Below are 288,358 nucleotides of genomic sequence, written 5' to 3'. Positions count from 1 at the left end.
GGAAAAAAACATCATCTGAAGATAGGTCAAACAGCCTCTTACTTTGGAGCAGGCTTCTGGCAACTAAATGACCTTGGTACAGGTGGAGCTCTCTCTGTGAAAGCTGAGTGTCAGCTCATAACAAGTCTTTAGTAGCAGTCTGCAATGTTATTTAACTGGGCAATTAGAGGAGTAATATAAACCACACCTTCTCAGCGCACCAGGCAGGGTGCTCTGGCATTGGTCTTAATTGTGTGTGTGTAAGCCAAGACCTAAACACCTCCTGTTTGCCCCTTCCTTTGCCTCAGTAAGGCAAACAGAAATAATTGCTTAGAGAGCTCAGACGACTGTGTGGATGCTGAAGGGGCTGTGAGACTCAAGTCTCTGCTGCCCTTTGTTGGGTTACTGAACCATCCCAAAGTGGCAGGGAGCTCTGGGTGTGTATCCTGTGAGAATTGCATAGAGTCCCCCTGCAGGGACTGTGCCTTTTGGTGCAGAGCTGTGTGTAGGAGACTGATATGATGCTTTGTGTAGGGTATGTGCAGTGCTAAGTGGAGGTGGGTGAGCAAAGGAATAAACTTAATTTCCTTATCCACTCTGGGGAATCTTCTTTCTGTGTTCAAGGCTTGCTACTTGGTCCTCAGCTGGCAAGAAGGCTGTGAGAGCAGTGAGATGGGACTTGTTCTTCTAAAGCACTGGTACAGGGTGAAAGGCAACCTGGAAGTTTCCTCCTCTCTTGCACTGGCCCTGTGTTCACTGCCTGGCCTCCAACACCACTGGGGTGTTATAGGCTCTCATGGCTCCTGTTATGCAATATTTGCTTCTGCAAAAAGTGTATTATTTCCTTTCTACCTCCACAGATGCACTTCTGGCTAACCTGTTTTCTAGGCCTCTCTTTAGTTGAGACTCATTGACTTTTCACCATGACTTTCTTTTGAATACCTGTGTGTAACTTCTTGTGCCAGCACCCTTGTTAGCTTCACTACCTATCACCAGGTTATACAGTTCAGTTAAAGCTGTTGGGGGGTGCTGTACACAGTGCCTTAGACACTTACAGGGGAAAGGAAGTTGCTCTGTCCAGGAGGCTGCTGCTGGCTGGGAATCAAGGCTGAGGAAGAGCAGCTTGGAGGCCAGCTAGGATCTGTCATTTGAGGCTGTTGTGCAGCGCTGCTCCTGAATCCAGATTTTCAGAAAATAATACCAGTGCTAAGCAGCAGCACACTTTGTCCAAATGCCCTCACTGATTCTTTTTGGAAGTACTGTGTGCGCTGCCTGTCTGTGGAAGCAAAGTCCAGCAAGGGCACCTAACAAAAGGCTGCTCACAAATTAACACAGGTTTTGTCATACCTGAACTTTCAAAAGGCTCTTCTCAGCCTCTAGATCTTTGAGAACATCACCTTCTTCCATAGAGCAAACTTCCTTCTTTGCCAAAGCTAAAGAAGACCTTTAAATGATTGGAGGTAACAATTCCTTTCTTGACTCACTATGCTCACCTGATACCCTAAAGGTGTGTAGTTTCTATACTACAAGCAGGTGTTCATTAATAAAATATCTGAAAACAATTACCATAATAGTGATACTTTTATTAAATTTCTTATGCTTGGATTATAATGTATCTTGGAGTGGAGAACTATACAGTATGTTACACATTATAAATACATTTATTTCTGAAAAATACATGAACATATTTAACATAATGCTATAATAAAGAAGAATGCTCATTTATCTTAGTTTAAAAAAAACCCCACAGAACACCCAACAAACTTATACCATGAATAGAGAAGGTTGTAGAAAATACCAGTTCATGACCCTATGTCTTAAGACACTTTAAATTCAGTTTACACTTTAAATTTCAGTTTACATTCTGTACAGTCACTGTAAAAAAGCTGGAGGCCTAATGGAGGATGTAAATTAATGCAGGATTTTTGTCCCCTGTATTTATGGAGATATATACAGAATATTCACAGAATAATCAAGTCATAAATCTTTCTAGCTTTGGATGACACTAGCAAGATATACAGTGAATAAACAAGTCCTGCAGCAGCAGCTACAGCTGAAACATTAAACACAGCACCTACTTTAGGGTGCTAACCTTGAGTCAGCACAGCCTTTTTTTTTTCTTTTTAATAGAGATTTGGGGTTGGGTTGTGGGGTTTGGTCATTGTGTTTGTGGGGTGTTATTGAGATGCTAAGTAACAACAATAGCAATCCTTCTGAGTACTTGAATCCTGCCCTCACTCATCCCTGCAAATTATACTGGCCCTGGAATGGCATGGCTGAGATGCTCTGAATCCCAGAAAAGATCCTCTTCTGATTTGGAGGACTTCAATGGTTCCAGCTGATATGGATGACCAAGGGAGAAGCATCTGTTGTGAAAAGACTAAGCCTGATCATTCCTGCCAGCTTGTCAAATCTTGCTTCTCAGGCAAGTTGGGGTTGGGGAGGGATTTTTAATCAGCAAATGCTTGACTTGTAATTATGTTATAATTTATGGGGTAGAACAATCCTTTATCAAGAGGCCATGTTAGTTTACTTAAATCTTTACCCCACGTGTATTAATTATTTTGCTAGTACTTATAAGAGCTAAGTGTGCAGAGACCTCTGCAACTGTGGGACATCCAGAAGCATGCACTGCTTGTTCCTTGAGTAAGGAAGCAGTGGACATGTGGCAATAAGGCAGCCACCACACACAGTCATGGTGTTTCACAGCTGTTAGTGTATCCCAAAAGAGCACCATTTTATAAAGGATGTATTTGAATTTCTTTCCCTTGTAGCCTTGCTCTCCTGAACTTTTCCCAGTAGAGAGCGAGCCATACGACAGCATGACGGCTCCCCCTACAGCCTCAGGCCCCACCTGCACAGACAGAGCACTTCAATGGAACTTAAAAGTAGGAATTCAAGCCTGGTGTCCTGTTCCCCATTAAAAAAAAGAGAAAATGATTGATTACACAATGGCTGGGGCAGAGGTTGCCTTGGATGCCCCTCCAGTCTCTTGAAAGGCTAATTCCTTCAGTGCTGCTTACTCTGGTCTTTACAATGAGTGTGTGCAATGCGAACTTCTGTGCAGGGTAGCACCAGAATCCAGGGACCTCTGGCAGAAGGAGCAGGCCCACAGGACAGGAAGCTAGTAGTGGATTCAGGAATGACCTTAGCTTTACGTACTTTGTTTTCCTGTTGGATTCCAGTGAAATGGCACAGCTGGCTATAGGCTGCTCTGAAAGGAGGAACTGTGCTGGGGACAGAGACTGCAACTCAAGTTTCCCAGAGGGAGGAGGCTGTCCTTTCAACAGCCACCTCCGCCCTGGACAATGAGTCTCTGGCACTCCTCTAGATGAAGCTAATGTTTATTTAGAGCTGGAGAAGTCCCCAGAAAGTAATGATAGTTTTAAAGCTTCAGTGTTTCAGGTAATTCTGTTCCCAACCCAGAGAAGAGGAAGAATTTCCAAATCTTAAAAGTCCCTGTTGCTTGTGTTGCCAAGCTGCTAACAGCAGTTTTCATCTGTGGCTTGACTTTTTAAGGTACACTTCAGATACAGGAGCGAAGCCATACGTAGTTTAGAATGTATCTGCCCACAGACCCTTCTCAACATCCCCCTTCCCACTTTCCCTTCCAACACTCAATTCCGAGTTGCTCTGTTGACAATTGTAGGATGTAGATTGCACAGAGTAACCCTGGGATTCTTGATTTTGTGTCCTTTGGTGTTCTTGCCTTGACTCTCTGAAACAGAAACATGCAGTGAATGTGAGATTAGAGAGAATTTCTCTGTATTTAGCCTGTGGGCTGAGTTGGGAAGGTGGAACATGAAGCTGAGGCTGGTTTTCTTTTAGTCTTTACTAGGGACAGATTGTCTCTTTCCCAAGACATCTCGTTGGCTTTTTATTTGGAAGTCTTTTAACTGACTGCAGATAAATTAATTTAGTGCCTTTTGTTTTGTAAAAAGGCTATGTGATGCAGCCTGTATGACTATAGTTGCCTTTAAATTGTGGGTTAAAAAAAAAATACTAAAAGCCAAAAGCTGGGGGACTATTAAAATGAAGATATATGGATTAGTTCTCAGTAGACATCAATCCACATCATTTGAACTTCAAACATTGGACCTACTTCTGACTTTGCAAGCTGGAGTGTGTCTGGATGAAGGAACAGGACTGCCTTGTTTTTGTGCTGAGAAGAGGTGAAAAACCCCGACCCACAAAGAAACACATGCTGCTTTACCTACTTTGCCTTTGTCCATTTGACTCAGGTTATCAGAAAGGCCATAAGTTTTCATTCTTTGTATTTTGTCCCAGAACAATCATGGAGTTCCTCTCAGTTTTCCTCAGCTCTGAAGACATAATGTCTGGCCTTAACAAATGGAAAAATACAAGTCAAGTTGACAGTGGCCAGAATTGCATGGCTGTGTTCTTAACATTAATATGCTGTGCATATGTATCTAAGCTATACCCAATGCAGCTTACCCTCTCTCCATTGTGAAATTCAGTAAGAGATGCTGTCGTAATATTTGTGGCAGCATCCAAAAAAAAGAGCCACAAGATGCAGCACTTGGCAGGGAGCCACATTGTAATGGATGGACACAAACATAATTTTGTTCAGAGCAACCAGTATTTTCTGCCTAGCTGGAAGACAGGGGATAGACTTGTGGCTGAACATCACACGGAAGTTACAATTTCTGGCCGAAAATAGTAAAGAAATGAAGTATTTTGAAGAGCAATACTAAGCTAGCTCCTGTGGACTGTCTCCAGCTTAATTTTTTGTACGTTATTTATTACATCTGAGTGACACAAGTATCATAGATCCTGTTTGGTTGAAATGACTTAATTACTCAGGCCTCCAGGACTTATGACAGACAAACCTTTTGAAACACTTTCTAAACTCATCTTTCAAATAGGTTCTGTTAAAAAAAAAAAAAGCTGTCATTTCTTTTTTGTTTTTTTTAAACAATATTTGGAAGTTATTTACAGAAAATAAATAGCTAATAGATATTTACTTCAAATCTTCAATTTGAAAAATTTTTCAACTCAAAGTCCTGACTAACGTGGTGCAGACTCTTTATTTTGTGAACAACTATATTGGAGTTTTTTCTAAATGCTGTAAATGTTTATGTTCTGTTCTGCTCTTAGCTCTTTTACAACGGACCAGTCAATCTTCTGCTTTGATGTTCTTTAATTCTTTGGTGGTTTCTCAACCCTGAGCACAGGGCTGAGAATACCTTATTAATAATCTTCCATGTGAGGAGCGTCATTCAGATCTGAGTCTGAGGTTCTTGTGCTCTTTTCAACCTTTACTACACAATGTTGAAGGTGGGGTTTTTTAATGTTAGAACTGCACTGTCCTTGCTAGCTTACTTCACGCTAACCACAATGTAGTCATCAAACAGCAGCAAGCTTTTGGATGCTTCAAACTGAAACTATCATCTTTACCATGAAAAATACTGTATTTGAGGTTAGCTCATGCCCATGCATCTGCATTAAAGCTCCCATAGATACCCAGGTGGGTATATCTGCACTGGAAAGTCAGGAGGAGATTGCCTACATTAGATCCTGCCCTGGAAAGTGGAGGACCATGTGCTGCTTAGGTTCACAACACCATAATGAAGTCAGTCATCAGTCTGTTCTGGTCCTTTGCACAGAATAGATGTTGCTTTGCAGGAGCAGATGTATTAGCAAGAAAAAGAAAATGAAATGAAAACCTGAGCCGGTTTAAAACAATGTATGACAAACCACTGAGTCTTGTGCCAGTATGTTTACCTTGGCAGGCCTCCCCTCTCTCCTGCTGAAAGAACCAAGTTCTCTTTGCTATGAGAATTCTTTTGTGGATGTTAAAAAAAAAAAGGGGGGACAGAAAAGAAAAACAAAACAACCACCCTGGAGCAGATCATTCATCATACACAGAGTAAGAGCATGAAAGGGAATTTGTTTTGACCTAGTTACAAAAACAAAGACACTTTCTCTAATTGCCTAAATGATTCAAGTGGGGCTGGGTGTCAAAAGCAACAAATCTCTGACTCCTTCAGAACTGTATGTTAATACAGGGCACCAAGCTCCAGCCTGTTCCAGTGCAAGACCTGGAGCCCAAAAAAGCCTGGGTAAGCAAAAGCCAGCCAACTCCATATGTCTGCATATACAAACAGGACCAGGAGCCAGGACAAACATGTTTCATAAATTATAACAGTGGCTTTAAATGCTGAACGTATCAGGGCTTCGTGGTTTGCTTTGCCAAGATTTGCAGATGAGTGAGACTTAATTGCTTTACCATTCTGGTACTGCTGCAGAAAGGGTCCCTCTTACTGTCCAGCAGCATTTGCTGGTCTGTCATTGATCCACTGAGCCTAACTTTTTACTTCATAGGAGCCTGAGGGTGACTGCATATCCAAACTGCCACATGAACAAGGTGCCCAGCTTTTCCACACACCACCAAAAAGGACAGGGTTTGTACACTGCTGTTGCTGGGTTTGGGGTAGAAAGAACAAGACCAAATACAGATAGGGCTGGAGGATAAGAGCTAGAATGAAGGAGAAAAGGAAATGGAGGGAGATCAGGGGCATGTGTAGAGACAAGGGTTTCATGTTGATATACAGGAGACGGACGTAGAAGAGAAGGCCGTTCATCAGCTGCTGAAAACAACCTGCAAAAATTAGTGTACAAGAGCTCTGAAAATGCCTGGATACAGCCAGGCAAAAAGCTGTCCATTTGGCATCTCATTGTACAGCATTTCCATGATAGCAGTAGTTGTCCATTCTAGGAGATTAATTTCTAGGGAGCTAGAATTTCTGCTAGGAGCTATTGGGCTGATCCTTCAGTGGAAATACATTAATTTAGGCAGCTGAGGACCTAGCCTTCAATTCTTATGGAGGGACTGCTGGCACTGTCCTCTGTGCTGTGGAGATGGGGCAAGCAGAAAGTTACAGAGACAGAACTTTTCTGAAACCCAAATAAAAGTGCTGGTTCTGTTCAGGTTAAGAGGGAAAGTTCACAGGAGTTTGTATTTTTTCCCCAGCTGGTTCACCATCTATTTTAGATGGAACTGTTTGATCTCTCTCTGCTTTGTGTTTCTTTCAGTTTCCCAAACAATAGGAGGAAGCTCTCCTGTTACATATGCTTGGGCCCCAACCAACCTTTTCCCAGCTGGAAAAATCACTCTATGTATTACAGAGGATTTTTTTCCCCAGCTGTAATTATAAGATTCCCAGTTCCCTTATGCATTTTGTAAGGTAGGTACAGGCTGTCTTAAGGGGAACAATAGGACATTCCTGAGTGCTTAAACAACTGCTGTTTCCCCATGATCACCCCCTCTAAAACTGGAGGAGGACTTAAGCACATTTGAGCTGTTCCGGTGGAGGTTACTGAGACCTCAGCTGAAAAAACATACAGGGAGGTGCACAGCTCCATGTAATGCTCCTGCTTTGGTGACTAAGATACCCAGGCTCTTCCTGTTACCTGATTACATACACAAACACTCCAAATTCACCAGACTAGCTGGGAGGACTTGGCAAGTGCACAGGGAATATCTGTGCAAGCAGAACTGTCACAGGGACATGCACAACACAGTTTAGTTGAGAGGCCAGGCTACAACCAACCTGGTAGACAAACTTGCCCAAGGGAGCAGCATGGATCCCTTAATTGAAATAAGACCTCATACTTGACCCAAATATTAATCTACAGCAACAAACGGTCCCACCCATAAGCACACATTCAGCAAACTTCATATCTTCTTCCTCTGACAAAACCATCCAGCTGATCCTGACTGTCCCATCGAGGTACAATATGATCTGTCCCACTGGATGTAAGGTGTGAAAGCCGACAAAGAGAACATTAATGCTGACTGCAATGCTTAGGAGGGTGAAGAAAGACAAATAACTAGGCTATAGAACGGCTCTGGCTAATTCTCATCATCCCCTTGCCCTACTGGGGAGAAGCGCCTTATTTTAGGGACCCTAATGTTTCCCTGATTCTCACACAGGTAACATCCAGTTGGGATCCTGGAGCATCTGGGCACTAAGGAAGCAAATACTACTGCTAGCCAGGACCAGCATATGCAATGGAAATAAGGTAAGGAGTGGTCTTCTCCAGGCAACAATAACCAGAGGTAAAGCTTCTACCACCTCCTCCCAACAGCATCCACTCACCTATACAACTGTGGGCAGGACCTCTTCAGAGCAGCAGAACTCAGCCCCAGCTTGTTTTGGTTTGTCAGCCTTGTCTTCCTCATAAGGTCTCTCATTCTTCTCCAAGCATGGCTCTCACCCTAGGGAGCAAAAAGAAACCACAACTTAAAAGACCAGAAGCAAGTTGCTGGCAGACTTCATCTGGTCAACACACGATTCTTTGGGGTACTCCAAGGTGGTGGGAAGAGGGAAGTTTCGTTATTTCAGACAGATAGGGATCAGGGTCCACAGAACATTTTTTACACTGCAATGATGCCCAGTGGCCAGCCTGTACCTGTATAAGACAAGGAGACAAGGATTGATGAACTCTGAGTAATACCATCTTTTTCATATTTTGTTTGGTAACATATCTCTACCTAGGACTCTGCTGTTCTTTCTGATTTAGGATTTCAGAGAGTGAGGTGCCCTCACTGGTGAATGCTGAGTAGCTGCCTAAGGGCACGTTTTACCCTATTTATATGCTGTGCTAAAGGATAAGATTGGTTTGGTTTCCTACCTACTCTCATGCATGCAGGGGGCCTTTACAACGAAACCCAAAAAAGCAGTTTGACTCTCTTATCCTTTCTATTAGGCCAGGTGCATTTGTATCAGCCTTTTTTAAGGTGGTAGCTTTTGTGGAACAAGAATTAGAAGAGATCAAGCCTTTGTTTCCCTGTCACACAGCAAGCCACAGCTATTGGTCTTACATTTGAAATGCTAATAGAGATTATCAAGAGGTCAGGGAGTCTCAGGAGGCCACCTCTAATCTTTGGTCTCTCTAGGCTGGGCTTATCTGGACCCGTGAACTAAATGGAGCTATGAATCAAAAAAATTAACTTTTTTATTCCAGTATTATTTTAAATTTCCTAAAGTGATGACTGGAAAAACTAGGGAACAGAATAAAAATTATCAGGTCCCAGAACTAGCATAACAGAGAGAAATTATTCCCATTTCAGTGAATTTCTCAAAACATTGTTACACTCCTGACATTGTTCTGCCCTCTCCCGGGGTTCCTCCTCTCTGTGTGCTGGTGCTGCTGTGCCACCAGCAGAGTCATTACTACAGGAGTTGTGGCCACCTTAAGAGCATAACCTGGCAGCTGCCCAGCCACACTTACCAGGCCCAGCAATGCCTATTGCAATAGTTCTTCTTGGGAATCTGCAAAGCTTTCAGTTCAAAACTTCAGATGAGGCCATGGCTCAGCTGAGAACTGCAACACCTGATTCAGTGCTATTGAGTTAATTGCCTGTAAGCAAGACTGTTTACTCAAGGAAATAGCAAACCTCTGTGTTTACTGCTAGGATTAATGTGTGCTGTGAGGTTTTGAGGCCTCAGCAGTTAGTCCCTCGTTGTGCTGGTGGTGTCTTGGACAAGCAAGCACTGCTGATACTGCAGAAAGCCTGAGCAGCTGATGTTCCTGTCGTCCATGACAGTAAACTTCGGGGGTGAGTAAACCTCTTTTGTTCATACAGTGGTGTGCACTACACAGGCTTATTCACTGATAATGTAGACACAAGTTAAATATATTCTGCAAGGGCAGTACATACCGAGATGTTCTTGCTGACGTCCAGAGCCTAAAAACAAAAGGGAAATACATTGATAAGTAACAGGACAGCGAGACCATCTCACAGCATTTGCAACAGACTAGGCTCTGTTCTCAGCTCTGCACTGGAATGTACTCATAGCCTTGGTCGAGTCCTTTATTTCTTTTTAGACTCAGTCCCCCACATGTATGATAATCCTTTCTTTCTCCTTCCACCTCTCATCTCTTTTTTGTATATAAACTGCCAGTTTATGTGTATAGTACCTGGTAGCCTGGGCATGAGTGTAAGAGACAGAATTCCAATATAGAATTCTGTCCAGAATTCCGCATACAGAATTCCTACAGTACCTGCACTGTAGGAATAAACGGGGACTTTCACGTTCAGGGTACAAAATCCATTACTAAGTGTGTGATGTAACAAGAGATGATGAGGATTCAGGTTAAAGAGCATGAATCTTGGTTCTACGGTCCTGTGAAGGCATCAGAAGTTCCCACATACTTAAAATACTCTGGAAGCTGGCAGGACACAAGGCAGAGCATGGAGCACCTTTCAGGCCTCAGCCTTAATTTGGGTTCTGAAGTTCATTGAAGTGTTGGTGACCTATTTGCAGCTTAAGGGTGGAAATTTCATGAGGTCTTTCCCGTGAGAGACCTACTCCTTCCTCTTTCCTGTTTGCAGGGCTGGGAATACTCTGATTAGAGTCTCTGCTCTGGCATTTCAGCACTTCTGAATCCCACCGGAACATGAAAGTGCTGAGGCAGACACGAACAATGGGAAAGAAAGGGAGAGGAAAGCATTCATCCTCGTTCCCTTGGACTTCAGTGACACAGATTTGCTGAAACACATTCCCTGGAACATGCTTTGAGGACTGGAGCTAATTACATTATATGCTGCCAGTCTGGTAATAAGTGTGGCCAGCTAAGGATTGATCCACTAAAATTGTTATTAGTGGTAATGAATACTTGGTTTAATCTCACTAGCATCAGTAGTGGAGATACTTACGACTGAGTCCGCACATCAAGTTATTTGGAGTTGGTGAGGACTAAGCCCCATGCTGCTGTCTGCAGTACTCCTCTCCTCTGCACCAGTGATACGTTTGTGCCTTTCTTGGCAGAAAAACATAGTCCTTCTTCATTTAAGGTTGGGAGCAGAGAGACACAGACACCCCCCTAACCCTCGCTGGCCCAGTTCCACTTGGTAGCAGATGAGGTTGGCTTGCTCTCCTGGCACCTCACTTTCATCTGCCTGAGCAGAACTTCTCTCTGCTTCTCCCACGGGTCCCACTCAGTCAGGTTCCAAGCTTATCACTCACCTTTCTTACTGCAGGGTCCTTTGACAGAAAAGCCTGTCCCTCAGCCATACTCCCAGCTTCTCTAAACTCATTCTCCTTGTTGTTCCTATTGTTTGATGACTTCCTGAGCCCCATCATTGGCTGGCTCTTTCCTGATTCCAGATATCTCTCACTTCCTGCAATGAAATGCAAGGACTTATTTCTTAGCAGTGCCCTGCTAGGATGGCCTCTGGGCAGTGCTGGCAGCAAGTTATGACTTCAGATGGGATGAGAACCCTAAGTACTTAAAGACAGGATGATCCCAAAGGCTTTGACTCAATCCTGCAATTAAGTTGTTCTGTGTTTCACCAGCTATTAGATACAAGTTGAAATCCAAGGTTTGAAATAAACTGATCAGGCTCATTTAGTGAGCTGGTTCACATCTAACAGATTTTTCATCTGGCTTTATCATCAGTAGACTGAGCCCAGTGTTTCTCAGCCTTCTGGAAAAGCTGGTCTCTGGATCCAAGCTTTGCAGCTGGGGCTTATTTCCACTTGGTCTATAGAATAAGTCACCCTACAGGAATGTGTTCTGTGCCTACTTGAGAGAGTAGAAGACTAACAACAGGCATAAGGTTTTCCATCTTAGATCAAATCCTACCTTGTCTGGGGGGAGGGGGGCTCCATTAATGGTCCCATTCAGGCATGCTAATTTTCCAAAAGACCTATTTTATAATTCACTTGTCCTAATCTTTACAGCCACAGCTGCAAAGCAAAAACCCCCGATTCACACACATGAAGCAGCCAGTGTTAAAATCCTAGGTATAGACAGAGCATTTTAAATTGCTTCTCTTGAATTTCAGCTAGGTTTTAGTTCTACTAAAACCTTGCTATGTCTTTCTTTGGGAAAAGAAAGTGGCTGGTCAGCTTGTTTGCCAAGTGGTGGCAAACAGGAGGGCATGTTAGAGGTATTTGAACTCACCATTGCAGCTGCTCAGCTTCTCGGTGTTCGCTCCTATTTCTGGGATGATGGAAAGATCAGAAGGGTTTCCAGTCTGAACCAAGAGGCTGTGAGGTCTGCTCCTCCCAGCAAAATTTGTTTTCATGTCTTGATATGAGTTAATGAAGATACTGGCAGCTCCACAGGAGCAATGCTGCAGAACGTATTCCTGTATCAGATCAAAAGAAAGTATGCAGGCTTTCAGGCTGCAACAACCCAAGGTAATGGGTTGTGTGACACTACAGAGGAATTGTAAATATTCCAGCCCAGGGATGTCCACCCTTGTCGTAGGGCCACCAGAACCCAGACAAATTATTTAATTCTCTAAAATGCTGAACACCCTGTAGTTAGTAATACAGAGCTTTCATGGCTTCATTAGCATTTAACTTAAATTGCCTGATACTCAGCATCTTTTCAGTTTGTTTCCCAGAAGGAATTGAATATGAGTTTCTAAACAGAGAGCTGCTCAACTAAGGCATTAGTGTAAATAAACAGATCAGTTATAACAATGACTCATATTTAAAGATGTTATTTGTTTTGGAGCATGCACAGACAACAATATCTTGTATTTTTATTGATGGGATGCCAGTTTTCTTGTGTGCTACCAGTCAGATGGACTGTATGTGGTATTTCAGTCAGTGTACTTCTGCTGTTGCTGGTGGGGTGAGGAAGGGGAGATTTTCTACCTTGCATAACCCTGTTGCAGAAGAATTTAGTAGAGTAGGAAGGAAGGAGAGCTTTATCCAGCTGAAGCAGAAAGGGAACCAAACTTTTTACTGGTGTTGGAACCAGGACAGGCCAACACCAGTTTAGCAGCTCTGGAGACCCCCAAGCAACTGACAGTTTCAATGTCACTTCTCATCTGCATATGTTGTCACAGCAGTGTGCCACTTTGCATTATCAATACCTTTGGGAGACACTTAGCAAATCTGATGAAAGATGCTGGTTTTGGTCCATGGTATTATAGATTTCCCTGTAAAGAAAGGATGTGGAGCAGCAGTGTTCCCTTTGTGTTCCAGGATCATAGCCATCATTTGTGGTGATGTCTGTGCACCTCTCAAGATCAGCACTGCGAGCATTGGTTATCTACAGTCCTCATGACCAGCTCTTAATACCATGTTAACGCCATGTTTTGGGGGTGGTGTCTTCCCTAGCTGTGTCTGGGACATGGAAACCTTTCCATGCTCATAGTCTACATGGAGAGTGAATGTGGTTTGTAAAGGAGTCTTTGGACACCCTCCAAATTATGGATGGCAATCTTCATGTTTCATGGCCAGTGTTCCTCTTCAGTTCAGAGGGGCTATGACTGAAGAACAAAATGATGGAGATCTGCTCAAATATAGGAGATCCAGGCACCACAGGACACCTGAGAGTGTCCAGTTTTTTAGACCATGCTGCAAGCACTGAATGTTACATCTGAGAATCCAGTTCTCCACTGAACAGTATGAGACAAATGCATCTGAGAAGACACTGCTGAGAGACCTTCAGAAGTACCAAAAAGATCAAAGTTTCAAATATTTAAATGAAAGCACAGTGCCTTTCATTTCAGTGGGAGCTGGGGAGGGGGCACATGCACCAGATGATTTTGCAGCTTGGAAGAGTTACTTTGAGCAATGACTCACAGTTGTAAAGCTTCAGGAAATGTGTTAACAATTCCCAGGCTCTATGTAGGAGGCTGCATTCCTCTGAGTGTGAGAGATGGGTACATGAAAATGTCAAGCTACTCTGCTCTGCAACCTGACTCAGAACTTGGCTTTGACTTGGAGGAGGAGTCAGTCACCTACTGCAGATCCAGTCCCAGCAGGTGGGAGAGCAGCATCAGGGGAACAATGACGCTATCAGGAGAATAAAAGACTCACCCCAGCACAGCTGGGAAGAAATAGCTGAGTGTGATAAACCCTTTCTGTTCCTTTGGGGAGTGTTAAAATAAACAAAAAGGCGGGGAGGAAAAAATATGGAAATCTGGTATGATGACTGAAGAAGAGGTGGGGAAGAGCTTAATAAAATATGTAGAGGCTAAAAGATGCTGATGGAAATGCTAGGAAGACCCTGAAATTATTAGCAAATTTCAGTCAGATTTTCCAGCTAGCTCTGGCTGATAAAAATGACAAATGGGAGCACTGAAATCGTTTCATGTCAGAAATTCTTCATCTGGCAGCTCAGGAGCACAGGAATTGAAAAAAAGCCTGGAGCTGGGTCATGGTATTGCTGCTTCTCTTTCCCCTTGTGTCTGTTTTGACACAAAAATTGTGAAAAATTCTGGGATTTTGACGGTTTGAAAACAGAAGAAATGTCAGATGTTATAAATCAAAAAACAATTGCCAAGGACTTCAGTGGATCTTGTTTTGATAGCATTGAGGAGAGGAGATGTGTTCTTGGGAAGTTTACTGCTTAGAGAAGAAAAAGTTACTGACTTAGAGCAGGCCATTGCATGAGGTGAGAAGTGTGCTTTTTAACTCAAAAGAAGTAAGCACATTTGGGAAACAAAACTGAATAAGACCAGAAACTGAAGCCCAGCCTTAGGAAACTAAACCCATTGTGGTGGGTGAGGCCTCCCTGAAGACCAGAGTACCCAGCCCAGGTGGCTGTTGGATGTGGTAAATTGGCTTCTTCCCGCACACAGAACTTTCTGTTTGGGCCTTGAGTTTATTATTTAAGATGTATTACTCAATGGGAGATACTGTGGTGTCTGCTTACCTCTTTTATCTGACTCATCTTATGCTCTTTCTGCAAGCTGCACACTTGTTTTTGGAGACGCAGGTTGTGCTCCTGAAGCTGCCCAATCTTCTCAATCAGTTGGCAGATGTGTTCTAGGTATCCCAGACCAGATCCCAAGGCTTTGCTGTTACTTTGGTTCACCTGCAATGACAATGCATCTTGGACCATGAAGTAACAAGAGAGTAATTCTTACTAGGAGCTGGGAGTCTTGCACATGCCTTACAGTCATGTCCTGTGATAAAGTTAGGCTTCCTCTTGCAAGGTGCTTTGGTCTTACCACAGATTTGAGCTACAGCATTACTTGCTGAAGCTCTTTTCTGGATTACTCAGCAATTTCCACTGTCAGAGGGACTCTTCTGACTGATCACAGGCTGATACAGAGGAAAACCTCATGACAGCCTCTTTCTAGTTCTACCTCCCAGGCTGATTTTTGGTTTTTACTGGCATCAGAAGCCTTAGAAACAAATATGGTTTAACTGTATGCAATGGATGGCTGGGGCTAGTATGGCTCATTAGCCCACAGTCAGTGCAAGTCACACTTATGTGTACTGAAGCTGGGCTTAGCTCCTACCCAAAGGCATGTATCTGCAGGCTGCATTGATTTGCTGAGTTGTGATCAGCTTGGGGTACACTTTGTCTGCTGTATTCTGGCCCTCATCTCTGGTGTGTCTGTGAGAGAAAAGCACTCGAATAAAGCTGCCAAAGTGAAAGAACATCTTTCCACTAGTTTTTAGTAGATCCCAGCTTACATCCCTGCTGCTACTTTCTCAGTCTTGAAGAGATGCCTGAAGAAGTTTGCAGGAGCAACTTTGCTGTCTGGCTGTGGAAGGATAATCTCTACCACCGATTTCTCTTCACCCAGAACCTGACAGAGTCTCACTGCTGCTCATCCAAGGGCAACACTGGAGACAGAGAGTAATCCTATGGCAGAAGAAAAGCTATGATGCTTCCCAGCCTCCTGCTCTGCACCTCACCATTTCTGGTGCCAAGACCTCCCCAAGCACAGCGAGTGTCCTCCCCTGTGCCGTGCTCAGACTGTGTCGAACGTGCTGCTAACAAACACATGCAGGGACTCACTTCCACCTTGGCGCTGCCTGCTGATGTGCGTGTGATATCAGTGAGTAAAATAAGCCTCGATCTTTACAAAAGCAGTGCTCTAAGTTTATCTTACTTCAAAAAATAAGTTCCCTCTACAAAAGCAGGAAGCTTACTCTGTCTCCTTTCCCACAACAATCTACATTTTTGGGGAAATGCCAGCCCTGGGACTCTTCCTGTCTTTTCATTATGTCAGAAAGCTCATGGTGTGTTCAAAAATAATCAACATTAGGATTTACTTCTTTTTAAACAAATGATGATACAACATTATTTATAAACAGGTATTATTAAATCCAGATGCTTTTGTGTCTGAAGTTGGGACAGAGGTTGTTGACTCCAAGTCAAGCAGTCATTCATTTCATGACTTTTATTTTCTTCTCAAGCAGAGCCTGCAAGAAGTGGTGGCAAGACAAAAGTTACTCAGCCATAAAACTGAGTATTTACTGTGGCTGTGCAATGGGAAGGGGCACAGCCCCAGAACCCAAAGGGAGAACATAGCCTACGTGGTATCTGCTGGGAAAAGCTTGAATCAAAAGCACTATAACCAGCATATCTAAAAGCAGTTAGGGATTTGGGGGTGCCCAGCTTGAGAAGCATAATTTTCAGTAAGTACATGGGTATCAACTTCTGAAAATTCAGCCATTTTGAGCTGTCCCAAAATGAACAGTCATTTTTATACACTGTTCCAATAGACAGTCAGAAGTTCCTTATTACCCCAAAAATTTTAGGCTTTCTGCTACACTGTACCCTCTTTTTGCACATCTAGCCACTCCTCTTCCTTCCAGTATGCTACCGCATGACTGCTGACATGTCTGTACTGCCCTAAGGAGACACTGAGCCAAATCCAATGCATTATAGCTGTGGAAACACAAGGGGAGGCTACAAGGGACACATGAGGTCTTGGATGAAGTAAAACATTTGGCTCTAATTTAGATTGGAGTAAAAGAATTAAGCATTCGATGGTGGCGTCTTTCATTTAGAGACCCTCTTTTTGCTCCATTTGTCCTGTGCTTAATATTGTACAGTCCTGCTTCATGTCTGTGGCTGCTGGGTTTGTAGGGCAAAATGGGTAGGGGGAGGAGAGAAAAAGGTCCTGCTTTTCCATGCTCTGTGTCTAGAGCTGAAGGCTCTGGAAAGCAAAGGTGTGTTTGGAACGAGCATGGAAAAAACCTGGCTTTTAGCAAAAGTTAGAGAGAATTTCTAACTCCTGAAAGTAAATACAGGTGCCCAGAAAATCAGAGGGAAAAGGTGCAGAGTAGTTGTTCCAGGTCTTGGGGCAAGGTAGAACTACCTGTGTAAAGGACCTAAACCAGACTGAAGGTTGGACTCAATATGCTGAAGATCCCTGTTTCACAGTCAGACTTCAGAGGCTGCTTAGGGCAGTTTGGGCTACTTAATCACAAATAATTCTGCATTTTACTGAAGTGATCTCAGAAAGCACAAATCAGGCAGAGCCGCCAGTGCTTGCACATTTCTGCAGGGCCAGCCTCCTGTGTGGTCAGAATGCAATGGTGAAAACTTTTAGGCATGTACTTCACCCTGCCACAGGGGTGTTTAGCATTAGGATTGCTCAGATATGGCAAGTGTTCCATACAGAATATTTGTGTAATTTAGCTGGTTGCCCCCAAAACAATTGCACAGAGAGAGTCTCTCTAGGAACCCTTCAAAGACTTGGTTTTTTCATAGACTGGAAATACCTAAAGACCCCTAGCTATATTTTGGTGATGCCAAGTGCAGCACAGACTCTGGTCTGTCATACTCTGGTCTGTCATATTCTGGTCTAAATATTTTCTTCTCAGCATCTGAGACAGTTTTATGCAAGTAGTGAAGAGTCAACAGCCTCAAAGAAAGTGCAAACTTTTTCCAGGATGTCTCTTCCATTCTCTGTCCTCCCTGAAGCTTCATGACTGAAATTTGTCCTACTTTCCACATGGTAATTGTCAAATAGTGTTGGAACAAAAGCTGTGTGCCCATTTTTGAGATGATGAAGCCTATGAAGAAGGAAAAATATCTTGCCTACTTTTGTGTAAGATGAAGATGTGGGGGATCATAAAGACACAATTCATGTATCACATGGTTAAAGCTTCTGTAGAAAAGCAAGAATGTAATATATAAATACGTGCCAGATTTTGCTTTTAGGCACGAGACTGAGCCAGACCCTTATCTGGAAGAAACAGAGTTAAAGGCTTCCAGTTATGCTATGCTGAGTTACTCACAGGTTTTTTGACCCTGAGGAGTTAAGATGAACTACACTGACTGTACACCTGTGCAACCAAAGAGGGATCTCTGCCCTTGTCAGTGCTCACCTCACTAAGTTTTGGGCACAGGTTTTCAGTATGTATGTCCTTGGCAATAAATCATGACAGTTGTGCAGGCCCACAGATTTCTTAGGAACCTTAAAAATACAGGATCAGCATCTGCACTGGGGACTTTGGCTTATCTAGAGCCCTCTAGTCAATATTTTGACTGGCATAAATTACATCTTTTCCTCTGTGGCTACACAGCTCACAGAGGTGGGAGCCTGTCCTCTTGTCTCTGGGGAATATTGTTCTTACTGCAGCATCTGATCACTACAAAGATTTGAAGATCAGTGGGAGCTGTAAGAATGAAAGTTGCTTTCAAGTCTCTTTTGATGCATAATCAAAATCTGCATGTCTGAGCATCTGGTCAGCACTTTGTCCAGCCTCATTTCAGCCACTGTTACTTGGATGCATGTAATGTGCTTTTCTACGATCGGGCTCAATGGAGAACTGTCCTGGGCTGGACCTGGCAGCAGGAGCTGAAGATGACAGGCAGTTTGCAGGGGAAGCTTTTCTTTGTTCAGAAAAATGCTCACTGATGTATCTTGCATTGCCTTAGGTTTCTGTGCTTCACACAATGCTCTTCACTTTTCTTGTGCATAGTTTTGGGTTATACTAGGCTGCATCCTGCCATCCATCCCTCACTGTGAGCATGGCTGGTACAGGCAGCACGGTCACTATGCCACCCAAAAGGGAACAACGTAATTTCAACCCTCCCATCCTGGGCCCAGAGCAACCAATTAGTGACGCCACGGGCTGAGTGGGAAGCATTTGTCACTGGTAGTTGACAGCACCGAAAGGCTTGTGAATAACAGGAAAGATGCTGTGTATTTCTGATGTCTCCACCCTGTTGTCCAGGAGGGGCTGTGCTTGCTGATAGCTTCTGGTTTCCTCTGAGCAGCACGCACCAGCTAGGGAGCTGACCATCTCAGGTAGCCCTATCCTTCCCAGGAACTGTACCACTCTGTAGAAAAACATTTTGACTGCTTTGGTTCAGGATAAGTAGCACTGCATGAATAATGATCTTTTTTCACTTATTGCTGACAGTGCTCCCATCCTTTTTCTTCTAGGAGTATGGGCTGGGCTGACTTTAAATGTAAACTTTATGGAGCATGAGGAAGTGTTTGTAAAGCAAAAGCATCAAAAGCTATGTATCTTCAAACTCCAAGCTTAAAAGGAAGTGCTTTTATTTATGCTTCAAAGTTCTTTTTCTTGTTGTTTGACAGCTTCCATTTTCTTTCATCTTTCAAAATGTAGGCAAATTTCAAAATAATGACAGTTCAAAACAAAAGATCAGAAAGCTTTGTCTAAAAATGCTGCACTGAAATGATTTGATGTATATTTTCAGTCAAAGCCATTCACCAACTGAATCCAAGTGGTCAAAACATTTGGTCATTTCCAGTCTCTCTTTTTCAGCATTTTCCTTCCTGTTCTCTTGGAAGTGGCCTCAGCAGTGAGGGATGGTCAGGAGGACATCAAGGGACAACTTCATCTAGAGACTGAATCCTTGTTTGGCTGTGGTGAGCCAGTAAGCACAGTTGGCACTGCCACAGCCAGCTGAGCTGGGGAAACTCAACTGTTCTTCTGTTACTTGAAAGTTCCCAATTCCATCAATAGAACTGAGGAAGATGGTGTCGCCTATAACTAAATAATGCTCTCACTGAGCATTATTAATTACAATTAATGCTCTCACTGAGCATTATTAATTATAAGCCAGTGTAAGCACTTTTGCATTTCTATCAACATTAATTTAATGCAGGAATTGATTTGATGGAGCAATTTGGTTTGCCATGTTCTTGCCAAGCAGGGTGGGAGTACAATGTGCTGGCCTGCTTTCTTTCAGGCAACAGTGATTAATTTCCAGGGATATGTTAGTCCCTCAGAAGACAACAGGCCATAGCAGAGATTGGTTTCTAAGTACCATTTTGTGTCTTGGACAGACAAATGAGAAAACCACAGAGAAAGCCTGGAGCAGATCCTCAGATGGGATGAACTGAGATGCATCTGTCAGCTGTATGGTCAGAAGATCACCTGGACCTCACTTCTGAACAGGTCTCTGTTGTACAACAGTGAGGACAGGTCAGCCTGGTGTAAGTTTGGTGAGGGCAGAAGACTGCATCTGCCAGAGGCTGTCCTGGTGCTCTGAGGCACACAGTGCAGCAGCTGCTGCAGGGCTGTGCAGCAGCCCGTGGGCATTTCTTGTTCCAGTCAACTTCTGTGCTACCTGGCATCCCAGTAGTTTGAGGAGTGCTGCTCTTGAGATACATCAGCCTGGGGGTGTGCTGTGAAGAGGGGCAAACTTCCCCAGCATCTAGGTCACAGCTGTGTTTACACAGCTCAAAAAACAAAGAAAAGTGCTCTAGGGCACAGGGCTTTAGCACTCGCCAGTGAGGATATTAAAAACGAGGGGAGATAAGCCACCAAGAGCTTAATTTCCTCTTCAGCTTCTTTCTAATTTATTCTCTTGTTTATTTAAATGCTTTGCTTTGGTAAACTGAGGCTCCTTTTCACTAAGGATTTAAAGGAATTTCACAGGCATACTGAGCTGTCAGACAAGACCAAATCTGGGTACAAGCTCTCCAGAGTGCAACAGAAAATTTAGGTAACTTTTTATGAAGTCTCCTTATGGTCAGATTCTGCTGCTCTCATGTTTTCTTGAACTCTCTGCCAAATGGCCAGATCTGTTTGGGATCTGTGCAAAATAGACATCTGTCTTCTGCCATGTGTGAGATAGCTCTGGGGAGGAAAACACTGCTCAGATGGCTTGTGTGTTGCTTGTACTGCTTTGATACACAATGTTAACAGAGATGAGACATCTCTGACCTTCCTCACTGCTCAAGAGGTTTTGGCATGCTGCAAAGGAAGTCCAGCGCCCGATTGTTCAGGGCAGTGAGGTCATGGTTAAATGATTTGCAGAGCACACATCACTTGTTACTTGGCTTCCTCCCACCCATCTCCAATTCCAATTCATCACTATTACCACAATGAACACCCCCCAAAAAAATCACCGCTAGGCACCATTTGATACTTTGTGTATTTGTGACCCTTTTCACCTAGTCTACCTTTCTCCTTTTTCCTTCCCTTTGCTCATGGGGCTTTTTGGTCTGTCTCTCTGTAAAGAATCAGCTCCTCACTGAGATCTTTATTTGCTGGTTCCTGGAACCCACTGCAGTAATCTGTCCTCACTTCAGCAGCTTCAGGCTGGGGGAATGAGGCAGCATGAGGCTTCAGGCAAAGAACTGGAGGGAGCACTTACCAGCACCTGCTATGGGAGAAGGTGCACAGAAGGGCTTTTTATTCTCTTGTCAGTGGCACAAGGTACCCAGCAAGGGGAAAGAGGGAGTAAGGAGTGAGACAACCTGCTGAAATTAGGTCTTTGCAGTTTGGTCCATCACAGCTATGCTGGCAAATTAAAATGGCATCTCCAACTCCAGTCTGACAAAAATCTGAATTTGTGAATTAGCTCCCTGCTCGTAGATTATTTGAGACAGTTGACTCAACAGGGCACAAAAGGCCTGGGCAGAAATTAATTAACCCTTTGACAAGTTCTTTCCAATTTCAGTGCCCCAAAAGCAAGCCAACTATTCTCAGAGACAGGAATAACCTGGTCTGGAAAATAAACGTATGTTCTGAGCCCTACCCTATGTATCAGAGGATGATGACTTACCCTCATAATCTTCATTTTGAGACAAGAATCAAGTCCATCCTCTCATCTAGAGCTTTTAGAAACACCAGATCTCAATGAGTAATTTTTCATCCTTACCCAGACCTGATATTCACAAATTAATTCAGAATTTTACTGGAATGAAAAGAAACCTTAAAAATCAATTTCCATTTTTTACTGCTTACAAGTTTCAGGGGAGATATTCTAAACTCATTCAGATGTGTGTCTAATTTGTGACAAACAGGACTTGAACACTGACTGGGGTGTTTGGACAGGCATAGATTTTAGATTCAGTTCAGGTGTTTCTCACCTCACTCAGCCTACAGCATTCATCCATGTATTCATCCAGACTGTCGCTTGTGGGGTACTTCTTCAGCTGATGTTCATGGATCTGAAGATCTTGCATGCTGCCAAAATTCTCTGGAAAATTGTCAGCAATTGTCTTTGGCTCTTCTACAGGACCTGGGGTGGAAAGAGCTCTTTCCCTAGAAAGGTCCATCTCTGCTGTAGGTTCCTTTTCTGAAGACTGCTTGTCATCCTGGTGAAAATGATCATCAGGACTTTCTTCCTGAGGGTCATTGAAGTCTTCAAGGGAAGCTGTAGGATCTTGCACAGCATTTGCCTCCTGACTATAGTAATCAGCTTGCTTTTTGCTCCCTGGATCTTGCAGACTAACTTTTCTGGCATGTTCTTTACATGTTATCATTAACTGATGGTCAATTTCTGGAGAAGAAGAGGTGCTAAGCACACCTGAGTCACAAAATGAGTCTCTGCTGTGAAGCACAAAGCTCTTCTCTGAGCCCGTCGGAGTTGATGGAGAATTAGCACCGCTTGGCAACTCAACCCCCGAGTCCTCAGATTCAAATTTGGAGAATCTGTGGAGCCTGCACTTGGACTCGAAGGCGCTGAGGTCAGGTAGGGTGGCTACATAGTCAGTGCTTGCCGGGCCGTCCGCACAGTCTGGATCTGCTGGCGTGGCCGCTGCATCTGGACTTCCCAAGCAGTCTGGTGGGACACTGGCACCGGGAAGATGGGACTCCTCTGTGCAGGCTGTGTCAGCTGGAGCCTCTGGGATTAACCCTGGGTTTTGAATTCCTTCATTGCTCAATATCTTCATGTGTGTTAAAACAACTTTGTCCTCAGCAGGTGGGCTCTTCTTACCTGCTGAAAAGAAAACAAGTAGAAGGTCACAGGAGGCAACAAAACTCCGTGTCTAATGCATCCCCTGAGGGATGTGGAATGTAAAACTGCCTATACCAAGGTGGTAGAGAGGGACAGCCCTAATTTGTTTTTCTTGAGCTATATGAAGCTTTCTTGTGGGCTTTGCTGCAACAAAAGGCTTGTGTTTCATAGCCTCAGAGTCCTCCAGGGGGGCTCATAAAAGCACAATTCCGATTTGATAGATGGGTAGAAAACATATGTAGGCAGGTAACTTTTTAGTAATTATCTGCATATAGATGGAGAGATGTACACGTTCTTTCGGCCTGATAAACATTAATTTAAGGCTCAAATTATTTTTTCCAATTAAATGTATTCTGAACCAGCAGAAAAAAAGAGTATAATGCAATCACTCTTCCCAGAGGCTTAAGTGAATTTTGGGTTGCAATGAGCAATTTGAAAACTTTTTGGTATTTTCTGCTCACATGCACGTGACAAAAATCAAGTTCTGATTAGAAAAGCAAGTGTAAAAAGCGCTGTAGATCTTTTTCACTCCCTGAATGGTTTTAGCTATGAAGTAATGTCTTAAGTGAGCTCCTACCTTATTTGTAAGACAAAAGAGATGGGGGCAGCCTTGCTCAAGAGCTTTTACACACAGACAAAGAAGACTTGTTTTCAAGTCACAATTATTTTACACAGTAATGTGATAGAACAGTCTCTGTATGAAAGGCAGATCTTCAGGGGTCAAAGATCTGCTCCTAGGTTTTTCTTACTGTTTTTCTGAATATAATATTTCATAGTGCAAACATTTGGATCACGATGGCATGAGAGCCAGTGTGAAAGTTCTGCATCTACCTTTTAGCAAACTGCAAATCTCAGCTCCAAATACGTATGTTTGTGGATTTGGAACCAAGAATTGATGCAGAACAAAACTTCACTTTCCCTGGTATCTTTTCCCTTAGTGCCCAACCCAGAGTGCCTCAGAGGGCTACAACGCATACACTTTCCTGGATGTCTTACTTTCTACTTCATTCCCCTCTCCTCTTTCTTTTTGCCTGAATCAGGCCAGCATCAGCTTCACAAACTCACTGCCAATAATGTAAATGTCCCTAGGTGGGCAGGAAAGCCTGGGATCCTCCCCACCAGCAGTGGCTCAGGGAGAGCTGTGCTATGCAGTTCTCCCTTGTGGTAACTCAGAAGCTCCCTGTTTCAGAAATAACCCATCTTTACCTCCTCCAGCTTGCTTTCTGCAAAGTACTTAGATAAGGAAGACTTTTACTCATTAAGGCCAAGCTAACTCTTACATGGAAAATTTTCTACTTTATTTGAATTCTCTTCATTTGATATTGAGAATTTCCTGGCATACCACTGAAACAAGTCCTTTGCTGTTCATAGACACCCACTGATTTAATTTTTTACACTGGATTTTTATGAAGGGCAGTCAGTGATAAATAATCTGATGGACTTCTTGTGGTACGTAATGCTAATACTTCTTATATAAGATTTGTTTATCATATACAGAATTGCACTGCCTCCCTTAGCAGGATTCACAGCCATCTCCCAGTGCAAAGAGCCATCTTTGGGACTGTCAGTGCCAGACCTCAGCAACACAACACCGGCATGTTGCTATGATGAGGGACAAGAAGAAGACATTACCCAGGAAAGCTCATCAGGAGCTGCCTATGCAGGGCTCTGTTGTTATTCTTTCACTTTCGGGATATGTATGAGGGACCCTGACAAGGAACAGGGTGACTGGTTTGCAGCTTCACATATGGCAAAATATCAACTCTAAGAGGGAGCTGGGTGCCAGGTCTTGGAAGGAGGAGGTGGAAATGAATCACTTTGATTTGGAGTCAAGAGGATCTACCTGCTCAGCTGCAAACACCTCTTGGCAGCCAGACACAAAACATATCTGCATGAAAAAGATAAGGCTTACACGCTCTTCTGATGGCATCACTACACCAGCTGGCCAACAAAACCACCGAGAGTCATGAGGAGAGCAGTTGCATTCCTGCAATTACTTTTAAGAACAAACCATATGGCTGTCACTCTTACTGGGAATTACTGTATGCAATGATAGTTCTTTCCCACAGACTGATTGTTCTCACGTATTAATCATGCCATGCTTTCCTTTGACTGGAGATTCTCACTTCTTTCAATCTGCCCCTGTTTTTTTCTTGCTTAACTGGTTTTACCCTGGCCTACACAAATATTGCTTTGTCTAAAATCAGGAAGCAGCATATTAAAATGAGGTCTTGCTACTTACAGAAGGAGATGTCAGATCCTTTACTGCATATCTTTTAGGACTACAAAATCTGCAATATGAACAAGAAGGTTTGGCTGGAGTTGAAAGAATAGAAAATAACATGGTCTTTGACCCTCTGTGGGATGGCTACCTTGATGCCAACAACAGTTCTTTGCTCTCCCCTTACTGTGGTCACTAGCAACATGTTTTACAAAAATTTTTATCTGTCCTAGGCTGCAAACCATTGCTCTCAGCACTGTCAGGTCCTGCAAACCACAGAGCATTTCTGATTTATTCTTCCAACGCCCTGTGATGAGGGAAAGTGTTATCATCCCCCTACCACAAGACCAAAATACTGGCAAAGGACAACAGGATTTTGCAGCACACTTTGTCACCTCATCTTCATTCATTCAATAATACTTTCCCGTGGTCAGTGAGGTCATCTGTGCTACAGTAGAAAGATCTCCAGTGATTAAGTCAGTGACCTGAAACTCAAGTTATTCTTGCTGCACCTCACTGACAGAACAGTCTCTCTTCTTCCTCTCTGTTAACTGGATTATAGAATCTAAACCATGGGGCTTCCAAGAAGCAGATTGTTCCTGCTACAGATCTCGAAAGAGGCATACAAAACCACTCAGCTCTTTCAAGCATATTACTAACAAACACCAGAATAGTGCAATTAAAGCTCATCTGTGTAATTGAGGGAAAAAAAAAAAAAAAAAAAAAAAAAAAAAAAAGAAGCTCTCCAGACCCTCAGCTGCTATAAATTAACTCATTTCCAGGGCCCTTAACAGAACTGTGTCAGCTACTTTTGGCTGGGGGCTTGGCCTGTAAGTGCTTTGTTCAGCAATACCAGGGGCCCTGAGTAAAGCAAGCAAGCAAGGAAGGGAGATAACTCCTGCCTGGCGCTGGAGGGAGTGTGCTGCAGGGGTAGGGCTGCAAAAAACCCTGCACAAGGGCTTCTGAAAGGAGGTGTGAAGAACTCCAGAGAGCTGAATGGTGGCATTAACAATGGTAAGATCTATTTACTGGTGCTGGAAGTCAGCCAGGTTTAACACTGCTGCTCCTGGGAATTCAGTCAAGATTTTTGTTGTTGTTGTTTGTTTCTCGTCCCCTGGACCGGTTTTCCACACCCCTCTGAGGTGGGGGTAGGATAGCAAATGCTGTAGTTTTTAGTAAGCTGGTGTGGCAGCCAGGGAAGGAGTAGAGTTTTGTGTGCATGCTTCAGAATCAGTACAGGTTCCTGAAGCATATTCAACATGTGTGCCCAGGCCAAACACTGTCTCAGGGTAGCTTGTGCTACTTGCCTAGTAGCCCTTTCAAAGAGTTATATGGCTCTGTAATCACCCTAGAGGTATACAGGATTCCCTGGATTGAAATATATGCCTGTAGCTGGTGGTAAGTGATGATGTGTAGCCTTGGGAAGCTGGGTTTCCTGTGCCTTTAAAGCAGGAGAATCAGACTACACCCCAACTCACAAGGAGGTGGTGACGCTGAACTACCTAATACCTGAGGGTAATTGGTAGGGAGTGAAAGGAGCAGACATGTCCCACCTAAGTCTCCAGAACTTCGCTCTGCATCGTTTGCATTACTTTCTAGGATGTTTCTATGTTGCAGTTAGCATAGCCTAATAGAGAAACTTAAATCTTTCGAAGGTAAATACCCTCCCAATCATCTCCTGTCCTAAGGCTTCACTTTCTTGGGACGTTAAAGTCCAAGTTATTTTACTAGTTGCACAATAACTAGCAGCTGCCAGGACTCAGCCTGGTGTATTAGTACAGAGATCACTGACCAGGAGAAGGAGGGCAGATACATAAATATAAAATTGCTTTCAAGAAATTTCTTTATCCCAAGTAAGTTGGATGCATGAGATTAATTCAAACAACTGCCCAGGAAAAACGTCTTTGCATTTCCAATCCTGCTCAAGTCCAATTCTGGCAAAAGCTCCCACCTTTCTAGTAAACCAAATCAAAGCCTATATCCAGATCCCTGTGCTCCAAAGTACAGAAACCCATGTCTGATTTTTTTCTTTTTGGCGTCTATGCCTGTGACTCAAAGTTGTGTTTCACTGGCAATTCCTTCAGTGCAGGACCTGTTAAGCTTTGCTACATCCCTGAGAGGGTCCGTGGTCTCTGATGCACTGACTTAAGTATCATAGCACGTGGTTTTCTGATGTATGCAACAAATGGAAGCACTGGTGGACAGGAAGAGGCCAGGCTGGCAGTGGAATGAGTGCTGCTACTGGCAGTAGGGAGCCACACCATACCAGCACTGCCCTTTGCTGCTCTCTTCCTTTCCAGTCTCCACCCACCTGTTGTCTCAAAATGTTCATCCTGATTTTTAGGCTACTTGGCATGGGGAGAATCTCTGTTAACGTGACACAACTGGAGCCAAAAAAGCTTTGCTTTTCTCCATCCACCACCGTCTAACAAAGGATAGCAGAGGTAGAGCCATGGCAGCCTTCTTCTTGTCTCTAGAACTGCTCCAAGGTCCATGTGCACAGTGAACCCATCCATAGTGGGTGGTGATGGCAGGCCTGTACAGCATGAACAGCCCAGAGATACTCAGTGAATCTCTTCCTCTCCCTGCTACCGTGTGCCACGCATGCCACAAGACATGCAACATCCTACACGCTGCAGTTCATAAGGCCAGTACTTTCCAACTTTACTGTGCCACCAAAAATAAAGGGTATAACCAATGGCTTGGGCTCTTGGAGTAGCAGGGACTTAGCACAGCTGCCCTGCAAAGGAGGACCAAAGTCAAGCCACAGCACTCCTACTATTCTCCTTAGCCCTGAGTACAGGAGTAAGGTGCACATGCAAAGTGCCAGAAAAGGTTTTTCGGCATCCTGTAGAGGACACAGCCTGCCTAGTAACTCCTCTCTGGCTCCAGCTGTGCCAAGGATGAAACTCTGCCACGCAGGACTGGTTCTGTGATGGGGCTGTGGCCTCCAAGTAACAGACTAAGGGACGATTGTCGCCTTTTGAAGAATCATTAGATAGCACTGACTAGTGCCCTGGAGTCAGACCCCTGACCTAGAAATGAAAGGCCGCCTCTCCCTTCAGTCCTTGCATTCCCTCGTTTTCCTTCCTTCCCGTACAAAAAGACTCCCTTAGTTTTGTCACTGTGCCACATTCTCTAGCACTGCTGTCAGGACGGCTCTGGTGGTATTTCCCTTTCATTTCGAAGAGGTGGGTTTTTTTTCTTACCAATGATGAGGTCTCAATTTCCCAGCATTTAAGAGAGAAGGGGTCACTTCCTTTCTGAAACAATAGGCATTTTTTGCTGATGACTTTTCCCTCACGTGTGCTGAAGGGTGGGGTCGGGCGCTGGGGCCGTGCTGGCACCTCCTGAGGAGCCCCCACGTAGGGCCTGCGGGAGCCGTGTCACCTCCCCGGCTGGGGAAGAGCTGTCCCTAGCACAGCCCTGTGGGCTCAGGCAGGCGTTGCACGGACAGGACCTCGGTGCTCGCAAGTATTGAATTACTCTTACGCTTCCAAAAACCCCAAACCAACCCAACAAACAAAGTCCCCACCCCAAAAAACCAGTAACCACTACGAACTGACCCTCTGTGAGCAAAATCTATCTCCACACAGCTTTGCCATGGATTTCCACGGGGTGGGGATCACCCGACTACCTGGTGCTTTACTGGACTGTTGATCCCAGTCCTGGCAATGGCAGAGGTGCCACTTGTCACCAAAAGTCTGCAAACTATCTGCCTTCCCCAATGCTTTTCAAGCAGCGTGTTGAGTGTGCTGCTGGATCTTGGGCTGCCCAATCTGAGCAAGGCTTCTCCTAAATATTAAGGATAACCACAAACTGAAAAATTTATACAGAAAGCTTATCGCAGGGTCTGTTGTCTTCAGTGCGCCAGTTACAACTTCCACCTACAACAGCAGAAACTTGTGAAGGCATGAAAACCACTGTCAGAGGAAAGGTCGGGTTTTCGTTGTTTTATTTTATTTGGTTTGCTTGTTGTTTTGGGGCTTTTTTTACTGAAGTTGTGACTAAAAAATTCACATTTGCAAGGGAACGTGCTGCCATGTCATAACAGTATTTGCAGGATAGATCCGATTCTCTAAACTTCAATTTTTCCAGCTGGAGAAGTGAATTGCACATGGATTTCATGAGTGTACATATACAATTCAATTTGCTCAAAATGTTGCATGCAAAGGAATAGTTATGACAAAGCTGAGATTTCAGATAGTCCTTGAACGAAAAGCACCAAGTACTTAGATCCTTTGGCTCCAAGGTGGTCTCTAGTCTCAATGTTAGTTAAGGATCGTAGTTTGGTAATATAATGTGACCAGAAATCTTATAGGTCCCCACAGGTGCAGCTGGTAATGATAAATCTATATAAAGTAGATGCCGAGAGAAAGATAACAGGGTTCAAGGACTCTCACTGAGACTCTCTGAGGAGACATTCACTGCTTTAGTATCTGTGTTTTAGAAAAGCGGAGCTAATTATAGCTTTTTTCAAGCTTTTGAGGAGGAATGAGAGGGAGATTGATTGATTGTTTACTGATTGATATAGTTGGGTGAACTAAAGAGGAAATGGATTTCCAAGTAGAGAGGCCACTTGACACTTTTACAGCTTGCTCCTATTCATTCCAAGTGACCTGTGAAGTTTTTGAAACCAAGCGACAGGTCTGATAGATTAGTGACCTCTGGCAGAAAGTCCCGGGGCACAGCAGGTCCCCTCAGACCACCTGGTTTATCAGTTACTTGTGTAGGCTGGCAGTCACCAGTTTTCAGACGAACACCTGACCCTGTGCACTGCACCAGCTAAAGCGCCGCTCCCACTCGTTTCTGCAACTTACTTCTTTGTATCTATGACCCGGTGGGAAAACCTGGCCAGGGATAATTTTGGTGCACAAGGATTAGTGCCTAAATCCTCCCTACTCTGCAATGTAACCGGTCCTGAGGGCTGGGGGAGGGAAGAGGTTCAGCCGCTACAATCACCTATGGGTCTTATTTGTGAAATTTTTGTCAGGGAGATGACAGCTGCCGCTAAAGACCTGCAAATCCTTCTTGGAAATTCCCATGTGTTCTCCAAGAGAAAGGTTCAAAACCTTAAATAAAGGAAATAGTGCTTTGATGAGCAGCCCTATATAACAGCAAAAGATTATTCAGCTCACAACTCAGTGATATGTCTGAGCAGAAAATTAAAACAATAGAAACAAATATATCACACATTGGCAAAAACTGTCTAATTTAAATCTTTTCCTTGTACATCTGATCTGCAGGCTGCCTCATCACAGAGGATTATTCAACCAGAAATTAACTAAGAGCCAGGAGGCCCTTTGCAAGGATGGAACGTGCCCCCCAGGGTTGACAGGTATGTAGTAATTCAGGTTTTATTGCCTATATAAGCTTGGATAAACAACTGTTCAATAGCCCCAAAGACCAAGGCCATTTAGACATCAGTGCTTCAACTGAAGCCGCAGGAGCTCGAGAATGGCTTAAGAGCGACCTTTCTAATACCATTCTTCATGACAGTCATTGCTGTCCCTTGGTAAAACCCTGGAGAGCTGCTTCTGCTCAAAAAAGGTAGCACTGGACAGACATAACCATGCTCTGGCATGTATGAAATCTTTTATAGTTGCAGTGAGAACAAGAGCCAAGAATGCTATTTCTGAATAGAGATGGCGTCCGAATCAGGACACACATAATATTTGGTGTCTTTTTCCTAGCTGAAGTGATTGGAGAGTGATGTTGCTGTTTCTTATTTGGATAAATTCTAGCTGAACCTCTTTTTGATCCCTCAGTGTTTTGTAGGATAACTCTGCCACCCCACCAAAGTTTTCACCTACCCTATTAACAATACTGCTGTGTCTGGGTGGTGAGGGACACTTCCATGTGGAAAAGCAATTCCCCTTTCACCTCCTAACCCTGCCATCAGGTTTGCAGTATATATCTTGGAGGAAACAAGTTCATGGTCAAATTACATCCAGGGCAAAAAGGAGCAGTTTCTACCATACTTCAAAACACTCCTCAAACACCCTCCACATCTTACGGGGATGCTGGCATGTTCTTGCAGCAGCATTGCTCTCGAGCCCTTTGTGTCATTGGGTAGCAGTTTCCAGACAGAACCCAGGCAGAGCAACGTGCTTCAGCAGCCTTGCTGCTGCTGGGGCACCTCACAGAGGCTCCAGCTCACACGGAGCTCTAAGTAGCTGCCCCAGACTAGGACAGCTGGGAAGCACAATCCAACCAGAGAGTACCTGAGTGTCTCCAAGAATGTGTCATTTCTGATAACTCCATGGGAACAATTGCTGCAACAGTCCAAAAGAAGCAGGAGTTTGGCATAAGGATGGAAAGTCAGGACCCCAGGAGGTATCACCACCCCAAACGCACGGGTTTGCAACATTTTTACCATCCTGTTGTTGCACTGCAAACTACATTTACGCTCTGACAAACTCTGACTGTAACCACCTCCATGCCAAGCAAACCGGCCCAGTGCAGCCATGCCAATGAGACAGAACCTGCCGATCTCGTTTACAGCTGCCACAAGCCAAGCTGAGGGGTATGCAGGGATGTTAAGAGAATTCTGCTACGTGGGGCTTGTGACCTCAACGCCTGCACCTCTGGCTAAGGTATAAAATATAGTGGCTCCATTATGCCTGGAAAAGGCATAACGAGGACCACATAATTTGTTTGCACAACTGGCTTAAAGAGTTATAGGTGATCAGCTGCAGGACTAGAGCTGCTTTTCTTGCCAGGGTCACCTCATCTGCACAGGCGGGAGCAAGTAAAACACTTCGAACCCGTGACAGTCCCTGTTGGATGGGGATACACACTGCCTAGAAAGCGAGCCGATGTCCGTGGCCCGCGCCGTGACGGGCGGACGGCAGCCCCGAGCCGCCTCACGGAGCCGCGCGGTGCCGGGAGCAGCCGCTCCGGTGGGTGCCGGTCCCTCGGCAGCACGGACCGCTCGGAGCCACAGTGCTCCCGCCTGCCCTGCTCCTCTCTCCCAAGCGTTGCCACGCTTACCAAAGCGAAATAAGCCCGTTTTAAGAGGAAATGAAACCGGTTCCTTAAGCGCGATCTTCGTCCCCGCCGGCTCCGGGGCAGGGGCTGATGGGCCGAGGGCTGGAGCAGGAGGGGACGCGCCTGGGACGGCCTTACCTGCGAGGGGACAGAGGCAGCCGGAGAGCAGCGAGCGCAGCATGGGGCTGGGCCGGCAGCGGCGCGGGGCCCGGGAGCAGGGCGGGCCGGGATGGGCTTGTCCTAAGTATCGTCCGCGCTGCCACTGAGGGGAAGGAAGGGGGTGGCGGGGGTGCGGGTTTGGGGAGGTGTTGGCAGCCGCCGGCTGACCCGGGGGGACGGCCGACTCACCTCTCTTCCAGGGCGCTCCCAGGGTGAAGCTCCGATGCCAGCTGAACATCCCGGCGGCAGCAGCCGCCCTCAGGGGCGGGCGGGGCACTGGGGCGGGGGTGCCATCGCTGCCGACCCTCCCCGAGTTGCTGCGCGGCCCCCGGCGGGCGGGTGAGAGGGCCCGGGCTAGGGCATGGCGGGGCAGCGCGGAGCGGGCAGCGCTGCCGGCGCGGAGGCTGCGGAGCGGCGGGCGGGCGCCCGGCCAGCAGTGACTTATAAAGGGAGCAGCCCAGAAGAATGTATCTCCTGTGGCTGATAAGCCGAGATGACTGGAGGGGTTTGAACTACCTTTGCAACCCCCGGAGGAGGGAGGGAGAGAGAGGGAAAAAAAGGACAGCAGAGAAGAAATAGAAAAATATTTCAGTACTTGCATAATATCAATAAACAACTCCCCTCTCCAGTGGCAGGGAAGGCTGGAATGTTTAGGGTGGGGAGGAGAGAGAGTAAAAGAGTACAGTGGGTTTGTTGGGCTTTGGTTTTTTTTTCTTTTCAGGTTTTTTCTTGTTCTTTATTTAAATTTTATGTTATGTGTTCATAATGGAAAACTGCCTTGGTTATCACTGGTGCTGCAGGCTATGGGTAAGAGGGGTGAGAAAGAAGTGTCAGGACTCTGCTGGGCGCAAGCTCCCATGGGCAGATTTGCACTGTCTCTATACTGGAGTGAACTCCAAACATGCCCGCCAGGCATCCCAAGTGTTCTGGGATGCCCTGGGCATGGTTGAGCCCACTGGAGTGTTGTCTTGGGAAACGTGTGGGAAATTACTCCTAAGTTCCCAACAACAAGAAGCCCCAAAACCTATACAGAGTCTCTGCTTGCTAAGAGAGCACCAGTCCCTGCATTGCTCCCCCATCCAGACTTCTGCTGACATGAGCACTCTCAGGATTGAAAATGTGCTGCTCCACCGGTTAAACCGGCCTAATTCCATGGACTTCAGCTGTCCATAGGATCAGTGGCCTCAAGGAGATCACAGAATGGTGCTACAAATGCCATGAAAAAGTGAGTGAGAGGGGAGCTGTCAGGGGAGATCAGTCTAGTTGCCCCATTACTTTGCAGGTGCTAGCCTGCAGTCCTGTGCCTCTGTAGCACGCACTTCAGGACAAGTATCAACTAAAGTGAGGTCACTTTTTGCTGTATCAGTCACTGGAGTTTGCTGACTGGAGCCAGCCACAATTCAAAGGTAGGGTATCTAATTTGCCCCTTTTTCCACCACATTGCACTTGTATTTAATTATTAATTGCTCCCAAATTTGTGTCATTGACCAAAAGGCATCTTTTCTCCTCAGGCGTGGAGGATTTTACTGCACTCCCCTTACTTCCTACTGCAGTGAGATAGAGTTTTTGGGGGCTGCATCTGATTCTCTTCAAACACTCCAGGAACCCACAGTGCACCCAGCACCTATTCCTCCTTTTCTGGGAAACCAAAGAATGTGGTTTGCTATGTGGACAGAGCCAAGTTTTCTATGCTCTTTGGGCTGGTGAGAAGGAAAGCTGTAGGCTCTCTTGGGAGAGGAGGTCCCTGTTTCCAGCACTGAGACAGTGCTGTGGTTAGTGCTGTGTGCTTGATGTCTGACATGCTGCCATGCTTGGCCCGTGCAACCAGCTCGGGCTCCCCTCTCAGCTCCCAGCTGCAGAGGGCAGACTTAAATTATTAGAGCAGCAGAGAGCAGTTACAGATGCCTCAGCATGAATGCAATAGCACAGCCAAAGGAATTCTGGGGGCAAAGCCTCTCACCTTCAGCTCTGCTGCCCATACACCATTTCACTCTCCTTTCTTTCTGCCATTGAGTTCCATTGTTTTGTACACTGCTGAGCACACTCCTATACTACCTTTTTTTCATAACTAGTTTGGAGAAGGAAAAAAGCTGCAATGCTGATGTTTGTAAATAACTTCAGCCCAAAGTGTTTTGAAAAGTATCTCATTTGTAATAAGCAAAGTGTATGATGCTGTCAGAAATTGAAGTTCCTAAGGCGTCTCAAGCTGGCTCTTTCTAAGCTTGGTTTATTCCCTTGTGTTCAACAAATGCTTGAGGCCAACAGAAATGACTGTGTTACCAAATATAATAAATAAAACAACCCACTGACAGAAAGCTTTTGAACAAGACAAGTACTCTAGCTGTGGGCTAGGGCAAAAATCGAATGAAAATAGCTGGCAGGGGGCACAAGACTTCAATGCTCTAGGTACTCTCTCAAGAGGGTGTGTTTGTGTGTATGAAACTGACAATTAAATTGGAAATGCCCTGTGTTGACACAATATATGACAATATTCAGAGTCTAGAGGGCTCCACAAAGCTGTTGTTAGTTGTTGCATATGATTATTTTTGTCTACACTTGGAGAGTTTTAGTACATAAAATACATAAAACACAGCATAACTGTGTTTTATGTATTTTTTCAACTCAGGTTTATTTGCTATATTATCATCAAGATGTTATACTTGAATAGCTTAGCACTGAATCAGAAAAAAGCATTAACATGCTTAGGACTTTTATGCCAGTGTAAATGTATGTACCCAAAGGGAGATTTTACCATTTTGTGCTTGTATTATGAACAGCAGTGAAACCTTCTGAAGGGTGGACATCACCAATTCCAGCCCTCACCAAAAACAGCCCACAGGCATGAAACAAAGTGATGCTTGGTTTTGGTGTCCAAGCTTGAAAAAAGTGCAGAAAAGGGAAACTGATTATTATTGTGCTTTTGTCTAAGCCTTGTGAACACCCTTGACATGGGAAAGATCATGTTCCCTGTGTATATTGAAACAGTTGCTGCTGCAGTACAAGAAGGAAGGAAAGATGCCTTTATCTTGCAGCTTCATCTGTTGTCTGGCAGTGAGAGTATTGTCAAATCTCACCATTTAATTGGGAGTTTTGAGGAAGATCGACTCCTTTTCCTTGAAGTCCAGTTGTTAGTGAGGGGAGCATGGGGTGCTGGGGCTGAGCTGTAGATTGCTGTCCTGGAGCAGAGCACAAGGATGGGAAGGAACCAGTCAGGCAGGGAAATAGACTTGGGACAGCCTGGCCTGGGGACTGGAGCTACTGTGGCTTTTGGCACACGCTACATCTGCCCTTTCCCTGCAGCTGCCAGTCCTTGTGCTGGGTCTCCTTCCCATTTAACCATGTGCTGAAACTGTGGGATGTGTTCTCCAAATGTTAACTGGGCAGGAAATTCCCTCTTGAGCTGCAGAGGCTGTAACAGGAAGAGGAAAAACCTCTTAGTCAGCATCAGCTTAGATTTTGATGAATGCATCAATTTCCTCAGTCATGAGAAAACTCTCCATCCAAAGAAGTCCACAAGGTGTTGTGTCTCTGGATCCCCTTGGTGTACAGCTGCATCCTGTGTTTCTTGTCATCTCTGTAAACTTAGAGCTTGTGGAAAGCATCTTCAGAGCAGAGGGTACTTCTCTACTGTGGAGAAGTCAGGCATGAGCTCACAGGGAGCTGCTTTCACCAAGGAGGGTGGGTGAGGGGGTTGGACAAGGTCTGTTTGTACTACAATTCTGAGTTAGGTACCTGGAAAGCAAGAGAGATATATTAAGTGGTCACTCCTAAAACTATTGTGTAGTTTGGGCCATTGTGTTGTTGCCTCATGTCCCAATTACTACTGTGACATCCCAGATATTTCATAAAAAAGACTGCTAGAGTGTCCACTGAGATGATCTGCAGCTGCAAAGGAGGATACCTGTCAAATGTGAGCCTTGTTTCAAAAAAGTCCCCAGAAGACAAAATATGCAGTAGCAGGGCAGATCCCTGAGCAGGTGCAGCTCTGCACAGGTGAGCTGTCCCGGCTGGGAGAGGTGTTCCTCTGCTGTTTGGCTTTAGGCATGTCCTACATGCAAATAATTTCATCTCCTTCTGCCACAGCTTGTCTGGGAGGACAGGATTTTTGTAAGTAGTTTCAGAGCCCATCTTCTTTAACTTGTGCAGCCCCCAAAGCACAGGATTTCACATGCATGTAAAAGGTCTCTCCACCTGGTGTGAAGTATTCATGCTGTCGAAAACCACATTTCAGTATCATTGTCACTGTGGTTTTCACACTGAAGCACACAACAAAATAACTGTCAACCTTTCATCATACATACATTAGACCTTTTCCATCCCATTCCCTGACTCCTTAGACAAAGGCTGGATCTGGACAGATTGCTTGATTACCTCCTGATTTGTTTTGTATATATGCAGCATGGCACAAAAGGACTCTGCAATGCAATCACCTTCTTGACTTAAATATGTTTTCTTTCACTCTGGTACAATCAAGGTTTTGGGATGCAGCATACAGAGGGACATTGGATATCTGTGTGACAGTGTGGGAAAAGGATTTAATGTCATGTTATGGGGGTACTCCCCAGCAGCCGAGAAAGGACAGGGAGGGTATGTTCTGTGCAGTATCCATCAGGGTTGGCTTGGACCTGTGCCCGATGGCTGATTGTACGGGGTTTCTTTCTCTTTTAGGTTTTAGCTGCCTTTGCCCAATCTGCCATGCCAGCAGTGCAGTATTAATGTCCTTTAAGTGAGGACTTGCAGCACCTTCTGCATGAGGGTCTCGGCACCAGCCTGGGGGTATTGTGGGGCTGTTGCCCAGCTGAGCCCAGTGCCAGGCAGGGTGTGGGCAGGCATGGCTCCAGGGAGCCCATGCTGCCTCAGCCAGCAGTCCCTCACAAGAGGGACAGGTCAAGGGGAAAAAAAAGAGGTGTGGGTTCAAAGAGGAATTGCATGATAATTGCATTCCTGTAAACGGAAGTTTCCAGAAGACTCCAGCTTCCTGTGAAATGGTTCTCTTGCTAACTTGGCAGTGGCCTGCATGTGTACAGCTTGTCCAGGTGAAGGTTTGGGGTCACATAAGAGGAAGCTGTTTCATTGCAGTGCACTTATGGTGCAAAAAATATCTTCTTGGGGTAGTGAGTGGCTCTTGACTCTGTTAGAGGTAGTGTGTTAACTCTTGCAAATCTTGTGTCTTGCTCCAGACACTTGGCATAGTCTAAATACATTTCAGTTTTTGTTCTTCCTTCACTTAATTAACACTTATTAACACTTAATATTAAAAATGTGCAAACCCTGCCTATACAAGCAAAACCCCTCTGCATCTTCTCTGCCTTTCTTAAGGATGCTGCTGTGCCAGGCAATTCCCCAAACATGTGAGCAGGAGAAAAAGTTGCCACCTAGATCAGCACCAGTTCTGCTTGTTAGTGTGTCCACCAGCCTTTAAGAGCAGAGAAGGCTCAAATGCCTGGTGTGTTTGGATCCTGGAGCAGGTATGTGGTCCCCGCTCCACCCTGCTGTAAAAGGACCCTGGTGAGCCACATAGGAAGCAGCTGCCCAGAACTTTGCCCTGGGAAGTCAGGGTCAGTGGCCTGCCACATTACTTCCTCTGGTGCACAATGGAAGCACCTTTGTGCTTACTGAGTTGGGCTGAAGGGCCGACTTAAAAGATGTTAAAACAAGTGCTTAAACTCAGTCACTGCTTTCTAGGCCTCCAGAGCCAGGACAGTTCCCCTCACTTTCCTGTCACTACCTGCCCTCAGAGTCCACACTTCCCTCAGCCAAGGGACAAGCTGGCATACCTCATCAACACCTCCTGAAGGTAGGCTGAGCTGCATTGTACTGTCCTGTGCTGGCTACTTTCTGGGTTATGGCACAACCCAAACCCTCTGTTTTCCTTCTGTGATGCTTCAGGCTGGATGGTGGCAATGCAGACACAGAGGGGGTCCCCATTAGCAGTTCCTCACCCCACAACACCTGCACCCCTCTCCACCAGTGGTTTCAGGTCAGGTGTCTAAGACCATATGCACCTGGTCTCAGCCAAGAGTGGACAGTGCCTGGTTTGGGATGGGATGGGCAGCAGAGCAGTGGTGAGCACCTTGGGGCCATACACTGGTGAGGCAGTCAAGTGTGAGTGGAGGAAGACAGAGAAGTGGTGCTGGAGAGCTGGTAAGTAGCAGGAAAAGTAGTAGAGGTGCTTGAGGACTGGTGTTAACAAGGAAGGAAGGAACAAAGCAAGCAAGCTGAGCTGGGTATGAGGCAGAGGTGCCTTACTCTTCTTCTGGGACCTTGATGTCCTGGGGGTGCCTGGGGTTGCTTCTGTGGCCCTGATAAAGGACAAGTCATGCTCAGGGTCACTCTGGAAGGGCAGGATACTTTCATGTTCTGCTTTGTCATGAGGAGACTTGTAAAACTAGATGATAATCCAAGAGACCATGACAAAAAAGATAAAAGATATGAGGGAAGATCAAGGAGTTTTCCATAATGAAATTGTGTGAAAAGGTGATGAGCAGGAACTCAAAGGAGTGCTGCTGTTGACCTGGGCCTCCCTTTTCACTCTCTGAGGTGTTAGCAGGCCTGCAAAGCTCCAGCCCGGCCTGGGCTTGACCTGGTTTCCTATCCCTATTATGAATCTGCCCAATGCAGAAAAATGGGTACCCTCCACCCTCACTTGATCTGTTGCTGGGAAGAAGCCAGGCTGGGCAGGATCTGCCAGGCGTGTGCCAACACTGTATCCTAGCCCAGAGATGGGGTGTGAGAGTATCCAGAGAATCCCTCAGCCTCTTTGCTTCTTTGTTTTTAATGCCTGGAGAATCCCAGTGGCTGTGTGAAAGTGCTGCTTTAACCTTCCAGTTAACAGGGCTGAGGGTTTGGCAATCGCTGCTTCATTTACCTTGTTGCAAATGCTGCATCACTGTAAACATTGCAGTTTCTTTAGTTTGGAAATGCTCACTCTCATTTTAGGACAATCTGTTTCAGTGGAGTAGAACAGAAGTTAGATGTGACTTGCTAACACATCACCAGAGTTTAAGAAGTACAAATAGCACTTAATGAGATCCTGGACAATTTGCAATGCTTTTCCCTGAATACATGTGCACTCACCAGTAGAACTAAATCTTTTTCCTGTATAACAATTTAATTAGAACTGATTAAAGTAAGCAGGTCCTGAATGTTTGAATATGATAGCAATACTGCATTATAAATGTAATTTTCAATAAATAATGACTTCTTTGCTTGAACAGGGTAACTATCCACCCGAAACACAGAGGGGAAACTTGAGTTAATAATAAAACCCCCACCAATTTCAATAGAGCTATATTTCACCTTAATTGCACCCATAATTGCACTTTCACAGTTTGATTACAAAATTTACTGTTTCTTGCTTGGAGGGGGTATACATTGTTGTACACCTTCAAAAAGAAATGGGAACAGAGGATTGTTGACATGCAATATGTGAGCCTGGATTTCCCCCATTCAGTGAAATTATGGAGTTCATTTGTTTCAGGGTTCAACAGAAACACTAAGAATTGCTACATGAGATCATACTAAAAAAAGATAACTGTAAGCTTGGCCTTGAGCAGTGGTTGTCAATTCCTGTGGATCTGGCTGTTCGAGTACTGGGGAGGAGTAACTGAGGAAAGCAGGCTGATTGTTAGCAAATTTAAATGTACTAGTAGACCTGACCTCCACTGGTAAAGTATACAGGGGCTTGCTAGGCTGAAAAAATATTGAAAACAACTGTCCTTGATGAGCAGATAGGTTCAGTAGTCAAGGACCTGTCTGGATGACGTCAGGACATACTTTACAAATAGCATGTGTTTCTGAAAACCTGTTATTTAAAAAAATCTGTTGCTGAAGCCAAATCAATGCTCTTTCATTTGTGTACAACTCTGATATCCAGTTCTGGGGTGTGTATTTCCTCTGGACATCCCAGAGGATATCTGTGGCTCCACTGTTTGTGAACTGAGGTTGGTAATGTGACTGTGGATCTTACACCACAGTCTGTGTTATGAATGTGTGCAGCACCAGATGACTGCTGCTGTGTCCCCCCACATCTAGCACCACTTCATGTGACAGAATGGGCACGGGAGCTCAGATATAGCACCAGCACTGAGGTGCTATCCCTCCTCAGCACATTGATTCAGTTGTCTTTGCTTCTCATCTCCCTAGCTGAGAAAAGGGGGAAAAAACACCCTTTTTCCCTTTTGCAAAAAAGCTGCCTGAACATTAAACTTGCGAGTCTGTATTAAACTGTTTCTATGAGCAGTAAGTGACTGTGGCTCCCCAGTGTAACTAAAGCAAGTTTGGCATGAAGAGACATTTCTTCCCTTCCAAACCAACCCCACAGCAGGACTGTTTTATGTCTAGATGGGAAATGCCAGTGATATATTCATATTTCCTCTGTTCAGATCTCATCTCAGCCCACTGTAAAAAATTAAATACTACCAAGAACTTTCAGGGGTTGGAACATTTGCGATTTTTATCTTAGCAGTGCTATTTGTGCTTTTATTTATAAAATTCTACTTCTGTTTGTATGCTTGTTTAGTGTGGGATGACTGGAGACAGTCTGCTGTTTTACTGCAGACTTCCCTGCACTTACTAATTTAGGACTGCTGCTCAGACTGAAATTTCCAGGTTGGCTCATGATGAATCCATAGTCTATATACAGCACTTGGGAGATATTTCCGTATCCTGAAATAACAGGAGGTTTGTGACAGATCATTTCATGACTTTGCGGTGTTCTGCAACTCATGGGATGGAGGACAGATGTCACCAAACTGTTGTACAGCAGAACAACCACTGCATAACTATTCTTTTTGAAAGTTAATACAATTGAGCTGACACACAAGTTTCCATGCCAAGTAAAAATAATGGACATATGTATTTTTTGTGGTTTTGTATAAAGAGAGCTTTCACTGCTACCTTCCCCCAAGTACTTGGTAGTGCTCTTAAAAAACCAAAATGAAACAAAAACAAACAAAACAAAACCCCACCAAAAAGCCACCAAAAAACCCTGACCTCCAGATGACCCAAGTTTGAAACTTGGCGATTTAAAGTCTGGTAGCACAATTTGCTTGCTCCCAAGATAATTTCAGTGTAAAGCAACAGGCAAAGACACAACAAAGTATTGTCCCAAGTTTGCAAACTGAATCAGTCAAGCTCCAGTCCATCAAAATCAGCAGGGACCAGCCTTACCCTCGCCCTGATAACCTGCATTGTGCAGGCTGAGGAGGCAGCAGGAAACCAGGGAAGGGCTCCTGAGAGCTGCAAAAGGCTGCAGAGCAGATTTCAGGTGAGCTTGGCTGCAAGGGAGACACTGAGCTAGAGTGTGACTTTTCAGCAAAGGCTCCACATCTAACTGTTTCAGGGATATTTGAAGTAATATTTTCAAAGCACACCATTATCAAGAGCCTTCTTGGAAGAGCTGGCTTCTCATTTTACTGCCCAAAAATGCAGGCTAAGCTATTCTGATGACCTAGTTCTGTTTGTGGCTGCTGAACTCTTTTAAAAGCCAAACCCTTTTTTCATATAAACACCAAACTGCTTGATGTCCAGTCAGGTTTGCAAGATAAGATAAGAGCACTTCAGTGAGGAATAAATGGAGGAGATTTTATGGAAACTGAGTTATTGTAAACAGATAGCATCGAGAAGAAGGGGGGTTTGTGTGGTGCTGTTGAGAGCAGAGGTGGATAGGGAGTGAATACATATTATTTAGAGCTGTGGCAGAATACAAGGAGTGGGAGGTGAGGGTTCCCCCACCCCTCTCACTGCAGTGGCCTGGAACCCCATGGCACAGGTCTGAGTGAGGGGATCTGGAAGCCAGTGGACAGCAGCAGCACAGGCTCAGCGTTTCAGAGGCAAGCTCAGAGGGCGATGAGAGGAATGGAGGGAATGTGATAAGGCTTGGGGAGGATTCAGTAAGGGAATGAGCAGGGAAAAGGAGGGGGTGTGGGAAGCCAGGAATGCCCCTTTCCACTGTCTCCCTGTTTCCCCATACTGAAGGCAGGTTTGAGACCTTCAGCTGAAACAACAGGGAACTGCTGTACTGGGGAATGTCCCTGTTACTCTTATGGATGAAGCAGATACCCTGACTAGTGTCCTTTCACCCATCCCAGATGGCAGGAATGGGGGACAGTGTGCTGCCAGCAGTCACTCATCCTGGCCACCAGGAACCTCAGAAATAGCAAGACTTTGTTGTCATTATCCTTGTATTTGTAGGTGATTTGGCCCAAGCAAAGATGAAAGACAGTGGAAATCCCTAAGCTGCTGTGGATATACTGCAGAGGGTTTTTTAATGGAGAACTCTTGCTTTTTGAAAAGACGGAACAGTGTAATTCCACAGCACAGAAAGAAGCTCAGAGGATCATAAGTGGTTATGCTGGGAAGCTGCTGAGCTGTGCTGGGTGGCCAGGGTGTTCCTGAGTGCTGAGGGCAGGGCAGCCACAGCAGTGCACCTTCACTCCACATCAGATTTGGTATAACGTTGCTGGCTCCAGCATTAACCCAAGTGTCTGCACATTCTTATCAGTAAGACTTGCAGGTAGCATTACATGTTTTTCCACTTGGAATAGAAATATTCTTTAACTCTGAACATCCCTGGCCTTTCTCTTCATGTACTAGTCTTAACCCTTCTGTCTATATAAATTCCTGCCTGCAATGACTCACAAGCATCAGAATTCAGAAAAAGACAATTAGAGAAAATCCATCATGGCACATATGTGCATGAGTTTGTAACTCACTTGTTATCCTAACACATGAGAGCTAATGACCTGGAAATTTTGATATATAAATGTAACCCAAGCCCTATACCTGAACAACGGAACATTTTCAGAGATTTCATTTATATTTGGATTGTGTAGCTCATTGATACTTTGAGAAAGCTCTAGGAGAAAGAGAGGTAATCTTTAAAGCCATGGGTAGAGAAAGAGGCATATAAGACAGACAAAATTAGACAAGGTAGACAGTTTAGTTAGTAGCTGACTGTGGTTTTTTTAGGATATTCTTTCTCATAGATATAAACTTTTATGGTTAATTGATCAATGTTAACTGCTGATTTGTTGCAAGCCATCATACTTGTAGCTGAAAGCTCTAGAAGGATGGTGCTGACCTCCCTAGAGTAGATCAGACTTCTCTGCTGGCACAGAAAATATTATGTGGAAAGAATTGTGCTTAGCAAAAGATTTGGCAATGTCAGTAATACCCAGAGGGAGGAGGAGATGGAGCTCTCCATGAGTAATATGAGGTTTGGTACCAGCAGGTCTAAGTCTCTCAGATAAAATTTGTGATTTCATCCTGGTATTTTGGTGAAGACCTGGGCACCCTGCTTTTTTCTCACAGAAAGGAACAGTCTTTCTTCCTCTGTTACCAAGATGCTGGCCTCCTTCAAGGGAGAGCTTTACCTCCCTGTTCTTGGTGCATCCCACAAGCCACCCAGCAGACCAGCCTCCTGATTCTTACAGTGGTGCTTCCCAGACATCTCTTCCTGTGTTGAGTAGGCACAACTTGGGCAACATTTACCTTTTCAAAACTACCCTTTTCCTCAGAATAGATGCTGACTTCCCACCACTTACAAACTAGCCATGCTCTCTGCCACAAAACCATACTAACAGGGGTTTAAGTCAATATCAGGTGGGTCCTGAAATGTCACACCTGAGAAGCAGGCAGCTGAATTCAGTTTGTGCTGCAGCAAAGGGCCATGGAGATGGATCTCAGTGGCATATTTGGATTCAGTCAGACGATGTACTGCTGAAAAATATATGTGATTGGTGTGCTGTCAGTTTTGAGTTGGAGGAGAAAATGGCAAGGAGCCTGAATAAATTAGTATTATACCACACTTAGCAGACACTAACTCCTCCACAAAGTATCTGTTGCTAGAGGATATGAAAATATACCTGTTGATTTGGATGGGTGAGGTGCAGAGATAGTGCCAAGAAGCCGGGCTTACACCAAGACACTGCAGAAACCAGCATAATGTTCTTGGGTGAAAAATCATTTAAAAGCAAGTAGGAATGTCCATAACTTACATGCTCCTTTTCACCTGGGCACTGAAGTCAGCTGGTATTGAAGAGAAAATGGTTGGCCTGTTCTATGCAGGAAAATGCAGCTTTGATACTCAATGTCTGAGAGGTCTGGGAAAAAAATATCCCAGCATATGGAAGTGACAGTATTTTTCTACTGCTGTTTTACCAGTAGATCTCAATGTGTTTTGAAGCAGTTTTGAAGAAGTCTCCGAGGTTATTTCCACTTTCCTGTGGGGAATACAAAGTTCAGGTACCTGAGGCAAAGGGAAAGGAGGGTAGTCAGGCATTTAGGAAACCTGCATAAACTGTTGCCTTCTTTAGGAACATGATAATTAAAGCAAACATACAGAGAGCCTATGCCTGGCATGGGATCTCAATAAACTAAAGCCAAAGAACCTGCAATTTATTGCCTTGATTATGAGACAGTCATTTGAGTGTGAGTCTTGTACAACAATGGGTATTTTTTTTTTCTTGTTTACCTCTTTCTACCATGTGAAAACTAGGGTTTCCAATTAAAAAAAAAAAAACCTAAAAAATCCAACAAAAACAAACAAACAAAAAAACCCACACACACAAAAAAAACCCCAAAACAAAACAAGGTACCAGCATAGCTAGCAATGGCAATAATTCCCTGGGTTCTCAGGTTAGTCTTCATCTTTTTGGAACCTCTGTCCCAATCAGTGTAATCAGTGTTCATATTCACATTATCATAAGTTTCAGGGGAAATGAAGTGTCACTTCAGCTTTTTTCCCCACAAATCTTTGGTTTTCTTATGACTACCCTAACAAACACTGAAATTAGATCATTAAACCTAAATTGATGTGTTCAATATTACTGCAATACAAGTAAAGACAATTTCAACACAGCATTAAAAATATGTCACCTTCACTGTAGCATTGTACAGGAACTGACATGACTTCTTATTTTGTTTGCCCATGGAAGGGAACTGTCGTTTTCTTTGGGAAAGTATTTTTTCATTGGATGGAAATAATTACAAGTGGAACAAAACAAAATGTTTTGATTAAATACAGGGCTGGTCTTGTTTTTTCCAGTAAAAGTTTCATGTTTTCAATTATTTTCCCCCTCTCCCAGGGATTATATAATGGATAGTTAGAGATCACCTTCCATCTCAGAAGATCCTAGATTCCACAGGGATCCCTTTCTTTGCCACTTGTACCCATGAAGCAAACACCAGTAAGTAATTTATTCCCATGGGGTACCACAGTGAAGATGAGTCATCTGCAGGGCAGGGGAGTTTTCAGGAGACAAGACTCCAGTTCATCATTCACCCAAAACCAAGAGTTAACAATGAAGTGTCAGATCTGGCTAGCCCATGCAGAGGAATGAAAACCAGCAGCTGTCTGAATTCCAGGGATGGTGCTGGGAATAGCTTCGATGAAACAAAGTCCCACCAACTTTGATCTTGGATCTCCTGCACAGGATTAAAGGAATAACTGAGTTTGGGCCTGAGGCACAGACATTTGGGGAAGCAGCAGGGGGAATTTGCTAAGTTTTCATGGGAGTTTACTAAGCATATGAGGGTAAAGCAAAGATAATTCTCTTTTATTATTGTGATCCATTTCTTTAAACTGTGAGTGCGCTTGGAAGCCCAGGTGAGATCACAGCAAGGACATCAACAGACTTGCAGTGCTCTCTGCATGGTGCTGTGTTGTTTGGGTTGAAGAGGTGATGTTTTGTCCTGGATCAACCTTGTAAATAAGAACAGAGCAAGGCAAGATTTGTTAGTGCAAATCCATTTTCCTTATTCCACACTTTTTCCAGAGTTTGATGAGATCAGTTCATATACCTGCCATTTCCCTGGGATATGAGCAGCTGCCAGAAACCCCTCTGGCTGCTGCTGGTCTGGCTTAGGACATCTTTGCAGGAGTGGCTCCAAGACAAGACAGTGCAGTCCATCCAGATACAGCATTCTATCTCCACTATTGTCAGAGCAAGGAATCATATTTCCCTCGCCCCTGCCCTCCGGGTAAAAAAGGCAAATGTTTCATGAAGGTACCATAATAAGTCTGCTAGAGTTGTCTTCACAGCCTCCTTCTCCTCCCCAAACTGGAATGTGCCTAAGCTCCTTCTGGTCTGTTTATTCCTTTTTTTCTTGCAGCCCTTGGGGAAGGTACCTAATACCTTTTCGTAAACATTATTTATGGACTCAGAATGCCAGAAACATGTCTCTACAAATAGTCTGCACAACACGTCCCGAACACTCCTACTGGCAACTACTTATGTCAGTCCCCAGTGCTGATATTTCTTTGCCTTTTTGCTGTAAGCCAGATTTACTGATGTGAGGTTGTTTCCACATGAGCACTACTATAGTGACTGATAAGCTACACTCATACGACTTGCCCAGCAGTGTCCCAATTGTTCATGGTTCCTGGTTATTCCTGCTTAGGTCCTAGGGCCGATGTTTAGTGTTTCTGGAAGAAATAGAGGTCAGGTGCTAGCCCTGCAGGGCCTGTGTTACATTGCACAGCACCCTAGGATGCACCACAGAGGGTGAGCTCCCTTGATCTACAGTGCACCACCTCTTACCCAGCACCAGCAATGTCTGTATTATTTAGATATACGTGGGTGTTCTTCCCATGTACCCAGCACTAAGGTTAAAGAACAGGTTTGTACCAGAGAACCAGCTGTATGTACACTTTTAATCAAAAACACTTAAAACCTTTCCTTTAGAGGAAAATCACTGGCTTTGTTAGTATTTCTGCCCATTCAGGATCAAAATTACAGCATAAAATCTTCTGAAAGAAGCGTAGTGGGTTTTGCCTCTTCTCTTACCTAAAAGAAAGAGGAAAAGGCTGCTCTTTCACACTTTAATAGCATTTCCCATTCCCTGTGAATCTGGAATTCTTTATAAATGACGTAGATCTTGGTCTCAATATAACAGTATTAAAGGAAATACCTCACTTCCAGTCAAGAGTTTAAGTTTAAAATGGAAAACAGTGTGTTCAACTGAAACCATAGGGCAGGAACTGATCTGAGCAAGAATTTTGTCTGGGTGCAAACATTAACGACTCTATTATTCAGTGAATACTATTTGACTCTTAATGACTAGTTGCATAAAAACTTCAGTTTTACATTTAAATCCAAGTGCAGTATCTCATCAGCATAGGTCTTGTAGTTTATCTTGTGTTGTTTCTGGTTTGTACTGTAATAATTTCTGGGACTTGGGGGTTAAAAAAGCACAGCATCACTAGGCCACCACTTTCAATGGCTTGTCTTCTGCTCATCCCTTGTGTTGAGTCATTAATTCTTGGATTGTACATCCTGAGTGCATCACAGCAGAAGCTTTCATCAACAGCAGACTCTAGAGGTGCAAAGAATTTCTGGTGAAATCCTGAGAATTTTCACAGAAATTTGGTGAGGAAAGAATATACTCTGATGGGGCAAAATCAGCAGTGGGTTCACTGAGGTTGGGATTCCATTCACTTACCCTTAACAGGCCATCTCAGTCCCTGTCCAAGGCTTCACCTACAGCTACTCCTGAAACACTGTACTTCTTGGTTTGCCTTTAAGGTAGGTTCTGTTCTCTAGACCAGTGTTTTCTGAATGCTGGCAGAAAGGATGCGACTTGCTGACTTCAGACAACATGCCAAAGCATGCAGAGGAGACTCTACTGTAAGCAATCTCTTAGAATTCATTTTAAAAGGAAAAAGGGATCTGGGGAGGAAAAACAAAATACTTAGAGATGCTGACTTGCTATCTACAGTCATCCTCCCTTGCTGGTGATTAATCATCTCCCCCTATGAGCCCAATGGACCAGATACACACATTCCTCATTTTCTCTGTTGACGGAAAAATTTGATTTTTGGCATGCCTTTTGTAGGATCCAAAATACCTTTGTGCTGTGGTGAGTGTGAGGGAAGGGAGTTTCACTTCTCAGCAGATATGCTAAAAGCATGTATTAAGGGCTGGGCTCTCCACCCCACCAAGGCTGCAGGGAGCCATTTGTGGGTGCCTGATCCCACATCTCTGACACATGCTAGACTTACCAGGCTGGAGACTCTGTGTCTGTGTATGCTGTTACCTGTTGCTGAAGATCAATATACTCTTGCATAGTGGAAGTTGCTTAAGAGTCAGCAAAAACTAAGCATGGAGGAATCAGAAGGAATGGTATTTTAAGTGAGATAGTAACTTTACTGTCTGTGTGCTGTGAATTAAGTGAATTTTAGGTCCTATATTTCAAAACACAAATAAATCATATTAGTTACTACAATTGCAGGCTAAATCTAACTCAACCTAGTTGTACTAACTAAATCACATTAGTTAGTACAATTGCAGCCAACCCTCTACCAAGTAGACTCCCCTGGAGACAATCCCTGGGAAAGAAAAATTCTTAATGGCACTGACAGATCCCTCACCACCATGGCTGTGGTTCTGGAAACCTTTGAGAAGGTAATATGAATGTGAATCTGACCCTCCTGTTTGCTAGGGTTAAACCACGTGTTTGCCAATTGTGCAGCATTTGCTGATATTTGTAGCTACGATGAAATAAGTAAAAAACATTAGCTGGTGACAAATACTGTTGCTAGCCCAGTTCTGAAGAAGTTACCAAAAGGAAGACTGATTGTCTCATGCAAACCAGCTGTCATCAGATCCAGCTGGATCCCTGCAATCAAAACCCACAAAAGGAGCTGATTTATTGCCCACGGGCAGTTTTGTGAACATTGTGGTGCTCTGATCACTCTCATGTCATCAGCACTGCATTTGCCTGTGCATATATTATATCTCCCCACTCTGTGCTCTCAACCTGTAGTAAGATTTCAACATGCATGTTTGGTATACATTGAACTCACAACTGTTTGTGCTCTTCCTTTGCCTGCCAGCAAAAATTTCGCAAGAGGTGTTTTATTTTTCAGTGTGACTTAGAGGTCCTTGTCTCATGTGACTCTCAAAAATGTAATCATTCCTGGTTAGAGCTAACTCTGTGGGGAGAAGCAGGGAGTTGGCATGTTCAAACCAAGGTGAGGACTCCCTGAGGTCACACCTCTGTGGGTTACTGTGCAGCACATGCAAGGCTGCATCCTATGATCAGCTTTTCCAGATCCCTTAGTTTGTGAGTTCCCAACATCCAGTGGGTCACAGGCTGCAGTTGGTGGGTTAGGATCTCCAGGCTTCTCTGGAAAATTGGCAAAAGTGATGGGCAAGTAGCAAACTAAAGCACAGAAGAATTTCTGGCCTCTTCCTCTCTGCCTGAACTGTAACATTTTATTTTATTGCAGCCACAAGCAAAGAGGTGGTTTACATACCAGGCAGGAGCTTTGTGCAACATGGTTAGGAGCCTTCCAGGGCTTGGTTCTACCTTACCTTCCTGGGGTGCCTTGAAATGAAGTTGTAAGCTCTGATTCTAGTATGCATACATGTCAAGGGAGAGCAGAATGTAATTTTGAAGCAGCAGATATTAGGGCTCATTGTGCATGAATTTGGTGCCTGCATGGATGCACAACCACAAACCATTGCAAAGAGTCAAACAATTATGGGCAGAGAAGCTAGAAGGGGATTTTGTGACAGTTACCCAAATGTAAGCCACGGAACACACTGCTGAAATTATGCTTGAAAGATTTGGACAAGGTGATGAGCCGGATAAAACTGTCATTTCTCAGCAGATGTTGTATTGTCAGTTACAAGCAGAGAAGCTGAAACATCCACACCTGGCCATGGTGAGAAAACACAAGCAATCTTTCATATAGTATATGAATAAAAGTTGTGTATTCAAACACCAATTTAAGAGCTCCCTGAAACTGTTAGACTTATATGGTAATTAATTTGTCACTTTTGGAGGATCTTTTAAGGAAGGCTCCTGCCCCTAAAGAGAACTGATCACCTGCTGAAGTGTAACATCCCGCTATCAGTCCTTTTCCCTGACAACCCTAATCCTGCTCTGTCTGGTCTGGGCTGCATGCTGCAGCAGGAGCTAGAAACCTGAGAGCTGTATGCTGGAAATCTTTGGGATGTTGATGAACAGAATCGTGGGTGGTATTATTTATATGTCCTTGTAAACAAACAAATATGGCTGATCAAAGATGGACAGCCACAGAGGTTTCTGCCTCCCTCTGGAGACTCCACCCTTTGCCTGGCAGTTGTGGGGATATGAGGTTTCTCAAAAGGCCAGGCTGGAAATGAGTGTCTCAGGAATTGCTTCACATGTGATTCAGCTCCTGGTGACAGGGACATAAGCAAATCTGGAAGAAGGCTGCCCCACCATGGTGTGATATTCATGTCATCTGGTGGGATGCTTAAGTCCAGCTGTCAGCAAATGCCCATCCTGCAGTTCTGCCTGCCAGTTCAGAGAACTGGATTGCCTACTAACACAGAGGGGCTGGCACAAACACACTCCACTAATCAACACATCTCATCGTGTGTATTTCAGGTGCACAAACTGCAAAACCAAACTTGCAGACAGCAGCAATTTCTTGGAGACTGTGCAGCCATCTAGTGTTATTGCGTATACAGCATGCTGGTTACTTGCCAATACCCTAGGCACTTCCCTACTTTTTTCCTACACATCTCCCAGCTTGAGGTATAACTTTTAGTTACAGGAGTCTTAGTTAAACTTGCCAATCCACTGGACTTGATCCCTGACATTTCTGACCACCAGAAGATTGTGCTTGTGGATGGAGAATAGAATCCTGTATTATTTCTGTTGCTGTAGTATTTCTTTTACTCATAACAACGTTTGTTACTATGAAGAAGAGTAATCAGTCTCCTTGGCTTCTACTACTGTGTTTCAGCGATCTTTATTCTTAAGGAAACAAAAAACAACAATGGAAAAAAAGAAAAAAAAAAATTTAAATTTGAACATCAATGAGCAAATGCCAGCGATCTACTGCTATCTGCCGGAGTATTTTCGAGACTTTCTTATTTTATCAGGAGTAGGAAAGCTTTGTACATATATTGTGAGGGAATAAGACAAAGACAAAATAGCCTGAGTTTGTATGTCTCACTTTTCTCATCTAAAGAAAACCATCTTGTTTCAAAGTCCCAGCTTCCTCTTTGGTCATCCAGCAGACAAGGCAATTAGTACAAGGAACCACTTTTATAGTTTGTAGTAAATTAATTAGGTAATCTGTGCAGGCAAGGAGCATGATGAAATGAAACACATTCTTTACTGCATACCAGAATGACAAGTAAAATTCAAAGGTGACAACCCAGGGTTACTGTGACTTAGCAGCAGCCACTCTGCCAACCTGAGAACAGAAATGTCTTTGTTTACAATCTGCATTTTTCTAACTCTTATCTGCTCTTTTGCACTGTAATTTCCCCCAGCCCCCTCTGTGCCACTAGGGTCATCTTTTTCTGCACCTTGCATTAGACTATAGAAGCGTCCAGGTGTGTTTATGAGGGGCTTCCATCTTCTGAAACAAAAGCTGATGGACCAGTGACTTTCTGCACTGCAGTAATAAGCACTGATTAATGAGGTAAATAAATGCCTTCTGGATAGAAGCTACATGTTGCAACTTCTTTGCTTGGGCAAAGCAGTGAATGAAGATTTTATGCCATGGAGACATATAAATTTTTGGATCCTTCTACTCTTGTGGAATGTGCTCTCGGCTTTGCCTGTCTTAAATATTTTGCTGGAGAAATAGCCCTATTCCAAATTCCTAAGAATCTACCCCATGAACAATTTACTTAAGGACTGCCTTATTCCCCTTGTTATCTCAGGCTTTTGATATCAAATACTAATGTTTCAGTCTTGAGAGCAGCTGGAGAGGAGCAGTGACAAGCAGCACATACTATCATTCCACAGTAGTGGAATCTGGTGGATCTGGAGGAGGATGTTTGTTGACATCACCTTACTCAGGCGTGCTAAGCCAGGCTAATTGCCCTTGTCTGCAAGACTGGACCTGAATCTCTTGCACACTCCCCTTCTACGTGTCTGTCTATCTGTGGGATGTTAAAAACAGACAATGGTATGTGTCCAACAGGTTTCAACCACAACTGATTGATCTGGTAGCATTTATCTGAAAGATTTTTCTAAAAGGCATATTTTACAAAGCTTTCACTGCATCATGTTTTGTGGGTGTTGGATATAAGAATGCACCAAAGAGCTGGCTATTTACATTTCAATCAATTTTTTCCTGATGACTTTTAACAATAAACAGGGAAAATAATATTCTAGAGCCAAATTACAATTAGTTGAACACAGAAACACATTGCACACAGAAGCAAACGAGCTCAAAGAGCCTCTCTCCTGCTGCAGGGCATAGTGGGGGGTCCACGGGACATGGGTATGGATGCATCCACGGAAGCAGTGAGTCCCTCCACAGCAGCAGAGCCTCTCTCTGCAAAACTGAATGGCAATCATGATGCTGAGCCACCCACAGGGAGCCACAATGCCACTAGCCAGAGGCAAATCCCTTCCCATCTCAAATTGCTTGCAGACAAGGTGTTGGGCTGAGCAGGAAATGGCTGAAACAAAGCTATCTCATTTAGGTGATAATCTGAGGTAAGATGGAGTACGTGTGTCTCACAATTCTAAAAATGGTTTGAATGATGTTACAAAATAACGTGTACGACACAGGAGTGAGGTGGAACATTTGTATTCTATTAGGTATTTTACTGAGAGGTTTATTCTCTTTGGATAAGAACAATTTCTAGGAAGGAAAGATTTAGTGGTGGGTTTTTTTGCTTAAGTAGTAAAGGTGTTGTCATTCATTTCTCAGATAAAATCTTTGCAATTTTCCAAAGTGCTCCTTAAGTTCTAGTGGCATCTTCATCCCTGCTTCCTGCCTGCAACAGTGTTGAGAACCATGGCAGCCACCACCAAATTCCAGCTTAGATGCCTTTCAGTGGTCATTTCGTTGATTTTTCTGCTTTAATGTTATAGTTTTGAAAGCACTTTAGGTTTTACAGAATGACAGGTGCCATAGAAAATAAGGGTTTTTTTGTTTATTCACTATGATGTCTTGAGAATATTTGCAAGTGAAATAGAGGCTTGGAAAAGGTGCATTTGATTGCCACCATGCCTATAAAATAACTTTATTTGGAATTAATAACATTACTCCGTGCTAACATTCCCTAAAACGGATGCAGAACCATCTCCAGTTAACCTCTGAACTATGGCTTGGAGAACAAAATCACTTTTCCATAAACCACATTATCCAGAATCAGCCTGTCAGGCTTTGGGAATGAGAGGAATGTCATCCACCTCAGTTATTCCTAGACTTGTTTGCCTTTCTTTGCTTCTTTTTTCCTCCCCCTTTCCAGGTCTCCCGGCGCTGGTCACCATGTGCGTGCAGTAAGTTTAAAATAGTGATTAGTTTGACTAATAGGCGTAGAAAATTACCAGCACAGCATCTGAAGCGATAAGCCCTGTTATTTTGACAGCTTGTATATTATTTACGTGAACACTGTAAATATTTATTGTAACGCAGCGCCTGGTTTGGGTTTCCCGCCGGCAGGGGTACGCGCGCTCCCGCCGGGATCCCAGCGCTCCGCTGCCCTCTCGTGGCACAGCCAGCAGCGTCCAGGGGAGCCCGCGGGCCGGGCCGGGCCGGGGCCGGGCAGCCCGCGCCATGTCCCGCTCTCCAGCTGCCGCTGCAGCGACGGCCACCGGCGGAGGGGAGCCGGACAGAACCACAGAACCCCTCCGCTGGGGAAGTCCCCTGGGATCATCGGGTCCACGCCGTCAGCTAGACCATGGCACCAAGTGCCACATCCAGTCTTCCCACAAACACCTGCAGGGAGGGTTACTCCCCCGGCTCCCTTGTTAGGCCATCCCAAGTGGAACGGCGCGCCCGCCGCCCGCCATGGCTGCCCGTGCCCGCGGCCAGCCAGGGGCCGAGACGGGGCAGGCGGCCGGAGCGGCCGGCCTCGCGAGAACGGCGCCACCTCTCGCGCGGCTTGGGCAGCGCGCGGTTTTTGTTCTCGCGAGGCGGGCGGTGAGGCGGCGTGCGCGGGAGCGGGGCCGCGGCGGGGCAATGCCCGCCCTCAACTCGGGCAGGGGCAGCGGCAGCGGTGAGGGGCAGCCGCGGGGCACGGCCGGGGCGACCGCGAGTGACCGCGAGTGACCGCGAGTAACCGCGCGGAACCGCTGGGAGCCGAGATGGGGGAGCAGGCAGAGGCGGTGGTGATCACGCCGGCCATGCTGAAGGAAGAGGAGCAGCTGGAGGCGGCGGGGCTGGAGCAGGAGCGGCAGATGCTGGAGGAGGTGAGGGGCGGCAGGGGTCTCCGCAGGCTCCGGGATTTGTCGGGGTGCCTGTGGGCCGGGGCCGTGCAGCTCCTTCGGTTTCAAAACAAACAAACGTGAGGGGCTGATCAAGGCCGTACTGTGGTGTATAGCGCCTTTCGATCATCCACTGGGCGCCTTTATTTTTCTTTTTGTTTTTAAAGGCTACCGGGGAACTCTTGCTGTTAGGGAGAACCCTTCTGCATTTAATATGCATTGAATTTTGCAGTGGGAAGATTACGTCTTTGATTGTGTCGTTCTGAGTCTAAAAATGTGAGGTATAATGCCTATAAAGTGAGCTGATTTTTAAAAGGATAGTAAGTTCTCATTCTTTTGAATTTCTGTCCGAAACATTAAAGACAAAACTTTTCTGGTTTTGTTTATCAAAGTGTACATAACACTTCTTTCCCTGTTCGGTTAAAGCAAGCTCACCAGCCAAACAGCTTGAGTTGAGTTCTGCAGATCCTTTCCAGAAGAAGCCTGGTTATGTGTTTCTTTCAGTAGCAGGTATAGTTCATGCAGAACTGATAAAGTAGTCTAGCTGAGAAAGCCAAGCTAACAAGGACGAGGTTTATGCCAGTCACTGTCCTGGTCTGCACTCCTGCTCTTCCCCTGCACACAGTTGAGCGGGATCTGCCTGTGACCTGGCATTGCTGCCAGGAGAAGCGTACGCGTGAGCAAACCGGGAGGTGATGTTTGGTTTGTGTGCCTTGGTTTGCCTGTGTTACAGGAAATAAAGACTGCTTCGGGGAAATGGTACCTCACACCGCAAGTGATGTCATCATTGCTATGCTTCATTTCCCTCTTGCTGAGAATGTTCTCAATCGTTGATGTTAAGCACTAGTTGATACTAACCAGTCTGTTTTGGAGTGAGAACACGAGAGCATGGTGCTTCCAGACCTGTGCTGATCCCTTATATAGTATTCTGATAACATGAACATTTGTGTTGTGTTTCAGACATAAAGAAATAGAAGCTTGAAGGATCTGTTCTCTTGAATGCTTTTTGGGGAATTGTATTCTAAGGAATCACAGGATGGTTTGGGTTGTAAGGGACCTTAAAGATCTCAAGGTGTTCAAGGAACTATATAATAGAGAAATTAAATTTGGGTTTTTTTTCCCCTATCTTAAATGGGCACATTATTCTAAGGACCTGAAAAATACCAGTCTCTCAGGCCTGGAACTAATTTTGATTACTCTTTTTTCCTTTCTCTAAGACAAGTTAGGTTTTATAAAGGTATATTTTGATGATGCATTATTTTGTGACACTGTACTTAGAAAACAATATCGATCCTCCCAGAAGTCTCATAATATTCTTTGTTGCAGACTGTAAGTGATGAGGTAGCATGTTGGAACTTCAGGTGTTCCTTGATTAGACTAGCAACTAAAAATTTGGAGGTAATACTTCTTGAAGGTAAGGAGAAAAAGAAAACCATTGTAGAGCAAATTTTCTCATTGCACAGGAACTATTGAGAAAAAAACTTTTAATTTCTTCCACAAGGACCACTTCTGTAACGATGCTATAATGTGGGGTTTTTTGTATTCCCCATTTCTTGAGAATTCACAGGACTTACCCTCTGGCAAGAATATAGCTCCATTGTCCTGTGTGCTGTATCACCTTTTCCCTGTGCAGTCAGAAGCCAGTCAGACCAAGGGGATTTACTCCTGTAGTTACCCCAGGCTTACTGGGGGGCAGCTTCTGTGTTTCCTATGCTTGTCACTTTGGCAAAGCCCCTGCCAGGTGATCTGTACAGCAGTTCAGCAAGGAATTGTCAGTACTTTTTGAGGGTTAATGGTGAAATACCACTGTGCAAATATGTGTGAATGTAGCGTGGTGACCAAGAGTGGCAAGGTTTTGACCTTTTCAGTCAAAAAGGGGAGAAAAACCGCTGTCAAGGCTTTAAGGCTTGAGTCAGGCACAGTGAGATGTCATTAAAGTGCTGTTCATCTTTGAGTTTTCTTTTTTTCCGCTTGAAATTTTTGAAGTTGGTCGAGGAAACAGTCCCTCTGACTAAATAAGAATGCTGTGTTCACTCCAATAAAAAGTGAGCAATAGCAGTTTGCTGAAAAAGTAGGTTAATTCTCTCTTGGCATTGCCATCAAGAGTTGATCTTTCTGAGCTCAGATATTTGTCATCTGAAGGTAAAAACCTGGACTGGGGAGAGCAGAAGCAAAGAAAATAATGAGAATGTAATCTCCTTTCCTAGAGAAATTGTGGGAGTAGATCTTCCTCTCTTAAAAGAACGTGGTAATTGCTACCTGGTTGGAATTACTTGGAGAAAATCAGGTTTTGATTTCTGGGGGGGACAGACATTCTCCACCTTTTCAGTGTCTCACAGTGTGTCCCATGGTTCAGGAAATATCCCATTTCCTTGCCTATTAGTGTATTTAGTATCCCTTGTTTTTCTGTGTCTTAGCATGCTCTTCCCCCATGTTTCTTTTGAAGGCAGTGACATAGATAAGCATCTTGTTAAGCTCTGCACCTTGTGCTCTGGGTTTCTCTTGGAGATGCTAATTTAAAACTTTTCACTCTCTACAACTACTCTAGAGGTGGGGGAAGGGGGGGCTGTCTCTTCTTCCAGATAACAAGCAATAGACAAGAGGAAGCATCCTCAGGCTGAGCCAGTGGAAGTTTAGATGGGACATTCTTGGAAAATTTTCTTCACTGAAGGGGTGATGAAGCACTAAGACACGGCGGCCTGGGGAAGCAGTGGAAGCAGCACTCAAAAAGCACGGAGATGTTGCACTTCTGAGGCATCCTTAGTGTAGTGGTTTAGTGATAAATTGGCAGTGCTGGTCAGTGCTTGGACTCGTGATCTTGGGTCTTTTCCAAACTAAATGATTCTGTGACTTGGTATCTCAGTTTTTCAGGCATTGTTAGATGAATGCAGAGGGATGAATATTTTTTACTTTTTGGGAGTGTCTCGATGCAAGTTTTAAAGAGTAATTTGCAAACTTCTAAACGCACAGCCCTGACTAATTCAGCAGCAGTTACTTTCAAAAGCATGTGTGGATTTTGTAAGCAAAGTGAGGAGAAGTTACTGCTTTCATATTGGTAATTGACTTGAACTCTGTAAAACCATGTGATAGTTTTGTAGCTGTCTGTATATCTTGTTCTTCATGAGAAATTAACTTGGTGTAAATGTACATGAAGGGATAGAATAATGCTAGGGAAGCCGTGCTGAAATTTGCCAGGTAGGGTTTTTTCCTCAAAAATTTTGCAGACTGCAAATAAACTGAGGTTTAATTTTTGCGTTGGAATTGAGGCATCTCTGAGTCCTTGAATGCCATGTGCTGCTATACCAGGGGTGTGTATGGTGCGTGGGCAAGTGAATGCAGCCCTCAGTTACCTTAGAACACTTCATAGCTACGTGTGAGTCCATACAGTCACACATCATAGAGTGTGATGGCTGAAAGGAAATGGGTCTGTGTGTGAGACACTTCAGAGTTAATGCTTTTAACACAAGCAATGGTTCTTCAGTATAATCCCAACTGTATCTGTAAATGATTGACTTGTCTTTTTGTTGGCCAGGCTCGCACTTCTTGGGACAGGGAATCAAGTGAAATGCGCTATAAGAGGCTTCAACATTTGCTTGAAAAAAGCAACATCTATTCCAAATTCTTGCTAACCAAAATGGAGCAGCAGCAGCTAGAGGTAGGTGTGTTCTTGTCTGCAGTGGGGATTCTTAAGGTACTGTCTGTTTGGGGGTTTTTTCCCATCCAGCTGTTTGAAGAAAAAATGTTTTTAAGATTGCATCAGTAACTTTAAAATCTACTGGAACCTAGTACACAGGAATGACATGATGCTTTATGTAGTGCTCAGAATTTGTTCTATGAATTAAAAGATGAATCAGACATGGAAGAACATGAATTATCATTTAAAGTCACAGTGTAAAGGTGGCACTGATGCTTTTACTGTTCTTTTGGCCTGAGTGCAAAGAAAGCAGAGTAAGTATTTCAAATAAGAACTGAAGTTAAAGGGAGCTAGAAAACATGGAGGGAGGATAGAAGGTGCAAAGAACGGACAAGTAGGAAGGTGAGTAGCGTGTTTGTGTTATTAACTGAAAGCTGAGGATGAGATGTACCTTCAAGATGCTAACTTGGGCCTCCCTCAAACAAATCAGTAAATTACAGTGACCTGAGGCCATGCCGTTTCCAAACAAGAGTTTCCATAAAACAGTGTTACGAGTCTTCTTTTTTTTTAATCCATGGGCTACTGAGTTCATACCTAGCTTGGTCTTGACTTTTTAACTTTATGAACAAGCTTTATGAACAAGCTTTTAAGATTTTATGCTTGAGAGAGAGGGAAAAGCAGGAAAATACTAAGAACAACAACATTTTCCGTGAAGGGACACTGATAGACTGCAGGAACCTCCTCTTCAAAATACTTCTCTAGTTGAACTGTCAGCTCAAATTCATGGTTATTGCTAGAATGTGTATTTCAGTACTAAATCTTGCTGCATCTGATAAATACCAAGGTCTTTACTCTTTCTTTGGGATCCTTCTGCTTTTACTTCAGCAAGCAAAAATAGTAGATGGAATGAAAATCTTAGTTCTTCAAGACTTGAAAGTATGTCTTTGTTAAAGGCATTCTAGGCTACTTACACTGCTGTCTGTTCTGCAGTGAATATGTAGTATGTATAAGTTGGATAATTGGAAAACTTCCTGCAGTAGATTTAATCTTCAGGAGTTTGCAATTGGGAATATTTTTGTTGAAATCTTTCTAAATTACTGTGTTTAAGTGTTTAAAGTATTTACTGAGAAGCAATTTAGAGCAGTTGCACTTTCTTGTCCAAATTTTGCTTTATTATTTTAAGCTACACTAGAACAAACTTAGTGGGGTTGCAAAAACAAACTCTACAGAGTACATGGAACTCGGAATTAGCAATGTAATCTATCACTTCTGAAGTGGATTAGTACTCTTGTGGGTGTTATGGAAAGGTAAGAATTGCATGTGTGGTTTTTATTTTGTTTAGGAACAGAGGAGGAAAGAGAAGTTAGAGAAAAAGAGAGAGATGATGTTAAAATCTGCCAAGGTAAGATTAAGTGACTCCTTTATGCAACTTTCTAAATAAAAGTCTGAGAAATTACAATGTTTGTTTTGACCAAGGTAAGTAAAATAAGTAAGTTTGATTGTCCAGTATTTGACTTGCAGGATCTATCTAATATACCATATTTACTTTAACTGTAGTAAGACTGTTTGAAAGTGCTTAAAAGTTGTATACCATGACAGTAATTTATAGGGAATGTTTTTTGACTAGTTATTATTAGAGAAAATGGTTTCAGTTTGTCTTTAAGGAGTTTTTTATTTTAGCAATGATTGCTTTGTTCAGCCAAAATAGTGAGTAAGGAACAAGAAAAAATAAGCAGGAATTTTTTTCTTTTGCTGTGTTTTTGAAAACTATTTAGTAGTAGAAATGTTTCAAGAAGCCGTCAAAGGTAATGGTAGGAGTCTGATTGCACGTTTTTGTCTGTGTCATGATAGTTAGAGATGCATAAGATGATGAAAGAGGTTCATCATCTTATGCATCTCTTTCTGTGGTTATTTTCTAGGGTCTAAACCCAGTTGATGGCAAAGAAGAGAAATCGGGTAATGTATTAGGCTTTGCCTTTTTTCAGTACTGGTGGGTTTGATTTCCGTAATGTTTGATGCATTGTATAAACTCAAATATTATTTTACAGGTGCAAAAAAGAAAAGAGGAAGAGAAGATGGGACATACAACATATCAGAAATTATGTCCAAAGAGGTATGCCCTAACTATAAATAGACTGTCTGGATTTTTGTAGCACTTTTAATGGGTGAGCCAATTTCTGTGACATCTATATTTTAGAGCACTCCATTCTCACACATTGCTACCAGATATTATCAGCCATCAGTAGTCTGTCTGTGAGCAAAGATGTATGTAACAAGCAGTGTTGTCACAGCTGTAGAGGTTGGATACTCTTTTGTTTTTTCAGTCTTTAGGGAGGCAAGCTGTGAAGAGTCTTATGTTGCCAATTGAATTTTCAGCTACCCTTTGTAAATGAAATGTATTACCTGGTGTGTGGTCTTGTTTTAGAGTCACTTGTATGATTAATGATTTTGTATGTAAAGCTTTTTAAAGTATATCCAGATTGAAAGATGAATGAAGAGATTACACGAAATACAAATTACAGTAGCCTTTAAGGTTGAAAAGTGCATAAGCATGTTTTTTTTCCCCTGTTTGTTTCCAGGAAATATTATCAGTGGCAAAAAAAAGTAAAGTGGAAAATCAGGTATGTTGACACATATTATTGCAGTTTAAGAGTGCTAAGCCCCAAGGGAGGGAGGGAGGGCTTTTTATATTTTGTAGTGTATCTCTAAACTTTACCTGTAAATAAACATCTTTGCTAGTTATTGAAGTCCTGAATTAAAGTTTAGAAAGGTGGTATAAATTAATGCACCTAAATACTTATTTCAGAAATCCAAGCTGAAAGCTTTTAATTTGTTTTCTTAAAAACTGAGTTTGAAGGTATTTATACTTTATAGATTGCTAGTAGCTTCAGAAATAAAGGAAATAGGAATTTATTAGAAAATTTTTGTGTTGGTGTTTAAGACTTTAAATCAGTATTTTTTAAGCAGTCAAGTGTGGAGATAACAAGGTGAGGTCTCTTTTTTGCTTCTGTAGTTCCAGAGCTGCATGCACAGTGTGAATTGCTTCCTAACATTAGAAGAGCTTACAGAAAGGAAAGCCCTTCTGCTTACAGAAGGGAAATTGCTGCATTGAAATGCCAGCCTCTGTGAGGAAGGTTTTAAGTCTGTTTACTGTTATGGGTAGAAAATCATAAGCCAAATAGCTTCAGTAGCTGTCACGGCTCTTGAATTCTAAAGGAGAACAAAGTCTACTCTTGAGTTGACAGTTGACTCAAAATCTTTGTGTCAGAGACTGAGTTACTTCACTGCACATTAAGGCTGGTGATAATTGGGAAGAAGTATGTCTTAGCAGGCTTTGATGTGCATTGCACTTGTCACATGCTCCTTGACCTTCCTTCTACAGGATGAAAGCTCTGCTGACAGCCTGCATCCAGAAGACCTGCAGAAAAATGGAGACTCAAATAGTGTCATTAAGGACAGGTTGTGTCAAGCTGTACGACACAGTGCCAAGCAATTTCTTGATCCAGTGCGAAAATTTAACGGACAACCAGTGCCTTTTCAGCAGCCAAAGATTTTTACTGGTGGTGTAATGAGGTGGTACCAAGTGGAAGGCATGGAGTGGCTAAGGGTATGGATGCAATTGAATTTGATAAGAATTCCTGCTGATTGGAAGCTGGTGGAGGGGAAGACATATTAGAAGTCTATGATCACAATTGATACAGGGAAGGTGAAGAGGAAAGAGTTACAATCTTTCATGGTACAAGAATCTGGTGTTACAAAAAAGTTTTCAAACAGCAAATAAAATGTTTCAGTGTGGGAAGAACGTTGGTGTTTCTAAGCCTTTCTTTATAGATTTTCTGGCTGGTATTCTCCATCTTCCCTTTTTCCATCTGTTTTCTTGTTCAACTCAACCTCTCCTTACAACGAGTTTGTGAAAGCAGGACTATACATCCTACTGAGGAACAGCCTTATTTGTTTCTCTCAAGGGCTTCAATACCTAGCCCAAAGGTATTCAAAGACCTGTTACCTTTGCAGGTTTGACACAGATACAGAAAATGAATTTTCATTCTCTGTATCTTGTAGTCTTACTAGTAATATTTGCAGAGTGTGTTAAAAATATTATGTATTTAGCTTCTGAAATAAAAAACTGTAGGAATTTGCCATCAAAATTACGCACATACATTTTTAACTTCTACCTGTTTCAGCATGCAAGCCAAATTTAAAAATTCCTAAGAATCAAAACATTTTAGTTCTGCTACTGATCTCATATTTCTCTTAGATTTTTTCTTTCTGTTTTTTCTCTCTACAAGCATACACAGTATGTTTCAACAGGCTTAGACTCAAGTGAGTGCCACTAAACTTGCTCACTCACTTCTGTTACCAGAAAGTGCCTAGTGAAGACAGGCCTCTTCTGAAAGGAAAACCAGTTTCCTTAGTCGGGCCTCCAGTTATAATAACCTTTTTATGGGTCATTATTGAATAGTAGAGAGTGGCCAAAGAGCAATTCTTTGTCTTTCTGGTTTTTTGTGAGAGGTTGCTCTGCTCATATCAGAGTAGGCAGTGTCTGCACAAAAAACTTTGGCTGGAGCAGGTGGCTGTGTTGGCCAGGAAGTGCACCTTTTTCTTGTGGTGAGGTAGCTAATAGATACCACTGAAATGTCAGCACAGTCATTTGGTCTTTTGGAAAGCAGAGCTAAGTGAAGTTTCGAAACTGGGGTGAGTAGAGCCTTGAGTAATGCGAGCTGTACTTGCAGTCAAAGTGCCTTCTGGTACAACACTAAATTATGTACTTTCCTTTGATACTGTTCTGGTTTTTATGCCCTAGTCAGGCACTTAGTTGGCTAGGAGTGCATACATCTACATGAGAATGTCCAGCATTTACAAGACACTTGTATTTATTTTTATAATAGAATCATCTTCATCTGTAATATAAAATGGGCCTAGTAGAACGTTTCCACAGATATTACATTCCTAAAGGTCTTTGTTTTTCCAAATGTGTGTTGAGTATTTTACTTTTTATTTTTTTAATATGCAGATGCTTTGGGAAAATGGTATTAATGGCATTTTAGCTGATGAAATGGGGCTGGGGAAGACAATCCAGTGTATTGCAACAATAGCACTGATGGTGGAGCGAGGGGTCCCTGGTCCATTCTTAGTATGTGGTCCTTTGTCTACTCTTCCAAATTGGATGTCTGAATTCAAGAGATTTACTCCAGAGGTAAAAAAAATTAAGACTTTTCTTCTTTTTCCTTAGGTTTAAAAGCACAAATTGTGTAATTTCTGTTCTAATTCTTTGCCTTGAAGCTTTCTCTATATAGAACATCATTTTAATTGTAGTTGTTTATGTGGTTACTACAAACTGTGCTGTGACTTGCTATGTATTTACAGCCTTCTTATAAGAGATCTCAGTATTTCTACTGTCCTCCCATTAGCTTAAAATGGGCATCATAATCCTGACTTGTAACCTCTTTTTTTACAGATTCCACTAATGCTCTATCATGGAGCTCAGCAGGAGCGTCGTAAACTGGTTCGTAAAATACGTGGCAGACAAGGATCACTGCAAATCTACCCTGTGGTCATTACTTCCTTTGAAATAGCAATGCGAGACAGAAGTGCCCTGCAGGTATCCAAGTTCTCTTAGCCCTAGGACTGTGTTGTGCCTCAGTACTGATAGCAGTGCTTTTGAACACAGTAAGCCCACATGCTGCCTGTACAATAAGTTTCATACTGTAGCATGTATGTTGGCATTTACTTTGTTTCCTTGTTAGTAGTAGCTCTGCAATTTAATGCTTAAGTTTTTCAAACAGAACATTATTCTAAAAGCAGATAGTTACAGCTTACCTGCTCTTTTTGTAACCTCCCTGTAGGTGATGATTAAGGATGTTTAGAGCAAGAACTATACTTAGTGTATAAATATTGTGGTTAACATCACAGTGGTTGTTTCAGCAAGATGAGTTTCTTGTAGAAGTTTTAACCAGCTAAGCTTTCTGAAAGGCAGTCACATGAAGCAGATATGTGGCATTAACTGTTTGGGCTCAGCTCTATTAGTCTGGCAAAGTGAAAAACTGTAAATAGAACTTTTGTAACAGGCAGTATCAAACAGTCTTATTAGTGCTTATTAATTAATCTTACACCTGTTTTGATGGAATAGAGCTACAATTTACTGAAATACCCTTTATTTTCATAGAGCTGCTACTGGAAGTACCTCATAGTAGATGAAGGTCACAGGATTAAAAATATGAACTGTCGCCTTATCAGAGAATTGAAGCGATTTAACGCAGACAATAAACTCCTGTTGACTGGCACTCCCCTGCAAAACAACTTGGCAGAGCTTTGGTCATTGCTTAACTTCCTGTTGCCAGATGTGTTTGATGATTTGAAAAGGTAGGTTGCAGTCTGATGGTGGAAACTCTTCTGTTTGTTCTGTTTGAGTAGTATTATGACTCTTTAATTACTAAACTTATCAGCACGTGAAGAGTCGTTTTATGGTATAGTTGTAATCTAGTATGATTATTTGGTGGCAAATGCTTTGAAATGCGTCTTGCCTCACACTTAGTTGTTTCAGAAAGGAAGGAATTAATTGTTGACTCCCTAGATAGTGGAAGCTCAGCTGTGAGCTAAGACATAAACATTTGTGGTAAGAGACGTTTGTTTTATTACAAAGGCTACTTTTTGGAGATTCTCAAAGGTGTTGGATAAAGATGTGTGGGACTGGCAGACACAGGACCCACAGGTCCTTCTCTGCAGCAGTAGGGGGTCAGGTGGAAGAGCACTGCCAGAAGTGTTTTGACTAATTTTTGGAAAAAGCTATAACCTAGATGGAATATAATAGATGATAATGAATATTCCAACTAGTACAAGTATTTTTACGCATCACATAAAACCTCAAGCTTTTGAATTGACAGGTATATTTCAGAAATTCCTCCGATACACCTTCTATTCATGATGGATGTGAATGCTTTATTTTTTTTTTTTTTAATCACCAGATAAGAGAAGAATAGATACTTTGTAGCTATTATTCTTCATTATTTTAGTAAGCTATTTTTTCCCTTGCTTTGTTTTTATAGCTTTGAATCCTGGTTTGATATTTCCAGCATTACAGAAACTGCTGAAGATATTATTGCTAAAGAAAGGGAGCAAAACATCTTGCATATGCTGCATCAGGTTTTCATTTATCCTTAATTTTGTATTTTTTATGATATAGTTGTAACATTGACCATTCGTGTCCTGAAGTGTGTCAAAATCTTGTTTGTAATGCTGAATTTTGGTCTGAGGTTTTTATTGTAGCACTTCTGGACTTCCTGACACTTGTACGGTTCTTTTCAATCTTCACAGTACTTACAAATGCTAAAGGAACAATGTATCTCTTTCATAACCACTCTTGGAACTATATTGAGTTTAGTCAAACTTAATTGCAGACTTACAGACTTCAATTCACCAAGAGATTTAATCAGTGTATTTCTTTTGTAGAAAGATAACTTTGAGGGAGCCTATGTAGCTTTGAGGTGTTGAGCAGAATGCCTTTTGACAAACTAATTATATAATATGGTTATCTTCAAATTTGCACTTAAAGCTCTTTTTAAGAGAGTTTGTGGAAGTAAATGGTTACAGACCTATCATTTTTCCATTATAAGCTCCTGGTGAGGGATCTAAACTGAATCTTTTATGTATAATTGCTGATGACAATTTATTTATTTTGGTTAAAGGCTTTGGGCATTTTCAGAAAAACTTGATTTAAGAAATACAACAAACAAAATGAGCAGTTTTGTATTAAGATTACTTTCAGTTACTGGAATTTGTAAGAAAGGTCTGTAATGTAGTTACTACTGCAACCCTACTAAGCACTTCAGAATTTTTAAAATGTTAAGGGGTGTGTTTCAACACATGTTAATAGCAGCACATGCGTGAAAATGTTGAGTAGGCATAAAACTAAATATATGTGCAAATTAACTCTCTTGCTTTAAATTGGCAAAATAGCATTACATCAGTAGGCCTGCTTCGGTATTGTTGTCTTGTTTTCTTTGTTTTAAACTAGCTGTGTTGACAGCTTTGAGTAATTGTAGCATCTGCTCACCATTTCAGATTCTGACACCATTCTTACTGAGAAGGCTGAAATCGGATGTTGCTCTTGAGGTTCCTCCTAAACGAGAAGTTGTGGTGTATGCACCGCTGGCAAAGAAGCAGGAAACTTTCTATACCGCCATTGTCAATCGCACCATTCAGAAACTGTTTGGAAATAATGAGGTAGCTGCTGATAAGGATGTTAGGAATGTGCTTGCTTGTAATAGTTTGTGTGCAAAACCATATTGCTACCATTGTAGCTAAACCTGATTTTATTCTTAAATTTTTAGTCTGATCTATTTGATATCTATTTCAATAGTGGCAATTACTGTGACAGGCCTGTGGCACCGAACTAAAACAATAAAAATGTAAATATGTTCTTGATTACTTGTAGCTTGGGAGGGAAAAGCACTGTTTCCATAGAGTTGACAGTTTCAGCTTAGAATCAGTAAGGTATGAATGTAGCTTCTAAAATCAAACAGAAAGTTTCAAAATCTACAGTTGTAGACCTTTACAATTCGGCCTCTTTTCAGTTTTGAGAGTTCTTGGATCAGCACAGGCCTTTGATTCTGAAGCTGGCTGCTGTTGATGGCAATGTTCTCGTTTCCCTCAGGAAGAAGTAGTTGAGTTGAGCTCTACAGGCCGACCAAAACGCCGTAGTCGGAAAGTGGTTGATTATTGTGAAGAACGTAATGGTTCACCTGATGACTTAGAAAAATTAATCAGCAAAATGCAAGAAGAAGTAGAAAAAGAGAGGTGCCTATCTTGAATGATTTTTTTTTTTCTTGTACTGTCTATCTCCCTATTAGTTTGCTTCCAGCTTTGCTTACTGAAATTGATCAGGAAAAATGGCATTTTGTGATTCACAATCCTTGTAGCTTTATGGTTTGTTTCTTTGATTTTACCTGGTATTCACTGAGCCATGATAGCAGTGATTATTGTACCATCACTCACTGGATCATTAGAGTTGCAGTTAACTTCAGGACACTATTGTGGTTTAAGCCAAGGCAGCAGCCAAGCACCACACAGCTGCTCACTCACAACTCTATCAGTGGGATTGGGGAAAGAATCAGAAGGGTAAAAGCTGGAAAACGTGTGGTTTGAGATAAAAATAGTTTAGTAGGGAAGGCAAAAGCTGCACATGCAGGCAGAGGAAAACAAGGAATTAATTCACTCCTTCCCATGGGCAGGCAGGTGCTCAGCCATCTGCAGGAGAGAAGGGCCCCATCATGCAAAGCAGTTCCTTGGAAAGACAAACAGTGTCACTCCAAATATCCTCCACTTTTCCTTCTGTTGGTGGCTCTAAATTGGTTGGAAGTCCCTTGGGCATAAGGAGGATCTTCAGAATGAAAAGTGTTTATTTTGCTAGATTTTTATTCTAGTTTAGTTCTAGTCTAGGTAGCCTCTGAGATCAGAGAATTAAATCTATGTTTGTGTTAGATATACGGTATGCGTGGATCCCTTATATTGGAGACAGTACTTACACGTAGAAGAGCTAAATAGCTGTATTCATTGTGATTTCTGCAATGTAGGCAAATTGGGATAGGCAGACAGCTGATTCTGGAACATCTTGGGTAGTACTCCCCAAGGAATCTGACCCTGTGGTCTGGTGAGGGCTTGCTTCTGTTCCCTTTTCTGTTGGGTGACTTGCACAAGTCAAATTCTGCTTCTAATTACTACTGACTGCTCTTTTATATTTTAAATCAATAATGGCAAACAGTTATGCCTTCGTTGCCAAGTGTGGCGCTCTAAAAAGTTTTGTCTGGTAATAGCTTTACAGACTATAAGGGATTTTGAGCACATCATAGCATGTGAATCCGTTGCTTGATTTTGTTGTAGGGTTTTTTTTCTCTGAAATATTTATAGCATAGTAAGGGGACACTTTAAGTACTAATAAGATGATGTGTCTTTTCAAGGCCAGTGGTAGAAGTGAGCATTCCCATGGATTCCGAGGTGAACCTTAAACTGCAGAATATTATGATGTTATTAAGGAAGTGTTGTAATCACCCCTATCTTATTGAGTATCCTTTGGATCCTGCGACACAGCAATTCAAGGTACACATTTTAAAAGCTTTAGAGAAAATTTGTTCCAGGCATTAAAAAGCAATAGACTGGGAGCTGATGGCAGTAAAGAATGACCTTTTCAATGTATTTGGCATACACCTGCTATTTAATTCTAGCAGTATACTGAATCATTATTTGAAACTTCCTGTAGCAGCAGTAGCAGAATGTGCCCATTCAACCTTTGCACAGCGGTGCCATGGTGTTCCTCATTGTGACAGTGCTCTTCCGCTGGTGGAGAGTTATTCAAAGAGTTGCTGGCTTCCATTGACTCCGGGTGCTTTAGGGGCTGCCTCGAGGTCTCCTCACCAGGGTTAATTTTCAAAACAAATGCTAACCTTGGTGAGCTGTTCATGAAGTAAATTGTACATGCTGCAGGAGGTTCAGTGGTAACATTTAAATGTGAGTTGTTGAAGAACTGTACCAAATGTAACAGTCATCTGCTCAGAGAATACAGCATCCTTCCTCAAAAGGGAAAAAAATCCAAGTTGTATCACAAAGACCAGGTGGTAGTTGAATCTACACAAAGCAGATGAAAATACAGGAAAGTATGAAAGAATTTTAAAGAGCTGGAAGTTGCTTGCACATTCTAAATGTAGATGTAGGTATGTGTAGTCATGTTTGTTATTTGGTGAGTGATAACAGAGCCTGCTGTACTCCAGGGTATCTGTTGAAGTGTATCAATGTAAAGTCAACGCATAAAAAGCAGATTCCCCAGCCAGGGAGGTGAGGGAAAGTTAGTTGAAAATGGAGACTGTTTGGCAGCTGACACCACCCACAGGAGTTAGTACTTGCTTAGGAGGATGTATTCCTAATTACTGCAGTGGCTGCTGTATGTTTCAGACCTTAGAAGTTTCTATTTCCCTGGCCTTAGCCCCATGGCAAGAATTAGATCTAGCAAGGTCTCTTGAAGAGAGGTTTAAGGCAGCAGTGAGAAAACTTGCAAGTGAACTTCTACTGGCTGGTGTGTAATAACTTGTTCAGCAGTGCCTCTCTGTGTCCAGTAGGGGGAAGCCTTGTGTCTTAATTACAAACTGGGAAAGAAACGGCCGCACTATTCCATGAGGAAAAGTTAGCAACATGAGGGTTTCTCTTTCCAGTAATGGGGTGAAAACTAATTAGTTTAAAAAAAAATTATTTGGGCATATGAAATGGTGGAGTTCAATTTAGTTTCATTATGATTTAAGTGATTCAATGTTGTTTGCTTAAATTAACATCACTTCCAGTAGTATAGCTTTTAGTTAGGAAAATGGTGCACACTTGTTTCAGTGAGATTTCAGAGAGCATTTGTTGATGCTTCTGAGTTGGGAAAGCCATTGGTCTCCTTCCCTGCTAATATATGATCCCCTCTTCCCTGTTCCAAGGTTGATGAAGATCTAGTAAAGAATTCAGGCAAGTTTCTACTCTTGGACCGAATGCTCCCAGAACTTAAAAAGAGAGGACATAAGGTAAAGCTGAAGATTATTGGAGGGATGAGACACAGTCATCTCCTTAGGAACAAAAAATGTTATTAAGGAATTTTTCTGGTTTTGTAGGTCTTGTTGTTCTCACAAATGACTATGATGCTTGACATTTTGATGGATTACTGTTACCTGAGAAATTTCAAATTCAGTCGACTGGATGGCTCTATGTCCTACTCGGAGAGAGAAGAAAATGTAAGTAGATGGGCATGCCCTGTGAGCACATTAGCAAATTGTGCTTTTGCTGTGACACTGGGATATGATTTTGCACAGCACTTCGCCTCTAAGAGGCAAAACACCTCTATGATGAAAACTGTCTTCTGCCTTAGTATCTTCACCTCAGAAATATCCATTACCTTGAGGTATGCCTAAAATCCAGTGCTTCTTAAAACCTCTGACAGCTTGTGTTTTATTTTCTGTGACCATCTTTTTAAACAAGTCTCATTAACCATTAGCCATGTTATGTTTGGTCCATCTACTTTTTTTAATAGATGAAATCTCTTCCAGATGCATCGATTTAATACTGACCCTGAAGTCTTCCTGTTCTTAGTGAGCACAAGAGCTGGAGGTCTGGGCATTAACTTAACTGCAGCAGACACAGTTATCATATATGACAGTGACTGGGTATGTTGACAGATTATTAACCTAGTGATAGGTGTCAAAAAAATGCTTTCTTTTGCTGCTTCTGATAATCATTTATGAACCTATTGTGGTATAAACCATTTCTATAACTTTATTGAGGTTACATGAAGATAATAGTAGCATCTTAGCATGTGCAAACATTTTGTTTGTGAAATCATACAGCCTCATTTGAAAAGTCCTGGGTTACTGAATACAACATTAGAGTTGGTTCCTGAGTTTGCCCCTGAGTTACCAAAAGCAGGAGGTTTTTTTGTGTTGTCAGTACATTTCCTTCTTTTTGTTACTTAAATTTCAATGTAGGTGGACTTTTTATGGGTTCCCTGTTTACAGCAGCTGCCATGTTAGTACCAGCTCCATGAATTTCCTCTGTGATTTGCCACATGTGTTTTAGCTAGCTAGGATTCTGCTGTTCCTGTATATCTGGAGGCTGGGAAGAAGAGAGGTTGGGAAGGAAACAGCTGAGGACTTTTGTATCTTCACTTTATTTTACTAGACAGTGCTGCTATTTTGAGCTTCAGATATGGCTGAAAACTTTAAAAATACCTTTTCTTATCCTCTAACAAAGAAACCCAACACAAACCTGCAACTAAAATTATCATCTAAATCTGTCATATTAACCGTGTCCATCTGTAGAAAACTGCAGCATATAGTGCAGAGGTTGTAGTAGTAGTCTACAGTAGTACAGTCCATGCTGGTTGGGTTTCTCTGCCTGTGCAGCTATAGCAGCAGAGCTTGTCCTGGATAAGCTTAAGAGTCAAGAGTGGTAGAGTTGTATTATACCATGTCTCTTTGCTTCTGCACTGACTCTGTGCTCCCCATTAAAAATGTTGCACGTGGTATGTCCTTTAAGAAAAGGATAATGGCATGACTGAATTGTTACTGATTTTTTTCTTTATCTGCTCAGAACCCCCAGTCAGACTTGCAGGCCCAAGACAGGTGTCACAGAATTGGCCAGACAAAGCCAGTAGTTGTTTATCGTCTCGTGACAGCAAATACTATTGACCAGAAGATTGTGGAGAGAGCTGCTGCCAAGAGGAAACTGGAGAAGCTGATTATCCATAAAAGTTAGTATCTTTCTCTTAGAACTTCATATCAGCACGTGTTGCTTCTTTAAATATCAAGTTGTAACAAATTTCAGTACCCTGTTTGCCTCTGTCCAGTGTGTTATAACCACTGAAGTCCAGTCCTGTTTGAACAACTGACCAGTGATAAATAGAACGATAGTCCTTGGGTTTATGTACAGAGCAATGGTGATTCTTGTGGTGTTCTTGATTATATGGCTTGTCATACTCAAAAGTCTTTAGAATGTGATTGCTTTGAAGTGTCCCTTTTGGAGGTGAGTTTTTCTTGTACACATCCTATAGGAATCCTGCTTTGCTTCTTAGCTTATTCTGTTTGTGACATTTGGACTGTAGCTCCTTATATATAGCAATTTCCAAAAATTAAGCTCACTTGAAAAATTGCAATTCTTATAACTTGGCTGCTGAACTATAACTAGTTTTATATTAAACTTCAGAGGACCCCAAAAACTTCTCATCATTCTTGTATTATCATATTGAGGGGGAACAAAGAATTTTCATGAGGGCATTAAGGGACAAAAAGGCCACACCTCTTTCTACTGCACAGTCAAGCCTAAGCTGTGGTTTGCCTCTGCTTCTGGATGGTGTCATCTTTGATAATTTCCTTATCCTAGCGTTAGCCTTTTTCTTTGTAATCTTATTGCACTACTGTCTTGGTGTGACTGCCAGGGCTGCCTCTTTATAGGCATGTTGTTGATCAGTATACTTTCTTGGTTTGGTTTGGTTTTTTTAATGATTTGATAATGGTCCAAACTGAATTTAAAACCCAAGTAGCAAGATGGAGCACAGAATGGGCTCTAATAGATGACTGCTATGTACTAAGGCAGCACTGGAGACTGGGACTACTTGTACTGGAAGGAAGACAAATGTCAATGCCTTAGTTTTGCAATAAGTTCAATATTTATCTTGGCATCTATTGGTGTATCACATGTAAATCTTGCAGCTTAGGCAGGGGTGTCACTTCAGGAACCTTTGGATTCATTGTGTAAATGTAAAGCTGATGTTACAGATCCTGTTATTGTGAATATCTAAAAAGTGTTGGAACTTAGGAGAAGCAAATGAGAAAGGAAAATCACAAAACTAACTATGTAGGGTATATACAGTACAAATACTGGAGCTTAAGAACTGGATTTTGTTACAAAATGTTGATTTTTTTTTTTTTGGCTTTCCATCTTGTGTGTCTTGTGCTTCTGTTGCATTGTAGAGAGTTGCTTGGGAAACTGCTATTATGGCAACTTGAGACCTGCATGGCACTGATTTAATACCATGTGGTTTGTGAAACTCTGAAAGCTAAAAGGGAGAGACAGCCTCACTCATAATGCATGAAAGGACCTGGAGTATGTCTGTCAGTGCTGTGGATGTTAATAGGGGAGAGAATCCTAAAGCTTAGACTGCTCTGGAACTTGAATCTGATTTGCACGTCACAGATAAACTCAGAGTTCTTGAAGGGAGATGGGAAAAGATGTAGGCAGGATTTCTGAAGCCAAGACACAGGAAGGAACATCATTGTGATGAAAGGAATCAGTGAAGACACATTAATAAAATGGGTACATATGTTGATAAAAACTGAGGAAACTTGGCACAGAACAGCAAGTCTTGCCAGTGTCCTTGAAATGTATAAGACTGAGCTTGATTTCATGCTCAGCTTTGGTGAGATAATAATCTTGTGTAATGTTTTTTACAGTTGCACTGACATCCAGATTTGCTGTAAATAGGTGCTAGCATAGTCTCAAGAAAGCAGTCTGTGTCAAGGGTATTGCTTTGTCTGTCTGTTTCATTAAACTGAGGCTGTTCTCTCTGCAAACCACAATTTTCACGTATTTTCTGTCTTGAGGTTAATACAACTTATTTGTTTTAACCAGCTTACAATACAAAGGGAACCAACTTCAGCATCCACCATATAACTTTATTTACAATGTTTTTACTGTAAGTAGAACTAATGGTTTTTTTGTTCTGTGTGTTCAGTGGGCATGTTCAGTTGGTGTTTCAATCAGTTCTTCTGCATACTACATATATGTCTACATGCATACACATTATGGAAAGTGAAAGTCCTGCATGCAAACCTTCATGTACCTCTGAGTCTATCAATGTAAGGTGTGTTTACATGGGGACTAAAACAATGAAACCTAGCATTAGTTTTGATATTCAACAGTAATATTTGTTCTAGTCTCTGTACTTTCTTAAAATTTGTTCTAGTCTCTGTACTTTCTTAAAATTTATTCTTTCTACAGATCAGTTTAAAGGTGGCAAATCTGGTCTAGCACAGTCAAAAAGCTGCCTGGACCCTCAGGAATTGTTAGAATTACTGAAATCCAGGGACTATGAGAGGTATGCTGATTTCATATTTTCTTGGACCATGAGTTTGTAACTTGTAATTTGCAAGCAGCTGTCATGAGCTCTCCTGTCTTATGAAGTGGTATGTGGATCTTCATAGAGGAAAGAATGTCCTGGGGATTCTGCTACATGGGAAAACTGAGAGATTTATTTCTTCTTTAACAGGGAGGTTAAAGGATCTAAAGAAAAAGTAATCAGTGATAAAGATCTAGAGTTACTTTTGGATAGAAGTGATCTTATTGGTAAGTCTGAGTTTTCATGTTTTCTTTATTCTGTTCAGCAGTAAGTTCATATTTTGTAAGAGTCTTTGTAGAAAGCTGCCAAAGCTTCATTTCCCTTCAGCTGTGTTGTCCATTTAACAAAGGACCCTTTGGTCCCTTTGCTGACCTTTTCAATATGGTTTGCTGGAAAAGAAATAACAGAACTTCAACAAAAGTATTCCAGAAAACCACCTTCAGGCATGCTGTGCCCTGAGCATACTGTGAATGACAAGCATGGATTAGGAGGTGTTCTGCAAAGCAGCTTTCAAGGAGAGTTGCTGTAGTTGATCAAAATAGAAATTATTCTCAGGAAAGATTTATTCCAGCAAACTTAAAAAATGTACTTTGATGCTGTCATAATTCAAAATACATTTATCTAACATTGTCCAACATTTTTTGGGAAAAGAAGTCAAGTCTAACATTTGGAAGGAAGAAATCAAGCTTTTGAGAGTTCCCGTGGCTTATCAGTGGATCAGCTATTTAGCAAAACACCCCAACCAAACCACAACTCTTTTTTGAGGTTGTCTGCAAATTCTAGTGCTTGATTAGGCCAAGATATTATTGAAAAAACTCTTAACTTTGCTGAGTGGAAAAATTCTTGTCCAGTCCATAGATCTGGAATGCTTTTGTATGATTAGTAGAATCAGTATGCCTTGTTTCCTTCAACATCTTTAGCAGAACAAGACTCCAAGCATAGATACAGGAAAAAAAACCCCAGTCATTACAAAATTTAGAAGTAAAAAATTTAGCCTTAAATAAGTATGCTCTGTGTAGTTTGTGTAAAATTAATTTGCCTTAGGAAACTTTTGCTATATTTTAGATATTTAGGAAAAAAAATTAAGGCATTGTTTTGTAAAGCTGCTTATTTCAGTTAACTGGCTGATAACATAGAAAATTATTCTTGATGAGTGGGTAGTAAGATCTATAGCTTTACAAGTTCAGACTGTAAAACAATCTGATTTCTCCTTCCAAGCTGAAGAAGGTGCTGTTTATCCTGTTTTATTAGTGTGCAACATATTTATCATGGTTGCTTTTTTTTCTTCTTTGCTATGCTAATCAAAATTAATATAATAAAGTTGTTAAAAAAAGGTTAATACAAAGATATTAGTCTGGCATCAGATACCGAATTTTTGCTATAGCTAACTGCAGTTAGTGCTTTAAAAAGCAAAATTCCAGCTCCCACCCTGGTAAGCCATAATTATTAAATTTATATAAATATAATACTTCTTCATTAGTTTACTATTCACTGGAAAGGCAACAAAGTGATTGCAATTTCCAAGAAGACAAGTTTGCAGGTCCTTGAATTTTTGGAAAGGATATTGCTTATCAGAGCTGTAATTTTATGTTTCTCCTGGTAATTTCACTAAATAGGTTTTCTGGGTATTTTTTTCAGGAAAATGAGACTAGTTCAGGCAGCTTTTAGAACTGCTTTTCTCCATTCACATTTAGCCAGAGATGTTGGAATTGTTTCCTAGAAGCATACAGCTGAAAAATTATTTTTGAATACAAACTTCTAGTAGCCAGCTGTTGATGACGGAGCAAAATTGTTTTATCAGCTTGTTCTCCAATTCTGCAAAATGTTTTTTTCAACTTGTTTTCCAAATCCGTTTTCTACTACACCTCTTATTGTTGACCTTTGATTTGTTTTAATCTTAGATCAAATGAAGGCCTCTGAAAAAATGCAAAAGGAAAAAATGGGTGTCTTCAAAGTCCTAGAAGAGTCATCAGAGTCCAATGCAGAATGTGTGTTTTAATATGCAAATGTGGCCTCTAAGTAGTCTTTCAGATCTTCCAGAGATGTCACATATGCTTGCTGGTCCTTGATGCTGACTTTCCTTAGGGCCTTGTTCAAGTCCCTTGTTCTTCCAGTGAATTTTAACATGTTCTAGACTATAATGCAGGTGATAGTAGGTAGCTTTAGTAGGCTTTCATAAAGAAAATGAGCATGTTTCACATTTGCAGCTAGTTCTTGTACTCAGTGGTATAAACTGGCAAATTTGTTAAAAAAATCTTCCTGTGGAAGTCCTAAACCCCTGGTTTTGGTTGTTTTTTTTAAATAGTTTTATTTGGAAGGGAGAGAACATGTACCTTTGTTAAAGCCATTTGTGTAGCTTCTGTTTTTCACATCTGAGAATTATTTTGATTAAATAAATATCTGTTTTGTTCTAAAAGTCTGTGCATCTTGGCTTCTTAAACAAGCAAAGCTGATCCATTAATTCACACTTTCCTACTTATTTAGCACATTAGCCAGTGTCATACATTTAAAGAAAAACAAGCTAGCCCCACAAAACAGCAGAAAAACACCCACACACAAAACAGAAACCAAAAAATAATGAGCCTAAAACAGCCTAAGTCTTTCTGGTGAAGACATTACTTCTGTATTGACTGCTGGTCAGCCTGTGCAGCTGAGTTGCCCATTTGAAGCAGATGTAGGGAGCTACAAAGCTGTCAAAGAGTCTGGAGCCGAAGTTTTGGAGTGGCTGAGGGGGCTGAGGGTCTTTAGCCTGGGCAAGGGAGAACTTACCACTCTACAGCTACATGAAAGGAGGTTGTAACGAGGTGTTGGTCCCTTTTCCCAAGTAACAAGCAATAGGACAAGAGAAAATAGCCTCAGGTTGCACTAGTAAAGGTTGAGATTGTATATTAGGAAGTTTGTTAACCAAAAGAGTCAAACACTGGAACAGGCTGCCCAGGAAAGCAATCCATTTCTCATGGAAATGGCTGCCCAGGAGTTGCCATCCCTGGAAATATTTAAGATGTGGATGTGGCACTTGGGGACAGGATTTAGATGGATCAGCAGTGCCATCCTAAGGGTTGAACTCCATCTCAAAAGTCCCAATGCAATGATTACAGCTAACTCCCTTAGGTTAAATGCACATGTAATATCTTTTACCTCTTGACTGCCCTTCTTTTCCCAGAAAGTACTCCTTGGCTTTCACACACCCACAGGGACATTCTGCACTTTCCCCTGCCTGAACATATAGCTTTCATTACCTTTCTCTGGACACTTACTCTCTAGCACCTCAGTGTCCTTGTAGCAAGAGGCCTAGAACTGGACAGCACTGGATGAATCAGGCAGCTTTTAAACTTTCAGCTTTGGTTTGTGAAAATGTCTTTTAGGTGTCATTTAAAAGATGCAGTCATGGAATTGCAGCTGCAGCTGTCACAGTTGCAGTTGTGCTCATTAACATGGCACAGATAACAGAAAAAAACCCCTCTACCAACTCAGACTTCAGAAACCAGTTTTCATTCACTTCATGATCATAATTACTCTACTGGCCTGATAGAGAAAGGAATCTTATAGTAGTAAGAGGTATTTATACTTACCTCTAAGGGAACAGATAACTCTGTTAATGAGTAAGCTGACTTTGATCTTTGCCTGATGAAAGCCCCATTTTGTTGGTAATTGCTGAAGACAAAAGTTTCTAATTTTTCTGTTCAGTTACTTATTACCTTGAGTAATACAAAGTCCAGCATGTGCCTCTCCTGGGGATGGCTGAACACCTGCCTGCCCATGGGAAGGAGTGAATTCCTTGTTTTGCTTAGCTTGTGTGTGTGGATTTTGTTTTCCCTATTAAACTGTCTGTATCTCAATCTAATCTTGTTAAAGACAATAGTAAGTGACAGCTGCTTCCACACAGCCTGCATAACTTCTGAAGGCTGATCTACCCTGCTTAACCTGCAACATGGTGCAAAATCACAGTAATCATTGTTAAAATGACAGACTGTGCTTTGTGCTGTGCTGCCACCTTTGTGAGACACTCCCTCTGGCCGGATGCTCACCCACTCAAACTGCCCAACAGGCTTCACATAGCAACTTTTTATGTGTTCTTACATTATTGATAACTTCTAAAGCAGGCAGCTCAGTGTGGTTGCAAAGCTTTTTAACCTATTTTGTTATTGTTGACAGACTGCAGATGCCAACTGTTTAACTCCCAAGGAATCTGGAAAGTCAGACTACAGTGAACACCGCAGTTGTCAAATATTTTGCCCTACATCATAAAAGATAAATACATTCCTTTTCTCAGTCAGCCACAGCAGAGCATGATCAAAGTCCTCAAGTAACAAATGTGAACTTCCTCACCTAACCCATTCCCACGTAATAAATTGGATCAACTCTGGTATCCACATTAGAAACCTACACTTCCAGACTACTACACAGATCTTTTGTAGTCCCCGAGTCCTGCGCCAAGCCCCTGCAGTCAGCGTTGCCAGCTGTGCTGCCAGCCTGGCTGCAGGAGCTCCGGCCGGTGCCAGAGCCCATGGCCCTGCACAAAGCAGGGATTGTCACCCGTCTGCAGTGTGGCACTGGGTGGGAGGGCAGGGAGATGCCAGGCAGGGCCAGGCTCTGATGCCCTTGCCCCCAAAATCATGAGGTTTTCCTGGAATGAGCATTGTTTTGCGGACAGACACTTGTGTACAAAATAATGTAGTGACTTTGTAGGCACTGGAGGGCTACACCCAGGCTCCGGGGTAGGACACAGAGCTCCAGATGGCCTCAGCAGCCAGCATTTTCCTGGGGGAGCCCTGAGCCCCCAGCCTTCTGAGAAAGCAGGTGGTGTGAAGCAGCCACAGTCCCACTGCTGGGCAGGAGACTTGGTCCACAATACAGGCAGAGCAGTTTGTGTCTGCAGGGTCACTCCTGCTAACACTGCAGCACAGAGAGCCTTTTCCTATGGAAGTGTCCTGTGGAGAGGTGAGAATTAATGCCGCTAAGCAGTAGTGACGGGAGACATCATCCCAGCAGGAAGAAAATCCCTCCACTCTCACCTTGAAAAAGAGCTGCTTGTATTACTGTCTGGAGTTTGTGCAGGTGTGTGCTGATGTGTGTCAACAGCCCAGAGAAGCCAGGCTTTTCCCAGGGATGATCCAAACAAAGTTTGCTGGTTGAGCTATGGCAGCCTCGCTTGTTTGTCTCTGCCCATAGAAGGAGCCTGAGAGGATGAACTAAATTTAACTGGGTTGGTGAACTAGTCCCCTGCCCAACCTGCCCAAAATCTGCACTGTTTATCTGAGTAGCAGGAGGCTTATAGGCTTGGTGTCAGGTCATCTTTACCTCAGATGAGGATTGGGTTTGGGGTTGTGGTTTAAGCTTGGCTGTTTTGGTTTATTAGCTTTTTGGTTTTGGGGTTTGGTGGTTTTTGGTTTTTTTTTTTTTTTTTTTGTTGGTTGGTTGGTTTTTCTTGGGGTTTTTGGTTTTTTGTTTGTTTGTGGTTTTTTTTTTTTTTTACAATGCAGCTATGCTATGGTATGATTCATTGTGAAGGAGAGGAAACACAGGGTGCAGCAGTACAGCATTGCTGAACACAGACAGGACTTTCCAGGGCAAGGACATGACCCTGTCTGTAGCTGTTGCAGATGCACCCACTAACTCCAGGGGCCCTGTGCTGGACACAGAGGGCCTGTGTGCAGCCACAAACCCACCCTGCTGATTTCAACCACTGGCAATCCGTTTTAAAGGAAACATGACACTTCTTAGAAACCGTTTATTTTTACATGAGTAAGAACGGCCATCATCTCACTTAGAGGTGTGAGAGAAATAACCACTGCAGGCCTCCTCTGTGCTCTACACGGGCGGAGGGTCTGCTCCCCAGGCACCATCAGCCCTTTGTCCGGGGCACGAGGGGCACATGCCCCCCTCCCCACATCACCCCCCACAGGCACCCTCCAGGAGCTGTGCACAGCAGCAGCACTAGGAGTAGAGTGATGCCTTGGCCAGCCACATGTGGTTCCCCCCTCAGGGAGAGCCAGAACAGGGACTGTGGGCACTCAAACATTCCCCTCTTCACTCTCAGATTCCCTGGTTTCCAGCAAGTTTTTCTCATAGAGCTTAGTTTGGGACTGGGGAACAAAGGGCCATCTGTGGTGATGCAGTAGCAGGAAACACTGCCATGCCCAGTCCCATCATCATGAAGCAGTGCTGGACACAGAGGAAGCAGCTCTTGGCTGCCTTGAACTGGGCAGAGGCCACCAGGCTGCTCTGCAGCTTGGCTGTGGCCACCTGCCCCTTGCTGGGTGCCAGCAGGCAGCTGCACACAGCTCAGATGGCAGCAAGACCAGCCTGACTCAACTTTGTAAATCACTCCCACTATTCTCCGGGATAAACACAGCCATGCACTGGGCACTTCTTCTGCTGCACTTCATTCTGGGAGCCACAGTCCAGTGCCCAAAGAAAACAGCAGAAAACAGACACTTCTAGCTTGTGGATTCACCCCATTTATTGCAAGCAAACAGATGGCAAATAACTAGAACACAGAAAAGTTGTAATCTGACTTTGGCCTCTGATTTTCCTGTGTGATTGATGGCACACTGAAGGAAAAAAAAATTGTTTATTAAAAAAAAAAAAGTGAGAGGATGAAAAGAATGTTGAACAATTAGTGACATCTCATGTGAACAGATGGAGGATTAATAATGACAAGGAAATTCAAAGCCATGCCTAACATTCCTTATTGCAAACAAGATTTTGCAGGGGGTAGGGATAATGCTCTCCAAGGAGAATCAGCAGAGGATAAATCATCCACACTGGCTTTGTGAGCAGCATGTTTACTTTGGGAAGACGGTGACCACCTCATAGCCCTCTGGGGGAATCACCCGTTCCCGTGCGTGCTTCTCGCAGTAGATCTGATCTTCCACAAAGAAGTGTCCTTTCTGCTTGAGATTGGTGCCGCAGTCGCTGCACACGTAGCACTCGGGGTGACGCTGCTTGTCCCGGATCTTCACAAACATCCCTCTGGGGAGGAACCAGCACCGCTCAGTGCCCACTGTGTCTCTCCTCCCCAGCCCCCTCGAACCCAACCCAGAACCAAACCAGTCCCAAAGGTGAACCATTTTCTCCTGCTCCTGACAAGTCAAAGTATAGGCCTTATCTCTGGTCAGGCAAATGTTAACAGCACTTTTAGAAGCCCAACATGTGCTGGCATGGAAACTCTCCTCTAGAAAGTGTTTCCTAGCATTGCCTGCATAAGTTACACAGGGATAGTTCTATCACCTGTGGTGGGAAGAATTACTGTGATGGCATCTTTAGCTAGTGGCTGCAGACAGCACAACTGCATTCAAATGCCCAGGATCAAATGGCAGGCAGTAGCTTGACCATATGGGGAAGCAAAATCCAGGTACAAGCCAACTGGATGGCAAAACAAGTACAGAAATGCAGGGATGAACACTGCACAGTCAGCACTGCCTTTTTGCTAGTGACTGATGTGTGGGAGAAGCACAGAGACTAGATCCTTGTTTTAATCTCAGACATGGCTGCTTGGGAGCTGCAGTAAACAGATCAGCCAAATGTGGGCCAGCTCTTACTGAAGACCACAGTTCAGCCCAACAAATGACTAGGGAAACTACGAAAACTACACAGCAGTTTGTTAACTACCATCAGCCCCAACAACAATTTTCGAGTATTATTTTGTTCCAGCAGCCATCTCTCTTTTCTGTAATTCATTAGATTTGAGTGCTATTCAAGGCCTTGTGCTTTCTCTCCAGACCTACCCAGCTGGTTGAATAATTACAGGGTTTGTCTCTGATTCATATTTTACAGGCTATGGATTGCCTCTCTCATGAATCTGCTGGTCCAGATGCTCCAGGCATGCTGGGACCATGCAATCACAGGGTAGCAGGTCTCAGCAATAATCTGATAGCCTGTGGCAGGCAGCATCTGAAAAATCAGAATTCTTCCATGACAGTGCAGGTTTGGCTACCGGTACTTGGCTGCTGTGTAGTCAGCTGTTAAGTTAAGGGGGTTGCAGAGAAACAATTTGAAGAATTTGAGGTTAAAAAATGGAGTGACTCTGGAACAATTTGAAGCATTTGAGGTTGAAAAATGGAGTGACTCTAAGACATAGTTTGTCAATGCTGGGTCCCCCATGTGGTTGCACTTATGATACAGCAGCTCTGTATCAAACCCAAATCCTATGTCTGCTGGAGTTGTATTTTACCCACATAAAGACAAAAACCAGTATGTCTGCATAGACACAGTGGAGGTGTGAGGTCCTACAAGAGAGTGGGGAGCAAAACGCAGCTCTGCAGTCCCCACTGCCCCGGCCACCAAGGTAAGTGTCCATGCCACGCCTGGGAGCACTGAGACAGGAAATGCATTAAATACACAGGCCCTGAATAAAAAGGTCATTTTGTTTCCAAATGCTGTAAGCAGATTTCAGGTCAGCCAAACACTGCAGCAACAACTGCCTCAAGGTTTGAATCACAGGGACTTGCTCTGGTTTCCACTGATACGGATCTGTAGATGGAAACCCAACTCCTGCCTCACTGCTGGGACCTGCAAAGGTAGTGTTATTAAAGCTGGTGAGAATAAACGTGCCTTGAGTCTCCTGGATGCACTGGATGTGGGTAAGTGAAGGTGTTTGGGTGCACTACCTCAGCGCCTGGCACAGGCACAGGCTGATCACCTGCAACCCCAGGGACAGGCTTACTTACACAATGCCAGATCCACACTTGTCGCACATGGGCAGCTTCTGGGCATTCCCAATCGATGAGGCCACCTTTGTGGTAGGGGCTTTGACGCTCCTAAATCCAGATGGTTTGGTAGGGTCTCCTGGGGGTGGAAGGAGAGTGCTTCAGAGCATGTGAGATGCGTGGCTTGAGGCTGTTCCTCCCAAGCAGGTGCTCTGCTGGGGTCATGATATTCTTTAACCCCAGCTCTGAGGCAGGGATTCATGCATGGAAAGTGGGCAGGGATTTAGGGATGTGTGGGGAGGAAGGAGAGGAGGGACACAGCTGAACCTCACCCTGGAAATGTGAGGGCTTGAGATGGTGGGCAGTCAGAAGAGATTATTTTCTCATCTTAAAAGCCCATCAGACTTCAGCTGTTGTATCTCACATGCACAGATGCACAAAGCAAAGCAAAGCCTGAGCCTTGGCAGCACTGGAGTCTGCCTGATGTGTCCTGATCACACAGAGTCAAGCTGATTCCCAGATTTAAGCTCAGAAAGAGGTGGGTGTTCTGTTGGGAGGACTGTCAAAGCCCTTTTCCAGTCAGCTGTCTGTTTTACAGTGGAGTTGGTTCCCCCAAGACTCCTAGAAGATTTGGTTAACAAACTCCTTCTTGCAGAGCCCTGGGACACTGGGGATAACCTTGCTGCGGCATAGCATGCTCCACGTATCTCCCTATTGCAACTTCTCTGGGGCAGGGAGGTCCTTCTCTCCTGCAGGGCCTTTGCAGGAGACATTGTGCTGACCTGGATGCCTAAATCAGCAGTGGATCCTAGATGTGGGATACGAGGCAAGCCTTTAAAAATCTGCAGGGAAAAAGGAGCCTTTTATAAAATGACACCAATGATGAGACTAATCTCATCTACTTGACTTTTCTAAGGGGTTCAACACCAGTTAACAAGGGAAGGAGGCTGCTGAGACTCCCACGATATTTCACCAGAAACACCTTGGACTGTGAGGGACACTGATGAAACCCTTCATGCCAGTGCCAAACCAAGAGCACACTTCCAATGGGCATTCCCAGCTCAAGGGGCAGAAAAATCCTCCAAAGACAGACCCTGGTGACCAGCTATGTCAGGGACTCACCACGGCCCAGGGCAGCATCATTGACAGAAGAGGAAAAAGGGGGGGAACTGCGTACCACAGCTGTGGGGCAGGTGATGCTGTGCTGGTTTGCCTTTAGGGCAGCCTTCAGCTCAGAGGTTCGCATCCAGCTCTGTGCAGATGCTGGTCCAGAGATTCCCTAACCCTCCAAACATGGCAAGAGCCACCTGCCCTCCAAGAGTTGCTGCAAGTGACCCTCACTGGGAAGCAAGCAGCAGCAATCACATTTTCAGACTCTTTCCTATCACTTCTCTTCACTCCCTTTGCCTCAACCGGCACTTTGCTCTTATCAGCAACATTGACAACACATTTTTAAATCTCTCCTAATCAAACACCCATGGGAACATGGCATGTTCCACCAGGCCTTAAAAGACCAGCCATGGTGCTTCCAAACAGCCACATTTGGCCGCTGTGCCAGGCCCAGGCTCTCAGCTGGTGTAAGTGCAGCCCACACAGTCAGCGATGCCCCAAGGGCCTTGTCCCAGCTGGGCGATGGCTCACAGCTGTCATTCACAAGCCACTGCCTGGAGCCCGGCTGGGAGAAAGCGCCATCCAATGTGCCATTTATCACAGGGAATGCCATCCAATGTGCCATTTATCGCAGGGAATGCCATCCAATGTACCATTTATCACACCAACGATCTGACTCGCAGCAGTGTGTGTTTGTTTGCTGCTGGCCGAGCAGCACAGCAGGCTGGGCCATGGAGCATTGTCAGCTCACTGTGGAATAATGCCAGAGCCTATCCCAGTCCCCTGATCAGGCAGGCAAACCTTGTGCCAGAGAATCCCAACAATGCTGCAAATCTTCAAAGAAAGATAAAACAGAGAGGCTTTTGCTTCTTATCTTCTTCAGCATTACTAAGCACAGGGGAGGACCTTGGCTTCGGGAGCAGTCCGGGCTACTCCTTTCATGCAGGAGCTGAACCCTGAGGGCAAGCTGCAAACACTCAATATTTAAAAGATTCTTTCAGGTAGGTATTTTAACAGCATATTAGAGACTCCATGATCCTGGTTTCTTTCTTTCTATTGTTTCCTTATTTCCTTCATGTTGCTGTTTCCCTACAGATCCCTCAGACTTATCAGCACTTGGCTGATCTGTTTCTCTTTGTGGTGAATATCTCAGCACCAGGCTTTTTTTGGATTAAACTGAACATACCACTGCCAAGCTAATAACACAAAAGACTGGCCTAAGGACAAAAAAAAGGTCATTCTTGGAATTCTTTTCCCATTCATTTATTTTATTTTATTTAAGGGGAGAAGAGAGCATGATTTAGCCCTCAAATAAGTTAATTGGCTTTTTTATCTTAAACTCTATAGCTCCAAATTGTACAAGTCCAGACCTAAGATCAAGAATGCCAAGAAGAGTGAATTTTCAGAGGTTAAAAGCTATGAACTGCTCACTGTAACCCAGTTTCTATATTTTTACATTCAGCTGCAGAAGGGGATATTTTTTCTTGTGTAGGGGAATGGAGTTCAGAAGCAGTAGGACTCACTGAAGAGCACTATCTTGTGATACCATCCAAAGTCTTGACTCTAAGATGGTCTTTAGTCAGTGAATACTATCTTAAAGGGGGCAAAACTTTAGAAACTATAGGAGATTTTGTAACTTTAAAAATTCCTTCTTGATAACTAAATGTTGCAAGGGTTAATTTCTGGAGAACTCACTCAATGTTTAAGGAATCTTGTGGGCCCATAGACACTGAAGCTAATAAATGAGAGACTATGAAGGGATCAAATTTGTGACAGGGTCTGCAGGTTTCTGTAGAAGCCACCTACATGTGCTATCTTGAACACTCAACAGCTAAATGTAAAATAAAGTTTTAAACACTACTTGAACACTCAACAGCTAAATGGAAAATAAAGTTTTAAATGCTACTCAACCCAAAGAACAGCAGAGGGGAAGAGCTCCAATCAGGTACTCACCTTTCTCCTCTGACTCCAAGATCTCTTGCAACACAAGAAACGAAGCAGACTGTCTGGGTGGCTCATTTGACTCTTGATTCTCCTGCAGCATCTTGTAAACCTCAGATTGTTTGTCTATGGCAATGTTGCCCAGGGTCTGGTTATGCTGATCTAAACTGAGGAAGGAACAGAGAATCCTCTTGTTAAATGGATGAAAACTAAAGCAAATCCCTCTAGCAAAACTTTCACGATGCATCACATGACTGAAGAATGAACGTGCAAAGCACACTCACAACGGGAGGCCACGAACACAGAGGTGCTGGGTGTGCTCCGGGTGGGACTGGCACACTGGGCTGGGCTGTGTGCCCACGCTGCTGTCTGCAGCTGCTCACCAACTGCCCCTAGCCAGGGTTCTCCCTGCTTCACAACTACCTCACATTCCAGCAGCTAAAACCTGCCCAGGAAATCACAGCTCTGTTAATAGGAAAGTAAAGAATTCATGTGCTGGGATGGGAATCCCACCGAGCAGCTGTGCCATCCACACATGTTCCGTGCATGTATAAACTACCTTACACTGCTACCTTAAACCACTGTGAATCTCAAACTAAGTTTATTCCATTAAAAAGAACTCTTTGCAAGTATCCTATGAATTGCTTGTAAATGTCACCTTCATGAAGTAACAACTGTAGGGTCTAAATAGAAGATTCTCTGATTGGAAGTAATTCAGTCTGGTTTTCAAGTGAGTGTTATTATTTCCATCTTCTAGGTGGAGCCCATTTGCAGTATTTTACTAAGGTTAATGAGCAGGTCGAGGGCAGAGATTTCTGCCAGCTAAGGCTAAGCCCTCAGTGCAGCTGCCCTGAGGTGCTGCTGCCACCCCTCATGTCATGAGGGACTTGCATCCCCAACGTAGAGCCCAAGGTGCTTCAGGGGCAGCTTTTCACAGCACAGGGTCATGGAAAGGGTGGTCATTGTGCCACTCAAAGGGTCTTTGGGGAATAAAAAGGAGTCTGCAGGCAGTACCTAAGATATACTCCACATGCAGTGGGTAGAGGATAAGTTAAATTGCAGAGGATATTTAGAATATCCCTTGGGAAAAGCTTTCCAATATGTCCATTGACACTGAAATACCAGAGAAGATTGTTGTGGACAGGTGAGGAACCTTTAAACTAAAGGATTTGAAAACAGTCCAGACAAATATGCAGTGGGATTTATTTAAATCAGTGGTTTAAATTGCCAAATGCTGGACTAAGGGATGGACTAAAGGACACAGGAAGTTCCTGCCTACTTTGTGTTCTGTAACTCCAGTAAAACATATGATAAAATGAAACAGCTGACAAATCTCCTCTGATAGCTCAATTCTATAATGTAGTCTTATAAATGTAAATGGTCTACTCAGTTTCACCATTCTTGCACTCTGTGATTGCATGAAAAGTACATAAACATCCTGAAGTTCAGACTAAATTGCAGAAGGAAATCTTTTTCTCGAGGAGGCAACCACATACTTTCAATGCCAATGACCTACTGAGTCATCTGGGAGTTACTCTACATAATAAACTCTTCAAGCATCAGAAGTAAAATCATCACATGAGTTATAAAATGCTATTTCCATAAAAAGGATTTCATAAAATGTTTCCATCTTTAGCAATTTTCAGTGGAGCAGGAAGCACATTAGACATGCAAACAGTTGAACCTTTGAAGCCTGAATCTCAGTTACTGAAGCTTCTTACCCAAATAAAACAATTATGTGCCTTCTATTAGACAGAAGATGGCCCATGCTCCACTTTACATTCATCTCATGTAAACTCATATACTCCCACTGCTCTATCTACCCATAAAAACATTATGCAAGAAGCCTTTAATTGCAGTTTGTGTACTAAGAATGTTTCGATAACATGCATCCAAAACACAGAGGCTAAATAATCTTAAAAAGCATTAGTCAAACAAAGCCATCACATTTCAACCATGCATTGTGGCAGTGCATAACATACAGATCAGCTCCCCCAGGTATGCACCCTATATGTCCATTTGCACATACAGGATGACCAAAAGGCTATAAAACCATCAAACCCAGATTTGTACCAGCAGAGTAAAATACCTCAAACTGTCAGGGCAGGAGGCTATGCTGCTTAAATGAAACAACATCTCCAAAAAGCATGTGTATCTTTTGAAAGGGCAAGGCCACAGAAATTGTACCTGCAAGATATTGAGTCTCTGTATGCCAGCTGATTTGGCACCTTCTGTTACACAGGTACTTTATCTGCAGCAATTGGCAGCAACTGGTGTCCTTTTCTGTGTACACGAGTTCCCTCATGCAGAAACTTTGTAGGGAACAACTCCAACCACATTTATTGGGTCTTAGACTTACACAATTACTGGATCTCATTGCTGTTACCATGGGAAACTTGCAACACTGACTAATACTTGATCACTGAGCCTTAAATATTGGCAAGAAGATAATAAAGACACAACCTTGCACAATCTTCAAAAAGCACAATTTGTTTTTTACTAATGCTATTTTACTATTTTATACCAGTCTATTTTGCAAGGCTTACGAAGGTCTCAAGGCTACAGGAAGGCCCAGTGCTTGGAGCACCCCCTTTTGCCATTAAACAATTGCTAATATCTGGGGCTCCTTTGGGAGCACTATTAGCTCTCCAGCACAGAGAGCTGGCAGTGGGACCACTCCTGGTGTGCATGGTACTGACTACAAGCCAGAGCACTGACTTACAGCAAGTGACTGCACTGAGTAACAAGGCAGGAGTAAATCCTCAGCCTCCCACTATCTCTTGGCTCCTGGCACATGGCAAAGCTTGGCTGTGTGTGTGCAGGGGTGAGGACAGCAGCTTTTCTGCTCTGAAGTACATGGTTCCCAGAAGGGAACTGTGAGCAGTCCAGGAGCCATGAGATCTGGCTATGTCCTTTTCCGCCCCATGGAAGCCCTGGGATTGACCTCTGTCCTGGGCTTCATGTCACACAGCTGCAAGCTGCTTGGTCACATAGCAGAAGGTTCACAATTCATCCTTGACTGGACTCCTGCAAGACAGATAAATGTGCTTTCCATTTCACCTGTCCTGACACTGAAGTCCTTGCTATAAAACCCAGAGGCTGTCACTCAGAGGCACAGGCCACGGGGTTCCCAAGTACCACAAAGTCGACATCAAACAGCACCCAGGCCTTGTGATGCTGGAGCTCACCACAGGTCCTGCAGACCTCAGAGCATGCTGAGCATCCTCCACTCCTTTGGGCAGAGGTAGCCTGTGTGGCAGCAACCTCTGCAGACAAGCGGGGAACACAGACTGTCCCTCCATGTGCCTGGTGACTGCCAGGCTGCTCCAAACTCCTCTGACTGTTGTCAGCCAAAGATGGAGAGCATGGGTGCCTGCTCCAGCCTGAAATGAAACATGCTCAGCACACACCCATGGCCAATGAAACAAAAGAACAAAGACTGGCAGCACCTGTCAGTCACAAACAACAAAAGTTATTTGAAGTGCAGGAAAAATACCAGCTTTCAGGATAAAGCACTCTCCTATCCTCAGCAAACTCATCTGCTGCAGGTGGCTCCTCCAGAAAAGCCACCAAGTGTGTCAAGTCCCGCTGTGAGGTTGTGCAGGGGGCAGTGGACATACTGACACGCTAAAAACATGTTTCGGTGTTTCCCATGGTGTTGGGCACAGACACAAGGCAGAGAAAGCTCCTGTGAAGAGTCATGCACTGACGTTGGAAGGGTGAAATGTAAATGCTGTTTTCTTGTGACCGGACAATGCCATGAGCCACAGATGGCGACAAGGGACTCGTGGACACTGAAATGCAGATGAGCAGGTGTGCTGAGCTGGCTGCAGAGGCCATGGGCAGGTTACCTGGGGAAATCAGGGCTAACAGAAGAGATCTGCCCCTGCAGGGTGTCCATGATGTTGCTCTGCGAATAGAGCTGCAGGGGAGAATTGAACTGCACGTGCAGCACTTTGAGTCCCGGCACCTCCACTTCCACAGGGCTTTTGGGGCAGACCTGGGCCGCGTGCTTCAGCTGCCCAGGCCCCACTCGGACCTGGCTGGGGCTGGAGGAGGTGCTGTGCCTGCGCCGCAGCTCGGAGCTCTGCAGAGGGTCGTACACGGAGGCCACGGGAGCCTGCATCGCACCCACCGGCGATGGGCGGCTGCCAGCCCACGCGTCCACGCGGGCACTGGGAGGTGGGCTGTTCAAGGTTTGTTTGGGGTTTACATTGCCAAATTGAGGGGAAAATGCAGAGGAGGAAGAAAGGAAAGAAGAAAGAAATTAATGAAGAGCAAAGCCAAATACTTCAAGCCATCAAGCAGCTGTTTTAAGGACACACCACTGAATACACAAATTTACAGGCTTCTGGCTAATGCTGTGCCTCTGGTCTCACACTCAGGTGTGTCCACACAAAAACTAAAAAGCAAGCCCTCCACTGATAAGCAAATGCATGGGTTGTAAAAACCATGAAGAAGTGGCAGCAGGGGTTTCATTTTACAGTAACTCCCTACACACACTCTTATGGTCCCACTGTCTGGACAAGGAATGCCACCTTCACTCCTGCTCTCCTCAAAGCTAACCATGGCATCCTACTGAGGAGTAATCTCACCTCCCATCCCAAACCAGATGTGCTTAGCAGTGGGCCTTCTCCGTCCCCCCCTGCTTTGTGACATCAAATCCAGTGGAGATATTTGCTTTTATTTCTATATGTACTACAGCCCTGCATTTATACCACACACCCTCTAAGGATAAAGCATGGACTAGGTCTCCAGTCACGTCACCACGTCCAGTGGCAGGATCAAGTGCTGGGCTCAGACTGGCTGTGTATCTGTAGGATGCAGGATGGGGATGCAGATAAATGTCAGATAAACCCAGAGCAAGGTCAGGTATGTACCAAATAACTCAGTGAAACAGATGGGCAGGAATTTAAAGGCAGCTGGAAGATTGTGTGAAGGGAGAACCTAGACATCCTGTGCTTCTGTACTGGGGAGACTACAGTGGGTTTTTAACAGCTGGCTGAGGTCCCTGGCTCTCACTGAAACCAGCAGTAATTTATTTGCTTTTGATGACTCTGTAAACAAAAGCATATTAGCATCAAAGCCTCATCCAGAGTTTCCCAGCATTCCTTTGCAACTTGCTGTGTTTCAGCAAGGAAAGGATGAAAGAAATGCCATGTATCCAAGATGGAGCAGGGCTGGCAATGGATGCTCCTGCTAGGAGGAGCAGAGTGAGCCACAGCCCTAGAAGGAACTCACCTCTTTCCTGATCCCTGCAAGAGAAAGGGATCAGCTACAATTTTCCAGCTACAATCTGCCTGGCTTCCAGGGAGTGCTCTCACATGGGGGGGACACCAGAGCAGACTAGGAATGGTCCCTAGTCTGGCTCCCTGTCAGATGGTCCCATCAGGTTAACACAATGTCAGATTTCCCTTGTCCTTGCTCTGCTTTTGACCAGCCCCTGAATGAGGCTGCTGAGTCTACCAGAAGCAAATGAAGAACAATCTGTCACCTTGTCTGCCAGCTGCAGCACTGTAACTGCCTAGAAAGGACCATGCTGCAGACTGGGCTGCCAATCCAAGGAGTTAGTTTCACTCACAGGAAAGTCATCAGGCTCATGTTAAACAACAATCAGGTCCTTGTACCCTGCAACAGCAGAGGCTGAAGTTACTTTTGCCTCCCCATTCTCAAGTCAGAAATTTAATCAAGTATTACCAAACGCACTGGACTTCCAGCTTTTATTACAAAAATAGCCAAAGCCTTGAGTTTGATAGTGCTATGCAGAGACTTAGGGCAGTTAAGCAACCTGACCATCACAGCCAGAAAACTTTCAAGTAGCTTCTGGTTTATTACCTCCAATGAAAAAGAGGGAAACTTTGAAAATCTAGGACAAAATAATGTCTTTGGTGAGGCTCAGTTGCAAACACAGAAATGAACAGGCCCTTTGAAGTTTGGGACCCTTTCCAATCTCAGACATAAAATCCCTCACACAGAATGAATGCTTCAACAACTTTTTAAAACTCCAGTGAAAAGCAAAGTTTGATAATAAACCACAGAAATATCCAAACTAAGGTAGAGCCTGGCTATGAATCCCAGGCCAGCTGGGAACAGGGATGGGTGTGCTTCCTGCACTAGCTGGTGCCTTTCCTGCCCAGCATGGCAGCGAAGCCAGCACAAAACAGTAACTTTAGGAAGTGCTTGTAACAAGCTATCAGGCACCTGTTCAGACCAGCAGGCTGGTATGTCATGCTGAACGCACGTGGAAACTGCGTCGGTCTCTGCTAAACAAAGAAACACAACAGCATTAATTCCATGTCTGCACCTCATGAAACGTTCCCCACTCCTCCGAGCCCTGTCCCTGGGAACAACATCCACGTTTGCGCCTCTTCTACTTCCGCAGTCCTGAAAGAGAGCTTTTCTTGGTTTAACAGACTGGTACCTTCACAGTGAACTCGTGTCTCCTGAAGCCTTTCCCTGGAGGCCCAGGGAGGGGGGTGAGGGAGGTACTTACGGCTTGGTAGGCTCCAGGGCCCCAGGTGATGTTTTTGTCTCCACTGCACTGTTGAAGGTCTGGATGTTCTCTGAGGAGTAGAGGCCTGCTGGGCTGTTGTACTGAGCAGTGATCACCCTGGGGGCAGAAGCTGTGGCAGCAGTGAAGGGCACTGCACTCCGATTGTGTGCACTTCCTATGTGCCTTATTTCCTGCATGCAAAGGAGCAGAGGCAACAATCAGAGGTGCTCAGGCATGCAGGTGGATGTGACAGGGCAGCCCCACAGCCACTGCAGTGGTGGCCTTCACGTGTGGTCTCAGCTGAGGAGCAGGAGACCACAACCACCAAAGCAAGTGAGCATCTTCCAGATGGCATGAGGACCCATCCTGGACGGCTTCAGGATGACCTTCAGGACATTTCAGTGTTGACATAATGGCAACGTAAGAGCTCAAAACCACTGCCAGAGCTATTAGCTCAAGGTGCCACACACCTGGGAGCTTCTGCAAGCCTACAGTAAGCTACAGGACCAACTTCCTCATGCAAGACTACAGATTTTAAGCATTCCTTGCAATTCCTGAGAGCAGGGTTGATTTCTGTGGAAAAGTGAAGATGAGGGGCAGAAAGAAGAGCACTTCTCAATGACATCTGAAAGTTCGGCTTCCTTTAGATAAGGCAACCCAAAAAAGAAGGGATTTGTCATTAATACAAGTGCACTGGAGCATCTCTGCTCCTTCAGCTAAGACCAGGGTACACAGCTGTCATTGATGAACAACTTTGGAATTTCTAGACAAGAAAATCCAGAACAAAGGTGTGAAGATGACCGTTGTTAATACAAAAGATTGTCCACAGGCAGTGACAGCTAACTTTCAGCAACTTCTTCGGTGTCAGAAGTACAAAATATCACCCAGATGTTCTGTGTTTGCTGCAAATTGGAGGCTTCCAGCAGTAGTAGTGTACACTTAGAAACACAGGCTACAATCTAATAAGAAAAAGGGCAAATCCAAGTTAAATAAGACTTGAGCTAGGACTCTTCTTAATCACAGGCAGTGCCAACAAAAATGAGGACATTTCTAAGCCCTATCACCAGTTCAGCAGGCTGGGAATTAGCAGCCTTCTGGCAGAGATAACAACATCCAGAGCTTATTTCTCCCCAGAGAAGATGCTTGACCAAAGCAAGAAGAAAGTATAATTTGGCCTCACTAGAGCAGGCATAAGAAAGGACTAACAACCATAGAGGTGGCTGAGATATTGCAGGCTAAGAGATGGCACCAAAACACAACTTTTGAAATGTTTCAGCCAGCCATAGAGATTGGGCCTGGCTTCAATAGAGGGCTAACAGCCAATGGCACAGGATGAAAGGGGGCACTTCTCAGCCTGCTGGGTCCCAGCTCTAACACACTAGTTCCCACTCCCACTCCAAACAGGCGCTGACTTCTACAGCAATGACGTGAGCTTTTACTGCCCTATGAACATCTCACAGCGCTTGTTTGCTGGAGATAAAGTTACAAGATAAACATTCATTAGACAAAAAGTATGACTTAAATCCCCCTACAGATTTTTCTTTAAATCACTTTTTTGACTCCAGACTTCCTTAGGCAGCTGGCTAGCCTTCCCAGACTGACAGATGGGAGTCATCTCACTTCATGGCATTCGAATGCTATTTATGGCACCAAGCAGAGCACAGAATCCCTCAGAGAAGGGTGGCTTGGATCCAAACGCCCTCGTGAGTTACAAGTCATTTGAAATCAGCAGGGTAGCTCAAGATGTTCAGGTGTGGAGTGACGAGGCTGCTCTCCCACAGCTTTCTGGCCAATATGTATGGATGTTAGCCATTAAACTTTCCCACACACCAAAGGGAAAATGACCCTGGAGTAATTAGCTAATCTCCCTTTGTTGTAATCTCATTCAAACCACATAACAGGACTTGTGAAAATAGTCCTTCCCATGGCAAAAATGTGGATTTAGCAAAAAAACCCCAAACTTTAGCCTCTATGTCAAACCATGGGGAACAGTTATATCAGCACTAAACACACATGGCAGCCCACCATTCAGAGGCCATGAGTGGGAGAGGGTTACAGATGTGCACATTAATAGTCAGTTTCATGAAAGACTGAGAGAGAAGGTTTAGGCTAAGGGGTTATATTCATAGGTCAAATAGACTCCACATTGAAATCATGTCCCAAGATGTGTTGAGGAAACATTTAATAACTAATTTTAGAATTAAGGAAAGGGAAGTAATTTACAGTTTGTTGTTTTTTTTTTTTTTTTTAAGTCTGGTTTCCTAAGAAAGTAAGGTGTCTCAATTACATACCCAACGTGCACATGGGCATGCTGAACCTCTGAATGTGTCAGCCAAGCTGAATTGAGTTTGACAGTAATGGAGGCCTCAAGGATCCTTATCTTCCTGCAAGTGTTGAGGCAGGAAGAACAGGGCAGCTACATGGAGAAGAGAGACTGATATCACATTAGTGCCTTGACTCCAAGAACTGCAACACACGCTCTGGCACAGAATCCACATAGGATCTTTTGTCCTACTTTTGGACACCAGGTAGGTTTTCTGCTGTGTAGTAACACCAAGACCATAAGTTTAACTTTCAAAAGTGTTGGGACATCTCCAGGAGCTCTCAGGTGTATAGAGGTCACTGACTATAAGGGAGTTTAACAGTTAAACAGAGAAATTGGTGCAGAACTTGGTGTCTGAAGATTGGAAAAATCCCATGTGGAGAACAGCACGGAAGGTGAATAACTCGAGAGTATACAGACTACAGACAAGTATTACAAGAACAGGAGCATTTTAAAGTGCACTTGGATAATCCAAATTCTCCAGCACTTCCTGTTATACCATGCTGTTCTTTCTGCTCAAGCTGTGGAAGGAATTTGCAAAGAACAAGTGCCTTCATGATCCCAAGATCAAAAGATAATGTGTTTTCACTGTCAAATATATTTATCTAGGGATTTTCCAGAACTGCCAACCTAGGGCCTGTGCTGTGCAGCAGTTTTGTTAAAGCCCTGGAATCATATTTATGTTACAGTTTCTCACTTACTGCTGGAAAAAAGTCAGATAAGTAACACTTCCAAAAACCTGTCCACCAGCAGACAAGTGGAAAATAGTGCAAAAACCCAGCTACACCGTGCATATTTGTGGGGACAGCACCCAGTTTGTGCATTTGAGATGCCTAGGGTTTGCAGGCATTTCTAAGGCTGTGGCAATCCCAAATCCAACACAAGGAAAAGGGGGCAAGTAGCATTAAACAGCATCCCTGGCTGGAGCACAGACTGCAATAGCAGTAAGCAATGGTCTGTTTGCAGAGGGAGAACTGGCAGTCACCTAAAAGGACATGATCTTATCCAGCCAGGACACGACCTGCTCTTTCTCTGAGAGTAGTACAGAGGAGTGTGATTGATGTTAGATCCCTTCAGAGACACCTTCTGTTGGCACCTTCAGGCAGAACTGGAAGCACTTGCCTCACTCTCCCTGCAAGCTGTGGCACTACCTCAGTCCCTTTACACCAGCCCTGTCAGCAGCCAGCAGGGATACCAGCAGTGGTTATTTTGGTCTGAAGCTGGGGTGGAATCTCCCAAGCTACCAGGTAGGATATTCAAGAGCATTATTTTACCACTATAAACTGACACCATGATAGTGACATTGCTTTGTCTGCACAGTCATCAGCCTTGCTTCCCTCCTTCCTTTGCAGGGGTTATGTTTCCAGAGGGCCCAGCAGAGTGACTAGACCAAGCTAAGCTAGATTAACAACTGCATAGACTTCTCTACCAGCTGCTTCTGAACTCTCACTTCACTTTGAAATTGAAGCAATTCCTTCAACAGCCTCCTCCCTATCTAAAGTTGTCCCCCATAAGAACAAGCTCAAAATGGCTTTGGAGCACAACCCCACATGCTCCCACTGCAAATGTCCCCATCTCACAGAAAAAAAAGCTATTTTTCAATCCCAAGGACAAACAACATTTGTAGCTTCAAGTCAGACATGCACATCTTCGGCCAGATGAGTTCTCTGGGTGCTAGCTGTTAGTGGCAGCAGCCCTCTCTGGGGCAGATGGGACACAGCTGTGTGCTGCAGGCACTGCAACCCAGCCATTCCAGCTGGGTGCTTAGGGGGTCCCACTGCCACCACCACAGCCCGCCAGCAGAGAGCTGCCAGCAAAGGTGCCAGGCTGTGAGGATGGGGAAAACATCCCTGTGCCAGGGCAGGAAGCAGATCAGCATTTCCTACTGCACCAGCTGCAGGCTACGTCATGGGGAATTATCAGGGAAAACAATGGCCCCTTCCTCCCTCTCATATGAGGCCATCCTCAGCGACGCTGACGTCCAGGCTGTGAAATGGCCACAGCTACCTCAGCTGTCACTGCTGTGCCTGCGGCCAGCCAGCGGCTTGTGGCATGGGAGTCTGCTTCCTCCTCACCAACACTTCCACCACTGGACCCATTTCCACCATTGGGAACGGGGGCATGCAGCTTCAGGGAAATTCCCAGCTGTCAGTGAAGCAGACAGACAGACAGCCCCGGATGAGCCACCACTATCAGCTGAGCTGGGACTCATCCTACGCACCAGTGGCAAAAAGCCAGCAGGGCCCCTTCATGGCCTGGTGCCCTCGAGCAGGGTGGGAGCAGACTGGGGTGAGGGTGGGCTCCTGGGTCCCTTCCACGCTGCAGAGCGTGGCCAAGGCCATCCTGTGCAAGGCCTGTATGGACGTCACCACCACCAGAAACAGGAAAAATCTGGAGGCTCTTTGTAGTCACTGAATAAACTAAACCAAGATGCGCAGGGTCAAGCAGCCTCTCCCTGTTAAGTGGGGTCTTCCTCTCCCCACAGCATGGCCTGAAGGCACTCAGCCGGGCCAGGCCCTCACAGGTGCTGGGCAATGCCCGCTGCCACGCACCCACAGCACCCCGACTGCCCTGCCGGCCCCTTCCCCAGTACCTCTCTGGAGGAAAGAGAGGTCAAACATGGAGCAAGGGCCTGCTTGAGGCCAAAAACTAGTTTCAGGTGAGCAGTAGTGGTCTACAGACTGGCCAGCTCTCAGAGTCAGGGGATGCACTCTCACCTCACGTCACAAACTAAAAAAAAAATAAAAATCAGCACCCAGACACTACAGTTGCAGGGAAGGGCAAAAGCCCCCACAGGCACCTGGAGCAACCAAGTGAACCAGCAAAACTTGCTGCCTCACAGGGCTGCAGAAACGTGGGATGTTTTTGCATCCCAAGTCAGAGCCCAGAAGCTCAGAGCAGGCAATGCTGGATTGCACACCTCGAGAGCCACGCCAAGAGGAAACAAGATGAAACATTTCTCAGTACAAATGTTTGCTCAGCTCTAGGAAAACGGGCCCCTGACCAAACCTCAGAGTGTGAGAGCACTTTGGTCCTGTGGGCAGCGAAGGAGAGCACAGGCCAGCAGGCAAACCCCCAGCTTCATCCTTGCCCTTGCAAAGCCACCCAGGGAGCAAAGCCCATACTCGTGACCAGCCGGCGTGTCTGGGGGGACGCTGCTTGTGCCAAACACACAGCAACAGCTCAGGAGAGGACATCTTCGTGGCAAACTCCACCCCATGCTATGTTTCATCAGCTGTGATCACAAGTATTAAGAAATGCCTTTACTTTCACCTCTCCCTCTGTTATTGTTTGGGGTTTTTCAGCTATGGAAGGATCTTTTGCAATGCTTTGAAATCTGATTAAAAATTAGGAAGGGTTTTGGGTTTTGTTATTGTAGGGGGGTAAAACAATAAGACTAGCTTCCCACATCCTCTCCCTCAACATCCCTGACACATTCCACACCCATGCAGTAATGCCTTTTAACCAAAACCAGCAGGTCGCAATATGCCAGCACAGTTCCCAGTCTCAGTATTGTTACTTTATATACCTATTGCTTCATCCATTGCCCACACAGGCACAGCCTTATCAAAGGCCAAGCCAGCCACACACCCAGTTTCTATAGCCCCCGCCTGTTTCGTATCCAAGGAAATAAAATACACAAGATGGAAACAATGACATCACTCTGTAAGAATAAGGATGAACACAGGACAGACACTTTTAAGAAGCTTTGGGAAGACAGAAGTGGCTGTCTATTCCCATCATCCTAAAAATACCCTGATTAACCCTCAGAGCTCCTCCAGCTGCTAACCTCTGTCTGAAGGTTATTTCTATTAAAAAATATATCCTATGTTTGAAAACCCTTACCTTTTGTGATTAAGAAGAGCTAAGCTATCCATCTCAAACCAAGAGTTTTCACTGGTATTCTCAAGGTCTGATGTTAATACTTGTGCCTTATTGTAAAGGGGATAGATAGTCTTCAGGGAGCTGGACAAGTTTTTGAAGACAGTCTGGGTATTGACTGTCCGTGAAGCTGGACCCTCTCAGACCTTTCTCCATATTAGCTCACTCAGCAAAAACAGAGACCTGGACCCCACTAGCATCTGTGTCTTACAAAAAAATCCCAAAACAAAATAAAAATACCCAAACAAACAAAAAACCAAAGGAAACCCCAGGTCTGACAAGACTTGGCACACTTAGAGGGTACAGAGTTTTATTGTTTATTTTACCAAGAGGCAATTCAGCCCCTTAGGTACAATTGGGCCCCATGGGCCCTGCATGGCCCAAGATCATCAGAGGGCACGGCTGGTCTCTGGTCAGTATCATAAGCATTAAAATTACCTTAGCCATCACGTAACTTGTTCTCTCTTGCTGTGACCACTCTTCTCAAGAGACATTAACCAGAAGGCAGAGACAGACATGTTATTTTAGTCTTTCCCACTGTTGTGAGGAAAAGATCTTGATGGGAAAATGCCACTGAGCTATCAGCCTTAGGATCTGGGTTAGAAGTGCAAGTGAACTAACAGAGTAAATATGCTAAGAAGACTGTCATTTCCTTCCTCTAGTGTTGCCATGGGCACCAAAACAAAGCTAGGTCAGCTGCTGAGCCATCAACACCGACAAGCTGCTGCCCCTTTTAATGAAATGCAATTTTGTCATCACTCTTGCCTCAGTTTAAATTAATTTAGAAGGATAAGGATAATGGCAATGAAATAATAATAAGACTGTAGCTCTTTCACGGGCAAAGATCAGCTTAGACAATGAAGTCAGTCTTTGGACTCAGCACTTCGGGGAATGCATGGGAGGTTGCAGAACGGCTTTTTATTTTCCAAAGGCAAATAAAAGTATCTTGAACATACATTCCGAGTAAGAGAAAACACTTCCACAGGCATGATGCAGCATGTCATCAAATATCAGCCTCCAAAAGGATTACAGCAGTAAACAAATAGCCCATTTCAAATGGGGTAAAAAATGTGTAAGCAGGGATCTTAAAATATGCAGCTAGTCATAGACAAGCTCTTAAGCACTGGTTCCCGAGACAAACTGAAAATTAGATTCTTTTGCAAGATTTTTTGCAAAGATTGAGCAGCTACATCAGTAAAATATGAAGACAAAAAGAAGGTGGACAAGCATGAAAAACTTCTAAGATACCAAAGGTAGGAGAGGCAACAAACTAATTCTAAGAAAGATGGTAATATATCTGAATAAATCAATTTCTACAGCAAGGCTTTTAAAGATTTTTTTTTTTTTTGAGCCTGAAGTAAGGCTATTCACATGTATGATTTGATGTCTCTGTTCAAAGGGCTATGTGCAAAGCCAATGAGAACCATTGTCAGAGGATCCTGGACCAGGATTTAAACAAACCACTTGGACTCAGCACGTCCTATTTTCTTTGGTAAGTGAATTAATAAGTGTTCTGCACTAGACTGTTGCCAAGAAAAGCAAAGATACTGTTTTCACTGGCCAGCAAGTTAAAAAACCTGAACAGCTCAGTTTTGCCTTCGAAGATTCAGCTCTACACACAGCTTCAACCAGTCATGCTGGAAAAATGGTATCAGCATCTTTGTGGTAAAATTCATAGCAGCTTGCCATGCTGGTATACGTACACACAGCATTTTCTGCACTCTGCCACTGCTGATTTGCAGCAGGCTTGGCCAAAACCCATGATGATGCTGCAAAGACACAGCCCCAGATTTGGCCAACACTTGCCACATGCTCTGGCAGGAATCAGCATGCTCTTCTGATTTCACACTCCAAGCAGAAAGACCTCACTACAAAACTTACTTGCCGTAGTCAGCTACTGAAAAAGCAAATGGGAAAAAACTCCAAACAATCCACCAAACAACAAACCCTGCAACCTTACAACTTGATGGTATTCCTGACACTTTGGCATGGCAGGTTAGGATGTTCTGGCACTGTTATGCCTCAAGAGGAGTTTGTGGTCTGGAGACATGATGCATCTCCCCTCACACTGCTGAGTTCCTGCCTCAGTATGCAGCAAATGAAGCCCTTTAAAGTTAGGCCCAGTGCTCTGAACAGCAGGAAGCCCCACTCACACACACAACTGCAAATTATTTAATCTGCTTTAATTCAAAGGAAGGGAATAAGGAAAGACAAGACTTCTGTGAGTTTAAATGTTCCTTTCACACCAGCAAATAACTCTTCTAGCATCAGCCATCAAAGGGGTCAAAGCCTAATTTTCAGGCAACCATTGATTCTTAGTACAAGATTAAGACAATGGTCACTGCTCAGAGATAAGCTCTGTAACACGAATTTCTCCACACTCAGTTGTGCATCAAATTCTCCCGCTCAAGTCAGTTGCAGGTTGCTACCAATAAATTCAGTTGTACCATACCTGTAAACTAGCAGTATTGGGATATCTATCCAGTGGCCAGTGCTAGAACCAGAACTAAGGCTTAGGAGGGAATGTCTTCCACCACCAGCATTACTGCTAAATCCTGACCATGTATACAGGCTGAACTGGGGGGAAAAATGTGGTGGGGCAGTGAGTGACAGGGGAGCTCAGCAGCAGGTTTCTTGTTGCAGTTAACCAAAATAAGTGAGCTACTTTAAAATCCCACTTAAGGCATGTGTTGTGCTGTATGTTTGATTTTATGGCATTTAGCTGAATTCTTGCTAATGGCTGCATTGGGAAATTGGTCTCTAGGATTGAGTCTCCTGCTGAATTAAATGACAGCTCTCTGCATCACTGCAGCAAAGCCTCAGTGCAGACTCTGCCCCACTCCTTTGGCAAGAGATAGCCCCTAAGTCCCAAGGTTGAAGCAGAGCCTTTCCAAAACCTGGGCAGCAGAAGGCACAGACGAGACCTCAGCTGAACAGTGTCACAGACAGGTGTCACCACATGGCCCCAGCTGAAATGGCTCAGTCTCACACTGCCTTTGGCAGAGTTATGAAATACCTGGAGAATGCCACACCGATTTCTTGGGCCAAGCAACACAGAGAAGCTTGATGTGAAAGAGAACGTGGACAGATCCCAGGCCAAGGTCTGGGCAGGGTGTTGCTGCACATGTGCTGCTTTAGTCTCAGGTCCTTTCCAACGAAAACAGCCATCCTAGTGCTTAATTAATTGCAGAGTCAAGCTAGTTTTATAATCTATTTATTTTGCTAGAAAGACTCACGTGGGATGTGTGCTTGGGCCAGATTCCACTGGGGCCATGTCACTGCCCCAGTGAAAATCCAGAGGAATGCCACTGCCTTTAGTGTAGTTGTTTTAGATTTTTTGCAGTGTAATCCTCTAGCCCAGGCAATGCCCTTGCACAGGTTGCTGTTATTACTACATTTACTTGACAGAGGCAGCAGGCCAAGGAAGCAAGGCTGTCAGCAGGTTACAAAACCAACTTCCTAGACAGAGGCTGCATGATCTGCCACACAGATAAAAATGTAAGATGCTGGCGTATTTCTCTTCCACTTTCTCCACAGCCAGACTGCTAAGAGCTTACAGAGTAAGAGAAAAAAATCCAAAGCAAAACAAGAGAAAACACTAAGTGAATAATACTCCTCACCCCTCAAGTCTTTTCCTTCTATGACAACCAACTGGCTTAGCACAGTAGCAATGATTTACTGAGCCACACCTCTACAGCGCCTTCTGTGTCCTGTGGTAGGTGTGAGCATGCAGATGGCAGGAGACACCTCTGACCCAAGCAGGTTACCTTAGGCAATTAGCTCTCCACAGCAGCAGGCTTCTCACCATGGGGGAGGGAGCCCAACTCTCGAGGCCTCCAAAGGCCACATGATCTCTTGATAGTATGGGGCATGATGCTACCCCCAACATGATTAACAGAGTGGCATATGCTCAGCTCCTTGGAGGATCAGGCCCAGGACTTCTCTCACAGGAGTAAGAAGGAACAAGAGCAGTTATTCCAGGACTTACCTGTGGCTCAGAGGCCAGATTCATCTTATAAGGATGTGTCTTTCCCTCCTCGCTTACAAGTGGTGACCAGACTTTTGCCTCCGTTCTGCAACACACAAATTTTGAATGATTAATCTGTTTTCACCAGTGAGAACCATAATTGTTATTAGAAGACTCAAAGTTCATCAATTTCTCAAACATGTCCACAGTCTTTCATATATAGCACAATCCTCATCAGGAGGAATCTAGATAGCCTCATTTTAGGTACACAACGTAGATGGCTTAGATAAATGAAGTCCTTGGAGCAAGAAAAGATCTCAGCAGTGACTGTCCTGGCTTACTCTCTGTGACTCCACAGGCAACACATCAGGCATAGGCTCCCACCCAGGCTGTCAAGTTGGGGGTTACCCAAAAGCAGAAGCTGGAGATACCTCACGGATGCCTTAATTAAGTGGGACAATTCAGATTGCTATGTGCTTCAGCTTTTATGGGTAGCCAGGAAGAGGAATGATTCTTGTCTGTATTGACAATACAAAGAACATTTTGTTCTTGAGGTTGGACTGCCTTGCAGATAAGCTAGAAATATTTTTTCATTTGGGTCTCGCATATTTTCTTCTTATTTATAGTGGTATCCATGTTGAACAAACAGAAGCCTTTTGGAATGATGGGGAAAAAAAAAAATCCCCGCCTGCAATGGGACTAAAAACTGAGACGACCTCCTGTGACAGAGAAAGTCTACATAACCTTTACTGGTCTGTGGTCTGACCCAATTACTCACAGCAGTCTGAAACACAAGTCAAGATCTACAACTGAAACCAACTGCTTTTACCATCATCATTGTGGAATTTTGCTATGTCCCAAAGAATGACAAACAAATGGCGAGGAAGAAGTGGAGTGCTTGGATTTGTTCAAAATATGTTGTGGGAAACATTTCTCAGAAGTAAAGACAGTAGTCAGCGTCTCAGATTAAACAGTGCCACTTTCCCCAAACTTTTGAATAGCAGGGAATGAGTGACTGCAGTATTGTTGAATGAAAACTGCTGTTCAATGAGAAACATTGCATCATGCAGCAATCAGATGGCTGATAAACTCTCAGGATGAGGTCTGAAAACCATGTTCTGTCCTGTTGACAGGAGCCTTTTCTGGAATCTGGAACTGGAAACAGATGTACTTCCTAGGTATTTGTGGGTCAAGGACTAGCTATAATTTAAGTACTTAGTTAGCAAAACAGGAATGCTTCCATTGCGAATTAACTGGATAAATGGAAAGAGATTTTCCAGTTAAAGAAGGAGGAAGAGACCAGAAAAAGAAAAGGCTGACAAGGATGGAGAAATAGGGTAGAGAGCTACCCACAATATATTCAGTCCGGTGTGCACCATTCCTCTAAAATCCCTCCAAAATCACAACATTTTTTAAACAGCCCAAACTTAGCTAAGATGCACATATACATCCCAGACATTTGCTGCATAAATAGTATTTTAATGTTTGCACCTAGAGGGCAGCTCAGTGGGAGGAGATGGCAGGCAGCATTCTCAGCCAGGAAAGAAGTGTTTTATTGACCTGCTATTCCCTTTATTGCACTGTGGACTTTACACAGAAGAAACCTGAGCGAAGGCTGCTGTGCTGCACCTCCTTTCACAGGAAAAGTACAAACACTCAGGTCATACCTGATATCCTTTATGGGTATTCAGGTACAGCAAACTTTTAACTCCTGGTTATTGCATCCTGCAAGCCCAGCTGATACCTGACAACCCATCCCACTCAAATGCTGTCTGGCAGGCTGGGGCACACACACTAACAGCTGCGTGGTATCAGATCCACACCAATCTGACCATCATCTTGTCACAACAGCTGCTGTTACTGGATGTCCAACATGTCTCAGGTGAATACAAAACAAATATTCTCTCCTTGCTTCTGGACACCCGTGCTTTAAGGTACCTAAAGAACCAGCAATTTCACCCAGATTATGGCTATCAAGCCTCACACCCATTTCCAGGATGGCTGTATGTTCCACACCTGAAGACTGTTTGCACACAGGGAAGCAGCCTTATAACCAATACCAAGCCTTATTCCTTAGAAGTGTTTGGAGACCATGTATGACCAAGTTTCATCTCCTCTGGAAAAACAGGGGACACAGCAAAATGTATAGAAATGAGAAATTCAGCCAGCCAGTCTATAGGCAAAGGGACACTGGCTGGAGATGAAAGAGCAGCTCAGAGAGCATTAAACACTTCTGCTGATTTCTAGCATGGGGCATCCCTGCGCCAGTTCTCGCAGCAGTGATCCAAGAACTTTTGAGGTAGCATTTTCTTTCACAGCAGTTTCAAAGCATAAGCTCTCAGAAGCATGAGAAAGCTTTATTCACACTGAAAAATTTAAGCCTAGAGCAGGCCAGTGTATGACTACAGAACAGAAATTTCCCCCAGGCACTTGTTTTCCTCCCACTGGCCCTCAATGTGTCTGAGGTACTGATCACACAGCACATTGGTCTCCAGAAGAGAGGAGGCAATTATGGCCAACTACTGCAGCCCATGGGGGGGTTGACCAAATTTTTCTCCTTTATTTGTAAGCAAGGCAAATAGCTCAAGTTTGTTGCCCAGACTGCTGCTGCTCTGTCACTGGATATAAATGGAAGCAGCAAGGTCACTCCAAGCCTTACTTTCAATCCAGTCTAGAAGTTATCCAAACAGAAATGTTAAATAGGCCATGCATCTGTCCCTCTGAGGCAGGGAAGAGAAAGCTTCCCTTTGTACTCACAACAGCTGCAGAAGAGCCCCTCAGCCACTCTCAGCAGCTCATTTATGGCTCCAGTGAAGTGGCAAAAAGGACAAAGCTTTGCTCTCCCTGGCTTTACCCAGCAGATCTTTCAAGACATGTGCCCCATCCCACCTGTGGAACCCACAGTCTGTGGGTCTCAGAACCCTGATGGTCCCAGCTCTTGGGAAGGGTTTCATGGCTCTGCTTCTTGTGTCAATGCCTGTAATGCTACTGAAGTGCAGCAGGAAGAAGAAAAACACCACCCAAAAGTTCACCTTATGTCTCACTCCTGGCCCAGGGCTTACTGTCTGCAGGGCTGGGAAGTGTGGGCACCAGGCACAAACAGCAGGGCAGGTCAGACTCACCATGTTTGTATCTTATCCATGGGGTTCCACATCTTAGCTATATGAAGGAGAGAACAGGTGTCAGAGTAGACAGCTAAACCCAGCCTTGGTAACAGTACCTTCAGTTCACACCAGGCTGCTGCTGTAATGGCTTTCTGGAGGACTTGTTCCCCAGATTTGAGGGAGAAGGCCTGCAGCCAAAAAAACCACCTCCATGCTCCCCTCAGCAAGGCTGTACCCCTGCCACTGAGCAGGGCCATGCTAGCAGGGCTGCCAGACCTGCCTCTCCACTGGTGTAGGGGCTGGATGTCCAACAGCCTGCCGGGGAATCCACCCTCTCTGGTGAAAGCCAAGGGCTTTGGCATCTTTATCAGATCTCAGAAACTCCTGATAAACTGATGAATATTTATTTTATAATATGGTTTTTAATGCATATTCTTTCAAATGAGACTCCATCAGAGAGCAACACTCAAACAGTGAAGGAGACAAAAACATGACACAAGCCTGAGAATGTGGGGCAGGGAAATTAACTGCAGGCACATCTATATACAAACTCTCTGCCATTTTTGCAGTGCACATTTCCATGTTGTTTCCTTACTACAGGATAGAGAATAACTTAGGGCCAGGGAATGAGCCATGCATCTCCTGTTTCGTCCAGGCAGAAACCAAAACCCAAGATTAGAAAGAAATTTCTCTGATGCTAGTTTGGATGCAGAGGTATTGGTAGGAAAAGAAGGAAGGAAACCATATGCAAGTCAAGGCAGGAATATGGAGAGGTATTTATGAAACAACACTTTTCAAGCAGCTTGTCTTGAACATGATGTAATATAAACATTACAAGAGCCTGGATTTTGCTATCAGTGCTTTGCGTGCAAAGTTGGGCCATAGCTTCAAGGGAAAATTCAGAGCTGGAAAATGAGTTTCTAATTCTTTCTGCCAGGAACTGTGTAATTTCCATAAAGAAGAAAGGCACATCTACATTCATTCACATCTCATTTCAAACACTGGGATGGACACAACTAAGATACCAATTAGCAAATAAACCCCAAAAGACTGAAAAGTTTCTTGCGCAGCACAAAGTTCTTCAGCTGAAAAATGAGGGAAGACCTAAAGAACTTATCTTTCACAATCCTCTCACCAGAGTTTTCAACAAGCATTTTAATAAATAGAAATTAACTACAGGAGTGGTCAGGCTACCAGGAAGGTACCTTTTAATCAGCCTTTTAGCTACACCAGCTGTCAAATATAGGCCCTTGGCTTTAAACATGAGTAGTCACTTTTAACAAACATCCATTAATGGACATATTCAGTTTGGCAAGCAAAACTGTACTCAGGCTGCATACAGGCTCCTGCCAATTCAAACAGCAATGACAGTCACAACTTCCTGGAGACAGGAGGCCCCAAATGCATGTCTCCATGCATGGCCCTCTTTCCTTTCAGGTGTCTCTTTATACAACCACTAAAACCAAAAAGGCAACTCCAGTTAAACTTCTGTGGCTTCTTCTGAGTATCTGCAGCAGGTTCATGACAGCTCCAAAGGCTAAGACGCTGACTGCTCAGACTCACACTCTTCTAACTAGCCAGCTGCAGAGTACAGTCTTACTGCCTCACCAAAGAGGCTGTAAAACCCTAACAAACACCAATCTTGATATGCCAAAATTACTTTGAATGTGTCTGTTGTTAGTAAAAGCTGCTGGCATGCACCCACAAGGGCTGGGAGCACCACAGGGGCCATGGAAAGGTTGGGAGTGGCCACAGAGGGCCAGGCAACCTGCATGGCCTTATATAGCTGCACACTGAGCAGCTGGCTTTTCCCAGGGCCAAAGGAATTATTAGTAAGATGACAGAACTGGAAAACTCTTCTTGGCAGGGAAGCAAAAAAGCAAACCTAAATGAGTCAACGGATTCCACCAACTTCCTAGAACAGAAATTCAAGCCTATTGTGGCTTTGTACAACTATTCCCCACAGCTCAGACCTGGGAACACATGGAGCAAGCAAGAGTGCAACCAAACCTACCACACAAAATGAAAGGACACGACACATGTGCTGTCTTCTTCTTCATAAGCATCTACACATGATCCTTTCTGACAATCCATTTAACAGGTCCTGGTAGCAGACCTGACTTCCCTGATCCTAGCACTTTTCAAAAAAACAAATATATAGCTTTACTCCTTGGCAGCACTTTCAACAAATTAAAAGACTATTTTGCAAACAAAAAAGGTGCATTAATGTATTATAAGCTGGCAGCAGAGCAGCAGAAAAGCAGCTTGAAATTTGAGGAAAATGACAGTAGGAGCAGAACAGGACATTACATATTTGCAACCTTTTAAAAAAAATATTCTCCTCTACCACCCTCAAACTGCCTCCAGACATAAAGGGAAGGACAGACTCACTACAGGAACACCTTTTTTGTTGAAAAAACCCTTATATAAATATACCCTTTACCTTTGAGTTCTTCAGGGTTGCACAGTTATACCACCCATCTGGTGACTATAGCCAGAGGCAAAGAGCCATTTGTTATAGAAATAATTTTCACCTGTGCTGCAATGAACATTTGTCTTCTTTTTTACATCTGCAGCCACAACAGAGCTGTGTGTCAAATTCATCATGAGCCCTTCCACTGACAAGAGTGATGCCTGGATCATTTGACTATCCTGTGAATTTTGTGGCAGGAGTATCAGTTTCTCCTGCACCTTCTTTGTTTTGAATGTTCTTTTTCAGGGAAAGCATCTTACTCAAATAACACTAAATTTCCAGTGAAAGTTGATAGCTGTCCCCAGTTTGTCAGACACATCTTGCTGCTTACCCCCATTAATGAAGAGCAATGCTGGGAGAGGCTTAGCTCAGCCCTAACACGTCAGTGCAGTGGTGTTCACACCCTAATTTGCAAAAATGAAATCACCAGGAAAAAGAAGCATAGCTCTTCTAAAATATTCAAACTTCATTTTTCCTATGGAGAATTTCTCAGTGAACTCATTTCCCTGTGGATTTCTCAGTTCAGCAACCAGGTAGGCTTGAGTTGACTGAAGCACTGTCTTGAGCTTGATTTTACATGGCTGAAGACAATAATGCAACCTTTACTTTGGTTTCTTGGTAACAACATTTCTCTTGAAACAAAAAGCAAAAAGAATGGCTCAGAAAAGAGCAGGAGCTCCTGGACACAGTGAGTTCAGTGGGAATTTTTTATCTATGGCAACATTGTTGATTATCCATTTTTGAGGCAGAAGACAGACCTTTTCCCAACTCTGTTCACAAGACAAACAGCAAAGCACCTGGCAGTGCCACTTAGGAAAGAGTACTCAAAGAAAGCAATTTGTGGCTGGGTTTTAAATCCTAGGAAATTATGAGATTTGCCCCTTTGGGTGAAAAAGCAGACCAGGCATGTTTTCTTCAGCTAGAAAGTTGATACGTTTTTAATGGTGACTTGTGTTAGACAAGATTTCCTGCCTACAATCTGATCTGAAATATTTTTGGACTGTTACCATTGCTAAGAAAAATAACGAAACAGGAAACATTGGAATGCTGTTGATATACACAATCAAGCATACAGTGCAAACAGCATTTCCTTTACCAGAAGCATTTAAGTCCTTTCAATTCTCTATATTTACACTTCTCTTAAATAATCATTGGTAAGCCAGATATGAAGACATCTTAACTGCCTGGCTATAGTTAAAAGAGAAGAGAGTTGCCTATTTGAAGAATACACATGTATAAAGATTGTTTTGGTTCACAGAACAGCAGATGAAAAAGACAAGCATAATACTTCCATGAAACACTCTCCTAGCTTCCAGCTACTTGCAGCTTAAAGGCTTTCTGCAGCAGAGATGCCTCCATTGTATATATTATCCTTTAAAGATTTGTCTTGCACTAATTCACCCACTAGGGTCTTCAAACCACATACACTCATCACGTGTACAGCACAGTCACAAATGAAGTCTCCACTGTCACAACAGTGCTGATCCTTTGGTGAAACTGAAACACCTGGTGTGAGCTCAGACTTGTGTCTGAAATCCACCTGGCACAACCTTGTTGCCACACTGAATGCAGGTCAGAGAATATTTAGCATGGGTAATCATTTAAATAAGTACTCATTCAAAATTCATCAGCTAGCAATTTAAAAATCACTAAGGACTTATGCTTTCACAAGACATCTCTCCAATGGTGGGGAGAAAAGGAGGACAGGGAAGACTTCTCACTCCAGAAAACCTAGCACAGCTGGGCACATCCTCCCACCAGCTGTGTAATGTTCCAACCCACAGAGGTGCTGCTCTGTCAGAGCAAGGATCTGCGCCAGAACAGCACCTTGGTACAATTGATTCAGCTAATGAGCTACAATGGCACAGAGTGGAAATCAGACCCAAGGGCTGCTGGTATTGCAGTGCAAATGATATACATTCCTTTTCATACTCAGCCAACTATTTACAGAGCTACTTTGACAGAAAAAAAACTTTCAGCTCTGACCCGATTGTATTGTGAGCCTTCCTCACCAACTGTATGGTCAAGCCTTAGTGACAGAGCTGTGCCCACCAAACCTCAGGAATCCCAAGCCATACCAATTGGCCAGGTGGCACTCATTTTCCCCAAGAGCCTTCCAACCTCTCCACCCCCATGGAAATGCACTTCCCTTCTTCACAGAGGAGGGATCACCACCACACCACAGTCTGCTTTCCCCACCCACTTCCCCTACCTTACGCTGAGCAGGAAGATGAAGTATGGCTCCAGGTCTTTTAAAATGCTTTCTCTGTCACCTCTCCAGGCATCCTCTCAAGGCCTTTCATTTTAAGGCCTTAGATTGTAACGTAAAGAAGTGCTCCTGCCTCAGCAATAAAGACTAGATAGCTCTTCTAACAATGGAGCAGAGCTGCATTTAGACCAGCACAATTATGGGGGCCTTGGAGGAGACACTGGGAATTAGGGATAAAATATTCTCAACAGAGTACAACCAGGAAAGACAACATGATGTACACAGATTTTCCATAGAGCAGTGGGTAGTAATATCAAACTCTAAAGCATAAGAAATCGGATCACTGCTTTCACATTCTTCCAGATTTGACATTCTTCCTGGCCTTCTGTCAGCAGAACTCAGTACAGCAGCACAAGCATCCAACACACACTCATGCTGCCTCACTGAAAGAGGGTCTTGAAAGAGTTGAGTTGTGTAAACTGGAAGCCCCTGCACAATTTTACACAGCTGCAGATCCAGCTAGAAATCTCTCCCATGGCAGCTTCCAAGCCCAAGGCCAATGAAATGTGCATGGGGTAGCTATAAACTTAACGACTTTGTAATTAACATTAGTAAACACAGTTTACAGACTCAATGATCTGTAAGAGTGAACTTGCCTGCAGGCTGTAAGAGCCCTTGCCTCCCTTCCTCTTTCCCAGCCAGCACCACATGGCACTGGTTTGCCAAGTCAAGCAGCTGGATTTTGGAGAGGAAAAGGAACACTCCTTTGCAGGAAGATTACATGCTGCTAAGTTCAAGGCCAGTAGGAGAAACTCTGGGGTTAACAGGCTGCTGCAGTGTTCACTACCCATTCACACTGCCTGCACTGTGCTCCGCTCTTCCATCTGTGAATTCCCTTAATGAACCGTCAGGCATTTTTTTTGGCCAAGACCCATTGCTTCTTCCTGAACTGGGAAATGCCGGCTGAACTCCTGGCATTGTCCAAGCCATGGTAAAGACTTCTGTTTATCACAGAAAAGCCCTGAACAACTCAACCACTGTGTAATTTAAAGCATGCTTTTGCACTCCTTTTGAAAGCACTTCCCCTGCATCTGACCTGAAAACTGATGGATGATCACTCTTAGGGAAGGCAGGCACAGGAAAAACTTGCTCCAGAGCAAGTAGAGATGCCATATTGCATCTACCACCTGACTTTGAAAAGCACCAGTACCTGCAGCTGCAATTCACACCAAAAGGAAGGATAATTTCACAGCATCTTCAAAAAAACCAGGCTCCAGTTCTTTTAAGTAGCAACAGTTCAATGCAAAGCAGAGCCCTGCCTTCCCATCTCCATTTCCTCTCTGTACAAAGATGGCCTAAGAACAAAGCCTGGCTGGGGAAAGGAATGAAGCTGTCCATTGCTCAGCAGTTCAAGATGGTGGGAAGGCTGAAGCCAGCCTATGCTCTACACCAGAGGCAGAAATTGTGGCTCAGCTGTCACCTGCCTTTAGTTTTTCAGGACTTGGAGAGACTGATGCCTAGGAGGATCTTCGTTGCACCCTGGGTCATCACTGTTTAAGGCTGACAGTGCTGTTTGATCAAGAGGCTTCAAAATGTACAACATCTCTGAGTCTGTGCTTGGCAGAAACCAGGCAATTAATCACCTGGAACAACACATAAGCATACATTTTAACTGCTAAAGGAGTGCAACCGGAAGGAAGGTCATCATCTCTGGTTGCACCTCCTCTGCTATGAGTGAAGTTTTCATGAGACTATCTTTGGTTTCTTGCTGTCAGGAGACACAGAGTAAGTTAACAGACCCTGCCATAAATTATCAGCCAATTCCTCACTTGGAAAGTTGTTTTCATAAGGTCAAAGTGCAGCAAATGCAAGCAGCATTAGGATTAAAGGATGAAATCCAGTTCCCTCTTGCTAGCAAGCACGGGCCAGACAAAGCACTAAGAGGTCAAATTAAACCAGCGAGAGGTCTACTGTCACACCAAAACATAGCTACTGCCCACCCTGCAATCCTCCCTCTCTCCAGCCCCAGTCTTGCCCAGCTACGTACCTGCTGACTGTCAGAGTCAGTTCATCTGTGCAACCCTTGATTTTGTTTTGTGCCTCAAGGTGTGTCATGTTATCTGTGTTCACTCCATCAATGGCTATGATCTGGTCTCCTATACACAAGTTGGCTATTGCAGCTTTGCTGCCTGGAGTCACCTAAGAGAAAGCAAAAAGAGTGAATGGACTTTCCAGGGAGGAGATTTCCATAGCAACATTTGTAAAGGAGTTGGAGAAGTTGTGGTTTTTCTCACTGGTACCTGGAAGCAAAGAAGGTAAAATTAATGAAAGTAAATTCTAAGAAAAAATTTATCTAGGTCTTTTAGACAAAGGATTTTGTTTCGGCACCCACAGATAGAAATCTGGAGAGAGAACAACAGGTAAATAACAGAAATAATATTTTCACTCAAGACAATTCTCATGCTAAAGAGCACGATCATAAAGAAAGCAACTATGTTCTTTCCTAGACAGGGAAGTGCTCTCTGAAACAGAAGGTACTGAGGAGAGACAGAAGTCCAAGTCTCTAAGAACAGAGATGACAGAAAAGAGTATCAGAGTCATTGCAATATCAATGCCAATCACAAACAGCTTTGCCTGCATTACAGTTCCATTTGTTTTCTTCCCTGAAGGAAAGGTTTGGGCTGAAGATTTTAGATTACTTCTTTAGTTGTAATAATATGGTTTTTCCCAGAAACAGGTGCAACACACATTTACTGACTTCAGCAAGATCAATCCCAAAGCAGTGTGTGATCTGTGCAGATTGGAAGGGGGAAAGGCATCAGAAACTTCATCCTTAAATCACAAGCTGTCAATCACATTTGAAAAAGTAGAAGCTCCAACCTCCCTGCCTGACCACAGCTCACCTTGATACCTCTTGTCATACTGCATCTCCCTTTCCTCTCCATGTGGTCTCAGACAGAAGACACTATGCAGCAATGCCATCACTATGACATTCCTGATTAAAAAGGTCCCAGCTAAAACTTGGCATTTTCAAACAAATAAACTAAATGGCTTCTTCATTCTACCCTACTTCTTTTAAAGAGGTATCCTCTTAACAACTGAGACCTCTTCGGGCCAAAATTATTTCTTGGGCAGAAAGTGAATAACATGTTTGTGGCTCTGCAAACACTACATAAGATTTTGTGCAGTTTTAATGAGTTTGTGAAAGGAGTGTAATGATTTCTATGGGCTTTCATCCATTATTTAACAGGCAGAGGAAATGAGAAGGGTGGACTGCTCCCAGACATGAGTACAGATTAAAACATGCCTTGCAGCTGAGACATACTTCATTTATGAGTCCATTACAACTGGTATTCATTCTACACATTCATGCTGGGTTTCAGCATGCTGGAAAGCAGCTGAGCAAACCCAGCAGAGCTTTCAGACATAAATACCATTCATAAGATTTAGAAATCCCTCCTAACTAGGGTTTGGTTGGCAAATCATTGCCCCCAGGAAACATTCCCCTTCTAGAGGTGTCACACATTAGCAGCCATCACTGTTTTCCCTGGGTCAAATCTGAAGCTGTTCAGCATATCTCAACACAACTGGAGTGGGCTATTTTCCCCAGCCAGAAGAAGAATCACAAGATGCTTTTCTTTTTTCACCTCTCTACTAGGAAAGTGTTTAATGGAAAAAGAAAGGACATAAAAGTGGTTCACAGACATCCAAGCTGACCAAGGTGCTCAACATTAATCCAAAGAGCTTCACATGGGTCAACCAATAGTGAATGACTACCTGCACACCACTTTGAATGCTGCAAGCAGTCTCTGAACTGACAGAGGAAGTGCTGATGAAAATACCAGACAAAGCACCAAATGGATACAGGAAATCTGATTTACATGTGAAGATCACCACCTGCCAAGCTGCAGCCCTCAGCTCACCAGTGACCTACTGAGGCCATTGAGTGCAATCTGCAGCCACTCCTCTGGACTCATTGCCTTGAGAGTACCTCCTGTAAACCTTGTGACAGGGTGTTGTGGTTCAACCCCAGCCAGCAGCCAAGCCCCACTCAGCGGCTCACTCACTCCCCCACCTGCAGGTCCAGGGAGAGAACTGGGAGAGTAGAAGTGAAAACTTCTGGGCTAAGAGAAAGACAGTTTAATAGGGAAAGCAAAAGCCACATACACAAGCAAAGCAAAGCAAGGAATGAATTTACTCCTTCCTATGGGCAGACAGGTGTTCAGCCATTCCCAGGAGAGCAGGGCTCCATCATGCATAATGGTTACTTGGGAAGACAAACAACATCACTCCAAACGTCTCCCCTTCTTTACATACTGGGCATGATGTCATGTGGTCTGGAATATCCCTTTGGTCAGTCAGAGTCAGCTGTCCCAGATGTGTCTCCTGCCAGCCTCCCCTGCATCCCCAGACTCCTCACTGATGCATGGCAGTGCAAAAAGCAGAAAAGGCTTTGCTCTGCGTAAGCCCTGCTCAGCAATAACAAAAACATATCTGTATTATCAATCCTGTGCTCAGCACAAATCCAAAACACAGCCTCTTACCAGCCACTGTGAACAATTCTACCCCAGCCAAAACCTTCACACAGGGACAGTTCGAAGCTCTGAAGAAATCCTGATAGCTGCCTACAGTCCCACCAGATTTAGGAGCTGTCACTATAAAATCCATAAGACATATCCCTAAGGATATCTTAAAGCAAAAGGAGCCTGCAGGAAACAGAGTGGGGGTCCTTTCCTGATCTCTGGACCTTAACTGAGTCACTTGGTTTCTTGGGGCCTTTATTTCCTCTGCTACCAAAGGAGGGAGAGAGGCACATTACTCACCCCTGTAAGGAACACCAAGCTCAGTACACTGTTACCATGATTCACTGTCAATCAGATAAGCTGCCAAAGGGTCAAGAACAACAGTGGATTAATGCCAGCACTGGAACACAGCTGGAGACTGAGCCATACAGCTTGCTGTATTTCAAGACTGATAATTATACAATATGTGATAGGCTGGTAGAAGCAATCATGTATCACCAGGAAGAGCTAAGCCACAGCAGCCAGGGACACTGAAATGCTGAAGTCTCCTGAAGAACCCCCAAGAGCCACCAGGAAGAGCAGCTGTCATTCACAATGACATCTCAGTGCATTGCCAGTGCTTGTGGTGTCAGTTCCCTTCTGTGTCCACTTCAGAGGAATGGGAAATGCAAGTGCTCTTCTCTATCAGATAAGAGCCACTGCTAGCACATGGGCTATTCCATGCACTCAGGTACTCACATGATCCTCTCCCCTAAGGACAAACTACAAGGTTGCACAAAAATATAAAAGAGATGTGTATCTGCCAAAGTAAACGTTTTAAAATCCAGCTGCTTCAGGTCTGGAAATAACTTGCCCTGAAACGCAACCTTCCACAAACTACTGCCTACAACATCCAGCTCATACTGTCTGCCAGGACTGTTCACAGCAAACATGTCTGCACAAGGGCAGGGTATGGAGAGAACCCATCCCCCATCCTTTTAGGATGATTTATAGCTACTAATAATGTTCCCTTCCCCCCCTCACAGTAAGGTCTGGGCTTATCTCAGTGCCGCCAAGCAAAAGGCGTTTCTGTTATTAAGTGAGGAGCACAGAGCTGCCACTGTGATGTTTTCCTGCTTTTATTTTTGTCACATCCCTGCCTGGTCCATGGAAAGCAGCAGGGGCAGGCATGTGGCTGGGGGAAAAGTAGGCAGAGGTGCTCAGAGCACTGGCAGCTATCAGCCACCTTACACAAAAGGACTCCAAAAATGAACAAAAGCTTCAGGCAAGCAGGGATCCGCTAAATTTTCCACCTGAAACTGCTTTGCTCCTGCTCTCAGATGATCTAAAGCTTTACCCCAGCCTCTCTTACGCTTGCCTCCTGACTGAGCATGGAGCAGACACCAGCAGGAGCCAAGGGACCAGCAGGCAGTGCCTTGTACAGGTGGGTGAGGCAGTATTGAGCAGAAGAGCTGCAGTTCTGCACGGATAGGCAAGAACGGCTGAAAGACACTGCAAGGAACAAACCTTGTACAAGTCACTGCTTGTTCAAAGGCACAGTCTCTTGTGTCCTTCAAAAGAGCTCCCTGATTTGGTTTGGGCTTCCTCCATGGGGCTTGGGCAGATGGAACATAGGCAGAGGCAAAAGGCACTGGGAACCTCCCTGGTCCAGAGACACCATGGTTGGGTGAATAAAGCTCTGCACACCTTATAACATCATACCCAAAGGCTTCCTCTGGAAAGGAGCCATGCCCTGCCTTGAGGTGATTGTTCCCAAGCAATTGGGTAACACTGCCATTAGGTCATTTTGCTGTTGAACAGACAACGCTGAGATGGGCAGAGCAGCACTGATTCATACTGTGTCCAAAATAGGTCCCAGAGTGATGCTCTGTTTGGGTGGTGTTCTGTGTAAGAAATCTGGGCTACTATAGAAATATTCTAGATACTTACAACCAGACACATCAAACCATGTCCTTGATACCAGCTCAGACATGTGCCAGCATATGGAAGAAACAAATAATCCCCATAATCTACAGGTTTGATTGCGCACTCTTTAATCGTGCAAAACTCAATGTATTAGATAACAGTTTAGACCAGTCATAGGGTTGGATCCCTTTTTTTTAAAAAAGCTCCCACAGACTCAGGATTGGTTTGGATAGAAGAAAAAACTACACAACTTTCTTATGCTACAAAGTGAAGTTTTGTGCACATGTGCCCCCTTGCACACACACTCAGGGCTCCCTCTTGCCAACTGCACCAGGACTTTGTACAGCTCAGATGACCATCTCCCAGGCAGCTTGCTTGCTACTACCTGCTTCCACTGGTGGCCAAGCAGCAAAGAAAGCACTATGAAATATCAAGTCTTCAGAAAGCCTTTGGGCAAATGCATTTACAATAGAAAACACTTCGATTTAGCAGCAGGAGAAACATCTGGCTGCTTATTCAGCTCCCAGGACCTCTTCATAAAACCTCTGTTTGCCCCAGAGCTTGCCAAACACAACTACATTTTATATTTGATGTAATTCCCTCCATACATGCCATCTAACAAGCTTTGCAGTCCCTGGACAGGGATATATGGTGCCTTTTTTCCTCCTGCAGGCAAGGATCCAAGAGGCAGCAGTGGGTATACTGAGGGAAGCTGCTGCCCACAGCAAATGAGAGGGAGGAAGGGTGGGAAGCATTTTTATGAAAAGCAGCATAACTCAGCTCCCTGTGAGTCAAGATAGATGGGTGGGTCTAAAATTCATTCAATTTTTTCTGGCCTTCTCCCCTCATCCATTCTGGCACCCTACATGCTCACTCTGTCAGCCCTTCACAGTTTCTCACAGACCCTGCAGCCTACGGCATCACTCCTCACTCCACACCTAAACACATTGCAAGAAGTGATGAAGAGATAAGAAATGAGAAAATTAACATCAGCCAAGAAAAAAGATCTGGAGAAACTGCACCTATGTGTGTTTGAGAGGAAAACGCAGCTGGGTCGTTGCTGGAAAGGACAGACATGAAGCAACATACTTCCAAGGTCACCAGTGACAGCCAGACATCTCTGACATTCACTTTAATCCCCCCCACCCACCCACGCTGCTCTTTTACCATGAGTAATGTCCTCAGCACTGGAGTACTATGCTAAGCAGTTGAAGTTTCTCCCAGCAAAAGCATGCAGCTGGGTCAGCAGAGATCAGAGGCTATGAGAAAATTCAGACAAGCACATTCCCCACCCCTCTCTTTAGGGGAGCAGGAATGATATGCCTTGCAATTGGCTCCAGGAGAGCTCCCTTCAATGCTGCTCCCGTTCTCTGCACCATTACAGTCTGGCAAGGCTGCAGCCCAAGCCTCACTGGCTGCTCTCTGCTGGCCCAGATCACATCATCACCAGGAGATAAGAAGGAGAAGGGGATCACACCTCTGGCTGGTGAAACCCCTGAGCACCAGCCCACCCCAGTGGGGTCTGGGCTTCAACAGCACAAGCTCCTTCGGCAGCCCGGCCCTCACCCTCCTGCCTGCCTTCATGCCCTACCCTGACAGCCAGAGGAGCTTTGCTAGCACAGAAAGGGGAAGGCATCAGATGCTACACAGAGAAGGCTGACCCTTAGCAACATGGTATAAAAACACATGGGTGAGAGGATTTGCTCAGACAGATGCTCAAATGGTGTTCAAGGAGTTCGCCTCACAGCTTCTTTTGCAACATTAAAACAAACAAACAGGAGATTTTTTACAAGGCCTCAAAAACAGCTGAGTCTTTCCTGATGGTTTATTTCATCCTCTAAATAAATCAACACATCCAGTATCAGCAACCATCTAAGATACTGTAGTCCAGAACAACATCAATTATTTATGCACTTTGGGGCTCCTATAATTTCCCTGTTTATACTGAAGAAAAAACAACACCTCCTGTTATTTCGATGCTGCACCCTTCAAATCCAATTAATTTTACATAACATATACATTTCTTGATGGACAAAGTGATTTTTAAGGATGAAAGGCACCGAGAAGCCTGCAGGCGTATATAACTTGACTTTTGGGAACAAAAAGATCTTTCTTCCTCTCAAGAAGTCCAGCATTTGCTTTTGTCACCTAAAGTTCTAGGGCTTAAAGCTCTCACATAATGTTAGGCTGGTACATTCACTCCAAATGTAGAGTTCTCTCTTTGGGCCTTTGGGGAACTTGCCCAGAACAAGGTGGGTCAGACATCATCAGAAAAGATTATACTGCTTGCAAAGAAGAGGTACAGAGAGAAGGGAACTCCAAAGTTTGGGTGACATCAAGCTGCTGCATAAGCTACAACAAATTAATCTGAATGTGTGAACTGAGGAAAAGAGAACCCTGGCTCCTAGGAAAGACAAGAGTACTGCTCCTGCATGTGGCTCTGGTAGAAGGCATTTGATTAGTATCCCAAAAATTGTAAAAGTTTTTTTCAAGGTGAAAGCACCCTCCCAGACTCAGGAAACTGGACTGGAAAAGATCCAACCTGTCCTTGTCCCAAAGCACTTTGCATTTACCCCAAGAAAATTTGCTGCTTTGCCCTTGCTACAATCCAAACCCTGGTAGTCAGGGAAATCAGAAAAGTCTTTTTGTCTTCTCAGCAGCCATTTGTACCTTTGAAGCACAGGATTTTTCCAGGAAACTGCCAGGATTGATGCTGATTTCAAAGTCTGCAGGGCGCAACCTCTGCTCTTCACAGCCGGTGCACTCTGACAGAGCGGACAGGACTCCCACCAAGCAAAGGCACAAGGCATCCTGCCGTCCTCTGAGCACCAGCCCAGCCACTTCCAAAGGGCCAGAAGCTCTTGGCAGGTGACACTAATGACCAGTGTTCCACAGGCCCTTATCAGCTGTTCTGGAGCAGCTCTGCCTGGTGTGGCCCAGCAGGGCTGGTGCTGCCACAGCCCCTGCCCCACTCTCAGCCAGGTAAACATCCAAGCAGGAAACATAAAGCCAACTTCACCTTCCTACAAAGCCCAGCTGCTTTCCCCAGCTGCCTCCCTCTGCCCAGACAGACTCAGAACACACCCCCAGCACAATGCTGAGATTTGCAGTCACGGGCACAAGAGCTGGACCACGTGGCAGAGGAACTGCAGTCATAGGTGTGCACAGTGGGGACCAGCCAAGGCTGAGGAGGAAAGCCAGCCCAACCCTAAATCATATCACATCCACCACACCCCATGTTTCCTTTGCCAGAGGAAAGGCCAAAGGGTTCCATTCTGGGAGCAAAGGGCTGCCTGGAAAGCCCCAGCTCTCCTCATGTCTCAGAAAACAACCTGCAGCCAGAGTCTCCACCTGGTGAAGAGGCTGGAGCCTGGCTCCCAGGGCAGTCACTTGTGCCACTTGGCTAAGCCCTGGCATACACCAGAGGGAGGACAGTCTCCACCCATCCCATCAAGGGATGCCCATTAGCAGGGTGTCCCCTACCAGCAGGACTCTCCCTCACCACTGGCTCTGGGATGCCTTTACTCAGCTGCTTCCTACAAGAGTTACTGGCTGACAGGGTAAGGATATCAGCTGGTACCAAAGCCAAACCTGGTATCTTTTCACACCACAGGATTCAGTCCCATGACTGATTTCAGACCATCAAGTCCAGGTTTACCATTAGATCAAGCTTTGAGTTTATAAAGTTGGTTCGGAGGGCCATGCTTGAAAAGAAAATCAACACACTCAAATACCCAATTACGATCCAGTTCTGTATTTTATATAAATTCTGAGTTTTTAAAATACCACAAATAGATAAAATATCAGACTAAGCAGGGATTAAATCATTTTACAGTGGTCAAAATCAGCAACAAGCATCATGTTGGGATTTAATCTTTTTAGCATATTTACATAACTGGGCTGTCTTGAAACCAATTTTTCATTGGAAAACTGGTTTTATAAGAAAATGTCCAGTTTTACAGACCCCAAGAGACACCCATCCTTAATGGAGCTGGGAGGTTTTTGACATGACAAAATGGCAAACATCTGCTCTGTCCATATTTTGAGTCAGATGCTCAAGATCGCAACCACAAACCACAAAAATCATCTCAATAAAAAGGTTTATCAGACAGCTCCACGTATTCAGCTGGAAACAAAAAGCCTCAATGCTTATCAAAATCCAATGCAATGCAACCAAACAGGCAACAGCTCATGTTACCTGAGGAATGGAGGGGGATGGGGTCTGTCAACTCTACTCCTTTTCAGACCACTCCATTTCATCAGTGGCTGCTTATACAGCATGCTGCTTGCTCCCTCCATCAGCTCCCAGCCTCAATGGGATTTAGCTGAGAACTACCCTGTGCACTGGTCAGCTCTAAGAAACTACTACCCTGTATGTATTGGCTCCATTCATGTCTCAGAAAGGCAATCCAGCAGGCTTTGACCCGGAGTTCATTACACTGATCAACACAAGTTCGGGGTTTTTTCTGAACAAAGACTGCAATAAACTGTCCACCAGAACCCTACAGTTTTAAAAAGAAATGTAAGCCAGAAACATCTGTGAAGCATCCATCCTAAGGAGACGGGAAACTCAACAAGAAAGTCTCATGAACAGCACTTGTGAAATCTCCATACTCAGTTCTCTCCAGGAAGACCAGTCCAACACAACCAAGAAATCAGATGTGTTCTCACAAAAAGATGTCTGTGATGTATTTGAGCCTGAAGCAGCTTTGAACACATATTTCAAGTGGGAACTGAGGTAGGGCAGTGACAAAACACAAGGTAAGAGCAGGTGTAGAAATGCCACAATCTTTCATTTGCCGCTCCTCTAAGGCACAACCAGACATTGGTACCATGCAGCCACTGTAAGCCAGAGGCCCTTGGCCAGGCTGCTCTGCTGGCTCCCATGCTCATGGCACCAGTGGTCCTCATCCTTCTTGGACCCAGGACTGCAAGACCAAGTTTCAATGACTTCCTCCGGAGAACAACCCAAACGGTGCTGCCTCCCACCAACACGACTACATTCCAGTGCAGCTGCTCCCTAGCTGACTGGGGAGCTCGAGAAGCCAAAAGCCACTAGCAAGAAGCTGAGGCACAATGGTGATGAGGGCCATAAATACCAAGATAAACTCTAAAGCTTAACAGCAGAAGCATGATGGTGCCAGAAGCCAAACATGAGCTCCTGGCAGGCAATGCAGGCTGAATTTAGGCACCTGGTTCAAAGAGAGCTGCAAGACACCCAGTTCAGGCCTATGTCTGAATGGATGTCTCTCTGGGCATCCCACCATGCCAGCACATGGAACAGCACGGTGATCCCATCAGTGCACCACTGGGACAGGTTCCACTGGCTACAAGGGACAGCACTGACCCCATAAGCAAGCATTGACCCCATAGAGAGCACACCCAAACTGCAGCGCTCTGTGTCAGGATGCTGCTGCTCCCCCACGCCCAGGGCAGGCAGCCCAGCCCGGTGCACCCCTGCTAACAGTGCTCCTCATGAGCACATCCGTGCACCCACCCACCTCCCACTTGCAGCACAAAGCAAACATAAGTACTGAGGAGGGAGAGTTGCAACCTCCCAGACTCCCAGGGTAATGCTCTTATCACAGGTTACAGCCTCCCCACCCTCTCACTGGCCTCAGGTAGCCCCTCTGTCTCATAACACAATAGGACCAAGGCCCTCACGTCTGACAGATGTCAGTCCTACGGCCACAGCTCACCCCATCCTGTGAGCGAAGAAGGGCTCCGTGCCAGAAATGTCTCTGGTGAAAACACAGGTACCAAGTAAAAAAAGCAAGAATATGTAAAGTCATCACACAAGGAGGAACAGACTTTTTTAAACAGGTCAAAACTGGATCAGATCTTTTTTTACATGGTAAGGGGAAGACTTGCCAAGAATTTCATTCCTGAGCCCAGGAGAGAAATTCAGGAGCCTTAGGAGCAAACCACAGGAAAGATTAACGACTTGAAGTCTGGGAGGGGAAATTAAAAGTGTCAGAGGGGTCACAAGAGAAAGCCCTGATAAGAGCTGCTAATTGTCAGCATTTACGTCACCAGGATCGGAGAGGCTATTTTATTACATTTTAGTCTCTAGGGTCAGAATTTCTCATGAGGTGGTTATTTTTGCTGCTTTGCTGATCTGTGTCCCTCGGTATGTGCCTATAAGCATTGACAAAGGCGACCATGAAGAGCTAAGAGCAGGTAGGGCTTTAGACACCCTTCTGCCTGAGACTCTTGCTGGAAGGAAATGGCAATAATTACCATAACAATGAAGTAAATATCACTTCCCTTACAGTAAAGCTGCTTTCATGTACCAAAAATCCTTTAGAAAAATGAAGCATTATTACTGTAATTGAAAGAGATTACACAGAAAACTAGTAACTCACCCCCCACCCCCCACCGTGGGTTTAACAGCACTTGTGAGCTCTGCCCTTCCTGCAGCTGGCAGCTTCCCCCTGGCACCTGGGCTCCTTCAGGCAGTGGGACCCCATGGAAGGAGATCCCGTGGCAGGAGGCATTTATAAAAATTCACAAGTCTGACCATCCTGGTTTTCTTTAAGGGCAGTTCACATAAATTCAAGTTCTGGCATATTCCACTTCCCGCAGCCCTTCCTCACCTGGGGCATGCGGGCACTTCAAAATTGTGCAATGGTGGCAGATGCCAGAGCCCAAGGCTAGGAGCAGCTCGCTGGATGCCTCTGCTTTACCGAGGGATTACTGGAACGAGGAGCAATCCCTTCGTTCCTATTCCCATCGGGGAGACCTGCAGCCAGCCCCCACAAGAGTCTCGGCGCAGTGCACCCCACGCAAAGCCGAGCAGGAGTTTGGGGCTGGGGGCTCTGGGCGCCTGCAGGGCGCGGGGGGCAGGGCCCAGCTCCCGGCCGGGCCGAGCACCTGTGGGGGCAGGTGGGGACAGGACAGCGAGGCAGCGAGCACCGGCGACTTACAGCCAAACGCTGGAGCAGAGGAGGGAAAAGCCATGCACAACGCTAAAACTGTTGCGATGCAAAATTTTTGCCGTTTCCTAACTAATTTCTCTTAAAGGGGGGGGGCAAGAAGGACTTCGAACAGAGACGGGCCGAGGCAATAAATACACCTTAACATGGCTACTGTAAACAAAGGCTCTTAACTATACACGGCAAGCAAAGCCTGCGAACATTCAGCCCACCTCGGTGAGACGGGTTCCCACAGGCTGGGCTGCCAAACCCGAACCGAAGCTCAGGGGATTCCCTACCGCCTGCAGGGTCCCTATGGACAGGCTGAGGAGGGAGGTTCGGTGGGCAGTAAAGACCCCGGTCTGCTACTGGTGAAGGGGCTGAGTGTGCCACCACCGATTTCTCCGTAAACATAAAAAACCCAAACAAACTAAAAAACAGTGGGGAGAAAAAGACAACCCCACCTCCCGCCCCGGCTTTGCCGTTGTGCCACCTGCCAGCCCGAGCCGACCCCGGCCACCCCCAGCACCGCCCGCCGCGGGCCACCCTACCCGGGAGATGGCGAGGGGCTGCTCGAAGTCGCGGCCGCCCACCAGGCGGAAGCCCCAGGGCCCGGGGCCCGAGAGCACGATGCGGTGCGTCCCCATGTGCGCGCTGCACCTCGCGGGTGGCTCCGACAGTCCCACCGCCCGCACCGGCCGGGCCCGGCCCGCCCCCGGCCCGGCCCGCCCCGCCCGCCGGGCGCGCCCCGCCCCGGGGCAGCAGCGCCCGCTCCCCGCCGCCGCCCGGGAAGGAGCCGCTCCGCCGCGCTTCGGGGTCAGCCCTTCCCGGGGGAGGGCGGCTGCCGGGGTCGGGAATCCCGGCGCCCCTCACCCGCTCCCTGCGGCAGGCAGGACAAGCCTGCGGCAGGCAGCCGCACGCAGGAGTGCCCTGGTGCGGCGCCTTCCCGGCAAATACTCTCCAGCCCGGAGCAATGTTAACTCTAAAACGTAATGGGGGCGATGGAATTAAGCGGCCCTGACTGCAGTTTCCCCGCCAGGGTCGGATGAGTGAGGGTGGAGCCTGGGAAGGGTGTTACCTCTCTAATTTATGCCAGGTTCACTGATTTAGATAGCGTTTTGTTTATCTCTAGCCCCTTAAGCACGGTACCACCAGTAAAAGGAATTCTACACAGGTTTTTCAGCCAACCTTCTTGTCTGTGATTCAGGAAAAATAGTAGTTTCAGTTGCATATTAAGCCCTCAGTAATCTGACGGTGGACAAGTGGGAAAGGTTGGTCACAGCAACGACATTGGCATTTACAACTGGAGTGCAAGCACTGCTGCTCATTTAGTTAATGAATAGAGCTCACCCATAAGCACAATATCAGCGAGCTGTAGCTGAAGCTGGGATTCAGCCAGAGCTGGGGAGCATGGAGCAGGCAGCAAGTAGGAATGATGCAGGTCACACAGGTACTGGTCCTACAAGACATGGCCACAAATGATCCCATTGCAAGGCACGCTCTTGCTTCTGCAATTTCCTTTTGTGGTTATGCCCTTTTTCCTGCATTAGCTTGTCTTTTCACAGATTATTTCTTTCCAGGGTCCATGTATCGAGACTATTAATTTCATCCCTAGCAGAGAGAAGTACTTCTTCCATTATTACATCATGGGTGTGGCACTCATGACAGTGAAGAAAGTGACTGCTTTGCCACAGCAGTGTGCAGGATCGCCAGAGGGCTGTTGCACACTGCTGGGTCACCTTCCCCTCTCTGCTTGCCCAGCTTCTGAAGTCACTAGCACCTCTAGCTTCCTTACCTTTACCTTAGATTAGGTTAGAGGGTGAGTAAATACCAGTGTTCAGCAGACACAGATGAGTTTCTTCCCTCCCTGTCCAGGCTGCTGCAAAGCAAAGGTGAGAGGTGCTTGTCAGCAAAGCCATGGTCAGGCTGCCCTTTGGCTTTTATACCAAGAGACCTGTGAAACAAAAAAGGGTTTGTGTCTGTGTATTTTCTAAACACATGTAAAGTAGCCTGAGGCTTTTGCTGTCGGGTAGTTTGGTTTTAGGATCAACTTGTTTGCAGTTTGACTTTCTAAAATCATTGTGGGTGCAGCCATGACACTTATCTGTCTGCCGGGCCATCCAGTCACATCATCACACAGTTTGAATCTTATACGCAATTTTGGCTTAGTCTGAGATGGAGGTCTCCAAAAAGTTAAAACTCCTCATGAAATAACAGTCTTTAGAGTGAGCACAGTCCTGCACAGGCACCATGCAGGAGCCAAACGTGGAGCTGCAGGATGCATTTTTTGGGTACTTGTGTGTACCGGCCTCCAGCGAGCCCACCCAGGCAGCTCAGCTGTGGCCTTCCCTCACTCCTTCAGGGACTGTTCCCTTACAACAAGGCACACCCAGAAAGTCCCAGCTAGGTGTATTGCTGCAGGGCTGGGAGACAGGACACAATCACCACAGACCTACAAACCCCATGAGTTAATGCTGTAGCCATACCTGCCCTGTCAGGGTGAAGCTACCAGATGGCAGAGTTTTAAGCTTTTGACCCAAGTCAGGGTTAAAAATGCACATGTAAGTCCAACACCAACTGACATCCCTTCCCCCACAGGCTGGCATTTTGAATTTCTTGCTTGACTTAACCTGGGTGGTCTTTTCATCTGAGGTCACATAGACCCTTTGTAAACCAGTGGACAGAGGTGTACTCCTGACCTCCCAGGGCTGCGTGCATGCCACTGTACCATGACACCATGTTTTGGTGAGATCTGTGTGTAAACCAGCTTCTCCTCTGCCTTTACACCTTGGTTTCTTTAAGCAAAAGTCACAGCCAGCCTACAGCTCAGGAAGGACTGGTGAGCTCAAGCCAAATCACAGGATCCTCAGGCGCAGGATGGTGGAGAAGCCCATGGCAGACACCCACACTTCAGTATGGGTACAAAGCCACAGTGGGGCACAAGTACAAAAGTCCATTGCTACAGGAACAACCAGAGTAGATTTTATTTAATAATTTGTACAAGGAACACAATAGTAATTCAATAATTCCATTTATTAATTGCCAAATAGTAATCCACTGCAATAAGAAACAAAAAATCAACACAAAAAGAAGTTGCAGTTTGTGTGGATATGTGTGTTGTGTGTGTGTGTTTGTGTTTAACTTAACCTGGTAAGAGCAGGAACAGAAAATTAACTTTTTAATGAGTATGTTATATACAATCAATATCAACATGTTACTTTGCTGGATAGATTTATTTGGTGTTATCCAATCTTACCAACAGGCCTAAACATTCTTGCAAATAACTGGAGGGCAAACCCAAAGCAGAACAACTAACCCATAAATAAGTTGCAGGATTCAAGATACCTCCTGCAGAAAATAAACAGTGGTGCTTTGTGTCATATCTGAAACCTTTCATAATGAATATTTTGTGCTAAAACTCTTTATGTGAACATACATGGAATTCCATCACTTAAATTAAAGTGGAAAAAAATCCCAACCTTTCACAACTGCCTTTTTTCCCCTCCCTTCACTCAATGTGTTTAAATTATTTCTCTATACAAGGTAAGTACATTGTCTGTACAAAGTTAAATATACATATTTACAGTCAAACTTCTGAGACACAGAGTCTTCTCTTCCGCTGACTTAGACGGAAGACAAGCCTACTAGATTTCAAACCCAGGAGCATGGCTAGTTTATCAAAACATTGCAAGTCGTGCTAACAGTTAGTTGTAGTTTACTCTTAATAAATCTGTATAAAAGCATCAGCATAAAAATAGGCATTTTATATTATTAAATACGGCTTATGACAAAATAGCAATCTACCCTTTGCTATTTGTACGGCAATTGTAGGAAGCAGAGTCTGATAGAACTGGTTTTGTTTATGCTTTTTCTTAATAACAAAAAATCTATCAAAAGAGTATTCATAGTGGATTCACAAGCAAACATACAGCCAAGCCATGGATTTGTTTGGTTTTTTTTTTTTCCCTTCAAGGAAATACAAATCTATGTAACTGGTAATAACTGCTGGGAACGACTTTCCAAATTGATTAGACTTTTTTGTATGACTGAGAGACAGCCAAAATGCATGTATTTATTTGACCTACCATCAACACTGTAACCAAAATGGAAAAAAAAAAAAAGAAAAAAGGCACCCTCAGTGATACATTGCTCAGATTTATCAGAGCCTCTAAGATTTAATGCTGGGAAAGAAGTCCCAGCATTTCATTACAAAGCATATACTGGAAAAGGTGTGTGATCCTTTAGGGCCAGTGACAGGGGAAGAGGAGCAGAGAAAGTGAACAGCCGTAGGACTCATAAACAGGATCTGCCCTCACGGATGTTCTGTTTATTGGTTCTATTCTTTGTGCAGATAAATGTCAAAGCTAGGCTGATTTCTCTTTAAAAAAACACGACTCAGTTAATTTTGCACACAATACATTCACACACACACACCCTGCACAAAAGAAAAAACCCTGCAGAGATCAGTAATATGTTATTGAAGGGTTTGGGATTTTTGAGCATTTGCATTATGCTTTGGCTGACCTCTCTGGATTAAACCACCGGTCCCAAACTCCTTTTCCACACAGAGCTCTGCAATTCAATGGTATCAGCTGTCCTCTGCCTCTCCTGTGTCTTAAGATGCATGACATGAAGGAAAGGTTTTCTATGGAAATGGAAGGCAGAGAAAAGTGAGTTTTCAGCAAGGCAGCAACTGGGCAGCGAGCCTGTTTCTTGAACTCCTGTTCCTGAACTCCTGTGCCAACCAAGGTGAGCAGCTGCGGGGCTGAGTACTGCCAAAGCACTACCCTATCTCAATACACAAACAAAACCTATACCATGTGCTTCCCTGAAGCCTTCTCAGAGGTAAGTACTCCGTACAAATTAAGATTATCATCAAAACTCTTACTGGGGAAGGGAGAGGAATACACAAAGGCAGCACTGTAAACTAGAAACTGTCTCTTCTTCAGCAAACAAATCACACCCTGACTCCATGGAAGCAGGGCTACACATTCAACTCAATAGTGTACCACATAACCACATCCTCCTAACACTTCTCATCTCTTGTCTATTACATTCATAAATTGTCTGTTTCTTCACTGTTTAAAAACACCATCTGGAAAGGAATCCCACCATCCTTGTCATGGTGGGATCACTGTTACTTTACAGGTACAGAAGCTTCACGTAGTTGCCTGGGAAGGTGCCAAATTGCCTTGTTCTCCTGGATGTACCTGTTGCAAAATAAAACACAAGGAAGACATAGTAAGATGGAGACATGCAAGGAAGGCTCCAGGGTTTAAAAAGATTCAGGTGGCAACCTCTTCTGCCTGCAGGCATTGATTCCTAATACTAAATAGAAGCCCTAGTCAAAGAGTCTTTTGGTACAAACCAGATCACAACTAGTTCTGCTACTAATCATCTTTGGTCATCCACTTGAACCATCAATAAGGTGCTGGTGAAAGCTCCTGGGCCTATAGGTTAGAAGTCAAACTCCTCTCAGTGTAAATGAGCTAAATCTCCCTTAGGAAGAGATGGCAAGCCTAGACTTGAAATGTTGAGATAGAGAACACTGTCCAGGCTTGCACTCCTTGAAGGTAAAGGATTTTGCTAAACATGCACTTGAGGCTGGATTTTCAGGGACTGCAGCTCCTATCCATGTGCTGTCTTCACCCCCTACTTGTCACTTTCTGCAACTAGTCATGGCTCCCCTCAGCTTTGGAAATGCTACAGAAATCCAGTTTTTCTTGGTTCCCTCTGTTGCTCTGACATCTGTGTAAACAAGAAGGATCAGGACAAAGAGAGGAATGGAGATACTAAGTAGATAAAAAAGGAAGTACTAGAGACCTAGCAAGGAAAACAAAGCTCCACCACCTTGCAGCCTAATTTTAATATTCTTGGTGGGAAAAGATAGGAAATTGTGGAAAAACTGAAGTCAATTTTTTTCATCATTTTGACCTCACAAATGAAAGCAACTTCCAGGCACTCTGCAAAACTGCTCATCCCAAAAAGATCTGCTCACAGACAAGTGTCACACTCACCCACAAACCAGCCATCATCACATTTCTCCATGACATCAACAATGTCACCGTCCCTCAGTTCCAGCTCATCATCATTCTGAGGAGTGTAGCTGTAGAGGGCTTGGTAGCTAACTCTAAAAACCAGAAAGACAGTAGATGTTAGCCATTGGATTTCTTTGACATCCCTTCAGGAGGAGATGTTCCTCTTCCCCTAATTTCTATTACACATTGCTGAATGCAGTCTGGACCTGTGTTTGCCTTTTGAGAGGTGGAAGCCAAGTGCATTGAACTCACTGTTGTCAAAAGGTCATGGTAGTAAAAAGTGTCATACCTACACTGTGTGGGATATGTGGAGAGCTTCTGCTCCCTTTCTGCCATGTAGTTGTCTGCACAGACAAACAACCAGAGCCTTCCTAACATGTAGCACCTAGACAGTGTTCAGTTGCAGACACCCTATTGAGTGCAAGCCAACACCTGGATACACTCATTCTTGGGCTAAAGGACACAGCTGTTTCCTTGCCCAGGCACACAGGCAGAGAGAGCCATAATTGACCAAATGGCAGAGCAAAGGACTTTAGAAAAAGATATTGCTTACTCTACTGCACCTCTACATGGCTGAGGAGGTATGGTGGAATAAAAAACCCAAGGCTGAATCCTGCCCTGTGATGTAATTCGTACCACAGGCACTCTATATTTACTAGAAAGGATCCTTAAGAGTGGAAACAATCTTTGGGCAAATTTGGGGAGGCTTGGGTCCCCTGCCTATGCAGCATGAAAATAGAGCTGATGTGAGATGTTCCTGCTCTGCAAAAAGCAAAGGCTCCTTTCACAAGCCAGCTGCTTGGCCATCAGTCCCCAGCACACAGTGCAGGCTGCTACTCTCAAAACCATCAGTGTAAGGCCCCACCACGCTTAATGGCAGCTCCACTGAACAGCTTTGAAAATCTCATCCCTGGTCTCTCAGCTACAAATGCACCTGTGGACCTTCTGAAACACTGAGAGCTCTCATACCTCCCTGCCTTCACCATCAGTCAGAAATATGGGCCCTGGAAGAGATGGGAACCAAAAGAACTTACATGTCTCGTGGTGTTTGACTTCGCTCAGGGCTGGCTCCTTGCTGCTGTGCTTGAGGTTGCTGAGAAATGATGAGAGATGATTTATGGTCATTAGAGGTCACCTTGTGGCGAGAGTCAAGAGGCTGAGAAATAGTACTGCAGTAATGAACAGACTTTTCGGCAATGTTTATGATTTCATTGCAAACAGCTTCCTGTGTGGTAGGCAGCATTGACATCCAAGAACACCCAAAGGACAGTCAACAGGGGGAAGGGAGGGGAAAATATAGATAAGAAGAGATGGGACATTCCAGTTGCAGCATATAAGTCCAGTAAAAAAACCAAAAACAAAAGAAGAGTTGTAGATCCAGGTAAATATCCAGGTAGTGGAGTGCAGAAGGGATCCAGATGTAAGCATGGAAAAACAGGCAAGATACAGAAGAATTTGGCATTTAGTTTGAAGATTTGTAACAAATACATTTACACATATTTTTAAAAGAAGCAGCATAAGAGGTTGCAATTAGTTATGCAGTGGCACCATTCCAAATGCTATGAAGTCAGTTCAAGAATGCAAGGTGAGGTTGGGCTGCTCCATTCATGCATTTGGCTTCATTTAACTTGTACCCAGGGTCTGGCAGCACAATTAGCCCAACTTCTCACTGGCTGTGACAGTTTTTTCTAATTGTTAAATTCCCTTTCTTCTGCTGCAAACAAGCAATATGTGCAAAGAGATAAATATGTATCTACTTTGCAACTAAAAATAGTGCTGGCATTTTATCTCTTACTGAGGTGTTACTGTCTGGGTGAAGAGTGTCTAGGACTACACATCTGAGTTAAACAGGGGCCTTACCACATAGCTCTTTTCAGACTCTGTGAGATCTGGTCCAGCTCTCAATGAATGGTGGGAAGGCTGTGTGATCACCAAGCAAATGATAAGGAAGACATTTTAGCAGATGTTATATTGGTCAGAATTAAAAAAATGTAAATGGAGTGCAGACAACAAAAGGAAATTAACAACTCCTCCCTTCCCCACCCCAAAACCATACTTTTTGGACAGCAAGATCCTTAATTTACACAAGAGACATTGAGGCTACAGTAACACAAGAGCAGCACACAATGCTGCAAGGGAAAGCAAAACAGAAGGTAGGGCAGGGAATCAGAATGGAAGGTGATGGACACTGCTACAGCCAGCAATGGTACAATAGTGTCATACTGCATTTCTGTATGGCAAAAAGAACACAGACAGAAACACACACTTGGGAGCATCAAAAGTGAGAGGCATCTGTTGCTGTTTTCAGAAAAGTCCTCAATGACTTTGACACAGAAGAGAACAGCAACTTGCATTCTTTTTTTAAGAAAAAAAAACAGCTCAGGTCCTCAGAAGGCACAATGCAGCCCCAACAAAATCACTCTACTCTGTACCAAGCAAGGCTCTGAAATGTTTTATTAATTCCCACAACAAGGCAGAGTGTCAGGTCAGAGGAGGCCTTGACTGAAAAACCCAGCTCCAAACACCACCACCAGTGAAGCTGCTGGACTCTGCCCTGCCTCACTCTGTAGTCACAACTCTACACAGGGACCATGTGTCCCAGGACACATAAAGGGAAATCAGTGTTTGAGGCTGGAGGTTGTATGGGGAAGATCACTGAAAAAGCCATACAGATATCCAAAGCTTGGTTTTGCACATTTTTGCATATTCAAGCCCCCACTGAAAGGAAGGTGCATGCTGTGAGCAAATGTAATGTCTGAGCTGGTGTACTGCCTGCAGGGCTGCTTGGCAAAGTGGGCTGAGATACAGAGCATGGCCACACTCGATGATCATTCATCACAATTTTCAAACTAAATTTCACAGGCCTCAATTTTAAGCTTTCTGTCCTCCTCTTTATTCACCTCAGCAGCGCCCTCCAGTAAAAAGCTTGCTTTTTCATGGCATACTGAGAGAGAACAGAAACAGACAGTAGAGAGGTCTGGGACACCTTCAGCCACAAGCATGCTCAAAGACTTTGGAGAAGTTCAGGGTGATGAGCTCATTCCTCTCAAAGCTCACTGAACCACATCTTGGGTCTCTGGACCTGTGCCCATCACTGTATTAAAGCAAACCATCTCTTTTTTGAGGACTGTGACCCATTCTACGCCAACCCAGCCCCACAGCAACTCCTTTGTAGTCAGCTCTACTCTGTGATGCTGGAATCTGGGATCACTGCCCTATGAAACAATGCTCTGCTACCATGTATATTTCTAGAGAAAGAAATTTAAATGTAAGTTCAATCTACTAATTGCAGTGGAATTTGCATTCAAAGCATTTACTGTGGAGCCTGAAATCCTCACAGGATTTCTGGAAGTCTCTCCTGCCTATCATCAGCCCTGAAAGGCATATGAAAAAATAACAAATTTAAAGTTAACATTGCACAGACCAACTGGATATAGTGCATCAAATCTGATGAGACCTAAGCTAACTCAGGTGGTTAACTAGATGGAAAAAAACAAATTTCAGGCTGAGGCAGCTGTAAGAATGTTTTTAGGTGTTTTTTTCTTTAATTCAAGAAAGTGCTTCTCTGTTCCATACCAATAAATAGACTGCTGAAATTGCTCCATGAGCTAAGACTACATGGTCCATTTCCCACTGATTACTTCTGACCTTCCTGCACAGCTTTTCCTCCTAAAAGCATTAATATCTATGAATTAAATTAGTTTTTGAAAGCTAAAAAATTGACACTGCCTCTGAATGTTCCACAGTGCAGGTTTGTATTACAGGAGGTGCAGCATCAGAACCTGGGTCACATTTCCTTTCCTGGCAGGATCCTCATGGGGACTTCCATGAGGCAGCTGGGCAGGGGCAAAGGCCAAGCAGGAACTTCCAGTTCCTGACAAGACACATGACTAAGTGGATCTCCTCTGGCCTCTGCTCTGAGATCCATCAGCTCCTACCGAAGCATCAACTCCCAGGGCTGCAGCAGAGCCCTGCAGTGAGGTGCTGAAACACCCCACAGCCAGCAACTATGCAGTATTGGCTAAACAGGATGAAAAATGGACCAGATCAGATCCCATAATTTTGGGCTGTAAATGTACCACCACACTAATGTAAACAAGTGACCCTGATAGCATGATCTATGTGGCTTTTTAATATATATATATTTTTAAAACCACCAACCAAACCCTACAGTAGTCTTTCAGGGAAGGAAGAGATTAAAGGGGGAAAAAAAGTGTTACAAGTGCAAATGCTCTTCAAACAGGGGTTTAGACAGTCCATGTACTACCTACAGTGGTGGCTCCCTTGTGTCAGAGGTGGCTAAGGAATTAGGAAGTGTTTGGCACAGCTCCAAAGTATAAAAGACTTCCCCCAAAACACTGAGCCAGCCATGTAACTACTGAGGGTAAGATGAAGGCCCTAGAAGTGACCAAGTATTCACAACCTGTGAGGACATCTCAACTTCTACCTGCTCAGCCACACTATCTGCTTTGTTAAGACTAAGTGAATAAACCTAAGCACGTGCTGAAGTCTCTATGTCTCTATTTCTACAGACTGTGCACACAAATATGCAGTACAGTTAGTCCTAAAGCACAGCTGGCCAGTGTGTCCACCTCACATGGAGTTTGGGGATGGATGCAAAGAGCGCCACAAGTTTGTAAAATTACCAGAAAAAGGTTCTACATTAAGAGCCTAGAAAAGCCCTAAGCTTTTAAATGTTAGGCAGAAAGATGCTGGGACTGCTCAACAGTGCTCTCCCTGCTCCTAGTGAAATTCAGTGTCATCAGTGCAACTGCCCATTGCAGCTCTTGTTTATGTGTCTTCCACCCATTTCAGGTGGGAGTTAAAGAACTACATAAGGAAAGACAAAGCTAAACAGAACAGACTAACAGACACACAAGACAGACAGACAAATTGGTGTTCCCTCAGAGGAGGGGACACATCAACACTGATGCTCCCACACGTGAATGAAGAACCAAGAGCAGGGAGGCCTCCCCAGCCCAGGTGAAACAAAAGGAAACACCCTGCACACACCAAGCCCAGCTCTGGTGAAAGCAAATGGAAAGCTGGCTGAAGAGCTCTCACAAAGGACACTGAAAAGGCTGCAGAGTGGAGCAGCCTGACCTGAAGGCTGTCCTAATCAGTGGAAAGACTCCCTGGACCCTGGATCAGAAGTTGAAGGCTGTGTCTACAGCAGAAAAAGGCATTTCTCTTGGAAAACAGGTATCAAAGGCCTGCTGCCTGCTGGGCAGCTCTGCCTTGGACAGCAAGCACTCAGCAGAAACATTGCTGTGCTGAATCTGTGGAGTAACAGAAAACCACTGGAGGAGGTATAAGTTTACCTTGAACACGGTGCAAAGCAAGGAACATGCTAGGGGTAGTTGGTCTGTGCTGGAGAACATGGGGTCTGAACATCCACCTCATATGCTCCCCTCTCTACCAGCCAAAGCAGGTGAAATTACCACTCTGCTGGAGTGGCTCTGTACAAGTGCCAAGGAGCAGATGGGTCCCACCAACATCCCTCACATTGCTGATATGGGGACCCTTGTCCAGCCAGTCCTGCCTTCCCCACCCCACAGCCACAGTCCAGCCCCAGGGCCAAAGCCACCACACTGCTCACACACTTGCTGGCACCACTGCTGACTGTGACACTGTGCTAATAGGATCTCTGAGTAGAACAGGAATTAGATTGGAAAATTCCCGCAGGTCCCCTGAAATAAATTGATTTGATAGATTATGTTACTCCTTAATAACATATTTTACTAGCATATTGAAACAAGTTATCTCTAAGTTATACTTGAAAAACCTTCACATGCTGTGAGGTAATTCTTTTTTCTTTTTAGTTTGGACTGTGAAAACAAACAAAAGGGAACTTCAGAACAGTTCAAAGAGCCAATGCAATTTATATTTTTACTTAATGTTACATGTAAAAACAGAGTCCGTACACCAGTCCTATACCAAAGGGTGTTATACCTGGAAAAAAACCTGGGTCAAAATTTCATAACTGGAGAGGTTATCCATAATGAGAAAAAAACCTAAAATTCAAAATCATAAAGTACCTCAAACAGCAGGGACAGACACTAATGGAAGGAAAACCCAAATGTAATGTCTCATTTCCATGTCGGCTAAGTGATTTTCTCATTTGATTAAAATCAGTTGAGAAGTACAGATTTTTGAAAAGCCTCCAGGGTATAACCTGAAGTTTTGCTGAAACCATCAGCCTCTGTATGGATCACACAGATAATGAGAAGCCATTTGCACATATAAATACTACTCCTGCTCCCTAAAGAACTGTGGACCCAGAGCTGAAAATGAGGTCAAGACTACTGCTAATGTCACACATAGTTTTAACCTGACACTGACAATGCTCTGATTGTCAAGGCATATAAAATATAAATATTGACTTGACTTTGACTACAAAGAAAGGCCTTGGGGTTTTATTACAACCAGGTGGAATACCCAAAATAGAACTGTGTGCTAATCATCACTGGAGAGAAAAAATCTTTGTCTAAATGTGGCTCTTTGCTCCTGCTCTTTTGGATCACATATATCCAGTGCAAGCACCAGCATGACCAAGCAGATCAGAGTTCAGGAAAAAGGACAACACAGGAAACTTCTGTGGATTTTTAACATGAAGCAGAATAGGTATTCTTTTGGACTCAGATGTTGAAAGTGAAAGGGAAGCAGGAGGTGGTTGTTCAGTAAAAAGTTGTGCAAGCTTCAAGTGGAAGAAAAGGAGTAAAGGTAATAGGAAAACGTCAGGGTTTAAGCTGTCTCTCTCTCTTAATCTAATCAAGAAAGTAAGTGACATTGGCAACTATTTCCCACATTGATCCTATATGACCAACTTGCCTGGTTCACTGATCAAGCTAAAGACTGCTTCCCCAATACCCATCACTAAAAACTCGGTCCAGTTTTTGTTAATTGTGAACTTTCTGTTTCAAATATTGCCATCTTGTGGAAGCTGCCTTGAAGGACTGATGAGGCACCAGCAGATGTAAGCAATGCTCATGCCCACACTCTGGGTACCTCAGACACAGTGCTGAGGCGGAGCCATGCCGCACAGACCCTACTGCATCCCTCTTTAAAAACGTTTGTAGCTCTCAGCAATAGAGCTGAGAACCTCGGAATCCTATCTAAGAAGACCAGAGCCGGCCCCTGGCATTGCGGATACCGAGTTGTGTATGCCTTATCCCCAGCTCTGAGATGCTCAAACCTTGAATCCTGATCTCAGGTGGTTAAACAATACCTGAACAAAATTTTCGTGTGATACACCATTCCTACTAAGAAGGCCACCAACACTGTCTTATAATGCAATCAAGCTGTAGGGACTCAGGTCAGAACTAAGTAAGCCCTGAGTTAATCTTTTGGAGGAACAAATAAAGAGATCCTCAGCTGGTACAAACAAGGAGAAACCTAGGTTTGACCTATGTAGATTTGCAGCAGCTGAAGATTTTGCCCATGCTTGCCCTTCTGCACAGCCTGGAAGTAATTTTTCTTTTTTTTAAATAAAAATTCTAACTTAGAGGATAATTATCTCACCTGTGTAATCAAGGAGTTGCTAAATAAGCATATGACAAAACAATGGCATGGCATGGAAACAACTGTAGGTAATGGAAGAGTAATCAGCAAAGATGATTACCTGTGGCTTATTGACTCTGCGTGTAAGTCTGGGTGGTGGCTGTGTTGTGACAGTAGAGGAAGAGAGGGTAGAGGAAGAGAGAGGAGCAGATGAAGAGAATACTTTTGAGTCTGCAGTCTTTTGAAGAAAAGAAAAATTGGTCAGCTTGGCACATACTCTCTTATCACAACCACTGCTAGTGATAAGAGCATCTACTATCCAGTAATTTTGAAGCACACACAGCAACAGTAACTCCATGCAAGGACAAATGCAGTTTCCAGTTGGTTTGTCTGAGCTGACCACCTCACTCTGTTTTAAACATGCAGGTTAAGTCTAAAAAATGCTACTAAAATATATCTGGATGGTAAACAGTACAGTATCAACACAGCTCTCAGTAGACTTCTGGTTATGATTCAAGCAGAAATCAAATTATTTGTCATAAGTTTGCCCAGTGTGAAACATGTCATCTTGGAAACCGTGGTTTCTCATTTTTTAATGTTGGCTAGATGGGGCATGTCACGGAGGCTATTGCAGTGCATCCAAGACTGTATTTAGAATTCTATGATTTCAAATTCTCCAAACTTACACTCATTGGGGTACTGTAATGTAATTGGGCCGGCTGTAGCCCACCACGTGCCCCAAGGCAACAGAGAGCTACAAAGTAAAGCATATATCCGATACAAAGACTGACGGCTGAAGATGCGTTGTAGAAGCTACTGGCGAGTTCCCTCTGTGTTTCCTCTAATTGTAACATATGGCTGCATATATAACTGAAAACTCGTGGGGGAAAGCACCAGTAGGTCTAATTCTCTTTTGTGGCTAAAGCCTTTCATATCATTTTAGAAATGAAAAGGTAATAACTTCCCCTCAATACATAGATAACAATCAAAACTCCCTTAGTCATGCACATCCCAGACTAAGGTTCACTAAACCATAGGCTCCAGGATCAACAGGTGACACCTTTTGTGATTCTAGGAGCCAGGCTTATGTTTAAAATGCTTTTTGGTCCTTGGTTTTAGGAAAAACCAACAAATTTTATAGCCAAAAATGATTCACTGCACACTGTAAAATCTCTGATTATCAAGAAAATGTCTGTATTCTGCACAGTGGGCCTGTGTGTTGCTTTCATCTGACAGGTCTGGTAATAGCCACTATCTGGGACAATCCCCTCATTAGATGTGACTGATTGTGTCAATCCTGTGTTATCTATTCTAGAATAATTTTTTCTACACTGCTCTTGAGCTCTCTTCCAAAACATTTTGATCTGTTGTAAGTGAATGCCACTGGTCACCCCTGAAAAAATGTCTTAAGATCATCAAAATGACATGTGGCAACCACTGGCTCTGCTTTGCCAGCAGAGCAGCACAAACCCACCAGTTAAACAAAAATCAGCGATTCAGAGCAGCACACACACATGCAGAAGTACCTTATTTTCCCCGCTTTGAAACTTTCCTGTATCACCTTTCCTCATGTCTCTTTTCTCTGTTTTACCTCCCTGAACAATAGCCATTAGCTCCTGACACAACTGGTTGTCCTCAGAGGAACCCACAGGTCTCCTTTCTGGGCTCGCACGCATGTCTAGTTGGGATGGTTTCAGGCAGCGCTCAACAGAGATCTTGGGGACAGCATGAGCACTCTGCTCAGGGTGGCTGCTGCCCTCTCCTGTCTTTTGGAGCCAGGCTTGGCTGGCAGTGGTGTCACGCTGCTCTGCGAGGATGCTTTCGGGGCTCTCCACTGCCCAGCGAGAGGAGTTAGAGTAAGTCACGCTGGGAGAAGGGGAGTCCACAAACTTTTCTTCGTTTTGTGGAGTGGCCTGGTAGAAACTGCGGGCAGAGGATTGAGGTCTGGATGAGGAAGAGGGCAATGGGGATCTAATGGACCTGGGAGTCGAGGAGCCAGAGAGATGAGAATGGTGGAGGCTGACTGTGGGGGAAGGGCTGGCTGCAGCAGAAGGCGAGAGATAGTCAGTGTGAGAGAGGGAGGCTTCAGGCGGAGGAGGCAATGGAGGAGTTATGGCAGGAGTGGTGCTGGGAGACACTCCCACGGTCAGAGCAATCCACTCGGATGTGACCGCCTGCACCTCTGGAGACAAAGCGCGGCGCGCAAAAGGCAAAGGCGGAGGAGTTGGAGTATGGAGCAGCTCAGAGCTGGGAGACTTGAAGGAGACAAAAGCAGGAGAGAAAAAGAAAGAAATGAACAAAAAAAAAATAATAAAGGAAATACAAACCAAGCAAAAGTAAGAGGAGAGAAAGCAAGTGTGGAGAGAAGCAGATCTGTGACCACATGCATCAGTTTTCTATGGATGCTCTGCTGTGTTGGAGACAATGCTGTCCACAGCTACTCCAACCACAGAGTCCAGCCTGTATCTGTGCTGCTAATACCCTTCTCTAGCCTTTGCCAGTATCCCAGACACAAAACACCTTGTGGCCTCTGACTTCATACCATAAGTCCTTCAGGGAGCAGTTGAAGCCACCATCATGATGGCAGAATGCAGCATTGGATTGGCCTGGCAGCAATAGCTGGGGTCCCAGCAACTCACACTGTGGATCCAGCCAAAATTCACTGCTGCAATGAACTTTGACTTTATCCAACTCTGGCATGAGCAATGCCTTCTCCTCAGGAAGCATGCAGTGCAGAAGCTGCATAGGAGAAAGGGATCAAAAAAGCCAGCTGTGGCTATTAGCTCTTCAGGTGATTAAAACAGGTCCTGTGTTTAAAGGACAGAACACACAACCAAGTCCTGCCTGTAGCTTTTACCACCAGCAGCGTCGGTGAGAACAGCTACATTAGCACTTGTCAGACTGTTTCTCAGTCCTTAGCCAAGTCAGGCAAAAAACTAGGGGGAGTACTGACTTTATAGGGGAGGAATAAAAAGAATAGGAAAGGAAACTAAAAAAAGATGGATATGATCCCTTCCATCAAAGGGAGAAGCTTGCAGAGAGCTTGTGGAAGATGGGGAAGAGCTATGGAGAAGCTCCCAAGGTCACAGAAAAGCTCAGCTGACATCCATTTTGACTGAGAATCCCAAACAAGTAACAAGTTTTTCCTCTTTACACAGTGGCTAAGACTGAAAACACTCCTTTTAGGAAAGATCCAGACAACAGGCATGAGTCATGGCATCTTTTTTCCTATCCTTTCTGTACCATATATCCCTTCCTCACAATCCCAGTTCTCCCCTTATGTTTCTTGCAGTCTTGACCTTGTTTTGGTCCCATGGGTGAGAGGGAAATGCACCAGAACCTCATGGCCATGACCCAGACATGTATGTTGACCTCCCTCTGCCATGAGTATTTGCAGGATGGGAGCAAAACAAAGGGATTTAGAGACTCACTATCTCCCTGATAAGTTTGCTGTGGCAAACATTCTGGGATATCCATGTAATTACCCACTGCCATTTTGATTTGTTCTTTGAACTGCAGTATGGTTTGTAGTGAATCTAATAGTCATGGAAGATCCCAGACTGACGTGCTTTCAAAACCTGAGTTCATGTAGCAGCAGTTTCACATAATACAGGCTGTTCTCCTGACCCTGTCCCCAAAAACCTTGGTCATGAGTTAGATCATACAGGTCCAGGCATACAGCTTAATTCAAGCTCATTGGGATCAATATAATGACTCGTACAGACTATAGCACTTCTTAAAACCTTACAGACGATGACACTTCTAATAGTCATAATATAAAATTCCCCTCATCACAGTAAAGGTGTGTGAAGTGTAAACACATACTCAGGTGAAGCTGGATCACTCTGGATCACTAATTCATTCCATCTCCAATAGTGAAATTTAATCACATGGCTGTGAACTGCAGCTCTTTCCACCTGGCCTGGATTCAAGCTACATATCAGAGATAAAAAGCTGAGTCTCCAAATCCCCAAATGATCCATTCATTAACCTTTCTGGTAAATGAAACATCACCTCTTTGTGCAGTTGAAGGCTACTGCAGGGAGCACGTCGCTTTATCGCACAAAATTCTAGTCTTAAATACAGCTTTCTTTCAGCTATTGCTTCTTGCACAAGAATGGCAATATCCCACTGTTCTGCAAGGTGTTGAACCTGGCTGCATCTAGTGCTAGTACCTGTGGTGAAGCTGTCATGCTGCGGCTGGGGGAGAGGGACACAGGTGGGTCGGGATAGTCAATGGCATTCTTGACCACTGGCCGTTTGAGCACCTCCACGTAAGTGACGGGGAAGATGCCTTGGCGACTGGTGCCAGAGATTCTTCCTTCATACCAGTTCTCATCCACTCGTCGAATCAATGTGATCCTTTCACCCTGTGGGAAGGAAGAGCAACGTAGTTCTGATTTTAACATGTTTCATCATTCCAAAGCAGATTACATTTTAAATCTTGGTGCAGCTGACCTAAAAAAAATGGTGGTTCTCAGCCTATTTCCAATTATCCTAATCCTAAACTCTGTGTGGGAATGATATTTTTCAGTTCAGAGAAAGAAAAAATTGCAGATCTTCTGGTACTGACTTGGTCTGTCTGCAGACTCAGTTATGCTCACATTTTCAAGACCCTACTTGCAAAAGCCAGTTAAAAATGGAAGCCAGCAGTTTCAGGCTGACCATGAGACTCTCAGACATATGAGGTATACAGAAAGTATGCACAGGTCTGCAGTTTAAACTAGGTCTCTCTATGGTCTCTCCATGTTTTGCTGACAAAGTAACTTCCAGATCCTTAATATACGCTGCAAGACTCACCTTCATATATAATTAAAAGAGAAGACAGAAGATCTAATCTGAGCATCAAAACAAAAATCTGGTCGAGATGGAGAAATTCTGCTACTTAATCTAAATATGGATGACTTTCTTCTGAACAGGCACTACACAACCCCTTCCCACACCTTTACTCTGCAGTCAGTCCAGCCAGTCACTTCAGTACTGCAGAACCTGGCTTGCTCAATGATTTGGCTTGTAGCATGGGGCTGGTGAACCCAGTTTCCTTCTTTTCTAAATCACTTCAAGTGTGTAACTGTGTGGGCCTCCACTGAATCTAACCAACCTGGAAAGAGCTGTTACCAAGTATCTAATTTGCCTTGCAGAGCCAGGTTTCCAGCACTCCTGTTCAAAGTATCTTCTCAGCTGGATCTAAGGAAACAATTGGCCCTTCTTGATTTAGCCTACCTGCAACAAAAACTGCAATGCACTACATAATGACTGTGGATTAATAACACGGGTGACGAGGAGGAATCCTTCCTGAATACAGAGTCCATTTTATTGGAGCTTTCATTTGAAAATTGCAAGTTACTAGTGCTAAAAAACATCATTATGTCTGGATTCAATTAATCAACACAACAGAAGTCCTACCTTTCTGAAGGACATTTCCACTTGGGTATCCCCATTGAAGTTGAACTTAGCAATAGCATCTCCATATTCCAATACTTGCAATGGTAATGGCTTTTTGGGTTGAGCCTTCTCAGCTGGTGGAAGGAACTAGAATGAACAAACAGAATCAGCTAAGTCTCATACACGAAGCCCATAAACTGGTCTCAGGCAGAAAGGGAGCGGACAAAGAGAACACCTGCAAGGAAAGCAGCTACCTCTATGTATGATCGTGGGAAGATGCCAACTCTGCCATGGTGTTCACCTTCGAGCCAGTTCTGGTCAATCTGCTTGTAAATGTAAACAATATCTCCTTTTTGCAGAGGAAGTTCCCTGTTAACAACACAAGCACTGCATCAGAACTTCACTGGAGGAGAACAGATGTGTTCTTTTTCTGTCCAGCAATCCCTAGGTAGCAAGGTGTCCATCACCATGTTGATACACATCATGCTCCACCCAAAGCACAAGCTAATTGTTGAGCATTACTTTGTTCATATTGTGATGTGCAAGACTTCTCTTGTTCTTTGGGCATTCTGTTAAAAAAGTTGGCTTGTGAGAGTCCTAATAACCACATGCTCTCCAGAAGCAATGGGGTAAAGCTCAAGTCAAATATGACATTGGCTACTTTCCATGTTGCATATGATGAGCAGCCCTCAATTCAAGTTTTGAAATAGTCATGTCACAAACACCTTCCAAAGAGACATATGATTTTAATCTGAGCTAGTGTGTTGATTAGATTAACATAGTCACATGGTGAAGTTGATCCTGCAATGATTACACTGATGGTCAGCCTATGGTTGAGCAGGCACTGACCTCAACTGGGCTAAAAATTGGAATTTCAATCCACAGGCTTCAGTGCTAAAATTATGAACGTCTGCAGCTTGAGGAACTGTGGCCAGCTTGTACTGGCTCATAAACTTACTACTTGGGTCCCCAGAGGAAAATAAGCAACGCAGCCTTTTCCAAGACGATTTTTACAAGCTCTGCTTTACTTTTTTCTGGCACTCTGGTATGCTCTACTCAAGGGACACAACAGCTACACCTAATCTTCCTCAATTTTATTACAGGTGCTGGGGAGATGCTATTTAAATTATTACAAATCATCACCTATAGAACATAAAAAATATTCTCTGGACATTAGCTTATTCATGCAGGTCCTTCATTGAATTCTGCTCTTCTTTCTTCCCTCTCTAGCAATATTAAAATGAGAGCTACTCCAGACACATGCTGACACAGAGGCTTTCCAGGCCTTTTCTTCACAGCAGTCTTCTCCAAAAAGAACAAGTCATGCCATGGGATTCACCCAAAAGACCACAACAGGGCTTGGAGGTACAACAATGACATCTGAAACATCTGCTGATGTATCCGTAGATGCCAGGAGAGCAATAACCACTCTGTACACTTCTTTGTCCTGAATCAGGAAAGTACTGAGCCAGGGGCCCACATGCTTAGAGCTGGGTGTCTGTTTAACTTCTGCCCATGGGCTATTCTGTGCACAGTGAAAAGAAAGGATGTTCTCCTGTGGCTCCACCCACCCACAGGCAGAGCACTCACTTGTTGCAGTAAAGAATGCAGGTTTGTCCATAAAATCATGGGGGATAGAGATGCACTGAGAAAGAAGACATTTTTCTAAAGGTCCTTTAGATGTTATGATCTGCAAGGTTCATATTACTTTTCCCTGCCTTACTATGGACAACTTTGCTTTGGGAACTGGAAAGACACTCTAAAACATGAATCCAATTACATGACACTTCAAAAATGCTGCATCCTAGGAGAAAAAGCAGAGGAAGAACACTCCAGGTAGGAGCAACAAGCTGTACTCACTTTAGTGTCTGTGCTTTAAAGTCAAACTTGGCTCTAGCAGGTCTCATCTGGAGATAAAAAAAAAAAATAAATCAATATATTAAAATAATAATTAGGTTTTCAACCCTCTTCTGAGGAACTGAGGAAAATCACCCAAACTCTTCTACAGCTAAGATTAGCAAGGGGAGGAAATTGAATGCAGGTATTCTGCTACAAGCTTGCGTGCAACTGGTATTACAGTCCAAATATGCTGGATGAGCATGTCCCATCAGGATGCCAACTTCTGGCATAGCAATAATTAGGAGCTCTACAGGAAGCGGAAGTAACAGCAGTCAACTTTTAATGTGACTAACCCTGATGAATGAAAGCTGATCCAGTAACTACAGTTACTGGGGCTCCAGAACCAAATTTCTCTTGACATTTGAATGGAAAAGCAAAATTTACTAGCTGGGAAAAACAGTAGGATATTATTTGATGTGGCTCTTATTGATTATTATCTGGCCCTGCTGAATACTGCAATGTGACCCATGTACCCTGTATCAATTGGTAGGAAAGAGACAAAGGTGAAAGGGAAATACGAATAAAATTAGGGAAATGTTTAAAAGAAATCTTCATTGGCTAAAGAACCAAAATGAATGTTGACAGCAGGCCTGGGCTCTAAAAGTTTTACTTGGCTAATTTTCTAAAGGCCACAGAATATTCAGACAATTTTACAGTAATTTTTGGTAACAGAGCATAAAATACAAAGCAGTCACATTGATGAGGCTCCAGAGCATTTGAAACTAAAGGGCAGACAGGTGTACTCCATCCATATGGTGAGCATCTCGCCCACCACCACAGTGCAGCACCTCTGGGGAAACAGACCTGCTGTCAAGAGCCCAGCAGCAATCCATGTGAGGCAGGAAAAGCATTTGGCCATAACACCTGGACACAACATCCAGCCCTCCTGAAAACTGCCTTGGGCTCATGGAAAAAATATGTACCTCCTCCTTTGTCTCTTTCTGAAAAAGTCCAACCAAGTTGAAGGAAGTGAAACATGCTGAGACTTTTTTCTGAATGTTTCTAAAGGACGTAAAGCATATTTCAAGAGGAGAAACAATGTATTTCTTAAAAACCACAACTATGTGCAGCCGCATGGCCAGGATCAACAAGACATGAAGTTTCTAAGCATAAGGCACAGACAAGAAGACAATGTAGCAATATGATGCAAAAAGATGTAGAATGCCTTTGATTAACTAAGTAACTGATATTTAAAGGCATGCATCACAGGAGTGCACCAGCAATTCTCAGCAGGCATGCTTTAATATATGCAGCTTGGTATAGAGATATCAATTAATTTACCAGGCATAAAAGTCAAAGCAGATCTAAATGAAGCCAGAATGGGAAAGGGGAAGGTGGAAAAAAAAACAACAAACGACATTCTCTGAAGAGCTAATGTCGGCCTAAAGCACAACATTGTGAGAGGCAATTATTGCTTTGGGTCAAGCAGCAGACTGAGGTAACCAAAACAGACCTCTGACCCAGATTTCCTCTTTGCAGTATCGTCTACATTTAGGAGGTCCCCAAATCGTTCATTAGTGATAAACTGATGGTGCGTTGGAATAACCCCTGTGTGCCTTCTAGCGGCAATATCAGCTTCTTCTTGCTCACGTTTAAGCCGTCTCTGGTCCTCTAAAAGTTTCTGCCATAAAATTGCATAAAATGGGCAGTAAATCATCTAGTTAAAGGCATTCAAAAGCTGCCATAAATTTGACTTAAGATTCCTGAGTTCCCTGCAAATAGCTGGGGCTTTGCAGCTCAGTATCAAATATTGTTTCTACTAACTAAACAACACCCTTTTGTTTTACAAACACAGAAGGTACATCATCATTATGGCATAACTGAAATCTAGCTCATACAGAGGATCTGGTCCAAAGCTAATGGAAGTCAATGAGGAGTGTTTCTAAGTTTTGGGCAGGCGTTAGGAGCTTCTAAGAAGATTGCTGATAATGCAGAGACCTGATCCAAACCCCCTTCCATCAAAAAGAAGTATCTCTCATTGACTTCCAAGAGACCTGAATCAGCCCAACTGAGTTCCGAGGCACCAAATTCTCCTAAGCCTTGCAAAGAGCTTGGGAGAGTGCCTAACCACATTCTGGTTCTCCCATACTTATTCTGGGCTCATGTAACACACTTTGTAAAATGAAGTAAATAAACACGTAAAAATTACTTTGGATTTCTAAAGTCTCTGGCACATTAAATGGAAAAATGCATTCTTGTGCATCTATGCAGAAGGATTCTTCCACCTTCTGGGGCTGACTGTAGGCTGAAGAGTTCAGCTGTGTGCTAACTCATTTGAAACCAGAAGGTCTTACTGAATCCAGGTTTTTTACCTTACGTGAGTTTGCATGCTTCATTTTGGAAGTGGGGGAATTATTAACTTTCAGGGGAGAAGACAGCAAAAAACCATTTTCACACAGGAATTAAGAACAGATTTTACCATATTTTAAAGCATGTATAAACATTATCTGAACTCAGAAAGTTAACACTAAAAGTAAAACTTACCCCCCGACCCCCACCAGCAAGGGAAATTAGTTCCATCTTCCAGGAAAGCAAGCACTTTATAACTTCTTTAACTCAACTTGAATACACTCAGTGCTGAAAAGTCTATGTGGCTTTCCTCTTATTTCAGCTTGTCCCACTGTTACCCAGCCATTTCAAAAAGGACTGCTACATTCTGTTGACAGCAACTTCAGACATCATAAGGAATTCTAGTTTGCACTGGGGGAAAACTTACCAATTTCTGATAGCTTAAAACATCTTACACTCACTGCTCAAAACTTGAGGACCACCACAGGAATAGTAGTGTTTTCACCAGTTTGATTAATACTGACTCAAGTGGCTTGCACGAAGAACAATTACAGATTACCAATCTTTTTCCACAAGTACTAGGGTGTTGTACCACTTTTCACATACATTTCCAACCTTTTTAGTTACTTAAAGCCTCTGTATGTAATTTTGTGCAATTGATAAGAACTATCAGGTTTATTTGAAACAAGCTGAACTGGACTATACACATTACATAGCAAATCAGTGGCAGAAAGTATTGAAAGTAAAACACACTAGTTACTGTTTGTTACTCTAACTTCCAGGACACAGAGCCATGGACATATAAGCTATCCTTGTGTAAGGCTGAATGCTGTATTTCTTGTATGTGGAGCTGCTACTACTGTTATAAAGCCATAAAGGAGGGCATTACCTCTTTATCATCATACCGCCTGCGGAGGATTTCTTCTGGAGTTTCCATGTAATCAACTGGTGCAAAATGCCTTGGTGATTCTGAATCTACTTCAAAACAACATAAGGAAGTTAAAATACACATGGATTTATCTAGCATAACCAGAAAGGAAAAAAATAAATATTTTTAAACAATTTGTTTCCATTATGACAGTAATGATTCTCAATTGCCATTGACCAAATTGCCAATCAGATGCTCATTATTTAGCCATTTTCATTTTTTTCCCTTTTGGGCTCTACATGTGAACAAAGATCCAAGAACAGGGAGAAAATAATGATACAGGAAAGAGTAAAGACATAGAAGGACTTTGCGAAGAAAAGATTCACTGTCATCAAAGTATGATTTGGTACTTTACTGTTGATAAAAGTTTAATACACACACACGCACACGCACAACTAGACCTTGAGAAACCACTCCTTAAAGCAAATCATCTGGGTTTGGTATATAATTCCCATGTGTGTAAATTATACAGGACTAGAAATATCTCATATTGAGATTCTTGTATCCCCAGAGATGTTTGAGAGATAAACTGAACCTGATGTGATTGGAAATGCAGTGGAAATTGTTTCTCAGAAGTGCAGCTGTTAACAAGCCCTGAACAAAACTGCTCAGCAAGACACGCAAAAGGACATTAGACACACTAGTGGGAGAAAACCAGAGAGTCAGGGAATGTAAAGGTGGGACATAAAAATGCAAGGGTTGTGGAAGAAAAGAGGAGGAGAATGGAAGAAAGAAGACAGATAAAGGAACACCGGTAAAGAACACAAAAACCACCTCCTAGGTACGTCCCAAGTTCACTTTGCGGGTTGTTGTTTGTGTCCAGGCTGTGGTAGAGGGCATATGAAACAGGGTTCCCATTGTTTAAGGAGTCAGGAATGTCAGCCCGGCCCATGAAGCTATCCCGGCTAGATCCCACGGTGGGGAAGTAGCTAAGCCTCTCCACAATGTCAAAGGAGGACAGGCGCCTGGGAGCAAGAGGCCCGCTTCTGCAGCAAGGTTGGTGCTGGGAGTGGTGACTCTTGTTTCCTACACTCCCCTGCAGCTCTATGGGGTCATCTGGGTTCTCAGGGCTGGGCACTGCCAGGCTTGCCAGGCAGTCTGGGGGTGGAGTTCTGCAGGATTTGTGCTGGAAGGGCTTTTTCAATCGGAATGGGAGCGGGCTCATTAGGTAGACATTTCTGGGGAGCATGTGCCTGTCCCCATAGATATCCCCTTTGGAATCAGGGTTCCTGGAGGCCTGCTGCTGTTCATGCCTTCGGATGGTAGTGAACCTGGTGTAAGAAGCTGGACATGCGCCTTTGCATCTGTTGTTTTTATGCTTCTGAGGCCCATTCAGGTTGCTGCTGCTGCTGCCACTGTCATTGGAGGCATTTGAGAGAAGATCTATCTCATCAGTGCAAGCTGAAAGTGTGTCCATGGGGATAACATCACTGACATCCGAAGCCGTGTCTTCCACATTGCTGCAGGAGCGGGAGGATTTATCTGCAAAGCCGGCAACATCCTTTTCTTCTTGGTGTGCTTTTGACAAATCCAGAAGAATCTCTGCAGAGTATGCAGCACTCAGGCAAGTTTTAGACTGAAGAGAGGTGGTGGGTTTGTTTTGCCCAATGGAAAAGTCAAGTGAGGGCATTGACCGGGATCTCTGGATCAGCTGCTCAAAGGCACTGATACGGGAGGAAACAGTGTCTTTGGGGATCTGCTCTGAATCCTCTCGACTAAGGCTGTGCTCAATCCTGTCCTTTGCTTCATTCTCAAACTGAGATGCAATATCCTTCACGCTGCAGGAGGAAACTGTGTCCAAATGGATCCTGGACCGGTTGATCTGGTGCATGTCTTTATAGAGTGTTGTAAACTCCACCCCACACTTTCTGGAGGCAGCAAACAGGTAGCCTTTCCTAGAGTTGGTGCCATACTCCTGCAGGCTCATGGTACTGCCAGATTTAATAGCATACTCTTGCTTCGACTTCATAAAGATGTTTTCTATGCTTTCCCCTATGTCTACCATGAAAGCCTTTTTATTATCAAACAAGGCAGTGGAGCTACGAAGGTTTTCGCAGCTTTGAGCTTTCTCATGAGCCAGCAAGATACCCGTCTTGTCCTGCACAAGAACAGCTGGAGCTGCTAGTTTGGGTTTGAATTTAGAAGGGAGGATTTCAGTAATGCAGGCTTTGGCAGCTGATAAAGGCTTCTTATGTTTACATGCGTGACCTAACATACCGGTATGACTAGCATTAAAGGTTCGGCTATTAACTGAAGAGGGTGCAGTCATATGAGCATTCCCACCTTTACGATCCACTGGTAAGCATGCAGAATAAAATAAATACAACCTGTTAGCTTAAGTGCTAGAAAGCTATTGAGAAAGGAGAAAGAACATGCTTGGATTTCATAAAATGCACCTTGAAGAAACAAAATTCCAAAACATAAAGAAAAGTAGGAAGAAACTGCAAAACAAGCCACGCTTAGAGGAGTAGGTGAAGTGCTGCTAACGTTTCTAAAATGAGAGGCTTGGCCAGAAGCAAATCTGGAGCACTTTTAAGGTACCCTCCTAAAAAGTGCTAAGCATCATGAGCTTCCAGGGAAGCTGTAGCACCATGGAAAAGGGCAGCTGAACTCTGGGCAGGATCAGGGTGTCAGCAAGAATGCAGAGACACTAACATTGCAAAAATGGCTTAATAGCAAGCCTACAATCACACCTACTATGGTCTCACCACAGTGCTTGCCAAACAGTTTATTCCTGGGAGGAAGAAAACAATCAGAGGCTGACTGTGCTAGCACAAGCACACCACATCAGCTGACCTCGCCCAAGAGATGCCTGCTTAGAGCTTCCCCATACTAGGAATAAGCTGAGTGTCCTTCAGACAATGTGGCTGGCCATGGTTGCTTTAAAATTGAAGGGGTCAGATCAGGACATTGGTGGTTTTTTTGTTTTTGGTTTTTTTGTTTGTTTGTTTGTTTGTTTTGTTTTGTTTTTTTTAATAGGATTCAGTCTGGTTTCAGCTTAGACTGAAGTTTTTAGGTCTGTTTCCGATTTGAGTTCAAGTTCAAATGTCAAAATAACCATTCAGGTTCAATTGCAGTTTGGGGAACAGTTTGAACAGATTTTTTTGTTCAGATCCAGTTTGACTCCCTGCCCTACAGGCCTGACAAAATGCTGAAAAACAGCTGGAAAATGGAGACAGAGAGACCTTTTTGGTATGATGTACTATTTTTAGGGAGAGCAGTTCAGAAATCCAGCACATTCCTTCTCCAGTCCTCTCCCCATCTCAAGCCATTTTTAGGTTGAAGTTGGCTCAGAGATACATTCCCCAGTACAATTCCCTGATGGGAGTCATGCTTTTCCTTGTCTCTTTTAGAGAGTCTGCAACAGGGGGAGGGAAGAGGAGGAGATTGGTCTCTTCTGGCTCACATTCCTGGAGCCTGCAGGGCTGGTTTGGGCAGCAATTGCTGGTTCAGTGTCAGTGCATTCTCTGCACAGCCCTGGCAGGCAGGAGGCTGTGCATCACAGGGCACCAGCTACACCAGGGTAGCCAGGCCAGCAGACTGGTGTGGCCTGCTGAGATACTGCTGTGGGAAGAACAGAAAAGCCAGGGAAGGGCTCTAGAATGGCAAGGCAGTGGGAGCAGATGGATAGCAAGGCCAGGCTAAGCAGCCTTGAGGAAGAACATGAGGGTGTGGGCTATGGCTGAGGTGCTGAATGGAGGGAGTTGATCTTTCTTGAGAAGAGGAACCTGGATCAGTTAAAGGCATCATTAAAAATATTGGCCATTGTGGTCTGAGAGAAAAAAGGAGGGAACACTGGGGATGGCAAACAGGAAGGATAGCATAAACCTCAACCGGCTTGAATAGGACTCTAAACCTTGCAACAGTTTGCCCATATCACCTGGCTTTTGACACTTTGCAGAATGGAGAAGAGGTTAGTGTTCTAACCACCCACCTTTTGTGGAAGCAGAACTCGAAGGTCGCTTGAGACCACTCAGCCCCTGGAATGGGATATCTCCACCTTCCAGCACACTCTTGTAAATCTGCCTTTCATTCTCCAAGGCAGCAGGGTCCCCCACAGCTAGCTCTGACTCCCTCTTCACTGCATGGTAGTTGGGTGAATAAGTGGAGCTAGAAGACACAACAGAAAGGAGAGGGACACCAGGAGGTCACACCTGTTTGCTGAGAGCTTGATGTAAAGTAAGTGAAAACCACACTTGTGAACACAGAATAGACTGTGCATGAAGAACTGGTGCTGATGAAGAGGTTATGAATACATTGCAATAGTGTTCTGTGTTTGGCACTACCAAAGCATCCTCCACTTGAGGGAATTCTCCAGTCTTAGTCCCCCAGGAAACAGGCAGCAGGAAAGCACTCCTCTATTTTACAGATGAGACAACAGCCACAGAGTTGATACATGATGTCTTTGCAGACACAATGAAATTTATTGTCTAGCTGGAAGTACACAAAACCTTCCAGCTTCCAGTTCTCTCTCCTTAAACATTAGCCATGCCCATCCCATGCTTACAAAGCACAGCTGCTCAGGGGGTCATCTCACCCAGCTGAGCCTCCCAGTCAACACTACAGTTCAAGATTCCCTGAACAGTTTCTGAAGCCCCTCAGTGAGGACTATGCAGAGAAGCTATAGTAAGGGATATAGATTCAACACTGTTTTAATTGCCAGAAAAATTCCCAGATGTACACAATTCTGCTCAGCTTTGTCAGAGGATTCCCCTACAGGGAATAAAAAATCCTGGACTTTAGGTCTACTATGCATATATACAAACAGAATGGTGTTAAAATTAGTACAATTTTAATTTCTTAGGTTTCTAAAGACTGGAAATTTATTGCAAATCCCTTTTCTAGTCATGAACCTAAGCACAAGTATACTCAGACATCTGATTTCTAGATTTCCCTGTTTTCTCTCCAAAAGAATAACTGACAATGCCATGGTATAAATTGCCTTTCCAGGTGCAAAAAACTTACTAAGCAATAAGGCAGACTGTTTTCCTAAAAGCTAAGCTAAACTGATACCAGTTCTTGTGCTCAACCAGGCTCTTCAGAATAAGATGGACTCTCACACAAAGCTACTCTGAGGCCAAAGTATGACTGCTGGAAAATTGGAAAAAATAAAAACACACAGATTTTCCAATTAATAGAAATATTTGACATCCTGATGTCCAAGAGTGATTCAAATTTATGAGAATTTGGAAATGTTTGTGGTTATATCTGTTTGTTGTGGATAAATTTGTACATGTATCTGTTTAGTTTGGATAGATGCTGTACTTCTGGGGTAAAGAGAAAGCTTTAAACACATCAGAGGACTGGCTATGGAGGTGGAATTACACAATGTCTGGATCACAAAGATGACTTTAGTTTCCGGGCAAGGAAAACCAGGTCATATGCAGTCCCATAAATTACTTTCTGGAGGAAAAGCTCTTAAAAAACACCATGAAAGAGAAAGTGAATACTGTCAGTTTTTCAACCTACACAATGCCCAAACAGACCCACAGCTACAAAGCTATTGTTCATCAGGGATATCTCTTTGATTAAGAGTGCATCTCTTTGTCAGGTACCTGAGGAAACCCAGCCAGTTGCTGCAGGGAATAATGATTACCCTGAGGTAAGTTGTTAGCCTAGTGGTTAAAAAACAAAGGGTTAAAACAATCCTCCTTTGGGACTAAACATGGGGGAGATAGAGGAGGCATCTGGTGAATCTCTTTAGTAGCTGCTCCCTTATTCAGGCCAGCAAGCAGTACTGTATTGGAGCCCAAGCTGCCTGCAAGGGCAGGGAAAAATGTGCAACCCTACTGGGCCTCACTCTTGTGCCCCATTTCCAGAATACTCAGCTTGCTTCCTCTTCACTGGCATTCCTGAATGCTTTGTGTGGCACAGATAGTGCTGTCATGAACAGAAACCCCACCAGTTGCTTGCAAACATATGATATTTACACTAATATCTGAGATTTCCATTTATTTTATTGCTCTCTTCCTATCAAAATGAAACAGTTGCAGTGGTTGTGTGGGTTTCCCAGCAGAATGAACACAGACAGAAGGAAACTGTGTTGAAAGAAGTACAGGAGACCTCTAAGGCCCCGGAGGGGCAGTGAACACACATGGTATTAATGGACATCTGGAGGAGAAACTGCCTTTTTTAACAAACCATCCTCATAGAGGGGATCACTGCGCCTATGGACATGGAGCATTCAGTACAATTACAAGGAGCAGCAGGCTCACAGTAGGGGCTGGCTCTGTGGCTCAAATAACTCAGGGTAACTCAAGTAACTCAACACAGCTCAGCATTTTGTGCGTGTGTGCTCCTCTTCTAAAACAAACCAACTCCATGTACAATCATTTACACAGAATATACTGTGCATTACATATTCTGCTGAAAAAGCACTGCCCAACAGATCTTTGAGAAGTATTGTTACTCCTACCACTGTTCCCTTCCTGTAGGCTGGAAAATTACTGCCTTTCATCAACTGCATCCATCTGATCTGGTGCACATAACACGGAATATCTATCAGCAGCCAATCTATCACCCATGTGTAACAAACAATTTTTGTGTATTCCACACAATAATGATACTTGCATCACTATACAGTCAATTTGCAAAATTTTCATCAGATGAACTTAAAGGTCTGTTAATTTTTTTAAAGCCACTGCCTAGCACAATCAGTAAATCTTACTTAGACAATTCAGTCATATAATCACTTCAAAACACATTCTGGATCAAAAAACAAACAGTGTACCAGGACTTACCCTAAAGCACACACATAATTCTTATGGTACATGCATTTGTCTATATCCATCCCCCAAACATTTCCAATGCCCAACACCCTGTCCTACATGACCTCAGATTTTAAAAGAGACATCAACAAGCAAATGAAAAACTTACTAGGAAGAATGGTCTGTGGAAGTTTCCAGAGGAGTAACACCTGCTGTATTCTGCAAAAGTCCAAACAAAGGAGTCATTGATATGCACTTACATGTGAGGAGAAAGAAAAAGGCTTGCTTAAGTAATTTTCCATCTATTGCTTCAATATTAGCCCATAGGAGACATTGAGATTTAAATCTAAATGCAATTTAAGCTGTCAATGTCTTTGCAGAAAAGCAACAATTTTCGTGAGTTCCTTCAGGGCAGTGACAGGTTTTTAGCACAGCCGATGCCTTTTCGCAGTGCCTATTCTTTTGTCTGCAAATGAGTCATTGTGAATAAAGCCAAAAGCAAGAAGAGATAACCAGCTGGGCCATGACCAGGAGACACATGCTCATAATTATTTCCCCAAGCTTTACCCCAACCGGTCACTGCCCGCCTTTGCTTTAAAGGTGTATTACATTTCTGCAGCACAATACATTCCTCAGCGTTCAAAAAATATCAAAGCTCTAAAAAGAAAAGCGACATTTCAGTTCAGTTTCCTTACTTAAGAGAAGCAATGCCAGCTGCACAGGTTCAATAGCAAAAGCCAGTTCTTAGCCGCTTGCTTTAAATCCATCTAACGCTTCTTAGACACGTTATTTAAAAATTGAAGGCAATTTTAGAAGCAATTCTCTACTTGGTGTCCCCTCATCTATGTGAGGATTTCTATCTAGGAAGAAAAAGCAAATCTTGGGTTTGAAAAAGCAGCTTTTCCAAGTCCTGGTGAAATGCCGCAGCTTAAAAAAAATCAGCAACAGGAAAAAAAAAAGAAAAAATGGCGTGTTACCAATTAATCTATCATTTCATGTTTTGAGTGCTGCAGACCCTCGAAGCAGCAGCAGCAGCTGACCTGCCCTAGAAGGCCATGGCAAGGTGCAGCATGAGGAAAATTGTGTAAAATCTCTCAGGAATATCCAAAATCTTGGGTAGGCGTGAGCTCCAAGCAGAGAGCGGGGCTTGTAAGAAGGGAGAGTAGATGGCAACACGCTTGAAAGGCACGAGATGATGACGTGACACGCCAACCAAGAATTTTAAGCTGATTGCTGCTGCTGCCTATTCATGTGAAAAAAAGAGAGGGTTTTTTTTGCAGACACTGAACGCTAAACCTGAAATGGGGACTGGGATGGGGGTGGGGGTAGCTGAATGCAGACGTGGTGGTGGGGTGAGAGATGAAATCACTGTATCTGAAATGGATTTCAAGCTGGATTCTCAGCATCACATTCTATTATTTCTGACAGCAACACAGCAAGCCATGCAGTCAGAATGCTCAGAACCATTATTTATCCCAACCTCATTTAATAATCATCCAGCAGTGAATAGATTAGAGCAGAGAGTTTGGAAATGGGGATTGGCAGCATGAAAAGAATAGGAAATACCTTCTGTGGCTTTTTATGTGGTGCTTTATAAAGCTTCTCCATTTTTTCTAAATCTGCCTCTAACTCAGTCTGGTAAAGGTAGAGGTCTTTTTCTAGATCACTCTGGTTAAAGAAGGAGAAGAAGAATGGGAAAACAATGCTTAGGGTTAGGGGAAACCAAAGGAATGTTAATTTTGAAAAAAAAAAGAGAGCCTTTTTAATTGAAAAAGAGGAAGGTGGTATGGACAATACACAGAAAATCACTAGCAACTAATCATGTTTCAATCATTATAGAGAAAATAGTTATAGGCAATTAACATTAAAATCAAGAGAGATATAGGCCTGCTAGAATCTATTTCTACAAACCATAAAGTTATAAAACCCACCTGTAAAGAAAAAAAAAGATACTGTAATAATACGCAATATGCTGTTAGTACAATTATCATTGCAAGTCAAGATAGCAAAACAACCACTCTAAATTATGGCTGATTATGATTTAAGAATTGTTTATTAAATCAATTTACGAGCTACTTAATTGTTAGGCTAATGAGCTCAAGCCCAATTAGAAAAGAAAATCACTCACAAGCACACAAAACCCAAGCAATGCTACAAGAAAAAAAACCAAAAGAAAACCACATACACACATATAAACGCGCTAGATGCCTTAGTGCAACATACGTGAGACACAATTACCTTTCTATCCTCTCTAGTAAGGATAGAGCAATCTCCAGGAGTATAATCCCAAATCTTTTTTGGAGGCTGATGGAAAGCAGAGGAAGGAAATGAGGAAATGAAGATAAGGAAAGACATCACAGAGAATATGGAAATTGGATTAGAACAGAGGGGAAATACAATAGGGAATTTGCATCAACACTGAAAAGAAATTATAAAATAACAACAAACCACAACAGAGAAAGAGAGAGAGAAAGAGGGATAAATCTGCTATAGCATAAATACCAAGAAATCATGGTGGGCAAATGGGAACATGCAGTGTGGAAGGGGCTGTTTTCAATAATGTTTTCAGAAATTTTTTTTGCAAGGTGCTCTATGGGATTTTGGACTCTCTAAGGGTGCCCACAGCTGTTGGTTAAAGCATTCCTAACAAAAAAAACACAACCAAAAAAACAACCCAAAACAAAATGGGGGAGAGAACCACATAGTCATAAAAAGCATTTGTTTTGCTCATTCTTCTCTTCAAAAGGAAAGGGTAAACCAAAGGCCTTTGACAAAGAAAAGGGAAAATCTTTCTCACTTCCATCAGCGTATGAATACATACCATGTGAACAAATGGCTGATTTTCCCGTGGTGGCATTGTGGGGCAATGAGAATGCAGAGTTGTTATTTTTTATTTCACTGGTTTGGGGGTTTGTTTGTGGGGATTTTTGGTGAACAGAGTGGGACACGAGAAAGTTTGGGAACTAACTATTTCAAATTCATCCTACAGTTGAAAGGGCTGATTTCAAAATGGATTTTTTTCCTGTTTGGATGAACCTGTAAATATCAGGCAGGGTTATTCAGAGTAAAAGACTGGACTGGACTCCCATTACTGGAGGGAGCTAAGCCACAAAAAGCATGTTCTTTGGGCTGTGGCAACAAAGCTCAGAAAAGGCTTGCCAGCTACAAGTCTGAGATGGCATCCTGAACTCAAGTGCTTGACACCAACGCACTATTTCTAGAGTTCCACAGTAAGGAATGGGCACAGCTCTTGGGGAACACGGCTGCATGGCTTCAGAACTGAAGCAAGTTCAAGGCAGGCCTTATAAGAGAGCAGCACTTGACAAAAGTGCCCTGAGCAAGGTGGGGAACTTGTCACCAGAACAGATGGTCTGCTGAACATGAGACAGATTGCCCTGAGATACCCTCTTCTGGAATAAGGCCAAGGTGCATGACTAAAAGCACAAATCCACATTTCTAAAGTATGGGTATACCCCCACATGTAGAAAGGACCAAGGGCATAAATGCTTTTCTTTCTTTGGCACATTTTCCATTAACTCACACCAACTCAAAGGACCACAGAGATGACAAACTTTTACTCACTGCAAAAGCAGACGTCTATTAATTACATGGCAACAAAGATAAACAGGTTTCTTCTCACTGTGGAAACCTTAAACCATGACAAGTTGTGAGGAGTTAAATCCTTACATTGACAACACTTAAAAGCCTCACCGAGGTGAGATTTGTCTGACTTTTGCTGCTTGAACATTAGGAGGTCTCATCTCAAACACTGCTGAAACTTCCTTAGCTTAGGATGGAAGGTCCATAGCTATAAAACATAGTTTTCTATGAAAGACTGAACTACTGAACCACTGCACACCCTTGCTTTCCAGCAAAAATTACACTATTTTTATGATGTGGTCAGACTGAGCACACAACTCCTGGTAGCTCCATTCTGTGCAGAGGAACTTTGCCACTTCTGCCACAACAAAGACTCGATTTAAAGGAAACCTGCTCTCTGGTGTCCATGTGCAGTTGCCTTTGAAGACAGTAGTGAACCTTAAAAAATACTTCTTTGTGTACTTTGTTGTAGACACATGGAATCTCAGCAGCACTCAAAATCTGTATGCATGCGCTTCTGACTATTGACCTCAAGAGGAAAGCAGAAATCAGAAACCATGACTATGTTTGAATATATGTGAGAGGCTGATACTGACCCTCTGGTGTAGTAAGAGTAGCTTATTAAACAGTATTTAATAATTAAATTAATAGTGTTTAATCAGAAAGAACTAGGCCATAAAATGCTTTAAAGTCACATTTTTTCCCAGTAGCCATGACCAGTGATGTGTTCCCTCCATCAAAATGTTCTTTGTCCTATTGAATAATTAAGCTTTAGTTCATCTTTTCCAGAGGGGAAATCAAGGGGTTTTTTCTCTCTCCACACATAGCAACACAGCTCCATTTGAAAAGAAAGAAGTTCTCAGACTCCTTTGGCTTCAGGGAAGGGCAAGGGCTGTTCAACACAGGCTAGTGCCCCCAATTTTATGCAATGGGCAGCTATATGCATAAGGAAATAAGCAGGAAACAAGGTCATGATCTGTTTATGGAGAGCTGGAAATTACTGATCTACAGTTTACAAGCCAGGGACAGGAATAAATAATTCTCCTTTACTTAAAGCTACCTATCAGCCATCCTAGATCTTGTTAGGCAGAAGGACAATAAGGGCTTTGAATAAGGACTTTTAAGAATAAGAGCAGGATATTATTTCTAACATTAACAACAAAAATGCAGTTTGAACTACGGTGTGTGAAAAAATATTACCTTGTTGATACATAGTGGTGGAAGGTGGGGAATGTTTGTAAATGGCTTCAAAACACTAAAAGTGGCCACAGAACAGCTGCTTTATGTTAGTACCAGGATGACATTATGTACAATCACATCTTTAAATGAGTAAGGCAGCTGTTTCAGATTTAGGGCCTAGGAAAGAGATGTGACAATCATAAAAAAAAAAAAAAAAAAAAAAAAAAAAAAAAAAAAAAAAAAAAGGCAGGTTGACTTCATTGGTCATTGCAACTATCAAACTTACCGGTTTCCCAAACTCCAATTCCGAAAAGAATTTATACCAAGGTTCATTCTTTAAATCTATCTCTTCTGGGCTTATATCCCGAGTCTAAAGGAATTGGTGATAGGGGAATGGAAGAAAGAGAAGGATAACATTATGCAAAGAATACACAGAAAGGGACTGTTAGAGATGCAGATCCTATGGCTTCCATATAAAAATGTAGATATTTAGCCTTATAATTTGGTATTTCTATTGCATGTTTCTCATAAAGGCCATGAACTGCTTTCAAAACATCAGTTAAGCCCAATAGCATAATTGGGACCAATATGAATATGAATGAATTGCATTTTCCAGGTCAGGAGACCCACAAAGAGAGAGAGAGAGAATATGCAGCTTGCCCAGAGTCACAGGGAGGCTCAAAGGAAGAGCAGAGAGTCCAGCAGTCTGTCAGTCCTACTGTCAGACACTTTTATCAAGTCAAAAGCTGCATATACTTTATTATTATTATTTTTTAAAGGTGCATTTGGTTAAAAAAAAAAGCGACTCAGTAAGACCTGAATCAAATACTGCATCTTTAACAGCACATGAACATGTGAGAAACCCTGTTCTATACACTGCAAACAGAGTGGAAGGTGGTTTTCTAAATCATACAAGACACATGTCAGAGAGAACGCACCCTGAAAGACCTCTGAAAGGATGGATAGAGTGACAATATTACATGTTTCTTCACAAATAAATGTTAGAGTATCAGACAAAACTACAATGAAGGAAAATCAGACAGGACAGAAAACAGTACAGCTGAAAAAGAAATTCCCTTTCATTCATACCATCTGTCTTAATGAAACAAAAAAAATTGAAATTGTTGTAGCTATTTGAAAACACTCCTGGTGAGGTAAGAGAATAAATGTCCATTGCTAAAGCTTCTGAGGTACCACTCTCCAATAGTGTGAGATAAAAGATATCTAGCTAATTCTTGCATTTCAGTATACCTAGTCAAAGGCAGAGTGGATCTCTGTGCATTAAAAATATACACACATAATGTCTGCTGTGCAGGGAAGATCCCAAGTGCCCCATCACAAGGAAGAAGGAGCCCCACAGATGCACAATGTCCTCATGGAAATCATCTTGTGATGGGGTTACTGAGGCAGTTAACAAAAGTGCTGGACTTGGATGTCCCAGATTCTGCCACAGCCATTAGCACCACAAAAAAAGCTCTAGGAAAAGAGCTCAGGATTGATGCTGAATGAGAGGCAATGCAAGTTAAATAGTTACATCATGTTTAATGCCTGATGGCCTGGAGAATGATTTGGCTATTTCTTAAAGGCACAAAGGAATCAATACCTCTCTTTTTTATTTACAGCACTCCAACTAAAAGCACTCATCTTATATAACTGTGTTTACATTAAAACAAAGCCCAGTGATTTCAATAGCAGGCTATCCCTTGCCCTGAAATGGTTTTTGGTTGGGATTCTGATAGTCACAGCTGTGGGTGTGATTACCAGGAGACATTCACAAATCTCCTGCACCTCCCTGAAAGACGCAGTCACTAACCACTATGGTACTGTTATATTTAAGGAGACTGATGGAGACTGTGAAGCAACTATTCCAAGGCCTTCTTTCTTCTCTGGTCTATGGCTTCAAATAAAGCTCATAAAATAACATTGGAAGTAACATAGCTATCACTTTCATCTTGGTTTTGATGAGCTCTGTACATAAAATGTTTTTCAGTTATGCTGATGATGGTGCTGCTTGTGGCTTTTAGACTCTGATTCCACAGCTCAGTTCAGTACCTGATGAAGTCTGAACATGTAAACAGTGCCACTGGTGATGACAGACCTTTTGCAAATGCTTAAGTACACAGATGAAGCTGGCCTTTTGCCACAAGTTTTATCTTGTCTGTTTACCGTGAGACAAAATTGATGTTTAAGTCAGCGGAAATCTGGCTCCAGGATGGACTGCAGGAATGGAGGTGTCATACCATGTTCAAACCACTCCTCACAGGCACTTCTCTAATGGGCTGAGCCAACACCCAGTGGTATCAAGAGGGAGTCATCCACCGCCCATTGCAATATGAACTAGGATCGTGCTCCCATCAGGAGCAACTTTGTTGAAGTCAATGAAGGGACACGGGTGTGAAAAGAAGTTGGTTGCAGCATCTTCAAAAAGTGATGGACCTTGATTACACTTGGAAGGAAAAAAGAAAACCCACCAAAATACTAAGGAGAAGCATCAGGTCCCACAGACTTGATTCTTACATTTCTATTGATTTAAATTGCTATTCACTCTTGTGTAAAATCCTAGACAGGTTTTTCAGGACTATTCCTTTATCTATTCCATGTATGGATCACTGTCTGAGCTGTTAAGGTACAAAGTCCAGTTTACATTTGGAAACTCACATGCAATTAGCAGTTCTAATTGAATCCTTCAAATTAATGCCTTTATAGAACAATTATATCTTTATGCACTATCTTTGTACACTGCTAACAACATTCAGTATTTTCTAGCAGTTACAGTGTCACACTTGTACCATGGAAGGACACCTTTAGTGATCTGTGCTGATTTATGCTGGACTGGCTGATGAGGTTAGCATCGCCTTTCTGCCTGTCCCTTGTCAAGTATTCTCAACCAAGGCTGAAGAAAGAGACTTTTTTATGTCCCTAGCTGTCACAATTCACAGCACTGCTTACTAACTCAGACTGAAATTGGTAACAGCTCACTTAATATGCCAGGTTACATTCCACCATAGCTGGAGAGCTCACATTGAGTCCTGCTACCTCTGCCACAGAAGTGGTGAGATCCAGCTGAGGAAAAAAACAACCCAGAGAAAATGGCCATATCCTAAGGCACCTCAGAGGCATCTACTGAGGCACACTAAAGGCAGTCTGAAAACTAGTTCAATGTTTAAAGCATCAGAGGAACACAGAAACTGAACCTGCCTTCTCTGTTGCATAACGCCTTCAACCCTCCTGCATCAGCTAATTCTGTGCCCTAGAAAAAGTATAGCTGGCAAAACAGCTGCTGAACAGGTCACAGTGTCAAACACGGATTAAAAACTAGGGTTAGTGATCCATACTTAACATGGAAAACAACACGTCCAAAAGGAAAGAAGCCTCTCAATCCCCCCTGGATCTTGCTTTAGAGAGAACAAAAATGTTAGGAAGTTATGCAGAAGTTTTCAAAAATGTCACACGAGCACTGCAATGTCAGCATAAGGAATCCTATCCAAATAGAACCACACAAGCATTTAGAGAGTATTCCATAATCACAGAAAAAGCCACAAACTAGGATAAATCAAACATTACCATCTTTTCGTTGTTCAGAACAGAGGACTTCCCTGGCTGATAGTCATAAATGCTCCTGGGCTCTGCACGGTATTTTCTGGTATCCACCTTCTTGTCTGGAGGCTCCCAGTCAGTCCTGAGGAAAGAATGATTAATTACCCCAAAATACTGTGGTTTCTGCAGAGATAATGTGATACTTTACCCCATTAATTATGGTTTAATCAGGGTACTTTTTTTAACCTAGGAAAGGAGACAAGAAGAACAGTTCAGATAGGGCTCCAGACAGGTATTTGTTTATCTATCACAGGCAGAGTTGGAAACAGCTCAACTGAAACAACTGGAGTTGAGGGGGGTTATTCTAAGAACTTTCAGTTAACTTCCAGACTTCTAAATCTTTCTCCATTGAAAACATCTTAATGATAGGCTTCAACTAAGACCACAAATATAACATGTCCAAACTTGAAGCAGAACTCAGATTAAATTGCTTTTGCTAAACTTCTGCCTTTTAGCCACATCACTGATTACCTGATTACCACTGCTTTGGATTTCAAGAGGAAGTTTTTTCTAGACACATGAACGAATTATCTCAGGCTCTATTTTAATGTGGCTAAGAACAGTCCATTGATATCCAAACCACTATAATTTTGTGCAGTGCCTATACCAACACAGTTGAAACAACAACAGTCACAAAGCATTCAGGGTCCATATGCTACAAGGTCCTCCTGGTCTCAAAACTGATATAATCAGACACCTAATGCAGAATAACAAATGCTCTCCAAAAAAGCCAAGAAATCAGCTATTTTAGGATGATAAACTAATTTTGATTTTGCTCTTAGCATGTTGTCTTTGATTGGCAATGTGTATGTGGATTCATCTCACCCAGAATTCATCAAACGAAACTGAGGCATCTGTGCAAAACTGCTTTTTTCTCTCCCTTACCCTTCTGATCTGATTGGATGAAAACAAACCACTGAGCTGCCTAAACCCTCTCCACTGGCAGAGCAGAGACAAAGACAACCCATTTAATTTTTTTTTCTTTCTAAAGTAAGGCAAGATGACAGCCAAAATGATTGGCATACAAACAGTGCACAAATTTCAACAAGGATGATCTTTCCTGTCCAGACTAATTCCATTGCTTAAGACTCCAAACACAAAGAAAATTCTGGTGAGGCACTGGTTTGCTACTAGATAATGGGAAGCATTAATTATGGTAATCCTTTCACTTGCAAGAGTTTTCTCAGAGGGCAAATACACTATGTCTTCAACTCCTGCATAAGGAAGACACTTTCTATCAGTAGACTTTGTCTCCTAATCCAGTGACCTGAGATACTCACAAAAGCACATATGTCAAATTACAGCTCTGCTCATATGAGGCTGCAAATGAAAAACAATTGGAGCATGTAGAAGGTGGTAAAGGAGGGAGGAGCAGTTCAAGAGCTGGGAAAGTTCAGCAGGACACAAAATATTCTTTGCTCATTCTGCTTTCCCTTCATTTGTACAAACATTCCTTACTGTTACAAAAAGGTTTAAAACATGGCAATAAACAAAGCAAAAAACCAGGAGGGAAGTCATCCTGAAGATCAGAAATGACACTGCTAACTAGAACCTACTTCAAGAAAGTTCATATGGGTAAGACTCCTCAGAGAGGAGTAACTGTTTTTACCAAGACTCAACATAAATCCAAATTTTGCTTCTCCACAATTATAACTACTTGTTTGTATTCTGAGGTACCTTTACAGAGTCACACTGAGCCAAGAGTTTCCACTGTGCCTATGTGGTAGGCACTGTATAAGCATGACACCCAACTCTCCACCCAGACAGGAGACTATGCAACAGACTGTGTGATGCCTGATGAAAAAGACAGACAGAATAGGGGACTGGGCTGTGACAATGAAGGAGTCCACTGCCACCTAGTAAAAGACTCAGAGTAAAAACTACTTATCCAACTTCCAAAAAAGTTTAACTGGAGTTATGGACCTAAGGCTTCCACTTTTATCCCCTTCCCATTGACAGCTTTCAGATATTCTTCCAGAGCTGATCTCTAGACAGCTTAGTTCAGATCACCTTTCTGGGCTTGACTTCAGTGCTGAAGCACGGTTTGGCAGTGGCAAAGTGGCAGACCTCTTCACAACCTTCTCTGAATCAATATTGTCCATCTCACTCTTGGAGCGGGGAACTTGGGTTCGGCCTGTAGGAGAAATCGCACATAGGAATATTGGTGAACTGGATAGGAGGCAAATAAATACATGCTTTACATGCCCTTTCTTTTTGACAGATTTAACAAGAAATGTGAACTACTTACTGTCCTCAGAATAGGAATAACGCGGAGAGAATGAATCAGAATCTTCATCTGAAAGACAAAAGCATTTTGCAAATGAGTTGAAAAAGCCCCAAAGAAAAAGCACCAGAGACCCTTTAGTTTCTTCTACTAATGCATTCACCATAATTTGAATGATAAGCCCAATACTTACCACAGGGAGAGGATCCTAAAGAATAAAATTCCAATGAGGTTAAAATTGCATTTGAAAATAATTCCTAGATTAGATATAAATATTAATATACTATTTACACTAATACCTTTCTCCAGGCTCTCAAAGCACTTTAGAAAATAATCCCTTTTTATCATAAAACTCCTCTACAGCAAGGGTTATAGATCCACTTTATCAAAAGCTGAGAGACAAATAGAGGATACAAAAGCCATAGTATATGATTAAAATAACTCATGAGGCACTAGGCACAATAATACAGCAGAGCAGCCCTGCTGACAATCACATATGACTCTTGTATTTAGCTGTTAGAGAGCATCCAAAGGAAGGCAACGAAGATGGTGAAGAGTCTAGAGGTGAAGCCACATGAGGAGCAGCTGAGGTCACTTGGTCTGTTCAGCCTGGACAGGAGGAGACTGAGGACAGACCACACTGCAGTTACGGCTTCCTCTGAGGGGAAGAGGAGGGGCAGGCACTGGTCTCTGCTCTGGGGTGACAATGACAGGACACAAGAGAATGGCCTGAAGTTGTCAGGGGAGGTTTAGGTTAGACACTGGAAAAAGGTTCTTCACCCAAAGGGTGGTTAGGTACTGGAACAGAGTCCTCAGGGAAGTGGTGACAGCACCAGCCTGACAGAGTTCAGAATGCTCTTGGGCACATGGTGCGATTCTAAGGGGTGTCCTGTGCAGGATCAGGAGTTGGACTTTGATGATCCTTGTGGGTCCCTTCCAACTCAGAATATTCTGTGACTGCAAAAAGAATTGTGAGCCAAAGTATTACTAATATCTCTGCAAAGAAACCACTAAATTTGACAGAGAAAAAGACATAAAAACAAAGAAGATGAAGCTAGAATCAACTAATTAGAAAAAAAAACCCAAAACATTTTAAAAAAAGTGTTATGTGAATTTAGCGATGACAATCAACAGCTTGACACAACTTCGAAATTTTCTCTCATGGAGGACATTGATCAGATGCTACAGCCAATTTCATCTGCTGGAAAAAACCAATTTGGCTAACACAGCTGACTTGAAGTTGCACTCAAGCCTTCATCAAGCCTTTCAGGAAGGCTCAGGGTAGTCTGAACTTCTAACCTATCTGCTTTAGTTCTCTTGGTGAATGAACTAGAAGGTTAAAGTTCCAAAAAGATGGTTATTGAGTCTTAGTATGGCCATCATAATCCTCAGGATAAGAAGGCCAATTCCCATGTTTTAAACCTTACTGACAAAACCCAAATATCCATATTACACTGAACTGTTGACAAAAATGACTTGTATTCTTAAATACAAGTTTGGTTTACTCAGACAGAAAAATACTTGGTAAATCACAAAACTCAGTAGTCCCTACAAGTACAGATAAACAAATGTCCAAAACAACCTTCACAGCTATTCACCTCTAATAATCTTCTTTAGTGCTATATACATAAAGATAATTATACTCACTTACTTGAAGAGAAATATCAACATTCATAATAGCTCATCATTCAAACAAGAAAAAGCATACAATAAAAATTCACTTCAGATAATGGCTAACATATGAAATTTTCCAATTTCTTATATTCTACTATCTACAATAATGAGGAGAATAGCTATGTTTTGTCTCTGAGTATCTTATGAAGAAGAGTGTCTACATTTCTTTCCTTTTTATACAAGAAATACTGAAAAAGAAATCTGGAGTAGTTCGATAACATTAAAGAGTAAATCAGAATTGAGTATTAAAACAACATCCTCTGTTTCTCAAAGCTTCATTCTATCCATGGGACCCTACTTCTCAAAGCAGGTCATCACAAGTTTGTAACTTCAAAATCTTATTCCTTTAGAGAAGAGAGGCTGTTTCCCTCTAGATGGTAGAGAATCTGCAGGGTTGGATTTCATTTCATGGATTGGACCTATTTGGTATGGTTTCAGAAACACTGAATATTTTTGAAGGGAGCCCAGATCTTGATGTTTCTAGGAGATCTTAGGCATCAATCCATTCTGACATTAATTGTACGGAAATGAGGCTCCAACCCATCTCTGTATAAACACTGCCACTGATTATGGATCTTTGAAGTGTTTTCTAAACATGAAACACATCCTACAACCTCTCCAACTCTTCTACATCATCAAATATTTTGTATTTCTTATCAGGAAAAGAATCCAAGCAAATATTAGAGAAATGTTTCCCAATATTTTGAGAATAAAAATTAGTGTTTAGTCCAATAAAATTTCAACTATACAAACCAGCAAATTACTTTCATATGCACATTTCTAAGTGCATAGGAGACATTTATGGGAGAACAGACTCTTTAATATGTCGTCGTCATGGGGTTTGAGAACTAGGTTAGTCCAGATGAGTAAAATGGATTTTCAAACTTCATTATTAACAAGAAAATATTCTCTGTAAAATGCTTTTATCTATTAATTACTGAAACAGTCTCTCTCACACACATACCCACCTACCATTCTGCCAAGAGAAAATCAATTACACTGCATTACAATTTGCAAGACAGGGCTCTTCACCTTATATATTTCACTAAGAAATTATCAAGTGTCTTAGATACCTGTATGACACTTCATCCAGGTTCCTTTTAACAGTGAAATACACCTTACATTTCCTTGCCTTCTTTGAGTATCTCAGCTCATACTGCATGCTTTCTTCTTACAATACCCACCAGATGTTTAATACAAACATTGAATAAAATGGTTAATTAATAGTCTCACCAGGGTTGGCTTGAGGCACAGGCTAAGTAGGCAAGTTCCTAGATTGCAGGATCTAAAGTGTCACCAAAGCACCAGGCCAACAAGGCTGTCACCAACAACTTCCCAATCAGGAAATGTCTGTACATCCAATGTGTGCAGCAGATTCCAGTGTTTCTCGTATATAAATATTTTGCACAGTCACACAATAACACTGCAACAGATGCTGTTTCACTATCCCTGAAATATGACTGCAAAGTATTCTGATTTGAATATGAAGTTTAAAGGAATCTGCTGAGCACATGAAGAGATAAGGTAAAGACAGTGTTGTTTCAAGTTGCAAGATGTGCTGATGAATCCAAACTCTGTCCTTGCCTAGATATGCCAAGTGCACCTAAGACCAGCCCTGAACCTATGCTATCAAGTTATTTTTATTTTAAAAGACTACACTAAGGGACTGATCCAAAACCCACTGAAGCAAGTAGCCTTTTCACTAACATGCTTCAGTGACATTCTGGGTCTGGCCCTAATACTATGTTAATGTTAAAAACCAAAAGCAAATAATTAATGAAATTTATTGATTTGGAAGGGCTGAGGAGGTGGGGGGGAGAAATCTCAGTTAAACCCATCTTTACACATAAAGTCAGCAGTCTAGACATGTTAAATAATCACTGCACACGCAACTGATAAGTGCAGAAAACCAAGCAAACCCCGAGTTTGCAGCATTAGTCAAATACTAGTTACAAAGCCAGAGGAGCACTGCAAAGCCAAAAAGGCATCATACAGTCAAGGCAATGCTTAGAGTGCAGCAAATCATTATGAGGCAGCATAAAGCTCAGCAACTAGAAAAAAACTCCAGGAAGAAAATAAATTGATAAGGCAGCATTTGTGCAGAAAAAATAGATATGGACCTTTATTATTACCTTCAGAGATAGGACTAGGAGTAGACGCAGGAAACTGGTATGTAGGAGAATAAGGATTGTCTTCTGCAGCAGAGAAAAGCAGTGGCTTTTGAGACTATCCACAGTGAAGTGGAGGTTCTGCTTCATTCCCCAGCTTCTATCAGCATATGATTTTATTCCCTACCTTAATAACACTAGGGTAAATGGTATCGTACTTTAAAAGAGATTAATGGATTAGCAAAGATTTAGTTATGTTATGCATCACACAAGAATGTATACTGGGCATCACTGAATTTCCAGGCAGTGTAACAGAAAACTAGAACCTGAATCTAGTTATTATTAGGGCACTATAGTACAGTTAACTCAAAGCACAAGACAACAGATACTCTGACTAAACTTCTGGTACCTTCAGTTTTTTGCTGGATTTCAGGAAGTTCAGGAAATGTGTAGGTAGGGCAATAAGGGTTTTCTTCAGGATTGTCTAAGGAGAGGAACATGATTTGCAAAAAAGAACAGAGAGGACAGATTTTAAGGGGGAGAAGGGCAAGCCAAGAATCCATTCAAGCTGACTACAGTCCATCTCATGCTGGTGTTCTAGCACGACACAAACTAGAATGCCTCTTTGTTCATTGCTGCCTTGCATGTCTGGGCCTTGGGAGAGACCCTGGAAGCCAAGGGGACTGAACTCATTCTCCTCCATCTGAGCATGGGCTTTAGATGAGCTAAAGAACCTCTGTTAGGAGCAGCAGGATTAGGAAATAGTTCAACTCCTCCTCATCCCATCCACTGCAGCACAGCATTTATCTATGCATAAAGCTCATCAGGACAGCACCTGCAACAGCAAATACAGCTCCAGTTTTGCATGCTCTGCATTTGGTTCCAGAAGCACAGATCTGAGCTGCACTTGCCTGTGTGTCAGGCTGTTCAGAGGGTTCAGCTTGCAAGTGCTACTGCAGCCATTTCTCACACAGAAAATTGTGAATGTATCAGCAGTCAGGCATAGAAGTGTCCCAAGGTGGGAATCCCCTGAGAGTTCACCTCTGTGAAGTTTCTGAGTGCTCACCACAATTCTAGGTTTTCAAAGAAGATCATGGTTTTGAAAAAGCAGAGTTCAGATTCTGAACTGACCAAAAATTAATGGAAACCCTTCCACTGGTTTCAGTGAACTTCAAATCATGCTTTGTTGTGCAGGTACTAAAGCTTAACAGTGTAAAAAGTTTCCTCTTATGCACAGAGAAGTTTCAGAGATAACCTACTGTATTTTAAAAGTCTGTGGATTGGGTTAGCTGGTAAAACTGGAGTTCAGAGATCTATTTTCCCTTAGTATGGAATTATTATCAGCTTTTCTTGCCTCAAACAGTATAGTTGATTTCATGAGGGCACTACAGTTCATCTTTCAAAACAACTCAGACCTTTCTTTGGACTTCATTGTTCTCCTGCCTTTGACTTCAAAGATTTCAAATACATTGCTTGAGTTCTGTGGTGCAGAACACTAATTACCATTAAATGCTTTTATTTAACATCCAGTAAAATTCTTCATATAGATGAAACAAAAAGTAATCAAGGTGGTCTTTTAAAGTAAATAAAAACCATCTGTGCTACAGTACCTCTATTTAGCTTGTGGATCTGTTTGAACATCGTCTTGTACCAGTCCTTTGATCTGTCTGTATTCTGTTGGAAAAATAAATATACATAGAAAGAATCAACAGTGACTCTATTAACCTTTCAAAGTTATTAAAAATCTTCCAGCAATGAAAAAAAATTACACTTTATGTGAAAGCTGCATCATCTGAATATCCTGAAATATTAATGATTTCACTCAGATATATCATCTCATATGATGTTTCACTCAAGTAAGTAATAATGTAAAAGCTTTGTAAAGGCAGGTTGTAACCTCTCTAGAACTGCAGATTGTATGAAATGTTTTGTATATTAATCTGGTTTGACATCCAAACTTAAACAACTTTCCTGTTTTAGTCATAAATATCAATTTCCTAAGTTTTCAGAGGATAGTTAGAAACATTGAGTGTTTAAGTCATTCCAGAAACTAGCTGCAAGAGTAGGTTAAGAATTCTTTTCATAATTTCCCCTGAACACTGAATGAATGTAATCACATATAAAGGAGGTATCTGCCTCTAAAATGGCTAAAATGAGACAAAACTCTCCTTCAGCTGCTAGATGGGAAGGAAACAGAGGAGCAGAAAACATTATTTTCAGATATTCTAAGAAACACTAATTTTTTATTTTCTTTTCCCTGAAGCAGCTGAAACAGGTCATAGATAGCAAATGGAATAATTAATCATAAAATATATTGGAATTAGAATTCTATCTTCCCTTAAATCTCTGCAGCTTTAGTGAGCTCCCTCAGTCCTAAAGTAAGCAGAATGTAGCCCAGGCTTCATGCACCAACCACATGCTCAGTCTTACCCTCAGTGGAATTCCAATGTCATCAACAGAGGTATCAGCCATGTAGGGAGGGCTCCTGACAGCGCTTCTCTTTTCCTCCACTGCCCTCTTCTCGCTTGGCACAGTCTCCTGAGCTGGCTTGTCCCGCAGAAGGGCTGAATCAACTCTATCAGAAATTAATCTGTCTGGCACTGAATCTGGAAATGACAATGGAGGATTTTTACCTCATCTCAACATTTCACAACAACACCATGTTGGGCTCTTTTAAGGCAAAAATTCTAGCAAGTAGTTGATGAGACAGACTGTCACTGCTGGCTGTGATTAGCAGTTATTTCCTTCAGTTAGCTGAAGGAAATCTCCCAAGAAAATGTCCAATGCCAGCAAAGGCAGGCGAGCATCTCTCAGGTGGTTACCATCACGCATCTCATGACAGTCTCAGCTGTCATATAAGACAATAATTTTAGTTTCAACAATTGTTTCTTTTGACTAATTAATAACTCTACAATGTCAGTCTTCATCAAAAAGCACCTGTAATACAGTCTCCTGTACATCTTTATCTGCCAATTTCAATCTAAATGTGGTAGTGGTGCACTACTTTTTAACAGATTGCATTCACCTGTCTGACAGTCCGATTTGTTGCAGACAGTATATGATGTTTCCAATTCATTTCCATGCCCTAATCAGAGTGTGTAAACAACAAATGTTGTTTAAGCATGCATATGACATGATTGCACAGGAGTCTGCATAAAGATGGAGAGAAAGAACTAACTTCTTCAGGTTGCCTTGCTTCCAAATTGGAATTCCTTGACACTGCCCAACTGACACCCAGAGGTAGCAGAAGGCATCACCAAGGGACTTCAGATTGTTCTGAAGCTCTGCTCTGCAGAGCTGCAGCACAGCAACCCTTACACTCAGTGAAGGTTTTTTCCTACGTGGATTTCCTGCAGAGGAAACACCTGCAATTTCAATCTGCCTCATCAAGACTTTTGCAAATCCTATAATTTTTACATCACTGCATGCATTGAAGAGAGAAAGATATGTTTATTCACATGCACATCACCATTCTGCCCAAAGCCATTAAATGTGTAGAAATCTGATAGGGGCAGACAGTGGAGGAAAGGCTCGTGCATAGCAATGCATTGATCTGTTGGTACCATGAGCAAACACAATTCTGCCCTGCAAAACTCAGAACTAAAGGATTTGTGTTTAAAAGCTTGGTAAATTTTATGACTTAGGACAAACAGATGAGTAACTTAGGTGTTTGGTATATTTCTTTGCAGCTCCTGGGCAGTGTGTTTGCTAAAGGCACCCCACAAGCTATCAAAGCAGCAGCTTTGCTCCAGCAGAGGCAGCAGCTGGGGGGTAGCAGACCTTCCACATCATACCTGCCAGGCTACTAAGCCTTTTTTGCTGTTCTGTGGTAAAGGAAGAAACAAAACAAAAAGAAATACAGGACAAATGTGTGAGACATAAACAGCAAGTGCTCTGGTGCTGCATTTCTGACAGGCAAGAAATACACTGTAGAATGATAGCAGTTGCTGGAGAGAATCTGTTTTCAAATACCCTGCCAAAGTGACAGCCTACAGTCCCTTTTCCACATAGCAGCCTTGTGGGATAACAAAAATCCCATGATGCAGTGACCAATACATTTGCAAAGAGCACTTATATTTAAATTTTCTTTTTTTTCATAACATCAGAATAAACATCAGAATATTTAAAGAATAAAACAATGGACAGGAGACAATCTGAAAACCAGTAAAAATTCACAGAGTCAAGCAACTTGATAACTAACGCTGTTCCAATTACCACGAAGTACATTTTGAAATAATACTGTTGTAGCATTTCAAAGGGATATAGGAAAGGAAAAAGTCATTGTTGGTGCTTGCTGAGTCTCATCACATTTACTGAGCCACAGATCTAGTGATTTGTGCACAGACACAGCTTGAAGGCTTTGGTTCTCAAAACAGTCCCCTTGGTTAGAGGTTTTTCTTTAACCAATTCCTAGAGTGAAGTATCTGTGGTATCTCTCAGCAGGTTTTACCAGCCTAAAGTTAGTGCTTCCTAAAAGGATGTCCAAATGATTTACCCAAATCACAGGGGAATAAACCAAGAATGCTTAGCACTCTGTTCTCTGCTTTTTTTTTAAATTCCCTAGCAATTAACTATTTTCTTTAAAGCATGAAAGCCATTTGAAGAGAATAAAATATTTTACTGACATAAAAAGCACTAACAGTTTTGAAAGCTCATACTGTTAGAGCACAGATTAAAAAGGTATTAAACACACCTGTTATATATTTAGGATAAACCATGCCATGCAAGGCCTGCACAGGAAATAACTGTGCTTTGGGGTGGCATAGAGCACTTGCCAAGCAAGTCTGCCATAGTAACAAACCTCCAGGTGTGTGCTGTTTTCTAGAGGAACCCACCTTCACCACATATTTGTACTAAGTGGATCATCTCAGCAAGGGAGACTGATATTTCTCTTCAGTGTAGCTCCCTCACCAATATCTCTGAACTTGGATCTTTAGCCCCAGCCCTCTGCTCTGCTGACCACTGATGGCAAGCTGCTGCTGTACATAACGTTCACCCAAAAGCTGCCAACATAGGGAAAAAAACCCCTGCGTGCACTGGGTCAAAGGAAGGGTCAGCACTCTGAGCCAGAAGAATAGATGGGAGCCACCTGCTGCAGGGTTCACTGGAGTAAGCAAGCACCAGGAATAGCTTGCTGTATTATAACAAACTGCAAGTGAGAAATGCAACAAGTTTCCCGTGTTTCCCAAAAAGTTTCCCCTGGAACTTGGGAGGAAAAAATCTAAGTGACAATGGTGTCACCAAGGAGAACTGCGTTGAATCACTGAGATCTTCTGACAAGAACATGTAGTTTAAGGAGTCAATGCTTGAGAGTTTTTTCCTATCTCTTTCCCACAGAGAAGAGAATATCATGAATTAACAGACTTTTAATGAAAAAACTCAAAAGTGCTTTTTACACAAAGGGGAGATTTCCTTTTCCCTTCTATCCCTGGGATGGAAAGGGAGCAGCCAATGGACAGAAGCAGAAGGAGCAGGAGGCGTCTGCTGTTTCACTCTCCTGCCTGACCAGAGCCAGACTGTAGCCCCAGACACACACCAGCAAAGTGAAGCTTTCACTCCTGATCTTGTGTTCTGGGACTATAAGCAAAGGCCAAAACCTTGTAGGCTTCTCAGACAAAGGGTCAAGCAGAGGGATAAAACTACTGGAAAAAATGAAGAAACAATTTATAGATGCCATCAGAGGTCCCCCAGAGGAGACTCCATTGGAGGAGACTAAGACTTGAAACCAGTATAGAAAAAGTATTTGAGAACATGTTTGGTGCAAAAGAAAGGTGTTGAAAAGAAAATTTGCTAGAAATAAACAAGGGGCTCTGAAATTGCTTGTTTATAAGTATGAATTTTATTCAGTTGATATTACTGAAATCCAGAAGAAAAAAATTCTGAGATCTTTCATCTCAGCTTATTGAGATCAAGCAGACAAGAAAGGATATAGTCTACTTCATGTGTTTCAAATGCCATTCTCTGTTTCTTAGTCTCTGATGGCTCCAAATCAAAGGGTATTACATGAAGATTAATGAACTAGCAAATAAAGTACAAAATAATAAGAAGTAATAGTAAGAAGTAGGTGATGTCTGGTACAACAGTCACTTCAGAGAATAAAAAGCAATCAATAATCCACTGAGGAGAAAGAAAGTCACGTCATTTATCTGGAAGACTAAACTACTGGAGACCTCAGACTTCCTGCATTAAAATGACCTTAAAATTTTTCATTTACAGGGTATTTCAGAGCATAAAAAAGGAATTTTCACTAAACATCATGACATGAAGGAAGGTTCATCTTGACATGAAGGAATTGATGCCAGCACAAAACATAATTAACTGTTCAGGGGAAGGTGGAACTTAACCTAGGAACAATATATGCCATAAGAGCAACCTAGTTTTGAACAGATAAGGTTCATAAAGATGAAACCAAATATGAATCATGTCAGCCAGGACAGAAATTCAAAAGATAGCTAAGATCTGAGAACCATTTAAAAATACTAAGCTAGCAGAAGAAATCTTAATGCTATGCTGGGATAAATCCTAGATAGGAACGGAAACATAAGGAACTGCAGGAAACCCTCAACACAATAAGAGATGGGAATTGTGCACCTACAAGAAGGCAACATATGCTGGGAAATGAAAGAACATTACAGTGGAATAAAAGCATTAACAGAATGTCTCAGACTCAAAAATAGGTTTGAGGCACAAGAATAAACAGAAACTAGTAATGATCTTGTTCTTTTACAAAATAGGCATGATGGTAACAAAAGGGCAGGAAAGATGACACATCTGATTAGTATTTCCATTCTGCATTTGAAAAAAAAAAACCAGAAAAAATGTATGATGTCCTACTTCTTTGCCTGATAGAGAAATACTTTCCACTACAACAGCAATTAAGGACTATGCTGAAGGACAACTACTGAGGTCAGATAAAAATGAGCAAGTTCATATAAGCCACAGTAAGAGTTTTAGAGCAGTTTTCTGCTCTGAAGGGAGCAGTTCTGGAGATTGGACCATTCATCCTTGATATGTCTTGGAACACAAAGGAAATGCCACAGGACAAGGAAGAAAGCAAGTGTGGTGACAACCTTTGAAAAAGATTAGTCTGATGGTTGGGACACCCATCTGTCAAGTCAGCAAAAATGCCATAAAAATGATTTTTATGGGATCTTCTAATAAATATATAATCTGACACAGACAATATCAATCAATACAAATTTGTGACTGAGATGCCTTGTCAAAGCAACATGATACAAAGTTGGACTAAAGTTTGACTATTATATACTGAAAACCAGGGATTATTAGTATGATGTACTTCACAGACAGGATCAAATGGCATAACTGGACATGACCAGTATCACAGGAAAAAACATGATGAAAAAAGGCTCTTCAATCTATCAGGGTAAAGTATCACGAGTGATAATGGTCAAAAGAAATTCAGACAGGACAAACTGTTTACCATGATACCATGAAGAGAATTAGTAAACAGAATAATTTCACTTCTGTTCTCTCAGACTCAGCCTGCATGTATCATCACATGATATGACTTTGTCTCTCAGGCTCTTAAAGTCTATAGAGGGAAAATATCCTTTTGTTAAAATACTCTAAATTTGATGGAAAAAAAAAAAAAGAACAAAAAGCATATCCCACCTCAATAAAGTCAACAAAAAGCTTTGAGATTTAAAAAGGCTGCCTCAAATCAGATTTTATCCTCTTGAAGCAGCTGAGGAATCCTCATTTAGAAGCACATGAGCAAAGCTGTTTCAGATGCTAGCAAAAATGAGGAGATAATCCACTCATTACCCTTTAAATCTGCTGGGCTACAGTGAGAACACTATTTTCAAGATCAAAGACTGAAGCCTGTTTTTAAAAACTAATTATCAAAATTCTCTATTAAATTCTAATTATCAAAAAATCTTATGAGGGATTGCAAAGGAGCACATCAATGCTGTAACTAAAATGGCTACAGTATGAGAGGGCAGTCCTTTGCCCTATTTTCTGAATATTTTTTCCTCTGAAAAGCTAAGCCACAGCAATAGTGGCTAGACTCCTGGAGCTTCCCAAGTCCACTAGAAATCAAGGCAAACTGGACTGCATCTCTGTGGCCTGTTACAAGCTACGGTCTTTAGTGCTGCACAACAAAATTACAAAGTGGTAATGTCAGCCATCAGGAGAACTAAAAAGGAGAAGCAAAGTTTCCCTCCAAATCCAGAGGTAAAGAGAGAGAACAATCTATTCAGCTTGTGTGAGAAAGGTGTTGATTCCTGGGAATTCTCAAACAAGGCTGTTTTGCTCATTTGCAAATCCAGAGCTCAAGGCCTACTGCAATCTGAATTTGAGTAGACCCAGTTACAGGCAGAGGAAAAAATTGCCAAGATCAAACTTGTGGGCAAGTAGATTATTTACTATTGAGTAAATTCTGCTACAAATTCAGAGGTCAAACCTCTCCCACAGTAATAGAAAATACAGCTGCCTTTACACTGCAGTAGCTGAGAAGTAGCATATCACCTTTTCAAGCTACCTTGTTCTACAGAGAGATATACAGGAGTACAACCCTTTCCACCACCACAAGACACTTGACAGCTGTTGCCTTGCAAAAGCTTATTCTTATGTATACAGCCCAGTTAAAAACCTCGCCCCAGCCTCAAAGAGCTTCTGATCCATGGGTTTTAATTAGAAAAAACCTATCACTCCCACTTGCCTGTTGTATGTTCCAGTCACTAACACTATTTTGAGGCAACTTTGTTAGTTCTTAGTAATCTGGACCTAATTATCAACAGCACACACATTCTCCAGCTCCTTGTAGCATAACAGTTTGCTCATTTTGAGCCAAAATGATCTACATGCAAGTCTCCTTACCTCGATTGTGCTGCAACAGGACAATAGTGGGATTGACGATTGTGGTAGAAGGATAGGCAGAGGCAGACTTGCTGATGGAAGTGATGGAGGTTGGATAGTCAGTGCCAGGCTGGGGCACTTCATTTAATACAGGACCTGGGTCCTGGAAAGAAGAGCAACATATGATCAGCAGCATGTCAGTGGTGCTACACTGGGAAAATCCAGGAAAAACCCCAACACTTTAGGCTGAACGAGAAGCATAATCACAGCAAATTTTAGTAAAAAAGGCATAAGCACAAGTATTACCCTGCTCCTTGTACATACCCTGCTCATTGTTAATGAAATTAGTTTGCTTAGGCAGTACTACAGTTATTTGGTGTTGGGTTTCACAACTCCAACCCCAAAAGAGGGCACTAAGTTCATCTAGCAGACACTCTGGAACAAACACAAGGTGTCAGAAATGAGCAAATCTGATTTGGGGAGGGGGGAAGATGCAGTCATCTTTCCCCTGATACATCCACACACAAACACTTGTTCCAAGAGTATCCCTTTCACAGCATATCAGACATGCAATACTCATGCAATTCTGGAATGAAATAGTTATTACTGCAGCTGGTTTGGTAAGAAAAATCTAAGGAATTAAGTTAGCACTGTCACTCAGGAAACAATGTGATACCTACCTGATTAAAGTAATGACATAAAAAGGCCCCAAAATTGACAGAGGGTAACAAGTAGGACTCTAGTAAGGAAGATGAATTTGCTGCTGGAGCACTGATAGCAAGCTGCTCTTGCTCTCCTAAAGCATACAGCTCCATTATTTGCTTATTTCAAACCCACCTATGATATCACCCCAGCTCAGGCTGCTCGATAGAAATACAGGCTGTCTGCAGGGAGACTTTGAAACCTAGCTCACCTTTGAAAAGCCTCAGCCCATGGATATTGGACTTCTGGTGGAGATGAGGTGGCTAAGAAAAAGAAGGGATGATGACTAAAGACTCTGTGTGCATCAGCTTAGACTGAGATTTTTCAAAGCCTCTTAAGGAATTTGGACACACAATTACTCTTAATGGGGACTGAGCATCCAAACAAAGAGAATATGGGACAGCAAACCAAATTCCTGCACTCCTGCTGCTCCACTGTCAGACTCAAATGCTGCAAGCCACTGATCTGTAAAATCAGCTGAGTGTTCAAGGGTATTTTCATCATTATTAAAAAACCCTCTGAATATGCTCAGAATATTGCTCCAGGAAAATCCCTTCTTGTAGCTTTTCTGGCTAAGTGCAACTGCAAGTCAGTGCCCTTCATTCACACCAGCATCAGATGAAAGGACTTACGGCATCAGGCAGGGGACTGAACAGGGGCCAAAGTGAGGCCTGGCACCAGAGCTCAAGGATAAATCATAGTGACAACTGGACATAATCAGAGCAAGAACCTACAGCCTCTCCAGCCTGGAGGGGAAATGGGGAAGAACAATCTTATTCTGCTGGATAAAGGTGATCTTGCTTTGGGCAACAGCTGGTCAGGCCATAGACACTTCATGGGGACAGAAAAGAACCAATGGTCTTCAGGAACTGATGTCCCCTGGAGAGAGACCAGCCCCATTTTGCTGACTGCAATAGTATTCCAAAAAATGCAATTAGCAAAAAGGAGGAAGAGTCAGGGAAAAGTGTGAGAATTGGCTTTGAGCTTCACTTTGATAACTAAAATACAAATAAAAATCCCTCAAAGAAGAGGGATGCTGGATCAGGATAGGCTCAGCAGACCCAGTAAAGTCACCAAAGAAGGTGAACAAAGACCACTCAAATTATTGTGGAAAACAGCTCAATGACTACATGCCTGAAGTGAGCATGTCCAAAAATGTTTCAACTCTCATCTCAAGAAAGTCAGGTACTGCAAAATTTCCACTGCTCCTCTATGATTTGGATGCCTCCTGATTTTTTTTTCTGGAATCTGCAGATAGACTCCATTAAAAAAAAACAACCACAAAACAACTCAAAAAAACCCTCCAAAACACAAACAAACAAAGAACATCAAACAAACAAAAACCAAAAAACCAAATCCAAACATTCATTCATTGCTCTCTGCAATAAAAACCCTACCAATTTTAATAAAAATAGAAAGGTCAATGCCGAGAACTTTTGAAAATATCATCCTTGGTTGTTTTTTACTTTCCCCCAGCCCACATGCCTCTTTGCTAGATCCCTATAGAGTCAAAGGGCAGAGCAAGCATCATCATGAGAGAATGCAGTTTCTGCTGAACTTCTTCCTTGTCCTCACAAGCAAGCATAAAAAAAAGGTGGCCATAAGACTTCCAGCACAAGGAGGGTAGGGTACTTTTTGCCTCCTCTGCAATTGTAACTGAGAGCCACTTTTCCTCCATGTCCATGAGGACTTTTTAAAAGGTGATGAGCTTAATGAGGAAAAAATCTAACTCAAGAAGAACACAGTAAATTCCTAGTTCAAACTCTTGTGAACTGAATTATTAAAAATTTTCAAAGACAAGCAATTGCAAAATGAAGAGACATTCTGCCTAATCTATCGCGTAGCACTTCCATGCTTGGAGGACTCTTAGTACAGTAACTGATCTTATAACTTGTAGGTCATTGGATACTGGCAGCAATCTTACACTGATTTTATCAGGGATTTGTGTGGAGACCATATGGTCTTGTGGCTCCAAGTGGAACAGAAAGCCAGCCCTAACCTTTAACTGGCCTGCTGTTGCTGCTTTAAATGTTATTCAAACACAATTAAGGATGCTATAAAAAGAGCCTGAAAAGATCAGTTAGTTGCAGCTATTCAGTTTATGCAGAATTCATTATTCTGAGCAAATCCTGTGAAGACTCTTAAGGTGTACATCACCCAGCAGAATGGGCACAAGGGGAGACAGTAAAATGTAGCAAGAAGTCAAAAGAAAGTTCAAAGCTGCACAAGGCAGGCAAACTGCATGCACTAGCACAGGACGCAAACATGGTTTCAGTTGTCATGCTGCTGGCAGGGAGTGAGTCATCACTCCTCCCTCAAGTTTAGTATTGCAAGGAGAAAGTAATTTTAATCCAGGAATACAAATTTAGGAAAAGGGCGAGGAGGGTACTTGGCAAGCTTACTGTATGTGAGATGACTCCAGTGATTTCAGGCTTCAAGCCCCTGTGCAAAGCCCCCGTGACTGGAGGGACAAGTGAAGGTGGTGATGAGAAGAATGGCAGTTTCGGGTAAACAGAGGGTAATGTGCCAGATGTGGAGGGTGCTTGGTTATGGTGGGAGCCCCTCTGGAGATGTGGGGGAATGAAATCGTCTAGAGTTGGAAAAGTCAAGGGTGAGCCAGAAGGAACAATCTCAGGGAATACGGAGCCTTGCCCGAAAGGAACCAGAGGCGGTGGTGGAGTGCTGGAGCTGCCTTCTTGTTGTCTGTCTGGATTAACCTGAAGGAGGGGGACTACTATAACTCCAGGCTGAGCTGAGGTGGTGGCAGTGGCATCCTGTTGGAAACAAGGTGTTGTTATGCATTGGGGGAGATTGTTCCTTTAGTCTAATGCAGCCATATTGTGTCATGCAAGGAATGTACCCAAAATGATACAAAGCCCCAGAAGATCATCTTTCCTTAAGGAGACATACTTCTTCAGGCTTGCAGCCCTGGCCTCTATGAACACAACGTTTTTTCACAAAACTATTTATTCCCCCTCACCACCCCTCTTCTCCAGTTCTGTGTAGTGAGGCTAAATCAAAAAAAGAACAGCTCAGCATTCACCATCACTTGAGAAGCTCTAAAAGTTATACATTACAGAGCTTGTTTCTTTTACATGTCCCTAAAATAGAAAGATCCTCACCATTCCAACCCAACTCCCTACAAACACCACACACATACACACAAACACACAGATCAACATTGAGGGGACACACACAGGGTGTTAAATATTATCAAGTAAAAGACCACAAGACTCAGGGCAGCACAACAAGTGCTGAGAAATTAAGGTAGGAGGGGAATAAAGCATTAAGGGAACATTGTAACAAATTAAAGAACTGTTCGCTCAGCTGAAAGAAAACAAGGTTATGGAGAAAACATGTACCATGCTGCGTCCCATTGCCTTGTATGGTGGCTGTCGCTGCTGAGTAAGGTAAGGCTCTTTTCTCATCCTGTCCTCTGTGGCAGCTGTGCTCTGGGGCTCTAGCACTCTGTCCCTCACAGCTTGCGGAGGTGATGGCTGAGTCCGGGAGGGCTGGCCTGCACCATAACTAACTGCGTCTTTGCTGAGGACAATGTAAAAGTACGGCCTGGGAGGAATAGGAGGAGGAGGAGCAGCAGGAAGAGACTTTTCAGTGTCTGTTACAGAGGGAACAATGTTGGTGGCTGGTGCCTGAGTGAGCTCAGCGCCCAAACTGGTGCTGGCTGCCGGGTCATGTGTGGTGCCAGTGGAATTTTGAGATGCGCCTGAGCAAGTGCTGTTAGATAAACAAGCTACATATAGTTTGCTGACCTTTTTATCCGCCTTCGTCTCATGACTGGAATTCATTCCAGCCTTACTACTGGGATCTGCCCTGACAGGGTTGAGTTGTATGGATGATGCACCCGATGAGGAGTGACTTTCCAAGAGTGGCTGCCCAGCATGCACCTCATCTTTGGGGCCTGAAGAGGGAGAACGCCCTGCTGGCAAGCCTTGCTTCCCACTGGGGACAGCCCCGTAGGGGGTTGGTGATGACAAATAACAGCGTGCACTGGTGTTTGGTGATGCACGCTGTGCGTAAGGCTTGGGTGCATTCAGGTACACACAGTCCATGATGGGCACTGGCAACAGGTTGGTCACTTTAGTGTCAGTGCGAGGACGCCATGCAAAGCTTTCCTCTTTGGGAAGAGGAGGACGGGGAGGAGCAAGGGCCTGATCAGGCAGAGTCAAGAAGGCAGGAAGGAGAGAGGAAGCAGCATCAAATGAAAGGAAAAAGGAAGGAAAAAAATTAAAATCTCAGAACGAATTTGATCATTAGACTTGGGTTAAGCGGGTTTTAATACAGCAAGAATAAAAAGCAAATACAGTATCTGGAAGGCCAGTGCAGAACTCACTCACAGCCATCATCCCACACATTCTTTCTTAGCACAGCTCACTGCAGCACACAAACTTAGCCCAGCCCTCAAGTCCCTGCCTATGTGTTTCTTTGCTCTCAATAATTCTCACTATGGTGTTGTTACAAGAGGCCTGCACAGCAACACTCACCATGCCCCTGGGAAAGCCTCAGTCAAGATTTAACATCATGGTTAACAAATTCAGTCTCATGCTTGCATAACTAAACACTTCTCAGCACTGGGGACATTTGAACTGCAAAGCCAAATTCAGAGTTCTAGGCCATCTCTGCATGTTAAGTGCACTGCTGAAAAATGAATATTGCCAAATTTCACCAATGTTAATGAAAACAGACATCAAGTGAGTGCTGTAGCCGACTATAGCTGGCTAAGTAAAAAGTGAGTATTTCTTCATTCTAAAGGCCAGCTCTTCAATTCTCTTTAGGATTTTTCCATCCTGAAAATGCTTTCAGGAAGACCAGAAATATTCAAGTTTTTTGAGGAACTGAGATCATAAGAATTTGCCTTGAGAATCAAGATCATCAAGAGAGAAATCCTGCTTCTAGTAAATAATCAGAAAAGCTTTACTGGTTTTAGTGCTTGGCAACATATAGCTCGCTAACTCCAAATCATCTGCCTACTGCATCTCCAATTACAGTGAATTTTTTATGAAAGCCAAAGCCAAACTGTTTTGAGATAAATAAAATGAAACCTCTGTACTGTTATTTTATTACTTTTTAACCAGTAGCTGAAAACAAAGATCTACTGGAAAGAAGAGAATACCCACCTGGTGAACAACAGATCCCTGGATTTTTGCAAATTAACCCCTTTGGAGACTGTGAAAATAGGTTTTACAAACACCCCATTGTCATACCTTTATGGGCAAAGGCTGCCTAAACCACTGCTAAAAATGTCAAAACCAGAGAATGAAGATGCCTTAACAGATTGTAACATTTAAATCTGGAAAGAGACATCCTTTAAAAGTCATCCATATATGACAAGTTGTGGCAAGTACCTATTCTTGTTACATGGATATAGATGTAGAAAAGTTTCATAAAATTACAGGTGCTGTTCCAAAATCTCATGTCCTCGTGTTGTCCCTCTGCCCCTCCCATCCTTTCCCTGAAGCATAAGGGAGTGAAGAAGTGGGTTGTTTAGTGCTGTTCTAAAGGGCTTCTGCCTCTGAATAGGTTCATTCCTTTTGGAACTTCTTCTATTTCAGCTCAGTTTGAACAGGAGTTCTTAAGACTTCTGTAAAAAGTGTTACATATGGCAGTGCTCACTCTGTCCCACTTTCACTGATGGTACCTGGTCTGTAGCATTGCTAAAGAGACCCTGATGATGGGAGCAGTCACAGTGATAGGGGACTGGGCTTTAAAGGGACTCTGTTTCACACAAGAATCCAGTTTCTAATGAAGGGTTTCCTTACCAGCTTCCAGACTGCTTCTGAGCACCCCCTCCCAAAAAAAAACCAAAACCAAAAACAAAAAAAGGATGACATTGCACTTCTCTTAGCAGACTGATTTCAACAATTTACCTTCAGATACAAATAACCTTTCCCTTGTTGGCTTCTATCAGTTACAGTGTAAAAACTGAAAGGCATTTCCCCAATATTTTATTTTTAATGTAGGGTGTAACTCTGATTTCAGCCTGCAGTAATTTCTAGGAAATAAACCAGCATAAAATACAAAATATTACAGATGGTTACTTTACCTTTTTTCTTGCAAATAGCGTTGTCCTCCTTCATCCACTGAGGAAACACTGTGGTGTGCCTGAATACAGGAGCTCCACAACACTTTGCTGACATCGGTGCTGCCCCCATTTCAAAGGCAGAAAAAGCTGAGGCACAGCAACTTACCCATCTGCAGTCAAGTTTGGAGTTCAGCCCAGGACTCCTGATCATGAATTCAGTGCTTGAACCCAGATGATCACCTCAGGGTCACAGAAGAAAGGCTTACCTGTGGCTTGCTCTCTGAAGACAGGTTTGGACGCACACTCCTATAACCCTTGGCAGCCAGAGAAGATGGCTGGGCATCCCCATTGGCATCAGTGTTAGACGACGACCTCCAGTCATCTGCCAGGGGGAAGAAAACTCAGATCACAGAGTCCATCCAGTTGCAGGATAAGTGAAAGGAGGGGACTCTTTTCTTCCTCCCCACCCCCCTTTCTTTTTTTTCCCCCAGGCAACGAGAAATAATTCCAATAAAGCAACGGAAGTAACAACAGAAGCAGCCAATGTTTATACCTGTTTCTGAGTTTTCTGGCTCCAGACCTAAGTGTTTCACAGAAAGGAGGGACAGATGAGGTGGGGGTGGAGGATAGGCATAGAGGAAAAGAAAGGGGGAAGAAATAAACCATTACATTTCCAGAAAACATGTACCAATTGAAGTCAAGAGTCAAGCTACTTCATTTCACACATAAAATGCTTTCTGACAGGGCTGCGTAATTACCATAGAGACCAGCCCTAAACATGATGTCCTCCTTGTTTCTGACCTTTGTAAACACAAGGCAATTCATTCAGAGCAATGAAGAAACAATTGTTCATTGACATTCTTACTTCAGAGGCAAAAAGGCTGCCCAGCTAGCTACTTTCTAAAGCTGCAGCCTGACATCCAGACACCACAAATTACTGGAAATGTAGGGACCCTGTATTCAGATGATGAAGACATAGCTATCCTTAACAATATCACTATATGTGATTGAGATAAAAGATTACCAACAAAGAGACCAAGTTTTGCAGACTAAGTGCATGAAGGGTGTAATAAGATACAATATCACTTTACAAGCCAGTCCCTGCAGGTACATGCAGTGGTCTCATCACATATTTACCTGCTTCTCACTGGGGTCCTCCCCACCCTGTACTCATTTTGCTGTTTAAGTTATATGCACAAAGCTCTTCCAGCTCCAAAGTACATTTCATAAAGCGATTGAGTAAGCAAAAGAAGTATTAATGAACTGATTTCCATACAAATGGACCCATTGCCATTCAAACTGTTGGAAATTTATGAAGCCATCAACAGAAAGGAGAGCGGCAACAGTAGGGGGTAGGAGTGAAGAAACGGAGAAAGGCAAGCATAAAAAGAGGGTAGGTCATGGGTGGAGCAGAATGGGAGAAGACAGAGCAGAAAGTGGCACATTAGGGCTGGAATTAATAGAATTGCCCTTTCTCCAACAATACAGTCAGAAACAATGTATGCTTTGCTTTCAAGAGCACGTTTTACCCCCTCCCCCTTTACGGCATCTTGCCTTTGGGAGTTCATCCTCTTTGCCAGACCCACGACACTGGCCAGGTTTGCTATGCTTTGCCTGTCTCCTACAATTAAGTAATTACACGTCTGCTATTGAAAGACAGCAGAGCTCCGTGGCGACGCTGTCCAGCTGGGGGGACGCTATGCCCGCTTCCCCGACAACCCAGCTGAATGCTGCAGTGGCAGCAGCACTACTCAGCTTCTTTCTGTTCCACCTCATGTCTGGGGTAAAAAGAGATGACACAGGCCACCCTGGGGGCACTGGGGGTAGGAGGGGAAGACAAAAAAGAACTGAGAGTTTTTGGTGCTCCTGACAAACTTTAGTCAATGACTGAGTGGTCATGAAACTTGCAGTAGGAGTCAGTCTCTCTGCTGGTCTGGTCCTTGCAAGAGGTTTCCAACTATGCTATGGAATCCTGGGCTTTAAACCATAATTATAAAGTAAGCCTAAGATCCTGGACTGACCTGTCTTGAGGATACTGTGAGTAACAGATGCCAGTTAACCTTCCACCACTTACTTTCATGTTGCTCAACATCCTGAGGACATGGTGAAGTGATATTCCGATTCCCTTCATAGGATGGAGTTGCCCGGAGGGTTACGGCTCCTTTTCCACTGCAGACTTTTGTGGGATCCATTTCTACAGGAAATGCACATGTACAGAAGAAACACATAGAAAGGAATGATGCAAAGCTATAAGGAGCCATCAGAGCTCTAGAGTAATTTTGGCATGGCTGCCTCCAGGTGAATCAATCTAGTAATGTTTGTGCAGATGAAGATTAGCTCTGTATTTAAAGCATTGAGAAATCAAAGCAGTTTATATTCATGTAATCGATGAATGTAGCAGTTAAGTTCCGAGTTGGTGCAGCAGAGCTAAGGGGTGGGGGGGGCTAAGGAGTGTTTGAACCAAAGGTCACAGTGCCATTTGCTATATTTGTTCTACTTTGTACAGAGATACTGTGCTAGCAAGTCTTCCATTACACCTGTAGCTCTTCTATAGGGATGTCCCGGTCACATAATGCACACACTTTGTGTGCCAAAGCTTAAAAATGCCTTTTGTGGAGGACTGAAATAGGAAAAAAAACCCCAAACTTTTGACCAGTGGAAGATAAAATCTTCTAACAATGCTGAATACAACCTAAAGGCAAGGCACTGCAAGCCACCTCCCTGCCATCTCCCCACTTCATTGCAGTGTTTCACCTTCTTACACAGGAACCCAAATCCTGGAAAACAGGAGATTTAACACATGCCTATTCAGATCAACCTGTGATCATGATCAGTTACCAGATCATGCCAGCATCCTTGCTGAGGCACAGTTCAGCACAGCTTCTGTGCAGGCTTACCTTTGTGTATTTCAGTCCATGATCTGGGTTTTCTCCTCCTGTCATCCTATTAAGTGATAACAAACCAGTACTTCAAAGCTACTTCTCTTTCTCCTCCTACTTAGCATCTTTTTGGAGAGTTGCTTCCTTTAAGATACCTTTGGAAATCCCAAGCTTGAAAAGTGTCTTGTTTCTCTAAGCTATTTCCATAGACAAACACATCACCTCCTCTTCTCATGCACTATTAGTGACCCTGCAGCTGCCATCAGACTTCGCTTACTTACACAGAGGCACCAGCCCTACCATGACTGCACAGGGAGTGTGAAGAGGTACTGAGTGCATGCTGCATTACACAAGTGACAACACAATCATTTTTATTTTTATGGGTTGAGGATCCTTCTATCTCTGCATGGGGAAGGATGCAGCTCTTCTCCAGGAACTGCTATTATAACAAAAATGATGCCTTCAGACTGGACAGAGGGGGCAAAGACTGTTGTTTATTGTCCAGACAACAGCCCACATCTGTGGGCTGATCAGTATTCCCTGGCTGATTTCAGCAAGGCAATGCCCCACCAAACCCACACCAGTACAGTGCCTAGAGACTGTGGTAACACCTTGGCTAAGGTTGCAAACCATAGCCAGTGAGGCCACAATATGGGGAAACATCAGTATGCCAGATGAACAATGCCAGTAAGAGGAGAAACTCAATGAATGCAAACTCCTGGCGCTCGCTGAAAGCCCTCTGTGCTGGAATGTCTACTGTTGAAGCCCTTAAATGAGTTTCCAATGCTTTAGGGATTTCACAAAAAGCACAGTTTTAGATCCATACTTAGGACTATAAAAAGGATGGAGTAACTAAGGAATCAGAGGATACTTTCCTATAGTTCAGCCTTTAGCTAACTGAGGCAGCCTCTGTGAGGGGAAAGACTATCCACTCAGACACAGCAAAAGGTATTTCATCCTTAAATATACCATAGCTGATCACAGCTTAAGGTCACCCACATAGAAGTTGACTTCTCTGACTGATTTTTGCATGATTCAGGTAGGGTCAGGATTCCTTTTGCCCAAGAGTGCAGTTCTGGCTATCATTCCCATCCACATGGCACAACACAGAGCCCAAGGACTTTATGGACTCACTTTCAAACCACAGGACAAAGGTTTAAGCTCCAAGACTCCAGTTTTAAGAGTGCTGTAACTGTAATGCATGGACACAATGTTGGGAGTCATTAGGCCTGATATAAACATCCACAAAGAGTGCAGGGTAGCGTCCTCCTACAACCCTATGCCTACATTTGCTTCACAGGCACTGCAGAGAAATGGAAACAGAGCTCAACACGTATGACTGTCAAAACAATATTTTCATCATATTGGAGGAGAATCAAATTTAGGAATCAATGCATTTTTAAATTTTATTATCCATACAACAGATTAAACCTCTATACTGAACCAAAAGAATAAGAGTCAGAAAAAAAAAAAAGAATGCTCTGAATGAAAAAAAAATTAAAATGCTTTGAAAATATTTGAAAATAAAATCTTGCCAGACTATTTCACCTTGGGAGATGAAAACAAATGTCTGTAATGATGTATTCCCTCAAAAATAATAGAAAACAAGAATCTGAATCACTCGGTATAGAAATCCAGCAGCTAGTAATAAACAGGACGTTAGCACTGTACTAGTCCAACAAAGCACATGTGTGACAGATGAGGAGAGACAAGCAGTATCAGCTACACTAGCCTGACTGTCCAGCAAAGTACAAACATAATCTTGTACTTCTAGTGGGGAAGCATGCGCTTGGGGAGAGGGTGACAGCCTAACACTCTTTCTCATTCACATGAGGATTAAATTCTGTGCATGTACAGAAAAACAAAACTATACCACCAATGTTGAACTATGCTTGAACCATTTGTTTTCATAAAGACCAAAGATATGCAGGAAACATTCTTTGGTTCTTCAGGAGTTTGGTTCAAAATGGGTCTATCTTAATAATAACAATATTTTTCATAATCGAGCATTAGTGGAAGAGCTTACAATGATCCCAGATTCAAGCAGACACAATTAAGTCTGCAGAAGAGCAGCATAATTAGAAACAGTGTACTGTGCCATCAAGAGCTAACTGCATTACCTACCAATGAAATCTGCAGCTCTGGGAGGAGTGAGAGGAGCATGAAGCTGAGAATTAGCCCAAGCATGTGGGTGAAGCAGAGAGACAATGATGGCTAACTAAGGCATGGCAGGGGAGGAAAGAAGATACCTGTAGGCAGCACTAGGTGAGGAGAACTTTTCACTTTCTTCACAGGGATTATTTTAACGGCAGAAATAGAACGTGTACATAAAGGGACGTCAACAGCTGCAAACACAAAAGTGTAAATGGCACATCCAAAAAGGAAAGAACAGAGTTTGGGAAGCATGCCACAAAATTTTCTAACGTACTCGGAGACACAATAGCAGGAAATTTCAAATACAAAAGCAGTGTAGAGAGCAATGATGCAACTGTTAAAAATATCCCTTCATTCGCCCTAATTCAGGATGTGTCTGTTTTATGCAGCATACAGAACTGCTTACTGAATGGACTAATGCTGACTGCCACTATGCTGCAGGCAAAAAGAATTTGGAAGCATTAGTTTTTAGAATCCATCAAAAAATTTTAGTGTAATCATTTAACTGAGGTACACTACATGCAAAAATAAAAATGTTAAGTAAAACATTAATATGGTTCAGCAAAAACAAAATAAAGTGGAAAAAAACCAAACCAAGTACTGAAAGCTTGAGAGAAGAACATTAAACTAGCCACATTACATGAATTCTGAATTTCATGGCTCATTTTTTACAAATTCAACAACAGAAGGAAGTAAAATAATCTTGAAAAAAGTCCCATGCCAAAGCATAGCATCCATATAGCTATTTCAGAAAAAAATAAAACAACCATATATATATACAGTAAATTGAAGAGATTTCTACTTGACTTCATTAGCTAGCACACTAATTATACTATATGTGGTAACATTGGGGAATACCACACATAGCACTATGCAAAATTCTAGCAATTGTTACAAAACTGTTCAAATCAATGGGTACAAAGAGGGGTACCCTCTTTGTGAAAGGGGTACCCTTTACTGTGAAAAAGGCAGTACTATTCACAGGTGAAGCTCAACAGGAGCTGCCAAGATAATCATGACTCTGCCAGCATAATTTGAGTAGTGTTCTTGATTCTGCAGAGCCAGGATTTTCTTCTATAAAACCTGTTTCCTGCATGTATTATCTGGAAAACGATAAACGTCTTGTCATATTCCACGCCATCTCATGCCTGTAAAATCAGGAGTAAGAGGAACCACATTTCTAATACTTTACAGACTAGCACTGAGCACTGGGCCAGCTTTGAGGGAGGCATTGACATCAGGGTGGTGTATACGCCCCCTCTTGTGGCAGATCTTTCTGATACCCGGCAAAACTGGAGAGCACAGATTTCACAACCTAGAAAAGAGGTCTCAAGCATCAAAGGCCTGGGCAAAGAGCCTAACAGAATTTTTTCAAAACTCATAAAATCATTAGTATTTAATTTGATAGGTTTGTTTAATTTTTTTTTATAAAAGAGCAAGCCAAATCAATCCCTGTTTTCCATACTGCTTCCTGAGCAGAGACCCTGTGAATACAACAGATCCCAAATCAAACAGCCTGTGGCTTAGGAAACAATCCTGATTCTGTTCTGCTTTGAAACTGACTGAATTCATCCATCCACGATGCAGTCAAAATACTAACCACTATAAAAAGGCATCAAAGGAAAAGAAAGGAAATTAAACCAACAGAAAATCAAATCAGTCCATACTCACATACTTTCACTCTGCCAAAACAGACACGCTCACTCCACAAAAGTGAATGCTATAAAGCACACTGCAAACCCACTGATGTTAACATGAAGACAGGTTTGTTTAGATGTTTTTCATCACTGAAATGGTTAGTTCCTGCTGTTCAATCCCAGACTCAAACCTTCACCTCTCCCTGAAGTTAACACACTTCACACACAGGCACCACACACCCATGCTGTCTCAACTCACTAAGATACCGATTCGCAGGTGCTCACAAGTACCACAAGTAGCATACAGCTTTCCTCAATACAGCACTAAAAATATACAAAGAGGCAAGTCCAGCCTGCCACTTTAAAGAGACAAAGAACACTTGTTGAGCTAAGAAATGCTGCTGTTACTAGCATGGTGCAGTACAAGACTTTTCTTGTGTCAGTCGCCAAGTGAACTGAATTTGGAAGCCCCCGCTGTAGTGAATTTCCGGGAAGATCAAGGACATCGGCAGCTGACATGCGGGAGGAGCTGTGGAGGTGCCTCTGGAGACCTTAACCCACCTTTTTCTTGTCCATTGCTGCTCAGCCCATTGACAACAGTTTTTGCAACATCGATTTCTTCATGTTCTGTAATACAAATGAAGTGGTTTTCAGTAAAGATTTTTGCAAGTCTACAAAGTCTTCAGCTGACATGAATAAAACTGGCTCTTGTAAATTCAGGGAAACACAAGAGACAGTGCTAGAAAGAAGCTCCAAAGCTCATCTAAAGTACTTTTTCTGAACATGAATGAAACAAATCTACCTCTGTAACTCCTGACAAATGTTTGTCTAACGAGTTCTTACAAACTTCCAGCACCACCCTAATGCAACCTGTTCCAGTGCTTACCAGCCTGTAAGCTTATCAGTGCTTACACTGAATTCCCAGGTCATGTTTTTCTGGACTCTCTTCAAATAGTTCACATTTTTTTCAAAATGTTGTGCCTAAACCAGGACATGATACCCCAAGCTGAGACTTGCTATAATGCTAAAATTAAGTGGGAATATCATTCTACAGATCTTACAGATCTCTCTTCAAGTCTGGCATCTGCTTTATTTTTCACCCTGATTTAGCCTGTTACCCAAACAAACCCAGAAGTTTTCCTCTTCCCAACCAGCTCCCATTTCCTGGTCCCTTGTTTTTCTTTGAACAGCTGATTTTTTTTCCTATCCATATGTCAAACTATGTTTTCATCTCTACTAAAATATAGCAAATTCAGATGATTTTTTCAGGTTATCAGTAATTTTGAATTCTTATATTTCACACTGAAATAAGCTACAGGACCTACTCCTGTTCAAGATGTTTCTAGCTACTTTTCAGGCCAAAATTCAAGCAACAAATGTGAATAATTGCATCAGAAACAAACAGGAATATTACTAGTAATAAAAAGGAAGACTAATGAGTGCAAGTAGAAAACAACACAGACTTACCAGAGCTCATTGTGGCAGAGGGACTTGCTTTTTCCACTTCTGGATTTTGTTTAGGTCTGTTTAGAGTGAAAGGCAGAATGATTACATTATGTTTGATGTCTGTCCAGACAGCACTGGACACACTACTGAACATTCACCACAAAAGTCAAGGTAACAGTCAGAGTTTCTTTAAAAAAATTGCTTTCAAATGCCAAGGATTCATGTCAAGCACCATATAAATTTTTTTGCTGATAATTATCAGAAATTATAGATTATTTCTACCCAATACACGCACTGCTTACAGACTTTAAGACTAATCTTTATATGAAATTGAAAGATAGTTAATTCAAGTCTAAGAGTCTATAAAGGGCAAAGTGCAAGTCTGACTGGTTTCTAATATTTAAAATGAATCACCTTTTGAGAGAATTTTAAAAAAATCAAAGAGACACAAAAAGCTTTAAACTGAAACCCTCAAATTAGAGCTTTTCCATATTTCAAGGCAATCTGCTGCTCATATCAAGCTAGTCTCTCCTTTCACAGATATAACAATACTGAAGAGATGCACTTGTTCAAACGCATATTATAACTTCTGCACCAATCATTTCCAGCTGTGCAATGCTGCTGATATTTTCAGGATCAGACTCCAGTAAGTGAAAGCTGGAAGCTTTAATTCTTCTGTTACCAAAGGCAGTGAAATTGCCAACCCAAGAGAAAAACTATCAGATGGGGATCAGAAGAAAAAGTCAATTTTAATGGTGATGCCAATCTGTGGAGGACAATTGTGAGGCCTATCTGTCCTCACTCCTCTGGGGACTTGATACCTGCAGCAAACCGGTTTCAATGTCACAGATGTTGGTTTGAATAGCCAAACAGCATTTCTACAAAAAAAAAAAGTGTGTTTGACAAGATTGCTCAACTCTCTAAAGGCCCTAGTTTGAATGAAAAGTCCTTTAATTTTATGTTCCAATCTCCACCTCTCCCCCCACCAAAAAGTTAGCCCCAAGAAAGTGAGATCAAGTGTAGCTCCTGAAAATTAATGGCTTTCATGGCACCAACAGACATATGCATCTGAAATCACAAAATCCTGCAAAACCAAGAAGCCCAAAGTGAGGAGTAAAGGGAAAATTGCTTGGGGAAACAAGAAACTAACAACAAAGTTGGAAATACTTTTCCTTTTACATGAATTGGAGGCACCAGTGGAACATTGTAAGAGGTGAAAATCCCTTCAGGGAATTGAATTTGTTCTCCTGCCTCAAGCATCCCCCTTCTGAACCAGCATTTGTTTCATGCCAGCATTTGTTAACCAGCATTTGTTTCATGCCAGAATATAATGAGCATGTTCAACAGACACTCAAAAGGAAAGAAAACCCAACAAGCAAGTATAGTAACAGATGAGTATAAAATGAGACAATATCTCAGCTCCCCAGCAAGCCACCCTAGGAACAGCTGCCAACACTTAATTGTTTAAATATTTCCTTCACTAAACTACCCACATAAGATATACATTGTGGTTCATGAATCCTCAGCAGGATTCAGCCTAGCTCCAAGTTGATCCCAGTAAAATACAATGTAAAGTGGGGGGTACAGTATAAAACCAGTCAACAACAAAAACTGAGTCCAACTCGAAAGGCTGGCTGCCTAATTTTGCCTACCCATACAGTATCTGCTTTTTCTTTCTACCATTTTATACTAGAAGTGAGTCTCTGAAATAGTAATAGTTGACACAGCCTGAAAACGTAGACAAACATACTTAGCAATAATGGTCCTTCTGATCTCCATATGTTTGCATTCCAGAAAGATGCCTTAGTTCAGGCAAATCAAAAAGAAACAGTCTAAAATTATGTTAACCAGCTAAAGGAGATTTGTAGAAATACAGTGCTCTTCTACCCATAGAAAAATGTTACATAGTAAACTCACTGGGATAAATACCAGTCCTTCCATGGGCCAGGAGAAAAGCACAAGAAGGGGCAACACTGCAGTAAATCTCATCTCAGCTGGAGGATCAACTAAGCCTCTCTGTGAAGCTGAGGAGGTTGCTGATACCCAGGTGTTTTAACTCAGCACTGGCCCTCCACATGGGCTTCATGTAAGTCAAAGCAGAAATTCTTCCACTCCAAGCATCCCCAAGAGGTTGCAATGCTTTCCTCTGGTATGCAAGCTTAAAAAGGAGTGGGAAAAAATAATTCAATATATTGAATTATTGAAACCTTTACAGGAGAGGAAAGAGGATTTACTGGCTATAATATCTGGGCAAAGGCAGGGTCCACTGCTGCTGCACTACCAGAGCAACACTTCCCTCCCACAACAGGGAGCAATTAAACTTATGACCACAGGCTTCACCCTTTTAAAAAGTCTGATTTGTTTGGAAACAGTGACATCACAACTACTATAAAACTCTGATTTCAAACATGTCTTTTTGATTCAAGTCTCGACATTGCTTACAGTGCAAAGCACTGATCTTCACTGCATTAAGAAAAGCATTTAGGAAAGAATTCACACCAAAAAGAAGCATAATTATTTAGCATTAATAGATTAAATTACCTTTTATAAACAAGTGATTTGAGGAAAAAAATAAAGTGATAATTAAAGAAGATTGCTAAAATTAAGTGGAAGATGTGTACAAACCCATTAGATCTAGATTGAATCTGGAAAAATTACTTTTCCATATATCCCCACACTTACTAGCAATTATGGAATTCAATTAAAATAACAAGCATCCAGTGTTCACTCACTGTGAAACTAATCAGCTTCCTTCAAGCACTCAAACACATGCTTGGTGCAAGTTCACATACACAGAATGGATTCAGCATGCTCACAGTGAGAGTAACCAATCCCGAGTGCCTGCATTGGTCTAACTCCAGAAACTCCATTTAAAAGCTGATTTTGATAGGCTGAGAATCTGCACACAGATCTGCTGCATGCAAGTAGAAATAACTCCTGTTTAGACAGACAAAATTACAGGGCATGTTTGAAGTTGAGAACATGCTTTGGCACCTTATTGCATCAGGGCTACAGAGTTATTCTACCTGTCTTCCACATACTTGATCCAAACCACAAATTGAAGTCCTATTAGGCCTATCTCAGTCCTGGGGCTGCTCTTGGGATCAGATAGACAGTCCAGCCAGGTAACACATCCAGCTCCACGGCACCGGTGCAGCCAAGTATTGGCCTGTAACAGCTGGGAAGGCACATGCTGTAAGCCAGGGTGCTATGGACATTTGGATGGTACATCCTTAGGTAGACTAGTCCCTGCCAGTCTGGGCAGACAGGCTGTCCCTGGAAACAGGTGGGTCTGGAATCATTTGCTGCTCCCTTCAAGAACTTTCATGGCCAAGCTGTTCCTGCAGACACACACAGTATGCACTGCAGTACTTCAGAAGGGAACGTTTCAAAGGGAACCAAGAACAAGGTCCCTCATGTCAGTGTTAAAAACTGAGAACTCCCTGTTGCCAGATCAGGCAAAGAAAAAAAGGAAAAATACTAGAAAAAGGACTCCAAAGCAAAAGCCTCATACATCTCCTTTCAGCTCCCTGCTCCAACCAGCTAACCAGTGTGTCCTTGCCAGACTGGAATTAGTGCCTTTCCTGAAACAACAGACATAGCAACAAAGGCTTCAAAGCTGCACACATGCAAAACACAATGAAAGGTAATGAATTCCTCAGGGCACAAGCCAGCAGCTATAACCCTGAACATGCCAATGTCCATACGTAACATCCACCAACTCCTTGTCAGCTCAGTCCTACCTCTAGACGGATGTTTAATGTTTCCTTCCTCCCTTTCACCCCCAACACATTTCTCCAAGGCTGCAGTCCCTTCCCTACTTGGTGTGGAAAAGACAGCAGCATGTTCAGAAGCCTATTTAGGAGGAATGCAGATAAGTGGCAACCACTTCTGTACAGCCTGTCTGGATTATCTCACATGCTCTAAAGGTTTGAATACTCCCCCTACAAAGGCAGGGCTAACAAACAGCTCATTAATAGTTCTGAGCAAGGACACATGCTCTTAGGTCACTGGTATCTCAACTAAGAGTCGTGGGCAGTCGTTATTTTTAGTGGTCTAATGTGAGTGTGGGGAAAAGTAACTTCCTTTCTTCCCTTGTTATTACTGACAGCTCTGGTGACTCACATAGCATTTTAAACCAATTGCTATGCATGAGATGAACATTCAAAACTTATTGTGCTTGTCCCTTATATTCCTGAAATGTAGACTCCTTTATTTTTCTCAGTTTCAAGTTTTTCATATTTTCAAAGTTTTCTCTCTAAATACAAGAGCTTTAAGTGCTTTGCGGATGCATTTAAATGAAAAATCAAATTCTTGTGTACAGTAGTATAAAGTAGGAGTTAAGGCTATCAGAAAAATTTCAAGCTTTCAGACTAAAAGGATGATTAGCAATCACAAAACTTACTTTTCACCTGGTCAGGTCTTACATATCATTAGCAGCACTCATTTGTTTCACACCCGCTCAGACCCTTTCTCACAATGCCATCAGTGTCCCTGACCCAAGTGCTCCTCTTCAATGAGCCATGTCAGCAGTATAGAGTCCCAAATCTGGAAAGTGGGCAAAGAGCTGCACTGCAGTCAGTGCCTCCCACCTGCACGTTCCTCTGCTTAAAGGAACTTTCTGGAACAACACATATCCTGTGCACTTCTCACCTTGCGTCATATAAAACGTGACAAGAAGAAAAAGAATAGAGCAGGCAGTTCAGGTTAACCCAGGCAATCAGCTCCCTCTTCAACTATTATTATTCTCTTATTCTGGAACGCTGAAATATGTTGTCTGTCATTTTTATTTTAAGGGTTAAAGAACATCCTGTCATTCCTTCAGAAGACGTTATGCTCCTAAGAATAAAAGTAATGAAAAGCCTGTGAGTAAGCAAGCAGTGCACATAGAATAGTCACACCAATTCTATACAAAACAACAGCTTCCACACACTCTTCAGCAAGTGTTAAGACAGCAGAGAGAGAGCACTGAAAGCTTACTAAATGAAACAAATGGCATCATCACACACCAGCCTGGATAAGGTGTTCTTATAAATAATTATACTTACAGCTGTTACAATAAACAAACACAGCACATTTCAAATGCAGTACTACTTCCTTTTTTTCCTTTAAATAAAGTGCATGTCTGTTGCCTTCCAAATGGGCAAATTAAATTATCTGGGGCATAGGTGCCAGTTTTTCTGCAATATATAAGGAATGTGCCTCTCTAAATAACAAAAACTAAATAGGAAATGTAAACTAGGAGCTACAGCTTTAAGAATTCCGAGATGCTTTTGAACTAAGTCATCTTACAGCCGTCAGCTTCAGAGTAAACAAAGTTTACTGCAACCTGAGTTGACTCAGTTCAAGGTCACCACTTGCGGAGCAGGGGGCAGAAAAGAATCTCCTGGGTCACCCAGCCTACTCCCATGCTATTGCAGGCAACCGTGTCATACAACCCAGTGCAAGAACACTTCACATTCCAGCTTAAAACTGCTAAAATTTCCCGCCTCCACTGCTCTTCCTGGAAGCCTGCTCCAGAACTCATTCCTCTTATGGCACGAATGCGGTTTCTCATTTGCGACCTAAATCATATTCATGAGCAGCTACAGATAAATTGTTTTGCACCAACACAATTTTTCTGTTTCAGCAGGTCTTCCTCCTTGCAGTCACCCCATCCACGCATTTTTAGAAAGCAATTGCACCTCTGAGTCTTCCTCAGAAGGGCAATTCCATTTCCAAAGAAATTGGCCAGCATGCTGCTACCCATCTCATTAAAATCCGGCAAATAGTGAAAGACTTTAAAAGGTCGGCAGGCCAAAGTCCAAATTCCACTTAACGTCACAAAGCCAGCGAGCAAAGCCCACAGCCGACATGCCCAACAGCTGAACAGCAAGGCTGAAAAGGTAAAGCATCTCTTTTTGTCCATTCTACCTCTGACCTCTATACTAAAATCAATTCCATGATTAATGCCAGTTCTGATAGTGACTTGATGTCTATAGGAACCTCCCTGCAAAGAAACAGACTGGAATATTTCATACTAGCCACTAAACCTTCATTAAAACACACTGACTTATACCTGGAAGATTGTGTGGATGAAAGGTGGCTCTTGCTTGAGCCATCAACCTCCTGCTCTGCTGCAGACTCAGGGTTGAAAACCAGCCATCCAGAAGGTTGTTTGGATCACAGCAGACTTGACATGCACTTTACCACCACTCCCTCTGGATAAGAAACTGCTTACATCCCTGTCTTATAGTCAAAACATTTCTTGTCCTGACAATAGACACCAAATACACTGAACTGGGCTTTGACTTTCTCCTGAGTCTGTCATGACTGCCCTCTGTCTTTAGTATTTGGTGCTGAGACATGGTGACAGTAGCCCTGGCTCACATATCATGCGTGTCAGCTGAAGAAACAAATGCCTTTCTGCCACACCCATACGCCCAAGCAACTCACATGAAGATTTTGAAACTTCAGAAAGAAAACCAACATTTTCCAGGATATCTTAAATAAAGTCTTATCTCCATCTTAGCAAAAGACACAAAGCACAGCACTTGACAGCAGCTGAAGTTGAGATTTCTGTTCAGATTTATCTGCAATACGTATGATCATATCTCATAGATGGAAAGACTCTGCAAACAAGCCAATGTACATCCTATAAAAGGGAGCTCACTGGGCACAGATCTCAGGCTGCCAGCTCCAGGGAAGGCTGTAAACAATTTAACAGCATACCACAACCTGGGACTGTTCAGGACACTTAACTGAGATTCACACAGGAACTGGGGCAAGGAGCACACAACTACTGAAACTGGAATTTATTTACAGGTAAGGGGTAATTGCTTCCATGACACCCAATTTACCTTTGTTGCAAAAGGAAAATCTTTCAATCTGCAATGACCGCACCTAGGATGCTGGCTTTGTACTTCAGCTGGAAGAAATGGAGGATTCATTGAGTTCAAGCTGTTGTGAGACTACTGGTAAGAGCTGTGCAGCTGGGGTGCTCTGGATACTGCACCTAACTCTCTGCAGACCTCTGATATGGGGCCACTTGTGCCTCAGCAGAACAATTGCCGTAAATAAACAGACCCAAATTCCAGAAGCCCTAATTATGTATAACAATGAACCCATTCAGCTGACTGCAGGACTGAGGGACACAAACACTGCACTGCATTTACTACAGTGAATGGCATTCTATAAATACAAATCAATTAGATCATCTAAACAACATCCAGCAGCTTCTCTTGCATGACTTTGTATAACAAAGACTACAAAGGCTGTCTTCACCTTTATCACACACTCTCAAACAGTAAAGTAGTAAATAAGAGGAAGTTGCACTAAGTAGAAATACTAATTAGAGAATGACTAGTGTCTCAAAGTTCACATCCAGTTTACAAACATTTCATAAAAATTAGAGCAAAGAGAAGACTCTGATGCACCTTTGAGAAAAAAAAACCCCAGATACTCTAGATACTTTAATGCTACAGACCACCTTACACTATTCCAGACACATCCTGAGATTTCCAGTTGTGTAAGGGAGAGGGATTGTGCAGACCTGAATGAGTACTCACTGTGGCAACCACACCAAATGTTAATTACTACCTTTTCTAGCATTAGCTGCTCTAAAGCTCTGTACAAACACTCACTAAGCAACAGCTAATACTTTTCAAGACATAGAGGTGATAGTCCTATTTTATACCAAGATGGAAGATTTGGGCCTCTATCCTATGCAACATCCAAAACTAGCTGATCTGGCATAGTGTAACAGGACCTTATAAGTATCAGTCTTACAGGTTGCTTTCTATAGTTTCAAAATAAGACAAATCTGTTTGAGAGTTGGTCTCCTTTACAAACAACTGCAACAACCTCCAGAGAACCACACAGAGCCAGTCTAACCAAAGCACACAGGGAGCCAGGCATACAATACTGCCAACACATTTCTGACAAGCCTAGTTGGAAGCAAGCTGAAATGAAACAAGCTCATTTTCTTTAGCCTTTTCCAACCTGGAAGCACTGCTATGCTAGCAAAATTGCCAGGGGACTAATTCATCAGCCTGGACATCAGACACAAAATGGTCTCAGCAAAACACAGAAGGCTGGCCATTGGTTTGCTAGTCCTGATGGACTGTGCCGCCTCCAGAGTCACCTACATGCCAGAAGGACACAGTGACTGCTTCTCTACTCACTACTGAAAACATTCACAGAAAAACAAACTGATGGGTGAAGCAACAGTCTGACATTCCAAGTGTCTCCAGAAATAGCAGAAAGTTACATTCCAGAAGTCAGTCCTCATCTTTACTTCCCCCTGACTCCTCCTGCCTCAGGTGACAAATTCATATATTGCTGAGAATTCCACATGTATTCTCTTCACTTTCCTCTTAAGTAGCTGCCTCAGAATCTGCATTCAGGAACTCCTTTCAATTTCTCCTTCCCATAAAAATAATCAGGAGAAAGATCCAGTCACTAGGGTAAGGAGACAAGGACATGCCCATTTCCCTTAATGAGAACACAAACCCATGTAACGACTACCTTGATTTGCCTCTTTTCAATCAGCAACCAGAAATACCTATCCAAATGAAAGCAGCATTCTGAAAATCAGCGTGCACTGCTCACCAGACCTACCCACTCAGTGCATATTAGCATGTGCCAGAGTCATATAAAGTCCTGGGAGTTCAGCTCAGAGCAGGTCTAGCAGAGCTAGATGTGACTAACTGTGACTAAAAACCATACTGGTGTCCTTACCTCAATTCAGCCTTTACAGTCAATGGAGCCATTTTCTTAGTCTCTTGATTTCACTCCATGAGAGGCACGAAAGAGTTAAGAAAACCTTTCACTGTGTTGCCCAGTCACTTGGCTGCTGAAGTGTAAGAAATTTGTGAAGACATCTCTCTTTCTCTCTGGCACCCTTAAATACTTTGCTCCTCCTACTGATGTGCTTTAATTAGCCAGCTGGTTCTTAGTCACCCCATCCTGTCACTAGGCTTGCTCACCAACAGCCACCCCCACCCAGCCTGCCTGTCACTCCCCTGCCACTGTCATCACGAAGGACACTGTCTCTTCCTGCAGCTCTGGAGAAGGGAAAAAGGTTGGAGGTGACACTCCGGGGTAGCATTGGTATGGTATGCACTTGAGAAGAGAAGTGACAAAGACCTTGAAGGGATGTTAAATTACAGGGAAAGTACTTGAAAAAGCACTCTTCTGGTTTTTTTAAATCAGGCAGCATCCACTTGTCTAGGAAGGAAAACTTTTATTAGCACTGGACACGGCAGATCCTATTTCAATGGCTAGGAGCTGAAGGGGCAGCTAAAGTTTCTGCTCTTGGCAGTTGAGATTTGTAGCATAAATACCTGACATGACACAAAGGGAAACTAACTGCTTGCATGGCTATTACATATGATATGCCCACTCCTTGAGCATTGTAACAGGCAATAAAAGAAGTTTCTGAGCCATCAGCAGTACTAGGGTGTCCCTAGAGTGGAGTGTCCCCACCACAGTGTGGCTTGGCAACCTGAACCTTGCCGTGGAGTGGAGGTGATGGCAGCTTTTAGGAGAGTGAGAGCATCTCACATCCCCAGGCCTGGGCAGCCCCTTAGTGAGGAAGGCAAACTGCAGCACAAAACCGCCCTTCCTTCCACAGCCAATGTCTACAACACCAACAGCTGGGACAAAGACTTCCTCAACTCAGACCTTGGAGGCTGGCTCATGCAAGACCAAGTGGTAATTTAATAGTGGAAATAATTTGAAGGAGGCCCCTAAGCCTTTTGGTACTATCCTTTGTCACCAGCACTGGCTTTCATGAGTGACACTCCAATGTGTCTCTATTTGCAGCCCGTCCCTGGATTTTGATTCCTCAAATACACACGTACAGGCACTGATCTGCTGCCAAACTTACAGACTGATAAAATGTTCTGAAAATTATTGCAAGACGAGCATCTCAGCATTCAAATGAGACCTAGAAAGCAACACAGATGGCAAGAGCTGCTGATTGCAGAAAGGCACAGAGCAAAACGGATTCTGTAGGTCAAAGCTTACACTACTGATTCTTTCAGTAAAATGTTAGCAAAGGACACAGAACAAAGGTCTCCAAATACCTACACATATAAACCCACACTGATCCTCTGTCAAACGCTGACTCAGCAACTCTCCCTTTTCCTCCCCAATAAATCCTTTCGCATCCCAATACTTACCTCCCACCAAATGAAGCATTTCATTGTAAACCAAAACAGGCATAACTCTGACTTGGTATATTGGCTAAGGAGCAAGAAAGGGCTGCTCTATTTTACTTCATTGAAGACCAATCCCAAACCTCAGTGTGAACATGGCAGTGGTAGCTCTAATCAGAGTAAACAAAGGGCTCTGGAGCCCACATTTGCTATCACATTCCAAAGACTAATGTTGGGGAGCTTGTACCTGGGCTTTTGATATCATCTACCACAGTAGATACCAGACACTATTAGCAAAAGTCAGGCCTGGATCTAGGTTTAGGTTCTAGTCCCTTTACTTTTGAGGTGTGTTTGATATGGGTGGAGGAAGAGGGTCATTTCAGACATATCAACAGTCAGAATAAAGGGTGATGGAAAACAATATTTACATTTTGAATGGTCGACCCTACTCTCCTCTTTACAAATAAATGCAAACCAATCAACCAGACAAAAAACCCTAACCCCACGTGGCTCTCAAAAACAAACCAGAAAAGCCAACAAAACCCCCCACATTCTCCAAAGTAAGCTGTGCAGTCATCACCAACTCCAATTATTTGAAATATACTTATTTACACAACATGAAACACAGTTTACACAAATGCAACAGGAGATACCCATCAGAACCCAAAGACAACCTTCTTGATCTCCTTCATGTCTGTAATGAAGCCTGGACCACATAAGAGCAGGTCAGTTGGAAGTTGTATTTGCTGTGCAGCAGAGGATAGTGAACAAGCCCCTGATAGTTTGTCTTCAGGTAACAAAAATGACAGTGATTAAAAAAAAAAAAAAACATACTGTACAAATAACAGCTAGTGAATGAAAGCATGGCACCTAGGGAGAGGCAAAGTAAGGAAGGATCCAGAAGTTGGCTCAGGTCCAAAGTGAGGATGGTCAGATCAAGCTGGGGTTTGAAACATTCCTGGTCTTTGCAGAAACCAGCTTAGAGGACCTTCAAACAGCTTGGCAAGGAGGGATAAGTTTCTGTTACAGACCACCACTTGAATGGAAAGCAGAATTTTCACAGAATTCCACCTGGGTGAAGAGCACCAAGGCTGGTTGCAGGGCCACAAAGCTTGGTTGTTTCTAAAGTCAACCTTGTGTGCAGGATAAAAAGCTAAATTTATGAAGTGTTGTTGTTTTACCATCAACCCACTATACTAATGTACTGTGCACTGCAATTTTCTTGTGCGGCAGCAGATGCCAATCTCTGCTGTGTTTTTCCCCATAATACCATGTCTTTGTGAAAGATAACCATGGTGGTGGAAGGAAATAGCAAAAAGGAACAGATTCATTTTCTCAACAAAGGAAGTCTTTGGCATAACAGAAGCAGATGCTGGTTCTAGGATATTCTGGACTGCTGCTCTAGTAGCCACTGGACAAACCTGTTTTCACAGGAGGGAGTAATTTTACCAGTTATAAGCTACCCTGGAAAGTTCTGTTGCACAATCCATGCAGGTTTTTTTTATTTTGGTAAATATCACGCAGCTCTACTAGTTCTTTTATGCCACCCCAATATGCTATGGGACTAGGCTTTTCAGCTACCAGAAGAAGGCAGAGGTGCTGTGACATGCAGTTTAGAAAAGGAGGTACTTTTGATAGATCTGGGAAATGCTAAACAAAAGTGATTGAAGTTACTTCATTCTGCAGATGGAGGAGGAAGGCAAGGAAGCTTACATCATGCTAGCGCTTTTAGTTCAGTTCCAGGGTTTGAATTGCAAAACAAAACTCAGCCAAAATAACACGTTGCTGCCAGAGTTCCACCCAGTACCGTCAATGAGCACAAACTCATTCACCCAACATCCTTGCCCTGCTTTGTTACAAAACAGCCACCCAGGTTGTGGTTAGGACAGTATGACAGCACCCTCCTGCTACAAAAGATGTGCCCCACCTTGCCCCAAAGCTCCGAACACAGGGACCCCCTTGATCTGAGCCTGAATTTTGCACCTCAGTCCTGCCAGCTGAAATGCAAGGGAAGCAGCACCACTGCAGAATTAAACACTGTCATCAGCAGCCCCTACAATCTGCCAGGCTGCTCCTTCCAACTGCACAAGGACTCAGGAAGCACTTCCAGCTGAATCTGCATGGCATGAGGGGTTCAGACTGTCATCAGAGACTGAGCAAAATTCCTTGGGAAGATGTATACAGGTCTTTTAAGAACCTAGACAGGAATTTAATCCGTCAGTAGGAGCAAGTCTTCAGGACAGAAGATAAGGGCCAGCAAGAGCTTCTTGTAAGAACAAGGTATGTACTAATCCAGTGAAAGCACATAACCTGCTGGGCATAGAGAGAGAATAGCAGATAATACAAAACAAAGTGCAACAAAACTTTCTCAAATGGCTGAGAAAAGCAAATGCAAAATTTGTCTTGCTTGCTGAAGATCGAAGAACTGTCCTAGTGTCCCTTTTGGCTGTTGAAAATTAGGGCAGTACTGGAGATTGGTGATGCCCCATTTAAAACAGAATGAAATACCACCTGGTAGGATCCCAGTTTACCTGCACTCAGCATCTACAGCATCTTAAGGGAAACCTCAGTGAGAGGCATGGCACCTGCTGCTGTTGTCTTCTGACTACAGAACTCCACGGGAGGTGGACAGACTCTCTTACACCAGCACAAGCTGGGAGTGATCAGCTGTTTAGCAGGCACCTGAGCATTTTTTCCAGCTCCTACTGATCTGCTGACCTATTTTAACTCCCACGCATAAAAGAAAGTACAACCTTGCTCCTCTTCCTAGAGTATCTGCTGACCCTGGTCCAAGCAATTTTGTGGAATTCAGGACCTGCTAACAGCAACACTATAAGGGAAAAACTTGTGGCTCGGCTATGTTCACTCTAAGGAAAGTGCTAGGAAATGAATGGCAGTTACAGAATGAGACTGACAAAGCCTGCATCCTCACCTACACATAAGCATCTCCAGCCCTTTGTACCCTCTGCTGCCACGTACACACAGACAAAATGGAAACAAAACTTGCATGCTGGGATTTGTGGCATATGCGCCAAACTGAGGCGTGGGACACAAGGGACTCAATGATCACTGGATTGCTTGTGGCAGGAGAACCCAGGCTTGTGTTCCTCTACTACAAAAGGACAAAGGCACTTCCTAAGTTTACATTAGGCCAGAGCTGTGCTTACTGATCCAATCAGCACCTCAGTCAATGAAAGGCACTGCTGACTGTGAAGGCAACATAATACAGCCCAATCAATATTAAAAGCTTCTGTAAAGGCACCAGCTGTTTACCACTGCTCCTAACCTTTGTGCTGTAGAGCTTAAATGAACCTTAAGGTAGCATCAGGACAAAAATCACCTCCTATATGACACAGAAAGAAGCTGGGTTTTTCAAAATTCTCTCATTTTTCTTTAGACCCAAAATACTCAGATACTAGCATAATCTCTGTGCCAGCACCTGAGTTTACTGGCTCTTCCAATGACAGTGATTTGCTAAGTTGCTGAGAGTAAAAAAGGAGATACAGCAGTGCAGTAAAGAAGGGAACTTGTAGAAGCAAAAAAAGAAAATTGAAACTGTGCTCTCTCTCTCTATCTCAGTATTTTCTTGCAATGCTTTTTCCTGCACCCTAAGTGCTAAAGACAAATGAACATCATATCAGGCTACCCACAGTTGATCTTCTGTTCTTCAGGAACAGAACTACAGAGCCAAAAGAAGCAACATGTCTTCCAGCAGACAAGCCTGGGCATTCACGGAAACTAAGTCCCAGCAGTTCTGTCAAATGTATTTGCTGTGTGTGTCATTAATAAGCAAAAATCCAGCTCAAAACACTAGGCTGAGGAAAAATTTAGATTCTAACTTGGCCAGCTGGCCAGTTACATTCATAACTATGAAAGCTAATGAGAGAGTAATCGTATTTCACAGTTCACAGCCGAAAGTAATTTCCTTTAGGAATTAATGATGGTTTAAATATTTTTTTTTTATTCCTCTCCCATAAACTGTGGCTGCCACAGAGTTTTGAAGGCCTTACTTTAAATCTGCCTTCAAAAAGCAACACTTTGGTACACGTGTATTGAGAGGAAAAGTGCTTAAACCTTTCCAAGGGGAAGAAGAGAACAGCTGAACTTTTCTCATCCCCCTGCTCCCAACCACACAAACATTTCTTGTCACAGCAAAGAAACAGCAAATGGATGACTAAATAATGATAATGAGTGCTCCTCAGTGCACTGCTGGGCTTTGATTAGATTCTTCTTGGCCTCTAACCAGATTTAAGAAAAAAAAAAAGAAACACAAAACCCCAACGAAAACACACTGGCCGTTTAGAAGAGGCAGGACTGATCCTAATAGGATCAGTACAGTGCTCAGTTAAGATGCTCCGGGGTCATTGTCTCTGTCCAGAAAGACCAGATCCTTCACTTCAGTGACTTGGAATGAAGTAAACAAAGACATTGCCCATCAGGCCATGAGCTGCTCCCACGGCCCTTTGCATCAAAAGTTCCATAGCCCAAAGAACACAGCTAAACAGGCCTTGGGGAACATCCACCTCTGGAAGCCCGGGGGTGTTGAAATTTTCACATCCTAAACTAACTGCCCTGTGCCAAACAGGCAGGAGCTATGAATGTATGAGCAGATTGGGAAGACATTAAGGAAAACGTCTGAAACACACTGTCCTTTCCAGAACTCTCTGCCTCATCGACGCTCCATCTGTTCCCAAAAATTCAATGGAAAAAATGAAAACTCCATTTTCCTGATTTCTTTAAATTCACTCTTACTGTTACTGCTCTGGTTTCTGGCACAGTGTTGCATTATTTAAACCTCTATTACAGTCTCTGATGGGCAGAGCCAGTGCGGAGGTGGTGTGATCAACCAGCTGAAACCAAAAGTACATTCTGGGCAACACCTTCCTCTAGAAGACATTCTGCTCTGACCCAAGGGAAAGTTGTGAAAGAAGACTTGTTACACCTTACAGCAGCTTTTCTGAATAACCTTCAGCATTCATCCAAGGCAACAAACTCCAGAACTGAATAAGGCAGCAGCTATTGACGAGCAGGCTCTGGGAAATCTGGCTGTCAGTAGGAATATCTTTAACTTTTTAGCAACTTTCCAACAGTTCTGTATGTACACTAAGGGCACTTTTTCTCAGTTACTGAGCCTTGGACCTACTGCAGCATTTTCCACCCTTTGACTCCCTCCCCTATGACAACAAAAGATTCAGTCAATATATATCCACACTGTGCTTTCACAGATTAACTTTGTTTCCTGGTGCAATGGCTAGATATTTTCCTTCCCTTTCCATGCCTTTGGTCCATCTTGACAGGCCTGGAACTGTTTTGCATTGCAGATCAATGCATACTGCATTGATGTAGTATGCATTTTTCTCTCATATAAAAAAGGTAATGTAAAAAGGGCCATTTAGGGCTCCACCTAAGCTGGAATAGGGGGTAAGAGTAGGTTGTTCTCCTTCAAACTCCTATACGGGCTATTCAGGCCTTGGCATTCAAATGCTATGAACTCCCTGAAGAACAGATGTGCCGTGCCTTGATGCCACATGACAGCCAGTAGGACTAAGCAGGCATCACAAATAAGGGAAGAAAGAGATGCAGATGTCATCACTTGGCTGATGACACAGGTCAGCCATAGTACAAGCATGAGGCACAGTGACTCCCAGGCATGTCTCTGAGAATCAAGGCTTCTTGGAGATGCTCTTTTTCCAGATCAATGCCTGACTGCGTATTTCTGCCTGGAAGAGAACCAAGTATCACATTCTCTTCCCTCTAAAGCAGTCAAACTGAGGGGAGGGAGCTTCCATCCCTTTTGCAGCCAAAGTACAGCCTCAGTTTCAGGCCGGGTGTGAAACAGCCCTTTGTGCCAGTTCAACAGTGGGGTCAATGTGATTTTGCTCATAAGGCAGTAGTAGGAGAATGACATAAAATTTGGCTTCATACATCCCAAAAGTTTCTCCAGCTTCCTCTCCAACAGCTTGAACTTTCATTCCTTTGAGAAAAGTAATTCATAAAAGATAGCACCATCAGCTAACAACAGCCTCAGCATGTTCAGCATGCAAGAGGCTGATGCAGCCTCACTGGAAGGGCTGTGTATCCCCAAAGGAAATAGATATAAGCAACCTTTGAGAATCATAATGTCAGTATGGCTGTGACTCTGGCATAGAGACAAACACCAGGTAAAGAAAGAAGTAGCCAAAGTGAATTTATGTGTAATTTCTGTAAAGTCGGAAATTCAGTCTTTGGTAACTGCTGTTTTGACCTTTGCCCTCCTGATCACAAACAGGCTCCCTAGAAGAGTCATCCTAAAGGGAAATTCCAAAATCCTACCACCTCCATCTGTTTTTGACCTGGAATAAGGCACAGAATATTTACTAGCACTAGCATCAAACTCAACAGAAAAGGATGTCACAAATGCAGTTAATAAACAAGGGAGACATAACAAGGGAGATATAACAAATGCAGATAGTAAACATTATGGCACAAACACAGATAGGAAGACATGTGATGGTGGCAAAGATGAATTTAATCCTTTCTGGGCCTATGTTTTATCTAATGCATCAATGAATCATCACAAAAGTAGCATTTGGAGACTGTCTTTCAAGAACTGGAGCTTTTGACTGGCTCACGTACCAAAAAGTAACACAGTGGTACTCTCGCCATCATACAGCTTTCTGCTGCACAACCCAGGTAGGCTGCTGCTAGGATGAAAACTCCTTCACTATAAGTGATAGAGACAGCTGTGATTTTGGTGCCTGAAGTCAGGATGAAGTCTCCCAGCAATGTGTTCCTTCCCCTCCCTTTCAGGCTACTCACATCAGCCAGCTGGATGAACTTTCAGGCACAGCTTAGGACAGGATCTTCTGAGGATGGCCCCTACTCTGTCTTCTCTTCACATGCAACTACTACATAACAGCTCATACCTACAAAAGCCAAAGAGAAAGAAAATGCTTGTTAGTGTCATTAGTCCTGCTGCCTAACACATCTACAGAGAGGGCTGTACCAAAGCAATGTCATTCATAGAAATAATGCTACTTTTAGATGAAACAATTACCTCTGCTCACCATGCAGGAAGCATAGCATAGTTAGTATAAACATCAGTCTGCCCAGATCCACATCCCAGCATCCTCTGTATGAGAACCAATATTTATGGTTGTCTCCAGGGAAGGCTGAAACCACATCCGTTTTCCTGCCTTTCTGTTAGAGATTCCCCCTCGAGCAACAAGGAAAGCTGAAAAGCACAGATATTCACGCCTCCTTACAACCTACAGTCCGTTTACCAATGTAAATTGCTGTTGATTTCACTTCATTTAGTATACTAGTTTGCAAAATGCAAAAAGAAGACGTAAACACACATCTATGCTGCTATCCCTGATGTGTGAATAGGCTTGTCTGACACAGAGCCTGGGCTGGGAACTATGGATAACAACAACCATGAAATGCAACCCACCACTGCCAGGAATAAAGAAGGAAGGGGAGATAGTAAATGTATATTAAGAAACACGCACATTAGGTTGTATTCAGACAAATTCCTTAGTTAGGATACACAGCTAGACAGACACAGAGGCATAATTCACACAGAAAAAATTAATGCTTTTTTGCATGCATCAATGCTTACTAAATGAAATTATTTAACTCCAGTCCAATATTAAGTCCAAATGGTAAGATCTGACATAGATTTGATAGATGGCTGTGCAACTTTATTGTTTCACTCAATAACATTAACAGCAGTCTGCTGTAGTGAGATGCCTCTGCAGTTTGACTTATAAGGTAAGTAGTGACACCCCTCATCTTTAATCATGTCATTTATCAGGCTGAACTAGTCAGCCTGTCATCCTGAGCTCCTGCTGTATTGAGTGAACGGAGGGGATCTTCCAGAGGGCAGTGCAACTTTTTTCTACGCTACCTTCCTCATACGACTCTGTATTGAAGAACTTTAAGAAGAGGTTGAGGAGACCAACTAGCAGTTTGATGCCTGTGCTAGATGGCTGAACAAATCCTCATATGTGTTTTATTCAAACTCTGAGTGAAGTCACATTTCTTTCAACATGCAATGCAGGACCAGGACCTCTAAGAGCCTTGTACAACCAGCCTGTAAGCCTCACCAGTTAGATATCCTCATGGCAGTGCATACAGGGCAAAATCACGACACAGAGAAAGCAGAAGGTGATGCTCAGAGAGAAAAGCACACATAAGGAGTATCAAAGGACCTTGCACAGGAGCCATCTCAGACCTTGCTCACAGAGTTCCAATAATATGATTGTTTTACAAGCCCCAAGACTTCTTTCAAAACCTGTGAAGACCCCAAGCAATGAGCCTAGATGAACCAGGATAGGGCTAGAATAGCCCTAGGAACACACAGTTTTCTGTTGAGGATGGTCTAATAGCTTCTCCATCTCCAATGAGTCAAAAGGGATCAGAAAAAGGACATACATTTGAAAGGCTTATTGCTAGTACTGGAAAAAAAATTTCCTATAAAGATGTCCAGAGTACGCACCGAGAGAGTTAATATTCCAGTGGCAAGGTCAAGCCTGGTTTTCCTGCAACACAAGAACCTGCCCTGCTGGCATTAACTGCAGTTTGTTTGCTTTCCCAACCTGCCTCGTCCTTGTGAGTTGGCAAAAGGCTGAAGCTGGCCAGAGTCCCAACTACCAAAAAGCTGCCCAAAGCAGAGAACTGCTATCACAAGGACTAAGAGCAAGATTGAAGGGGGGAGGAGAGAGTAAATGGCACAAAACCCAAATGACAGAAACTTCTCTGGTGCTGAGAACTGTAACAAGTAAGGCTCTAACCTGGCACATAGCCAGAGAGCTCAGCAAGACAAGAGAATAGAGAGAAAGGTTTTGACTGGAATGTGCCCCAGTCTAGAAGTAATACCAAAATGCTCAAACTTTCCCCTTGGAAATAGGCCCCACTTTAGCTCTTGGAGGACCATAAGAAGCTATTTTTGCTGAAAAATCTATGAAGGACTCACAGAAAGATTCAGTTTAGACAAACTTTATACTCACTGCTGTGGGAGTACTTAACTTTCTGTCAATGGCAGCAAAATTAGGGAGCTGAGAGTGTCAGAAAGAAAGGACACCATACCAAGAAGTTTTCAACATGTTTTAATTTTACCTCTCTTAGTAGTCAGCTGTGTCCTGGCCTTATCTATTTCTAAGAGTTTGATTTCCACCATAGAAGCAAAGTGTAATGAAATAGTTTCTAATAATACAAAAGGTACTTGGATACTGCCTGCAAAAGAAGCCAGCAACCAGCACCAATGATAACTCAGCTGCTCAGTGAGCTACAAAAAGCAAGTTCCACATGGAAACTTTGAATGCAGCAGGTGAGAAAATCAAGCAAATGGAGAGAAAACAAAACAAACCACAAACCCAAACCAAACCAAAAGCTCACCACACTGCTAATAAAGAGGTTTAGAGTTTTCTTCCTTCTTTTTTTTTTCCCTTTATTTTTTATAACTAAGGGTTTCCCTGACTCTAGACACATTTTGAGTTTAAAGACAAATAAACCACTGTGGCTTAGTGCAAACTGCAGATTGTGTGGTTCTGATACATTGAGTGACAGCCTCAGTCTGTCCTGGTACCCAAACCTGGTATAAGAGGCTTTTCAGAATGACATTGGAAGGGAATAGCAGGAACACCATGGGGATGAGACTAAAGTACTAAAGTCTACAATTTTACAGATGTTTCTGCAGGCTATTTTATTCCATGCTAAGGACTGATATACTAGCTGACAATAGTATGGTAGTGCAGAATGAAGCTCTCTTGCTTCTACCTTTTTCAGATCAACAGCCAGGCACATCTTAAAAGAGTTGGACACAGGCCACACTCAAACCACATCCCTATGGAGGAAGGAATGCTGCCAAAAGCAAAAAGGAGAGGTGAGAAACAGGAGAAAATTTCTTGTTGCAGATAGTGGCCAGGCATGATCCAGAAGGACAAATCTATGAATACATTTATGAGCCCTGATAAGGACACCTAGTCCCAATTAACCCACTGTAGACACAAACATCAGCTCAGCATGCTGCTATTCTTGCAGTAATTTTCCACACTTCACAGCCTGAGCTCACACACAACCAAGCAGTCAGCACAGCTTCCAGTACCCCTTAGGCAGCAGTGGAAAACACTCTCCAAGTGATCTCACACCTGAACACAACAGGAGGGCAGCACACACACACACACAGAGCCTTCAGCTCAAGAACTGGAGGTGCCAAGCAAAAGAAACATGGGAGTCTCACATTGTTTTCAAGGTAAAAAGAGAAAGGGCCTGACCCTGCTTGACTTCATCATGTTGTTTGTACAGCACCCTGTGCTTTGGGCACTGAGCTGCAAAATCAAAGCAAGTACAATAGCAATGAAAACATAATCAAACACATCAGTGTGGGACCAGCTTTGCAATGGAAAAGTAAGGAGCTGGAAACTAAGATCAACAAACAATCCTCAGATCTAAAGGCCATTTAGAAAATAACAAATTCAAGCAGCTCTGTAAGACTAGTAGGATAAAAACATTATATTTTCCATTGTCCAAATAAGAACAGGCAGTCCCTTTTCAAGGAATGTAAATGGACAAGACATATGAAGGGGAAAAAGATGCATGGATGAGGAGTGATTTGACCTGATCACATCAGAATCAGTGCCAGGAACAAACTGTGACTCCAGCTTTCCTAGCACAATGCTCTTCCCATGGTCTATACTGCCTCCAAGGCTGAAAACTGACATCCACCCTTTTAGTTTTCACTGAAAACTGCTTGGCACCATCCACCTGCTGGAGCTTACAACTCCCTGCAGAGCTCATAGCAGAGGTGTTCAAGTGAGCACTTCATAATCCACAGAAGGCTGAATCCACCAAGCTAAACTGAACAACCAGTGACAATAAATCAAGCTGATTTATTTTCTCCATGCTGATCACACAGTGCTCACATGGACCCTTCAGCAGGCAAAGCCACAAGTGAGGCCAACCATCAGTATTGGTCAAGCAACAAGAAGCAGTGTGGAAGAGAAGACAAGGGTCCCTGTCTTTAACCTGAGCAACTGTTTGCTAAGTTGATGCTTGTCCTTGGTCTCAGATACAGTTATGCCCTTCCACTCTGGAAGTCCTAGGACTCGTCATTCAGCTCAGGAGAGATATCAACAAATCTTTTGAAAATTTCTTACCTGAGCTACTCCATCTCAAGAGTTCTAGCTTAAGTATCAAATACAGCAGAAATGCCATCCTCAGCTAGTGCAGCAAAGTCAAATTCTGACAATTTTTTGCAAACTAAAATTATTAATAATAATGCTAGTAGCAGTAATAATAATAATCATCATCATCAAACTTACTGATAAGCTATCTCTAATATCCTTGGGTTTTGGATAGTTTATTCGATTTTACAAAACAAACTGCCTATATGCTATGAATATGGACTGCTTAGGGACAGATGGGCTGAGTTCAGCCTGTCCCCATAGACTAGAATGACTCAAAGAATACTGCTTTGGGCTAACAGAAATACTAAAGACAACAGTGATGTTGTTACAAATCTACATGCAAGGCCAAATCCTGCTAAAGCATGTCATTTTCAGAGAAGCCAAAAAAAGAGGCACAAGTGCATTTTGGGGTAGATCCTGATTTCTCAAGATTGGTTAGATTTTCTCCAATATACATATGAACTCTTCTGCCTGGCAGACCTTTCATTTTAATGAGCTTTTGTAAACCAGTGGCTTTCTTCACCCACTGCTCAACAAACATGACCTATATAGTATGTGACCTCCAAATGCAAATTCCTTACATGGACTACTTGGGTTCAACTCTTTTGAGAAAAACTGCCGGCACATAACTGATTAGCTCAAGCTGCCTCTTCAGAAAAGGCTGCTGCCAGAATTCCTCTTTCAGCTTTGCTCATGTCCAAAAGACTGCTTTTTTTTAATCTGTCCAAATGAGTCAGTAAAATCCATTTCACCTTGTCTCCAACACAGTGCAGGCAGCATACACCTCCATGGCATAGACAGCAGGGCCAGCCGGGTGCAAAGCACCCCTGTTTGCTCAGGTGTGGCTCCTTCTGCTTGGGCATACCAGCAGGCAGTATTCCAGCAGCACTTTGTTGAAGAAAAACTGCCCAGAAGCAGCTAATACATACAAACCATTAATATAGGCTTTCCCCAAAAAATACCCATTAAGACATGCAGGAAGCTGGAAAGAATGGTTAAGTAGCAGCTCTCAATATGACAGAATTGAAGAGTACATCTGCACACAAAGGAAGAATAAAAGTGGATATCTGCAGAGCAGGCATCCCTGCTTCTTCTACATCTGCATCTCAAAACTGAGTTCAGGAATAAACAGAAAACAAACATACAAAGGAACAAGGTCATGGCACATCTCAACAATCACAGAGAACCAAGCTTGTAGATCAATGCTGATCCACTCTCAGATCTTTACCATGTAATTTCAGCAACATACATTTGATTACCCCTACAATTCACTTGATACTTCTTGAAAGGAAAAAAAAAAGGTGTCACCAACATGTAGATGGTGATCAGAAAGAACAGCACTGCAGTGATGCCAGAGCTCAGGGCACATTCTCACTTTGTCGCCATTTTCCATTAGCTAATACTGTCAGCTCCAGAGAGGTGAGATATGACTCTGCCCAGGGTAATACCATCCACACTGAGGTTACTCTCGACTGACCCCAACCTAAGGGAGATTAGAGTCAACCCCTCCCCCTCCCACCTCTTTTACCACCTCTATATTTAACTGCAGATTAACTCATTTCCTCTCTCCACATGTAAGATTAAAGTGCACCAAGTGCTGTCAGCTCAAGCAGAGCCTCAATGCATCCTCATGCAAATCACCATTCCGTGCATGTTTTAAAGTATGTCAAGGAGGAGAATGAGTCACACCTTCATACTCACAAAACCACACACTTGCTTCTAAAGAAGTAAAACTGGCTGGCAGCCCAGGTCCCCAGAATAGTAAGAGATATCTCCAATTCTAATCATTCCCTCTCTGTTACATAAATCTCAGAGACATAAGAAGTGCCACTATTTACCAATGTGTTTGAATGAAATATGGGCCAGTGACCAAAGCAAAGGGTCAAACACAGTGACCTGGCCTTCAGGCACTGCATTGATTACACTTCTCTAGAAGGAAAAACTAGCCTCTCATTCCAGGAAGAGGGGAAAATAATGCAAGAAAATCTAACCGAGATCTCATGCTCACTAGGATTGGTTCAAAGACGCAGAGAACTACAAAACTGACTAGAAAACTGAAACACCAGCAGGGAAGGGAGAGAGAAATAGAAAGCACTGAAAGACTTCTCAGCCTGCAATACCACTCATGAAGGGATTTGTACAAGGATGAAAATGCTTCCCTCAGACTGTAGCTCTCCACCTACTGCGAGGCAGACTCCCAGGAAGGAGAGAGGTGCTCTACACTGTGAGGGGGCCAGCAGAAATAGCCCCAGGGCTTCAGGATCCCACCCTTGTCTGCTCACAGCACTGCTGTGCTCTGACCCTTGAGGGCCACAGCCAGCACCTGACACTCCCACAGAAAGCAGGTGCCTTTTGCATCTGTACCCTCCCTCTGCATCTCAAGACACTACACCAGAAGACAGCAATTTATTTCTATCTGACCACTCTGGAAATCACTTGGAGACCTGCTTTATAAGATCTTTATCCCAGTTTTAAGCAAACATTAGGAAGTTGTAAATAAAGCTGGGACTTTAAATCCAGCCACATGAGTTAACACCATAGAGAATATAATTTTTCACAGCTAGCAACTACAGTAATGTAATTTACCTCAATGAACACAGAAAGGGTGAAGCATGCAAAATTGAGAACAGGAGTACGTTTCTTGCCTTAGATTTTATATCAGTAATACTTTAAAGTAAAAGCACTTGTTTTCCTCATCTCCCTAATCTCTCTTGGTCTAACACTTCAAAAAATGAGGTTCCCCTAAATTCCAGTGGCTAAAAAAAGAGGCCTCCCTATTTTTGCCAAGAATAATAGAAAATCATTGCGGACAGCAAGCAGGGAAACATGCAGAAGAGCTACTGGCATTTGCTTCAGCTGAACAGCTGGAATAAGTTGTCAATTCCCCTTACTGTATCCTCCAACTGCACTGCCTGGCAAAGGGGGCTACTAAAAAAGAAAAAACGGAAAGCAAATGCTTATGACAAGCTTATAACACATCTCAAAAGCAATCACTGCATCTCCATTATTCAAGAAACTCTGAAACGACAAACAGATGGAAATGAGAAAAGAAACAGCAGAATGACAAAGAGTATTCAGCCATAGATTGCAAGAGCAATGGGGCATGTCAGGCAGATGTACCATTGCCAGAGCAGAATCTGTCTGATCTAACACAGGGAATGTACTGCCTGTGAATGAAATCAAAACATGCTGCGCAAAGACAGACACAAGTGCTAATATTTGGTGCTGCCACCCATATACCAAAAGAGAGATGAACATGTAAGAAGAAAGAGTGAACATGTAAGAAGAAAGAGTAAAGTGGCTGAAACCTCCCATGAAAAGAAAGATCTACCTTGCAGGGATTAAAAACTCTCAAGGTGGTGGTAGTTCTCTTTCAGTTCAGGCATTCCCAGAGGGCTGTATCGATCGTCACGATTTTCCATTTATTTAAGCATGTATTTTGGGGTGAACGTGTGTTAGTTTTGTTCTCTGGCAGTATGAGGTCACTATATAAAATTTATGGCAAACTTAGGACACATCTAAAAATCAATAGCAGGCTTCCAGTGAGCTGAGAAGCTGCAACACTGAACAGATGGAAAGGAGAAAGAGAACAATGCACTGCATGGGGTCACTATCAGTTCACAGAAAAGACACACAGTCCATGAGCTGCGTAATAGATGTGAAAGGCCTCTCTGCTTTCTCTGTACATTAGCTCCATGTTGCAATAAAACTGCAAGCATGTCTCATGGAAGCAAATCATATTTCTTGCTTCTATCCCTGTCTGCCATTGTGCTCACACACCACCACCCCCTGTGTTTGCACACATGCTTATTTTATTTTTCTGCTGAGACTTTAAAAATGGTGTTCTTTTTGTTGCTCTTGTAATTCAGAAATTGGACCCTGAAAACATGGTCTATTCTTGGCAAAACAAAGGGCAAAAGACACTTGATCAGATCTACAGGAAAAGAAGAATACTTCCTGTTCTAAAGAACAAATTAATGTTTCATATTTCTTTTAGCCTCTAATTGTTTTGATCTCTTTATACATAACAGAAGAAATGAAAATTGACCGTGTAACCACTATGAGACAAATTCTCATCAGATTCCCTTCCAATTCTGTATTTTGTGCCTGAACAGTGCAAGTGACCAAGCAGCTGGTAAAGTCATATCAGGTATGACTGTGGCAATGCCAACAGTCAGGCATCCTTAAAATGGGTGAAAACAACTAACAAAGAAACATCTTCTGCTCAGACAGCCTTTCTCAAAGTCTAACCCTCAATCAGTCATCTGCTCTCAGAGGGTCAGTGTTTGGCCCCAGAGCATGGCAAGTCACAGCCACTTCACACTGCAGGGTACTGCTACAGGATGCTGAAGGGAGAACACAGGAGACAATCTCAAGGCTGCTACTTCTGCTGGATAGTGCACCACCCTGACTAGGGTGGCAGGATCTTACAAACATGATTTAAGACAATTCCTCCTGGTCTTAAGCACAGGAAGGGAATAATGGAAGGAGCAGCCTGAACCAGGTATGTGGAAGCAGTGGAAGTTCAGGGACCACAGCATTACCTGGGCTGGGATTCATAATGAACCAGGCAAAAGCCACAGTAAGACTCAGGCAGACTCTTGAAGCAGCAGCTCAGAAAATCTGACTTGTTAACCAATGTATAATTAAATAATACCAAGAAACCTTGTAAGATTAGACAACTGAATTAAATCAGTGCTTAAGAGAAAAGGTGACAAATGTACATTCAGGTTACAAAGAAGGATTAAAGGAATATTTAGTTGAAAAAGATGGAAGCATAGAAGAAAAGCTGATTAATTTCAGCCTGCAAGTCAAATAATGAATGAATAATTGTGAAGCAAAACTGGGAAGAGCTGATTTATCCTGCTCTATGCTAGAAGAAGGCACTAGGTGTAATAGATATTATTTTATAAAAATAAATTTTTAAAGTTGGCATGAAAATCAGCCTGAAGAATTTATTACCACAGGGCAAGAAGAGAACACTGTAGGGAAATATCTTTACTGGCTTTCAAAAATGATTAGACAATTATATTAACATAAATAATAGTTACAGCTGGCAGAGCTACATGAAGAGTTACAAGAATAATCAGCCCAAAGGCACCTATCTCCTCCATTTGCAGCCCTATACTTGTGCCTTCAGGCAAGGTCTGCTCTGAGTCACTGCTGGAATTAAACAGGCTGTAAAATTCCTATTTGGCCCTTACATGGTATTGTGGGTGATGGATGCCCCAACCATGGGTTTGGATTCTCAGTAGTTTTGGGATGTGCCCATGCCAGTGAGCAAGGCTGAAGCTTTGTCAGGTAGGACTGGTAATTCTACTCCTTTAGTGAGCTGGAAAGCTAATGAGCACAGCAGCAAGTTGCTTACTTTAGCTCAAGCATTGTCCCACTATAGTCTGCCCTAGCTGTGACTCACTCTGCTCTTGTGAATGAAGATGAGCACCAAAAAATCCATCTTTGGTCTTCATACTCAGACCTCCCCGAAGTCCAGGAGATTTGACAGATTCATTTCTCATATAATGGCCTTAAAAGCCACCCTGTCTTCAACAAAGGCCCCATGCTAAAAAAACAGCCCAAATTTTTAAAATCCACTCTTCCAAAAACTGAAATAATTCCTAAATGTCCCTGTAAAATTACTGAATTCTTCACACATAGCTCTAGTTGAGTAACAACATTCAGTCTTTAACCAAAAATCTCCTGGGGAATTCTTGAAGCTTGAACCTATTCAGAATTGCCCTCAACAGAGTTGCTCTAAACCATATACAATCCCCCAGTTAGTTAAGGATGGACACAGCACAAAGTGCCACCTCCTGGTCTGATAACACTGTTGGGCACCGCACATCTCGTGTGGTGTTGTCAGCTCCTACAATGTGTGATGTTTTCATACAGCCACACCTGATGGAAATGAGAGATTGCATGAGACTCTCAGCTTCCCTGTAAGACAGATAAAAAAACAACCCCCAAAATAAAAAACTCATGGTGAAGAAAAAAAGCTTGGAGAACCAGGAAAGATCAGAACAAGAAGTCAAAGAAAAGTAATTCTAATACATATTCTTGAATGAAAAGCAGAGATAGCCTAATTTGGGATGAGGGGAACTCACATTCTGATTCAAGAACATCTGAAGTGGCAATACCACGAAGATAGAACATAGGACTTCACAGGGTCCCCCAGGCATTCACTCTTAGGAAATACAGATCCTACTTTAGACACAGGTCTACAATACAAAGGACAAAGGAGGGGAAAGTCAAAAAGAAATGCTAAAAAGCTAAATACTTGGTAAGGTTTATCAGGAGTCACTGCCATCCTCTGACCATCACATGAGTGCTCTGGGTGCTGTGACAAGGTGATGTACTCAGTTGAGGATCCCCCAGCAGAGCTCAGTCACTTCTGCCTGTGCACACTGAGAGCCAGAGCAGCAAACATGTCAGACTTCTGCTACAAACTGCCAGGTGTTTGGCATAGCTGGGAAAAGCCCAGCCTGAACCAAATCAGAAGTTTTCTTCAGCCTCTTAGCCCTCAGCCTGTGGTGTCCCGTGTAATTTCAACAGCTCAAGAGGAGGAAGAGCCGAATTCTCACAGGGGACACTTGTTTTCCCATCTGTCTTTCATTAACATACTTGATCAGAAATTCTGTCCTCCCCTGATGCAGGAGGATGTGCCTTGGTCAGCCAGAGAAACATGAAAATGGGATGTTGAGCTCAGCAAAAAGAGGCATAAGTGTCACAGCAGTAGTTCTCCTTGGTCCAGCTCCTTTCACAGTTTACTCTGTGGCAGGCATGAAACAGAATTTGATCCTGCCTCGCAGGGGGTTTCCTCTCCTGGGAAGTCAGGGGGATACTAACCTGTAGCAGGTCAAATGTGGACTGAATGCAGAAGGTGCAGCCATGCCAACGCTTGTGCCTTGACTGTGATTCCCACAATAGCTGGGTTTTTCTGCAAAATCCACATCTCGCACAGTAACCAGGAATCTTAGGTTTCAACTAAGCAAAGAAACAAGGTTCTGGGAATGGCTACTCTGCACAATGTGGGGTTATACAAAGACTTGTGAGCAAGCTCTGTGCTAGCTGTTAACTGGCTATGGCAGCATCATGCTCCTGGCCACAAGGAAGGCTGCTGCCAGTCCCAGTTGAGATCAGCTAAGTGTTTCATGTGGGTATTTCCAGTGCAAACCTACACCTGGCCTAGGCATTTTTCACCACTTACATTCTTACAGGTTGAATTCCCCTTAAAGATACTCTTTATTGGCCCTGAAGGCCCAGGCTGGGCATCATCCTTCAAAGGCAATAACTACCTTCATTTTCTGCAAAAGTGAGCACTGTGCTTCCACTGCAGAAGAGCTGCAATTGCTCCATCCTCTTGCAGAGTAGGTATAGCCATCCTCCATAAAGGGCTAATAATTGATTTTTCTTTTTAATTAGTGGACCATATAAATATTTAAGGACCTCAGGCTTATTTTCTGTAGTCGCAAAGAAGTCTGAAAAACATTATCAAAAACTCAGAAGAAATAAAAAAACCCAACAAAATTGCACAGATAAATCGCAGTACTATTTAAAAATCCACATACCTAGTAACAGATTACATACAACAACCTTGCTATTGCATTGAAAGTCCTTCTATTCATTGGGATTCTATCAAAATGCAGAGAAACAGACTTCATAGCTAAATATCTCACAAAACGTGAGATATAATGGTAACACAGTTAAGAATGGAGTACATCTGCCCAGGTTGTATGGAACATCTCTTAGGATTTCTCTGTCCGCATGAACATCAATGCCTTCTTGTCCTGTACTGGTATGTTGGCCCCTTGGCATTTTAGGTGGTCAAAGGGTACAACAACAGCATGACCTACTTTTTAGGTATTTTTGTACCTACTCCAAGAGTTACTTGCCAAAATAGATGCTATCCTTGAATCTGAATAAGTGGCCTTTTCATGTCTTTCCTGTGAGATAGTATTAAAGTTCATACCTGTGAACAAGCCAAGCTTTGATTACTCTCCTCTTGTTTACAGCTTTGCATAAAACGCAAGGTCATCAAGTCAAGTTGTTTTTCAAATTCTGTAATCATACTAAACTTTCAGAGTTAATTCTATAAACTAGATTCTCTGGGCTTTCAGAGGTTCCCTAATATGGTCATTAAATATCTAAGAGATGAGGACACCTCACAAAACCCCAAATGAACTATAAACTCCTTAGACTTCTCATTAAAAAAAAAAAGTTAGAGACAAAAGACATGGCAGATTACAAACTGGCACCAAGACACAACTAAGGCACATGCCTGATGAGAGCAGCAAAGATGTCAAGGATAGCACAGACAGAGCTGTCAAATATGGTTGCAGAATTTTGAAATGAAATAGGGATACTATTTGGAAGACTAAGATAAGATTATCCAATACTCTGGTGCTTTTTAAAATGGTCCTGAAGTGCCATTACTCTATTTTTTCCACATTTTAAAATCAGAAAAGTATTAAAACCTGAGAGAAGTATATCAGTAACTCTTTTGGTATTAGACATCCAGACCAAACTCAGCTTGTTTCTTATTTAGTGCTGTATAAGATTCTAGCTACTCATACTGATGTCTCTGCAAATATTTATACATTTAATACAAGTCAAAACTTCAGCCTCAGATAGTGTTGCCATTTATAAGACCACACCTTGATTAGATGAATTTTCTATTAACCCTGAGATGGATTTTACACAGAGCCTCTTCTCTTTCAGACCCAGGAACTGAAATTTAACCTGGACTTCATGGAACTTCACTGGATAGACCAAATCAGTGCTGTGGAGAATCAAGTGTCCTTTTACCCATCTGCCAGCTATCACACCTACTCTTCTTTTTTAATGCTGGCTGAGAACTTACCAGACCCTGCCCATGTAAGCAGCTCACCTGCCCTAGTGAAGGGGGCTGCTTAGCAGAGCTTGGCCATGCATTCCAAAGCAGAGAATGCTGTGGCTCAAGCAGACTATTTTGTCTGGATGGTAAGGGCTGAAAAGACCTTTGGAACCTGACTTCATAGTAAACGTGACCCATGTTTCAGAAGACCAGTAACTCATCTGCTTTGTATCTGGCTATAATATATGAAATATTTTTTTCTATCCACCCATTCAGATAACACAGGGCTTGGCTTGATTAGATCACAGCTCAGCTAGCTATTGCGATGCTGGGCCAAAACATTTTCAACAAGTTGTTCAAACATTATTAGTTTTGTCCTGAAAAGGCACAAGGTACTCACTTGTCTTGGGGGTTATACACTGAACAGATGTTCAAACACTAACAAAGACATGCAGCGTCCAATTCCTAAGCCAGGAGCTTGGGAACTTCCATTGCACTGTACTGCTGTTCTCAGCAAGCATAAGCCAGCACTTCCACATTTCCCTGTAACTGGAGTAAAGAGAACTACTCCCATCATGACAGGAGTGGAATGAATCAGGAAGATATCCCAATTCCAAAGATCAGTATCAAGAGGCACATAGTATTACAGGTTCAGTTGTTTGTCTCTTGACAGCTAAAATCTGTGAGGCCTGTACACAGTGAAGGTGACTGTGATGAACTGTTAGGCTGTCATTTGTAATGTGTGCTCATGGCAAGATACTTTTGAACAAGTTCAAACTTTACAAGAACTATTTCATTCTAAATTCCTCATAGCTCACATATGTTATAGAATTCCAGCTGTATTACATGCCAAAGGAAGGTGAATAAATTTTCACAATAATTCAAAACTTTATCTTAATTTCCCACCTTTTATTGAATCAGACTTCTTGTGTTTTTTTAAGTGGGGGTCAAACAGAATAGTCTTAGGAGGCTCTCTAACATTTAGAAGTTGCTTAGACCATCCATGTACACGCATGCCATGGAGGCAACTGCACAAACACTCTCTGTCTGTTCAGTCTTAGCTTCATCCCTAAGTCACCTCTACAATGGAGGGATTTCTTAACCAGGCCCACAGATTTCCACAGCCCCAAGAGCCAGCAATTACCACACCTCTTTGTCTTGTTGATGATGTACTGACAATAAAACTTTTGTGTGCAGGAGATGAACACGGCAACGCTCTATGGCAAAGCATCCATTGATTTCAAGGCATTTTTATGTAAGTGAATTCTTGAGTCCCATTTCAAAAGCAATAAAGCAGCATCTCTTTGTTTAACAGGGATAAGATCAAGGTCCTTGAAAAAGGAAGGAGCTGATGAAATGTAAGTTGATCTGCTGAGGAACTGGTATGAAATATGATCCATTGCTAACTTTACCAAGGTTGTGTCAGTGCAGTTATAGCCATGCTCCAGGATCCTGCTGTTTCTTTTTAGAGATTGCGGAAGGTGGAGTGATCTGTGTCCAGAAGCTGCAGTTTTTCCATAACTTACATTCACAGCATGCACACATTTCTGTCACAGGGTACCAATTAAATGCTCCTCTCATGGACCTGATGTTGTACTAATTAATCCTCTCTTGCTTCAGTATCAGGAAACCATCATGTAGCAAGAAGGCAAGAGGAATGCTGCATGTACTTTGTGAAGAGGAGGGTGACTTAACAGATTTTAATGCAGTTTAGATTACATATCTCAGAGTGAATTATCTCAGTTGTACAGAAGGAGATCTTCCATAGAAGACTGACTGATTCACTGAGGTCCCTGGTACATGCATTTCCCAGAAGGAGACAAAATTCTACAATGCAAATAATTTCTACTCTAGTAACTTCTGTGAACCAAATTTGGATGTATTCTGGCCTGTTTTATTCTCCTCACCATTGACATAACTCACAGAAAAGCATTCAGGAAGCCTAACCCTAGACAAGCAAAGGACAAATTCTAACTCAGAACTTTCAGAAGTCAAAAGTCCATACACAGATGACTCAACAGATTTGATACGGGTAAGTAAAATAGTATCTGCAGTAAATTAGCAGTTGGAAGTTCCAACAGCACCCCATGCTCCACAAAACACTGCAGGAGCTTGACTGAAACAGAAGCCCAAGCTCACTTTCATCTTTGACCAAATCTTATCATCCCACTGTGTCACACAGAGAACTGTCCTAGGGGCTCGATCCAGAGGTAGGTCTGTCACTGCCACAGGCTCGCAATAGGCACCTCCTTGCGAGTTCACAGCTTTTCCACTCTCCATTTGCCATTCAGAACTCTGTGCTTTCCTAGCCCCAGGGTTCCTCCTTAGCTCAGACTGAGTAGGATGTATTTCACGTCTTTGCTGAAGTAAATCACACAAATGCTTTGCATATTTGGCAAGCAATATCCTTCCCCAACGTTTTCTATAGCTAGATGCCAAGTCATGCTGTTTTACTAACTTAGCTGCTGAAAATTAGAACAGCACTTTCCATAAAGCCCACACTGCTCCAAGACCTTAGTTTGAGGGGTTGGACATTGTCTCTTCTATTCTGAGAGGGTGACTTAAAGTTAATTGCCTCACCGTGAGGCCCTTTCGGTGGAATCAGCAGCCTTGAAGCAGTGTTTTGTCACATACTCCACTCCAAGTGTCAACCATTGCTCACTCTTGGCTCCTGCACACAGAAAAATAGCCATGTTGCAGCATCTTGCAGCAAGTTGCCTTCCACCAGCATTCTTCGGGCTGCAGGAGGCAAAAGTCAGTCCAATGCTGTGGTTTACCAGTGACCACACATTATTACATCTTGTAACACACATGGTAATTGCCCAGAGCTGGAGAGAGGCAGTGCTTGATTAGGAATTGCTCCTGACAGGTGAAAACAGTGTTGACAATTAGTGGGGACTGCCATGCAAACTGCCAGCGGCAGGCAGCCTATTACCAGATATAGACCTGTGGGGAGAAGCACTGTGAAAACAGACTGAGTGCACTGTCACCTCCAGGGCTGGCTGCCAGTTCCAAATGTCAGGACTGTGCTACTGCAGGTCTCAGAATCCTGTCCACTGTAGGAGCCACTTGACATCTTAATAGGCTTGCCAAAACAAGAAGCATTAGCTATTCAAACCCCTGTTTCTCTCTTGCACCAACAAGTCTCTTGTATTTTAAACACTGCTAACAGTGCTTACTGACGATGCAGAAGGGTGCTCAGCACTCAGGAAAGCAGCCTTGCTTCTGTCAATGCCGGCATGATAAGTAAGGTGAAGAGGAAACAGAATGAAAATATTTAAGCCTTATTTAGTCTCAGCAAAACCTCTGGTAGTTCAGCCTGATCTACTGCCAGCCCTCTACATCTGGACTTGGTTTCTGATGAAAGCATCTACAGAAACAAATAAAGTGATATATTCCAGTCCTAACTAATGAGCAAAGCTTAGAAATAGTCTGTCATGACACATGGAAACTATTCTGTTACAAATAGCAAGAACTTCCACAGAGATGGGGTAAGAGAACTGCTGTAAGTGCTGAAGTCCTGGAACTCTCCTCTTAAAGATAATTACAAGGGGAAGGGCAACGTTGCATTTCAGTCAGAACAAAATTATACATTTCTCTAACATATGTCATCTCAACAACCTCATAGTAGCTCAGCTGAAAAGTCCCTCTTACTGGGACTAAGCAACAGTTGTCCTCACTCTGTCAATGGAGAAATTTGAAGTACCAGCAGGATGCTTTGTCTCAAGTCCCAAAGGAAACCACAAGTAGCCCAATGAACTGTGTCTACAGTGCACTCAATTGTCAGTAGACTACTGGAATGACAAAGAACATCCTTAATAATACAGCAAACCCTCTCCAGGTTCTGCTTCTCTAAATAAGCAAAGTGATTTGGGGTTTCATGTCTACAATAAAGATAATAGGAATTAATTAATATGCTTATACAGCAAAATGCTGACTCCCTTCAACAGAGACACTCCACAAGTGTGCCTAGAGGAGTACGCAAACAACTTAAGAAATTAGATGACTCTGAAAAGAATCACTCTATACCATAACTGCTCTATGACAACAGGATCTTGAAGCCAATCCAGGAGTAAGCAGAAGTCACCTCTATATCACAGCTTTATTGGACTGTGTGAAACAAGTTACCTGCTCAGTGTCTCGAGAAGAGGAACTCACCATACACGCACAGAAGCCCCCTCCAACCAAACACTCCCTACCAGAAAACAGCTCAGGTCAAATCAGTGAAGTAATTCAGCAAATGACGGAGTGAAATCCACCATTGCTAATAGACAAGGACACAGTATCTTACTACAACTCCTTCTTCCCACCCCCCAACAAGTTACTAAAAACAGAACACCAGCCCTACTGATGGAAATATGAATTTGGTCTCCTGACATGCTCTATGTTAAGGAAAACACAGTATAGCTTGGATACCAGCAGGTACAGGTTTCAAAAAGCTGAAAAACAAGAATTTGTCCTTGCAACTATTTGGCTCTGTGTCCATGACCTCTTTCACTGATCAGAATTAAGTAGTACTGTAACTTTAAGGGCGTAAACAGCTACAATTTTGGGCTTCTGAAGAAGGACACCCCTTATGCAAACACCATTGGACCCTACTAAATAGATTTAACTTTACCCCAGCTTGCTCTGGATACTTATATATTTTGAAAATTCATAATGATAAGATTTCACAACAATTATGTGATATATTCAGAGCAGAACGTTCCTTCCTAATTAGCAACTGTATACATGCTAAAAGGCTAAATCTCACTCAGGTCTAAGTAAGCACTGAAGATATGCACTCAAAGCATTTTTAACACAAAAAATCTAATATTTTTAAATTCTCAAAATCTTTAGATCTTGCAGAAAGCTGTAGTTTTCATTATCTCTTCACAACCCAGTACTTTCCATTTCCCAACGTGACCAGCTATTCATTCCTTTCCTACAGTAAAAATCCTCAAAAAAACCCATGTTGCCAAAGTGGGGCTTGCAAATCAGCACATACACATACAGGACATTCATAAATCCTCATTTAAGATGCTATTGATTCTAAACATGGACATTTCACATGAACAAACATAAGAGTAATTGTAGGATCCACTTCACCTTACTGGAATTAGTAAAATGTCAGGCATGTAGACAGTTGCCTCTGTAGTCAATGGTGAGCGACAAGGGCTTTGAAGAGACAAGTAATCCTGTCCTACAATGAACACCTAAGCTGGAACAAATCACCACATGGCAATGCTTTTATCTCTCTACTCATTATGGAAAGGGCCTGGAAACCTAGGGTTTTTTAATAGAGATGTGAATTTCCTCTAGGAATCACAGCAATAAAATCTCTGTCACAACCTCAGGTAGAAGTAGCCAAGATCATAACATCTAGCTACACGTGGATCACAGCACACAGGCAACAGCACGTATTTGCTGGGCTGTTCTCATTCTCTGCTACATGGAGACACTTAATCCTTTACAGAAGGAAAGGGAACAACTGGCAGTGAACAGCCCCACAGGTTTCTCCTCCCACCAGAACAGTATATGCAGAGCTGGGTAGCATCAGCTTGTAACAGACTTAAATGTGTGGGTTTTAAAGATGTGGTTTGTGTTGGCAGTGAGATCGTTTGAAGCCAACCATATTTGGGGGAAATACCACAGCTAAAGGGGTCAATTTCAGACTGGAAATATGGTTGTACTTAAAATATAGACCAATATAGGCTATTCTGGAATATTCAGGATCCTGCAGCATTAAGATAACTAACCAAATGGCAAACAGCACAGTTCCTTGGTCAAAGTGGAAGGTCTGGAATGGTAAAACAGCAGTTTCATAACAGGGTCAACCTTCCACCTTCACAAAGTTCCCATGGGGACTGTGTGATTGTGCATTCAAACTAACTAAAATCCTGGCACCCCTCTTTGCTCTGACAGAGATGAGGTCAGGGCCCATCTCATAAAAGCTGCGTTAGGGTCTGTATTCCTTAGCGGAAAAAATCTGCACCCTGGCTTCAGCCATAGTCCTAAGGATGGTCATTATCTACTGGTGGTCTCTAGATACAACATCTTCAGAGTACTGGGAGATCTGGACAGCTGTACAAATTGTAAGAGTGTAGCAAATAAAGTGTAATGCATTTAAACATAAGCTGCTTAACATATGCTGCACTGGACACCAGAGATGGTAAGTAGCCCTCTCAGCTAGTAACACAGTTACCAGAAAAGTGCAGATTTACTCATTTCCAACCCGCTTTACTGCTCCTGTGCTAACAAACCCAAGATAGTCTTCACTAATTGTAAAATCAGGCTGCATTCCAGGAGCCAATATCAGCTGTATTTAACAGGCTGTTCTGGTGGATCCTGTTGTCAGATTCTGATGTTGATGGATAAAAAAAATACAACACCGAAAGAAAGAAATATAGATTATGTTCATGAAAGTTTTTGTACATTAGTGATCATGTAAATCCAGAGACAATGTTACAGAATGGAAATGGAATGAGGTGTTTCCTGAAGTAACATTATATACCATTAACTTTTTTGCACCATACTCATCTACTTAAAGAGATGATAAAAGCCCTGTGTCACAAGGCAACCCCACACTTGCACAGAATAACCATGCTGCATTTTTGTATTTGGGTTTGAATTTGCAATTTTGTACACAAACAGCCTTTTCCAAGCAAGTCCGCTGACTGAGAGGCAGTTGCTCATATAGGCAGAGATTTCTGTTTCAGGCAAGGGTTTTTAGGCATCTGTTAGTACATGTTTGTATGTTCCAATTAAATTGAATGCTTACTATTGTAGTCTCTGAGCTTATATAACAACTATTTCAGCTCATGTAACTATAATACTTAAAATATGTTTTTATTTTTATTCCTGCTAACAGTTGTAGTATAAATTAAGTGATGTGATCCTAAGCTACAGAGTAGTATTAATTTGAGCTCTAGAATATCAAAAGGAGAAGAAAAAGCAGCTCATCGGGGCAACAAAATGCTTCATTATCATCCTGTAAAATACACGTGACATTTAGAAGACAGTGATCCTCATATCCTTTTGCAAGGATCTGTTACAAAATACCATTAACAACTGATGGATTCTTGTAGCATTGGGACAGAAACAAATTGGCTCCCACCAAGAGTCTCATGACCTGCAGCATGGTTAACACGGACCCAACACTCTCCTGCAATAATACAGTCCTGCACAGCAGAAGTCCTCACCACATGTGAGGCTCTTAAATTCGTGAACAACACATCATCTCACTAAACTGAATTACTTGGATTTAGGATATTTCTCATCAAGATAAAATACAATACAAAATTTTTACTGATGGGAATGTTTGTTCAAGTTAATGATGCAAGTGGATACTTATGCAGCCCAGGACATATTCAAACAGCTGGACAAACATTTCATTAGCTTTGTTGCATTTGTAGGTAAATGAAGTAGGTACATGATACTAGGCTTATTTTTATATTAGGAAAACACAGAAGCCAAGGCTGAAATTATTAAAAAGCGGTTCTGTTTGTTTAATCTTACTTCCACTGAAGTCATGGAAAATTTGTCAGCCACAGATTTGCATTTCCATGGAATCCCTTTATATTCCTGTGGTAGAGCAAAAAGCCTAGTTTTAAGTATCTTGACCCTGCCAGGCAGTGTAATGGAGTGTTAGTGGAAATAAGAATTACGCCTCCCTCAGCTTGAATAGGAATAGGTTTACATAATTGCTGTGTGCTTTTGAAAATTCCACCCAAAACAAGCAGATTTGACCAATATGACCAACAGGCTTGTGACAGACAGTAGAACAATTCAGTTCATTTGACATTAGTGAGCACTAGATCAAATCAATCCCTCAATACACTTCTAGCTTGGAAGACAGCTCAGTTACACAAAGTCTTTAAATTATTTTAAAGGATATTTTTTAAATAGAAATGGTATACAACATTTGATCCAATGCTGATGACCTATTACCAAGCTACTCAAATTAAGTGCTGTCCATGACAAAGTACTTTGAGCGGAGAACAAGATAGATATGCAAAGGGTTCCCACCATTAAAAGACAGTAATATTAACCAAGTTATTTCAATAATGTGTGTAAAAGATGGAGAAAGGCAGAAAGGCTGAAGGAATCTTGTAGAAATAGGATTCCAGAAAGGATCCTGGCTAAGAAGATGGGCCTGAAAGGAGGGAGCATTGAGGCTATCTACCTTTGCTGGATATCAACCCACTGCATGCACTCCATATGGATACTTAATTTCTATAGCTTCCAGCATGATTATGACTGAGAAATGCCCTGCATATGAATATATATGTATGACTTGGGGCTGAAACTCTGTCTCAACAAAACCACCCAACTTTGTTTAAAATTCCATCAGCTCAGTAGGTTGTTCCCTCCATCCTCCCCCTTCTTCCCCCCTCCCCCTGCCATCAATGGTTACACTTTAACCATGTATGGAAGAGTTTCCAGAGGTCTGAGCCATTAAAACCTACAGAGAATAGAAGAACTTGGCAAATATGAAATAAAAGCATTTTAAATGGCTCTGAGACAGCATGCTTCCCCTTGCTACTGAAAATGTGATAGATGTGCTCCCATTTCTGTGTAGGAGGTCATAATCTGAGGTTTTGGACAAGTCTATAAACTTAACAACACACAATGTGCCCCCAAAGCTGTTCAAATACAGATTAGCACATCAAAACCTGCAGGAAATATTTTGATATTTTTTAAAACAACAAAACAAACAAACAAACAGCTACACAAAAACAAAAAAACCCTACACCCCAACACTTAAAGTAGTAATGCTGTGTGATATCTGCAGACAAGCTTTTTGCCAAGCTTGTACATGCCAAAAACTATGGCTATTCTTGGACAATTTCTTATTTACAACCCATTAGTGTGCATGAAACAGTGATGTTCTGCTATTTTTAAGAGTCACGGATCACAAGAAAACCACTAACACATCTCCTCTCACAGCACACGATTTATGGGGAGAACATTACAGCTATCTTCCTCTTCCCTATAAGAAACAGACATTACAGAAAGAAACAAAAATCCAACACAACATTAAGAAAACATCCAGGACACAGGAGACATTGCATAGAAGCTTACACAGTGATAAGACATTACCCAGAAGAATGTGGAATTTACCATGGGCAACATTCTGCCCCTGGTAATACTGGAAGGTGCAAAGAGAATTAATGAATAAGTTTCCTCCCTTCCTTCATACTTTAGAAGACTACCAGACCTGCCTTTAGAAAAACATATTTTCTGATGATGCTCCCTTTCAAACCTTTTAGGATGTTCCAATTCAGAGAGTTGCTAAGTAATCACAATTCAGTGGAATATCTCCTCCCTGAAGATAATTCAGGGGGACTTACACAGAGCTCATTAAGGAATTCAGGAAATCTAAACTTTATTCCCAGCCTTCTGCAATCACTGTACTAGAAAGCAGCATCTCATTTTCTCAATTAAAAAAAGAATTAAAACTGCTGGTCTCCTTGTCAAATGCTTAAGATCTTAATCAATACCCTAAAAAAGCTCTGGAATTTTTCATTGTATTAAGTACTCAGTCTCTCCACCTGAAACCAACCAGATTTTGACATTTATTTTTCATACTCTCCTGGAATATTCCAGACAACATTTATATAATTCCACCACAGAATCATGATTGAAGAGACTTACTGCTATATCAAGCCAGAATAATCAATTTCAAATGCTGTTAGTCCAAGTCTCAGTTCTAGTGCTGTAAATCCAAGTCACGGCCCTCATCATGGAATCTGATCTATGCCACTACCTGCAGCCATACAGATCCCAAACAGAAAGTGTGCCTTTGTCTGTCCTGTCACAAAATAATTTAGGAAGTGTAACACAGAAAAATATAGGTCCTAAGTGATTCCCACTGCCATTTGACTTCTGGCAGCATCATTAATGATTCCTTTACTTCTTAGAAGTCCACCTTCTCTCCCACCCGAGCCATCCTAACTTTGTGACATGAATAATTTGGGAAGAATAAGAACACAGTATATATTGAAAGAAAAATGCACCTATACTTTTTTATTACTTCATGAATGACAGCCTTTCTATGCATTCTATTCTTCAACAAATTCATTAATGTCACGAAATGTTTGAAGTATCTCTTCTGCATCACGTAGAAAATCATAGCCAAGTAATATTGTCTATAAATCTTTTTCTATTTTGTGGCACAGAACATATCAGGGCACTGAGTGAGGATGAAAACTCTGAAGAGGTATCTGAGAACAAGCTGCAAAACAGATTAGCAAAGATTTGAGTGCCAAAAGCTTCTCATAACCTGGCAAAATTATGAGATATAGACAAAAAAACCCCAGACTTCAGAGTCTATCCTCTGTGAAAATTAAGTGGGTCCTAGAAGTCTTGGTTGCTCAGAATACACAACTGTGGGAATTCAAAAACTAATCAAGTCAGGGCTGGTTGGGATTTCTTATAAAACGGGACAGTCTGAGTTATGTGCTCTTGGTCCTGGGGAACCTACCACATACAGAGCCAACAGATTTTAATGAAATCTAAAAAAAATTTTAAAAATTACATTAACACATAATCATGTGCTAAACATTACTGCCATGTGCATAGTAAGGGGCATCAATATTTAAATCTGTGCTTCCCTCCCTTTAGCTAATACCAGAAATTACAATCAAAAATAAGAGACAAATCTCTCATTTCTCTGTATTGATTGAAGAGAAGAAAAAAAGACATGTTCTGTGTGACAGATATGACTCTTCTCTAATGAAGCTTTCAGCAGTTCTTTAATTCACCATATGCTTTTATACAGATAAATAAAGATAAAGCAGTTACCTGAAAGGTTTTCATAGCGCAGTATTTTTTATCACAATATTACCTAAAAGTCCAGTCAAATCCTATCTCTAATGTCCTAGGTGTTATAAAACTAGACACCTTATCAGACTATCCAGACAAACAAAGCATCATTACTGGCTATCATTCATAGGTAGGGAAATGTAATGAACACAAGTGAAATAAAATGCTACAGATCACACAGAGAGTTAGATATTAAACTTGCTCCTCTTAGTGAGCCTCAGGTCACTGCCAAAGCACATTTTCAGCTGCCACACGGGAGGCTGGACAAGGCTGCTGTGCCCAGTTATGCCTCCATGCAGTTATTTCTCTCACTTGTTGGCCACAGACCATAGGAGTGCAAGACAGTAAATCATCATATGATGGCCACATAGAGAGCATATTTTACATAAGGGGAGACCATTCAGTCACCTCAAAGGAGTTTCAATGGAAATCTCTCCTGCAGAGCAGGCAGTAAGCTCTCTACAAGGTGCTTTGAAAGTTATTAGCCACACTCTGGGTTCTTGCTCTTCCTCTAAAGGGCTGCCTCTGTTGAACTGAATGCCTTAGGAAGTTGCAGAATAACAAACTTTGTCATTTAAATGTCAAGAAAATATTCTGGAAAAACTTAACAGAAAACTGAGTCATGGTATTCAGGGCTGCTCAGCCTCCTGAGCTCAGACCATTAGCAGCCATCTCAAGTCACTGATGGGAGAACTGGGAAAGCACTTACGGATGCTGCAGAGTGAGACTCCACTTGGGAGCAGCAGCAGGGAGCCTTTTATGTGCAACAACATATAATGTAAAGCTCCAGCCTTTCAGAATGACCATAAATTACTAAGCAAGAGGATGAATATCTAAAGGAAGCATAAAAGTTTAAGTCAATCATGAGAAAGAGACAGGGTTACTATCTTCAGTTATCACCCAAATTAATCTAAACCAAGGTGGTTTTAAATGACCCTGGATCTACTGTAACCTCTCTCTGCTTAATTTAATCTTGCTTTTCCCAACTAGAACAGAGGGGCTGTTCATAGCCTGGAGCTATGCCAAAGTGAAATCCAGATTAGCTGCAATTTTAATTTCTTAAACCAGAGCATGTGGCAGAACTCCAGTATCCAAGAGCACTTGCTGGGCTCTGTCCACAACATAGGCTACTTGTGTCCAGGCTGCCATGCCAATCTCAGCAGGTGATTGCTGGAGTAGAACCAAATTGGAAAACAAGAATGAAGAACCTGCCCTGATATCAACCACAATGATTGCCTTAAAGTCCAAGCATCTGGATGCTCACAGACACTCAAACTTTTGAAATGAAAGAACTTCTCCCCTATTTATGCCAGAATAACTAAGAAAAACCTAACCCTAGGTCTCACTCAAAATGTTTGAAATGTGCTACTAATTATTGAGTCAAATCATCAAGTTTGAGTCTGGCCCTAAATTGTTCCAGGTGCAACTGAGAAATCTAGAATCAAACCCAAAATTAAGTTTCAAAGGCTTAAGGTCATCCTTGACTTTCTGTTAAATGAAGACAATAATTTAAGCCACAAAATTAATTAAATCATTAAGCAGGGTTAAAAATGAGCCCATCTTACTTCCAGTTTAAGTTTAAAAAAATCTCAACTTGAATTTGCAGTTTATGCATGTCATCTCCTACTTTTTTTTCAGGATATTCATTTGGGAAAATTTAACAGGCAAGAGATGCCTATCTGAGAATGGGATTGATCAGGAATGCAGTTACAACAGAAAGAATTTCAGCAGACCATAAAAGAGAAAGAGAAAAAAAAAAAAAAAGAAAAGCCTACTACAAGAACAGTCGAGCAAAACGCAACTGTAGTGAGTTTGGGCTGTTTCCCAGTACTCCAGGGGGAATTCTGCTATTTGCTGAGTTCAGTGAACATAATCTAGTGCAGAAGGGAAAAAAAAAGTGCCGCTGCTTTCACCATTTTCTCAGTTCAGCTTCGTATGAGAAATCATATAAAAGACAGAAAAATTATTGTATTACTGTGACAGCACACAGAAGCTTGTAAAGCAGATGTTCTCAGTACACATAAGAGGGACTGATTGGACTCTGAATAAAACTATACAACCAGAATGAAAAAAATTAAGTAATTCAGCTGGCAGAGATGAATCAAGAAGTAGGGGACTCAAAAAGTAGTTTGGAAATAACATCTGTAATGATAAGTCAGTCTCTTTTTGTTAAACAGCAAAAGGGAATCAATACTTTCCACTACACTTCATAGGCAGCACTATTTGAGTTACTTTCCTCCAAGAATCTCAGCATGCAACTTTAAGGAAATTAAAAATTGTTCAGAACATACACAAACAGTTAACAGGAAATATAAAATTAGGTAATTGAAACAAAATCTACTCCCAAAACTAGCAGATACTCCACAAGTTATTTATAGCAGAAAATTTATACAAGACTGGAAAGGTCCTAAGTTTTCTGCAGTTTTAAATACTTACTTCTTGCAGCCAAATCACATCAGTGATTCAGGAAAATTTTTAAAATACTGCATATTAAGGAGCTTGACTAGCTGAGAACATGATGCAGCCTTTCCTTTGGACCGTCCAGCCATAGGCATTTACTCATTCAACAGAAGCACAGAGCGTAATACTGTAGTGCAGCCTTTTACATAGGGATACCAAAAAGGGGGGAGGGAGGGGAAAGCCCTTCCCCAAAGACTTTAGTTCAGCCCACTCATTAAAATACAGAGTGGAAACAGCTGCTGTAGAAAGGAACAGGATGTCTAAGCAATTTTTTGTGAACTTTCATAGGTGTAAACTCATTTCATTCTGGAGTCTCCGTAAGGAAAATAATTTTTCTTTTGAATGTCACTCTTCATCTGGCATTGCTCCTTAAGAAAGTGACTCTAGCTCCACTTAATAATAAAAATAACAGTGGATAGTGAGCTCTCCCTTTTCAAAATCATTACATCTCACTAGGGGAAAACAGATCCCTAACAGATCTCCCTCTCCACCATGCAAGCTCTAGTACAAGTACACGTGTGCTTTATAACACTTAAGTCTTCACACAGTATAATATTAATCTTAAATGATTTCTCACAAGAAGTCCCAGGCAAACAACAAACACGAGCTCACTGATAGCAACATTTAGAATTGATAGCGTGTCTCCTACAGATTAGCACCTCAAAGTAAGAACTAGATAAAGAACAGAAAGGAGGTAAGAACAATGAAAGCTCCTCAAGTGCTTGACCAGGAGACACTGGATAAACAAGGATTCTTCAGTCTGAGAAAGAGTTGGCAGAGGGGAGATGAGAGAGTGCTCTATTCAATCATGAAATACATCAAAAATGCTAATCTGGGAATGGCAGCTCATTCCTTCTAGTAACAAGAACTAAGGGACACTAAACCTAATATTTAGGTAGAAGTTTTAATACAAACTAAAGGAAGTTATTTTTCACATCATTCATAGAATGATCGCAGAGCTTGTTGCCCATGATCTTGTGGAAGTCCACTCTGTGAGCAAACTCAAAAAATGAAATTCAAAAAAATGAAAGAACAGTTCTAATCCTAGAATTTTTGGCTTGGTAAGCTATCAACCACAACTTACTAGAAAGTGTGGATATCTCAGGTATGGTAACAATTTGAATTTTCCCTCTACATTAATCCTTCCCCTAAACCAGTGACACTGACCACTGCCAGAGCAGCAGTCTACATTAGAAGGATCTTTGAACCACAACTGTGGCCATTTTCATACTCCCATTTATCTAGTTTTCACAACACTCCTTAATGAGAAATTGTCTGTATGATTAGGTCCATTTCACAGATGGGGCACTACCTATGTACATCAAGGCCCAGAGTAGCATAACTCTTTGGAAAATTTTGACTGGTAACCACAATTCAGAAGATATGTACTATCCATAAAAGTCATCCTGAAGTGACTTTCTACTTCTAAGGGGCAGCACCCTTTCAAACCTCTGCACTTGTGACTGTTCCCTGTTCACTCCAGTATACCTACTCCACTATCTACTTTCATGGGGAAAGTTATTTACTAACAGGAGCTTTTCCACAATGATTTCAGCAGCTATTACTCCTATTTTCTGCTCTCTCTTTGCCTAAGTTGCAAAAACAAAAGCATGCTGATAGTGGAATCTTACTGCAGCAAACTTATTTTAAATACATATGTGCTTTTTATGTATTATCAAATAGCATTTTTTGGTGTAAAGTAAGCTGGTTGTTCTTAGAGAAGCAATTAGCAAATAGGTTGGGCAATCAAGGTTGCTGTTTTGTTGTTTGCTTTTTTTAAAATAAGAGATATATTTTAAAAATACTCTCAGTGGCCATTGTGTGGTAAAAGGGCAACTGCCCCCTGGCCTTACTGGTACAATGGCTTGTCTGAACAAATACTGAGAAACAAGATAATTTTATGCAAAATAAGTAAAATTACTTGAGATTTTTTTCATATCAAGTCTGAGAAAATCAGACAGAAACCCTGTTTCACTTCTCTGCTTCTAATTTTAAACAGGGGCTTCAGAGCATTTTGTCTGTCTCGGTGTGTTTAATGTTTCCTGGAGGCCTGCAAAGGCATGCAAAATATTTTAGTTCAGGGCCTCTATATGGTTGTAATAGGAAATAGATGTCTCCCTTAAAGAGAGGGGTTAGTATAGAAACAGATTATCTGAACGACAGCAGAGTCTTCAGTGTTTATTTCAAAGGGAAGGAAAGGACAGATAAATATTTACTACTTTCTGTCCACATTGTAAAATACAGACGCTGCCCATTTTCATTACTTCTTGTTTAGTAATCCAAGTTATTGTCTGATCCTGCTCTCTTGGTCAGGATTTGTCTTCATGTTCAAAAAGAGTTTTCAATGCCATCATTGACAGATTCATCCTTTAAGCTGTAGAAGAGCTTCACAAAGAGAAAGCTGCTTTCTAAAATGTGGGCTGGTCAAGATCTTTATATTTGCACAAGATGTGTGGTCACCAGAAATGAATCACACTTTTTGGTCTACCTGGGAAAATGCAGTGTTCCAGTGCTAATGGGCTGAAAAACGGTGCAGACACAAATGTAAAGAAGGGTTTGCTTCCACTCCTATCCCCTCTCTCACTTCACCCAACCCAAAGGGTAATTGCCATCCCCTCCTCGGCAGGGTAGAGCATGATACACCTAGAACAGATGTTGTCTTTCCTCCTGCACAGACCTTAATCAATAATCTTTGATCCATTTGTGGCAGGAAGCTTTGAGTCTGAGTCTCCTATGCCTGTCAGGTCCACCCTTTCTCCTTTTCACTCTATTATGTACCTACTGCTAGAGAACCAACAGAATTAAAAGTAACTCTGGGACAATTACAATTTCCAAGCTTCAGTCTTATCTTCCCTACTTCAAACTTGACTAAAACAGATGAGATCTCTCTTCCTCACCCCTTCTTTCCCTCTTTTAATTAAAAGTTGCATGGTAAATCAAGAGGAATCCAGAGGGGCTTAGAGCAAATCTTCCTTTAGCTGCAACTACACTCTTATATAAGAAGATATTAAGGAAATGACTGATGGCATTAAGTGCAGTAGGTGCAACTCAGTGGAATTTGGTTATCAAAACAATAGCCAAGGGGCAATCATACATTCTGCTCAGTAGATGAATGAGAGATCAATACCAATGGGACATATTCTGGGATGCTTCTCTATGCACAGGCATTCCTCTTCATAAAGCAACTTTATTAAAATACCCTAAAATAAGCAGGCTTCTGATAATTCAATAGCTGGATAGAAGTCCCTAAGGTGTTACAGAGGAATGGTCATTCAATAAATACCATTTTCCTCTGAACAAGTACTTTAGCACAAAGCCTTCAAACACAAGTGTTTTTACAGATCTGAAAAGTTACTGTCATGTTTGAAGGTGCAAATGGATAACCTTCAGCAGGCCCAGTTCATGAGAGTTACACCTGTATTATGAGCTGAAACAGCACAATAAATTTTTGCAGCAACTGTAATCCAAAAAGATTTTCTGTGCAGCTCCTCAGAGTTTTCACCTTGTCTCATTTTAAAAATACATTTTTTAAAGTAATAATTCAAGTTTGGGATACCAGTAAATTTCTCCCAATTCTGCTTTCTCTTCACCCTCTTTTCCATTGGGTGGAGCAAAGAGATTAAAAGGAAAGGAAAGAAGAAAGCTATTTAGATCAAAGAAGAGGAAACAGAAGAAAGGAGAACAATTTTTTCAAGGAAAGGAAGGGATTTCAAAGCTGAGAAGTGAAAACTTTCTGTCTCATTCTGGAAACATAATGCAATTATTCCTGACATTAAAACAGAAAATCTTCTTTTGCCACATTTTGTTATACAATTCACATCACCAATTGTTTCCTTCTGGAAACATACACAATTATTCAAATTCAATACTGAGAGAGAGAGGAGAGTTGCACTATAAAGGGACTAGATGGCCAAATGCACCAAAACAACAACCTCAGGCTTTGGGTTTTGGAATTGCATACACTGTATTACTAGTGATGCTATTATCTCTGGAAAATTCACAGTGATTTTCGTAATACCTGTAATTATTAACTTAAGATACATAAGATTATTAACTTTGGCTTTAGACCAACGTTTCTATGACATAATCAAGGTGTCCATAGGATCCTTCCTAAATTCTGCCACATTTTACTTTTTCAATCCATTTCTATAGTCTGTCTTGAAAAAGAGGTTTGTGTTTCTACAGAGAAAAAGATCACCAAAAACTGCTGGTGAACAGCATCTATCCTGACTGGTCTCTCATCACAAATCCCCAAAAAGTGGTAAAGGGCTACTGCCCTTTAACTAGCATCTGCAGGGTAATCAATGGGCCTGAGAAATCAGACACAGCCCTAGATTCTAAATGCAATACTTTTGGATAAGTTCTCAATTCCCACTTTCAGCCTAACGTACTAACACATTCCTCAGCAGTGTTACCATTTAAAGAAACAAGCACTTCTTCAACAGAGAGCAGCAAGTTGTCTATGCCCTGCACTTTACATGACCATGGAAGATAAGGCTCATTTTGACTGAGGTCACCACAAACTGCAAGGCTTTATCTGAAGTTGCATGGGATATTTTAATACTTTCCCCGAGCAAAGAAGGTTCACATTTCTCAGAATTCATTAAAAAAAATGCACACACTTTATGGAACTAAACTGAGATTGACCTAACTTGGAAAACTGGCTGGCTGAGGCAATGTGATCAAGCATCTTAGATGCTGAGCAGAACCTCAACAGTCTCAGTCTGTTCACTGGATTGTGAAGCCTCTCCCTTCTGGCTCCCTCCCTCACCCACCCGGAAAACACTCTGCTTTGGGAGTGGCTTTTCTCACCAGAGAAGCGAAACTTTCTTTTAATGTGGTTCATGGAAAGTTTAGCTGGTTTTCTTTCTCCAACCCACCTAGGCTGGAAAAAGAAATTAGTCCCAACCAAAATCCAGTATAATAACTGGCCATGTGTGGACAGTTCTTTTCAACTTGCAAGGAAGCAATCCCACAATTGCAATTTCTTGTGTCTCATTATGATAATGGCGGTGTAGCACAAACATGGAAAGAGCTGTACTGGAATTAATTATTGTACAAGCACTTTCAGATGCCTACATCCAAAAAAAGGAAAATAGGGATTAGATCAATTCTAGGGGTCCCCTAGGTATAGGAAGAACTAGCAATAAATTCAAGGGCAATAGAGACAATGGGCTGCATAGGATGAATTTTATTTTGTCCTTAATGATACAACATGGGATATAGAAACTGAGCTGTGCAGTATAAACAGTACAACCACGAGGCATAATGAATGGATTTACTTCTGATCCAAAGTCTGCTATCGGTGACATGTATCATGTTACTGATTTCAATGAGCTTTGGATCAGGCTCCTATGAGCACCAGGTAGAGGATATGAAGTCAGACAACGAGAGAAACAAGGACAGCATAATTTCAGCAATGTATGTGGGGGTAAAATTTACTTTCCAGAAAAATAGGACCTGGGAGATGCCACATATTATCAGATCTCTAATTTACATAAAGCAAAAGCTTTTATCAGCACCAGAAGCCTCAGGGTCACATACAAAAAACCAATCAGCAATTCCAGGAAAGCTGCAGCTGGGTATTCCTCCTGTTTGACAAAGGCATATAGTAGCTTCCCCATGTCTGTGAGGCTCCATTTTTTCTTTGCTGGGTAAGTTTTCAGCTGGATTCATTCTCAGTTCACCTGATCATGTCGCATCAACACTAGAGCCAACACAAAGTAAGGGTGAAGTTGGGATAAGGCCATATTCTTTCAGTAGCAGCCAGGACCTGGATCAGTTTACACCAGTCCTGAAACCACAGATCCACAGAAGAACCTGAAAGACCTTTTACAGTTCAGTGCAACAAAGTAAAAGCCAAGAGAACAATTCAGCTTCAAGAAACCAGGTATTTGTGAACAAGTAAGCTTGTACTTCCAGAGCAATGCACTTGGCCTTTCTAAAGAGCAAGAAACAAAGATCTGAATTGACTACCAAGGAAGAGAGGAAGGTCTCAAAGCCCAAATCTAGCACCATTCCTCTTTGGCTGGCTTAATGTTCTCCAGGCAGATAATTTTCCTCCTGATTACAGGGTGATATCTTCCCCTCCATGAAGGACACACAATTTCTGATAAAAGGTTCTGTATGTTTACCACCTACTCTGCTTTCAGCACAAATCTAAAGAAAGCACTCTGCTCCTTTTCCTGGGATGAGTCTAACTCAAAGACAGTGCTCTACCCACAGACACTCCAAATTTACACTTTCATTCTAGACCAGAATGGTCTCTTGGTCACAAAGATGCAGTATGGGTCCTCCCTCTGCCTAATTCTTTGCTTTGGCTGAAGCCTTATCCTAGCTCTGCCTCCTTTTCTCTCCTGTTTATCACTGCAGCCCTGGTGGTCCCTGCACACAGCACAGCTGCTCCTCCTTCCCTCCTGCCTAAGTTAACTCTAAAATGCCTCCTTGGACCAGATGTTTTCCACGTGTTTCACTCTCTGTTTTCTCCCCCACCCCCACCTCTTCCAAGGGAAGTAACAATCTATCTCCTTGATCCTTCAGATCCAGTTCTAAAGTATCTCTTAATCGACTCATCCAGCTCGGTTCTGTGGCAGGCAAAAAACAAATCTCTGCTTTTTCCTCCATGATAATACACGGGCAGGAGACAAAAATAAGCCTTAACCTTGGCACTGCCTTTAGTTTCCATTTCACCTTCAGATGATTGGCTTTGGCATTTTTTTGGCTTTCTTTCTGGATTAAATTTTATTTATTGGAAATATTTTGTTAAGCACGATTAATATCTGTATCACTTGCCACTTTTCCTTCTAATCATCTCTGTTTATTAGCTGCCACTGAAGGTTTATTTACAGGTACAAATCTTAAGTTCATAGGTACTTCACAGGTCCCATCCCCCTTCTCTGTGACATTTTCCACTCTCCATCTGTCTTTCCTTGGCACCAGTGCCTGCAGTGGCAGTCGACATTTATACAAATTACCACCACTCTGCTTCATCTCTCAAAAATCGGTTTCAATATCAGCCCAATTCAAGCCAGTTTCACAAGCTTATATTAACTTAGATCAGACCGAAATCAATGAACTCCAGCTGGACCAGTACTGTAACATCCATTTTAAGGTACTCCATCTTCCAGCCACTTCAGGTTTTGCAGGAAAAGGATGGGTTCCCATCCCCTGCAGTGTTCCCATCCCCTCCTCTGCAATGTTATGTTTCTCTGAGCAGGCCTACTCACTTTAGCCCAAGCCCTGAACATGGTCATCAGTGTACCAAAGGAGCAGTAAACACATTCCATAGGCTGGTGGGCCACAAGGAGTGGGTGAGCATCTGAGCACACAGTGCCAAAGCTGCTGAGAGAGACATCAGCAGAAGATCCCAAGCACCTCCAAACCTGAAGCTAGAAACCAAAGTCACACAGATTTTGTCTAAACCACGGGCAGTCCACAAAATACTTGTCAATAGGGGTTCCGTTCTTTCAAGTCCTGGCTCTGGTCTCAGTCACAAGCAGAGAGTGGCTGGTGGCTGTGCTGTTTCTGTGTGCCCTGCAGCCAAGGCACCTGTCCCTCACAAATGGCCTTGAGCTGGCAAGAGGGGACAGGGCAGACAGCATGAGCAGCCCCCTCGCTTCACTGGCAACTGTGTCAGAGAACAAAGGCCAGAGACAGGACATCCCTTTTCTGACAGCATTACTCCTGAATTTGCTGTCTCTGGGAAAGTAGCTCTCCAGCATGTGATTTCCCACATACCACAAGGGCTCCAATAAAAGCTGTTGCATTCAGCCAAATGTTTAGTACTCCTCTGATAACTGTATATTAAAAATTACTGTGGGGGTGAGGGAGAGCAAAAAGAAGTGTAATAGTCTGAGAATATTAAGTGCAGCACTGGGTGAAGAAAAATTTTGCTTTCCAAATGCCACATGCAGATTTACTGCAGGAACAAAATGGGTGCGTAGGCACGGAAAAGCCTTAGGCAAAGTGCTGCATTTCATTTTCTGCATTACCCAGAGTCTCTCTCCAGGACTTGAGCTGTGTCACTTCACTTTTTGATATTTCATAAACAGGCAAAAGTTTACACTAATGCTATATGTTTTTAAAGGTTGTATACTCAGAGTCTTTCACTATGCCCACGATGATGGTCAAGATTGTACGCATTTTAATGATGAACCTGGCTGTGTGGAAATTGCTGGGGAGTCCTGCTGCTCCCAATACTGCCAGCAGACAGCAAGAAGGAAAGTAGCAAGTGATGGCAATTCTTTCTCAGCACCAGCTATCTCACTGCTTCATGTACACTTCCATTTGGACAGTTTTGGTTTTAAAGAGCAGAAAGGAGAGGTTTTGAGGGTGGGTGGTTTTTTTGTTACTTGGTGGGTTTTTATGGTTTCTTGGGTTTTTTTTTTTTTGTTTTGGTTTGGGATTCTTTTGGGCTATCCAGTACCCTAGACAGTTCTGCTCAATGCCTGCTCTTGTTACATCATCACTATTTCTTTCTTCCTATACAGTTCACTAGACTTAGAGATTTACTGAGATTCCATTTGGCTGGAAGCTTATTATGCACTGTTTCCTATACCTCCCATATAGAACACATTTCAAGCAACAGATAAAAATATCTGTACCACTCTTTGGTTTTCAATTTCTTGATACTGCTGAAAAAAAATGAAAAGGAAAGGCTGTGAAAAGTCTCAAGAATTCAGTATTAACCTAGGGAAAAGAAATTGAGTTCTGGAAGCACCAAACAATAAAATAAGTTTCCCAGGAGGAGCAAGAGAAGGAAAAAAAAATGTAGAGCTCCAAAGACCAAAAGGTAAAAAAGAACACTTGCATTTTGATCAGGACAGACCAAAGAAACTATACATATGGTTTTAAAGACAAAGGCTTTATTCTATTCTGTTCCATCCTCAATACCTGCAAGACACTTTCTATCACATCGGCATACCGAACACAACAACTGAATGTTCAAAAGTGGCAAGAGAAAATCCTCCTATCCATTCCTGGCCATTTCATATTCAAGCTTATCTCACAGTTAACAACTTCATTTCCATTCTTTACTACCTTCTAAATTCATTATCTGGCTTCATTTCCCATTTTCACTCTTTTTACACTTTCTGATTAGTTAGTGTCTAGACCTGCAAATCCCTTTCTCCTGTCACCACTGTCTCAGAAATCACTTTTCCCTCAAACATTTCTCACCCTTCCTCCTATAAGCAACTGTTCTCTATGTTATTATCGAGGCAGGATTGAGACTGGTGACTCTACAGTGCAAAGAACAGGTCTTATTTATGTTTGTGAATCCTTGTCTAACTTTATGCTGCTGTGTAAATGTTTAATAGGTACTAATGCATTTGCTGGAACAAGCTACATGCTAATACTCAGTGGACTGTTTGGATACAATCCTTGCTGACTGTCAGAAGCTTCTGGAATAAAACAAAATGCAGTTTTTTGGTGACACTGCAGTTTCAAAGCTAAAGATCCAATAGCTAAAGTCTAACAAACCATCATAGTACCAGAAATGGCTTTATCTACTCTTTCCATGTTAGAAACACGATAAAGCTTGAAAGCTAAGCACTGTGGATGTGAGGTTGCATTCAGCTACAGCCACTGTACCTTATCTCCTCTATGTTATCTATCTCCAGACCTCCAAGGTCACATTTTAAACAAATCTTTCATATCTTCGCTCTCTCCTTAATGTTGGCTGAAGAGAATAGAATGGTCTTGTCCTCTTTTCACACTGGTCTTGCCATGATTTTCCTGTGGGCTTGACTGTATCATGTCCTGTATAGAATTAATTGTGAAATAGAAACCCCAGTGGCAGATCAGATGCAAAGTTTTTATTTCAGGCACCAAATAGGAGCTGAGTGATTCATCAGCACAAGCACACCACACAAGCAGCAACTGCTCAAGCAAGTAGAAAATGAATGTCTTGGCCTCAGGGCCAATGAACAGCGATGCTAATGGAGAAAATGCAATAAGGACAGCAGGAGTGTCAGGCCTACACATAATCAAGTCTCATGCTAAAACTCACAGAGACAAACCACATCACAAATTTCCATAATTTGTGTGAAAGGAAAACTTTGGGGTTTGTTATTTCTATATCAGGTTGTTCCCAATGGTGAGACTGGTGATGGCAAGTCTTATCCCATAATCCTAATAATTTGTGCTCTGTTGCCATGAAATCCAAGGATATAAAGAATCACTGTTGTGGCATGTTTGTAGGGGCTCCGAAATGAGGAGTGCTGGCTAGTGCCCATCCAGGCATCCACTTCCAACACTGCATCCTAGGAAAAGGTTATCTTTCCTGTTAATGTAGTTTCAATAATAGTACTCTTGATGTTTTAGCCTGGAAAGAGAATTTGACCAAGAGATGAACTGAGAAGGTTTTCCCAAGTGGCAGTGCACGTGTGCATTAGCAAAGAAAAATAGCTAAATCTGGCAGAAGAAAGTCCAAGCAAAAAGACAACTCTCTTAGGAAAAAGTCCTGTAGCAGTGAAATCTGTTTGACTTTATACAGTTTCTTCTGCAGCATAAAACATATGCCACTACTTCAGTCTTTAAAAGGAGACTGGACTAAGCAGTAGAAAAATACATTGCAGGGCCACAGCTATATCAGCATGGCAGTAGGACTGATGAGCTAATAACTGTCTTTTCTCTCATGTTCAAGATTATGCATGATAAGATTTCAGTACTAGTCAACATCTATTTTCCTGTAACCAACACAATTTTCAGAGTTCAGATTTGGTGCAAATTATGACCTCTTTGAGAGGAAAGGTGTGCATGATTCATCAAGTGATGATTATTACAGATCTAAAGGAAGGGGCACGGAGGAGAAAGGTTGCTTGTTGCAAATGAGTTAGGGACAGAGACTTTGAAAAAGATCAGAACACAAATACTTTAGAAAATCTGCCCCTAAATGACTGAGAAATTCCCATCCAGTTGCAAATGTTCAGCACTTGCACCAAAAATCTGTCCCCAGCTCTCTACCTGCTGTAACTGGTGTCAGGAGTATTTCTCCTAAAGATGTAATAATTTTCATGAATTTTCCAGCTCATCAAATATCAGAGCTCACATGTGAAAGGATTTTCACAGGATAATGTAAATCTTTTGGTGAAGCCCTCATTGTTTGAGGAACATTATTTTCAAATAATTTTAACTGTTGCATCATAAGCTGGACGAGTGGTACAATGCCTTTGTGCTTAATGCAAAGTAATTTGAAACAAAGAGAAGTTGGAGATCTGTTCGTTGTTTTATGCTGCCTCTAAAGAAGACAGTTTCGAGTACCCAAATAAATGATCAAAAGAATAGAAAACTGAGCAATTAATCTTACATGATCAATTCAGAGCTCACAGCTTGTAGGAACTCTGAACATGTTGCTGAAAGTGTGCCCTTCACCTGTGAATTAGTTTTGTCAAGGAATCCAGACCTAATTCACAACAATGTATTTCTGTAGAAACCATAAAACTGCTTTCATAAATGTTTTGCTTTGTCTCTAGTTCTTTTAAAATGTAACCAGTTTATACTCAGATATGATTTGACTAATCTGCATTCATTCTGGTATGAACCGAATTATGATGCCTTGTGTATTCACAGAAGAGTCCTGTCTTTAAAAGGTTTGTTTCAAGGATGAACTGGTAAGCCTTGGGGACTAAGAAGCCCTTTAAAATTGGGGTCAAGCTAGGCAGTTAGATTCAAAAATAATTTAAAAATCCATTTGGAGACAAAGGCCTATTGTATACCAGTCTTCCAGGAAAACCCATGGGTGGCTGAGAATTACTTGGGAAAACTTAGTGGAAATTAATTCCGACTCATTCTCAGTTCTTTCTTCCACACTGAAAAGAGGGGTCTATGGAGGCAGAAAAGCCTTGGTGAGTTCACACAGGGTCAGGGAATATCTGGCATTGCAAATGCAGAGCTAAAAAATATTCACATTTCCTGTACCACTGAAAGAGAGAACCTGCACCTTCCCTGCCTATGACTCATTGAGAACCCAGGCCACCACCAGTTCCAGCTACAAGAGGGTGGTGTATACTTAGAAAGTACAGAGAGGAATAAAAATTGCAGTCAAAGCTTATGTGGCACAATAGTTCAAAGGAACCACTTCCCACTCTCTGTTCAAAAGGAAGGAAAAAAACCCAAAAACACAACTAAACCCAAAAAAGAGTCCCACTGTTCCTCATCATACATTGCTTTCTGTTACTAGGCAGGCACTGTCAAGCTGACATGTACAGTTTATTAGAAATTAGAATTTTACTTAGGAATTTTGCATTTATATATATTAATCATTAGGCTACATGGTTCTTTACATTTGTTCAAAAAAAGAAATCTCATGCTGTATTATGGGCTTTTAAAGTGACATTTATAGAAAAACACTATTCTTTACTCTTAACTTTGCAATCATATGTTAATAATTATCACCAAAAAAGCTATTTCAATTCTTCCAAGTTATACAACCAACTAGACAGCAAAGACAGCTTTGAACCTTTGAACATCAGGTTTTTATTTACCATATTATCCTACTTTTAGGTCAAAACGTCACACATTTGCTGAAACCACTTTCTCTATGTTAGGCAGTTCTCCTGGTAAAACTCCTTCAGGTACCAAACTGCTGAGGAGGAACAGTACAGTCTTGATTCAGTGCCAAACTAGAAATCCAGACATTCTTACAGACTTGGGAAGGGAAGGATACAGTGCCTCCTTTATGCCATGTTTTTTTTGCTCAAGAGGTGGAGTATTATGTAGTGAATCATTAATTAACACTTTGAAACCAGAGTCCACCTACTATTATATAGCTCTGTTCTTGTTCTTCAGTCTCTGAAACCTCTATCATCTATTATCAGGCAGCCTAAACTTGAACACCACTTGCATCAGTGTACAAATAGGATGATCACTGTTGTATGCATTAACCTGAATTCTCAAGCTTAGTTCGGATTCAATGCAACTCTCTGGAGAAGACCTCTGAACTGTGTTTGAAATACTGCATTCAAAAATCAATAAGTAGTCATCCCCTGCCAATAAATTTGAATGACACTTTTCTGGAAATTTCCATAGTGCCATTTAGACGAACACAGAGAAGAAAAACAGTGCATAACATATGTTTACATACCTTTGGCAGAGCTCAGAGAAGGAGAAGCTGCAGCTCTACAGGTATGCTCTGGACTCCTCCTAGAAAAGAAAAAAAAAACAGCAAGAGTTATAGAATACAATAATCTAACGCAGCTGTTAGGAAAAAAAAATGCTCTCTCAGTTTAAAATAAAAGAAACCACCAATTATTTCTAGCCCATCCGTTCAACTTGTTAGCCTAGCCTTGTAAAGCTAAGAGTCACCATTTGTCTTTGAATCAGCTTTTATAAGACAAGATCCTCCTTGTCTATATGAAACCCAAGGCAACATCATTTGTGTTTATCACTCTGTAAAGAGAAGCAGTGCCAAAATTATGCAACACCTACTTTAGCTGCTGAAATCCAGAGAACAATGTGCTGCTGTTAGCATTTGGAGACAGGAATATGTTTTGATCTAATACATCCTACACAGACTCACTTGGTGTCAAGAAGGTACCAGATTCCATAAAAGGTTAAAACAGAGACAAATATGAAAACACTCTGCATGCAACTTATGCAGAGTAACTTCTACTCATTATATTTGAATTTTTTTCAAGAGTGTTCTAAACCTTTTAAAAATACCATAGAAGTCTGCAATAGCTAAATTCTCCTAGCTTGTCACAAAAAATGACAGTTTGATTGATATATATGAATGTTCTAATATTACTTTTACTATGTTGTGTTTAATTCAGAATTACATGAGAGGCAGGACTAGTACAAAAGTTCTCATATACAAAGAAATTTGCCTCAGAATTTTGGCCTTTACTACTTAGTCAGGTGCCTTCTTAAGCACTTGCCAAGGACACAGCCTGTGGACACCTACACGTATGGATACAGCGAGTGTGCCACTGCTCCAGTGAAAGGTGTCCCTGCCCATGGTAAGGGGCTCAGAACTAGGTGATCTTCATGGTGTCTTACAACCAAACCATTCTAGGATTCTAAGATTTTCTAACCTACTGGTCCTTCTCCAGACTTATACATGCGTTAGTATGTTCTTACTGGTACCCCAGACAGTGAAGAATTTTTTCCCTCCCTGTCACAATGTTGCTACAGGGAGTAAAATGCCCTTCAACTTTCCTACCTCTTCCTCCCTCTCAGAAAGCAACATGCCTCACAGCTTCCTGGCACCCAGAAGTAAGGACTGGGGCTAGGAACACCTCACCCCTCTTCACTCTATGTCCTCAGTTTCTGATCCTTGTTTGCCTCAAAAGTCAACAGCTAAACCCTACCACAGTGTAACCCACAGCCATGCCATAACACCACTGGGCATACCAAGCAGGTATCACGTGGTACCACTGACACCCTCAAGCCCCTTTCACCAGCACACATTTTGCCTGCATCCCTAGCCTGACTCTCTGTCTTCCTGTGTCACTCAGTTCTTAATTTCTCACTTACTGTCAGTAAAGTGGGAAGAGTAACCCTGTTCTACGCAAATTGATGTGCTGGCCTCCCTGTAAAGGAACTCTAATAACAAAAAAAGAGAGACACGTTACCAATGGCAGAGCTGTATTTTCCATTTCTGTCCTATCCTTACTCTACATCAGACCTATCCAATGTCTATCTTAGGCTCTAATGCGAGTGCTGTTATGGAAAATACAGTTTCACCCCCACCCCATATTAATTTATGAGGGGCAAATGCTGACTACAGGTTGCCTATAATGTGACAAACAGATTGTTTACCTGCACAAAAGCTTTTAAACTCAAGTCATGCCCTACCCTCAGCCACACAAATAAATGGCTCTGGAAATAGAAACAAAACAGGACAAAAAAATTCGGACCTCTACAAAAAATAAAGTCCTGGATGATTTTTGCTAGAATTTAGAGTCAAAGGCCCAGAACAGTAAGCGAGACACATAAATCAATTCCAGTAGGAATTGCTCAAGGAAAAGCATGGATTTTCCAAGCACCACAAGATAGCCAAAAGCCTAAGTATAGTGGAGCAAACATTATTATGAATAGCAGCAGTAGATAAGTAACTCTGACATGAACCATTCTCATCTAATGTTAATTCAGAGTGGCAAAGGAATGTTCTTTCCACTGGTCTGCAATGAAGGAGAAATTCTCTGAAAGTCCAATTAAGTTCAATCAGTAACACATGCTTCCTACGGATATCCCTGCAGATCAGACACACATTGCAACTACATTCCAAACAGCTGGAAAGGCAGCAACAGCAAAATGAAATTCTGCTTTTAAACTGATTTACAGTTTGAAGAAACAGTATCCAGGATGCCACCCATTGCCTGCAAAAGGATCTGGTGAGGGCAAAATATGCAGAGACTTCCTTTCTGGCAAGTGCAATAGTCTTTTTGGTTAGGGGGCAATCATACAGCTTCCAAACAGCTTGAGCAAGATGACAGTGCAGTATCCAAATTATTAACTTTTAAATTAAGGAGTATGCAAAGTGGGGCTCAAGCAGATTTTCTAAATTACTTAGAAATGTGAAATGTTTGGATATCTAAGAAGCAGTAAAAATACATATCATAAATACCATCACTAAAGAGGATACAGTACTGAAAGTTGCTGGAGGTAGGAGGAGATATTCTGGGCAACCTTCCCTGCATCTCATGAAGAAATCTCATTCATAACTATCAAATCATCCTTTGCTGTACTTTCCAATTACTGTTCACTGTGAGCATTTCACTTCTCCCTTGTGCACTGTTCAATCTCCCAAATGATACTTCTGTTAAGCACAGATGATACCTGTTAAGTATTCAAGCATAAACCAGGTAGAAGACCTGACAAAGAGAATGTATCTGACAAAGCCGGATAAGACATGGTGAGAGCCCTGGAATAAACACTAGAACTTTATGGAGCTGAACTCCATAGCTCAAACGTATCCATGTTTAAAAGAAACAAACAAAACCAAATCCCCTCCACACACACACACTATATACAGAATCACACACTTATTAGAAAACAAAGAGCATGTACATCCATCCTTCTACCTACCAGAGTCTAACACAGGGCTAATTCTTGCCTGCAAAAAGTAGTTTGGCACAACAAAGGATGGCTGCTGTACCACCTGAAATAATGTGATGGCTGTCATTTTCCACACACTGCCTGTGAAGGACACACGTGCCTGGCTCTGCAGTGTACATGACGCGTCAGAGTCAGCAGCCGTGTCTGTAAAACCTGAGTGCTGGGGAGAAGGGAGGAAGGAGATGGAACAGAGCAGGGTCACTGCCTCTGTCATTCTGGAGCACTTGTACCTTTTCATCACAAATCAGTCCCTGTGCAAGGTACTGAAGGTTTTAGTCACAGTATACAATGAGAATAAATAATTTTTCCCAACTTAATCACTAACTTTCAATGCCTTTTTAAACAAAAAGTTAAGAAGAGCACCAAGTAGGATAGCAAGTAGTGTTGCTGTTGAAAGGTCTTAAAACAAACGTGAATATGCCTTTGGAAAAAATTACTTATGTAATGAAAAGAACAAGCAAAGATCCCTAAAGGAAGCTGAAGGGACACTTTTTCCTTCTCCTCTAGCCTTACGAGAACTGTAATCTTAACAACCATAGTTGTTCAAAAGTGGGTGTAGGACGATAGGGGAAAGAAAGGATAGAATTGTTTACAGTACAGCAGGAGCCAAATGAGGAGAAGAATAACTTCTGTGCAAGAACGGAAGAGTGAAAGGAAATGGGTAGGTAAAGACAATTGTAGGATTTGTACAGTACAGAAGAGAATCCCTTCCATGTAGGATGCAATTTCTTCCATGGAAAAGATGTTTCATCCATGGAGCTAGCCGATGTAACTCCTCTGGAATAGTAACCTTTCAATGTTTATCTGTAGCTCTGTTACTAGACAGGCTGTGGTTCTTATAATTAGCACTTTATCAGCTAAAAAGTCAAAGCATTCCTTGCATCAATGTATTTAATCTTATGTCACCTTAATGAGATGGGTGTCAATTATGACTGAAAGGAGTGTCTGGTATGAATCATAAATACTTTAAAGGGTTCTCAAAGTATGAATAATCAACACTTTCTGAAAATAAACTTCCTGGAATAAGCTTCAGGGTCACTTCACATCAGCAAGCCTTTCTGATATCCTGGCCATTCCCCCTCTTTTATAGCTAACAAGACGGAGGTGCATAAAGGCACCAGACAGCTTCTTTAAAGGAATCACATGTATAAACCTAAAAGGAGGGACTTTTTTTTTCACCAGTTGTCAAGTACTTCAGATCTCCCTAGGAAAATTCCACCTGCAGAATGCTATACAACTGTTTGAAAAGCTACTGAAAGGCATCTAATAAATCCCACAGGATTCAAAACAATGCCTAATAAAACTCCAATGCATTCATCTAGCACCCGCACAAGCTCCTCTGTGGACAGACTAAGCAAAGTGGTCTGCTTGCTGACCTGCATAAGTATGACATTAAGTACTCAGTCCACAACTGTGAAAATAAGCTCCTAAGTGAATTGTGTCAGGACAAGAAATATGTGCAGAGCCCATATTTTCTGACTAACAGTATTACTTTACTACAATTACTTCTATGTGGACTCCTTCTCTATGGCACCAGAGAAGTCCAACCAGCTGCTATTTATACATGTTTTTCTGTGAACTGCTTCAAGGATGACCATGAAGAAAAGAAAGTCTGCTTTCAATAGATTTAAGTCAGACAGGGAGGGATCTGCCACTAACAAAAACTCCTAAAGGATCCACACACAGAAAAGTGTTGGAAAACAATTACTTAAAATGATGGTATGTTAATTATTGTCCTGGAAGTAATTTCTTTAAGCTTCTTTACACAGTCTAAATAGTCGCACTACTATATGATGCTCTCAGATAAACAGCTAAATCATCTGAAAATGCATGTTGCAGCAAGGCAAAAATACACCAAAACAAAGTGAAAAAAGATCCCCAGGATTTGATGGAGCTGTGACAAACATTGAAAAGGAACACATTTCACCATTAAACTTCTTCATGTTATTTCCAACTGATTTTTGACACTAGAACTGACTTTTAATAGATGTGAAAGAGATAAATATCTCATTACCAAAAATAAATTTGTCTGTTAAGGACGATGGAGAGAGGCAAAAGCATAGCACTGCCTATTATGGTATTGAGCAACAGATTTCACTCCCTGTGCTATATGACCATTTATTATAAATGTGGCAAGCTTTACGAAAGAATTCCCGAGCTTCTTTGGTCCTCTCTTTAATTCCTCCATAATTCTTTGTATATATAAACATGTCAGGTCTGGAAAGAAGTGGGGCATGGATGTAATTTACCACAGAGCTCTTTTTCTATTCAAATACTGGTAAGAAAACAATAAAAGACAAAAGGGGAATAATGCAAAAAATTAAAGCAATGAAACAAATGTGCCTGCAATTCACTGTCCAATAACCTGATGAAGCTCCTTAGAACAGCAGCAGAAAAGGCAGAAAAATAATGTTTTTCTGCCTTTTTGACCACAGAGAGAGATCTCTCTCTGTGTCAGAACTAGATGCATCAGCTCCCAACGAGCTGAATCACGCTGCATCACTGCCTGTGCTTCATGAACATGCGAGACACTACTTTAATAGGAAATGGGAGCTGGCTTTAGCACTACCAGTGTGTCACGCACAGCCACAAGGCAACGAGGCCTTTGTTCTCTTCCCAATGGGCTGCCTTTGTAAAATACCTTCCTAAGGCCAGGCAGAGGAGTAGAATTTATTCTCACAATTGATCTAACACAGACCTCTCACACTGTCAAATACACACATGCACACACGCTCTCATAGATAGCCATACTCACAGATTTTTGCCTTTCTTCTTGTTCTCTTTTGATGAGGTAAAAATCACTCCACAAAGCAAAACTGCACATCTGTGCAATCAGCACAGTTTCTGTTCAGACCACTGTTAGACTTCAAGTAAAAGAGCCTGGAAAAAATGTATCTGGAATATTGTTGCTTATGAGGTTCAAAGCTAGACGTACATGTAAAACCAGCAGCATAAAAGCCATATCATACAGAAAATGGGATCCTGTGTTTTACTCAGCTACTCATCTGTCCTTTAAAGCAAGTCCAGTTGAAGAATTCCTCACTCACATGCAGGAGGGCTAGATAGCCTAATAGTCTCTTCCATCTCTAAGCAATTGATGCCTTGCATGGCTTATTTTTATTGACTTATCTTACTGGCTGTTTGTGGGCAGAAGCATGTGCCTCATGCAAATGCCAAGACCACTCTTGCTTTGAGATGCTATTGCGTAAATGGAAGTGAATCAGACTTATAGCAAAAAGCATGATTTTATTTCTGAAGGATTAAGTCCATATCATCAAGCATAAATTTTACATATACAGAAAGAAGCTTCAGCAATAACACCCTACAAGCATTACATTAACCAATCTAGCCCTTTCTGGGCTTTACTGCTCCCATTTTAGCACAGCTGATACCTAAGCTCTCTACAAAAATAAGCTTCAACACCTTGAGAACACTTTGAGCAGGGATTCCCAGTGGAATGTGCCTGAGGCAGAAGTCTTGAAGCCAACACAACCAGCAAGACAGAATAAATACATGTTCTAAACACAAAACTCTAAAAAGTGAAAGAATCCTCCTCTTCCTTAAAACTATTTCCTTTTTGCACATTTTTTATCTCAGCAGAAACTGGTGGTGACATTTCAAGTCAGCAGGAGGAAATGCTGCATTTGTGGCCTTAGCTGATTAGGTCCTCAGCTAGTACAAACTGGAGCAGCTATGTGTAATCATAAATCAAGAGGAACACCAATTCTGAGTATGCTTTCTGCCTTAAGGAGCTACTGTATCATCAATCTCAAATCACAACATTTATTAAAATGACATTTCTGACCAAAAGAGCAAGAATGGAACTTCTACTTGCAAGACGAAGTACAGAGGGGGAGGAGGAAAAAAAATACAAACACTCTCTTAGCTTGAAAAAACTTACTATACATTTCACCACTAATTCACTGCATGAGATTCTTCCCCTATCACCTGGAAGCAAGAAACAGCCTGGATGAGAGCACTTAAGAAACAGAGGATTCCCAATTTCTAGTTTTCAACTATCTACAATTACCAAGCAAGCTGTAGTTTTAAAAGTTAAGCAGCAAAACTTGACTACAGGAAAGGAAAGTCTGCTTTCACTGCTTGGAAACGTTCCTGATTTTTTCAGTGGGAACATTCAGTAGTGGACGTTAATATTTAACTCTGTGTTTTTCCAGTATTACACCAAACTTTCTCCAGGGATTCAGAGAAGTCAGCGGCATAGCTGAACTGTTATTATCCTTTAAAAGCAAGAAAAGTGACCACCACAGAAAAGAAAAAACAGCAGCAAAACATCCAAGAAGAAATTTTCTGAAAAGATACTTTCCATATCACACATCACAGAACATCTCAATGACTCAGCAATTCACATAGAGAGTAAGGAATGAAAAAGGAGTTAATAAAAATCATTAACTGTCGTATTTAAAGCTGCTCAGAGAGCAACAGTACTGCTTCACTTGGTCACTTACTCTTTCTCAAAGTGCAGCAAGTCAGTCTCAAGAAAATCTTCAAACATTAGCCAGTGAACACCTGTTCTTATCTATGCCATTGCTGCTCCAGCTGCTGGGGCAAGCACAACAAGCGAAGTGGAAAATGCCCCAGATGTCCTACTGGAAGGAATTCCTACTGTCTAGTTCTCCCTAATCTCATAATGAGACACTCCCTTCTGCCTGCCCATTTTTTCCCTGAACACTTTCCAAGTCCATTTCCTTGTTTTTGGAGTTAGCTAGAAACAAGACTTTCAAATCAAATGCCAAAAAGAATCTGTCCATGCTCACAGTGAGACATAAGCAAGAAACAACTACATGTTCAGAGATGGTAGCACCTGAGGTCCTCTGGTGAACATATGCCCCACATCCCCTCTTGTGGCAGAGCACAGGGGCATAGGACACTTGCAGTCCTGTTCTTCAAACACATTGGACAGGAGAACACAGTTCTGACATTTCCTGTGACCATCATCTTTAAAAGAAGAGACAAGTTGTTTTGGAGCTTCAAAGGCTCTGGATGGAAAATGCCTTTAATGGTAGAAAACACAATAAGCAATAGAAATTGGCATGTATTTCCAGATACCCGCCTCATTGTAATGAGATGCACAGGGAAAGTTGATACTCCCACAGACAGTAAAAGCCTCATCATATCACTGCCTTCTACCCCCACCATTCTATTCAGCATCTTCAAGTGGGAGGTATTCTGCAGCCTTTCACACTTGACCTCTTAATTAAAACATGATAAAATTAACATCTTAGACGCAATAGATCTTTTACCCACCTACATCAGTAATTAAACCAATTCTCAAGGGAGCAAGAGCATTTGTTATGTGTAATGTAACTTTAGCTGGGGTATTCCAAAGAAGGAAAAAGAGCTGATGTAATAAATGCAGTCATTTATATTTTAATGGAGCTATTGTAAATGAAAGAAGAACACCTGTGACAGCTTGAGACAGCCCCAGCCAAATGAAATCTTTTGTGTCATGCAGGGACAGCACACTGCATATGGCCTCCCCATCTCCAGCTGCAATATTGAATAAGTTAGTGAAGCAGATAGGCCTTATGCCTTTTCTGACTCTCAGATGCACTATAATCTGCTTTCAAAAGCAATGGAACTGTACCAGATGTATATATAGGTGTGTGGTGTGCGTATATATGTGTGTGTGTGTGTGTGTGTGTGTGTGTGTATGTATATATATATATCTTATACACACACACACACACACACACACATATATGAATTTCATATTCACTCTACATGAAAAGCACGATAGGCCAAAGTAGGTCTAAGGTCTTTCTTGTTGGCAATACACACTTCTGCATTTGTGAAAATCCATGCAAACCTTCAGAAAAGACACTACCACAATACAAAGAATTTAACAATCTTATGCAAAGAGGTTGTGTAATTGAAGGTGGAAATGACCCCACATCAGAGTGGCAGAATTGAATATTCTTTTCATCCTGATGTATAAAAGACCAAGCAACAAGAAAAAAGGTCCAAGAAGGTTACAAAAAATGTACATGGAACAAAGAGAATATAGAGGATGGAACATGGATGCAGAGGACACTTGAAGAACTACAACAGCACAGAAGACAAATCCCATTCATTCAAGAAACAAGACTGACTGGTGACATCTCAGATGCATGTTTTAGGGCTTTGGTTTGTGCTTGAGCCCAAAAGCATGACAAACATTATTTCAGTTGTCAAATATGGTCCTTGTTCAAAGGGTGTATTTACTCTGCTGAGGCATAACGGTTGAGAAACATGGCCTGGCAAAGGTTCGTGCAGCAACTAGGTAGCCTTGCTAAAGATTGGTCTTAATTTGCACACAGGCAATCCAGCCTCAGTGAGCTTCAGAGTCCTCCCTCCCAGGTATCTCCCCCAACCAGGTTTTAAATGTATAGTGTTCAGATTATAAGCAGCCAGCATGCATGTGACGTGCTGTCTCTCCCCAAAACCCAGTCAAATCCATACCAGGTAAGATCAAAATTCCCTCAGTCCTTCCCTGCTGTATTACGAAGTATTCACACAAACTGCAAACAACAGTCTAAATGCTCATCTTCAAGTTTAGTTGATCCCATGACTCATTCATTCACAGCTACTCAGTTAAGACCGATTGATTGCATGTCAGAAAAAAAATCAAACCAAGCCAAAACATAACATACCAATAAATTATTTCAGAAAGAGACCAGCAACTTGGTAATGTCCTTGACACAGAGGCCATTGCCTCAGCTGCTTGGCAGTCTATACCTTTGCCTCTGCCTGAGGTTTATCAAATGAGTGGCCACCTCTACAATCCCAAGGGAAGCATGTCCAATTCTGCCACTGGTATTAAACATCTGTTCTTTGCAATCTCGCCAAAGGCCAAGAAACGGGCTCAACAAACTTAGCCTTGCATATTTAAGAATTGCTCTATTGCTGCTCATCCAAATTTCAGTCACATGAATAAGTCATTCCGGTTGTTTTGCATTCTGCACCAAGTTACCAAAATATTGAGTCCAAGCAAAACACCATGAAGAAAAATCTATTTCAACTGTATTTTTCTTGACTTACACTGCTCTCTATGATTAATCTTTAAAATATTGCTAAGGAAATGAGACAGCTAAGTGGTCATTGTCTTAAGTACACACTGAACATCTTATAGCCTAGTCAGTTTATTCCAGTTCTACTATGCAAAGCATCAAATACTGAACACACGACAGAGGCATTCAGTCGTGAATAAACAAGGCTAAGGCAGAACATTAATATAAAAAGAGAGGACTAAAAACCTTTAATAAACAGATTCTTATCAGCCCATGGAAGGCAAAATTCTTTGGGGAAGTTCCCATCATATCCAGGGTATCATCCAGAAAACTACAAAATTTTCAAAAGTAATTAAGATAACTTATTATTATATTAAGAGCATTAATTTGAGTAAGTATAGGCTCAAAAGACTGAACTCTCAACAAGTACAGATAGAGTACCTTCAGTCAATGGCTTCACACCAGTTCATGGTATAACACTCTAATAACAATACTGACACATAGTTTTACTTCTCTTTCTGTTTTCACTTGCCAACACAAGAATTTCAACCTTCAAACACATCTCTTAGATATAGATCCTACACAAGCTTCTAATCTTCATTATCGTGCATCCAGTCCCTTCCCTCTAAATAGTATTGCTCTAAACTTACAGTACAGTAATTACACAAAATCACAGAATCAGCTAGGCTGGAAAAGACCTTTGAGATCATCAAGTCTAACCTATGACCTAACACCACCACACTAACTAGACCACAGCACTGAGTGCCACATCCAGTCTTAAAACTTCCAGGGATGGTGACCCCACCACCTTGGCAGCCCATTCTAATGCCCAATCACTCTCTCTGTGAAGATAGTCTTCCTAGTGTCTAGCTTAACCCTGCCCTGGCATAGCTTAAGGCTGTGTACTCTTGTCCTGTCACTGGTTGCCTGGGATAAGAGACTAACCCCTACCTGCCTACAGCCTCCTTTCATGAAGTTATAGAGTGATGAGGTCTCCCCTGAAACCCCTCTTCTCCAGGCTGAACAACCCCAGCTCCCTCAGCCATTCCTCACAGGACTTGTGTTCCAGACCCTTCACCAGCCTTGTTGCCCTTCTATGGACTCACTCCAGCATCACAACGTCCTTCCCAAACTGAGGGGCCCAGAACTGGATACAGCCCTCAGGGTGGGGCCTCACCAGTGCCAAGTACAGGGGAAGACCCACATCCTGGGCCTTCTGACCACACTATTTCTGATACAGGCCAGGGTGCCATTGGCCTTCTTGGCTATGGGCACACTGCTGGCTCATGTCCAGGCAGATCCCCAGGTCCCTTTCTGCTTGGCCACTGTCCCCAGCCTGTAGCACTGCATGGCGTTGCTGTGGCCAAAGTATGAGACCTAGAACTTGGTCTTGTTAAACCCTGTACCATTGAATTAGGTTCATCTATCCAGCCTGTCTAGGTCCCTCTGCAGAGTCCTCCTACCCTTCAGCAGATCAACACTCCCCCTGACACTTGGTGTCATCTGCAAATTTGCTAAAGGTAGGCTCAATCCCCTCATCCAGCTCTTAGCTCACACCTTTGGGAGTGGCCACAACTGGATGTGGCACCCCTCACCACCACTCTCTGGGCCCAGCCATCCAGACACCTCTTGACCCAGCAAAGGGTGCACCTCTCCAAGCTGTGGGCTGCCAGCTTTTCCAGGAGATGGTGTCAAAGGCCTTGCTGAAGTACAGGTAGACAACATCCACAGCCTTCTCCTCATTCACCAGGCGGGTCACCCGTCCAAAAGGTGCATCAACTTAATTTTTAAGACTTATTAAGAATTAGATGTAATATCATTAATACCTTAAGTGTTGTAATTTCTGTAATTACTTAAATTGTTTCAGGTAAAACAATTTTCAATACAAATGTCCCACAGGAGTACAGCCCACATGATCTAGATTTTACATTTGCAGATTTCACTCTTTACCCCATGCAATGGAAATGCATCAATGCCAAGAAATGACACCTTCTTTTGTCCACCTCAGTAGAGAGTCAATTATTTGTCACTCAAACAAATCCTATGAATTATACGCCAGAATAATGTAGTCCTTATATTCACAACACTGGATATTCACCTGAGAAATCTGATATTCATACAGGCAAGAAATTTGTGAAGAAAAAACTACAGTAATACAGTAATGTAAAGAAATGAGTCATTTTTTTTCATGATAAGAGAATTTTTGAAATTTTCAGATATGAAATGACACATGAAACTTGTTCCTAAATCTTTTGACATAAAACAGTAGCCACTGATTAGGAGACAATTTAACAAATAAAAGAACTTCAGTGGTCTGATTAAGCCAAGACAGATAAAGGTTTATATTAAGCCAGAGGATGACCTGCTCCCCATTTATTTACATACAGGAAACTGCTCCAGCTTCACAGAAGGAGGGTACCATGGCATGAAGAGCAAAATTCGTCTCTTCATTGTGTCTGGACTGACTAGTTTCCAGGAGATGCTTCTAAGGTCAATTTCTGTTAGAAGCACCCCCAAAAATGTTAAAAATGAAAGGAAGAGTAATGCTCCAAAACTACATTGGCAAAAATGTTGCTGTCTCCATCCAGAGACACTGGAGTGCATTAGCTTTGAGGTCATTAAATTTCTGCTGTCAGAGAAGGAACAGGGTAGGAGACAGTAAATCATTCACTTCAGAAACTCTCCCAGAAATTCTCTCAGGACCAAAAGGACTGAGGCTATCTATTATCACTGTATGGAATGCAACCCCCCTGAAAATATGGTCTGAAGGAAAAATATCCTGAGCTGGACCGCAGAGAACATTTGAAAAGTAATCACTCTGTACAAAGCATAGCTTAAGACCTGTAAAGATTCCCTAGACAAGTCTGCTTAGGATTTCATACCATCCTCCACTGAAACAGACCTCCACAACTTACATCCTACCTGGAAGCAACTCTCTTAAGCTGGCTGCTCTGGCGTTATCTGCCTGTAGTCCACATAGCTCGTTTCCAGAGAGCCCTGACTACCCACCTAGGCCACCAACACCCAGCTCTTCCCCTCATCTCCCCATTCCCTTTTCTGTAAGGAAGCCAAAGGACAGGGCTCTCTTAGGTGACAATTGCAAATTGTCTGTTATCTACTATCACAGAAACCACTACAGCTCCTGTTTGTTTCCCCATACATGACATGAACCCAGCTATCAGGAGAACAGCACAGTAGGAACACACACCATGTTCAGGCTGCTGGAGAGGGCTGGGAGCCCTGCACCAGGGACATGCTATAGAATGAAGATTATTTTGCTAGTCTTTGAGCACCATAGAATTGTAGACTTTTGGTGGTGTTGGATTTGGAGGACAGATGGACTGAACTTTATTCAGTTGTTTTACAATAGTGTCGACTAAGCCAGGTCAAGGGTACTATGATGAGTTCAACCTTGTCATGGAAAGGACAAATTAAGACCCTCACAAAGGGAAATGGTTTTCAGAAGGGGCTACAACTCAATCAGTACAACATGCTTGTACATTACATTTCTCGAGGTCAAAGAAGAGGGAGTTGTAAGTACATGTACCCTTCCCTCATTACTTTGCTAGCACAGCTATGGACAGCAGTGTAGCCACTGACAGCTCAAAAACATCTGGTAATCCAGGCTGAGAAGTACAATGAAAGCTCAAGACATGAGTCCATTCAGAGTGCCTGGTACCCAGCCTGGCCAGGGTCATGGGAGGGGGCATAGCAGGGAGTCAGAGGAACACACATTGTGCATTTCTATTCTGGCTACTTTTCTGAATATCATTCATCTTTTCTCAAATAAAAGAGGGGGGAAATAAAGTAAGTTTCTTGCCACACACCATCCTCAGAAGGATACACTGATGGCATTACACTTGAATGTGATCCTATGCTAATATCGTAATTAAATCCCAACTAATCATCACATCAAGACAGCCAAAAATGTCAACATTTCCTATCAGACACAACAGCTTAGGGACATTAAAGTGCAATTTACAGTTTCCTTGTTATTTCCTTCCTTCCAATTTACAGTTTCCCTCAGTTCCTGAGGCTGCCAGAAACTGAAAATTATGGTTGCAAAAGAGCAATATTTTTCATTCAAATCCCAGGCATTAACTACATAAACATTATTATATACTGCATTTCACAGTCTCTTCCCAGCAACCTTGCTAGGCCCTTCTAATAATGCACAAGCATCATTTTATTCCCATGAAATGGAGGAAACCACATTCAGCACAACTTCACATGTAACTGTGAGGTGTTCCTTCAAAAACATAACAGGCATCAACCTCTACGCATATACAGTGGCAGAAATTGGCCTTGATTGCATGTTCAATGATATCAAAAAGGATAAAATATTTCATGAGGACAAGGGCAATGGTGCCCCAATCAAGGACTTGTCATCACTTCCCATTAGAAGTTCATGAGCACAAAGCCTGTTTTCATTTTAGAGATGTAGGCAAAATAGCACCAGATTCAGTGATGCAAGTGAGAAATAAAGCAAAAATTAGGGAGAAAAGGAGCAAAAAAATCTCCCAATTTGAAAAAGGAGGGCTGCCATGTAGTCACACTTCTGCAGTGAGAAAGAAAACACTGCTAGTCTCCTTTAGGCACTAAGTGTACAGGCTCAAGAGAATGGAGAGTGTTTTTTCTTTTTTTTCCCCCCCCCAAGCTTTTTTTTTCATCCAGATTACAGTTCATTAAGATAGAATGAGGAGCTAAAGAACAGAGGGGCAGGAAGAAGTACAGTTTTTCCTCTACAGCCTAATAACTCCTGCCTCATTTCAATCTTCTGTAACTACTGGGTATCATCACATATTCCCTCAGGAAGTTAGGACGGCTCTAATTAGCCCGTGATAATGGAAGATACCTTTAACTGCTATATCCTTTCTACCACATCCTGGAGGCCATTGGAAGTTTTAACAAGCTAAAGCATGGAGGGATTTGACCCAGACCATCCATGCCTGCATTCCTATTAACCCTAGTGCCCAGAGCCACCAGATGGGACTACCAAAAAATCCAGGCACGGTGACAGTGAGGACACTAGACACCAATTAAAATACCAATAGCTATCTATCATCACTGTGAGCACTCGGGCACTAAGGGAAGAGGAATGCTACTGTAGATTAAGCCAGCCACTACAATGGATTTTTTCTGGTTTTGCCATGCTATGTTAAAGCTAAATAAGAAACAACACAATAAAAAAGAGGTTAAGGCTACAATTTTTTAGTTCAGGAGCTAAGAAAAAAAAGCTTTTCCTACTGCACCCACATGCTCCATTTTATGACTGAACCAAAGCATATAACAAGTTCCCTATTTTTATAGATGAAGGAACACAGGAACAGAGCTTCTAACTTAGTTACAGTTCATACCACCTCCTAAACCCTTATCATCACACCCACATGGGCACCTGGAGCCAGCCTTCAAATGTAAAGAAGGTGATTCCACTTTACAACATGATCTATTCAATTACAGCTCAAGAGAGCATCAAATAAAGAGAGACTACTGGTGGAAGGTGCAATGCCAGAAGCCATACTTGTCACAAAGGTAAGTTGGGGGACCCTGCGGTGAAGAGCAGAGTTCAGCTTCCTTTGAAGGGAGCTTTCTGAATAGCTTGCACAAGTCTCTAAAATATATACATAATGAGTCACTGAAAAATGCAGTGCAAGATTGATTCTACAAGAACAACCATATTTCACCTCATAATTTTATCTGTCCTGTGGCTCTGCATACACTGTAACATGTATGCTCAAGTATATTGCAAACTGAACCACGATAACAAGATGAGGAAAGACTTCCAAATCAAGTTGTTTCAGGGGGTTTAGGGTTGAGGTTTTTCCTTCTTCCCCCCCCCCCCCCCCCCGCCCCCAACCCCACAAAACATCCAGCATACTGCTGAAGTGATACAACATTTTACTTTAACACCTCTGCTGTGGATGGTGGACAGTTAACACGTAGATAAACTTAGATTCAGGATGCAGATGTCAAATAAAGTGAGAATAAATGAATTTGAAGAGGTCTGAAAAACACATTCAGTAGCAGCCATTGATAAGTTTGAGAGTACAAGAAAACACTCAGTAGTGTCATAAGGAAGAATTACAAAGCACTGTTTTGGGCTCAGTGAAAATTGCTTTCCACTTCTCAAGCTTACACTTCATTACATGATCCTTCAATGAGGCAGATTAAAAAAGGATAATTTCATTTAACTACTGATAAAATGTTTCTACACTACAACATTTGTTTGAAATGTAAGCTTTTTGGGGCAAGAACTAAATTTACTTTTGTTTAGAGCCTGAAAAATGGAGTCTGTGGTCCTGTGTCCTACTAGCACTACTGTAATACAAATAACTGTAATAAAATAATTGTCTCCATTTCTTCTAACTAACCACATCCATCAAACGCAGCTATATGGAAATAGGAGATACAACATCCTTTCATCCTCACCACCCTTTGCAGACACTCAGGCTGCAGTAAAAGACAGTTTATCATTTCACTTTTAGCAGTCATAGAGCAGTTAAGTTAAACGACCTGGGGAAAACAGGTCTTGAGGAAGTCTGTAAGCTACTGAGAAAATTAGCGTCTTTTCCTTTGACTTTGTCTCTACAGAGAAGATATCATGGACTTTAAGATAACAAATAAAGTTGAATACCACTTCCTGACTCTGGATCTTGTTCTTGGCACTACTTAAAGAATAATATCCACAGATCTTCACAACAATAGGGCTTTTTTTATTGGTGGTGGTGTTCTTTTTAGAAGCTGTTTTTCCATGATACACACATTTCCCACAGCTCACACTGAGGTATCTGATCAGGTTTTAGACTCTTATCTTACAGTCCCTGTCTCTTGTTAGTGAGTTCATCTTTGGGAATAGTGCTACAAAAAGAGCTGAAAAGAGAAAGATGTTGCAAAGGATCTTGTGTGAAAAGCTGTTTTGGTTTAAGTGTTTTAAATCTAAAAGGCTTTTCATTCTGATTCCCCAAAAAATCATTTTAGTTCATGTTTAATGAAAAAAAATGTTCAAGGAAGATTATTACAGATGAATTGCTGCTGTCAGTGAATCATTTGAGCTCTGAATAGGAAAGCATAATGCCTGTCAAACAAATAAACATAATATTTAGAACACTCAAAGCATGCTATCAAATGGACAGATTGCAACACTGCACGTATCACCTAACCTAGCAGACACACACAGGAGTTATTCTGTTCTCAAGCTGCAATGTCATTTACCAAAATACTTTCTTTGTCTGAGCATCGAATATCTTATTTGTGAGGACTTTGGACTAATTCAAGATCCCTACCATCAAGCAACCTGATGCCTGATACACAGAGAACTGGACTAGTTACACCACAGCACAGCCTTTTGTTCAAACAAAACAGAAACCATCTTGAAGGACACAGTCATCTGAGGCTTAGGCATTAAAGATACACTTCCACATTTCTAATGGTTTGTTTACCCTTCATCCATCTGTACTTGCATCAGATACTACACAATCTTAATTTCTGCTCATATTTATTTCTAAGCCTTTAACACTTGGTTCATCTCCTGCCTCCACCTGACTACGCAGTAATAAAAGCTGGAATTATAGCCCCTAAAAACACTGTCTTAAAGACTTAAGGCCTAGGAATAAGTCATCACAACCCATTCTATTATATTTGCTTCTTCCCCATTTAGCATGCTTAATAATCTACCACCACTTTGCCTTATAACAGTCACAATAAAAACCCAGTAAACATGCAGCTTCCACATCTAACCATTTCAAAGGTTACTTAAACTAGAATAAACTGCAAGATATCCAGAAGCAGGCTTACAATAAACATTCAGGCTTTCAATTTTTAGTGTGAGAACAGGTCTGAAACTTCTCTTGTACAATATATTTTCCTACATAACAAAAGTCTCTGCATAAATGGAGATTAAATATTCATTAACTAACTGTATTTGCTATGCAAGTAAGCAGAAAACAAAACTGCCTATTGTAGCAAAAAAAGGAGGCAGACATATTCAAGAACATGGAATGAAAAAGTTTAAAGGGATATTAATGGACTTCCATTTAATAGCTTACTGCAGAGCTTCAGCATTTTCAAGTGACAGCAGCATACCATCACAAGTATGAATACAGTAATATTTTCCCAGCTGTATTTACAGCCTTTGCTAACCACTGCTCAAAATCAGGTGCTTTGTCCTCTCCATGTGGTACATTCTCAGAAAAGTGTTATTGACTTTTTCTACTCAGGATTTTCAGAGAGGTCCAAGGTATTTGGGAACCTAACTATTATTAAGAACCTCATGCCTTTCAGCACCTGTGAAATTCCCAGTAAAATAAACAAGGGAATTTGTCTTGACATTTCAAACTTAGCTTTTGAGACAAATTAGCTCTTTCGAATTTGGGGCTTAAATTTTATGACACGGCGGTCTTTTCTCAACACCAATGTGCCTAACCAATAACAACACTGTTGTGTTTTGCTACTGATTATCCTCCTTTGTTCTAAGAAAAGAATACACTAGGAATATCATTCCCAGACAAAACACTTTAACTTAGAAATATGAACCACTGCTGCTTCAGATTAAAAGATTTTGTCCATCAGCTCTAAGAACACAACAAATACAAAAAGCTTTACCATGTGGTGCTGCCCTGGGGTATAGAGAGCCACCCTTTATTACTGAGAGCTACACTACCATTGTTTTAAGTTAATAACGGTTTCTCTGACTTCTCTTGACTTCTCTACCTTTACCACTTTTTATGATGTGTTCTTCAGCATCCAGTAAATTCCAGGTGTATTTGAAAATGCAATTGTAGTTGCTAATGTCTGTTGTAAGTCTTTATTCACATCAACAGAAGTGTGACACGGCTCCAGACTAAGCCCAGCTGGTACTGCAAGTGGCACAGGCTACATATGTATCCTATCAGCTCCACATCCACTCCAGCCCAGCGCTGAAACATGGGCTCACAAACTGGTTACTCACAGCACTTTGAAAAACAAACATCAATAACAAATTCAAAGCCTTTTGTCTCTTCTTCAGTAAATCTGAATTGAATGACTAATTTCAAAAGTCTGCCAAAAACTGTTGTGCTTCGGCTATTGTTTTGCCAAGGCCTTGAGGGAGGCTTCCAGGCTAGCTCCCAGTATCCAACAGGCAGCTATACAAAGGTGTTTAGGCACCTGGAGATACATGAAGTCACTTAATAAGATCTACAGTGTGAATTAGGATTCTAATTTACTTAGGCAATTCTGAAATCCCATTTAGAGTCTAATGGCTCTTAAGCAAATAAATACCTTGAAAATCTGACTCCAGGTCACTTAAAGTATAAAGATTATAACAATAGATGTCAGCAGTCAGTAGTCTCAACACAAAGGCTGCGTGTCTTGTCAGAGGTGCAATTTGCCCTTTAGTTCCAGAGACAAATCCCCTGAAAGAAGAATAAAAGACTTTAGAGAATACATATTGAAGAGACTGAGCAGCCTTATTAGCGTACCCATTTGAAACTTACAGATTCTGCACTTCTTTCAAAGGAGTATTGAATGGCATAAAAGACTACTCTTTCTAATTATATCTAGTATTACTATATATAAACACCACTTTTATAACATTTCCTCTAAGTTAACAGATAACATCATATCAATTATTACTAGGGAGGGTTCTAAACAAACACCAAATAGTGCCTCAAACAGAAAAAGACTGAAAATTATTTCTTAAGCATTGAGCAGTGCCAAAATACAAATATAGTCAAACATGTGTCATTCCCTTACCACTCTGGGGATCCTTCCCTTTGGGAAGCTGTCCTGGGAGTAAATACCCAGCTGCCATTCCCAGAGTAGTACAGCTCTATCCCATAGCCTTACATCCGATTTTTGCAGATCTGCCACAATATAGTCCAAAGGATGAAAGTTTACAGAAAGGTTTTTGATTCCACTGTAGAACCAGTGGATCTTCTTCACCCTCCTGTCACTGTGCTCTAACAAGAGAAATTAATGCTTTTCTGAAGGCTGAGATGTGAAAGCTGGAATGAGTGCCTGCAATGGTTTAAAAATGGCTTGGTTCTGTTAAAGGCAATGTTGATTAACACCAACTGGGGATGCAATTTTTTTAAGAGCCTCTTCCAGGCACAGAAGGTTTCATTCTTCAGTAGCTAAACTGAGAATACAGTGATTTCAAGGTGTGGTTTTAAAAAAAATGTATTTAAAAAACACATAATCCAGCCTGCACCTAAAAATTCCTGTTTTTTCCCTGAAACAATACAGAGCAGAATTGCAGAACAGTGTGGCTCCCTCATTAAATTGGCCAATGCACATAAACACAAATGAAATCATGTCTCACTCAAAAATATTTTCTAGCTACTCACTAAAATAGCTTTGAGAGACCAGGTCCATACATGGAATAAAATGGCTTTCTCTGCCTAAGAAAAGAAGTCCTAAGCCAAACTCTCCTCTGGAATGACATTTTAACTATTATAAACAGTTTAACAGCAAATGTAGAGCAGAACAGTGTAGTTTTATACAAACATAGCAACAGCACTGAGATTTATTTTGTTCTGAATTAAGCTCTTTATATTGTTTCTACTTAAAAGGAAAAGTATCAAATACAACAATTCCTACAAATTTCTTTCACAACAAACATTTTCAGATTCTATTTGCAATTTCACCAAACAAAAGCAGGCCCAAGTCAAGTGGCAGAATTTTGGCTGTACTCATCTGAAACACTGTAAGTTTTGCCCTTTCTACCACTCAGGCAACTTAACTGGGGGCAATCTTCCCACTACTTTTCCAACAAACTTTGCAACAATAGCCACATGAAACTCTTGGAATATGTGGCTAAGATACAAAGAGATGCTTTTCAAAATATCTGCTTGAACCCTTCAACTCATATCAGAAATGCAGAATCTTTATACAGAGGCAAAAACCCCTTCCAAGCACTCTGTAATGTTCAGAGCATGGTGGGATGAGTCATTAACCCTCACAACCTCCTAGTACACTGTGTACAACCACTCTCATTTTATCTGGGAACTCGGGGGAGAAGCAAGAGAAACAGCACACAGCATTAAGACAAACTGTAAATAAGACTTTGTCTTTTTAGCTTCAGTTCACAAGTGGTTCTGAATGTTTGTAAATAAAGCCTAATGAGGATTTACACAGAAACTGAAGGACAAAAATGACCAAGTGGAAAGTGTTACAAAGCCACCTGAAAGACAACCCCCGGCAGACCCAGTTCCCCATACCTGACCCCCCCTCCCCCAGGACCCAGACACATCTCTCTCCTCAGGGTGTCCTGGTGCAGCACCATCATAAACATTCATCACAGCATGTTTCAGTCCATGACATATGTATGGGGGTGGATTTGGTGGGACAACCCCTCCTCCCCATTTCACCTGTGAATTCATGAAGGTGTAAAGTGGTGGGCAGACATCAACAGGAGCACAGGGTTAGCAAGGGGTGCCAGGCAGCCCAGGCAAGTGGGGGAGGAGCTACTCAATAACCTGAATCTCAGATGCACCAGAATAATTGCTAAAAGAATGAAAAGCCTGGCTGAAAAAGAAATCAGAACAATAGTGACAAAAGAGAAAAATAAGCAGATGGCTACATGTTAAACTAGGATAGAAGAGTGTTTAGGAAAAACAGAATGCCTACATTTAGCCAGGACCATAGCAAAACCAGCAAGAAAGAGTTTGCTAAGTATTACTTCAGATGAAATCTCAGAATAGCAGCACTGCCAACAAAGAATTACAGAAGCAGGGAATTTTGACTCTAAGCCCATGGATGAGGAAATACAACTGTAATAGTTTAAAGGAGAAATTTCACACAGAACATTTGGATATAGAAATTGTAAACACAGGTCCTGACCAGCTTGGGTCTGACACATATTTTTATCATTATCACAGAACAACTTTAATGGATGATTTTTGTGCCTCTTAACAGCCACACAGAGAACTACTTGCTTTAAGGACTTGCACTAGCTCTGAATTAAGGTTTTTGTGGCACAAGTCATTCTGGGCTTCAATTTGCAGAATTTGGCTATTTTAGGATCTTTGTGCAATAAAAGCTGAGTTTTCATGACCACTTTGAAAATAGGGCTATGGCTAAACATTCACAAATCAGGGCATCTGCCTTTCTCAACTCAAGAATTTTGTTTTAATCAATGTTTTGCTTTGTTCTTCAGATAACCTCATATATTAGACATTTTTAATCTTTATTATGTTTCATTTTTTCTTGTTTGGTTCAGAACTTTTAGAAATCCCATTTTAATGCTTCCCTCTGAAAATTCCTTCTGTTGTTTTCCAGAGAAACAATAATCCTACAATAGGTCACCTCGGTATTGTAATGAAAATAAATCTTTGTTTTTCCTTTTCTAAGCATGTTAAGAAGGAGAGTGGAAAGGAGAGAAGAGTTCATACTTAATCATCTGAAGTACTTCATAAACAATTTTAAGTGCCTGAAAAATATCAATAACTAATTAACTAATTTAAATCTGAGCCTAAGCCATCCCATTTTTATCTCAGTTTTAAAATACCATATATATATAATCTTAAAGGATGCTCAGATTCTGGGTTCAAACCTTACTAATGGAAGAATAGGAAAACATAAAAGAATTCTGAGAGCACTCAGACACTATTTTGGAGGAGAGGAGGGATCAGCTGCAGAGATATCCATATATATAAAAGTCACAGAAGTTTTATAGATGCTCTTTTCTATCATTAAACAACCTCATATTGTCACTGACCTCTTTACTGGTTCCCATCAGGCTGCTTGTGAGAGGAAATAAAAAGACCAGTGTCTAATGTTCCAGACAGAAACCATGACAATATATTAAAAAATGCTGAATTTAAATTCTAGTACAGACTGATTAGATTGAAAGACAAGTTAGAGTGAAATGGTGTCAGGTTCAGTGAACCAAGTGTAAAGGCCTTTATGACTACATTGGCATTTCTGCCTCAGTTGCAAGCATCAGTGACTATACTAGATTAGGTCACCTGAGAATTTAAATAGAATCACACATTTCTAATTAAAAAAAGGGCCCACGTGAGTAATACAGTTCCATATCACCCTAATTACATATTGCAATTACAGTTAAAGCAGCACTGCTACTGGGATGTAATTACTGCAACTGAGCTTCTCCATGCTCCATGCAGGCATTTTCATGGGAGCTCATGCAGCATCACCTAAACTTGCATTAGAAACTCAGCGACAAGGATCAGAACGTGAACTATCCAGGCATAAGGATGGGGCTTTTCCTGCTCTGAGTTGGCTTAGAAATAGAAAGAACAAAATTTAATTTCTATATAGAATAGTCAGATTCCTTGAAGCAGGAGATAAAAGTAAGCAAAGGCATTTTCCCTCAAAGAAAATGGACAGTCACTGTACTCTATGGAAAATACACTTCAGTGATCACTCCAAATTCATGATGATGATGGCCCTTAAGACCAAAAATGACCAGCTGAGAAATTTCTCACCAAACTCTTCTTCCTGTGTTTCTTAAAAAGAGGGATCTGGAATTCTGGGCTATCTTGAAGTACCTAGAAAGACAGCTTTCTAGTCAGTTACCAGCCTTACAGTACACAAAAATACCACAGCATGCTGGCATGGTGAATTTCACACAGAGAAGGCATCACTGTAATTATATATTAACTTTGCAAGTTTGCTTTCCCCAATTTAGTGTCAGTGTTCACCAGAACCGCAAATCTGAAAGACTGCACTGGAGTAATCAAACGTAGCTCTAGTGACAGCAATTTGCTGAAATCCAGGTCAAACTTCTACTTCATCTTGCCTGAACTTAGGCCTGAATAGTGTAAACCAGTACAGGAAAAAAGTGTCACCCTCTCATCCATTTCCTAAAGATAGAAGCAACAATGTGAGGAAGAGCTGAGGCAGTATAAATTCGCATTTTTCCTCTTCTCTTCTTGCATTTTTCTCAAAGTCTTCTCATGGTTGTTCTCTCTCAAAAAGCAGCACTTGAGAGGTATGTTCCCCATGGTATTTATGTAGTATTTATAAACCAGCAGCTCATGCAAAGGAGCACCTTATTGCACTAAGACTGTGCAAGGTTCTAAACTATGGAAACAACATGTGAGTTACCTGTGGCTTCACCAATGGCACAGTACTCACCTCATTCACAGTTCTTCAGCAAGGACAGCAGGCACATGCTCTTGCTCCAAAAGCACAAATGCCTTAACAAGCAAATAATGATTTTTAATACTCTTCAATAGCTACTCCAAATGCAGCAGAGGACTCAAGATAATTCTCACAGTTTAAAGTTACCATTTATCCTACAAAGCATTGAGTACATAGACATACAAATCAACCAAAAAACAGCCCATCACAAAACACTAGTAGAATACTTTATAATCCCCAAAAACATCCAAGGGAAAATGCTTTCTGTTCTATAAATTGGTTTAAGAAAAAAGATCTCATTTTTATACTGCTCTAAGCTTCTCTGGGACTCAATCAATTAAATTGGCTAGCTGTGTTAAGGTAATTGAGAAGCAGCTCCCAGAAGACATTACATACCTACAAACACTGTATGAACCAAATACATAGAGTTAAGCAAGACAGAAGCAGGAGCCTAGAGTTTGTTTTCTGTCTGAAATGAAGGACAGCATGTGACTTTATGAGTTACCTTATTTCCTAGGAAAGGAGGACAATCCTGGTCTGTATTGCCAGACCAATTGTGCCTAGCAGCATTCTCAGCCCTTCCCTCCACTTCAGCCCTGTGCATCTACATCACCCCCAGCAACCCACTCATATAAACACTGATCCTTTATCAAAGTCAGGTTTTACACAGCAAGGCACAGTGGCTTGACTAGGGCCTGATAAAAACCAAAAGCCTCTGGCAGAAAGGAATGGAATCATTCCCCAAAGCCAGAGTAATTACTAATCATCAATAATAGCAAAAAAAGACGTTTTCCAAACTCCTCCATGTTCTGTGGAACAGAAATTATGAAGATATCTGTACAACTGGTGAGGGGAAAAAAAAAAAAGCAACTTAAAGATTTTTTTTTCCTTCCAGCAAACTGTGGCCACCTGGCCAATTTCATACAAAAATATGTGTTCAACAAATCAGTCAATATTTACTACCACAAATTCTATCTTACTTATCAGTCTAAATATATATAACACAGACTTCCAAGGTAAAATACATAAAAGATGACCTTTTTAGTTCTGTGTCCTCTTTTTTTTTCTTTTTAAAATCCCTAAAGCCTGAAAACTTTAAAAAGACAGGGAGAGGTTTTCAGATTTTGTTTTTTGCCTTGCTCCTTTCATTTAAAATATCACTTCTCTTATTCTGTAGTCTCCTTAGATGTCTTAGACATAAAGCTCCTTCAGCCATCTATCTGAACAAGATGTTACATTCTGTTACATTCTAGCAAACAGCAACTTTTCTCCCAAATATTTATTCAGGTGTTCAAAAACTTGGGAGATTTTGTTTGTTTTAAACTTTTAAGCAATCAAAATAAAAATATTTCTTCCCTGGACAGTTAGCCAACTTCCATTCTTATAATAACCCTGAGATATTTCTACCAGATCATCAATACTGCATATACTCTGGAAGAAAAAAATTTTTTTTAAGGAAAATAAAAGGAAACTGATGTGTTTTTCTCTAGAAGAAAACCAGAGGTACAAAACAGAGGGACCCTTTGGGCCTTGTTTATATAAAATGGGGAAAAAAGCAGAATAAATCACAAGTGCACTTTTTATCTTTTATAGATTACTTAATGATAGCTTGCAGAAGTCCCCAGAAGAATATTAAATATTTTATACATTTAGTGCATTCTAAATATCAGGGGGTTATAGAAATTAACAACCCTCTGGTAGTACACAAACATCTAGCAGGCAGCCATCCGCTCTGCAAGCATATCATACACACAGTTTTTAGATCCAAAATTATATTTTCTTATTAAATATTAAAGTGGCCAAAAGGGAAGTTATAATAAAATTTGCATAACAAACAAATTGCTTTGAATTAAAAAAAAAAATCTAAAAAGGATTTTTAAGGTAAAGGCAGAAAAACAGTTGCTCATAAGAGTCCAGCTGAAAGGAGTTAATGTGCTGAATCCCTTCTTCCTTTAGCTAACAGTATTTGGTTTTGGTTTCCTTGTGCTCCTTTGCTTTCGTGCTTCCAGCTTTCCTATGTTGGATATCCAAAACTAAACTAAGGACTAATCATGTAGATCCTTTCTATAGTAAATGGAGTTGGGTAACTAATGGCTCAGAGTAACCAGAGAAGGTGATGATGAAATAGGAAGAAAGGTGCACAATTGATCATTCTGCTGTTCCCTGTCGATGCCCTCCTATTCTGGCTGGGTCAGCACAGAGCACATGGGTCAGCACAGAGCACAAGCACAAGCTCCTCGTCCACACCTGAGAGCTCAAGGCACAAGAGCCCAACTCCCAGCAGGGAGACTGGCCACCTTTATTTTTATAGTTGCAGTGAACTTTGTGTACAGTCTTTCTTTCAACATAAGCCTACATCTGTGATACGTGCTAGGCCAGCTGTCACAACAAAAGCTAATTCTGCCACATCCACATGCCCGACTGCTTTGGAGTTGGCCTTTACAATAAAGAAAAAAAAGAGCAACATGCAAACTGATGGACCCAAATACCCTCTAAGCGACTGGGTGGTCAACCTTAACAGTGCTAACAAAAACAGAGTAAACTTGCATAAGTATTTTAAGAGGGCTTGAACATGTAATTCACTCCCAAGGATGTGAATACTGTGGCATACTGAGTGAATTCATCATCATCCACTCTGAAATTCAAGCAACAGAGGTTCTTCTACAGGAACCATCAGGGACCTTGGGAAGATCCACGGCACTTCTTAACTTTACCTTCACATATAAAGTGAGTGTCTGAAGTATAGAATGGTTGAGGGAATAAATAGTTCTTTTAATGCTGGGGTATACAGTGAATTGAATTGTGTGATTAATGATTGAATAGATGCTCCCCTATTACATGGTCCATTTGGCTCACAGTCTCCCTGTGCTATCACTGTTATGTGAGCATAAACAAGTTTTCTACTCTAGATCATACCAGGACACTTTTTGTGTATGTTCTCTGTTGCATACAACTAAAAAAGAAATTTTTCTCACTCCCACTCAGATCTGGCATCAGGTTAGGCTCCAAATACTCGAGCAATACTTGGGTTCAGGTCTCAGCATCAGTACTGTATCCAGCTGGGTTACAATGCAGCTCCTCAAGTCAGTGTGTCTGATAGCACACTGTATAAACACAGAACAGCTTAATGGAAACAGAAGACCTCTGTGGGAAATTACAGTTTTTACAGGAACATATGGCCCACAACCAATCAGTGTCTAGAAAAGTGTTTACGTCAACATTTCATAGAGGGGAAGGCAAAATAGAAAGAAAACATACACTGCTTCTGAAAACCTTGTCACTAGCAGACTTGCACAAAGCACTGACCAAACAAAACAAAATGTAGAAAGCTTCAGCATTTAGCGTGGAAGCTTATGGAAGGGAAGATGATTAAATCAACTCTAGCAATGACTTTTTTTTTCCCACAAAGATAGCGTCTCACAGTTCTATTGTACTTTCCACTCACAGTGACTCAAAAGTCACTCCCATAAACCACATGTGGTGAAAGTTCCTGTACTCACTACAGGGAGCGCAGATGCTTCTGGGGTAGATTACGACAGATGCTTGGAACTGTGACTCTATGGCATATCCAGAATTAGTGGATGTTGCCAGAGTTAATGGCTCTCTACACTTACAAAATGCCACATAAAGGCAACCAGATCTCTTGCTCACATTATGTCTTATGAGCGCACCAGCTACTTGCTGTGGATGGTACCACAGTCAGCATGCGCCTAGAAGGGACTGCCTTGCACTGAGCCATCAGCATTGCTTCCCACAAAATTCAAGTTTTCACGTAAGTTCATGTATTAGATGTGGGCAGAACATCCCTCTTCTGTCCCAAAATCATCTTGGACATTAGCACAAATAAACCAGGGTTCCTACTGCACAGTAGAAGGCTACCCTGACTGGGCTGGAGCCTTCAGCCGCTCCAGAGACAAGAGAGTAGAAGCATAAAAGGACGTTGTTTAATTTACCCATCACCCTGCACTATATCAGTAACAGAGCTGGAAATAGAAACCTCCCCTCTCAGACACTGCATCAAGAGGCGTGACAGGTGCTTCAGAGAGCCCAGTTCCAAAGCATGTGTCAACTAGAGCGTGGGCATAACATTGCAGGGAGGAAAGGACGGCTGCTGAGACAGGCTCAGTTAAGCTTGCTATTGAACACTTTCTCCTACATCAATCCTGCATTCAGTCACCAGCTTGCAGAAGGTGAATTATCACCTGTACCTATGCACGTATATGATGACAAGAGGAGGTAACATGACTCACTTCTAATAGAGCCTTAATAATGAAAAGCAGTGATCCCAATGCTCCTTATTGAAGCAAAATGGTCTTCATTTCAGTAGTAGCCTTTCCAGCTACAAAACTAATTGCATTCTCAGACTTGGCCTTAGTTTATTAAGCCATTAGAAACAGAATTCATTAATTAAATCTGAATTAAAACAAGACAGACCATGGCTTGGCAAGATGCCATGTAAAGCAGACTTTTCACAGGATTAAGCTCTGTCTGAGGAGCTACCTGTCAACCAAAGGCTAGTTCAGGATGGAGTCACCCAAGACAAGGAGATCTGTGCCATCCAGCAGCTCAGGTAGTCAGGATTTCTTGTCACTCAATGCTACAAGGCAAACAGAGGCTTTGGGGTGTCCTTGTACTCAGGACTCACAAATTACTTCTGTTGCCAGGTGACTGAATTTTTATCATAGCTGATTTGCCAGAGAAGCAGCATGATATTTTTGAAGGTCACGAGTCTCTATACAATTACTATGTTTGATTTTTTTTTTTAATTTAGCAGTAGATTTCACTTCAGTAAGCTTCACCAAATTAACTTATATGAGTGTATAACATGGATGGGATCCAATTGCTGAGCACTGAGTTAGTATCCACTAACAGTGATTTTGCTTTAGCTTACATAGCAGGGAATGTACTCCTTCATCCTGAACACATGGGTCTTGAAGCCTGTAATCAGCCTGAAATTCCTATAGATTTCTCCAATCTTCACCAGAAAGGTGGGAGACCTTACAGTCTTTGTGCTGCTGCTGTACTGCAAAATACTAGTAGAGGCATAAAACTGATGATAGGCATGAAATCATTTATCATAAAATTTTAGTTTTCCTGTAAAAGAAAGGAAACTATCTATGAAATATCTATCATATATCTTAGCCAAAGGCTTGTAAACTTCCATAACAGAACAAGGAGATATCATGAATTAGTCACAGGATTTCACAGGGCTGAACTACAAGCCTTTATGAATACTAGACTATGTAAATTAGATTATATTGTTTTTAAAAGCAAAAAACAAACAACACAGTACACTTCACCTAAAGATGCAGCAAGACAATGTTTGAGAAAAAGGAGGAGAAATGGCACATTCAGTAAAAAGAAAACTTACACAGCTCCAGTGACAACAAGAAGTAAATTAAAATGTTCATTTAAATACATTAAGATTAGGAAATTTTCTGTGTTGAAAGGGAGAGACAGAGATGCCCACATTGTCTTTTCTTACTGGACTGTGAACTGGTAGTATCTGTGGCACTCTCCAGAGCTCTTCTATCAACTCTTTTTGAGGACTCTATACAAGCCCTAAAGATACATGGAACACTGAACCACTCATGACTAGAACTTCCCCTTGTGCTGACCTCTGAAAACTGCAACCATCTTCTCTTCACAGCAGGGAATTTCTGCAGTGGTGGATAGAATCACAGGCCAAAAAATGTGGCATTCAAGAGGTGTTTTTGTCATCTCCTGTGAAATATGTCAACTGTGGTATGGCAGTAATGGGCTATACCATCCACTGAGCCTCAAATGTTGTTCAAAAGCAACTATAATGCCATTGCAGTATTTCCACAGCCTCTCTCATTCTCTATTAGTTCCTGACCAATGTACTGAAATTTAAAAATTAAAAGGGAGAAATTATTTAACATCCTATCCTGACAAGTCAGCCCAAAATCCTTGTGGATGAATCTAGCTGATTGAAGGCAATGAGAGATTTTTTCCATCAAATCCAGTAAGTTTGGATGAGATATTAAATCCCTTCAGCTGGTAAAGGCTAAATAACAGCTAACAGTTACAGCTTGATGAAGCATGAGTCACAAAATACCACAGCTCACCCAGTGTCTGAGCTCGAGTGAGCGCAGTATCAGCAGCAGAACATTTGTTCAGATAACACAATGAGCGCATGCCTAACGCGATGGTTTTCACTGGGCACAAATAACGCGCATCTGAGCGCCTCACAGCTTGTTTGTTCTAGTAAAAAACAATGCAAGACAGCAGGAAAAAACAAAAGTGAAGGCTGTGAGATGGCAAAGGGTTGTTATTGTTCTCTCTTTAATGAAGCCTCACAACATAGCAGGTGATTCTTCAGATGCTATCTCCCAGTCTTAAAAATTCACACATTAGGACTCTGTAAAACCCTCTCCTGAGGGAGAAGCTGAAGGAGCTGAGGTGAGATGTTGAGGAGCTTCTACTCCTGCCAGCAAACTGATTGCAAAACAAGAGACCTGGATTCTTTTTAATCAAAATTCCACCCAAAGAGAAACAGCTATACAAAATATGTACATTGAGGAAAAAGTCTTATTGGCAGGAGTGCCACGAGTTTAAAGCCAGATGTAGGGAGAAGGAACACCTCTGCTTCATTCATTTCCTGCACTGAACAGAGTGATTTTATGTGGAATATCTGACTGCTAAAGTCTGTCCCACTTTCTACCCTTCAAAGCTAAGTAGCAGTATTCCCTTCTCTCTCTCCATGGCTGCTAACTCAAGGATCTCCACCTAGTTTACTTCCTTGATGAACCCTTTCTCTTGACGTTCTTACTGTTTGGTTTTAGCACCAATACAGATACCAACTAGTGTTTTCATAAAAGATCATAACAATGATGTAAAGATACATCACATCTCTCAGCTAATTAGAAATAAAACATGAGTAACATAATTTAAGTCTAATAATCACTCATTCAACACCATAAACACAAAGACTGATGGCCAGTCATTTACCCTATTCATATTCATTTGTTATACAATGGGGTGCAGTGATCCAGAAACTGTAATAGGAAATGGTCTCTGAGGGTTTTGTTTCCTTTTTTTAAGTAGAAATCATTTTTAAGAAAACAAGCACAGCCTTGTGATTAAAACATAGATATTTTTAGAACAGCATTCTAGAGACCACTTAGCAAACTAAAGCAAAAAAATGATACATATTTTAAGAACACTTTCATTAAAAGCTTACTGTTAATAAGTGTAACCAGGTTTGAAGATCTGTTCTGTCATGAGTGTCATACATCCAGTAAGACAGCAATCCCTCTGTGAAGCCATTGTGAAGTTTCTTTTCTTTCCAGTACTTTCAGGAGTTTTTAATGGATAACACATCTCACAATTGAATAAGCAGTGCATTACTTATGAAAGTCCTCACAAAGGAAATCTCACAAAACAATGTGAACTGCTAGAGAAGAGAGATTAGAATGTCTGTGAGGTCTTTTCTGCTAGGTTTTTCTGCTACCTCATACATGTCTGAGGCAGGAAAGGACTCACTACCAAGTACACAAACTCCCCAGTAATGCCAGATCACAGACCAAAGCCAAACTACAAAGGAAAGGAAAAGGTGGGGCCCACCAGGCCTCGTGTCATTCCTCCTGCAAGAGTCCATGTCAACAGCACTATGCCCCATTGCCTTTTCATCCTTCTCCCAGTCCTTCCTATCCCAGTCTTCCCACTAGCTTAGTCCAAAAGCTGTCTCTGGTATATTTGCACAAGCCTATTCTTGTGAGGACTTTGATCTTAGCTGGTGCCAGTGCTCTTTGAATCCAGGCAGTAAAATAGAAAAAAAGGTCCAGAATGATAATACATCATTTGTGTGCACATATGTGCACTGCCATATGTGTAACTAAGCACCACTTTTAGGAGAATCACAACACAATTTGTACAGGTCTTTGAAACATCTACATGCTAGAATAGCAAGGAAAGCATTTTCTTGCCTTTCACAAGATATTAAATTCAAATCCAAGTGTCTTCAGTGTCTGAGGAAATGTGATTTCCAGGTTTGGAGTCTCAGATTCTATGACTTTTTTGTACATTTGTATAATTGGCTGTAAAGACTCAAAACTCACAGATGTGCTAAGAGATGGTGCCCAATAATATGGCAAGGTAGGACACAAACCACGTGCTCTTCATGACTGTGTGTTTATTCCAGACTTATAACAGTACTATTGCTTGGCACATCCTACCTTCTAGAAAGCAAACTTTCTGCCACATGGATTTGCATTTATTGTACATTCATGTATCATTTTACGTGAAGGAAGCACACATCTGCTGGACATACAAGTTCTCAAAAAAGAAACAGTTATTTGGTTACTTACCAAACTAAAAGAGAGGTACAATAGAGAAAGAGAGAAGAAACTGAAGCAAAGATAGAGTGAGAAAAAGAATACTTACACAACCTTTGCACTTGACAATCTTTTATAGGAATTTATATAAATTCTTAACACATATTGGAGTAAGGTTTCCTCTCATATCGTAATCTCTTTGAAGAAAAGTATATATAGATAAGATTAAAAAATTAAAGCATGTAAAATATTTAGTGGGTTGTTCTAATAATCAGCCTAAAAGCTTTCAGTCTAGTTGTACTGACAGCACAAACAGACTTTTCAAGACAAGAAACAAAACCAAATATCTAGTCACCTGCAATAGGAGTACTCTTTCTCACTCTTCAAATGTCACACTCCATCAAGAGAAACTGCGATGTCTAATGATTTTTTCTGGAAGCTGTAACTCTGGGGCATATATAGCTTTTAACTGCCCCCCAGCATGCTTGTGTATGTGATATATTCTTTTCTGATTTTGCAGATTTGTGCCCAACAGGTTTGTGAGAAGATATCTTCTTGAAACACATTATACTGGAACAGGGCAGTAAACAGAAATTCATTGCAATTTTTTTTGCAACAAAAGATGAGACTGGTAATTCTAAGTTGATACATCACTAAATACCACCTGCCATATTTTTCACACTACATGACAGAGGGAATTCCACACAAAGAGCTTCTCTAAAACTTCTGGAGACAGAGACTGTAACCTCACAACTGCATGGAGCACTGTATTCACTTCCTGGAAGGAACCTCAGGATGAGCATTCAGTGACTCTGCTGGCATTGCCAGAGAAAAGCTTAGAAACAGCCAGCATCATGAGGAGACTTTCCACAGTACAGCCTCTAGTCAAGTATTCTATCCTTCCAGTGACAATTTCAGATGGACAAGATGAGGTAAGAATCATCTGAAAATAGCCCACAGTCTGATAGTATCTGCTACAAGGACTCACAGCCTTTTTAGGCAGCCTCAACTCACAGTCAGTTCAGACTTTCTGCTAGGAGCAGTGTGAAGTCAGACCCCAGGTGCCCGTGCATTACCCAGCATCTAGGACCTGGGTCATCCTCCAAGGCACAACACAGACACCAACAGGTCACCTAATCTTCCTGAGGTCTTCTCCCCTGCCAAGCACTGGTCTGCCTCCTGTCATGACCATACAAAACTCAATTCAGAGTTAAGCAAAAAACTGCCAACCACACTTTAATATCCAACAATTGTCTGTGGAGCTCAGTGCTGTATGACTGGCAACTCTCTCAGTACACCTTATATTTTGTGACTGGCTTGTCCCTAAAACATAAGGGGCTTTCCATAAGGATTAGAGGTACTTCACAGGCAAAAAAATTCAGCCAAGTTTTCAGAAAAGTAACCATTTATAAACCCAACACTTCATTCCATAAAATTCTACAAAATTGACCAATAGAAGGAAGTTACAAGTACCACCACTGCAAGGACATGTCTTACTTGAACAGTTTTTCCCAGTATTTAAAGAGCTCAGTCAGAGCACATCACAACAGAATAAAAAGAGCAGGAAACAGACCTAGTTCAGACTTGTACTCTTTCTTGCTTAAGTAACACCAATGACAAAAGGATAAATATCTATATATTTACCTAGACTGTTTTTTTTAATTATATCCTTATCTACCATAAATCCTGTACAAATTTCAGATGGATTGATATGAATATTTTTAAGATAACACCTCCTAGAACTCCAGATTATGTCAAACAAGATCCTGTGCTGATGTAGGGCTCATTGCTTTTCCTTAGCTCCTCTAAACTTGATCTAAATGAGCACTAGCACTACTCACATGTACCTGGGCGAAAGTCTAAGCGCACAGTCCCTAAATCTGGCCTTTCTCTCTTATGGGCTCACACGCCTAACTCGGCTTGCCACCTGGAAAAAACATGCCTGTGATTATAAAAAGGCATTTGACTCCAAGGACCATTAGACTTGGCCTTCCTGGCACCACTGGTATGTCTCTTGTAATGGCAACACTGCAGACACTGGAAAGTGGTAGCAAATTCACAAAGCTCATCATAATAACTCATCAACCACTACTTCTGACTCTTAAATTACAGGATCGATACAGACACAGAAAAAAAGGAAAATGAACTCATATTCTGATATCAGTCTCCTTTTCCAAACAGTCACCTTCATTCTAATTATGTTCATTCTGATCTAAGAAAAATGTAACTTCTGTTTCTTATGTGAATGAGGGATGCAGTGTTTCTTCAGAATAGCCTTCTGGTCTTGGGGCAGATTTCATTCATGTTGTGATTATGTGCAAATAATTGATTCTTTGAAAGACCATAATAGCTATAAATCAATTCTGTAGACAAACTACATTTTCCTGCATGCTACCATTTCCTGTTTACCCATTTTGATGGAGGTATTGAAAACCTCCAGCTGTTACAGCACCAAATACTCTTCTCTTACTTCTCTGTGCAAGAGGAAGTAGAATTATTTCAGAAGTTTTCCTAGCAAAGAATAATTTTAGCAACAGTTTGCTTTCTAAGATAAGGTCATTCACTTCAAAGTTTTTATTGTTTATGAAGAGGGAAAACATCAATAAACTGTTACAAGATTGGCTATGGATATAAAGGATACAATTTTTTTAGAAATTGCCTTACCTCTCCACATCTCATTTCCTTCAACTGGAAAGTGATAGCAGAGTTGCCTGCTATGCTCACATTTGTAGATAAGAAACAGTTTTAGTGCTACACTGTCATTCTGTGGCTAGAGAGACTTCACACAGGATATGGAACCAACTTGCCCAAAAATCAATCTAGATCATCTTCTCTTACTCTGAATAGGTAAGAAATCCAAATACCCAGGCTTACATTGTACACAGTAGATGTCAAGATATAAAGAAAGTGAGAAAGCATAAAATACCAACTGACATATGGGCATTTACACACCCAAATTCCAATACAAAGTGTCTGATCTGAGAAGCACATCACAAACCAGTTTTTCTACCTCATTATTCTCATCTAATAGTATTTGTTTTCCTAAACACATTCCAAAGAACAGCATCCATGATGCAAGAATCCAAAATTACTTAATCATGCTTCATTATATCTTAGCAAAACCATGAAAAAGGATATACAGAAGTGCTATTTCTCCCAATATTTCTGTCTGTGATGGCATGTAGTGTCTGTTTTAGCAACCCTAATGAGAGTGAGGCATGATTGTATCTAGTTGGCAGAGTTATCACAAAGTGTCTGACCACCACTGCCCAAGCAGTTTGGCAAGCATCAATTTTCACGCAAAAAGAATTCAGAAGTGCTGATGAACCCAAGCACGTACGATACCTTCTTTGAAAGACACCTACAGTAGCACATTTGCCTTTACTGTCATGCTTGGGTAAACATTCTCTTGGCTGAGTGTGAAGACATGACAGCATCACTTCCCAAATCCTCTCCTATAAGTGATCCAAATATTGAGTCCAAAACCTGCTTATACTGTGACAAGCAGAAGGGTCACAATACAGTCTGCAAAGGAGCAGAGGCTGAAATCATACTAAAGTCTAAGGTCAGGTTCATAAAGCCCTATTCAGATACACAGACTCAGTCGCTCAAGGAAAAGGAAAAAGTCAAGGAAAGCATCTGAGTATCCAACATTGTTGAAAACCCAGGCTTTTTTATTCCTACTTCAGAGATCCTAAGCAGCAAGTAAAAGCCCTAGCATAGTCTTTCACAATAAGAGTAAAGACTAAAACAACCTACCCATGACTGGAAACCTCAAAGGCTTGAAGTAAAAACAATTTTCAAAGAACACTGAACTTTATATATGCTGCCAGCGCATTTCCCAATGCTGAATAAATCCAAATCAAATATCTCACACACACAAAAAAAAAAAAAAAAAAAAAAAAAAAAAAAAAAAAAAGGCAAGATTCTTAGCTGAAAACTTGTCTGTTCTTAAAGGCACAGCAGTTTCCATAATCCTATAGGTAGTCTCTGCTCTAATATAAATTACACTAAGCAATGAAAGTGCTGACCCTGTCTTAACTTGCACCACAAACAACACACACTGTACAACCTAATTCCTTAATGCTCATTCACATATATAGCACCACAGCAGATAATGGGATTAAGGAAGAGATTGAAGACTTCAGAATCAGACCAACAGAACCTCTGTGGCTCATTGCAAAGGACTCAGCAGAGAGAGAAAATATCACAATTGTTCATCCATCTTAGGAGATATGTATTATAGTTTTTGCTTAAAGCAAGCAGAACCAGCAAGGGCACCATTTTGGTCTCCCCATCTGCGCTGTGCTGTCATAAGACCAAAGGGGCATTTAGCAAAGTCAAGGTACAAAAAACTGAAAAATAACACCAAAGAAACATGGAGGAACAGATAATGAACCAGTGTAGCTCTCTACTGCAGAACACCATTAAACAAAGCATTCTGTAGTAGGTTCATCAATTAATTAGCACATTGTATACAGTAACACATCAGTATGTGTAAATTCTGTGAGCATCTGCTGCCATGTCTTAATAGTGACCCTAGCGTGTGCTCACCTACACTGCACCCACATACACAGCACATTCTTCAAAATACAACATGTAATTTTCACAAAGGTTTGACATTCCTGTTTTTCCCCCAGATTCAACCTTTGCAAAAGCAGTAAACTTGTAATTCAACATCTGCAGAGTGCTTCAAAGTTTCTCTGAGTTCTCCTTTCCCCCTACTCCAAATATTTTCCCTCCCCTACAAACAGAAAACACAAGAAAAGACCTGTTTATCACATGACCTTCCTTTGGAGGAACCCTTACTTTTGTACCCTTTGAATCACTTATGTATCAAAGAAAAAGGAAGCTGCTAATAATGCTTACATGGAGCACATAATTCTTACCTTCCTGACTTTTAGATTAGCCTCCTGGGCATGTGAAATTTATTAGGCACTGTTTCCTTCTTCTTCTAAACACCTTAGGTGTGAGTTTGTGTGTATGTGTGTTTCTGTGTCTGTTTACAAAATATCTGATGTATTCCAAAAAGGGCACATGTGCTGTGTTTTAACTCTATAAATATCACTACTTATATCACTACTTTATATATCATCATGAATCTATATTGGCTTTACAGAACAGGAATATCTTTAAAAATAACTATTTCTATTTAAAGATAATAAGTATGCCTACAGAAGAAAAGGGGAGCGCAAAAGAAAAAGAAATGGGATTCATTAGGGACATTCAAATGTGACATATACATGTTTTTGGTATGTCTGCCCATGCAGCAGAACCAATGTGGTCCAGCCTTTAGAAGCCAAGAGATACCAATCGGTCACTAACTGTGTGCAAGCTAAACCTTGTCTGATGTCTTAGAGAAAGAAGCACTTGGAACAGATGTCTTTTTATGACAAGGTATCAAGACATACAAGAGAGAACAATCTTCAAGTGGCATAATCAATAAAATGAAATAATAATATACCAAATATTTACCCAAAGCAGCAGCAGTAATAGCAATACCATACAGAATATAAAAGCAACAACTACAAGTAAGGAAACACTGATCTTTGGGCAGAAGAGTGAAGAAAAGATTCTGCTTAGAACAAATCCCACTATCAACCATCTGGATTCCACTCAGGTGCCCTTGATTTGGGAGCTCCTTTATTGAACCTATACATAAAGGAGTAACAACCACAGCACTGACACGAGCACAGGGCACTTACTGGTTAAAAATCAAACAAGGGTAACAGCAGGAGCCCTGGCAGTTTTGCTGAAATGAGATCTGCACAGCAGGGCAGGCATGGCTTTTCTTCATTACCCTAATGGCCTAATAAATAAATAAGGAATTGTTGTGTCCATGGCAATCATACTGGTGATTTTTTTTCTCCTTCCCTTCCAAGACACCTCAGGAGTGAGGTAGCCATACCCCAGCTGCAGAATCTGATTTGTAAATAAAACACTGAGAGCTAAATGAAGCCCTATGATAGGATTTGACAAAAACTACTGCATACTCGCAGACATTTAAACCATCTACCATTCATGAGGCACTGGTGATACCTGAAGCTGTTGTCAATTATTTTTCAGTCATGAATTCCTTATTAACTGCTTGCAAAAGGTATTTACACCTCTGTAGAGAGGCACACAAAATACAAATCTTCAGAAACAATAGAGTGAGACCAACCAGTAGCCTCTTTCCCACTCAAAGACACAACGGTTTCATACCCTGCCATTCCCAGCTTCTGTTTTATCCAAACTACAGCAAGTGTCGGCTTCCTAAAGTACAGTATTCTCAGCATGTCGCACGCAGGGCAGCATCCATGCGCCGCTGACTTGGTAATTGCATTATCTGCAGCCGCTGATGAATGAACAACCGTAATGCATACATCCTGGCTTTGGCTCTCTCGGGACAAGTAACACACACTCCCCGCACCAGATTCACTCAGTTTGCTGAGTCCGAAGGTATACAAAAAATGCCCGTGCGCATTCCCTCTCATTTTAAAAGCAATGTTGTAATCGGCTCCCCCTTCCCCCTCACAGAAATACAGCACTTCTATTTACAAGCACGAGAAGCTCATTCCCAAACCTTCTTCTCTGCATCTGCAATCTATTCTACCTGCAAATAATAAAGCTTGAATAAAGGCTCGCAAAAATTGTGGTGTAACATCGACACCGTCTCTGGATACTAGGAAAAACAGAGGGGCGCTAATATCCCACAGCATAATGGCCCTTTAAAGAACGACTAGTCCTTATGGGTATAAATAATCTCAAGAATAAAATGGAGCCAAAGCGATTTCCATTGCAGACGGATAGCAATGACCAGCTGCCATAGCTACGAAAGCCCCGGCCGACCCGCAAAGTTACCCGCGCAGAAGAGCTCACCTCGGAGCGGCACGGCAGCCTCCGTGCCCTCCCGGACGGGACGCCGCAGCCGCGCCGAGCCGAGCCGCCCGCGCCGCCGCGGCTCCCCGGCAGGCGGCGGCCGCGATGGGCACCGCCCCCCGCCCGGCGGCAGCGGCGCGGGAACCACCCGCTCGGCGCCGGCACGGAGCGAGCCCCTGCCGGGAACCAGGAGGAAAGAGGGCCTGCGCTTCCCAGTTGGGAAAGCGAACCCAGGCCGAAGCGGAGGAAGGCGGGAGCAGCGCGCAGGCCGCCGAGCGGGCAGCCCGGGAACGGGGAGCGCGGAGGGCCCTCCCCGACCTGTTGCTCGTGTCGGGCGCTGTTCGTTCCTCGGTGGTGAAACTGGCCGAGGACTGAGCGCTGGGGAAGCCGTGCACCGGTGCGGGTGGGTACACGGCTGAGCAAGGGGCGCTCAGTGCAGCCATCGGTGTCTCGATTGTGTGTAACACAAGTCACTGTAGAATGGGGAGGAAGAGACGAAGGGGGAAGAGGTCGCTGGTAAATCACTAAGTGCTCCATCTGGAGAAAAAAGATCAAATAAAGAAGAGGGTAAATCCCGGTCTCATTCACACTGCTTGTCACTGGATTAATATTACTATTAGTATTACTATTTTGGTTTCATT

At 42.4% G+C, this 288,358-nt stretch overlaps 5 protein-coding genes across 32 annotated transcripts in view; 2 read left to right on the top strand and 3 right to left on the bottom strand.

Annotated features, from left to right (window-relative positions):
* Positions 1 to 1,287, top strand: part of LOC132329610 (zona pellucida sperm-binding protein 4-like) — a 4,331-nt gene extending 3,044 nt beyond the window's left edge. Inside the window, 1 exon segment of the mRNA XM_059850806.1 lies at positions 1,237 to 1,287. Within this exon segment, the coding sequence (XP_059706789.1) occupies positions 1,237 to 1,287 (51 nt within the window).
* Positions 1,288 to 1,541: 254 nt separating this feature from the next.
* On the bottom strand, positions 1,542 to 53,889 carry LOC132329609 (uncharacterized). Its single transcript, XM_059850805.1, has 9 exons — positions 53,682 to 53,889; positions 32,453 to 32,779; positions 22,022 to 22,875; positions 14,632 to 14,793; positions 11,917 to 12,103; positions 10,977 to 11,131; positions 9,668 to 9,694; positions 8,103 to 8,221; positions 1,542 to 3,697 (listed from the first exon to the last, which is right to left on the bottom strand). Exons 1-9 carry the CDS (start codon positions 53,887 to 53,889, stop codon positions 3,535 to 3,537), a joined length of 2,202 nt encoding a protein of 733 aa, XP_059706788.1. The 3' UTR covers positions 1,542 to 3,534.
* A 269-nt stretch (positions 53,890 to 54,158) lies between these two features.
* Positions 54,159 to 76,120, top strand: HELLS (helicase, lymphoid specific). Its single transcript, XM_059851436.1, has 21 exons — positions 54,159 to 54,424; positions 57,972 to 58,094; positions 59,416 to 59,475; positions 59,993 to 60,029; positions 60,122 to 60,186; positions 60,653 to 60,694; positions 61,456 to 61,680; positions 63,088 to 63,270; positions 63,532 to 63,675; positions 64,240 to 64,436; positions 65,120 to 65,216; positions 66,135 to 66,296; positions 66,727 to 66,869; positions 68,030 to 68,168; positions 69,539 to 69,622; positions 69,710 to 69,829; positions 70,142 to 70,258; positions 71,181 to 71,340; positions 73,587 to 73,683; positions 73,855 to 73,931; positions 75,606 to 76,120. Exons 1-21 carry the CDS (start codon positions 54,320 to 54,322, stop codon positions 75,701 to 75,703), a joined length of 2,475 nt encoding a protein of 824 aa, XP_059707419.1. The 5' UTR covers positions 54,159 to 54,319; the 3' UTR covers positions 75,704 to 76,120.
* A 4,022-nt stretch (positions 76,121 to 80,142) lies between these two features.
* PDLIM1 (PDZ and LIM domain 1) lies at positions 80,143 to 123,908 on the bottom strand. 2 transcript variants are annotated; one of them, XM_059851434.1, is made up of 7 exons: positions 123,751 to 123,908; positions 111,905 to 112,056; positions 102,093 to 102,177; positions 91,900 to 92,090; positions 85,419 to 85,573; positions 82,377 to 82,494; positions 80,143 to 80,679 (listed from the first exon to the last, which is right to left on the bottom strand). In XM_059851434.1, exons 1-7 carry the CDS (start codon positions 123,844 to 123,846, stop codon positions 80,493 to 80,495), a joined length of 984 nt encoding a protein of 327 aa, XP_059707417.1. In that variant the 5' UTR covers positions 123,847 to 123,908; the 3' UTR covers positions 80,143 to 80,492. The 2 variants fall into 2 exon arrangements, with proteins under 2 accessions (XP_059707417.1, XP_059707418.1); XM_059851435.1 differs by lacking the exons at positions 91,900 to 92,090; positions 102,093 to 102,177; positions 111,905 to 112,056; positions 123,751 to 123,908 and adding exons at positions 89,258 to 89,593; positions 91,608 to 91,672.
* Positions 123,909 to 126,213: 2,305 nt separating this feature from the next.
* On the bottom strand, positions 126,214 to 287,813 carry SORBS1 (sorbin and SH3 domain containing 1). Of its 27 annotated transcripts, none has more exons than XM_059851392.1 (39): positions 287,718 to 287,808; positions 267,733 to 267,866; positions 248,493 to 248,551; positions 208,943 to 209,049; positions 192,027 to 192,082; positions 191,121 to 191,186; positions 189,018 to 189,113; positions 185,964 to 186,083; positions 184,443 to 184,469; positions 184,156 to 184,271; positions 181,212 to 182,018; positions 180,252 to 180,623; positions 177,169 to 177,310; positions 172,122 to 172,151; positions 170,758 to 170,933; positions 169,938 to 170,001; positions 168,737 to 168,811; positions 168,352 to 168,414; positions 164,570 to 164,617; positions 164,332 to 164,455; positions 162,289 to 162,403; positions 159,011 to 159,094; positions 156,767 to 156,781; positions 156,184 to 156,249; positions 155,512 to 155,613; positions 154,115 to 154,164; positions 151,173 to 151,348; positions 147,200 to 147,285; positions 145,475 to 145,642; positions 143,983 to 144,029; positions 142,377 to 142,491; positions 142,144 to 142,269; positions 140,913 to 141,107; positions 138,264 to 138,992; positions 136,859 to 136,975; positions 131,098 to 131,157; positions 130,272 to 130,330; positions 129,217 to 129,329; positions 126,214 to 128,409 (listed from the first exon to the last, which is right to left on the bottom strand). In XM_059851392.1, the coding sequence occupies exons 5-39, from the start codon at positions 192,034 to 192,036 to the stop codon at positions 128,342 to 128,344; spliced, it is 4,827 nt and encodes a 1,608-aa protein (XP_059707375.1). In that variant the 5' UTR covers positions 192,037 to 192,082; positions 208,943 to 209,049; positions 248,493 to 248,551; positions 267,733 to 267,866; positions 287,718 to 287,808; the 3' UTR covers positions 126,214 to 128,341. The 27 variants fall into 27 exon arrangements, with proteins under 27 accessions (XP_059707375.1, XP_059707376.1, XP_059707374.1 ...); XM_059851393.1 differs by lacking the exon at positions 287,718 to 287,808 and adding an exon at positions 196,659 to 196,844; XM_059851391.1 differs by lacking the exon at positions 267,733 to 267,866 and having other exon boundaries at positions 287,718 to 287,813.
* Between the last annotated feature and the right edge of the window lie 545 nt (positions 287,814 to 288,358).

This window comes from Haemorhous mexicanus, chromosome 7 (genome assembly GCF_027477595.1).
Source record: "Haemorhous mexicanus isolate bHaeMex1 chromosome 7, bHaeMex1.pri, whole genome shotgun sequence".
Taxonomy (NCBI): domain Eukaryota; kingdom Metazoa; phylum Chordata; class Aves; order Passeriformes; family Fringillidae; genus Haemorhous; species Haemorhous mexicanus.
Note: the sequence above shows the minus strand (reverse complement) of the source record. Positions and strands in the feature narration are given on the sequence as shown.

Bases quoted from the DNA above. Each gene is read 5' to 3' on its own strand.
- LOC132329609 (XM_059850805.1), bottom strand. From the start codon at position 53,889: ATGATCCCAGGGGACTTCCCCAGCGGAGGGGTTCTGTGGTTCTGTCCG. The intron at 14,794-22,021 runs GTGAGAAACACC...TTGTCATTGCAG, and splicing joins AATGCTGTAGGCTGAGTGAG to GTGAACCAAAGTAACAGCAA. The intron at 12,104-14,631 runs GTAAGCAGACAC...GATCTGATACAG, and splicing joins AGATGAGTCAGATAAAAGAG to GAATACGTTCTGCAGCATTG.
- PDLIM1 (XM_059851434.1), bottom strand. From the start codon at position 123,846: ATGGGGACGCACCGCATCGTGCTCTCGGGCCCCGGGCCCTGGGGCTTC. The intron at 92,091-102,092 runs GTAAGTCCTGGA...CTTTGCATGCAG, and splicing joins ATCTGGCCTCTGAGCCACAG to GAAATAAGGCACATAGGAAG. The intron at 85,574-91,899 runs GTAAGTACCTCC...TTCCTTCCTCAG, and splicing joins GCCCTGGAGCCTACCAAGCC to TTTAGATCAGCATAACCAGA.
- SORBS1 (XM_059851389.1), bottom strand. From the start codon at position 200,755: ATGGCTCCATTGACTGTAAAGGCTGAATTGAG. The intron at 164,456-164,569 runs GTAAGTAGTTCA...TTTCTCCTACAG, and splicing joins TTATTCCTATTCTGAGGACA to GCCGAACCCAAGTTCCCCGC. The intron at 145,643-147,199 runs GTAATGCCCTCC...ATTTTATGGCAG, and splicing joins GGCGGTATGATGATAAAGAG to AAACTTTTAGAGGACCAGAG.
- HELLS (XM_059851436.1), top strand. From the start codon at position 54,320: ATGGGGGAGCAGGCAGAGGCGGTGGTGATCACGCCGGCCATGCTGAAG. The intron at 68,169-69,538 runs GTACACATTTTA...CCCTGTTCCAAG, and splicing joins CTGCGACACAGCAATTCAAG to GTTGATGAAGATCTAGTAAA. The intron at 69,830-70,141 runs GTAAGTAGATGG...AATCTCTTCCAG, and splicing joins ACTCGGAGAGAGAAGAAAAT to ATGCATCGATTTAATACTGA.